Source organism: Hypoxylon fragiforme (assembly GCF_022984875.1).
Source record: "Hypoxylon fragiforme strain CBS 206.31 chromosome Unknown GGS25scaffold_7, whole genome shotgun sequence".
NCBI classification, from domain to species: Eukaryota; Fungi; Ascomycota; class Sordariomycetes; order Xylariales; family Hypoxylaceae; genus Hypoxylon; species Hypoxylon fragiforme.
In genome coordinates, this window is record NW_026054762.1 from 2,711,743 (window position 1) to 2,969,383 (window position 257,641).

The 257,641-nt window shown below is 47.8% G+C and overlaps 85 protein-coding genes across 85 annotated transcripts; 46 read left to right on the forward strand and 39 right to left on the reverse strand.

Moving 5' to 3' along the window:
• Positions 1 to 788: 788 nt before the first annotated feature.
• On the forward strand, positions 789 to 4,071 carry GGS25DRAFT_387637 (glycoside hydrolase family 92 protein). Its single transcript, XM_049258319.1, has 6 exons — positions 789 to 1,280; positions 1,354 to 1,367; positions 1,488 to 1,922; positions 1,980 to 2,943; positions 2,999 to 3,148; positions 3,220 to 4,071. The coding sequence occupies exons 1-6, from the start codon at positions 1,072 to 1,074 to the stop codon at positions 3,857 to 3,859; spliced, it is 2,412 nt and encodes an 803-aa protein (XP_049115040.1). The 5' UTR covers positions 789 to 1,071; the 3' UTR covers positions 3,860 to 4,071.
• A 174-nt stretch (positions 4,072 to 4,245) lies between these two features.
• On the reverse strand, positions 4,246 to 6,014 carry GGS25DRAFT_387684 (uncharacterized protein). The gene is made up of 4 exons (XM_049258320.1): positions 5,877 to 6,014; positions 5,432 to 5,800; positions 4,908 to 5,368; positions 4,246 to 4,848 (listed from the first exon to the last, which is right to left on the reverse strand). The coding sequence occupies exons 2-4, from the start codon at positions 5,628 to 5,630 to the stop codon at positions 4,306 to 4,308; spliced, it is 1,203 nt and encodes a 400-aa protein (XP_049115041.1). The 5' UTR covers positions 5,631 to 5,800; positions 5,877 to 6,014; the 3' UTR covers positions 4,246 to 4,305.
• Positions 6,015 to 20,897: 14,883 nt separating this feature from the next.
• GGS25DRAFT_387782 (glutaminase A) lies at positions 20,898 to 23,985 on the forward strand. The gene is made up of 6 exons (XM_049258321.1): positions 20,898 to 21,274; positions 21,357 to 21,652; positions 21,711 to 21,874; positions 21,942 to 22,048; positions 22,113 to 22,284; positions 22,357 to 23,985. The coding sequence occupies exons 1-6, from the start codon at positions 21,078 to 21,080 to the stop codon at positions 23,497 to 23,499; spliced, it is 2,079 nt and encodes a 692-aa protein (XP_049115042.1). The 5' UTR covers positions 20,898 to 21,077; the 3' UTR covers positions 23,500 to 23,985.
• A 1,829-nt stretch (positions 23,986 to 25,814) lies between these two features.
• Positions 25,815 to 29,434, reverse strand: GGS25DRAFT_501092 (Neutral/alkaline nonlysosomal ceramidase). The gene is made up of 3 exons (XM_049261890.1): positions 28,731 to 29,434; positions 27,166 to 28,662; positions 25,815 to 26,917 (listed from the first exon to the last, which is right to left on the reverse strand). The coding sequence occupies exons 1-3, from the start codon at positions 29,000 to 29,002 to the stop codon at positions 26,275 to 26,277; spliced, it is 2,412 nt and encodes an 803-aa protein (XP_049115043.1). The 5' UTR covers positions 29,003 to 29,434; the 3' UTR covers positions 25,815 to 26,274.
• A 180-nt stretch (positions 29,435 to 29,614) lies between these two features.
• Positions 29,615 to 30,968, forward strand: GGS25DRAFT_387940 (Pre-mRNA-splicing factor SPF27). The gene is made up of 2 exons (XM_049258322.1): positions 29,615 to 29,847; positions 29,919 to 30,968. The coding sequence occupies exons 1-2, from the start codon at positions 29,808 to 29,810 to the stop codon at positions 30,521 to 30,523; spliced, it is 645 nt and encodes a 214-aa protein (XP_049115044.1). The 5' UTR covers positions 29,615 to 29,807; the 3' UTR covers positions 30,524 to 30,968.
• Positions 30,969 to 30,970: 2 nt separating this feature from the next.
• Positions 30,971 to 32,394, reverse strand: GGS25DRAFT_515258 (camp-dependent protein kinase regulatory subunit; the record flags this gene model as incomplete). Its single annotated transcript, XM_049263064.1, has 2 exons — positions 30,971 to 31,669; positions 31,729 to 32,394. The coding sequence occupies 2 exons, from the start codon at positions 32,392 to 32,394 to the stop codon at positions 30,971 to 30,973; spliced, it is 1,365 nt and encodes a 454-aa protein (XP_049115045.1).
• A 2,423-nt stretch (positions 32,395 to 34,817) lies between these two features.
• On the reverse strand, positions 34,818 to 36,810 carry GGS25DRAFT_501105 (ethanolamine-phosphate cytidylyltransferase). The gene is made up of 3 exons (XM_049261891.1): positions 36,345 to 36,810; positions 35,497 to 36,274; positions 34,818 to 35,430 (listed from the first exon to the last, which is right to left on the reverse strand). Exons 1-3 carry the CDS (start codon positions 36,557 to 36,559, stop codon positions 35,074 to 35,076), a joined length of 1,350 nt encoding a protein of 449 aa, XP_049115046.1. The 5' UTR covers positions 36,560 to 36,810; the 3' UTR covers positions 34,818 to 35,073.
• Positions 36,811 to 36,933: 123 nt separating this feature from the next.
• GGS25DRAFT_388094 (phytanoyl-CoA dioxygenase) lies at positions 36,934 to 38,351 on the forward strand. Its single transcript, XM_049258324.1, has 2 exons — positions 36,934 to 37,112; positions 37,174 to 38,351. Exon 2 carries the CDS (start codon positions 37,199 to 37,201, stop codon positions 38,180 to 38,182), a length of 984 nt encoding a protein of 327 aa, XP_049115047.1. The 5' UTR covers positions 36,934 to 37,112; positions 37,174 to 37,198; the 3' UTR covers positions 38,183 to 38,351.
• GGS25DRAFT_533444 (uncharacterized protein) lies at positions 38,352 to 39,742 on the reverse strand. Its single transcript, XM_049265676.1, has one exon. The coding sequence runs from the start codon at positions 39,613 to 39,615 to the stop codon at positions 38,521 to 38,523; it is 1,095 nt and encodes a 364-aa protein (XP_049115048.1). The 5' UTR covers positions 39,616 to 39,742; the 3' UTR covers positions 38,352 to 38,520.
• Positions 39,743 to 41,115: 1,373 nt separating this feature from the next.
• Positions 41,116 to 43,501, reverse strand: GGS25DRAFT_388136 (RNA-binding domain-containing protein). The gene is made up of 3 exons (XM_049258325.1): positions 43,145 to 43,501; positions 42,923 to 43,086; positions 41,116 to 42,851 (listed from the first exon to the last, which is right to left on the reverse strand). Exons 1-3 carry the CDS (start codon positions 43,179 to 43,181, stop codon positions 41,790 to 41,792), a joined length of 1,263 nt encoding a protein of 420 aa, XP_049115049.1. The 5' UTR covers positions 43,182 to 43,501; the 3' UTR covers positions 41,116 to 41,789.
• Positions 43,502 to 44,073: 572 nt separating this feature from the next.
• Positions 44,074 to 45,023, reverse strand: GGS25DRAFT_388155 (uncharacterized protein). The gene is made up of 4 exons (XM_049258326.1): positions 44,949 to 45,023; positions 44,730 to 44,844; positions 44,306 to 44,638; positions 44,074 to 44,249 (listed from the first exon to the last, which is right to left on the reverse strand). The coding sequence occupies exons 2-4, from the start codon at positions 44,771 to 44,773 to the stop codon at positions 44,165 to 44,167; spliced, it is 462 nt and encodes a 153-aa protein (XP_049115050.1). The 5' UTR covers positions 44,774 to 44,844; positions 44,949 to 45,023; the 3' UTR covers positions 44,074 to 44,164.
• A 1,028-nt stretch (positions 45,024 to 46,051) lies between these two features.
• Positions 46,052 to 48,675, forward strand: GGS25DRAFT_388632 (GTPase-activating protein gyp1). Its single transcript, XM_049258328.1, has 6 exons — positions 46,052 to 46,426; positions 46,487 to 46,625; positions 46,698 to 46,817; positions 46,887 to 47,359; positions 47,410 to 48,275; positions 48,329 to 48,675. Exons 2-6 carry the CDS (start codon positions 46,597 to 46,599, stop codon positions 48,584 to 48,586), a joined length of 1,746 nt encoding a protein of 581 aa, XP_049115051.1. The 5' UTR covers positions 46,052 to 46,426; positions 46,487 to 46,596; the 3' UTR covers positions 48,587 to 48,675.
• A 691-nt stretch (positions 48,676 to 49,366) lies between these two features.
• Positions 49,367 to 50,758, reverse strand: GGS25DRAFT_524057 (NADH oxidase; the record flags this gene model as incomplete). The annotated part of the gene is made up of 1 exon (XM_049264528.1): positions 49,367 to 50,758. One exon carries the CDS (start codon positions 50,756 to 50,758, stop codon positions 49,367 to 49,369), a length of 1,392 nt encoding a protein of 463 aa, XP_049115052.1.
• Positions 50,759 to 52,259: 1,501 nt separating this feature from the next.
• GGS25DRAFT_533474 (cytochrome P450) lies at positions 52,260 to 54,744 on the forward strand (the record flags this gene model as incomplete). The annotated part of the gene is made up of 6 exons (XM_049265677.1): positions 52,260 to 52,610; positions 52,679 to 52,921; positions 52,977 to 53,171; positions 53,232 to 53,336; positions 53,450 to 53,718; positions 53,776 to 54,744. The coding sequence occupies 6 exons, from the start codon at positions 52,260 to 52,262 to the stop codon at positions 54,251 to 54,253; spliced, it is 1,641 nt and encodes a 546-aa protein (XP_049115053.1). The 3' UTR covers positions 54,254 to 54,744.
• Positions 54,745 to 55,855: 1,111 nt separating this feature from the next.
• On the forward strand, positions 55,856 to 57,838 carry GGS25DRAFT_388208 (branched-chain amino acid aminotransferase II). The gene is made up of 2 exons (XM_049258327.1): positions 55,856 to 57,450; positions 57,513 to 57,838. Exons 1-2 carry the CDS (start codon positions 56,371 to 56,373, stop codon positions 57,684 to 57,686), a joined length of 1,254 nt encoding a protein of 417 aa, XP_049115054.1. The 5' UTR covers positions 55,856 to 56,370; the 3' UTR covers positions 57,687 to 57,838.
• A 1,355-nt stretch (positions 57,839 to 59,193) lies between these two features.
• On the reverse strand, positions 59,194 to 59,498 carry GGS25DRAFT_524060 (uncharacterized protein; the record flags this gene model as incomplete). The annotated part of the gene is made up of 2 exons (XM_049264529.1): positions 59,194 to 59,256; positions 59,322 to 59,498. The coding sequence occupies 2 exons, from the start codon at positions 59,496 to 59,498 to the stop codon at positions 59,194 to 59,196; spliced, it is 240 nt and encodes a 79-aa protein (XP_049115055.1).
• A 39-nt stretch (positions 59,499 to 59,537) lies between these two features.
• On the reverse strand, positions 59,538 to 60,267 carry GGS25DRAFT_524061 (uncharacterized protein; the record flags this gene model as incomplete). The annotated part of the gene is made up of 2 exons (XM_049264530.1): positions 59,538 to 59,842; positions 59,970 to 60,267. 2 exons carry the CDS (start codon positions 60,265 to 60,267, stop codon positions 59,538 to 59,540), a joined length of 603 nt encoding a protein of 200 aa, XP_049115056.1.
• A 594-nt stretch (positions 60,268 to 60,861) lies between these two features.
• Positions 60,862 to 61,938, reverse strand: GGS25DRAFT_524062 (phosphoglycerate mutase-like protein; the record flags this gene model as incomplete). The annotated part of the gene is made up of 3 exons (XM_049264531.1): positions 60,862 to 61,434; positions 61,493 to 61,714; positions 61,777 to 61,938. The coding sequence occupies 3 exons, from the start codon at positions 61,936 to 61,938 to the stop codon at positions 60,862 to 60,864; spliced, it is 957 nt and encodes a 318-aa protein (XP_049115057.1).
• On the forward strand, positions 61,693 to 64,543 carry GGS25DRAFT_501157 (HET-domain-containing protein). The gene has a single exon (XM_049261892.1). It carries the CDS (start codon positions 62,380 to 62,382, stop codon positions 64,240 to 64,242), a length of 1,863 nt encoding a protein of 620 aa, XP_049115058.1. The 5' UTR covers positions 61,693 to 62,379; the 3' UTR covers positions 64,243 to 64,543.
• A 6-nt stretch (positions 64,544 to 64,549) lies between these two features.
• On the reverse strand, positions 64,550 to 68,325 carry GGS25DRAFT_388883 (flavin-containing amine oxidoreductase). Its single transcript, XM_049258329.1, has 10 exons — positions 67,059 to 68,325; positions 66,669 to 66,969; positions 66,575 to 66,608; positions 66,321 to 66,411; positions 66,206 to 66,257; positions 65,924 to 66,136; positions 65,822 to 65,874; positions 65,333 to 65,725; positions 65,123 to 65,216; positions 64,550 to 65,002 (listed from the first exon to the last, which is right to left on the reverse strand). The coding sequence occupies exons 1-10, from the start codon at positions 67,782 to 67,784 to the stop codon at positions 64,857 to 64,859; spliced, it is 2,103 nt and encodes a 700-aa protein (XP_049115059.1). The 5' UTR covers positions 67,785 to 68,325; the 3' UTR covers positions 64,550 to 64,856.
• Positions 68,326 to 69,356: 1,031 nt separating this feature from the next.
• On the forward strand, positions 69,357 to 71,194 carry GGS25DRAFT_389102 (uncharacterized protein). The gene is made up of 3 exons (XM_049258331.1): positions 69,357 to 69,578; positions 69,667 to 70,235; positions 70,286 to 71,194. Exons 2-3 carry the CDS (start codon positions 69,730 to 69,732, stop codon positions 71,106 to 71,108), a joined length of 1,329 nt encoding a protein of 442 aa, XP_049115060.1. The 5' UTR covers positions 69,357 to 69,578; positions 69,667 to 69,729; the 3' UTR covers positions 71,109 to 71,194.
• A 303-nt stretch (positions 71,195 to 71,497) lies between these two features.
• On the forward strand, positions 71,498 to 74,393 carry GGS25DRAFT_501169 (ergosterol biosynthesis ERG4/ERG24 family-domain-containing protein). Its single transcript, XM_049261893.1, has 3 exons — positions 71,498 to 71,870; positions 72,064 to 73,828; positions 73,889 to 74,393. The coding sequence occupies exons 1-3, from the start codon at positions 71,836 to 71,838 to the stop codon at positions 73,898 to 73,900; spliced, it is 1,812 nt and encodes a 603-aa protein (XP_049115061.1). The 5' UTR covers positions 71,498 to 71,835; the 3' UTR covers positions 73,901 to 74,393.
• Positions 74,394 to 74,401: 8 nt separating this feature from the next.
• Positions 74,402 to 77,407, reverse strand: GGS25DRAFT_501170 (DNA polymerase alpha/epsilon subunit B-domain-containing protein). The gene is made up of 2 exons (XM_049261894.1): positions 76,572 to 77,407; positions 74,402 to 76,503 (listed from the first exon to the last, which is right to left on the reverse strand). Exons 1-2 carry the CDS (start codon positions 77,273 to 77,275, stop codon positions 74,730 to 74,732), a joined length of 2,478 nt encoding a protein of 825 aa, XP_049115062.1. The 5' UTR covers positions 77,276 to 77,407; the 3' UTR covers positions 74,402 to 74,729.
• A 173-nt stretch (positions 77,408 to 77,580) lies between these two features.
• GGS25DRAFT_501174 (uncharacterized protein) lies at positions 77,581 to 78,883 on the forward strand. Its single transcript, XM_049261895.1, has 3 exons — positions 77,581 to 77,819; positions 77,894 to 78,438; positions 78,509 to 78,883. The coding sequence occupies exons 1-3, from the start codon at positions 77,730 to 77,732 to the stop codon at positions 78,573 to 78,575; spliced, it is 702 nt and encodes a 233-aa protein (XP_049115063.1). The 5' UTR covers positions 77,581 to 77,729; the 3' UTR covers positions 78,576 to 78,883.
• A 1,249-nt stretch (positions 78,884 to 80,132) lies between these two features.
• On the forward strand, positions 80,133 to 82,797 carry GGS25DRAFT_524069 (Pkinase-domain-containing protein; the record flags this gene model as incomplete). The annotated part of the gene is made up of 5 exons (XM_049264532.1): positions 80,133 to 80,539; positions 80,629 to 81,464; positions 81,624 to 82,245; positions 82,302 to 82,453; positions 82,505 to 82,797. The coding sequence occupies 5 exons, from the start codon at positions 80,133 to 80,135 to the stop codon at positions 82,795 to 82,797; spliced, it is 2,310 nt and encodes a 769-aa protein (XP_049115064.1).
• An 822-nt stretch (positions 82,798 to 83,619) lies between these two features.
• Positions 83,620 to 86,544, reverse strand: GGS25DRAFT_389245 (FAD dependent oxidoreductase). Its single transcript, XM_049258332.1, has 3 exons — positions 85,982 to 86,544; positions 83,742 to 85,624; positions 83,620 to 83,683 (listed from the first exon to the last, which is right to left on the reverse strand). Exons 1-2 carry the CDS (start codon positions 86,237 to 86,239, stop codon positions 84,032 to 84,034), a joined length of 1,851 nt encoding a protein of 616 aa, XP_049115065.1. The 5' UTR covers positions 86,240 to 86,544; the 3' UTR covers positions 83,620 to 83,683; positions 83,742 to 84,031.
• A 211-nt stretch (positions 86,545 to 86,755) lies between these two features.
• On the forward strand, positions 86,756 to 89,897 carry GGS25DRAFT_501184 (heterokaryon incompatibility protein-domain-containing protein). The gene is made up of 2 exons (XM_049261896.1): positions 86,756 to 87,476; positions 87,576 to 89,897. Exons 1-2 carry the CDS (start codon positions 87,250 to 87,252, stop codon positions 89,530 to 89,532), a joined length of 2,184 nt encoding a protein of 727 aa, XP_049115066.1. The 5' UTR covers positions 86,756 to 87,249; the 3' UTR covers positions 89,533 to 89,897.
• On the reverse strand, positions 89,898 to 92,650 carry GGS25DRAFT_501190 (domain found in IF2B/IF5-domain-containing protein). Its single transcript, XM_049261897.1, has 3 exons — positions 91,975 to 92,650; positions 90,494 to 91,337; positions 89,898 to 90,430 (listed from the first exon to the last, which is right to left on the reverse strand). The coding sequence occupies exons 1-3, from the start codon at positions 91,999 to 92,001 to the stop codon at positions 90,261 to 90,263; spliced, it is 1,041 nt and encodes a 346-aa protein (XP_049115067.1). The 5' UTR covers positions 92,002 to 92,650; the 3' UTR covers positions 89,898 to 90,260.
• On the forward strand, positions 92,650 to 93,594 carry GGS25DRAFT_389292 (uncharacterized protein). Its single transcript, XM_049258334.1, has 2 exons — positions 92,650 to 93,351; positions 93,432 to 93,594. The coding sequence occupies exons 1-2, from the start codon at positions 93,120 to 93,122 to the stop codon at positions 93,533 to 93,535; spliced, it is 336 nt and encodes a 111-aa protein (XP_049115068.1). The 5' UTR covers positions 92,650 to 93,119; the 3' UTR covers positions 93,536 to 93,594.
• Positions 93,595 to 94,487: 893 nt separating this feature from the next.
• On the forward strand, positions 94,488 to 96,297 carry GGS25DRAFT_389301 (DnaJ-domain-containing protein). The gene has a single exon (XM_049258335.1). It carries the CDS (start codon positions 95,006 to 95,008, stop codon positions 96,188 to 96,190), a length of 1,185 nt encoding a protein of 394 aa, XP_049115069.1. The 5' UTR covers positions 94,488 to 95,005; the 3' UTR covers positions 96,191 to 96,297.
• A 2,327-nt stretch (positions 96,298 to 98,624) lies between these two features.
• On the forward strand, positions 98,625 to 100,660 carry GGS25DRAFT_501202 (glycoside hydrolase family 72 protein). Its single transcript, XM_049261898.1, has 4 exons — positions 98,625 to 99,123; positions 99,191 to 99,762; positions 99,827 to 100,264; positions 100,325 to 100,660. The coding sequence occupies exons 1-4, from the start codon at positions 98,997 to 98,999 to the stop codon at positions 100,547 to 100,549; spliced, it is 1,362 nt and encodes a 453-aa protein (XP_049115070.1). The 5' UTR covers positions 98,625 to 98,996; the 3' UTR covers positions 100,550 to 100,660.
• Positions 100,661 to 101,051: 391 nt separating this feature from the next.
• Positions 101,052 to 102,662, reverse strand: GGS25DRAFT_501210 (uncharacterized protein). The gene is made up of 3 exons (XM_049261899.1): positions 102,010 to 102,662; positions 101,666 to 101,814; positions 101,052 to 101,544 (listed from the first exon to the last, which is right to left on the reverse strand). The coding sequence occupies exons 1-3, from the start codon at positions 102,069 to 102,071 to the stop codon at positions 101,321 to 101,323; spliced, it is 435 nt and encodes a 144-aa protein (XP_049115071.1). The 5' UTR covers positions 102,072 to 102,662; the 3' UTR covers positions 101,052 to 101,320.
• A 798-nt stretch (positions 102,663 to 103,460) lies between these two features.
• Positions 103,461 to 104,796, reverse strand: GGS25DRAFT_524077 (TauD-domain-containing protein; the record flags this gene model as incomplete). The annotated part of the gene is made up of 3 exons (XM_049264533.1): positions 103,461 to 104,011; positions 104,072 to 104,410; positions 104,475 to 104,796. 3 exons carry the CDS (start codon positions 104,794 to 104,796, stop codon positions 103,461 to 103,463), a joined length of 1,212 nt encoding a protein of 403 aa, XP_049115072.1.
• Positions 104,797 to 106,959: 2,163 nt separating this feature from the next.
• GGS25DRAFT_533502 (cytochrome P450) lies at positions 106,960 to 108,741 on the forward strand. Its single transcript, XM_049265678.1, has 3 exons — positions 106,960 to 107,131; positions 107,198 to 107,615; positions 107,689 to 108,741. The coding sequence occupies exons 1-3, from the start codon at positions 107,000 to 107,002 to the stop codon at positions 108,609 to 108,611; spliced, it is 1,473 nt and encodes a 490-aa protein (XP_049115073.1). The 5' UTR covers positions 106,960 to 106,999; the 3' UTR covers positions 108,612 to 108,741.
• Positions 108,742 to 108,891: 150 nt separating this feature from the next.
• GGS25DRAFT_501215 (uncharacterized protein) lies at positions 108,892 to 110,415 on the forward strand. The gene is made up of 2 exons (XM_049261900.1): positions 108,892 to 110,204; positions 110,309 to 110,415. Exon 1 carries the CDS (start codon positions 109,542 to 109,544, stop codon positions 110,088 to 110,090), a length of 549 nt encoding a protein of 182 aa, XP_049115074.1. The 5' UTR covers positions 108,892 to 109,541; the 3' UTR covers positions 110,091 to 110,204; positions 110,309 to 110,415.
• A 385-nt stretch (positions 110,416 to 110,800) lies between these two features.
• On the forward strand, positions 110,801 to 113,262 carry GGS25DRAFT_524080 (complex I intermediate-associated protein; the record flags this gene model as incomplete). The annotated part of the gene is made up of 2 exons (XM_049264534.1): positions 110,801 to 113,004; positions 113,094 to 113,262. The coding sequence occupies 2 exons, from the start codon at positions 110,801 to 110,803 to the stop codon at positions 113,260 to 113,262; spliced, it is 2,373 nt and encodes a 790-aa protein (XP_049115075.1).
• A 241-nt stretch (positions 113,263 to 113,503) lies between these two features.
• On the reverse strand, positions 113,504 to 114,415 carry GGS25DRAFT_524081 (ribosomal protein S18; the record flags this gene model as incomplete). Its single annotated transcript, XM_049264535.1, has 3 exons — positions 113,504 to 113,731; positions 113,862 to 114,238; positions 114,316 to 114,415. The coding sequence occupies 3 exons, from the start codon at positions 114,413 to 114,415 to the stop codon at positions 113,504 to 113,506; spliced, it is 705 nt and encodes a 234-aa protein (XP_049115076.1).
• Positions 114,416 to 115,805: 1,390 nt separating this feature from the next.
• Positions 115,806 to 116,913, forward strand: GGS25DRAFT_501223 (alpha-L RNA-binding motif-containing protein). Its single transcript, XM_049261901.1, has 3 exons — positions 115,806 to 116,055; positions 116,125 to 116,193; positions 116,275 to 116,913. The coding sequence occupies exons 1-3, from the start codon at positions 115,969 to 115,971 to the stop codon at positions 116,668 to 116,670; spliced, it is 552 nt and encodes a 183-aa protein (XP_049115077.1). The 5' UTR covers positions 115,806 to 115,968; the 3' UTR covers positions 116,671 to 116,913.
• Positions 116,914 to 117,166: 253 nt separating this feature from the next.
• On the forward strand, positions 117,167 to 120,361 carry GGS25DRAFT_524083 (P-loop containing nucleoside triphosphate hydrolase protein; the record flags this gene model as incomplete). The annotated part of the gene is made up of 1 exon (XM_049264536.1): positions 117,167 to 120,361. The coding sequence occupies one exon, from the start codon at positions 117,167 to 117,169 to the stop codon at positions 120,359 to 120,361; it is 3,195 nt and encodes a 1,064-aa protein (XP_049115078.1).
• A 384-nt stretch (positions 120,362 to 120,745) lies between these two features.
• Positions 120,746 to 122,559, forward strand: GGS25DRAFT_389746 (uncharacterized protein). Its single transcript, XM_049258337.1, has 2 exons — positions 120,746 to 120,851; positions 121,125 to 122,559. Exon 2 carries the CDS (start codon positions 121,358 to 121,360, stop codon positions 122,474 to 122,476), a length of 1,119 nt encoding a protein of 372 aa, XP_049115079.1. The 5' UTR covers positions 120,746 to 120,851; positions 121,125 to 121,357; the 3' UTR covers positions 122,477 to 122,559.
• A 543-nt stretch (positions 122,560 to 123,102) lies between these two features.
• GGS25DRAFT_524085 (uncharacterized protein) lies at positions 123,103 to 124,538 on the reverse strand (the record flags this gene model as incomplete). The annotated part of the gene is made up of 4 exons (XM_049264537.1): positions 123,103 to 123,203; positions 123,582 to 123,725; positions 123,795 to 123,943; positions 124,042 to 124,538. The coding sequence occupies 4 exons, from the start codon at positions 124,536 to 124,538 to the stop codon at positions 123,103 to 123,105; spliced, it is 891 nt and encodes a 296-aa protein (XP_049115080.1).
• A 597-nt stretch (positions 124,539 to 125,135) lies between these two features.
• GGS25DRAFT_533504 (uncharacterized protein) lies at positions 125,136 to 126,913 on the forward strand (the record flags this gene model as incomplete). Its single annotated transcript, XM_049265679.1, has 8 exons — positions 125,136 to 125,303; positions 125,373 to 125,490; positions 125,553 to 125,740; positions 125,811 to 125,989; positions 126,095 to 126,325; positions 126,401 to 126,429; positions 126,500 to 126,779; positions 126,859 to 126,913. The coding sequence occupies 8 exons, from the start codon at positions 125,136 to 125,138 to the stop codon at positions 126,911 to 126,913; spliced, it is 1,248 nt and encodes a 415-aa protein (XP_049115081.1).
• Positions 126,914 to 127,877: 964 nt separating this feature from the next.
• On the forward strand, positions 127,878 to 128,672 carry GGS25DRAFT_524087 (S-adenosyl-L-methionine-dependent methyltransferase; the record flags this gene model as incomplete). Its single annotated transcript, XM_049264538.1, has 1 exon — positions 127,878 to 128,672. One exon carries the CDS (start codon positions 127,878 to 127,880, stop codon positions 128,670 to 128,672), a length of 795 nt encoding a protein of 264 aa, XP_049115082.1.
• Positions 128,673 to 129,631: 959 nt separating this feature from the next.
• On the reverse strand, positions 129,632 to 131,302 carry GGS25DRAFT_501229 (amidohydrolase 3). Its single transcript, XM_049261902.1, has 3 exons — positions 131,203 to 131,302; positions 130,685 to 131,154; positions 129,632 to 130,634 (listed from the first exon to the last, which is right to left on the reverse strand). Exons 2-3 carry the CDS (start codon positions 131,109 to 131,111, stop codon positions 129,850 to 129,852), a joined length of 1,212 nt encoding a protein of 403 aa, XP_049115083.1. The 5' UTR covers positions 131,112 to 131,154; positions 131,203 to 131,302; the 3' UTR covers positions 129,632 to 129,849.
• Positions 131,303 to 132,306: 1,004 nt separating this feature from the next.
• On the reverse strand, positions 132,307 to 134,184 carry GGS25DRAFT_515273 (Zn-dependent exopeptidase; the record flags this gene model as incomplete). Its single annotated transcript, XM_049263065.1, has 3 exons — positions 132,307 to 132,849; positions 132,966 to 133,852; positions 133,941 to 134,184. The coding sequence occupies 3 exons, from the start codon at positions 134,182 to 134,184 to the stop codon at positions 132,307 to 132,309; spliced, it is 1,674 nt and encodes a 557-aa protein (XP_049115084.1).
• A 374-nt stretch (positions 134,185 to 134,558) lies between these two features.
• GGS25DRAFT_501237 (cell division control protein) lies at positions 134,559 to 140,690 on the reverse strand. Its single transcript, XM_049261903.1, has 13 exons — positions 140,034 to 140,690; positions 139,818 to 139,952; positions 139,729 to 139,758; positions 139,596 to 139,660; positions 139,104 to 139,542; positions 138,665 to 139,037; positions 138,088 to 138,587; positions 137,539 to 138,024; positions 137,339 to 137,482; positions 137,008 to 137,286; positions 136,744 to 136,954; positions 136,228 to 136,684; positions 134,559 to 136,163 (listed from the first exon to the last, which is right to left on the reverse strand). Exons 1-13 carry the CDS (start codon positions 140,217 to 140,219, stop codon positions 135,167 to 135,169), a joined length of 4,302 nt encoding a protein of 1,433 aa, XP_049115085.1. The 5' UTR covers positions 140,220 to 140,690; the 3' UTR covers positions 134,559 to 135,166.
• A 463-nt stretch (positions 140,691 to 141,153) lies between these two features.
• On the reverse strand, positions 141,154 to 143,691 carry GGS25DRAFT_501238 (uncharacterized protein). Its single transcript, XM_049261904.1, has 3 exons — positions 143,064 to 143,691; positions 142,338 to 142,863; positions 141,154 to 142,280 (listed from the first exon to the last, which is right to left on the reverse strand). Exons 1-3 carry the CDS (start codon positions 143,072 to 143,074, stop codon positions 141,660 to 141,662), a joined length of 1,158 nt encoding a protein of 385 aa, XP_049115086.1. The 5' UTR covers positions 143,075 to 143,691; the 3' UTR covers positions 141,154 to 141,659.
• Positions 143,692 to 143,989: 298 nt separating this feature from the next.
• Positions 143,990 to 145,555, forward strand: GGS25DRAFT_501242 (FolC bifunctional protein). The gene has a single exon (XM_049261905.1). It carries the CDS (start codon positions 144,193 to 144,195, stop codon positions 145,402 to 145,404), a length of 1,212 nt encoding a protein of 403 aa, XP_049115087.1. The 5' UTR covers positions 143,990 to 144,192; the 3' UTR covers positions 145,405 to 145,555.
• A 14-nt stretch (positions 145,556 to 145,569) lies between these two features.
• GGS25DRAFT_389894 (uncharacterized protein) lies at positions 145,570 to 147,136 on the forward strand. Its single transcript, XM_049258340.1, has 2 exons — positions 145,570 to 145,921; positions 146,104 to 147,136. Exons 1-2 carry the CDS (start codon positions 145,716 to 145,718, stop codon positions 146,669 to 146,671), a joined length of 774 nt encoding a protein of 257 aa, XP_049115088.1. The 5' UTR covers positions 145,570 to 145,715; the 3' UTR covers positions 146,672 to 147,136.
• GGS25DRAFT_389888 (uncharacterized protein) lies at positions 146,688 to 148,160 on the reverse strand. Its single transcript, XM_049258339.1, has 3 exons — positions 147,660 to 148,160; positions 147,269 to 147,516; positions 146,688 to 147,180 (listed from the first exon to the last, which is right to left on the reverse strand). Exons 1-3 carry the CDS (start codon positions 148,019 to 148,021, stop codon positions 146,705 to 146,707), a joined length of 1,086 nt encoding a protein of 361 aa, XP_049115089.1. The 5' UTR covers positions 148,022 to 148,160; the 3' UTR covers positions 146,688 to 146,704.
• A 65-nt stretch (positions 148,161 to 148,225) lies between these two features.
• On the reverse strand, positions 148,226 to 149,558 carry GGS25DRAFT_389972 (aldolase). Its single transcript, XM_049258343.1, has 2 exons — positions 149,006 to 149,558; positions 148,226 to 148,927 (listed from the first exon to the last, which is right to left on the reverse strand). Exons 1-2 carry the CDS (start codon positions 149,458 to 149,460, stop codon positions 148,396 to 148,398), a joined length of 987 nt encoding a protein of 328 aa, XP_049115090.1. The 5' UTR covers positions 149,461 to 149,558; the 3' UTR covers positions 148,226 to 148,395.
• An 838-nt stretch (positions 149,559 to 150,396) lies between these two features.
• On the forward strand, positions 150,397 to 151,437 carry GGS25DRAFT_389969 (uncharacterized protein). Its single transcript, XM_049258342.1, has one exon. It carries the CDS (start codon positions 150,540 to 150,542, stop codon positions 151,344 to 151,346), a length of 807 nt encoding a protein of 268 aa, XP_049115091.1. The 5' UTR covers positions 150,397 to 150,539; the 3' UTR covers positions 151,347 to 151,437.
• A 259-nt stretch (positions 151,438 to 151,696) lies between these two features.
• On the reverse strand, positions 151,697 to 152,285 carry GGS25DRAFT_501257 (uncharacterized protein; the record flags this gene model as incomplete). Its single annotated transcript, XM_049261906.1, has 1 exon — positions 151,697 to 152,285. A coding segment is annotated over exon 1 (537 nt), but the record flags the coding sequence as incomplete, so codon positions are not given.
• An 874-nt stretch (positions 152,286 to 153,159) lies between these two features.
• On the forward strand, positions 153,160 to 155,556 carry GGS25DRAFT_389966 (uncharacterized protein). Its single transcript, XM_049258341.1, has one exon. The coding sequence runs from the start codon at positions 153,276 to 153,278 to the stop codon at positions 155,301 to 155,303; it is 2,028 nt and encodes a 675-aa protein (XP_049115093.1). The 5' UTR covers positions 153,160 to 153,275; the 3' UTR covers positions 155,304 to 155,556.
• Positions 155,557 to 155,907: 351 nt separating this feature from the next.
• Positions 155,908 to 157,506, reverse strand: GGS25DRAFT_515276 (glycoside hydrolase family 76 protein; the record flags this gene model as incomplete). Its single annotated transcript, XM_049263066.1, has 4 exons — positions 155,908 to 156,471; positions 156,537 to 156,778; positions 156,830 to 157,309; positions 157,416 to 157,506. 4 exons carry the CDS (start codon positions 157,504 to 157,506, stop codon positions 155,908 to 155,910), a joined length of 1,377 nt encoding a protein of 458 aa, XP_049115094.1.
• Positions 157,507 to 164,878: 7,372 nt separating this feature from the next.
• On the forward strand, positions 164,879 to 167,530 carry GGS25DRAFT_501265 (glutamine synthetase/guanido kinase). Its single transcript, XM_049261907.1, has one exon. It carries the CDS (start codon positions 165,063 to 165,065, stop codon positions 167,415 to 167,417), a length of 2,355 nt encoding a protein of 784 aa, XP_049115095.1. The 5' UTR covers positions 164,879 to 165,062; the 3' UTR covers positions 167,418 to 167,530.
• An 80-nt stretch (positions 167,531 to 167,610) lies between these two features.
• Positions 167,611 to 169,309, reverse strand: GGS25DRAFT_390359 (uncharacterized protein). The gene is made up of 2 exons (XM_049258344.1): positions 167,738 to 169,309; positions 167,611 to 167,651 (listed from the first exon to the last, which is right to left on the reverse strand). Exon 1 carries the CDS (start codon positions 169,128 to 169,130, stop codon positions 167,826 to 167,828), a length of 1,305 nt encoding a protein of 434 aa, XP_049115096.1. The 5' UTR covers positions 169,131 to 169,309; the 3' UTR covers positions 167,611 to 167,651; positions 167,738 to 167,825.
• Positions 169,310 to 169,563: 254 nt separating this feature from the next.
• GGS25DRAFT_524102 (phosphoribulokinase/uridine kinase) lies at positions 169,564 to 170,488 on the reverse strand (the record flags this gene model as incomplete). Its single annotated transcript, XM_049264539.1, has 3 exons — positions 169,564 to 170,171; positions 170,231 to 170,260; positions 170,413 to 170,488. The coding sequence occupies 3 exons, from the start codon at positions 170,486 to 170,488 to the stop codon at positions 169,564 to 169,566; spliced, it is 714 nt and encodes a 237-aa protein (XP_049115097.1).
• A 185-nt stretch (positions 170,489 to 170,673) lies between these two features.
• Positions 170,674 to 171,805, forward strand: GGS25DRAFT_390399 (uncharacterized protein). Its single transcript, XM_049258345.1, has 3 exons — positions 170,674 to 170,759; positions 170,817 to 171,191; positions 171,414 to 171,805. Exons 2-3 carry the CDS (start codon positions 171,003 to 171,005, stop codon positions 171,723 to 171,725), a joined length of 501 nt encoding a protein of 166 aa, XP_049115098.1. The 5' UTR covers positions 170,674 to 170,759; positions 170,817 to 171,002; the 3' UTR covers positions 171,726 to 171,805.
• Positions 171,806 to 171,822: 17 nt separating this feature from the next.
• On the reverse strand, positions 171,823 to 173,401 carry GGS25DRAFT_501272 (MSF1-domain-containing protein). Its single transcript, XM_049261908.1, has one exon. It carries the CDS (start codon positions 172,874 to 172,876, stop codon positions 172,301 to 172,303), a length of 576 nt encoding a protein of 191 aa, XP_049115099.1. The 5' UTR covers positions 172,877 to 173,401; the 3' UTR covers positions 171,823 to 172,300.
• A 302-nt stretch (positions 173,402 to 173,703) lies between these two features.
• GGS25DRAFT_501273 (peptidase) lies at positions 173,704 to 175,916 on the reverse strand. Its single transcript, XM_049261909.1, has 4 exons — positions 175,768 to 175,916; positions 174,545 to 175,704; positions 174,399 to 174,485; positions 173,704 to 174,340 (listed from the first exon to the last, which is right to left on the reverse strand). The coding sequence occupies exons 1-4, from the start codon at positions 175,808 to 175,810 to the stop codon at positions 174,284 to 174,286; spliced, it is 1,347 nt and encodes a 448-aa protein (XP_049115100.1). The 5' UTR covers positions 175,811 to 175,916; the 3' UTR covers positions 173,704 to 174,283.
• Positions 175,917 to 177,105: 1,189 nt separating this feature from the next.
• On the forward strand, positions 177,106 to 179,584 carry GGS25DRAFT_524106 (aconitate hydratase; the record flags this gene model as incomplete). The annotated part of the gene is made up of 2 exons (XM_049264540.1): positions 177,106 to 177,150; positions 177,227 to 179,584. 2 exons carry the CDS (start codon positions 177,106 to 177,108, stop codon positions 179,582 to 179,584), a joined length of 2,403 nt encoding a protein of 800 aa, XP_049115101.1.
• Positions 179,585 to 180,673: 1,089 nt separating this feature from the next.
• GGS25DRAFT_501285 (uncharacterized protein) lies at positions 180,674 to 183,885 on the reverse strand. Its single transcript, XM_049261910.1, has one exon. It carries the CDS (start codon positions 183,213 to 183,215, stop codon positions 180,975 to 180,977), a length of 2,241 nt encoding a protein of 746 aa, XP_049115102.1. The 5' UTR covers positions 183,216 to 183,885; the 3' UTR covers positions 180,674 to 180,974.
• Positions 183,886 to 187,211: 3,326 nt separating this feature from the next.
• GGS25DRAFT_390661 (uncharacterized protein) lies at positions 187,212 to 188,082 on the forward strand. The gene is made up of 2 exons (XM_049258346.1): positions 187,212 to 187,797; positions 187,881 to 188,082. The coding sequence occupies exons 1-2, from the start codon at positions 187,613 to 187,615 to the stop codon at positions 187,960 to 187,962; spliced, it is 267 nt and encodes an 88-aa protein (XP_049115103.1). The 5' UTR covers positions 187,212 to 187,612; the 3' UTR covers positions 187,963 to 188,082.
• Positions 188,083 to 188,679: 597 nt separating this feature from the next.
• On the reverse strand, positions 188,680 to 190,104 carry GGS25DRAFT_515281 (putative monooxygenase; the record flags this gene model as incomplete). The annotated part of the gene is made up of 1 exon (XM_049263067.1): positions 188,680 to 190,104. One exon carries the CDS (start codon positions 190,102 to 190,104, stop codon positions 188,680 to 188,682), a length of 1,425 nt encoding a protein of 474 aa, XP_049115104.1.
• Positions 190,105 to 190,922: 818 nt separating this feature from the next.
• On the forward strand, positions 190,923 to 192,902 carry GGS25DRAFT_524110 (MFS general substrate transporter; the record flags this gene model as incomplete). The annotated part of the gene is made up of 6 exons (XM_049264541.1): positions 190,923 to 190,974; positions 191,033 to 191,169; positions 191,235 to 191,603; positions 191,661 to 191,762; positions 191,819 to 192,596; positions 192,682 to 192,902. The coding sequence occupies 6 exons, from the start codon at positions 190,923 to 190,925 to the stop codon at positions 192,900 to 192,902; spliced, it is 1,659 nt and encodes a 552-aa protein (XP_049115105.1).
• Positions 192,903 to 193,266: 364 nt separating this feature from the next.
• GGS25DRAFT_501301 (actin-related protein, ARP1 class) lies at positions 193,267 to 195,769 on the forward strand. Its single transcript, XM_049261911.1, has 3 exons — positions 193,267 to 194,137; positions 194,202 to 194,972; positions 195,029 to 195,769. The coding sequence occupies exons 1-3, from the start codon at positions 193,829 to 193,831 to the stop codon at positions 195,089 to 195,091; spliced, it is 1,143 nt and encodes a 380-aa protein (XP_049115106.1). The 5' UTR covers positions 193,267 to 193,828; the 3' UTR covers positions 195,092 to 195,769.
• A 352-nt stretch (positions 195,770 to 196,121) lies between these two features.
• GGS25DRAFT_501302 (uncharacterized protein) lies at positions 196,122 to 197,558 on the reverse strand. Its single transcript, XM_049261912.1, has one exon. It carries the CDS (start codon positions 197,064 to 197,066, stop codon positions 196,584 to 196,586), a length of 483 nt encoding a protein of 160 aa, XP_049115107.1. The 5' UTR covers positions 197,067 to 197,558; the 3' UTR covers positions 196,122 to 196,583.
• Positions 197,559 to 199,216: 1,658 nt separating this feature from the next.
• On the forward strand, positions 199,217 to 201,629 carry GGS25DRAFT_501304 (uncharacterized protein). The gene has a single exon (XM_049261913.1). It carries the CDS (start codon positions 199,318 to 199,320, stop codon positions 200,956 to 200,958), a length of 1,641 nt encoding a protein of 546 aa, XP_049115108.1. The 5' UTR covers positions 199,217 to 199,317; the 3' UTR covers positions 200,959 to 201,629.
• An 889-nt stretch (positions 201,630 to 202,518) lies between these two features.
• Positions 202,519 to 203,336, reverse strand: GGS25DRAFT_524114 (uncharacterized protein; the record flags this gene model as incomplete). The annotated part of the gene is made up of 3 exons (XM_049264542.1): positions 202,519 to 202,650; positions 202,721 to 203,079; positions 203,174 to 203,336. 3 exons carry the CDS (start codon positions 203,334 to 203,336, stop codon positions 202,519 to 202,521), a joined length of 654 nt encoding a protein of 217 aa, XP_049115109.1.
• Positions 203,337 to 204,261: 925 nt separating this feature from the next.
• Positions 204,262 to 206,508, forward strand: GGS25DRAFT_501307 (recombination protein Rad52). The gene is made up of 3 exons (XM_049261914.1): positions 204,262 to 204,536; positions 204,602 to 205,263; positions 205,320 to 206,508. The coding sequence occupies exons 1-3, from the start codon at positions 204,529 to 204,531 to the stop codon at positions 206,234 to 206,236; spliced, it is 1,587 nt and encodes a 528-aa protein (XP_049115110.1). The 5' UTR covers positions 204,262 to 204,528; the 3' UTR covers positions 206,237 to 206,508.
• Positions 206,509 to 206,911: 403 nt separating this feature from the next.
• Positions 206,912 to 208,258, forward strand: GGS25DRAFT_533529 (uncharacterized protein). Its single transcript, XM_049265680.1, has 2 exons — positions 206,912 to 207,217; positions 207,351 to 208,258. The coding sequence occupies exons 1-2, from the start codon at positions 207,182 to 207,184 to the stop codon at positions 208,071 to 208,073; spliced, it is 759 nt and encodes a 252-aa protein (XP_049115111.1). The 5' UTR covers positions 206,912 to 207,181; the 3' UTR covers positions 208,074 to 208,258.
• A 974-nt stretch (positions 208,259 to 209,232) lies between these two features.
• GGS25DRAFT_533531 (carbohydrate esterase family 1 protein) lies at positions 209,233 to 210,705 on the forward strand (the record flags this gene model as incomplete). The annotated part of the gene is made up of 1 exon (XM_049265681.1): positions 209,233 to 210,705. The coding sequence occupies one exon, from the start codon at positions 209,233 to 209,235 to the stop codon at positions 210,577 to 210,579; it is 1,347 nt and encodes a 448-aa protein (XP_049115112.1). The 3' UTR covers positions 210,580 to 210,705.
• A 2,463-nt stretch (positions 210,706 to 213,168) lies between these two features.
• Positions 213,169 to 214,767, forward strand: GGS25DRAFT_501328 (uncharacterized protein). The gene has a single exon (XM_049261915.1). It carries the CDS (start codon positions 213,823 to 213,825, stop codon positions 214,069 to 214,071), a length of 249 nt encoding a protein of 82 aa, XP_049115113.1. The 5' UTR covers positions 213,169 to 213,822; the 3' UTR covers positions 214,072 to 214,767.
• A 4,164-nt stretch (positions 214,768 to 218,931) lies between these two features.
• Positions 218,932 to 219,390, reverse strand: GGS25DRAFT_524118 (uncharacterized protein; the record flags this gene model as incomplete). Its single annotated transcript, XM_049264543.1, has 1 exon — positions 218,932 to 219,390. One exon carries the CDS (start codon positions 219,388 to 219,390, stop codon positions 218,932 to 218,934), a length of 459 nt encoding a protein of 152 aa, XP_049115114.1.
• Positions 219,391 to 220,373: 983 nt separating this feature from the next.
• GGS25DRAFT_501335 (MFS general substrate transporter) lies at positions 220,374 to 222,548 on the forward strand. Its single transcript, XM_049261916.1, has 3 exons — positions 220,374 to 220,920; positions 220,979 to 221,283; positions 221,363 to 222,548. Exons 1-3 carry the CDS (start codon positions 220,707 to 220,709, stop codon positions 222,227 to 222,229), a joined length of 1,386 nt encoding a protein of 461 aa, XP_049115115.1. The 5' UTR covers positions 220,374 to 220,706; the 3' UTR covers positions 222,230 to 222,548.
• Positions 222,549 to 222,799: 251 nt separating this feature from the next.
• On the forward strand, positions 222,800 to 224,922 carry GGS25DRAFT_501337 (delta-aminolevulinic acid dehydratase). The gene is made up of 2 exons (XM_049261917.1): positions 222,800 to 223,602; positions 223,699 to 224,922. Exons 1-2 carry the CDS (start codon positions 223,357 to 223,359, stop codon positions 224,605 to 224,607), a joined length of 1,155 nt encoding a protein of 384 aa, XP_049115116.1. The 5' UTR covers positions 222,800 to 223,356; the 3' UTR covers positions 224,608 to 224,922.
• A 991-nt stretch (positions 224,923 to 225,913) lies between these two features.
• On the forward strand, positions 225,914 to 228,283 carry GGS25DRAFT_533533 (Zn-dependent exopeptidase; the record flags this gene model as incomplete). Its single annotated transcript, XM_049265682.1, has 5 exons — positions 225,914 to 226,012; positions 226,105 to 226,197; positions 226,270 to 226,506; positions 226,588 to 226,758; positions 226,828 to 228,283. The coding sequence occupies 5 exons, from the start codon at positions 225,914 to 225,916 to the stop codon at positions 227,749 to 227,751; spliced, it is 1,524 nt and encodes a 507-aa protein (XP_049115117.1). The 3' UTR covers positions 227,752 to 228,283.
• Positions 228,284 to 228,490: 207 nt separating this feature from the next.
• GGS25DRAFT_501344 (alpha/beta-hydrolase) lies at positions 228,491 to 231,771 on the forward strand. Its single transcript, XM_049261918.1, has 4 exons — positions 228,491 to 229,267; positions 229,326 to 229,748; positions 229,809 to 230,986; positions 231,057 to 231,771. Exons 1-4 carry the CDS (start codon positions 229,148 to 229,150, stop codon positions 231,481 to 231,483), a joined length of 2,148 nt encoding a protein of 715 aa, XP_049115118.1. The 5' UTR covers positions 228,491 to 229,147; the 3' UTR covers positions 231,484 to 231,771.
• A 1,551-nt stretch (positions 231,772 to 233,322) lies between these two features.
• Positions 233,323 to 235,294, forward strand: GGS25DRAFT_391098 (acyltransferase). Its single transcript, XM_049258347.1, has one exon. It carries the CDS (start codon positions 233,561 to 233,563, stop codon positions 235,145 to 235,147), a length of 1,587 nt encoding a protein of 528 aa, XP_049115119.1. The 5' UTR covers positions 233,323 to 233,560; the 3' UTR covers positions 235,148 to 235,294.
• Positions 235,295 to 237,698: 2,404 nt separating this feature from the next.
• On the reverse strand, positions 237,699 to 239,040 carry GGS25DRAFT_391121 (uncharacterized protein). The gene is made up of 3 exons (XM_049258348.1): positions 238,878 to 239,040; positions 237,848 to 238,819; positions 237,699 to 237,718 (listed from the first exon to the last, which is right to left on the reverse strand). The coding sequence occupies exon 2, from the start codon at positions 238,703 to 238,705 to the stop codon at positions 237,929 to 237,931; it is 777 nt and encodes a 258-aa protein (XP_049115120.1). The 5' UTR covers positions 238,706 to 238,819; positions 238,878 to 239,040; the 3' UTR covers positions 237,699 to 237,718; positions 237,848 to 237,928.
• A 1,769-nt stretch (positions 239,041 to 240,809) lies between these two features.
• GGS25DRAFT_501355 (SWI/SNF family of DNA-dependent ATPase) lies at positions 240,810 to 245,232 on the forward strand. Its single transcript, XM_049261919.1, has 4 exons — positions 240,810 to 241,110; positions 241,214 to 241,381; positions 241,458 to 244,421; positions 244,476 to 245,232. The coding sequence occupies exons 1-4, from the start codon at positions 241,021 to 241,023 to the stop codon at positions 244,608 to 244,610; spliced, it is 3,357 nt and encodes a 1,118-aa protein (XP_049115121.1). The 5' UTR covers positions 240,810 to 241,020; the 3' UTR covers positions 244,611 to 245,232.
• On the reverse strand, positions 245,233 to 247,310 carry GGS25DRAFT_501356 (eukaryotic translation initiation factor 3 subunit I). The gene is made up of 5 exons (XM_049261920.1): positions 247,194 to 247,310; positions 247,108 to 247,130; positions 246,531 to 247,011; positions 246,115 to 246,456; positions 245,233 to 246,050 (listed from the first exon to the last, which is right to left on the reverse strand). The coding sequence occupies exons 1-5, from the start codon at positions 247,218 to 247,220 to the stop codon at positions 245,913 to 245,915; spliced, it is 1,011 nt and encodes a 336-aa protein (XP_049115122.1). The 5' UTR covers positions 247,221 to 247,310; the 3' UTR covers positions 245,233 to 245,912.
• Positions 247,311 to 248,675: 1,365 nt separating this feature from the next.
• Positions 248,676 to 251,744, forward strand: GGS25DRAFT_515292 (formate-tetrahydrofolate ligase; the record flags this gene model as incomplete). The annotated part of the gene is made up of 5 exons (XM_049263068.1): positions 248,676 to 248,799; positions 248,864 to 248,884; positions 248,938 to 248,975; positions 249,046 to 251,576; positions 251,636 to 251,744. The coding sequence occupies 5 exons, from the start codon at positions 248,676 to 248,678 to the stop codon at positions 251,742 to 251,744; spliced, it is 2,823 nt and encodes a 940-aa protein (XP_049115123.1).
• A 652-nt stretch (positions 251,745 to 252,396) lies between these two features.
• On the reverse strand, positions 252,397 to 257,550 carry GGS25DRAFT_501359 (uncharacterized protein). The gene has a single exon (XM_049261921.1). The coding sequence runs from the start codon at positions 257,327 to 257,329 to the stop codon at positions 252,860 to 252,862; it is 4,470 nt and encodes a 1,489-aa protein (XP_049115124.1). The 5' UTR covers positions 257,330 to 257,550; the 3' UTR covers positions 252,397 to 252,859.
• Positions 257,551 to 257,641: the final 91 nt, after the last annotated feature.

The following is a 257,641-nucleotide window of genomic DNA, read 5'->3' on the forward strand; positions in this document are numbered from 1 at the left end:
AAGTGTTGCTGAATTTTCTTATCCATCTTTATTGTTTCGAGGATTTACTGGAGACATCGTGGTCACCAACACTCCCAAGAATGACAGGAATCCGGGTTTGACGATGAAGATACTGATAAAATCCATTTTTACCTAGCACCTACCTACTGTAGTAGACTTCCACGCCTTCCTAGCTGGAATTGTAAGCTATGTATGATAAGACCACTGCTACGGCCGACCACTAGAGCCGGCAGATCAGTCGAGGCGCGAGGGATACACGTCTCCGGCGATGCACATAGCCGGCATCCGGAAACCCGCCTACGGCCTAATGTCAAGCATGCTGCAATACCTGCCAAAGCTATGATGACGCTATTACTACCTAGGTTAGTAGCATGTCGGCGATTATTTTCGTTGACGGATTTTAGTCGCGGTATTGTTGTTTGCTTCGATGGAAGGGAGAGGCTCTAGTTGGCGTAACACCTCCATGCCCCTACTGGGCTGGGTCTGTTGGTCTCGTCGGATGGTCTCTCTGGCGGGTTTGCCATTGCGTGGAGTCAAACAATCGCCATTGCTAGACCGGAGGTATCGAGATGCTGTTATCCTCCCTTATCGCCCGAAGGCGAGCATCTAATGAAAATAGGAAATCATAGATGCCGTCGACCTGATTTCGGGAATCGGCTCCGACGTTGAGGAGTTGTGCAGGCGAACCCCGCAATCCAATGTCATCTGCATACTCCCCGACTCCGACGACCTAGAAGCTTGTATATCTTGTGGGGGACCTGCAGACCATGGTATTATTCCCCCAATGCAAGGGAGTACAACAAGATTTACTGGAATACCGACAACAATGGGACCCGGAACTGGCTTAGCGAATGCTGGGGAATGGGGAAATTCGGGGTAGGTATTTATTGAGGGGATGTTGGTAAGGTCATACGGAGGATTCTATTCGGGCAAATCGAGTCGGGGTAGGTGAAGCATAGGCACAAAGAAAATGGAACCTATATAGGTGCCTGCCTGTCTACAGTACCCACCAATATGTGAGCATCATAGTGTACCGAGCTATGCTCCTATGTGATCCTTTAGTTGTAAGCCATGAAGTCAACTTGGAAACACGCTGCTAGCATCTCGGTGCTCACTGCTGGAGCTACCGCAGTAGACGCAATACAGGACTATGCGCAATACGTGAATCCCTTCATTGGCACCGAGGGCCCGATTCCCGGTACAAGCTACATTGCTGGGAATGTCTTCCCGGGAGTCACCCTCCCCTTTGGCGCGGTGAAGGTGGGAATCGACACAAATCTGTCTGTGCTCCTACTTACCCATAGGTATCTTGAACCTTCATGATCAGAACAGTGTTGCTAATAGATGAAATAGACTGAATTACACGTGTAAGTTCGACTTCACTGGAGACACTTAGCTTGAGTAGCATCGCTGCTCGTACAAGTAGCAGAAGAGAGTGACCGTATACGACTCACCAAGTACCTACCCACTCACACACATTCTTCCAGACTCTGCTAACGCGGGCTACACCCCCGACGGCTACGTGACCGCCATCACGATGCTGCACGAGAGCGGCACGGGCGGTGAGCCGACCTACGGGCTCATACCCCAGATGCCCCTGACCACCCTCGACGGCGTCAACGTGCTAGACAATCTGACCTACATGCAGCCGAGGACCGCCGGCGATGTAGCCAGCGTGGGATACTACAAGACGCAGCTGCAGAACGGCGTTACCGCCGAAATGAGCGCCAGCATGCATGTCGGGATCATGAAGTACACGTACCCCGACGATGCGGACGGCCGCTTTGTCCTGGTCGATGTGAGCCATGTTATCCCGAGCAGGGGCAGCAAGGGCCAGCAGTATAGCAATGGGATGCTGGAGCGTAGCGAGGATGGCACGCAGTACTCGGGCTATGGCGTATATCGAGGAGGATGGGCCGGGGGTTAGTGTCCGCCCTTCGGCGTTCTAAGACACGGTGGGCTAACGAGCGGGCATCTAGGGGACGATTATCGAGTGTACTTCTGCGCCGAGTTCGACTCTGCGCCGGCGGAGTCCCGGCTGTTCTCTGGGAGGTCTACGGATCCGTACTGGCCAAGTGTAGTCGGCGTCGAGCCCTCTTTCACGAACAGGACCTGGATTAACGGTGGAACGGTGGGGTACCAGTACGCAGATCGCATTGGCGCTTTGTTCGAGTTTCCTCCCAATGTCACGACGGTCAGTTCCAAGGTCGGGGTCTCTTGGGTATCTACCGACAAGGCATGCCAGTTTCTAGATGAAATCCCGGGTTGGGACCTCGATGAGGTTAAGGATGCTGCTCGGGATCAATGGAACTCGGATGTCTTCTCGACGATTGACGTGACAACGACGAACGAGACGCAGTTGGAGATGTTCTACACGGCAATGTATCATGCTCACCTACTGCCTTCGAACCGAACGGGGGAGAACCCCTATTGGGAGTCCGATGAGCCGTATTACGACGACTTCTACACAATCTGGGACACGTTCAGATGTCTCAGTCCTCTCCTGACACTTATCCAACCCCAGGCACAGATAGAAATTGTCAGGACCCTAATCGACATTTGGAGATTCGAGAGGTTTATGCCCGACGGGCGAAGCCACAACCACAACGGCAGAGTCCAGGGAGGGTCCAACGCGGACAACGTGCTTGCCGATGCTTACGTCAAGGGGCTCCAAGGCGGCATCAACTGGGCAGACGGATACGCAGCGATGAAGGCCGACGCGGAGATCGTGCCGTACAACAATTACGACATCGATGACTCCACCGGCAGCACCAAGGAAGGGCGGGGTGCACTGCAGGACTGGAAAGAGTATGGCTACGTGACACCAAAGTTCGGTCGGTGTCTTAGCAAGACGGTCGAGTACTCGCTAAACGACTTCTCGCTATCGCAGGTCGCGAAGGGAGAGGCGCCGGAGGATGTGGCAACATATCTCAATCGCTCCGCGTAAGTCACTGTCGCTGTAATCCGGATGCTAGGTAATGGCTGACGAAAGGAACAGTGGATGGCAGCGGACATGGGCCGCCAACGTAACATCGTTGAATTTCACTGGGTTCCTTGCGCCGACATACCCGAACGGTAGCTACGAAGAGTACGACCCCTTGGCATGTGCTGACTGCGAATGGACCAGCATCAGCTACGAAGGCGTTCCGTAAGTCCCACCCGCCCCCTATCTACCATACCCACCGAACCCAATACTAACCAATCACCCTCCCTCCCCAGATTCGAGTACAGCTGGACGATCCCCTTCGACATGTCCACCCTCATCACCCTCATGGGCGGCGCCGCCCATACCGAAGCGCGACTGGACACGATGTTCATCCCGGGTCTCTCACGCTCGAACCAGGGCGGCAACGGCGCGGGGACCGCGATCTTCAACCCGGGCAACGAGCCGAGCTTCATGACGCCGTTCCTGTACAACTACCTGCCGCAGCGGCAGCACAAGTCCGTGCAGCGCTCGCGCGAGGTCGTCGACCAGTTCTACCACACGGGGCGCTCGGGGATCCCGGGGAACGACGACGCCGGGGCGATGGGCAGCTGGCTCGTGTGGAACATGATCGGGCTCTATCCGGTGGTCACGCAGCCCGTGTACCTGGTGCTCGCGCCGCGGTTCGCGAACGTGACGGTGAGGCTGGGGAAGGGGGGCGCGGCGCTGAGGATCGAGGCGCAGGGGTTGGAGGGTGGGCCGTTTGTGCAGAGGCTGAGGGTTAATGGCCGGGAGTGGAATCAGAGTTGGGTTGGTCACGAGGATATTGTGCGTCCGGATGGGCGGGACAGCTTGCTCCAGTTTGAGCTGGGGGAGGAGAGGGTCGCGTGGGATACGGGTGAGGTGCCGCCTAGTCCTGGTCATGTAGAGCTCTGATGCGTCAGCATAGGTACCTACCTTCGTAGGGTGTACAAATACAGGTAGCACCTAGCTGAGCAGGCACTGTCCAACCTCAACTATTTTTTTAAATCTAGGTACATAGCTAATAGGTACTAAGATAAGTATTCCATAGTATAGTAGAGACAGCTTGGTAGAACTACTGCTACGGTTCTAAGCTATATAGAATCTTGACATTCCCTGCCCTAGCCCCCTCTTTTCTTCTACCCCTTTACCTATTTGACATTTGTTTACACTCACAGTCAGCTTGGAGCTGTGGTCGAAGTAATCATAACCCCCCTCCCAAAAATGAAAAGCAATACTAGACGCTCTTTTATCTTGTATACTAGGCAGGCACCTTTCTATCTTAACCAAAAAAAATATAAGGAGTCATCCAACGACTCCTCGCATCCTAAGCCCCCTGCAAGGGCGCACGAAGCAGGCCCTTACACCGCAGGGGTCGAGCAAGCACACATCCCTTCAGGCAGGAGAGTAGAGAAGATAGTCATCGTGCCACCTTCCCCGACAGTCGTAGTAATCGTGGATGCGGCCGCCTCGGTTACTGTAACGGTAGACAGCGCGGCGCTGAAGACTGTGGTAGTTTGCGCGCCCCCACCACTGACTGTCTCGGTTGCGGTTACGAGTATGGTCGTGGTTACTACGGATTGAAGGGGCCAGACAGTGACGGTTTTAACTTCCGCCGCGCTTTCGCCGCCGCTGCCGGTGGGTTTGGTGGCGACGGGTGGCCAGGGGCGGAAGATCGTGGTGGTGTATGGAGGGATGATCACTACGGACGTGGTTGCTTCGCTGCCGGTGCCGATGCCCAAGGTCACGGTGACGGATGAGGGGGGTATGGTTGATACTGTGGCGGAAGATAGGGTTTCAGTGGTGGTGGTAACGATAGTCGACGCTCCAGAGCTGGCGCTGATAGTTGTGGTGATAACTGATTCAACTGGAGATATAGCCGAGGAGGAGTAAGGCTGAGTTATCTTCAAACGAGTTAGCGTCTAGCTGCTCTAAGATGAGGGGCTAGCATTTCTCGACTTACAGTGCTGGTGATCATAGTGTTCGAGACAGGGACATTCTCGACGGATATGCCACCCGCTTCCAACGAGCTACTACTCTTCGTAGTCCCGGCATCGAAAGCGAGATCAGTTTCGTTGACTAGAAGAGCAGAGAGCATCAAAGAAGCTACGATTGATGAAGACACTGCAGAAGCTTCAGTGACCGGACAGACAGTGGTGGTGATACCGATGGCTTTTGTCACAAGCATCGTCGATAGCGCCTCTCTGGGTAAAGAACTGAGCGCGTTATAATCTGTCGCCGCGGTACATCCATTGATAGTGGATGCGCATGATATGACTGTCTCTACGGAAGTCAGGCTGACAGTCAACGTTGTCAAGCCTGCTCCCGTTTCGGTAACGTTAGAAAATGGGGGACTCGGGCTGCCTGCTACAGTCGGGATGATAGTATTTCTAGTTGAAGTACTATCATTAGGCACGCCTTGTCCTGGAGTAGTTGTTAGGGCACTGGTAGCTAAGAGGATCTTGGTGGTTTTTCAAAAGGACATACTACTAGACGTTGGATATTTGGTTACGGAAGTGGTTACGGTTGCATTTATGTGCGTGACTGGAAGATCGAAATGATTTCCATTACACTCCGACGAGGACACGATTTTGCTTAAGGAATGGTGCCGTGGCAAGTCTTGTGTTGAGGCGCCCCCTGAAAATAGAAAGAGGGCGAGCACGGTATCTTTCCTTGGGAATATCATAATAACGAAGAAACAGTTCACTGGTTCTCAAAGAGTGTCGAAAAAATGAATGTCAAGGAGTGGATGACCGAATTCCATAGAAGAAAGGCACTGGACCAGGGGGGATGAACGAAGACTACGATATATTATGAGAACTGAGAGAGTCTCTCGGTTTTTATGAGTTTGTACATCTCGTCACGATGCAATTTAGTATATGTGCAAGGTAGCGACATTACTCAGTTTTTACACCAAGAGCCCATTACATACCTAAGTACCTGTAGGATTGAGGGCGTCTTCGGTAAGGCCAAGGATATCTATCATGGGTTCTTACTGTAGGTCAAGGAGGCTGAAGTACTGTATTGTACAATCCATATAGTTGAGACCTGTGTGCCGTTACTTTGGGCTGAGCACTCAATTGAGGCACGAGTTGAGGCTAAACTCTGAGATAACTACACTGCTCATGGTGTACGTTTGAACAAAAGCCATTGGTGCTATGGTTGACCGTATGGTTGCCAATCATGTTTGATTAGCGAAGGCACTGCAATTGAGAGCTCGCGTGAAGCTCATCAACTAGAGGCGTTTCAGAGAGTACGTCTCTATTAAAGGGGTGGAGGATCACATTGTGTTGCCGCAGCGCCTCTTCACTGACCCCTTTAGTGGCCCCTTTAGTGCCTAGCATCCACCTAGAGCACTCCAGAGTCCAGTGTTATCAACTACCTATGTAATTCAACCCGTCAGAATGGCTCAGACCGCAACCTGTGCACTGGAATAGAAACAATGCCTACCTATACAAGACGAAAGTTTGTTTGATGTTTACTGGTCGTAAAACTTGTGTCCGTAGCGATATTGAATGAGAGGGCGAAGCAATAAAGTGAGACAATGAAGAAGAGTTTTACTATCCGCACCCTTAAAAATTGCTATCGGAGGCTTATTCGCACCCTAGTACATTTAAGATTAGCGTTCAAACGCCGATGGTCCGAGCTCTCCAACTAGCTTCAATCAAAAGATCCAACACAACTTCCAATCCAAGAATCGGATTGAAGTGCATCCTAGATAATTCGAATCAGCTCAATTAGACGGTCCAAACGATATATGTTTCAGATTGACGCGACGAGTAATTGTAAAGTTATTCAGAAAAGAGTGAAATAGACGCTTTGCCGCTAGTGTAGCGCTAGCCGGCACTACGTGATGCACGGACCACTTCAACCTGCACCATTTTCAAGGTGCTTCTTGATCTTTGAATTCAAATAACTTCGTAACCACCGATCGCATCAATCTGAAACATATATCATTTGGACCGTCTAATTGAGCTGATTCGAACGATACAAGATGCACCTCAATTAAAGTCTTGAATTGGAAGTTATGTTAGATCTTTTGACGGAAGCTAGCTGAGGCGCTCGGACCAACGGCATTCGAACGCTAGTTCCAGATGTACTAAGGTGCAAATAAGCCTCCGATAGCAATTTTTAAGGGTGCGAATAGCAAAACTCATGAAGAATATTTGAAGGTATTTCAAAATAGAAGATTTTCTCATTCAGTGTTACATGCTGTAGGTAGTATGTAGGTACTATTTTATATGCATGCATACACATACCTACATTAGGTATAGTAGTATCATTGATCAATGATGTATGTGATATTGAATATTTAAAACTCGAATCGATATATTAAAAAGTACGTAGTTACCACTTAAACAGGCAGTGAATTCGGGGGCAGGAAGTCGGTATGCCCCCCCTTTTAACCCCGAAACTTTAATCTCCGCAGCCTTTGGGCCAAAACTTGAGTAATCCAATCCATGCAATGCATGTTTTTTATTGTTTTTATTTTTTCAATGTTCCCTCAACATCGTTCCTCTACCTCTTCTCCTCCTGTTCCTTGCTTTCCTCCTTTCTTTTACATATCCTTTATCCTTCAACTTCACTTCATTCACATGCTTTCGAGTTCCGGCTCACAAGCCAAGCCAAAGCCACTTCGTATCTTTAAATATCTGAGGCTGCTGTCATGCAATGCTCGGTGGTGCACCGTACACCTGCACCTCATTAATTACCTACCTACAGGGAGGTACCTATAGATATGCCCCCTTCAACTACCTAAGAGTCCACCAAGACGACGTGGCGCTGCAGTCCCACCTCGTTACAATCACCCTCATCCAGTGTTTCCTAGGTCATACTTAAGTAGCCCGCTATACTTGGCGCAATCGAGATCCTATCTCCAACCCTATTCCGACTGGACCACTCAGCTTGCTCTGCTCATGTATAGCATGGCCTGCTATGATAGCCTCAATCTTAACTACATCCGTCCCCCGTCCAATTGATCCGCCTGAATGGGGCGGACGAGTTTGTAGACACGGAATGGTTCGGACCATCGCTCAGCTCAAAATGTTGTCACTTAATCAGATGCGAAAATGCAACTACCCGATCTCACAAGTGCCCAGGTGTGTAGTATAACGAGCTGTACTGCATGTGGTCAACGTGGTGTGCACCTCCAGATGTCTATGACGTCTGGTTGCCAGGTACCTAAGTATTAATCTAGGCACCTCGTCCTATCTACCTATATACATACATACCTAGTTATGTATACCAACATGCAGCCTTTTCGCCCGGAACGTGTTCCCGCTCTTCCCTAAGGTCGATTTCATATTCATAATGTTGGGTAGCGGATTGTATCCTAGTCAGCCTTTTCGACGCCCCTTTTCTTCAACACTCTGGAAAACTCGATCTGACGTAGCCAAAAAGAAGTCTATATTGAGACCTGCCTAACTGCGTAGAACGTTACACCTTGATGGAACGAGGCTTTCGGCACACTGGGCATTGGCCTACATAGTCGCAACTCGGAAGTGGGTTGCCAGGTCTAACCGTACCTACCTTGGTACGTAGAGTTAGACAGCCAGTCATATCTCCTGAGACCGGAAATTATCGTCATCGGTTGTCTTAAGCCCATTCACGCCATAATGTAGCACATGTTCCCGGAGAATACTGGTATCTCGGAAGTTGCGTTGCTAATCAGGGGGGCAGTTCGAGATGCGGGTTCACCCTATAAAACAATTATAGTAATTTAAGACGTGCTGATATAACGGTGAGGCTCCTATTCTACCAGGGAATGCTTACAGCAGGCTACAAATCGCAGGCTAATTCAGGGGCACCATATCTCCATTCGAGGTGGCATCGAAAAATTGACATTACGCAAGCTCTGTGGGAATTGTGGGGAACAGTCACGTGACCCACATGGTCCGTGCCCATCTTTGTAGCTTACTTCAATTAAGAAAGGATCTTCGATCTTTTCTATTTTATTAAATAATTTTAATTATACATTCATGATTTTAACCTTTTATTTATAACTTACCGTGATTATAAAATTATCTTATTTATTTTAATATTAATTAATGGTTAATAAAATGAGTTTTGCTATGTGCACTACCTATTTTTGCTATCGGGCCCTTAGGTGCACTACCATTAGGTATTGTACATCCCATAAGTCCACTAAATCTTAAAAGCCGGGGCCCATCCAAGCCATCCACCTTATCCACCCAAATAACTTTTCAACCACAAGTCGCACCACGATGCAGCCGGAGTCAATTAAAAGAGAATCCAATTACCGATTGATTGATACCAGTCTCGAACTGGGGCAATTCGTGGTCGCAAAGTTATTCAAGTATATAGGTGGCAGCTTAGGAGGCACGTGACAGCTCTTAAAGCCACGCTAGAGCCCTTAGGCCACTTGGAGCCAAACCTTACTCAATATTTTCAATCTTGAATAACTCCATGAAACATATAGCTATAAGCGTGCAATTGGCTTTGATTGAAAGAGAATTCAATTACTAATTGATTGATACCGGCCGCGATTTGGGGCGATACGTGGTTGAAGAGTTATGTTGGTATTTGTCTCGAGAACAGTCACGTGACACTTCTTAGCGTGACCCCAGGGGGATCTAGGGCTATTTGGCGGCTCTAAGGGCCCTTAGCGTGGCACCAAGAGCTCCTAGTGTGGCTCTAAGGGTGATCACGTGCCTCCCGTTCCGCTACCTATTTACTTGAATAACTTTGCGACCACGTATCGCCTCAATTTGAGACCTATATCAATCAATTCAAAATTGAATGCGCTTTCAATTGAATTTGGTTGCACGCTTGTGGCTATATGTTTCAAAGAGTTATTTGGGTTGAATTGATGTGGGCAGCTGGGGGCGCTAGAGGCGCTAGATTAGGGCCGGATTTCAAAATTTAGGGCATGTACTGGTACCTAAGGTAGTGCACCTAAGGCCCCGATAGCAAAAATAGGTAGTGCACATAGCAAACCTCAATAAAATAAGTTAATTATAAATAATAAGGAGATTTATATCGAATAATATCGTTAATAATATTAAAATAAAAAAAAACAAAAATTTATAACTTTAAATTTAATTGGAAATTCTTAAATAAGAAATTTCATCTAAAATTTTTAAATTAAAACTTTTTAAAATTTATAACTATTATAAATATAGGAATTTTATATTAATTTAAAAACTTTAAGGCGTTATATTATATCCGCGTTTATAAGTTTACGTTTATTACGTATAAAGAAATTAAATTAAAATTTATCGGTAAATATTCGAGGCGTTATATACGTTTATATTAATAATACCCGAGAATATTACGAGAAAGCTTTTTATATAAACGATTTAATTAACGATTTTTTTATTAAGTTATAAAACGACGTTTATTTTAATAAAATTCGACCGATTTTTTTACTTAAGTTAAAAATTTATTTAAATTAAAAAGCTTATTTAAGTTAATATTTATTTAAGTCGATTTATTTAAAAAATATAATTAAAAATAAACTTTTAAAACAATTACGTTATATTTTAATAATTAAATATTTATGCGTTATTTATTTTATATAAACCTTTAATTTTACGTTATTTTACGTTAATATGCGATTATATTATTAAAAAAAAAAAATTTCGTTAATTTACGACTACATTTTTTATACTTTAACCTATTATTTTAAGTTATACCTTTTTTTTATTACTTATAAAGTTTTTTTTCTTATAAAAGTTTTTTTTAAAAATTTAAATTTATAAATATAAACTTAATTATATTAACGTTTATCCACTTTTTTATAACATTTATACTTAACTTTTTATTATTATTATATCCGATATTTATTTATTATAATAAGCTTTATACGTTTATTATTTTATATATTACATAAGTAATCGCTAAAATAACGAGCTTTTTTAAAAAAGGAAAAAAACGAGTTATTACCTTAATTTTAAAGTTAAATTTTAAACGAAAATATAACCGCCCGATATAAGATATATATATTAAAAACAAATATAACGATAAAAAAATGGATTTAAAAAATATTAATAAGTTAAATACTTTAACGTTAAATATATATTATGTGGAGACATTTTTAATATATAACGATAATTTTTATAATAAAAACCTTTAAAAAAAATACTAAGTCGATTTTAACGATTAAGAAGTAAAATATTTTAACAAATTAAATCAAATATTAAAGTTGAAAATAATTAACTATTTTTTTAAATACGATATACGAACTTCCGGTCGCGCTTTTATCAAGAAACTTAAAAAAATTATTAATATAAAAATTTTTTTTATATTATTAAAAAACGAGGCTGCGAACATAAGTATAAAGTATTTTATAATATTTATTTTTATGAAAAACCTTAATTATTAAAGGAAGTTATAATAAAATATAAAAAATATAAGTGGTATTAATTTAAAACGATTTTTTAGAAAAAATAATTAAAGTGAAGTTTTAAAAATTTATAAATAACGATTTATGAGATTAAATTAAAGTATTTTAAAAGTTAAAATAATTGTTATTATTTTAACTTTTAATGCGAATAAATAGGTTAACTTAAATAAATTAAATAGTTTATTTACCTTAAATAATTAAGTTAAACGAAATTTAGTTTTAATTTTAATTTTAAGTTTAAAATTAAGTTTAAGTTTAAGCCGAGGTTAAAGACTTATTATATTTAATTAATTCTTTAATTATAATAATAATTATCTTTTATTTAATAATATAATTATTTTTCGATAAAAATTAATTATAAGTTTTTTAATTTTATAACGTAACTTACGACCCTTTAATTTTTTAAATATAAACTTAAATTTCCGGTTAAAAATAATTAATTAAACTTAAGATAATTAAAATAATTAAAAATAAAATAATTAAAGGAATTAAGGTAATAATTAATTAATAACCCTTTTTAAATAAAAACCATCGTATAAATAACGACCGTTATATAAACTATAATACTTATAAGCGATTACCGACTTTATTAAAATATATAATAACGATAAAATTAAATTTAATAATGATAAATATAATATTTTTAATAAAAAAATAAAGATTTTTAAAGATATATATAGTAAAGTTAAAGTTTTACCTTCGAGTTATATTACCGCTTATTTAATTATATTAAAGGACCGCGTTTTATAATATTATTATAATTAAATTACTTAAAAAAGATTTACTTAAAAGTAAATAATTATTAAAATTAAAAGTTTTTTCCATATTACCGAAAATTAATAAATATATATATATAAGTGAAAAACGACTACGATTTATATTACGATAAAAGAGAATTTTAATAAAAATTTACTTATTTACTTCAATATATTAATTAAACATGTTTAATATTTTTAAAAAAGATTATTAATCGATTATATAAAAAATATTAACTTAAAAAATAATATAATTAACGTTATTTAAAGCCACTTAGCTTTTAATATTATTATTTTAAAATTATTTATTACATTTAAAAGTATTTACTTTAACTTTTATAATATAGCCGAAATTGCTTATTATTATAATACTTATAACTTATAATACCACGTATTTAACGATTAATATTAAATTAATTAAATATATAAAAATAATAATAATAAGTTTTAAAGAAATTACCGTCCTAAAAATACCTAATTTAAACGCCGTTATAATAATTAATAAAGTAAGAAAAATAAGAAATGCTTTATTTATAATAAGTTTAGTTATTAATTAATAAAATATCCGATAAATAAACGTAAAGCTAAGAAAAATAAATGGCGTTATTATGTTTAAAAAGTTAAAAAAAGAGATACGAATAAAGATTTTATTACTTTTCTCTTAAATTATAAGGGAATTAATGTCGTTATAAGTAATAATGAAAAGTAAAATTAAGTTAACTTTAATTTATAATATATTATTTACGAAGATTAAAACGATATTTACGATAATAATAAATAAAAATTAATTTTTTTAACATAATATTTAATTTAATATAATATTATTAATAACGAAAACATTATTAACATTTTTATAAACTAAGTAATAATACATGCTTTTATTGGAATTAATTTATTTAATAACGACGATTTAAAAAAGGTAACGGTTGTAATTTTTTACGAAATTTTTAAAGTATTAATCGTGTTTTACTTAAAAAACCGATATGTTAACGCTTTTTAAGGCATACTCCTTAATACGAGAATAACCGGGATATTATTAAGCGGTAAACCTTAATTAAAAGTTTTATAATAAACTTATTTAAGTATTTAACTTAACACGACTATTACCGGTTAATATATAATTTATTTTAAGGATAATTTAAAACAACAAAATTTAGGAATAATATAAGTTTTAATATTATTTAAAATAATTTCGTTTTAAATTATACCTATAAACACCCTCTTCTTACTTTACTTAAAAGATATAAATCGGTTAAGGATATACCTTAATAATATAAAAAATGTGTTTATTTATAAGAATAAAAATTACCTTATTATCCGTAAATAAGGTTATTTATAATTTTTAATAAAACAAAAACGCTTTATCGCTTATTATTATTTAATAAAAAAGGAATTATATTAAATACACCAACGATTTAACCATTTAACAATTAAATACCTTTATAATGTTTTTATAAAAATTAAATATAACGATATTAACTTTAAAATTATTAAGAAAATTATTAAGTATTATCACTAATATTAATTATATAATAATATATTAAAAAAATTTAAATTTACCGTTAAAAATAATATCGATTTTAATTATACGATATATATTAACGTTATATACATCGGTGGTTAATCGGTATTTTATATTATCGATAAGGTAACTTTATTTTAAGCCGTTAAGTTTTTAAAAAATATGTTTATAAAATAAATTTAAGATATTTTAAAAATAATTTAAATTAATATTTATTTAAAATCGCTTAATAATTTAATATTTAATATAAATATAAACTTTACAATAAATAAGTTTAAAATAAATATAAAAGCTTTTATTATTTTAATAAAAAAAGTTTTTATAAAGGCATATAATTTTATTAGTAAATTAAAACGATATTACGGATTATTAAAACGCGCTTACAAAGTTATTTTCGAAAATATAAAAAAATATTACATGAAATTATTTTACATTTTATAAATAACTATAAAAGCCGTTAATAATATAATAGGACTTAATAATTTAGTTTTAATATTATTTATTTTTAAAGCATATTTATAATTAATTAAAAGCTTATCACTTATATTATCGTTATATTAATAAGTTATTATTATTAAAAAAACTATAATAAAAATTTAAAAATTAAAGGTATAATAATAAATAAACGAGGCGTTTAATATACGAAATAACTTAAATATATTAAGCATTTTTAACCTTTTTTTATAATCAAAAGTTTAAGTGTTTTAAGAAAATAAAGGTTAAAAAAAACCTTATAAGTTAATAATACAAAACGGCGAAACGTGTATTATTTAAATTAACAATAAACTCGTTAAATTTAAAATAATTATTATAAAGCCTTATCACCGCGATAAAACTACGTATATCCCGATCGAATTTAAATTTAAAAGTAAACTAAAAAATAAAAACGATTTAAACGAATACGTTTTAAAGTAAATATTAAAACGAGATTTAAAATTATAAGCACTTAAAAAAAGATAAAAACGTTTTTATGATAATAAGAATAAGTTAAAAAAGAATATTATTAATATAATTTAAAAAGAAGTTATCGATAAATAATTATCGATATAACTACGTAATAAAGGTAAAATTATTACGTTAAAATAATTATTTAAAGCTTTTAATGCTTAAGAAATTAAAGGCTTAATTAAATAAAGCGTATTTTTATTTAAAAAATACGACCATATTAAGCACGGTAATATTTAAATATTTAATTTACGAATTATTTAAGAAATTAAAGGTAAAGTAATAAATAACTTATATAAGAAATCAAGACTTATTATTTAAGGGTATAATAACGTGGGAAAATAAGTAATATTAACTTAATTATTAACGATTTAACAAGCAAGTTAATAAGTTATTACGGCTTTTATTTTTACGTTATTATAAAAAAGTATAATTATTTAATTACGTGACGTTACGTAAGCATATATATAATTTAACACGCCTTTTAATCGTAAGTTTTTAATATAATTATTTATTAAATTTATTTCGAAATATTTAAAAGATATTATTATAGTAATTTTTAAACCGGTTTACGAGATTATTAAAGTTAAAATATATTAATAAGTTATTTATTTTAAGCATTATTAAAAACGATTTAATATAAAAACCTTAACTTACGATTTTTATTTATTTATTATAAAATTAAACGAATGTTTTAATTTAATTAATATATAAATCGATAATATCTTTAATGTTTTCGATAAATAATTTAACCGTTTTAAAGATAAAAAATTAAAAAAAGTTAAGTTTTTAATTAAATTTAAAACTTATTTTACTAACGAAAAACCTTTAATTTTTAATAATTATATTTTATTTAAAAATATAAACGAATTATTATATTTGCGTTAAAAAAAGCAAGGAAAAAAAATTATCCTTATTAAAAAATTTATTAACGATGTTACTTAATAATATATTTAATAAAAAGCCTATAATACTTATATTATTATTATATATTAACCGGAAGTAACTTATAATATATTTAAGGTAATATAACATAAAAAGCTTAAAAAAGACGAGATTACTTAATTAAATAATAAACTTTAATAATAACTTAAAAACTTAAATAAAGGATTTTAATACGTTTTTTTTAACCTTTTAAATGTTAAATTATTTTTATTTATAAACGGATTTTTTACAAATAATAAAAACTTAAACTTATAAATAAGTTATATAATTACTTTTAAAAACGAATTAACGAATAATAACGACGCGATAAACGACGAATTTTTTAAGGTAAAAAATAACCTTATATATTAAAGCTTAATAAAATATCGAAAAGTTATTAAAAGTATTTTTATTAATAAAATATATGCGATGATTTATAATGTTAATATAAAAATTACTTTTAACGAAACTTTTATAATAATTTTAAATTAACGAAATATCTTATTAACGATTTTAATCGTAGTTTATATTAACTTTTTCTCCTTATATAAATGTTTAATTAAATTAAATATTATTAAAGAAAAAAGATTAATAATTAATATTATATTATTACGTTAATTATATAAACGCCGGAAAATTGCAAAAATTTAATAAATTTAAGAAAAAAATAACTTAATTAATGTTATAATTAAAACAAAGGTTAATAAAGCATTAAAAACATTTATTAATATTAATTACCTTATGTTACGATTATAAAAATAAGTTAAAAAAAGTTAATACATTAAAATAAAAATAAAAATAAAGTAATAAATAAAAGTAATAAACACGAGAAAAAAAAAATAATTAATGTGGGAATTATAGGGAATAATTACGTGACCCACATGGTCCGTGCCTATTTTTATAGCTTATTTTAATTAGGAAAAAATCTTTGATTTTTTTTATTTTATTAAATAACTTTAATTATACATTTATAATTTTAACCTTTTATTTATAACTTATTATAATCATGGAATCATTTTATTTATTTTAATAAGTTTTAATTTTAATATTTATAATAAAAGGAATTTATCACATTAATTTACGCTAATGTGGGATAATAACACCTTGTGGGGATTTAATTTATTAAAGACTTTAACATTATAACTAGCTTAATGATTTTTAGGACATCTTACATTCAAGGTTTACACTGGGGATGTAAAGGGGGGATAGTCGGCATTCGTCAGCCACACGAGTATTTTCCGGCAACATGGCCAAAATTTAAGCCTGCAATTGCAGGCAAAAACTTGCTTCTAACCCCCACGATGCTATTCATGTCCAGCACAATTAATCCAGGGTTGTCATGTAGGTACAATACAATGCGCTAATGCCAACTTCCTTTGGTAACTTCTGCACAACATGAGAAACAACATGATACCACGCTCCCCTGAAGCGAGGTGTCAAACACAACGAACTATTCCTTCAATTTACCACCTACCTACGTAGTAGGTACCTAGGCCTAGTATCCATATGGGTATTTGCTGGAAAATCCGAATCCCGAAAAATTCAACTGTCGAATGACCCCTCACGAGCAGGTTCGAGGTATGAAGTATGATTATTGGTGTGCATGGGGAGCATTGCATCTCTCCTCCATCACGGATTGTATCCCCGCTATCCGAGCCAAAATCAAACAACTTCAATAGCGACAACTTCCAGATCTGTGCCGTGTTTCCAATTTATCATGTGGATATCTGACTATAGCGTTTTCACAAGACAATATGTTGGCATTACAGCGACTCCATAAAGTGACTCAAAATGGCAGGTCTTCAAATATCTCTGAGTGAAAAGCCTCAGCTCGCGATTCGGCATGCGTCGAGTCGACAGCTTGGCTGCAACAGGTTAGGGACTCCAATTCGGCCGATTCGGGCGAAAGGCCACTCTTGAGCTCTAAACTCCTCGGCGATCCTCTTCTGCGCCTTTTATAAAAAAAATCAAAAGTACCTAGAGGTTACTTCATCTAAATTATCACAAAGCCAAATGCGCATTGGCTGGAAATGCGACGATGACCTCATATTTTCAGGTGTGATGATCGTCTATACAAGACCAGCCACGCCTTGCTGACAGCTCAGGCCCTAAAGAACCACGAGGCCAGCTAGGACTGCAGGTAGAGTTGCAGGTAACGTTAGCAATTGGACCAAGCTCTGCATAGCAGCCCAGGTGGCATTATTTATATTGCGGGGTAGCACGGCATATAATAGTACATACCTAGCAGTAAGTAAGTAGGTAAGTCAAATCCTTTCGCTTGCACTTCATACCGACAGTTGGGGCCACATCGTCATCCCGAGATGACAATTTTATTAGGACGGCATCTACTAGGTAGTCGGCGGGGCGGAGCTCGCACACAAAAATACTAGACCATAGAACTCTGTCAGCGACAAGATTGTTCTAGCGGCTGGGGAGTGCGATGCCAATGCTACTCTACGATCCCATGATCTTCCTAGAACGATTTTCACCTCATGTGCGGCGGTTAGTACACCTCTTTCGGAAAAGCTGGATCTTATCCCCGGATCTTCGTGAGGTAGAAAAGTCCCTAGCAGTGGGAATCCTGCGGAGGTGGAAATATGGATGCTAGTGAAGTGATCACAGTGTCTGTATTCCCCCGCGTTTTCCCCCGGCCCAAGTGGCTACCTAGGTAGTCAACACGTCACCGCCGGAAGCGCAAATGGGGCTCGCTCTATTCGCAGATGTAGGTAACTAGTTCCAAACTGTCAGCACATTCTACCACTATGATACAGCTTGTGTGACTCAAACCTGCAGTGGCACGGATCGCCTTAGGAGAAATTCATTTTAACATACGAACTTTGCGTAGAGTAGGTTTCTATGGCGTGTTATGGCGAACCGAGCGGCTGGCTACGAATCAAACAAATTTTAATTTCAAAGGCACTATTCAAGCATTGCTTGCCTTAAAAGGTACATATATTTACATAATACAGGTATGTCTCAGTTGTTGATCCCCCACGTACCTTGGTAGCTAGCTGGGTTGGGGTTCATAAAGGTCAAGTAGGTCAAGCATTTCAGGTCGAGCGAAACGGACGCAAGGGAGCAGACGGTAAGGCAATGTATTGCCATTAGTCAACTGCCCGAGTCTTAGGTACTAGGGACCTACTCACACCGACTATTAAACCACTTTCTTCTGTGAGATGCAATAGAATCTCAATAGCCAACCAGGATTGACGTAAGGGACCACGAATACTTCAACAGCTCAAGTGACAATAAAGATCGCAAACAACACCGCATAATAAGACACGAGATCTCACAACAGCCAATCAAGAGGAAGGCCAAGTACAGGGAATGAGTGTCTAACTTGACATCGTCCGTGCCAAGCTACTTTCCCCAGACTTGGGGACGACTTGGAGATAGTACCAATAAGGCTTCCCGTCCTTGGAGAAAGTTGGGGGCCGGGGACCACGGGAGCTACCTAGTACTAGCTCAGGTACCTACTAGGCACTCTCTCGGTCACCTCAATCTAAGCCGTCTAGGACTCTAGGCATGGCACGGCGTCACGGCCAAATAGCTTGATTTGAACCCTTAAAATGATGGGGAAATCGTCAAGATGCCGAGGCTGCAAACTTCGACCAAGTACTAGTCCATGTCAAACTGGTTTGCGCGGTCTTGAATACACATGTGAACTTACTACGCCGGGAAGGTGCAGTGATTTCGCAAGAAATTCTCTTTCGACGTCGTGACTCTCCTGAAATACTAGGTAGATTGCTAACCTAAGACGTATGGATTTTCCCTTCCCTCGGCGAATGAGACCCTAGAAACAGGCATTGGTTTTGGGACCAAAATTCGCTCAGCAATTCAATACATTGATGTCTAATCATTAATCATCAAATATGTTGGTTGGAAGGTAGGTAGGTAGGCAGGTTAGATATCTTACCTGTAACCTCATGTGCAGGTATGTAACTAACGACTAGGTACAGTACTAACTTGTGTACTAGTTCTTGTCAAGTAAGCAATATCATCGAAACATCGAAAGGGACTACACAATTAAATATCTAAGGGTCTGATATATCTTTTACATATAATATAGGTAATCACATAGCATGAATAAGCTTTGCGGACCTGCATAGGGGCAGAGGCCGCAGAGCCGTGCTTTGACGTGGCGGAGTAGCCAGCGCTAATTCCTTTACCTATACACTTGCGCTAACTTGTGCCCTGGAGGTTGAACGTGTTCTACACGTTTTGGTTTTCGAATACGAGCGTATGAACTCCTAGTGGCTTTCTCTGTCATACCTGTCGAGAGGTAAGCAACGTTTGCTCGATATAGAATTTCTATTTTCAACTATCACCGCAAATGCTTCGCCGGCCGGACCATCTCATTCATCCTTGGGGGTTGACAAACATTTGGAGTCAACGGCGACAAATTGACGGCTCAGGACGGGCTAACTACCTGTAGCTAACTAAGGTGACTATCTAGGGTGGCCATGTTCAATAACAATGCGAGTCATTGGACCGTCTCACGAAATGCCGCTCTCACGTAGTCACTTATGACTTGCAGATCTCCTTCCTTATGCGGGTGAGACTGGTTTCCCTACCGGCACATTCCGGCCTAATTCAACGACAAGGTAATGTAAACACAGAGACCCCATTCCGTTGGTAAATTGATTCTTTTTTCCCCATTATTTTCCCAACTGGTACAGTCTGGTGTTCTTTACTCTTACAGTGATACTGACTTAGAAGTTACTAAGTACCTGTCCACGTTTTCCAACTACCTGGTTCCTAGTTGTCGCGTGCTGGCTACCTAGGAGGTAGATATCCTTTGTCCGGAAACCTTGAGACTTATTGGCTCGTGACTAAGTTGGGCTGTCTCTTTATACCTCCATGTTTGCTGCCTTTGACTAATATGTCGTCACAAAGGTTTAGAATTTACCATAGCTCTGCTGAGCTCCTTGAGCATACTTTCGGTAGCTATGCCCAGCTTTTGTGTCTAATTAGGTCGTAACTATGTAGCTTCTGCTGTGAGGTAGGCCAAGACTGCTGAAGACAACTGGGAATACAGTCAAACCCACGCCGTGACCTGATCATGCATCGTAGCCAATGCCCAGTCTCATGACTATTTTCTTTTCTTTTCTCTCTCTCCTCCCTAGCCCTTTTGCCCAAGGCTTTTCCCCCCTGGTTCCCTGCCCGCATTGTGCTTCCACACGCTGCGAAACCTTCCTCATTTGTCGATCCATCTGATCTTGCCAGGCCAGAACGCCTCTCAGATTCTAGATTGGACTGCATAACTCGTACCAGCGAGTGATGGGGACTTTGTCTCTGTGAAATCTTATTCAAATATCAACCGTTTTGTCCCAACTTCAAATAGCTGGCAGCTCCTCTTGTCTCGCCTTCTTTTCTAAGTTTATCTCATCCCATACCTCGCCCCCGGCCCCCCTAAGGTTTCCGAGACACCGGAGCATATCTCTCTCTCCCTCCCTTCCTTCCTTATCGCCTCTCCATACACCACCCCCCCTCCCCTACTTACACTGCCCCTTTACACCCCCCCCTTTCCAACCTTCTTCAAGAACGCATCCCCCCTCCCCTCCGGCAGACCTGAGAGAGTTCGCACATCAATTTATACTTCACAACAACAACTCTGCTGCGATGGGACTCAGAAGTGCGCTACTGGCCGGGGTGGCCCTCTTCGGCAGTCTAACCCATGCTGCCTCAAGCTTTAGTCCTGCAAGACCGCCGGCGATCCCGCTAGCCGTCAAAGGCCCGTACCTAAACTCGTGGCTACAGGTTGGTTCCGATGGCGGGAACGGAGGCTATCTTGCAGGTGAATGGTCGAAATTCTGGAGGTTGGTTTTTCTGTCTTTTCTTTTTTTTCTGTTGTTGTTAGACGCACGTCGTTTATCGGGCTAGCCGCTAATAAATTTACAGCCAACAAGTAACGGGCTGGGCAGGCTACATCCGCGTGGATGGCACGCCGTACAACTGGCTGGGTGCGCCTGGCGGCGCCGACTTGGTCGACCAGACCGAGTTCTCCTACACGTCCACGCGCAGCACCTTCGTGATGAGCGTCGGCGGCAAGGTCGAGATGAACATCACGTTCTTAACTCCCGTGACCCCCTCGGACTTGAGGCGGCAATCTCTGGTCTTCTCTTACCTGGAAGTCGCCGTTCATTCGCTTGACGGCGCGAACCACGACGTCCAACTGTACGCGGACGTCTCAGCTGGTAGGTTATTACGCACGCACGCATCTCCATGGATGATACTCACACATACGTCTCACAGAATGGGCCTCGGGCGATCGGGGGGCGGTCGTCACGTGGGAGTACGACACTGCGGATGGCGTCGCGTACCATCAGTTTGCGCGCCAGAGCCAGCAGGATATGACCGAGTCGAACCAGCAGGCGAACTGGGGCAATTGGTTTTGGTCTACCAAGGACGCGGACAATGTGCGTATAGAACCTATCTTGTACATTCGCTTGAAGACTTTTGGTGGAACTAATCATGATTCTGTAGCTATCATTCCAAAGCGGTGCCGACGTGGACGTAAGAGCAGCTTTCAGAAACAACGGCGTTCTTGCAAACACAAAGGACACCAACTACCGAGCCGTTCAAGATAACTGGTACGTCATCTTTTGGATCAAGTACCTGACTACTAGCCTCTTTTGTTACTTACAACACTTTTAGGCCTGTATTTGGTTTTGCCAACGACCTTGGTTCCGTCGGTGGTGACTCTGTCTCAACGCTGTACTCGATCGGTATGACCCAGGGCGGCGCAATCAACCTCCTGGGTGAAGGAGACGGGTTGACAACGTATCCCGCGTTGTGGAACAGCTACTTCGGTTCTGACGTCGATGCTGTAAGTATTGAACTAAGCTCATAAGTAAATGTTTTTGTTGGAGTGAAACGGCACGTCTGATACGCTTGATAGATGACATTCTTCTACAACGACTACCAAGAATCCACTGGACTGGCTACCGACCTGGACAACAAAGTAGCCTCGGACTCGCTCGCAGCCGCGGGTCAAAACTACCTCACATTGACCAGTCTCAGCGTGAGGCAAACTTTCGGCGCCTTGCAGTTCACCGGCACAGACTCAGACCCGCTCGTGTTCCTCAAGGAGATCAGCTCGAACAGCGACATCCAGACCGTCGACGTGATCTTCCCGGCGATCCCGCTGATTCTGTACACGAACCCCAACCTGCTGGACTACATGCTCAAGCCGCTCTTCCTCAACCAGGAGAACGGGCACTACCCGAACACGAACGCGATCCACGACCTCGGAACCTTCCCCGTGGCGCGCGGCTACCCAGACGGCTCCGACGAGCCCATGCCGCTCGAGGAGTGCGGCAACATGATCATCATGGTTCTCGCGTACGCGCAGCGCACCAACGACAACGCCTACCTCACCGCGCACTACCCCATCCTCAAGCAGTGGGCCGGCTACCTCGTCGACGAGGCGCTCATCCCCGCCGACCAGATCTCGACCGACGACTTCGCCGGCTCGCTCGCCAACCAGACGAACCTGGGTCTCAAGGGCATCATCGGGCTGCGCGCCATGTCGGAGATCTCGGACCGCACGGGGAACTCGGACGACGCACAGACGTACCTCGACACCGCGACCTCGTACATCGCGCAGTGGCAAGGGTTCGGGCTCAACACCGCCGCGTCGCCTCCCCACGCGACCTTGAGCTACGGCGACGGCGCCTCGCACGGCCTGCTGTACAACCTGTACGCGAACTCTCTCCTCGGCTTCGAGTACGACTTCGTGCCGCAGTCGGTGTACGCGATGCAGTCGGACTTCTACCCGACCGTCGCGCTCGAGTACGGGATCCCGCTCGACACGCGCCACACGTACACCAAGACCGACTGGATGATGTGGTGCGCCGCCATCACGAGCCCCGAAACCCGCGACGTGTTCTTGCAGCTTGTGGCGGGGTGGATCGACAGCACGCCGACGAATCTCGCGCTGACGGATCTGTATGATGCGGGCACGGGCGATTATCCGCCGGGGCTGCAGTTTACGGCAAGGCCGGTGGCGGGGGGCCATTTTGCGCTGTTAGCGCTGCCGTAGGGGTGGTGATGGTGATGAGTTGACGAGGACGACAAACGAAGGTGGTGCATTCAAGGTCCAGTTTAGGGCTAGGGGTGTTGGCCGGAAGGTTCACCTGCCCCTGAACTATGCACCATGGCTTCTACCGTCCCATATTCTCTTTATGTCTTTTTTTGTTGTTGTTATATTTCACACCCTCTACAAATCCCGCCTATATACCTACCATTTACCCATTTACTTACCATACGTACCCACGACCCATAACAACCAACCAACCAACCAACCTACCTACCCTTTTTCATTTCAGCATGGCATGGCATGGCGTGGCGTGGGGGCAAATCGTACCTACCTACTCGACCTAAACCTCTCTATCTATGGGACGGACATCAATCAACGGGGTGGAAGGGGCCAGGAAGATAACAGGAGTACGGGGAAAGGACGGGCATAAAATCATACCTAACCTACCACATCGTTTTTCACGGGGGGCGGAAATATCTACTAGGTGGTCGACCTAACCACCTATCTCTACTACTAACCAACCAACTTAACTTGCTTATATATATATACTTTGATCTGATATCGATACTTAGAAAGCTGGAGGTTATATCTTTATTTTTCCATATTACTTATATAAGCATTTACTCTTACTATATCCATCTACCTTGTTTAAATTTCGTTAGGCACCGTTTTACGCCATCGAAGTCATTTTTTTCCCAGTCGATAGATAATAGGTTGTATGGTTTGGGGCGTTCAACTTGCTGAGTCTGCCTGCCTTCTTGTGGAGCTACCTACCTACCTAGGTATGTAGGTTAGGGACACAGCTTCGTCAAGTCCTCCGATACCTACCTAGACACACCATTATCTCAAGCGATGTTCCCGCGAACCGATCTTCCGTCAACACGATAGCGATAGTGCGATCAAGATCGCCAGGCACGGAGCCTAACGCGTCTATCTATCTATCTAGGTATACACCTATATATTTCATCACATGTCTCACCTAATATATCCCGATGTCTCAAGCCCCGAGAGAAAAGGAATGGGGCAGACATAACGAGTAAAACAAAGCGCAGCTCTAGGTAGTGCACAATACATTTCACGAGTGTCTGAAGCCCAGAGTCTAGCTAGTCCATCACACGGCTCCGTGAGACATCCCAAGACAGAGCAGGAGGTGCAAGGGGACGGATGAACTGAACTGAACTGAACTGCATACCTACATAGGTTCCTAAGAGTAAACATTACATAGGTGCCCAAGGTGCCTGAGACACGCGACGACGATCGGGTCGAGAGCGCGCTATTGCACATATGTATGTACCTCCTTACATCACTGGTACCTGCATAAGTACCTACCTAGGTATGCTTTTGTAAATATGAGACATGGGGTTTGTTTACACATTCTACCTTTTGGCACCGCCACCTACTTTGGTGAGGCGATGGGAGGAAGAAGGCGAAAGGGGAACTACATCCAGGACTTGGGTAAAGCCTACCTACCTACCTACCTACCTAAGCACTGGGGATGTATGTATAAGCACAGCAACCTTTGTTAAAACGCGACGGCGGTACTTTGATGACGGGTATTAGCTTCTTTCTCATCTCGGTAGGAGAGTCCATTCCCTGAGAGAAGAACGTGAGTAACTATCTAGTCAGAGACACAGATCTGAGATATCTAAGTAAGGGGTGTCAAATTGAAGAATTCCCGAACCCAGCACTAATCCCCTGAGGCTACCTAAATCTCAAGCAGGGCATACAATATATGAATCTCTCGTGCGCCCCCCCCCCCCCATCGCACTACATACTGCACACCTACCTATGTAGGTCCATACCCAAACCTCCTTTTCTTTTCCTTTTCCCTGCCCGTTTACATTCGATTAGATACCTACCTACCTACCTACCTACCTCCCCTCCCAACCACCCACCCGCATACCTAACCTACTCACATACATATGTACATCTATCTAACCTAGATCATATGTACCTAGGTAGCTCGTATCTATCTACCTAGCACAGGTAACTATATAGTAATAAAAGTGACATATCTCATGCCTTTATTTCTACTTACTCGGTAGTTAGATACATGGATGCATGCATGCACCACTATGTAGGTAGGTAGGTAGGGGACACGTCAATGATGAGATGTGATATCACATGCATACCTACCAAACTTCTTAACTCTGAAAGCTAGAATAAAGAAAAAAAACAAAAGAAAAAAAAAGAAAAAAAAAACAAGCATAAGCTGCACACCGCAAGAACGGAAAAAGCCAAGCCAAGAGCGATATCCAGGTATGTAAGAATAGATTAACCTACATGCATGCCTACATAGGTCGGTAGGTAGGTTGGTAGTGGAATCCAGGTAGGTAGGTACCCTTCGAGGCTCAAGTCTAACTATGTAAGTGCACACACACACACTCCCTCTTTCTCCACGATATACATACGAAGCAACATCAGACAAGTATTTTTGAGTTACGATCAGTTCAATGTTCCTCGTATTATCGGATCTCGATGAACCCTAACCTAACACATACATACTACCTTGGTATATACCTACCAAGGTAGGTAGGTACACAGTTTCTACCAGGCCCTTGGGACTTTTGAGCAATTTTGCACATACACGTGCAGCCCTCAGTGTTCTAACCTAACGTAACGAAACGAGATCGTACATATCTACCCACATGTGCCTACCTAAGCAAGTAGGTAGGTAATGCCCGCTAGGCACTCTGGATGTAAGACCAAACTCCTAAAGATATCGTATGTCGTGAATACCTAAAGACAAGCCTTCTAGCTTCCGCTTCACGTGCAACATCACATCTCCGGCTCCACAAGCTCAAACACCCCACTAACGCCCTCAAACGGCGTAATCTTCCCCGTGAGCCCCTTCGCATCACCAAAATATCTCAGACGGTACCGCCCCGGTTCCGCCACCGGATCCGCCGCCGTCTCCCACGTGACGTCGACCTCGCTAGTACCCAGGAGCTCGCTGGTGCGGCGCCAGCGGAAGACCAGGTGCCAGTCGCCGTCGTCACGCACGACTTTCCATGCATCCTGGTCCCGCGGGCGTTCCTTGCGTAACTCTTCATCCTTAGAGTCAGTAGCAGTAGTAGGCAAAGTGACAAACTTCTCCACCACGGCGTAAGTCTGCTCGAGCCTGAGGTTGTTTCTCGGGTTAGCACCGACGAACGTCGCCGTGACCTGCGCGCCCTTGTGATAGACCTCTTCGACGTCCTGCTTGACATCGCCGAAGCCTTTGAAGAATGGCGGCGAGTCGTGAATGACGTGCGGGATGAAGCTAAGGCTTCGGTTGCTGTTGTTCGGCGGCTCCGGACCCCTTGGCGGCCGGCTGCTAGCCGACGAACTGAGGTACGGTATCCATGATAGGGTGACGTTGATGTACGCTGCCAATGTGTGCGGCCCATACAGTGTGCTCGCACCCTCGTAACGCTGAATCCTATTGTTGAGAAAAAAAGAATATTAGCTCTCCAAGTTCAGATAGCACGTTGAACTTCTCGTATATAAACTGAAATTAAACCAAGGAAATGGGCAATAGATCCGCAAAGATGGAATAATATGACTTGACAAGAATACGATGACGGGGCATGATTAAAGTGTTGGTGAAAAGAAACATGCTGGTAAATACGAGAAAGATCACGAGTGAATACATGCACGATAAATCCAACTCAATCCAAGTTTACTTACCCGTACTCTTCCTCCGTGGTGATGTAATGCGTGTAGCTGTTCGCAGGTCCACCTAGAACGACGACGGGGGGTGCTGACAGAGTCTCGCTTGCAAACAAGGCTGCCACCTCGTTGCCAACAGCGTTCTTCCACCGCCTTCCGGCCATGGTAGACGCTTCGCCTGGACTGACAATGATCACCAGCTGTCCAACGCGGAATATTTGCATGTCGACAACATTCGGCGTCCACTGATACGGGCTGGAAACCTCACCGACATCCAGCAAGATTGGCTTAGGGGACTGGCACGCAACCTGCTCTTCCGATGGTTCCTTGAGTAAGCCACCGACTACATGCCACATCGGCGATGTATTGGAAGAGTCGTTATTATGCTGAGTAAAATCGAAAGCTCCGGGACCATCCGAAGTACCGGCAGCGAAGGAGTAGCCGAGTGCAGCCGGGCATGTCTCAACTTCTGTTCCGTTTGAAAGTTGAAATCGATGATTCGACATGTTGTGGAAAGTGTGAAAGGATTTGACTCCACGTCCGGTGACCGGCGTTGGTGTTTCATTGAGGTAGTCGTACAGTTTTCTCGCAGGCTCAAATTGACGTTTGCCAATCTCGAAGCACGACGAAGTTCCTTGGTCATTTTCCGTGAAGAAAGGCCCTCGCGCATGACACTTTTGGGATCTTCCGTCACTGCAGGTGCTGTTTTCAAAACTACACCTTTCCCCTGACCCATCCTCACACCATGCGCCAAGGACATTAGGACTGGTGTCGCCAACATTGGCCTGGGAGAACCCGGCTACGAATCCCTCGGCGGCAGTATCATCGTCAGCAACGCTCTTCTCGAATAGATATGCCGCGACTCCTTTGTTATCGCCAGATATCAGGGTATTATTACCAAGCATCGAAGTGCCATGAGTAGGGAACCAAGTCAAGACACCAATGTTCTTGCCATCTGATGCTCGCTGAAACTTAAGGAGCGTTAGATCCTTTTCCACAGATCCATCGTCTTCAGAACTGATGTTGTATCTTGCACGCTCTTCCTCTGGATTCGCGAGATATGCAAAGAGACTTCGGTTGATGTTCGCCCCAAATACTTTGGTCGATCCGATGCTGAGGCTCCCCGGTGTTAAGCTTTCGTGCGCGCGGCGGATAGATAGGAGAGCACCATCAACTATTGCCCTATAGCTCTGCTGGTCGAAGCCTTTGCTCGTGATCTGAGGCAGCAGATAGTTCAGCCAGGCACCAGGGCCCGAATGTGAATGAGTGCCGGTGACGGCTAGATTGTGATGGCCATAGTCCACATACTCGGACCCAAGCTCTTCTAAACCAGACAGGATTCCATATCTAACCGCGGTATCGCCCGACTGTGTGTCAAGAACGAGATATACGAATCTATCGGACGGGTTGGCAGGGTCGGCTACGATGAAAGCTCGCGAATAGAGTCGTTGACGCAAACCAGTTCCGATCTGATGTGGGTCTGCATATCCCATCAAGTTGATCTCGACGCAGGGGCTATCACCAGTAAAGTATAAACATGCAGTCGAACATGAAGCTACCAATAAACAAATAATAGTGCTTACCCAGTTATGTCAGCCTTGCCTACTCCAATGAGGTACTCATCCTCATGATGCGCCGTTGACGCCGTTGCACTCTCTCCGCTGTGGAGACTCCCCCATAGGCTGAAATCCTGCAGCGAAGCCCCCGACAGAAAAGATGTAAGTAATAGTAAGGTCGGAGCGAATATTATGACGACGATGAATGCAGCGATTGGATTACGATGATAAGGGGTTTGACGCGATGCCGGAGACGGCGGAGCATGCCCAGCATTCTCAGCACGCAGGTCCCACCGCATCTTGAATCCCGTCTCACGTTCTATGAAACTCTACAAGGACGGTTCGATAGTACGGATGTAGTATGTAATGTATTACTCGGTACGAAAAGATTCGACCCAAAGTTTCTAACCTAGTAGTCAATATGAATGAGCTGTTTAAAGATTGACGAACGAGTCATTCACCGAAGCCCCAAGAGCTTCAGCGGCGATCTTGTGCTTGGAACAAGACAGCGGTAAGGGTCCATTCCTGGAAATTAACTAAGGCTATCATGGATTAAAAGAGTACATGTATGTAACTTGTTAGGTATGGGAAGTACTTTGGTCTAGAACGCCTTGTAACCTAAAATGATGTGAAATTCATGTGTGTTCATGTGTGTTCATGTGTTGTATTTCAATGTTGAAATATTGACAAGGCAAATTAAGGGTTTAAGTGCATCCTCATTGTGATATAGATGGTACGTCATTAAAAGCCTAGCCCCAGCTGGTGACGTCCCGTTGTATGGATGCAGCGTATGGAATAATAGCAGCTGCCAACAGCTGAAGCAGTGTACCCTAGTGATCCTTGTAAGCCAATGCTGATAACGATAACTAACGATAACGATAACTATATCAAATTCCCAATCGCAAGCTTACCTAGTTACTTGCTGCTGTCGCTTTAGTTAATCCCATTCGCGCCTCTATACCTTCATTCATTATTCCTTCATTCATTTAGCCAGCGACGGACAGGATACACGACGAACAACGATAAAAAAATAGACAACATATACCAAGCAACCTTGAAACCAATCACCAAAACCTTTATACCAACTTGCCTATACCAACAAACATGTCGTCCATCCGCACCACAGTCCACGAGTCTCTCCCTTGTACGCCTCCCCAATCCAATCCAATCCAATCCAATCCAACCCAATCACCACAATTAACTAACAAACACCAGACGTCGACCCCGAACCAACCCCCGCCGAGCGCGCCGCAGCCGAATCCCTGATCGCCGCCGAACAACAATCCACCTCCACCTCCACCTCCCCTTCCACCCTACTACCCCCAACCTACACACCAACCTTCACCCCCCTCATGACCGCCGAGCTCTCGCGCATCGCCACCAAAGCCCCCCTCCGCGCCATCGACCTCTCCCGCTACGAAGCCACACCCTCCTCCCCCCCATCATCCCCATCCTCCCAGAAGACCCTCGCCCCCCTCCTCGCCCGCGCCTACACATCCTCCGCGTACCTCTCGTCGCGGCACACGCACCTCCAGCTCCTCGACGCCTACGGCAAGAACGCGTGGCTCGTGGGGAACTACCAGCTGGAAGCCGAGCTCCAGTCCCTGGAGCGCGACCTCGCCTCCGCGAAGCGCGAGATCGACGTGCTGACCATCGAGCGGCGGCGCGCGCAGGACGCCGTGGCCGGCGAGCTCACCGCCCTGGACGACAACTGGCGCCGCGGCGTCGGGCGCGTCCTCGAGACCGAGGTCGCCACCGAGGCCCTGCGGCTGCAGGTTTTGGAGAAGCAGCGGGAGGGGGTTGCTGGTGGGATGAGTTGAATGGAGAGGATTGGAACGGAATGAAATTGAATCGAGATAAATCATAATAATTACCTATACAACTATTACCGGTACCTACAGTTATATCGCCAAGGGCACGGTACTTTGCGTACCTAATGGGCTTATAAATGGATCAGATGGAGGATGGTGAAAAGTACAAAAAAAAAAAATTACGAAATAATCACGATACTGAGCGAATAGCCAACATTGACACTGATTTGAGGTTCTGATGAGGCAGCTCTAAAATGGGTTGATAATGCCTCTGCTGCGGTATCAATAAGTATTGAATAGTAAACCTAGGTACTCAACACAAAAAAAACGAGGGTAATTCCGAGAACGCCTCCTAAAACTAAGTTCGCCATCCGTTTGTCTAAAACTACCTTTCCCCCTAAAGTACCATGTATCTCGCCCCAGGTCTGTACATATTACACAGGCACCTATTCAAGCCTATGAATGTAAGGGGTCCACATCTTCCACTCCTGATTTGACACCCACGTACTTAGTTCTCCGCATGAGGCCCTCAACAGGTCCAAGTAGTCGTTGAAATGCATTTTTGCCAAGTGTTGCAACCTTCACCTCGGTAGTGCTGATCACGTCCGCTGCTCGTGGCTTGTCGTCTAGGAGCGCGAGCTCACCGAAGAAATCGCCTTTTTTGTAATGTTTGACAGAATTGGTGGCGCCATTCTTGTAGGCATCCGCTTCGCCATCTTCTAGTAAGAAGAATGACTTCCCAATGTCGCCTTGCTTGATTATTCTGTAGCCCTTCGGGAATTTTTTGGTTTCCAGCGCATCGGCAATCTTAGATCTCTCATAAGGAGTAAGGGATTTTAGGAGCGGTACTTCCTCTAGGAAGCTTTCGTATAGGCGTCTACGGGCAAATGTAGATTCCATGAGGATTCGACGGAATGTGACGCGGTCGAGAGCCCATAACGTGCAGCTTGATTCGGCGGAAATAACAGTGGCGGCTCTCGGCGCGTTGTACATCAAAGCCAGCTCACCAAAAGAGCCTCCAGATTGGATGGTGCTCACTTGGTGGCCCATTCCATCTGGACCAGGTTGTAGTGCGCCTGAGTCGTGGACATACACATCGAAGGAACCCTTTTCAACGATGTAAAAGTAGTCGCCTGCATCTCCCTGGGTAATAACCTAAACGCGTAAAATCTTAGCGAAACATTCCCCAAGTAAGTTGAAAGGGGTCATCTTACTTTTATGCCCTTGGCAGGAATTGGCTTTTCCTGTAGAGCACCAAGAATTTGCGCGTTTTGCTCGTCGTCGAGGTGACTGAACAAGAAATTTCCTTCGATGGCTTTCTTTAGCCTCTCTAACTGATGTGGAGCTTTGGGATATGATGGAGGTGTCCAGTTATCATTGACATCTGCTACTGGCTTAAGCGATTCGGCAGAAACAGAAGTACGGCGACCAAAATTGTATTCGGCGGGATAACTATCGGGATTCGGTGGTGTTCTCATCGCGGAAGGGGGTCCATCTATCGACCCGTCACCTCCAAAAGGGCCACGGAAAGTAGCGCCTGACATATTAGTTATACCGAATGATGGAGTCGTGGGAGAAGTAATCGTGTCATTCTCATCTTCCTCCATCACATTCAGCAAAGGCCCGGACGGCCCATTGCTAGCCTCGGGTCTGGGTGCCTCCATACCAAAGGGGTTCGAGTTTCCCGCAAAGGGGCTTGTGAATGCTGTTCCTGACATTGTTCCAGCACTGATAAGTTGTCTAAAATATAAGTTGCGTTCGACGGCGAGACGACGGAGGAAATAATCGGAGCAAAATTGAAGGATGTCGGGAGGATTCTTGAGTCGAATCTGATTCTCAAGAGCTACTATCTCATCTTTGTAAGCAGCAGGCAGAGACATGATGCACGAGGCTGAAAGGCAACAGTAAGGCAAGGCAAGCAATGAATGAATGAATGTCTTTTTTCTCAAAACTAAAGGAATGTGTTTGAATGGAAAAGCAAAGATGTACCAAACAAGGGATAATAGATCGTGAAAAGGGAATGGAAAAGGCTAATTGTATTTATTACCTGGGGGGATGATCTTAGGGAAATATGGGCGCAAGATGGGTCTTGCTGACTAGTGGTCCTCCAGGGCTATCTAGAGATTGAAGGTACTAGCATATCCAGCTAGGATTAGCCGAAGGCTTTGCTTCTAATATGATGAAGGAGGGTTGTGTTTTGAAAATGACAGGGCGCTTAGGGAAGGTGAATGTGCTAAGTTGCTACACAAGGCGAGGCTATGCTCACGTATTTGGCAGCGAGAACGAGAATTGAGAATATCGCAGATGTTTGCGTACGCAAGGCAGGCAAGATATCCTAGATGATATTCGATAATGTGCTGCTGCTGCTGCTGAGAGCTGAAAAAGAGGATAAAGTGAAAAGCGTAGGTATGTACAAAAGCAGAAAAAGTGAAAACGACAAAGCTGAAATGAACCGGGGGGGTTTAAAGCATGGACACTTCATGAAAACCAGGTTCGCAGTAGCTGGCAATGTCAAAAATGCAAGCGGGATCCATGGATAGTAAAAAGTGCAAAGCTATAGCTAGGTACTTACAATTGGGTTCGTAAATGATATAAGATCGCCTTGCCCGTTGCCTAGATCTTTCTTTTTCTTTGCTCTGAATTGAGAGGAGCTAAACGGTTTTGGGTCTTCGTCTGCCTTTTGATCACGACGCGAAAGCAGCTTCCAAAGGGTCCGAGGAGTTTAAGGTGTTTGAAGACGAACAGAAAGATGGGAGGAGAGGGGTAGAGTCGAAGTCAAATCTGTCCAATCTTTTTGATCCTCAATGCTTAGTACCCAAGGTAGGTGTACGTTTTGCGAAAAGGAAATAATAACCTATTATTTTCCTTTGATGAGGCCTTAACAAAATGGTAAACACATAGGCAGAAAGTTGCTGTTTGTTGTTACAAGTATCGTCTTGTCTGTGGCAAAGAGTGACGATTGAGGGGATCAGTTGGAAGAGCATTGAAGATCACGAATTATGCCTGGCCCTTGAGACTTTGGGGGAGTGGGGCATATCCAAGACGCCATTCCCCAGTTAAAGCCTAAGAGAGTTCAGGAAGGGCCCATTGTTGGCCCCAGCTCCTTTTTCCTTGAAGCTTCTTTTCGTTCTTCGCGGCTTCCAGAATGATGCACAGACCACAAGAATATCCGTGTCCTACTGTACTATGTAGGTACCATGAGGTACTTATGGTACCTGCTGTGACAACATCTGCAGCTGTTCAGTGCAGCTTGCCCAGGTGGGCCACGGAATTGCCAGGAGAGTCATTACCCCATTACGCACTTAAACGTGATGCAACCTAATTTCAGAATCAATAAAAATCTAAATAGACACGACGGTTGGACTCTTGGTAACATTTGATTTTGTTTCTAATTTTATTTAAGGTCTAGTAGGGGATAATTATGTATAAGTAATGTGTAATTCATTCTTTTTATGAAGTAACTACCTAGGTATGGATCAAGTAGCACTTGGTATAATACATAGTAGAACTCATAAAAAAAGGAGATACACATATCCATCATTGATGCATGTAATTGTGTAACTACAGCCAGTGACAGGTAGTGGTTCTTTTTAATGCCGAAGGGCGTTTATTAATTCTCACGTCACTCTAGATCGGGATCACCCTTCTTCTTTCCTCCTTCTGGAAAATACACTATAACTTTACTTGGCCCGAGCTCCTAACTTCCTAACTGTCAAAACGGCTTTTATTACATTACATATTCCCCTTTTGCTCTTACTGCAGGCAATCCCGAAATTTTCCTTTTTCTTACACTTATTGTAAGCCAACTCCTTTAAGACAGCTCCTTTTTTTCACACAAGAGATAAGATTGGATAATCTCACCGCTTATTCTTCCATATGATCTGAGTCTGACTGATGACTGAAAATTTCACTGCAATGGAGGTATTCAACATACAAGGAATGAAAGCCGGGCTTCGGTATTATCTGCCATGGATGGCGTCGGTCATTTACGGAATATAATGCAGCAATGCTGCAACCAGTCAAGCAATCATTCAGTTATGTAAACACAACACAGCATAGATTAGGTATGTACGCCGTACCATGATACGCATTGCATTCAATGTTCGGAGCTCCAGTCACTTGCATTCATCATGTCATATACATCCTATCTAGGTGCAATGCCTCGTAAGTATCCTCCCTATTCAATCCTATGAAGTTCATCTAACCTAGGTTAGTGCTTTACTCTACCTACCTAATCAACTCGCATATTCTAAAGCGAGTAAATGACTAAAGCAGCCTACAAAGCATAGAGACTTGTTATGAATTTGGTTTAGCCCAAAACTTTCCGTTTAGTATCTAAGATGACTTGACCCCCTAAAAGAGCTGTGTGATAAATGCATGTGGCTTTATTTGAGTCAGACACCTAGGTAATCATTATCTACTACACCACTACGTAGTAGACCGGCTTTTTTTTCAGCTCCTATCTCCTATTCGCCATAAATGATGCACCCCAACGGGTAACCTACTACAAAAGCTTCTAGCTTAGGTATATGCATAATGAGACATATCTAAGTTTGTGCTTATGTGCTGGACGCTAATTTCTCTTCTTTGAGGCGTTGCTCCTCCTCTAATATCTCCCTATGTCGGTGCGCAGCTTCACCCGCAGCCTTCACACCCTTTTTCCTCTGTCGTTCCTCGTAGAGATCTCTGCTCTTCATGATGCGTTGCACAATGGTTCCAGCGTTCACGCCCTGGAAGTCATGGCGCGGAACCTCCTGGAAAATACCCATCTCTTTGGGCGCCACATACGGGTCGTACGAGAGGGGCATAAAAGAAGTCGGTCCGTGGTACACAGCGTCAGGGGTACCCCAGGGCGAGCTCGTGAGATAAGATTTACCAGGCGAAAATGGTGCACCGAATACTACGGCATTAACATACTATAAATAAATTATTAATTAGCATTGTGGCATCGAAGGGAAAATGAATGAAAGGAGATTGCCTACTCGACACTGGAGCACGCAAAGGCCACGCTCGTAGATATTCATGATGGGATAGTTGACCCCTTTCCAGGAATTGATGACCTCGTCGTCATGTACACCGGCGACTACGAAAACGGGGCCATAATCGGCACCCTTACCACGGCGCTCGTCGATGGCCTGTTGGTCGTACCAACCTTCCTTTTTTGCTAGGGCCTCTTCGGTCAATATGACTTGACGGAGAAATTCGATATGTCCGCTGGAAAAAAGGTCAAACCCTCCATCAACGTAGACCACTCTTTGACCTGGCTTCGGTCCTGGCCCTTTGAGTAAGGAGCGGTATGAACCTTTTTCTTCCGGACTCCCCGTTTCCTCCGTTTTGGAAACTTGTGAAGCTGACCAAAAGTAGACATCCGCGCCCGGTTGTTTTCCTGTTTCGTTGGTTGCATATTGTTGAATGCGATTTAACATCGCCTGACCCTCCGATTTCCTCTCGGCTGGGGTGCCGCTACCTTCTTCGCCGGCCAACATCCTTTCCAAGGATTTGATAAAATGCGTCCTGGTGCACAGTAGCATGCGCCCGACTAGATCGGTGGTGGATATACTAGGCGTACGCTTGACAACCTTGAATCGACCTGCTGCTTTCACGAAGCGGTAGCAGTCCTCACCGCTGCTGTCAGAGGTGATATCATCTCCATGAACCACGTATTTGCAACCGAAATGACTTATGAAGTCTAGCCGGGTGACATAAGGCGCATGTGCTACGGATCTAGTGACCCAACGACAGGCATCTACAGCAGCGAGTCTTTTTCGTGCAAGCCCAAGAGATCAGCAGAAGGCTCTTCAGAGTATAACCTAGGAAGAGCTATCCGTACCGTTCCCGTAGATTCATAACCGTCGGCCCTTTATTCTCCAGGATCGCCTCATCAGAATGTACGCCGACGTAGAGCTCGGTCCCCAGTTGGCGAGCTTGTAACATAGCACCGGCGTGGCCATGATGGAAGAAGTCCCAACAGCCATCAACCCAAATGCGGTCAGCTAGAAGCTCTGGGGCTGGTGGTCCGGATAGAACCTCTTGTTCTGAGTTCATCGTAGGTGTAGTGCGGCGTAGTGTAGGTATGGTGTGATGGTTGTGTAGGGAATCATGTATCGTAGATAGCTAATCGTAGGTATATAATTCGTATGTCCAAGATGACAATAGTAGTAGGTAGCACTGAGTGAAGCTTCAACGTTGCAACTTGAAAGTATTAAATTACTTACTGCCTTAGTACAAAGCTAAACACTGTTTGCGCATTCTTCTAAAACTGTAAGAGAGTACCTAGTACTACTAGTAGTACTGTGATAGTACTGTGATTACCGTGATTACCTACATGCAGTAACCTTGGAAGCTACCCGGTCATATGTACCCACTTCCAAGGATGACCCCTCTTCTTAGAACGTTGAACTCTTATCGACAAAGGCTAACCTAAGCTTCTGTGACCCCACTATCGTATGTGGACATTCATCTACACCAGCATCGCAACTCCCCGGGTTCTTTAAAGTTTACTATGTACCTAGGAGATCTACATACTACCTAGGTATATATTACATAGTACTATATGTAAGTAGCGACTTCAATGGCATTTATTTACAATACTTACGTAGTACAACTACCAGACCTAATAATTGTTTGTAAATAAGTCTAACCTACTTACATAAGTAAAGTTATCCTATTAGTCAACCCTCAACAATGGCACCGGCGGAAACCACGGGAGGCTTAACCCCCTCGCAACTCGCCGCCTTCTGGCGCGATGGCTACCTCGTCATCCCGAACGCACTCCCGCCCACGACAGTCAAAGCACTACTCGACGAAACCCACGCTCTTCTCGAAGGATTCTCCCTATCAGACCATCCCATGACACGATTCAGTACAGGCGAGAAATCCGCTCACGTCGGGGACGACTACTTTCTCTCGTCGGGCGACAAAGTGCGCTTCTTCTTCGAGGAAGACGCCTTCGACGCCTCGGGCAACCTGACGAAGCCCAAGGAGCGCGCCATCAACAAGATCGGCCACGCCCTGCACGCCCTGTCGCCGCCCTTCGCCGCCCTCCTCGACCCGGCGCTAAATCCCGATCTGCTAGGTGCCGGGTCTAGCGGTGGTAGCGTGGCGGTCGGCCACAAGGAGAGCCACCCCGCCGCCATCGCGCGTGCGCTCGGCTTCCGCGACCCGAGGTGTCTGCAGAGCATGATCATATGCAAACAGCCCGAGATTGGTGGCGCTGTGCCCCCGCATCAGGACACCACGTTCCTCTACACGGACCCGCCGAGCGCCGTCGGCTTCTGGTATGCGCTCGAGGATGCAACGGCTGAGAATGGGTGCTTGAGTTTTCTGCCCGGCAGCCACAGGTGGGCGCCCGTGAAGCAGCGCTTCGTCCGTGCGGATACCGGCGGGACCGGGTTCATAAACAATGATGGCCCGAAGTTTCCGGTTGGGGATGAGTACGGAGAGAAGGAAGGGCAGAGCGAGGACGGCGAGTATAAGCTAGGCGAAGTCAAGGCTGGATCCTTGGTTCTGATCCACGGCAACCTGCTGCACAAGAGCGAAAGGAATACGAGCCAAAAGGGACGGATCATCTACACATTCCACGTCATCGAGGGAGAAGGGACAAAGTACGACGAGCGAAATTGGCTACAGCCACCGGCGGATGGGCTCACGCGGCTTTATAGAGAATAAGTGATGCAAATGTATCATGTTGGTAGTGTATTAGATATTTTGAAGCCCCCCTATCCCACCATCCAATGTTTTTGAATATCCATGAACCGCCAAAGGCAAAACTCCAATCGCCATCCCCAAACCACTTTAGGGATATATTCCATCCCATATAGATACCACCAGGTACACATACACATACATGCCATACACCAGATAGCAGTTAGCCTTAATACAAATACACCGATATCACCCCTTTCCCGTTCCTATAACGCCACGCCAGGTTATCCCGAACCTTCTAGGCAGGTAGGTACTTGTTTTGTTTGTTTCTTTTCTTTCTTTCTTCCTTGATTCTCCTTTTTTCAGGGATACATCAAACTCTTCGCGTAATCCGCCCGGCTCGGGAGTTTCCGTTCGAACACCTCCCTCTTATCCCCACCCATACCACTACCATCCTCCCTCGTCTGCAAAAACGAGCACGGCTTCCCCTCCTCTTTAACACCCTCACACTTCGGGCGGACGAGAAAAACCCCCCTAGGCTCAGGAGTCTTGGGAATAGCGCCCAGCCTGCCCAGGACGCGCATGACCTGTGCGAGCTGCATGCGGATGTACCGCCAGCCGGCGACGACGACGTGCTCGCCGATGATGTTGTTGGCGTAGTAGAGGCCGTCGTACAATGTCGGGATATCCATGAGCGCGCCGGCCCGCGCGCGGCAGCACTCGGGCTCCCGCGCCGTCTCCGCCGTCGACCGCCCCTCCCAGCTCCGCTGCGGCACCACCCAGTGCACCCGCTCGATCGACGGCATCACGGCGTACGCGCCGATGAGTACTTTTACTACGTTCTCCCCCTCGTGCATCGACAGGTGGTGGAAGGCGACGTTGCGCACGCTGCGCAGGCCGTCGATCGCGCTGTGCTGGTTGTTTTCCTCCTCTTCCTCCTCTTCTTCATCTTCCCTCTCGTATTCTGTATCCTCCATTATCTCATCCTCATCTTTCTTATCTTCACCATCGTATTCATCTCCTGGGTATCGATCATGACGCTGAGCATCACCACTACCACCACCACCACCACCACCACGCGCCAACGCACCCCCCGCAGAAAACGCCCCATCAAACGTGTGCTCGGCGTCGAAGTACAATATATCGATCTCGGGGCGGAACCAGGCGGCCGTCGACGACAGCGCCGCGGCGCCCCGCAGCTCCCGGTACCCGTGCGCGGCGCAGTACGACGCCGCGGCCTCGCGCGCCTCGCGGCACACCTGCACGCCCGCCGGCGCGGCCGGCCTGTGCCAGTACGAGAACCTGTCGCCCTCCGGGTGGATGGCCTTGACGTGGAAGAGCCGTGCGGGCAGCGAGTCGAGATAGGTGTCCCAGATCGCGCGCCGCAGGTCGTAGGGGAGGTCGTTGAAGAGGTCGAATCGCGTGGGCGGTGCTGACATTTGTTCTTGTGCTGCCATTTTGTGGGAGTGTAGATGCTAGGGTAGGTTCCTAGGTAGGTAGATGTGTGGCTATTCAGAGAGTATGCAGAGTACTGTGTATGTATGGGGTAGGTAGGTAGGTAGGTAGGTAAGATAGTAATATGTAACTCGCTTTTCATCTACCAACAATAATATGATGCGTTCGATTTCCAATGCAGGTCTGTAAGTAAGTAAGTAAGTAAGTAAGTAGGCATGTATATGTATAAGCACCAGGTCGGGATGTACACTGATTATAAACGATCTATCAAATGGATACAACCAATCCCCGATCCCTACCTAGGTAGGTACAAAACGAAAAAAAGGGGGGAAGGAGACAGCGGAGCGGGGGGGGGGTCGCGAGATTCGGGCCCCGTTCGTGCCTTTGGCAATAACTACCGTTACTCTTATATTAATTACATACTTACATACTTACATACCTATGCCAGAATCATACTACGTGAAAAAAAAACCCCTGCTGACGATCATTCGAGACTCCGACAATTCGCGGCGCTGCCAGAGTTGGCCTCTTACTCTCTCTCTCTTTCTCTCGCTGATTCTCTCGCGCTTAACCGGGGTTCGGCAGGATGCATTCCCACTCCTTTCTTTCTACACTAAAAAAGACCATCACATAACTAATAACTAACACACACACCTGGGCATATATAAGTAGGTACAGTAGGGATGGATATACCGCAGTTACGTATGATAGGAATGCCTCTACCGACCTCTTCGGCACTTGCTGACTTTTAGGCACTTTTCCCATCCTCAACGTCATGGGTTTTTGCATCTAGTTAATACCCTATTAAGTTCCTACCACCTACCAGCCTACCAGCCTGCCCACCTACGACCCAATCCAACCCAATCCAATATCCAGTGGGTCAATTACACACACACACACACACACACACAGGGAGACCGCATCAATAAAAAACCCAGCCAAAAGAGAGCAAAAAAGCTGAAGGAAAAAAAAGGGGGGGGGGGGAAACCAGATCAGATCCACTGGTTAAAGTACATAGTGACGCGCTGTCGGTATTAACCTGTAAGCGCGAACATTCCTCCCCCCCCCCCGCCCACCCCTGCTTAACGCGATATCCCATGATCGGCATCAAAGGCTGCCTTTGTAAGTAACTAGGGCTTACGGAATGGGGGACGCTCGGTGGAGATGAGGATATAATAATATATTAACGAATACTGCAATACTGTAGGTACATATTACAGAATGATTCGACCTTGGAACCTATTACCTACATAGGTAGCCTACTAACAACCTACTGTAACCTAGTATGATGGATTATTACTGCTATATACGAAGTATGTAACTACCTATGATGAATTTGCCGACCCTAATGTCGCTTCGCATGTGGACTCGTTTGTGGATGCCTATGCTAGATTCCAATACAATACATGACCACTAGCTACATACTTACCTGCCTGCCTACCTATAATACTAAATAACAAACATCTACTTGACAGCTGGCAAGCGTACATTTCTCACAAGGAGATATCACTCTCACATGGGTAGGTAGTTTGGCATCAATATCATACAAAGAGTTGATTTGTGCAATACATAGTACTACCTAATGGGGGCAGATCAGGTATCGCATTTTCCTATGAACAAGAGCCTTACGAGTCCATCTACATACAATTAATCTCGTCCATCTCGTCCGTGTACGATGGGCTAAAGAGAACTCGCGAAGCCAAATGATCCCGTGCCGTGTCCACCGAAATACGGTGTCGATCCTCGACACCTCAAGAGGCCCTCATCCTCTCAGCCTCTGTAAATATGAGGGAAAGCCAACTACTGCAAATTCTCCCTCTGCCGATGTCTGCCTTGAAGTGTTAATTGTAGGATAGCAGTAGTTCCGTGTGCGAATGAGTAGGTGGGTTTTTGGTTTATTGAGTACAAGCGAAATGGCCGGCGCAAGTAATGCCATTTGCAAAATGGTAAATGTTTGCAGGCGACGTGAAAAGAAGACCGTCGTTTCGTAACGGCGGTTATTATGGTTGTTTTTTTCCATTTTGGAAGTATATTTTCCTCATGAGGTTACATATCATCCACTCATGAGCTCGTGAAAGCTTGTCCTGTCGATTCTTGATTCTCTCTTCACGTTCCCAGTAGCCGTCACTGTCCCAGGAGTAAAGAGCGTTGGGGCATCTGACCCCTTCTAGCGCTTCTAACGGCCATAAGGATGGAACCCTCGGCTGCCTCCTCGACCTCCTCCGCGATAGTTGGCACCTGGCTTGCCCGCGTTCTTGGGGCCCGTGGGCGCGTTAGCTGGAGGCGCATGATTTGGGTCGACGGGGCCTGGGCTTTGTTGATGCCCACCACCTCGGCCTCGATATCCTCCACGGCCTCCTTGATTGAAGTTGGGCTGTGGCACATCGTCGTACATGCCCTCCCAAGAAGTTGGGTCTGCTCCACCTACGTTGCCGCCGTAGGCCTGATTATACCCACCTCGGCCGCCACGTCGACCTCCACCACCGCGCTGGTTGTTGAACATGGGCTGCTGGTTAAAGTCGCCGAAGCCCTGTTGGCTTGCATCGCTTTGCCCCTGGCCCTGGCCAGCACCACCGTTGCTCATCATTTGATTCTGCATTTGCTGCTGCATCTGCTGCACAAGAGCTGGGTTCATGTTGGCCATCGCTGCCATTGGGTTGTTTGGGGAACTCGGAGTACCGCCTTGGGCCATTTGCTGTTGCAACTGCTGCAGCTGCTGCATTTGCATCATCTGCATCATGCCAGGGCTCATTCCCATGCCTCGGTTCATGACCATCTGCTGTTGCATCATGCTCATGTACTGCTGCATTCTTTGCATGTACTGGGCCATAACTTGAGGGGTCATGCCTCCCTGGCCCATCTGGGGAGCCATCTGAGGCTGGCTGGGTCCCTGGTCATCCATGCCGCCTTTTCTGAACTTGCCTCGTCGCGTAGCTTCCTCCTCTTCCCGCATATTACCACGCGGCTGAGCTTTCTTAACCTCAATTGGTTTTCCGTGAATTTCTAAGTGGGTGCTAAGGCAAGCATCAACGCCGGCTTCACTTTCAAAGGTGACAAACCCAAAACCCCTTGGTCGGCCTGTGTCTTTGTCCATCATAAGAGTCGCGTCGACGACCCGGCCGAACTGGGCGAAGTAATCCTTGAATTCAGGTTCGGTCGTTTCCTGGCTGACACCTCCAACGAATATCTTGCTGGTCTTTTCCTGCTCATCACGGGGAATAGCCCTTTTTGGGTCGATCTAGATTAGGAATTAGTAATCTACATGACCTTTGATGTGACTATTAAACGAAAGCATCAAGAAAAACTCACAATCTTTCCGTCCAAGTAGTGTTCTTTGACCATAACAATGTTCACCGTCTTGGGGTCCTTGAAAGTGAGAAATCCAAATCCACGTGATCTGCCTGTGGCACCATCTCTCATCACCGTACATTCCGTTACCTCGCCAAACGACGAGAAGTAATCACGAAGCGACTCTATTACTAATTGTTAGTATTTTTAAACTAGACGGAACTGTCCATGCTAGGTGCTTACGGTCAGTTGTCTCCCAGTTTAGTCCACCAATAAACATTTTCCTATACGCAGATTATTAGCCTTGATTCCATCACAATGAACTACGGGATGGAAAATCGGAAGTTAGTAATTTCATGTAGCTTGAAACATCATGATTGTGGCCAAGCAAACATGTAACGTTCATGTGGTTCGCAACAAGCCCCGATAGCCGGTCTAACCTTCGACCTTCATCCTCTATGCGCTTAGCCGTCCGGTCAAGAAATCTGTATGAGGAGGTGGATCTTTGTCTAGACACTTTCCGGTGGATTCAGACCCTTCACTATCGGGGGGGCATAGGAAGATAGATAATCCACCTCTTGGCTGCTAAAAATGTCCATAGTAATTGGTGCTGGGTGGTGCTGGGTACTTGATGATATTTTGGTAATTAAGATGAGGCGAGGGCAGGCGCATGGACCAGTGTCGTGTTCTGAGGAGTCAAGCCCCAGGTAGCACTGCTCAATAGAAAAGGACAAGGCAGGGTGATGTCTGAATTGTCGATTTGCTGTCTCTTTGCTATCGTGAAGCTAGGACATGACCTCGAGCGCTATTCGCTGCCAAATGTCTTGTTACAGCCTTCAGGGTAATAGTCCCTTTGCGAGCTTTATGAGCCTATCTCTGACGAATGGCTATAGAAGGCAGTATTCTGTTTTGTACTGACTATGGTCGAACTTTTTATCGTTGGCTTTCCTTTTCAAGGTAGAAGAATGACTCCTCCAGCGTTTTTATATCTGCTCTTTCTCCCGCGATGCCTGCACCTTTTCTTTTCATTAAGCTTAGGATGGCCGTCGTACTATTTCTTTACTCATGCAACTGAATGTTGACCGACTTGGCAAGTCCATCACCAGACCGTTCCTTCGAAGACAGCTCAGCTAGCAAGCCAGAATAACTTTCTTCTCTTGCCCACCAAAGATCTCCTGGCAAAAGCCCCAGGGTACTAAGGCACACCCCCTTTCGACTGACCAAGCCTACCCGGGAATCTGGGACACCCCGAAATCATACGTTTCAAGCGTTTAAGAAGGCTGATCTTACTGTGGACCGGCTTTCGAAGTCGAACGAGGCGCAGAGGGGCTCTTCTAGGGCTCGCCGACTAGTAGAAATGCCTAGGTATATAGAAAGCAATGGATTGAAAATAAAATGACTTACCCGTCTTCTTTGACACTAGGTCCTCTAGTCGAGTGGTAGGCAGGAGTAGATTCATCATGTTGAGACTGATTACCTCCAACAGAATTGGCTGGGCCATTTCCTAGGTTAAAATCGACATCATCGTCATCATCATAATTGTCATCTTGATAATCATCACCGTATCCATTCTCTTCAATTGTGTGAGCTACATCGATAGGGGCTTGGTCGTATTCGGGTCTGCTGGGTACTTCAACGGTTGGCTGGGGGTTCATCGGTGGAGGCGCGGGAGCTTGAGTTGCTTGAGCTGTAGGCGCTGATTGTGCGGATGCGGCAGCAGCCTCATTGTCGTCATAACTAAAGAGAGTCAGTTACATATATTAATGAAATGGGTTAAGAGGCTGCCAAAGGCATCTTCATCCAGCATTATATTGCGACATGTACTCACAGATCAGCGAAAAGATCATCCTCAAAGTTTTCTTGTTCAGCCATGGCGAAGGATGCCTTTCGATACTCGACGCGACAGCGACAGTATAAGAAAGACTCGAAAGGTATGGAATGGACTGTTGACTTGGATTCGACTTTTAGAAAAGATATGAAGAGGAACCGGAATCTAAGAAAAAAAAAAGGATTGATGAATAAATAGTAGATAGGATGGATGATTGACCAGTTACTTCAATTCAGTTGATCATATAATAAAAATTACAAGGAAGGAAGCTATCAGGCCATGCACACAGACATGCAAAATGTTAGACGGTAAAGAAGACAGAAGAATGAATGAAAATATGGGTGAATATGTTGTGTGTTGCATGTGTGTTGTGCTTGTGTGTGTGTAGACTTTATATTTAAGATGTCGACAGGAAAGAATTGCAGCCTTCTAAAAAGATGAATGGGATGCACGCCGACACGACACTGTAAGAAATCTGGAGCCAATAAAAAACGCGAGATCAGCGACAGACAAACTAAAAACTTCAATCCAAGGGAGGGTCTTCGGCGGGTACTGGGTAATATGTGCACGGACCAACTCCATTTAACTCAAAGTTTCTAGTCTACATAGTACATATGACTGTATTACCTAGGGTATGTAACTATTAACCTAGATTCTTAGTAAATTTAAAGAGCTAGTTACCTTTTTGATGTATTTATTTCAATGTTCTTCCAATCATCGTCAGTTTCAGCTGCATCTTTTATGGGGCTACAACTATGCTAAGTAAAGCCACAGGCCTCTTGGTAATAGTATTGTAACTGACGGTGCATACAGTATGCACAGGTACAAACTACCCTAAGTACTACTAGTAGTATGTACCTAACTTACTATTATTTAATTGTGTAGGTAGGTACTGTGTGTCTTTGACAAGATCCATTCAGTTAAATAGCACTTCAAAAAGAATAATTTGAAGTGGAAGTTTTTTGTGCAGATAAAGAAAATGATATAATTGTTATCCACACTGTTTAATATCCACGTAAGGTGCTTGCTATAATGTTCCCACAGAATTCATATTAATTACTGATGCATACCTACATCTTCATGGCATGAATACTACCTAGTACATATGTACTACATAGTACTAGGTACTAGGTACTAGGTACTACATAGGTATGTGCTATCATTGATGTAATACATCAAGCCTTGAGATGTGTATGTTATGGAGGCTTGAGAGTGTGGCTGCCATCATTAATAAAGCAATCTAGCCTACTGTACAATACATAGTTAGGTTAGTACCTTCCAAAACTTAACTGTAGGTAGCTTGAGCTTGTTATGGCAGTTACCGAGGGGTACCGTGGCACTGCATTAGCTCAACTTCAGATGTCATTCGAGGTACAATGCAATACCTAGCAGTAGCACTCAATAGTACTGCAATATTATACTGCACGTGTACCTACAGTACAACTCCTCCATCCTTCAATACTCAAGAGTCAATACTACTAACCTAGTGCAATATTCAAACATTGAAGTCCTTTCTTGCTTTGCTTTTCGGTGCATGCTATCTTGCCTAATTTACATAGTTCTCTTGAAGTCCGCCCTTCCTGGGCGATATTTCACTTTATAACAACGATGTGGCCGTGATTGACTACGAACAAACAAACCTGATGTCTGCCATGTTTTCATCCTCCGGTAGCGGCAAGAAGCCGCCTACCCAACAGGTTAGTACTTGGAAACCTGACACTTGAGGAATTATTGCTTGATAACTGACGATGACGTAGGAAATGATCCAAGTTGGTACGTATTCGTGCTTGACCTCGCCCTTTGATTTGCGACTCAATGCGCTCATACGGCGCTCATCTTGACACGAAGGAAACTAGCTCGCTAACCTATGTCGCTCGTATTAATAGAACGGTCTGAGTAGGTCGCATGCCCGCTCTCTATCAACCAAGTCAGATGGCTCCAGAGCTACAATAACTAAATTCCAACTAGGTCAGCTTCGCCGTTCTGGCGGGCTCAAAAAGAAGGCGCTCCGAAGAGAACTGGTCGAGATCCTAATATGGTCGTGGGGGCTTCCTATTCTCATGCCGATATTCTCAAGTTTGATACTATGTGCGTTTATTGAAAAGGCTCTTTCTTTTCCGTATACTTGTACATCGCTAACCTGGTTTTCTACGTCAGGAATCTCTCAGGTTCCTCTTCCCGCCCCAGGACCCCTCCTTCCTCGTCCTCTCCACAGAGGATCCGAACCAGTGACGTTAGCTCGCCGGCACCAAAAGCCTCGTCTGGTTTGTCGTCGCCTCCGCTGAAAACATATTTCAACTTCTTGTCAAACACGAACCGAGACTGGGATGTTGACGATGCCGAACTGCCAGATGGAGAAGACATGTTTGGGTATGAAGACGACGATGGAGACGAATTCGGCCTTCCGAGCTTATCGAATATGAAACGACGATCCCGAAAATCGGCTGCCGCTCGGAGTAGTGCCTCTTCTCACGCTCAACGAACACCATCCGAATCCGCGCTCGGTTTCCCACGGAGGCGGTATTCGAACAGTGCCGACATAGCAATCGAACGACCAGCACCAACGTACCCAATGCCGAAAAAAAGCGAGGGGAAAATACTGCGACCACAATATAAAGACATCCTCAAGGGTAAGCATCATATGAACTTTGTGGTTGTATTGATAGCTTACACTATATAGACCCGGCTAATGCTCTTCATCTTATCGATCATCCCGCGACTCCAGCTAACGCGACTCCCAAGGAGATCGACGCCATCAACTCTCGCATAACAAAGATTAACAAATTCAAAAAGATCCTTCAAGCCAGCACAATACCATTAACAGATCTCAGGGCTTTGGCGTGGGGTGGCGTCCCTAGCGAAGTTCGTGCTATGACATGGCAACTCTTGTTGAGTTATTTGCCAACTAGTAGCGAAAGGCGTGTCGCTACGCTTGAAAGGAAGCGCAAGGAATATCTTGATGGGGTGCGTCAAGCGTTTGAGCGAGGAAGCACTAACCCATCCTCCAGTGGCCGGTCAAGAGGACTCGATGAAGCAATATGGCATCAGATTAGTATCGATGTCCCTAGAACCAATCCCCATATCGAGCTATACAGCTACGAAGCGACACAGCGGTCACTGGAACGGATCTTATACCTTTGGGCAATTCGACACCCGGCAAGCGGGTACGTGCAAGGCATCAATGACTTGGTAACACCCTTTTGGCAGGTCTTTCTGGGTACTTACATCACAGACTGTAATATTGATAGCGGCATGGATCCGGGCCAGTTGCCTAAAGCGGTACTTGACGCAGTAGAAGCCGACTCGTTTTGGTGTTTGACAAAACTGCTAGACGGGATTCAAGATCATTATATCGTCGCTCAGCCTGGCATTCAACGACAAGTTGCTGCGCTTCGCGATCTAACTGCTAGGATTGACGAAGGGCTTGCCAAGCATCTCGAGAGTGAACATGTTGAATTTATTCAGTTCAGTTTTCGCTGGATGAATTGTCTTCTCATGAGAGAGATCAGTGTCCGGAATACGATTCGAATGTGGGATACTTATCTGGTACGTACGCCCTTCATTCCTTGCTCAGTCTCCTGTACTAACCATATATCCAGGCTGAGGAGCAGGGCTTCTCTGAATTCCATTTATACGTGTGTGCGGCCTTCCTAGTCAAATGGTCGTCTAAGCTGGTCAAGATGGATTTCCAGGAGATCATGATGTTCTTACAGGCATTGCCCACGCGCGACTGGACCGAGAAAGATATCGAACTGCTGCTTAGTGAGGCTTACATTTGGCAAAGTCTATTCAAGAATTCGGCTGCCCATCTAAGGGGCGGACCTAGTCGAGCTCCAACAACCAACCTACAGTTATGATGGGAATGTTTACCTATGTTTGGCACTATTCATCATCGTTTCAATATACCACTCTAACAACAGGAGCAATCAGGGTTAAGGAGAGCCCCGGTTTCTACTATGTCATCAGGCTCTAGTTCTGCTCATAGTGATTATGCCTTGATCGAAAGAAAGTATGGTCTTATAGGTGGAAATTGAATGCCTGTTTACGGCTTTTCCGCTCCAGGCATACCTTGCGAAAGCAGAACAGGCTTTGCTCACCACAGGGTCAGCGGTACCTACTTCTACAATCTACACATATATATTTCCCTATCTAAAGGTATCATTATGGTGTTTAGGGTGCGAAAACACTTGGGCTCAGAGAGTCAAGTCCTTGCACTACTCTATAAATACCAAAATAGGATGGGCATGGGGGGTTCGGCGGAGTGGTCTTCTCTGCAAAATGGCCTAGGGACAATAGCCTATGCCACATGGTGAAATGGTACGCTTTGAAGAAATCAGCAAGGCAGTCCATCACATGTACTTCAGTATGCGCGCGAGCATGTTCAATGAAAAAAAACCAACCCAAAAACAGATTGGTGACAAGTGATGGCTGCCATTGGATGTGATAAGAGACCGCACACACAAGCAAGCCAAGGTTTTTACTAGCCAAATTGATCGCTGGCATCGACACCACAGTATGTGCCAGGTTTACTTAAAAGTCGTGCCAAATTATCAGGGGTATATTATGGATATTACGGTATCTTGAGAGAATACGAACTGGGGGCCATGTTATATTCTGTGACTTAAAACCCGCGTTACTTATCCTGCCCCATACGGCCTCGGTGTCACTGACTCGAACCTAACATGGTCAAGAATATCGGTCTTGGATCTCGTACGATAAGCTGCAACCCACTTCGCAAAACCCTTGAGGAAGTCATCGACAACGGCCTGATCCGACGGGTCGTTGGGCTCCTGGTTGAGACTCAGCTGCAGCATGTGCGCCCCAGCCAGCGCAGCGCTATAGCCCCAAGCATCCTCGTCCCCCAGAATCATCGTGTCGCCTACCAGCGGCTTGATGCAGCCCTTGACCCCGCCCACCAAGATATCCCGCGGCAGCCTCGGCTCCGTCGCACTCGGCCGCCCCAGCCCAACCCCGTCCAGCCCGCTGCTCCTCAGCGCATCCACCATCCCCCCCACCGTCCGAACGCCCCCCGTGATGAACGTCCGCATGCGCCGCACGTGCGGGACGACCAGCTCCGCAAACTCGATGAAAAACGCCTCGCGCCGTCGCGTGCTCTCCTTCCGGTGGTGCCACCCCGGCGCCTCGTACGTGCCGCCGCTGAGCTCCACGACGTCGAAGCGGCCGTGCGCCTCGAGCAGCCGCACCAGCTGCGCGGCCTCCGCGGCCTCGAACCCGGCCTCCTGGAACTCGACGCTGTTGATCTTGACGGCGAGCACGAAGGCGGGGCCCGTGGCGGCGCGGATCTCGTCCGCGATCTCGGTGACCAGCCGCGCGCGGTTCCGCAGCGGGGGGCCGCCGTAGGCGTCGGCGCGCTGGGAGTTCGTCGTCGGCGACAGGAACTGCGCGAGCAGGTACCCGTGCGCGGCGTGCAGCTGCGCGCCGTCGAAGCCGGCCCTCTCCAGGTACTGCGCCGCGTGCACGAACGCCGCCTTGACGGCCGCGATCTCGGCCGCGCTCGCCGCGTGCGGTCGCCCGAACGCCGAGAGCGCGCCGTACCCCTTCGTCAGCTGCACGTCCGACGCCGACACCGGGTGCGGCTGCAGCGCCGCCTCCGTCTGCCGCCCGGGGTGGTTCAGCTGCCCCAGGAACATGCCGCCGCCGCGCTTGCCTGCCGCCGCCAGCCGGCGGTACCCCTCGAAGCGGCGCTTGTTGTCCTCCTCGTCCTCGTGCGGCGGGATGATCATGTTCCCGAGCGCCTCGAGGTGCGTCGGGTCCACGATGATGTTTCCCGTCACCACGAGGCCCCAGCCGCCGTCGGCCCAGTGCCCGTACAGGTCGCACAGCGCCTGCGTCGGGATCCCGCTCGCGCCCAGGTCGCCCTCGACCCACGTCGCCATGCGCTCTGTCATGGCCACCTTCATCAGCCGGTTGGGCGCTGCTGCTGCTGCCGTCGCGAAGGGGAAGGTCAGGGGCGAGGATAGGGGCGCCGCGGAGACGTCGGGGGTGCGGGTTGTGTAGCGGGTTGGCATGTTTTTTTTTTCTTTTTTTCTTTTGAGGTGGGGGAGGGGGGGGATTGTGTGATGTGATGTGATGTGGTGTAGGAGATGTCACGTTACTCTACCTCAGTATCTGCCTACTAGATAACTATCTAACTGCCCAGGTACGTAAATATCAAGCTCGAAATTCCCAGTTCGTTTTTGGTTATTTAGGTAGAGACAGAAAGTACCAAGCAAAATATAAACAAACCAGCTTCGATCTGTCTACCTACCTACATACTTACTACGAAATACCTACCTACCTACCTACTAGGCACCTAGTCAACTAATCAGACGTCTGGCCTAGAAAGTAGTAGACACGTACCCTTTGCGAGATGTGGGGGTTTTTGAGATTATCCCCCAACCCAGATTATGTAGAGTTTTGCCTGAATACCTCTCTACATTACCTATCGACTAATCTCTACTGTTATCACAGAAACTTCCCTTACCTATTGTTTCTGCATCTGAATCTACATCTGCGTCTGCGGCTCTGGCTGAGACGCCATTTGCCGACCTAGATACCTAGCACAATCAATCCAATCACAGCCATGGTAAGTCTTATGACCTATTACCTAACTATCGACTTCTATCTCCAACATACCTACCTACCTGGCGTGGTCGGTGAGTCGCAAGTAATCATCGGATATGTACAATGGGTCGACTGGGCTAGGTTAGATATATACCCACTCACGTCCTAGTCGATAGTCCACGCCACCGGCCTGCAAGTTTCGGTCTTCACATCACCCATCATCCCACAAACATATCATTTCCGAAGTTATTCCTAGAATTCACGTACGTAAAAACTAGATATCAGTCTACCTACTTCCCAACCTACCTATCTGCCCACCTATTGATGTAGACTTGGCATGCACATTTCTGCAATGACGTCTTCAAGTCGGGGTATTCTTACGTGTGTCGTCCCAACCCAGGAGCACGATCCTGTTACTGTAGCAGCCAACGACGAACAACACACATCCATCGTGTCTTGGCATATGCATTTACCGATAGGCTTCCGCCTTTGCTCATACGGATCTGTGCCTCCCCCGCAAAACCTGCCGAGGTGATATCCAGTATAAGAACCAAACAAGAAATTTCGTGGGGCGTTAGTTCGTTAGGACCGCAAATAACTCGGGGTTATATCAAGCGTCTTGTGGTTGGACCTTCTTTTCCGTGATTGTGGATGGGTGATGAGTTTTCGGCTCGCACGCAGCGGGTGGTGTACTACCCGCTGTGGTGGTCATAATTGGATCTGTGCTACCCCAGCTTTTCCCCAGATCATTATGGGGCGGTTGATAGGTCGGGGGACGCAGAGTAAGGTGATGATGCATACCTTACTAACTATTATTATCCAAGCTAACAACCCCGCCCCCATACTCGAGAGGTTATCGTGGGCAATATATAACGTGAGAAGCCGTCAAGGGAAGATGTTTTCGACGGGCTCATATCATCATTCATTGTGAATTTGACCGCTCTTGGGAAGCGGGGTCTTAACATAATGGCAGTATCACCGAGTACTATCGTCGTGATAGCGGCGGTGTTCGCTCTTCTTTACCGGCTCAGTAGGGTTGGACAACGCCCCAAAGGATACCCCCCTGGTCCTCCCACGTTACCCCTGATAGGAAACATTCATTTGATGCCAAAAGAGAAAGGACACCTTCAATTTCAGAAATGGGCCGAAGAGTATGGTCCAGTATACTCACTGATGTTGGGAACCCAGGTCATGATTGTTCTTTCATCGGATAAGGCGATTAAAGATCTACTGGATAAGAGAAGTGGTATATACTCCTCAAGGCCAGATAACTATCTTGCCAATGTCGTTAGCGGAAATCTTCGAATGTTGTTAATGGTACGTTGTTATATCACATGCTTTGTTTGGCTGTTGTTTGAGGACGCTGACTCTGATATGAACAACAGGAATATAACCAGACGTGGCGTATGATTCGCGGGCTTGTACACAATAGTCTTAACATCAAGGCAGCCCGAACCTATGTTCCGTATCAGGATCTCGAAAATAAGGCGATGCTTCTCTCATTCCTCGAGGATCCTACCCACTTTATCGAACATATGCGAAGATATACAACTTCGCTAACCACGCAAATGCTTTTTGGGTTTCGCACCACTCGTTATGACGATCCGAAGCTTACACAGCTCTATCATGTGCGGCCAATCATTGAGATTATGTCTTGATACTTTGCTGATCACCGAAATATAGGGATTCGAGAAATTTTCGACAGTCGCCGGGTCACAATCCGCAGCTCTACTCGATACTTTTCCCGTGCTAAGAAGCCTTCCGGATTTTCTTGTTCCTGGAAAACGATATGCCACAGAGCTGCATAAAAAGGAAGCACCTTTATTTGTGGGACTCTATCAAGAAACGAAACAGAAACTCCGAGATGGGAAATCAAAGGTAGGTAAGGCTTCTGTCCGTGTAGACTTAGAGATAAGGGAATCTAACCTTATGGTGAAGCCTTGCTTTTGCGCCGACCTTGCCCGAGCGCAAGACCAGGCAGGCTTTACTGATGACCTCGCTGGTTACGTTAGCGGCACCTTGTTAGAGGCCGGATCAGACACAGTACGTATAAAAATGTCGGGCGAGTTTCTCGAGTCCTTGTATCTGCCTAGAAGTATCGCCTAGAATTTCTAGGGTTCCGCGAAACTGGAGACAGGGTACTAATATGTATGTAGACGGCCGCAACATTGGTCGGCTTCGTTCAGGCACTACTTATTTTCCCGGAGGTGGTTAAAGCGGCGCAAGCCGAACTCGACCGTGTATGCGGAGACCGACTCCCAGATTTAAATGACCTGCCGGAACTCCCCTATATCCGAGGCTGTATGAAAGAAAGTATGAGATGGATGCCAACTGGAATCCTCGGCGTGCCGCATGCCGTCACTCGTGACGATGAATACATGGGTTATAAGATTCCGAAAGGTGCCGCGGTAATGTGGAATGTCTGGTAAGTAAAGGAGAACATAATCGGATATTGCAGACTTCTCACTCTTCCTGGGCATAGGGCTATTTCCAACGACCCAAAACGTCATCCCAATCCCCGACGATTCGATCCAACACGTTGGGCCCATGACCTTCAAACCTCACTAGAGGCGGCCACTAATGCAGACGCATCTAAGCGTGACCATTTCCTCTTCGGTGCTGGGCGTAGGCTCTGCCAAGGAATGCATATAGCGGAAAGGTCTTTATTTTTGGCCATGTCGCGATTACTCTGGGCCTTCGACTTCGAGAGGGCCATTGACGAAAAGACTGAGAAGGAAATCGTCCCGGACATGGAAGACTTGGTGGAGTCGGGCTTGTTTGTTCAGCCCAACCCGTTCAAAGCGGTGATCACACCTAGGAGCCCACAGAGAGCGGAGCGTGTCCGAGAGGAATGGGACGCGGTAGCAAAACTGCTTGATGGCGAAAAGCAGTGGCAAGATGTTCCGGAGGGATTGATCTGGAAAGACTACGAACCGACCGAAGCTGCGGTGAAAGCCTGAATACCTAGTAAACCAGTTAAGCTAGTAGCCCTGCAGTCACACGATGCGGGCTCAGAAACTTCAGATAGGGATTTGTTGCTTGGGTCGCTTGATTATTACATGGAGAAGAGGTGATTGGACAATGAAGAAGCATACCTACTACTAGGTACATATGTGTATGTACGTAGGCTGACATCTGTATGTCAGAGATGGAGTTACATTTATGTATGGGGAGCAAACAAGTGAAAAAAAAAAAAAAAAAAGAAGAAGAAAAAGAGAAGGATGCACAAGTATGTGGCTACTCCGTAATACCTAGTATTGACAGCAGTACAGCACTGACTCACTGAGACTCGATGCTGTATGTACTTCAATGTTAGGCATACATAGGTAGTTACATATGTACATCAAATACCTAGTACCTACCAACCTTGAACAAATAACTACATAAGACGGCAGTTATTAACTATTTGGTGGCAGGAACGGCCAGATAAGGCAATGGGCGGCAATTTACGGCTTCAAAATGATGGAAGTTGCCCGGGAGCAACCCTTTTTTTTTATGAGCCGAGGTGCGGCCTAAAAATTCCACAGTCCGTCCTTCCATCCCCCTTGCAATGATTTTTTCTTTTGCAAATAATTCAAGTCCGATCTCGAAATTCTAGAGTCACCATTAGTTCTGTGGAGAAATCATGTCTGTAACAAAATATTGTTCATTCTTGCGGTCTCGGATACTCCTTTTTCTTTCCTTACATGTAACTATCACTTGTCTCTTGTCTTTCTAAGGTAAAATTCTTTTGACTCGGTCCTCAACATTCAACATTTCGTCATCTTAATATTAAAACTACTAACCTACTACCTACTTAGCGAACATATGTCTATGTAGCTACCTAACCTAGGGCAATGTAGGTGAGTATGTATTGTGTACTAGGTATATTTATACATGCGGCCCGAGAAGCGGAAAGTCACCCGCCCCCAAATTCAAGTTTAGCTACGTCTTTGTACTACCCGTCTGCCCGTTTGCTCGACGTCAAATCACCCGGCATTATGTTGTGCTCCACCACCCACATGATTTTCAGCCTCCGTGTGCAACCGAACTCGAACGCATACTAAACGCATACCGACCTTATACAGTGCTATACCTGACGTAGTGCTACCCAGAACTTTGGTCCACCTGACGCCACGGTAATACATATGGAAATATCATCTATACAACCTCACCTTGACACTATCCATCGTACCAGCATTGGAACTTCAATGTTTCTTCTATATCTAGATTGGTACATATCTAGTCCTACCTAGTATTACCATTCCAGCGGTATAGCCCTAGGTATCTAAGTATATATGGATCTGTCAGTTTACGGAGTGCCCATTAGTAGCGATCCCAAGCTCGTGGAATCTGCCTACTCTTTTAATCTGTGGGTATTAAGTGGTCACCACCCTTATCTCCTCGCCTTAGCTTCATGGGCCAAATCGGGTTGGCTGGCGTAATGGAGTAATGGAGTAATGGAGTGATAGAGAAGGTGCAAAAGTTTACGATAAGTTTCCTTGTCTTACTGGGCTGCCCAGACTGCCAGACTTACGTGGGGAACGACCAAAGGCTCCGTAACAGGGCCACGCCCTGTATATGGCAGCTTGTTGACGATTCCACTTCCAATGCGGACTTGACACGCTACCTACTTAGTACCTGCACAATAGGTACGGTACCTAGACCAATCTAAGGTAGGCACAGACACTAGCAGTCACAGATCTTTTCTCCGTCAAGGAATAAAAAAGAGTACGACGTATATAGTAGTTCTCTATTGGTCATTGAGTCATATTCGGCCTCCCCTGGGCGGCGAAACATGGCGAAAGGCTATTTCGATAATATTTCTATTATTTATACTTTCCTTCTACCTGGTCCCACGTTACCCTGCCTACCTACTACTTACTTAGTAGAAACCGCGATTTTACCTCTTTCCGGCTTATTATCCTGAACCACCTGAACCCTAAATAGTGTTCTTACTAAAAAGGTCAACCTTTATTTTCCATCAACACTGCCCAATAAGTTACCTACCTAGGTAGTTATCTTGTTCCGGGATTCGATCTTCTATAATCATACTACCCGTCCATTGCATTCATAGAACAGACTCGGTTCATACATCATGACTCCCACCGCAGTTCCATCGACAGTCCACGACGGCGAGCAAGACCTGGACTTGACTTCTTCTGCTATTGACCACAAACTAGCCGAAAATGGTCAATCCAACGGGACATCCACAACAAACGTCCAGGAACTGGATGCTTCCAAGCTCACTTACACCTTTACAGAGAAGCCTGGTGATGTTCCTCCTCTAGGAGTCGACTCCATCGACGGCGTAACGGTCTGCACGGACCATATGATCACGGCAGCATGGTCAGCCAAATCTGGCTGGAAAACGCCGGAACTCAAACCCTACGGCCCCATCTCCCTGATGCCAACCGCTTCTGTACTTCACTACGCAACAGAATGTTTCGAGGGTCTAAAGGCTTATCGTGGCTATGACGGCAAACTGCGCCTGTTCCGTCCCAATTGTAACGCCGAACGTCTTCTCATGTCTGCAACGCGCATTAGTCTACCGGGCTTTTCTTCTGGCGAGGTAGAAAAGTTGATTTTGGCCTTAATGGCTGTGGATGGGCCTAAATGGTTACCTCGTGACCGTCCTGGTAGCTTCCTCTATCTACGCCCGACTGTTATCGGAACACAGGCGCAACTCGGCGTGCAGGCACCGTCCGAGGCTCTTCTATACATCATTGCCACATTCATGCCCGTCTTACACTCGCCAGCTGGTGGCATGAAACTACACACTTCACCAGACGACATGGTGCGTGCGTGGGTTGGCGGATTTGGGTATGCGAAGGTGGGCGCAAACTATGGCCCATCTCTCCTGGCCACGAAAGAAGCTCGCGCCAGAGGATTTGGCCAAATCCTATGGCTTTACGGCAACGAAGGCTACTGCACGGAAGCCGGTGCGAGTAATTTCTTCGTGGTGTGGAAAACGAAGGAGGGCAAGACCGAAATCGTCACAGCCCCGATAGACGATAGGCTAATTCTGAACGGCGTTACGAGGCGCAGTCTGTTGCAAATTGCTCGTGAGCGCTTAGAAGGCGAGATTGATGTGGTGGAGAGAAAGTACACCATCCAAGAGGTGATGGATGCTAACGCGGAGGGACGACTGCTAGAATCGTTTGCAGCTGGTACAGCGGTAAGTTTCCCCTTTTTATTAAATCCCTGGAAAGAATATTGCATACTAACATCCATGAACAGTTCTTTGTCTGCCCCGTATCACTCATCCACCACCGGGGCCAAGACATCCAGATCCCTATGGGCAAAGCAGGCGATGGCGGCCCTTACAGCTTGAAAATAAAGGGCTGGCTCCAAGATATCATGTACGGAAACGTAGATCACCCATGGGGTGTTGTCGTACAAGAGGAGCAATAGATCGCCTAAATTTTCCGACGCCTATTCGTGACTATCCGATATCTTGGGTCGATTGCCGTTACGATCAGCCCAATTTCCCTAGATTTTCGTCATCTAGATCGTATTTTCCGTTCGGGTTCCTGAGCCGCTACTAAAGTACGGCTTATTCTATTGGACAAAAAAAAAAGAAATAGCAATTCTAGGAAGAAAAAAGCCGGCTACTACTGACGGAGTTGCGGGTGGGGAGATTCTCTTTAGCCTAGCACGAACATTACATTACACAACCTCCCAAGTGGTCCATTCTCATTCGATCCACGACGATATTTCAATCATCTGAGGGTTCCCGCGACTTCGGGATAGAAAAAGTGATCATAGGAAAAAGGGGTGGGGGGATTGCATAGGTTTTGCATAGCGAATCTTGCTTCCTTTTTTTTTGGGGGGGGGGGGATTCTTGTTCATCGCCGGTTGTTTGTCTATCCCCTAGATCTAGCGTAATACGTACCATGAGAAGGAGTAGAAAAAAAAAGAGGGGGAGGCATAGTGGTTCTATGTAGATACTCCATCGTCCCAGCATCTAAAAGCGAATGAATGAATAAATTCCTACTTACCTGCCTTAGTACCTACCTATTTACTTATCTCAGTTCTCAAGTCTCGACCTGCTTACAAAGTATATAATGCATATACATAACCCCTTGTTCGTCTTCCTCGCCCTGATGGATCATCAAATAAACGGAATAACTAATCTAACCTACCATCCTATGTACCTAGGTAGTGCACCCAGGTATCATCATACACGCGTCTAGGTGGGGGTAATGAGTTCCGCAAGCACCTACTGTAGGTTAGTATTTTACCTAGGTAAGCACCTGCAGCTTCAACCAGGTTCCTGGGACAAATAGATATCTCGAACTTAGTTTCTCCCCCTTCCAATCCCCTCTCTTTTGCCCCTCGGACGAATGTAGGACGAAGACGGGTTGTGTGTGTCGTGCTACCTACTACTATGTAGCATACCGAGAGGTACAGTATGTAGGTAGGCGCACACCTTAGAAGCCCAACCCAGACGCAGACGATTTAACAAGCACCATGAAGAGCGTTATCGTATGCATATACCTACCCTGATCTGATATCTAGCGGAGCTCGATGCACTGCATATTCTTAATCGAAAATAAACAATTACTATGGGTGGTTATCTAGGAGACGATACGGAACGTATCCATGTCACTACTTTGTTGACGTGAATAGGAGAGATGCTTTGATTTTCCGAGGGGGGTAAATATAGTAGTTGCCTACCTACCTACATCAACCTCAAAGCACCCTCGTAATAGATCGTCCCTCATAATACAAATATCAAGCTAGCTAAAGGTCAGTAAAAGCAAGTCTAGTCCCCTCAATGCGATTCCCAACACCACGACGTGTCATGCGTGTGCTCAAAAGAACATTGACAAGGACGATTCGAGTCCGCTGTTCGGGACGGCCGTCGTTTTCAGCCGCATTTCCGGTCGTGGGCAATACGTCCCCACAGTCGACGACATCAGCGATTCAGGAACGATTGCATAATGTTCCCGGCCTCTTTCTCAATCTCCTTGAAAAATTTCTAGAGCTCAATCAGCATATCGCCCCTGTCTATGACTTGCGGGAGATTAGGCCCACCGAACTTACCTCTTCGTACGTCATCATCTCCTCGACAACGTCTTTACTTGCCATGTCGAGATCGGCGCGAAATTCGGCAACTGCGTTGGTGTGCGACGGGGATATTCCCCTAGTTGCGCTATTCTCTTCCGAGAGTGTATTAGATACCGCGCCGTCCGAAAACCCCTTTCGCGATAGCGATAGCATTTCATTGCCGAGTGCGTCAATTTCGGACTGGGTTTCCGCCTAGGAAGCCCAGAGCCCACCGAGCTCGGCAACGGCAGCTTCGAGCTTCTTCTTGAAGGTTGTGATGGCGTTGCTAATCGCTATGGCTACTGTGCGCTCCTGGCCGTCCTCGCCCGTGGCTGTGTAGTCGACGGTGAGGTCCTGGAGGGGTGCTAGAAGCTTGGTAACCTGTGAATCAAGGGTAGCCGCCTTCTGTCGATTAGCTCGGATATCAGCCTCGCTGCGGGTTAAGACATTGGCTTCAGCTTCTTCGAGACCGGCCAGGGCAGCGCTATGGAGAATTGCGCGTAGGTTCGCGTAGCGTTCTAGCCCATTCATGTTAGTTGGTTTGCATACACAGTTCGGCACACCCATAAGTATATATAATTAGAGTAACACAATACTCACACCTCCAAGTATGTGATGGAAGTAAATGGGTGTTGGACCACCTACCTTGAAGCTCGGTAATCACAGCTGGCTCGGGATCAGGAGATGGGCTCATCCGTTGCCGACGGTTGTATGTGCGAGGTATATGGCGATCAACTTCGTCGGTCTTGAATCTCTTAAATTTGTTAAATAAAGGCGCAGCAGAATAATATGCCTGCTTCTTTTTCTTAGGGGAAACCAGGCATAACTCGTCCTCGTCCTCATCCTCGTTTATCTGTAGGCGACGTTTGAGGGTTCCTAGACGCCTGGGTGGATCGCTCTTCAGGGGCGTGAAAGTTTGTTCCGAACGGAGACGAGAGAACATGATGACAACCTTATATAAAATGAGAGTGAATATGTTAGAAAGCAAGGATATTAGTTCGCCTATGATGTCGACATGTATGCCGGCATGTACAATGGATAGGGAAGTGATGGGCTGTTGGATTCCTACAGTTCGATGATGAAAAATATGAAACAGGGAAGGAAAAAGAAACGAAGGCAGAACATATGTAAGAATTAAATCCAAGAAGAGGCATAGAAGTGAAGAAACTGGGAAGGTGCTAAGACTTGGAAGTGTATTGGCACTTGCCATAGAGCCATAGATTCACCTTCTGTCACCTTACCCAACCATAACTTCGTTCTTTCCATCTCCCCCCTTGCCTTGACTTTGGTCTTGGTCTAAGAAATCCAATCCACGGAAGGCACTCTCAACCAAGATAGATGCCTACCTTACCCTCGATAAGTTTTCTAGCTTCCTTCTCATTTTTCATTTTCATTTTCATTTTCACTTTTTCACTTTTTATTGCTATTTTCTTTTTCTATCTCTATTATGTAGTACGCATTGACGTATTACTCCCCTACCCACATTGAATCCACCTACTGTAGGCACGCATACTACTATATGTATCCTATTCAGTTACTACACCTCACCCTTTATCAAGAGTGGCACCATCGTACCAGCAGATACCCAAACCTCAGGGTGCTTTGTGACGCTGTACAGGGCCCGGATCAGCCCTGAATGAGCTGTGAATGAAATAAATGTCTTATTGTCATTCAGAAAGACATCATCCAAAAGCTCTTTTACCCGGTTAGCGATTTCATTCTCCGTCTCTCGCTTATCCGCCTTCCATTCCTCGTCATTCTCCGTGATGCCGTCTTCGATCTTGAATTCAGGGTAGTTGGATACAATCCAGCTTCTCGTGCTGCGTCGGTCACAGGTATGCTCTCCGAATCGCTCTCGTAGTTTGTTCTTGATGACAGGCTGGAATGGCCGGTCTGGCGCAACCTCAAGGCCCGAAAACACAAGTCTCGTCGTCTCAAGGCAGCGGGCAAGGGGACTAGTGTAATGACTCTGCGGAGTTGGCATACCCAAGTCCTTGATTGATTCCCGCCATAATGAGTTAAGTGTTTGTGCTTGTTGCTTCCCCTTCTCCGTCAAGTGGGAGTCCAACCAATTAACTTTGCCATCACCTTCAAGGAGTGACCAATGAGACTAGGTGAACATAGAAGTCAGAACCCTTACAACAATGAAGAGGAACGCATCTGCTTACATTCCACGAATCCCGCCCTACTTCGGCTTCTTTCACATTGTGATGACCTTGGCCATGTCTGATGGCGACGACAATCTTGTATGTATATTTACCTTGACCTGATTGGTTTTCATGTTCAATGAAGTGGATGAACCGCTCCCATTGGGTTTTCTCGCCTTCTGGGTCAAAGGTTGCGTCGGTTTCGTAAGTGCGATTGATAAGGCCTAGCCCTGGTTGCGTTGTCTTGTTCTTCATGAGAATAGATTCGGCTTACATGTTGGAAGGGAAAGCATCGGCAAACTTACCGCTCGAAATTGAGGCCCAGTAGGCTCCTCATCGTGGCCAAAGAATCCAGGAACTGCGTGGTACATCATGACTGTGGTCGTTTGCAATATTTCGTTCTTCTCGATGAGCCAAAATGCTATGAGAATGAATGTTGTTGGTACAAGGAGACTCCGCCCAAGCATGGAACTGCAGGACTAATTTATGTATTACCTAGGTAGGCGAGTCCCTTCTATTTTCGTACCGCAACCTATCCGCAGATATCATTCATTTGTTCATGTCACTACCTAGTACCTAGCCTAGTATGTACTTAATATCTACTAGTAGTAGGCAGTTATTTATTGATTCGAATGTCCAACAAGATATGGCAAATAGACGAATACGCAAGATGTTGGACTGAACTATAGGCGAATCTAAGCCCTTGCAGACTAGACCTGCAGCTTCATAGTCACACCGCGCCACAAACAATCAGACTAGTTCGTGTTGGAGGTCTAGAGTCACACCGTTCTCGAGGCCTCCATGAACATAAAAGCTTGTTTGCTTCGAGTGAATCCATTCAGAAGTGACAATGTCATTTTCTCGAGTGGGCATGGCCTCGAGAACAACATGATTATATCCTTGTTAAAATGTGGCGCTTGAATACTCTCTCGACTCCAGATCTTGGACGACATCGACAACTAGACCATACAAGAGCTGTGGCTAGACCTGGCCAGCAGCTGGAGCAGTTTTCCTATTCCACCGTCCCGCTCGTCTTCCATTCAAGTGCGGCAACTCCCCCTAATTATATTCGACTTCTTCAAATCCTTCCATCCAAATCAAACGGGTTACTATCTTGCCATATTCGCACGGTCGAGTTAGATAGTCCCCAGACTCCAACTCACGATGCCCTTTCTTATACGTGGGGGCCTACCACTCGAGACGAGATCAAGAATGGCATAAATGCCCAAAGGCACCGCACCATAATATGCAACGAGAAGCGCTTGTTGGTGACGGAGAATCTCCTCAGCTGCCTGACGCAACTCGAGCAGGACGGTTACCACTACCGAGACGTTTGGATTGATGCGATATGCATAAATCAAGACAATGATGCCGAGCGTTGCCAACAAGTTAGTATCATGGCAGACATCTATCGTTCAGCAGAGCGTGTGATAGTGTGGCTCGGTACTGCAGATAAATATACAGAACCGGCTTGGGAGTTGATCAATAAGTTGAACACGTTGCGAAAAGAAGAGTTGCCTACTATCAACATTCGATCTTTTGGAAATAAGCATTACAATGACCTGCTGGGATCTGTGAATTCTCCTGAGCACTGGAGGGCGCTCGCGTTGCTTTTCGGCAGGTCGTGGTTTACACGAGCATGGGTTGTTCAAGAACTCGTGTTGGCTCGCAGCACCGTAATCTTATGCGGCAAATATTCATTCGATTGGAATGCTATAGTTTCTGTGTCGGATTTTATGGCGAAGCGGACATCTGCCAATACCTTCCAACAACACCTTTTCGATGACCTGGATGATAGCTCGCTCTCGTACAAGAATCCCGCCAAGCTAGAAGCGGTGAAGAAGAGTACTTTGGCTGGGACTTCAGATGTGTTGCTTTACAGTTTGATCAGATGCCGTACTTACGATGCGACGAAAGAGCATGACAAGGTGTATTCCCTAGTCAGCCTGGCAAATTGTCAAGATCAACCCGACCTCTACCCCAACTATGAAAAGACTGTTGCGCGACTATATACCGATATTGCCAAATACGTTATTAGGAGCTCGGATAATCTGCACATCCTTGCTCATGCTGAAGGAGGCGAATTCAGACAAATACCCTCGTTACCTACCTGGGTTCCTGACTGGAGCGTGAGGAAGGACTTGGGCCTCAGAATTACTGGGTATAAGCGGTACAACGCCGCCGGCACACTACCATGCTTTAAGGAAATTCGGAGAGATGACGTCCTCGCAATCCGTGGGTTCGAATTAGACACTATCAGTCGAATCGGAGAAACAAAAGAAAATGTCAACCAGAGCAGAGACTGTACCGACTGGCTGGACATCGTTGGCGAACTCGAAAGGGAGTACCCAGGCCAAAACCACAAAGACGCGTTCTGGAGAACCATCCTCATCGACACTGACCCAACCGGCTCGGTGCCAATCCGGCAGCCCTGGCAGAACTCCTTCGACGTCTGGATGAACATCGGCACCCACAACGCATCCGAGGACGAGAAGAAGAGGGCGATCGAGTACGAGACTTCGTTCACGCACTCCCTGTACCTGCGCCTCTTCAGGACGGCCCGCGGCCACCTCGGCTGCGGCACCCTCTCCTGCGAAGCCGGAGATTCCATCTGGATCGTCCAGGGCTCGAAGGTACCGTTGATCTTCAGGCCGGCGGAAAGGCCGGGTTCGCGCGCCTTCCATCTTGTGGGGGGCACGTATGTCCATGGGTTTATGCAGGGGGAGGCGTTGAGCGGGGAGCCGGAGTTCGGTGAAGTTGTCTTGGTGTAGATTCTTTTTGTTATGATGAGACGACGTATGACACGAGGTATGAGCTTAGGTAGGTAGGTAAGGATGTTTTTATGTTTTGTGAGGTTGAGTGAGGATGGGAGACTTGGGTTTATGATTGGAATTTGGGGTTGGAACTATACGTTGAGACTTGGCTTCCCCCCCCTTTTTTTCCTTTTTGGATACCTATCTATATTATACCACCAGTAGCGTTTTGTTGATTTTTTTAAAGCATCGATGCAGAGGTAGTTGTTGAATATAAAGTAGATATAGAAAAGCTATATCAAGAACAAAGAGCTATGCTAGCTCGTTCAAAACTCTTTGAAACTCTTAACATTCATTCGAAATGATATCTATCTATATATATATATATATTTTTCGTTTACGAGCCTTGTGACACGGCTCGAGAATATACAGGTGCTTGGGTACATCGGGTATCTAGGTACATGATCCTAGATTTGAACCTTCTGTGTTACGGCACATGGCAGATGTGTATGTATGTATCTAGGTACTACACACCCATACCAATTTACTTTATTGCCAACCCCCCCTCCCTTTATTAGGTAAGATACCTAGGTATCTAGGGCATTTTTTACTAAAAGGAAAATATTTAGCCATTAGCTTCCGGGCCGTTGATAAGAAAAGGAAGAGAAAGAGAAAGAGAAAAGAAGAGAGGGAAAAAAAAACAAAAAACTTACAACATCGATCCAGCGCGCCATCCACTTCTCAACTGTTGCCTTGGCTTCGTCGACGAGACCGAGTTCTGGTGGGTGTTTTCGTTAGCGGGTGTGCCCCTAGGTATATCATGGATATAGGATGGGGTGGGTATGTGTTCAAGAAGGGAGGTAGGTAGGTAGGTAGGTAGGTAGGATGGTGGACTCACCAAGAAGCAACTGGACCCCGCCGCGGATCCCCGACTCGAGCGCGGAAGCGATCCACGCGTGTGTGTAGGACGTCTGCTCGCCGACGAAGATCATCTGTTATTGTCGGGTTAGCTTGTTTAATAGGTAGGCATATAACCGCACCAACCCCTTTTCTACCCAAAGGGGGGGGGGAGGAGTGGTAATATAGAAAAGGGGGATGAAAAACGCACATTGTTATACGTCTTAAAGTACTCCGGCAGATACAGCTGGTGCTGCCCCACCGTCGGGCTCGCCCAGCTGCCGCCCTCGTACTCGTCCAGCATCCAGCAGCGGCGGTTGTATTTCCCCGTGAACTGCTCGTGCGCGATGGGGCCGTGGATCTCCGCCATCGCGTCCACCATGTACTGCACGTGCTCGGCCTCGGGCACCGACACCCAGCGCGCGCCCCAGTCGCCCGACGCGTACGAGGCGAGCAGAGAGGCGGGGCCAGTGCAGTTCAGGCAGTACGAGGGGTAGCAGATTGAGCCGACGCCGGGGATGTCGGTTGAGGTGGAACAGCCGCCGAAGATGGGGTTGGAGAAGTGCTCCCAGAAGCGGGTTTTGTATTCGAGGGCGACCTTGCACTGGAGATGGGATAGGTTAGTTGAGTTGAGTTGAGTTGAGGCAGACCAGGTAGATGCTGGTTTAGGGGAAGAAATTGGTCCAAGAGATTTACTTACGGCAGACTCGAAGGGCATGTTCTGGATTGCGTTGGAGATTGTTGGGGGGAGAGCTGGACGTGGGTAAGTAGATATATTTCGACGTGGATTAAGGGGATTTACATGGCATTCTCATCTTCTTAACAATTGAGAAGGGAAGCGCGAAGACGGCGTAGTCATACGATGCGTTCTTGAAGACGGTATCGGTGTAGTTGTTTCTCCACTGCAGCGTGACTTTCTGAGTGTCTTCGGCCCATTGGACACGCTCGACCTTGCGGTTCATCGTCGTCACGTGGTCTACTAGCGGGTGGAAGGACTGTGGTAGTCGGCTAAGGCCTGCGGAGTACTGTTAGTTACCTATTCATATAAAACATACGTTGGTTTTGAGAAAGGGGAGGGGTGTACCTCCGTTGATTGTCCTCCAGGTTGTGGCGCCAAAGTACACGCCGTCGTAGAGCTAGATGAATGTATATAAGCAAGTGATAATGACCTCATGCTGTGGGTTGATAGGTATACTTACGGAATCCCAGAATGAACTTGCACCCCCTTCAAGGACGTCGGTGTCGTTGAGGGTCGCATTGAGGTAATTCACCATATAAGCGAACTCGGACCTAATCAGAAAATTAATAACTGGACTAGTACGATGTTTCGATGATATAGATGTGAAAATAGGATTGGGGGGGGGGACAAGTCAGAGATCGAATGGAGTGTTCAAGAAAGGGGCTATGAACAATGACTTAAAGGGATGGGTGGCTATATAATAAATAGTCTTACCAAGTATCACCGCCAAGCCCACCGAGACCATTGACTACGACGTTGTTAGCACCATAAACCAAAATATAAAATAGTATGGCAGCCGGCTACTTACCCAAGAAATCCTTGTGAGCTTTGAACGTGTTGGTAGCTAATTCGATCATAAACGTCTCATTGGAAGTAATGGCACTGATCTTGTCGGACAGAGCCTGCGTCGACGCGTTCAGGGTCTCTGTAACTGCTAGAGAAGCATTTGCCTTAATTTGAGCCTGCGTTGGTGGCAGCCCGGTATCTAGCTTGATGCCATTGTGGTAGTATAAGCCATTGGGGCTGGATTGGTGCCAGGGGATGAAATCAACACTGAAGTTCTTGTTGTGGTTGTTGATTTTGTTCATCTCACCTGCCAGCTGGAACACCTATTTATTTATTGATTAGCATATAGTTAGAGGACAAGTACATTCCCTTTTTCTTCTTCCTTTCTTTTGTGGGGTCGGGGGCAACTTACGAGCTGGTGGTCAGTGATGTTATAGGTCTCATTCGAGTACTCTATCGTCTCTGGGAACCGCATGGGGCCCATCTCTTGATAGGAATAGTCAAACGGTCCACCGGAGAGGTATTCCGTGTGAACTCTGCCACCAAGACGCTGGCTAGCCTCGATGATGCTCACGTTCGTTAGCCCGGCCTGGGTCAGGACTAGATAGGTCATCAATCCCGACATGCCGGCGCCCACGATGGCCACGTGCTTTGATTTGGCCTCCACAGCATCGACGGCGCAGATCTCCTTGTTCTTGAGTAGCTCCACCCCGTCGAACCACGGGCCCCAAGAGTCGATGCCGTTGGAACTCGACATCTCGATAGTACTGGCACCCCGCCTCTTCAGCTTCCGCCCGCTTAGCTGTTGGGGTTCGCTGCGGCCTACCAGCTTTCCCCATGTGTCCCAGGCCGAGAGACAACCGTCGAATGCCATTTCTTCATCTGGTAGAATCCATACGAGTCGTGAGTCCTTGGTGCTTCTACCTTGGCCAACGGTATGGTGAGCCTCATGGAGGCGCGTGTTGTCACAGCCGCCATAGGTATATGTCACATCGCCCTCAACGGGTATGTCGAAAGAGATGTGAATGTTGGCCAGACGCGAATTGAGCGTCGAACGTGTCTCTAGCTTGACGGGTAGTTGCGAGGCGGAGACAAGCACCGCCTGGCTTGCCAGACTGACGAGAGATAGCCAAAGCATTTTGAAACCCGAAGATCAGACACTGGTATGTCTTGAATGGGACAACCAACTACAACCCATATCCGAGCCTCTTGCCATTTATATATACCTATACATTACCTCGGACTTTGTTGGTGCTGCCCATGTCGTACCGGCATGAAGCGGAGGAGGTTACGTAGGTAAGCGGTATCGCATGTCCATCGAACCAAGGACAAGGCCCCCCCATTACCTCTCTTCATGACTGAGCATCTCCCTACCCAGTAGGTTGGGTACCTAGTAGATAGGTGATAGGACGCATAATCAACCTCGATGCAAACGTTACTAGCCTCGGGTGGACTGGAAGCGACTGATAGTATTGGAATCACGGTGGTATTTTCTAAGCTATTTGCCCGAGTCGGTAGGTGGCTGGTATAGGTGAAGAGATAACGACCAACCGATCAGCGGACCGCTCGGGCAACGTTTACCTGTCTTGACGTCTGTAAGAGCCATTTCCAGAGTAGACATGGGGGCTCTGAGGAGCTGTATAAGCCACGCAGTTGACCGCCCGGGTAGCCTGTCGTTGATATCGCGACTGCTTATCAGTGTAACTTACCTAGCTCTACGGGTCATGGTTCAGTCGGGAGGCCCGACTAGTCGGGTCAGCCGCTCCTGGGGGAGTCTTATCGGCAACGTTTAATGTTACCAAAGTAGGTAAGCATCTTGCGCCCTTTGTGTGAATTCCTAGAACCACCTTTGCAGGTATGTGACGTATATGGGCCGTCGATAGACATATCCTGACGTGAGAATCCAGATAGTGTCCAATCGGGTGACCGTGATGTAGGTGGCCACGAATCCCGCACCGTTTAAGTATCGTATATGACTACCTAAGGTGGGATATGTTACCAGGTAAGGCGAGCTGAGCAGTCCCGCTGCAAGTTTCCCTCTAGGTTACCTAGGTAGATATCGCAACGAATTTTGTAAAGATAACGGCGTTAGTGAGAGATAGCTGGAGTTCGTTTTATCTCTTAACATCAAAGTATTAGTAACATGGGGTCTTAATCGACGTCTGTAATTGGTAGTCCGGCGAGTCTTGGCATCGGGTATCCTCGATGCGGACCGTGGAGCGGCCAAGGTTGCATTACAAAGCGCTAAATACCAAGTACCGTATATATATGTAGGTATGTATAATAAAAATGATTCTGGCTTCACTATTCCGCGTCGATTAGTCTGACCATCATTATTATCACATAATGAGTAGGTAATCTTGTGTTGTCCCGACTCTGACAACAAGGCTAAGGTCAGAATCTTATTACACGCCCTTTCAGTCATTCTTTTTGAGGGGTAATTTGTTGATCAGTTGTCAATTCGATTTGTAAGAGTTGTGTTAGTGAATTGGTTCCTAGAAGGTTCCAAGATTCCAATATCACATTGTTGAAAGTATGTTGCTTCGCAGTATTTATTTGCAAGCGCACAGGAGCATCAATTCGATGCTCGGTTGACGCCTACCTACCTACGTCGGTAGGTAGCCTTTCATCGACATGCCTCAAGTTCACCGAAAATGTCCACAAGGCTATGAATGTGAGCTTCTTTGGAAATATGGTAGTATCGATCTGCACTGCCGGGAATGGCGGAGTGCATATGCGCCACAGATGGCAGACCAGAGAGAGCCTCACTCACACATAAGTAAGTCGTTAATGGCTGTGTCTAGCCTGGAACATATGCGGGGAAGCTCTCATTCGTCAAATAATAACAGGAACTCCGACACCGTGTTTGTCGAGGTTACCAAGCAGATGAAAGCTCTCGGTTTTCCGCGTTTGGCTATGTAAAACTTTGGATGTAAGGTTGACAATGGCTAAAAGACTTCATCAGTGTAGTGTTTTCTGCATAAGTAGGTAGGTAACCTAGAACTGACAACGAGGGACAGCAAGAAGCCCACTAGATAGTATCTATCTACGTATCTGACTAGACAGTGATATATTCTGTGGCCATGGCAGAAGCATTAGCGATAATCGGCGGTCTTTCGGCTATTATGCAGATAGCTGGAAGTTTGGTGAAGCAGACCAAGGAACTAGACGATTTCATAAGAACCATACGCAGAGCGCCCAAAGAGATTGAAGATTTTATACAGGAAACCTCAATTTTCACCAGCCAACTGTATAACTTCTACGACCTGCTACAGGAAATTGCCAGCGAGTCTAAGAGGAAATTCAAAGCGGAGAGGACGAAGTTGGTCAGAAAAATAATAAGACAATGCACATCCGTTAAGAGGAGCTTTACTCGTCTTGTGGACCTCTTTATCGATATCAATGGTACAAGCACTACGCCATTCAATACGCTTTTGGCTCGACTACTATGGTTTTGGAAGAAGCCGGGTGTGCCAGAGTTACGCCTGAGCATCCGAAGTGCAACAGCCAATGTCACGCTGTTATGCACCTTTTTCATGTATGAAGAATTGCTGACAAAGAAAGAGAAAAATACTGAGGATGAAAGGCTGTAAGTACGTTGAAACATACAAGCTCATATTCCACTGCTGATTCGGTTAGCCATATCCTGGAAGGGCAAATTGAAAACTTAGTATCGACGTGTAGAAAACTCAGGTATGAGTTGGCCGACCTTCAGGAGCGAAAGCAACCCGCTGAATATACGGAGTCGAGAGGATCTTACAGTAAAGATACTCACCACATAGAGCGGTTTGTCGACAAAGCGATTCAATCATATACTCAAGGAACAGTACATTCCGGGAGCAAGAGATCTACTCGTCGGGAAACTCCTGAGCCAGTAGAACGGGAACTCCGGGCAGATCGGTCATCACTAAACCCGGGGGCTGCGACCCCGGGTGGTAATAGAAGAGACCATCTTACACGGCATGCCATACCTGTTGATATCCCAGAGTTTAACGAACCCACATTACGATTCCACAAACCGGATCGTAGGAGAAGGCAAGACTACGGGCGATTAGTAGGAGATGAGGCTGCGAACACCAAGCAGTCTGACAAGTCAGCCAGCCAGCCCAGCCAGCCCAGCCAAACTCTGACTGTTCATTCTGAATCTCAAAAGGACACAAGGCAGCTGCACACCCAAAGTGCAGTCAAACTGAATCGTGGAGATTCCGGTTCCGGGTTGCCCAATCAAAGTGCGCATAACGATGGATCTCATCCACATAGTCCCATAGAAGAGCGGTCGGGACAAGAGCATCCGTTGACGGTGTCAAAACATTCTCTAGCAACCGAGCTAGAAGGCTCACCAGTCAGCCATTCTGGTTCAGCTGAGGAAGATCCTGGGCCATATATGCCAATGGCGCCTTTTGGTGGACCGGGGTCAAGGAGGCGACCAAGACGACCAAGGCCACAATCACCTATTGAATAGGAAGATAATTTTAACAGTGATATTGGTTTATTACAAGTGTATCTTGAATTTTGACATCTGGGTTCAAGTTGATTGGGTTTGACGAAGTTTTGTGAATCAAATAAAGTGGATGAATGCGTGTGGGTTTGTAATGGCAGGTAATTTAATACAGGAAGTTTGGAAATTATGAAATTATAAACGAAACAAAAGCGAAGAACGAAAGACGCCAGACGCGGTACATACAGTAAATTCGAAGCTTGGACGTGTTCGACACCGATATATGCATACCTTAGTACCTGGTATACCGAGTATGCAAGTACTAGCGTAAGTTATAGTTAGTACTTGGCTAATGTTGTACCTGCAGATTGCATAGTTACCCGTGACTTTGAAAAAGGCTTGAATTGTGTTGAAATTGAATATGTTACATACCTAGGTACAATACATAAATAATTATGTAGGCACCTTCCTTGCGTGGTATGTACATAGTTAGGTGGATCCCTTGATTTTTACGTTTAAGGTTCAAGATTGGTTTAATCCCAAGATTGCCCCTAGCGTGGCTGCCCCTGACTACCGGAATATACGGGCGGATATTAACCCAAAAAACAAAAAAAAAAGTATCGGAATTCACGATCGATGATCCAATTTCTTCTTTCATGATTTTTTTGTCGTCGATTTCCATTCCCAAGTGACGAGCATCAGGCCTGCCCGTTGTCCATTCCTTCAATTCCTACGCGAATTATACTTAATCATGTCTTCGAGATATTCTTTACGTGCAACTCCTAGGTATGTATATCATTGGTTGTATTTATTTTATCGTTTTATCATTTTATCGTGGTTGTACGATAGGAAGAGAAGCGGAAACAATCCGAACTATGCGATAACGAGATTGGTGCTTAGTAGTGGTTTCCCCTTGGATGTGTAACAAGGACTGCGACAACAATCTACGTGGATACTAATTATACATTTTACTATGTAGGAAAAAGGAGCTCTTCGACGGTATGGTCGAGACTCCCGCTCGCCGTTCGACGCGACGCAAATCTCAATTCCCGCCCATCGATGGCGCGTCCGATGATGGTGACTCCAGCTCTGCTGCTGAAACTACCATGTCCAGATCAAGTAGATCTGCATCCGTGCGACGCCGAGGAGTTGGCAAATTTGTTGAGAATATCGACGATGAAGATGTTACTCCAAAGGAGGAGGAATTCAGCCCTGTTCCCGAAGACAAGCTCTCCTCTGTTCTCAACGATAAGGTCGATGCCACCTCAGAGCCTAAGCAGAATGGCTACACAAACGGACACACGAACGGACACACGAACGGACACGCGAATGGGCACGCGAATGGACACGTCAACGGAAAAGCAAATGGACACGTGAAGGATGATGAGCCTGTGGTCGATGGTTGGAAACCGGGCATGGACCCCAAGGTCGACCACTCTGGTGTCTTCGAGTTTGGCGGTAGCTTGGGCACTCTAGCTCTCATGATTGGATTTCCCTCCCTCATGTACTACATGTGGATTGGCGCAACCTACTACGATGGGAAGTTGCCGTTGCCCAGCGAAGGCCAATCCATGACTGAGTTTGGCGAGCATCTCCTGAATCTTATCTATACTGGCGCGTATCCTCACCTGCGAGCATGGAAGATTTACTGGGTGTACTTCATTTTCGAAATGGCTTGCTACTGCTTTCTGCCTGGCGTTTGGGGACACGGAAAGCCTCTTCGTCACGAGGGAGGCAAGCAGCTTCGATACTATTGCTCCGCCTACACGAGTTTCTATTTCACCATTTTGGTTATGTTTGTCATGCATTTTACCGGCTTATTCAAGATTAATGCCCTCCTGGACGAGTTTGGTCCCATTCTATCCGTCGCCATCATCTCCGGGTTCTTGTGCGCCTTCGTCGCATACTTCTCTGCTTTGGCTCGTGGCGCGCAGCATCGAATGACTGGCTACCCTATCTACGACTTCTTCATGGGAGCCGAGTTGAACCCGCGTATGTTTGGCATTCTCGACTTCAAGATGTTCTATGAAGTTCGTATCCCGTGGTATATCCTCTTCGGCCTTAGCGTCGCGGCTGCGGCGCGTCAGTACGAAAACTATGGTTACGTCTCGGGCGAGGTCATGTTCTTGGTTATGGCTCACTATCTCTACGCCAATGCCTGTTCCAAAGGAGAGCAGTTAATCATTACCACTTGGGACATGTACTATGAGAAGTGGGGTTTCATGCTCATCTTCTGGAACATGGCCGGCGTTCCTCTTTCGTACTGCCATTGCACACTTTACCTCGCCAACCATGACCCCTCGGAGTACGCGTGGAACAAGTACGCTCTTGCCCTGCTCTTCGTTACCTACATTGCTGTGTACGTCATCTGGGACCAGGCCAATGGACAAAAGAACGCGTTCCGCACTCTGGAGCGTGGTAACCTGGTGAGGCGTAAAACCTTCCCTGCGCTGCCATGGATCTACATCGAGAACCCCAAGACGATCGACACCCACACTGGCGACAAGATTCTTGTTGATGGCTGGTACGGATACGCGCGCAAACTGCACTATACCTGTGACGCATTCTTCGCTATCTCCTGGGGCTTGATCACGGGCTTTAACAGCCCTTTCCCTTGGTTCTACCCCGTCTTCTTTTGCTGCATGATCACGCATCGCGCAATGCGTGATATCGAGCGCTGCAGAAACAAGTATGGCGAGGCTTGGAAAGAGTACGAGAGACAGGTGCCCTACTTGTTCATTCCAGTAAGTTTAATGTCCCAGGAAATAATATGTCTGTATTCAGCGTAACTAATGATTCTACAGTATGTCATTTAAACCTGATAAATGACCCTTTTCTCCATCCTCCACCCCCCCCCCCCCTGCATTTTTTGGTTTCCCTGTAGAGACGGCTACCCTACCTGCATATGACGCAGACCTATTTTACTCCTTATTCGCGTTTTTCCAAATGTACATATTCCACAAGATTGGTTTACGTGTAATCCCCCTTAACTATTCCTTCTCCCCCTTCTTTATAATAATGGATGGCTGCCACGGGAGCCATGACACACGAACACACACACGGCAGGCAATGATGAAGGCAATGGATGATTGATTGATCGCATCTGATCTACATGGCATGGCATAGCAATAGCAATAGCATAGCACAGCGAAAGCAAAAAGCATGCCGTCAACGAAGTCGAGACGTAACGCTTGCTTATGATGGCCTTACTTACCTAGGTAGATTACACGGTACCTATACTTGCCTACTAACCCTAGGTAGGCAGAGTTACTTGTTGACCTAAAACTTAATACAAAGTAATTCGAAGAAGACCTCCGGCTAGTACCTAGTTATGTGTGATATGGTGTGAAATAGGTAGGGTACCTATTTTCTTAGGAGGAAGGAAGGGGCTGTGATTCATTGTTGTGAATTACCATTAACTACATATGATGATGGATGTTAGTTATCATGGATACCTAACTATGCTGTAATGTGCTCTCTTGTGTGTCTCATGTCTTCAACATACCTTCTAACCTAGTAGGTAGGTACATGAAGGTATCTGCCCTTTTACATACCAACTACCACTTAACTAACCACTTGACCTCTCGACCCTAATCTCCTATCTCCTTATCTCTCGTCTCCTCTTAACCCCCTTTCTCCCCACAATCAAAACAAACACTCCCTAACCCTCCCCGTGCCCCCCAACTCATACTCAACCCACCTGCCCACACCACGCCTTCCCGCAACCAGGACCGCAGCGGGATTCATGACATGGCAGCCCTCGTACGTGACGCAGAACGGCGGAGCAGAGGGGTCGGCGAGGACGAGGGCGGTGGGCAGCGGGTACAGGTGCAGGGCGACGCCGTGGTCCCAGTGGACGGGGCGGAGGGCGTGGCGGAAGGGGCAGAGGTAGCCCTGGTCGAGGATGGTCTTGACGAGCTTGCGGGCGGCGTGGATGTTGTAGGGGATGGAGGAGGGGGTTTCTTTGGGGTTGGTGGTGGTGGTGGGAGGTTGTTGTTGTTGTTGTTGTTGTTGTTGGGAGGAATCGATTTCCATTTCGTCGGTGCCTTCGAGGGCGTTGGACATGTCTATGTCTATGTCTATGTCGTTGTCGTTTTTACGAAGACCCTTTTTTGTAGTTGAGGAAGCCTCTTCATCGCCTTCTTCGTCGCCGTCAGGTTTCGAGGATTTCAGACGCACGGCCGTGCGACGCAGGCGCGCTGACATGTCGTCGCGAAACACGACGATCTCGTGCGCGGGGCCAAACACAGACAAGCGGGCCGGATTACTCGTCCAGATAGCCTCGCCGGTACCTTTCCCGCCTGCCTCCGCGCCTCCTCCGCCCACCTCCGCATTCGCGGTCGCAAACGCGCGGCGCACACGGCTCGTGAATATATCCGGCACCGGCTTACGGGGTAGCGGGACAGCGGCGCCGCCCCCGAACGACGAGGCCCAGCCGTCGTTGTCGCCGGGGACAAAGACGAAGGTGGAGGATTGGAGGAGGGTTGGGAAGTCCGAGAGCACGGACGCCAGAGCGTCGAAGTACTCCTTGTATTCCACGGAGCCGCCGCTGGCCCCGCCGCCGGCCATGACGGCGTGCTGTGCGAAGTTGCCCATTAGCACGAAGGACATGGGCGTGCTGCCCTCGGGCTCCGCGGCATACGTGGCGAGGATCTTGTGTAGGGCCTGCAGAGCACGGGGCTGGTCGAGGTTCAGTTCGCCGATGAGCACGACGCGGGCACAGCTCGGCGCATCGGCGTCTGGCTCGGCGGATGATGAGAGCTGGGCTAGCCGTTGCTGGCGCAGGATGCGCTGCTCGAGTTTCCGCATTCTCGAACCGACGGCACGCTCGCTGCCCACGCCTAGGAAGTCAATCCACCCAAACCCGCCGCCTATGGTGTGGTCGTCGGGACCGCTGACGCCAAGAGTGGCCTTGCGCTTCTCGCAGGGGGGCTGTCCGATGAAGAACCCCTGGAACCGGCCGCCTATTATGCCGCCGACTCCATTGTTGCCCCCGAGGCCCTTGCCTGTTGATTCTTCCTCTTCTTCATATACACCGTCGACTAATACGATCATGCCTGGTGTGAACCAGGCCGAGTCTTCTGGTATGGCAACGGCGTGTGATAGGTCGAGTGAGATGGTTCCTGTTAGATCGCAGATGGATAGGGTGCCTGTTGGCAGGATGGATAATAGGCCGAGAAGCATGTGGTGGCTGCCATGTCGGCCGAGGAGATTGGCTATAGGTGTTATTTTGTATGCTTGCTGGGTCGTTGGATTAGAGCCTTGTCGTTTTGAGGATGGGGCTGCTTTCGTGGATGCTACTGTTGAGCTCTGGAAAGATTCGTTGCGCAAAAGTCTCTGGTGTATCACGTTGTATCTATTTCTAAATAGGGATGTCTTGTGGGATGCTGGTGGCATTAAAGATGGTTTGGAGGGATCCCTAGGTGTTCTGTTAGTTTATCCGTGAGAGAATATATATATATAGAGAGAGAGAGAGAGGATCCGTACCTCTCAAAGTGCTTCTTGGTCACATTGAATAACATGCGCGGCTGATCATAGGCACTCACAACCTTTAGCCACTTTCTTGGGTGGTTCAGGCTGTCTTCGTCAAGCTCCTCATCTTCCACGCCTAATCCTGACATCCCAAAGCTCGTTGCGCTGTCACCACGGGATAAGGCATTGATTGGTCTTAATCCTAACCTGGTGTTCGCTGAATCGACTTCTTGCCCCGAGTCTAATACGAAGCTGTTCTGACGATTCGAATCTCGCCCAGTTACTATCCTCCCACCGCTCATATTCCCCTCCAACGTTTTCAAAATATCCTTCAACTCATTGCTGGCGCCGTCCACTATCACACCCCCATTTCGGTTCTTCCAACTCTTAGCGACCTCTTCCAAGACCTTTTCTGCCAACCCTTCTTCGCGCCATCCTGAGCCACAATGCCTACCAATAAAGGTGGCTAATTCTTGTAGGGCGGTTGATGTGATAGTTAAGCTATGCTTTTTTGTAAAGGTTCGAAATGCTAGCGGTCTTAATGTAGCGGGTGGAAGAAGGATTGGCAAGATAGTCGCCTTGGTCGGAGGGGCTATGGCAAACGGCTTGAGGGTATGCGCTGGTGTTCCAAAGGCGGGTGATGAAGATGGTATTGGGTTTGGAGGGGCAGGCGTTTTGGGAGCGAATATGGACGCCGCTTGGGGTTTCCGAGGCTGCATTTTGAAGATTATCCAGTTATGATACAGATTGTCGTCATTTCTGCCGATTTGGTATGGAGGATTGTTTTATTTTATCTTTATCTTTTGTAAGTATGGGATTTGTACTAGGTACCTACTAATTGGATAATGGTTGATGGATATGAATTTACAAGTAATAGGCAGTAGACGCGTTCAGCGCGTTTTAGCGAGCGCGTTAATGAGTAATAACCGATAAGTGATAGGTGATAAGCTCCCTAACCTAGGTACATACGGCGTAGTAGTAATATAGGGGAGTATTATACTGTGTGTTGGTACCGTCAATAATACTGTAAGCCATAACTACATCAATATTATGTACGTCAGTGAAAAAAAGTACGTAATTATTCCTAGCTCCTCCAGAATTTCATCATGAGTCTTTTCAATTTCTCGAATAAGATGGTTCACACACTTCAACAACTCAATTCGCAGAGTCAAGATGCTTCTATCAAGAGCTAGAATAACTCCGACATGTAGGACACTGCTTTCATACCGTAGTGTCTCTACATTGAGCAATAATCCGTATATAGTTAGTAGCTCTTCAACACACCGTGAACATTGAATTTGAAATACGCAAATCTCTGACACAGCTATACTCTTAAGAAAGTCTTTCCTAATGCTTCGATAAGCAATGGCCACTTGCTTACCTACCTTGATACAAACCCGCCGAGTCACAGGCTAGCCATTGGCTCTACTACGTCACTCCCGCCAACACCGCAATCTTTCTCCGAGAACCGTGAATTCTTCTCTATCTTAATGGAAGTCCTCCATAAACATGCTGCACAAGATCCAAATCTTATTTCCCAAGCCCAGGCCTTAGCCGGACCAGGTGGAGCAACGCTTGGTTCAGGCGGTGCCTTCTTTCCTCAGCAACGAAAGCAGCGGCATACAAAAGGGAATGCTGCCGGATTAGGGGGAGGAGGCGGCGCCGGTGGCGGTGGTGGCGGAGGAGCAAGTGCTCAAGGAGGCGCTGGCGGTGCAGGAGTAGGAGGACATGTCCATCTTAGTGACCTAAGGAACCCACCCGACTATGGCCGAATTGCGTGGCCCGAAGATATACTCGGCAGCATCGAGGTTGATTCATCTGGAAACATTGTAGGAGAGTTCCAGCCCAGCGGCACTTACCGCATTATCACCAACGAGGGGATGTAAGTTCTCGGGATTACCCATTTAGCATTGCTGACTGCTTTAACTAATCTTGTATGGTACAAAATTTAGCTTAGGCCTCAGCGACTTTTTAAGGACGAAACTTGTTGAGAGGTTGAAGGAGGAGGAGAGAACATGATAAAACCATGCCTACCTAGGTAATCAGCGGTATAAACATCAGGGGTCTCGTCTGTAAGATAGCATCTGCGCTCCTCCTTTAGGAACTCCCCTCAAGAACGAGAAAGCGTAGACTTCTCCCGTACCCAAGTATAGAACCAAATTCTACATAGCTCCATACATGATCTATAAAAACAAAGGGACAAAGGACGATATTTAAAAGTAGCCCGGTATCCAATTGTATGACACATACATACTGTACCTTTACTATCATACCTACCTATGTACTTATCCATGAACATTAATAGCAAGTAATAAGGAACTCCACAACACCACACAGCCAGACCCAACGAATAAAATATTCCCGGATCTAACATCTGCTTACATACATATGGCTCAACGGTATGTAATCCTCCGGTCGATCTGTAGAATCCTTCCGGCCGATAGTTGAGTGAGTGTCACAACATCTTTGTTGCTGCCGAGACCTCCCAGCTTTGTGTTCAAGACCCGCATACGTCTACTACTACGATAGGAAGTACATTTATACGCGCCTATTATCAATTTGTCTCACTCCTGGATATTTGTGTATCTTTGTTACCTAGTATAGACTTCCTGAGGCCTCTTGTAACTTGTGCTAGCTCGTAGTGTACACAGCATATAGTCACAGACTATTCAGACTTGTGATACCTTCACAGGCGAAGACGGTGAGAAAAAGCTGCAGCTGCAGATATCGTTCGACGTTGACATGTGAGTTAAGAGGCGAGTGCTGGTCTGTAAACCAATCATATCCAACAACATCATCCTTGCTTCCATGTGTGATTCAAGAGTTGGTCTTGACCTTGCGAATAAGAACAGCATGATTACATATTTCGTCTCTTAATACCTAGGTTAGCTAAATGCCTCTTGTATTTTTTTTCTCTTGCTGTTCTCTCTCTCTCACTCTCTCTCTCTCTCTTCCCTATGTCTTCCGTCTTGTCAAATGCAAAGGCCCAGCATTGAATAAGCCAACCTTATTAAATTAAACAGCAAAGTTTACCACCACAGGGTAAACTCAGCTGTCTAAATCGAAGATTGAAGTTTTGGAGGGGAAAGACTGGGACAGCTGACCTCACTTGACATATTCTAAAGTTTAGTACCTGACAGTTCCTATTGCCTTGTCAAATTTCAATACCTAAAAGAAAAGCCCAGTTTATAAAAGAAGAAAAGAAGAAAAAGCTTCAACTCAACTAAGCTAGGTTAACTAGTGGCTTGCACTAAAGAACTGAGTTTTGCTGCCATCAATTTACTGGAGAACCTTCATTGAACTCACTACCTAGTACCTAGTAGTTAACTATTAGGTACCTTTTAGGTACTGAATTGGAGTGTGCAGCGCTACAGTACAATACAATACAATACATCTTTCGCCTAATCTACACCTACCTAGGGTACCTAGGTAACCCTGTTCCCCCGATAGCCCGACCCCGGCACCCCCGACTCGACCCCTAGTTCGACAGCCCCTCGTTGTTGAACGTTACTCCATGACGATCTCATCAACTTCGCCATCAATTAGAAACATCTAAAAAGCCACTTCTTCGACACCATGGCTTCTCGAGCATTTGATGAAGAAGAACTCTCCATGTCCCTATCTCCCTCATTGATTCGACAGAAGAATAATGGCCCTCGAGTACCCGAAATTAATGTCACCCACCCCAACAACGATGGTTCCAACCCGAGGTCGAGAGCTGCCAGTCTGCTCTCCGAACAGACGGCGTCGCAGAATCGCGAGAAGTCCAGGACTGAGCAACGAATCGGTGCCTACAATATAATCAGGACTCTTGGTGAAGGGTCTTTTGGTAAGGTCAAGTTGGCAGTACATAGATCCACCGGCCAAAAAGTCGCACTTAAAATTATCGCTCGTAAGAAGTTGATAAGTAGGGACATGGTTGGCCGCGTTGAGCGGGAGATCGAATATCTCCAACTACTCCGGCATCCCCACATCATCAAGCTGTAAGTTTGAGACGAGACGAGATGCCGTCGGTTGAGATCGCTGTGATTTGATTTAATTTGGCGATCGTTTGCTGATGGACGCTTGACAGCTACACTGTGATTAAGACCTCAGCGGAGATCATCATGGTTTTGGAGTATGCCGGTGGCGAGCTCTTCGATTATATTGTAAAACACGGCCGACTACCCGAGGATCAAGCCCGAAAGTTCTTCCAGCAGATGATTTGCGCCGTCGAATACTGCCATAGACACAAGGTCGTGCATCGTGACCTAAAGCCCGAGAATCTTCTCCTCGACGACAATCTCAATGTCAAAATAGCCGATTTTGGTCTAAGTAACATCATGACAGATGGAAATTTCCTCAAGACCAGCTGCGGCAGTCCTAATTACGCAGCACCAGAGGTTATCAGTGGCAAGTTGTATGCCGGGCCAGAAGTCGACGTATGGAGTTGCGGCGTCATCTTGTATGTGCTGCTAGTAGGAAGACTGCCCTTCGACGACGATCATATTCCCAGTCTCTTCTCAAAGATTCAGCGGGGTGTCTTTACTGTTCCCCATTGGGTGCCAGCTGATGCGGCGAGCCTTATTCGAAAAATGCTGCAGACAAACCCCGTACAGCGTATTATTATCGATGATATCAGACTTGATCCTTGGTTTTTGAAAGACCTGCCCGCTTACCTTGCTCCGCCTGTTGAGGAATTCTTGAATACTGGTGTCGATCCAAATAGGGCTATTAGACCGAGCGATATTGCACCACACGCTCCTACTAAGGTACAGGAGAAGTTACACAACGAGGTCACTGAGAAAATCAGCAAAACGATGGGTTACGGCAAGCGAGATGTCCAAGAAGCCCTTGAAGCCGATGAACCATCTGCCATTAAGGATGCATACATGATCGTCCGGGAGAACAAGCTTATGCAAGGGAATCGTAAGTTGCCAAATATTTTCTCTAATATCTTCAAAATTAATCGCATGCGTTATTCGCGCAACCTAAGAGTCACATACACAGTAAATCTACACTTACGTGTCTATATATCTGCCTATACTTCATACAAAAATCGAACTGCACTGATATAATATAACATAGCTGCTTACGGAATGGGAGCCGATAACCCTTATTTTGCCACATCACCGCCAAGTACGGATGCCGATGACCAAATGCGTAGCGTATCAGAAGCCATGCATAATACGGCATTAGACAGCAGGCGGAATTCACAAACATATTATCCGAATGAAGCGCAAGCCAGTCCCCTCGCTGACTCTGCTCGCTCTACTACCTCGACAATCACCAGCTCTTCCCCTCGTGGATATGTCAGCCACGTTGGAATCTTACCAACGAGTCTACCTTCGCTTCACAAGAAGTATCTTGAACGCCAGAGCGCTAGCACCGAAGAACCGTTGGATGCTCAGCCTGTACCTGATGTTCCTTTGCAGCCTAGGACACCCGCCGAGCAACAAGAAGCAGCTCGCCGCCTCAAACCTCACTCTAAAAGCTCCATGAGGCTTGACGATAGCCAAATGCACCCGCAAACAATGACCCCTGTTGCACCCAAGAGAACTAAGCAAGTCCGTTGGCAATTTGGTATAAGATCCCGGAATGCCCCTTTTGAAGCCTTGCTATGCATCTACAAGTCTCTATCCAAGCTTGGCGCTACATGGGTTGTAGATGAAGATTTCGAGAAGGTGCATGGAAGCGATCAAGACCCATCGTAAGTCATACCCAAGTAAAAGACGTGATTCTGCCTAGACGTACTAATTATGACAGGGAGCCATACGATAACAATTTTGTCAACGAAAGGGGTAATCCATACGAGGGTCTGTCACCTGGTCAAATCGATTTGGAAACATTTGACCCCATCAAATACTACAGGCTGCCCGCTGATCCTTGGCACATAGTGTGTCGTTGGAAAAAAGATGGTGAGCTGCCAGGCATAAAATCCCGCGAGTTTCCTTCTAACAAATTCTTAGATATTAGGCGGACGTCGGTTTCTTCCGGTCAAGCTACCGCTGAGGCCGCGTCTGATGAGAATACTTACGTCTTCTCTGTGATGGACAAACGGAAGCAAGATTTCGTCTGGATGCGAATGGAGATCCAGATCTACGAAATGGACCCTAAAGATAAGGTCTACCTCGTAGACTTTAAATGCACAGGCTACGAACGACTTGACGGGACGCTACTTGAAGAGAAAGCTGTTATGAGCCCCTTTCCCTTCCTCGACATGGCGGCGAAGTTAATCATGCAGTTGGCCGAGGCTGATTAGAAACATCCTCCCAAACAACACCTAACTCACCATTTACTCGAGCTTGTCGACGACGACACAAGCAGCAACAGTAGCGGGAGCTGTCGTTGTACACCCATACTCTTGCAATACGATTCCGATGATCAGTTCTTTACGCAAACTACCTACCTACCTCACTCAGATAGCCAAATAAGATCATAGCTAGGTTTTGGCACGGATGTTTCTTTCCCTTTCCTCTTTCTCTGTCTCTTTCTTCTGCCCATCAATTTGATATGTAACCTTTTTCTCTTCATACTTGATTCGCTTCGTACGCCGAGGCATTATTAGACATACTGGAAACTCACGAACCCATAACACCTCGCTCTTACGCCGGACATGGAATATGGAAGGAAGCAGGAAAGAATTCACACAAAAAAGGACCGGCAGGGAAAGAAATTGCCGACGGTAACTGGGCATTTTTGAGGCACGGGGTTTACCTAGGGAAAGCATTATGCGTTGGAGTTTTTTTTTATCCGAAGATTTTCTTTTTTTTTTCGCTTCTTCTTTCTATTTTTCAATTGGGACGTAGGTACAGGGAAACGAATGGAGTTTGTTATACCCCGGGAGGAAGAGAAGAAAGGAGAAGAGCACAAGACTTTACTGTCTAAAGAATTGGGAAAGAGGGGAAACGAGGTAGAAAGGGTGATGAGGGAAAGGAAGGGGAATGGAGGCAAGAACGAAAGAAGGAATGAAAGATATCAAGCAGCTCTCTCCGAAAATAACTACCTAAGCGAGGTACCTACCTACCCAGCTTCTCTCTTGCTTGCTTGTATTACTTGTAGTTTGACCGTGTAGAGAAGAGTAGAGTAGCCTCGCCGTTGCTTTGCGTGTATTGTCTATTTGCCGTGATGGATTATGTACCTAGGTGCTTAGAGATAGTTATTGGAAATTTGCAGGCTATCCTCCCTACTAGGTTAGGTACCTACCTAGGTAGCTATTATGTTCATCTTGTTGCTATATGCCAGGGAAGGGAGTTGTCTTCTCATAAACACACACATCCATGATTCTTGTTACCTACCCGTTCCCCTTCTCACGAATCCTTCTTTTCTGCCCCTTTCTCTCTCTCTCTCTCTCTCTCTCTCTCTCTCTCTCTCTCTCTATATATATATATATATATATATCTAGGTTGGGTATCTACCTAAATCATACTTAAACTTGACTCTCCTCTCTCCTCTCTTCTCATCCATACAGAATCAAACCCCAACGAAGACGCGAATCACACAACCCTGCCGCCGCCGCCGCCGCCGCCCCCCCTCCCAGCAAAGTCCATGTACAGGGACCCCCTCGCATCCAGCGCGGCCAGGGTCTCGCGCGCGCGGGCGCCCGCGAGCCGGTGCTCGGTCAGCTCGTACTCGGGCGGGAGGTCGATGATTTCCTCGTCGTCCCCGTCCCCGTCGTCGCTGCTGCTGCTGCTGCTGCTGTACATCATCGCGACGACGGCCTTGGCGCACAGCACCGCGTTCGGCATCCCGTGGCCTGTGTACCCTGCGCACAGCCACAGGCCGGAGTCGGGGTTGGGGTTGGGGTTGGGGCCGCCGCCGGCTGACTCGGGGACGCGCCCGACGAAGGGGTGGCCGTCGCGGGTGTAGCCCATTATTCCTGTCCATTCGTGCGTGGGCTCGAGGTCTTGTTTTATTAGGGCTGGTGGTTGCTTGTTGTTGTTGTTGTTGTTGTTGCTGTTTCTTTCCGTTTCTTTTGTACTTTCCTCTACTTTTTTGGTTTCCTCCGATTTTGTGGTTGTGCTTGTATTATGGTGATGGTGATGAGAATGGTGGTGATGATGAGAGTGATGATGATGGTGATGATGGTGGGGGTGGCTAGGGTGATGCGGGGGTTGGTGGTGGTGCACCGACAAATCCACTGCGTTCGACAGCTCGCCCCGGAGGTACCAGGACACCGGTTCGTCGACCGAAGCATCGTCCCAGACGCCGATGCCACGGCCCCGCGCGTGCTGCCGCCCACCGCCGAAGACGAGCTCCGCGGCGGGAGGCGGCCGCTGGATCAGGTAGTCGTCGCGGGAGAAGGCCGCCGTGGGCTCGCCATTGATGTAGTACGTGTGTCCAATGTCCAGGGGAGGGTCCTCGGGTGTCGGGGGCTCGAAGGGCGGTTTGAGGGAGGATACTTGGCCGCGCGTCGGCACGAGGAGGTCGGCGAATTGCGGGAGCAGGTGCGAGGTGTAGCCGTTGGTGGCGAGGAGGACCTTGGGGGCGACGACGGTGCCGCGCGGGGTGTGCACGGTCCATATGGATGTGGTCGTTGGGGGGGAGGAGGGGGAGGAGGGGGATGTGGTGGTGGTGGTGGCTTGGGAGAGGCCGGTCACGGGGGTTTTGGTCTGCAGGTTGAAGGAGCCGGAGGAGGATGCTGCTGTTGTTTCGTCGTTGGTGGCGAGGAGACGCTCTAGCACGAAGGCGACGAGCTTGTACGGCCACAGGCTCGCGGCGTTCCACTGCACGATGGCGCCCTCGGCGTGCGGGACACGGAGGCCATCGAGCGTGAGCTCCCGGCGCTCGTCCTCGAGCAGGTACGCCGGGGTGCCGCCGAGCTCGCCCTCGCCCTTCTCGTCCTTGGTCACGAGGGCAACGTTGGCGGCCAGATCCGGGTACTTGTCGCTGAGCTCGTCGACGATGTGGCGCGCGATGGCGAAGAGCTCCGCCGAGTAGAAGGCATGGACGCCGGTGGTCGAGCGCCAGTCGCATGGGATGGAGAACTCCTCGACCAGGCTCTTAAGGAAGAAGAAGTTGCGCAGCTCGAAGGAGGCGATGTGAGGCGCGGCGGCGGCGTAGATGGCGGGTTGGCAGTGGCCGCCGTTCTAAGGTTGGGGGAAGGTTAGTTTTATAGTGACCAAAAAAGGGGGTGGGTAATGGATGGAATCATGACATAGAAGATGAAATGAGATGAAATGAGTCGAGGTATATGTGATATGATGAAGTGAAGAAAACCAGCTAGTTTTTGATCTCGGGATAGCTTTATCCAAGAATATCAAGCAAAAGTAGGTACTCATAGGGTCTTCTCGCATGGGTAGCTGAGATATTGTCGGAGAGGAAAAGAAAAAGGGGTAGGTAGATTTATATGCCAAGCAAGCCAGCCAAGACAGAGGTTTGGTCTGTTAAACTCCGACGCTCATAGCTACCTAGGTAGGTATATATAATTATTATATTCAACTTACTCTTCCAGTCGCTCCCCAGCATGCCTCCCTGGCCTCGAGCATCACAATATGAAGGTCAGGCCGCTTCTCCTTTAAGAAGTGAGCGGCAAAGCTCCCGGTGAGACCACTCCCAACAATGACAACATCGGCTGAGCGGGGCAGCTCGTCGGTTGTTCGGTGGCCTAGCAACTTCTTCGAAGGCTCCTTGTGCCAATAAGAGTTGGTAGGGTTATCTACTGGCAAGCCTGATTGACCCTCAATGAGATTCGCTTGTGCCATGGTGGCTGTGGTAGCGAGAGCTGTACTTGGATAAGAAGGTAGGCAGGAAAGGGGAAGCAGGGGAAGCAGAAGAGAAGAGCAGAACAGAACAGAATGCGAAACTTGCTGAATTTTGAGTTGGTAGAAGTCAGATGGAAAGATGAGTCTATAGGATGATTATGTATTCACGCCGTTTACACAGCTCCGACCTTGTTGATATCTAGGTATGATGCAGGGCAAGTTGATGAGGAGTCTAAGTACCTAGGTTAGGTAGGTATGGACCTACACATGTAAGTGTACATACCTAGGTTAAGGTGCCAAAGGTGGTAACTACGTACTAATCGAACGAGGAACATGTAACTAAGCAAATCGGGTTAATTGAGTTAATGGGGCTTTGGATTGGCCAGCGTCGGTCCACTGGCAGCCCCAACCAGCTGTCAGCCTATTACATATCTATTATCAGTATACATTGTACATTGTAATTGTACTATTTATTAGTCAACAACATTGAAAGCTTTCTTTTCTCTGCCCCTCTTGATTTATACTTATCAAAAAGTCAGTCTCGTGACTCTCGTCCATCATCATTTTGATGAAGATGTGAAGTTCGGAACCGAGGATTGGGGGATAAAATGATGGCACTAAATCCAGTGCTAGGCAGCACTTTAACGCACTTGATTTCATGCACCTATATTCTTACTACTACCTATACTATCCGGTATTGGACAATACAAATGCCCTCCTCCTTTCCTCGTCTTGGCTCTGAGCCCCAATGCCAATCCAAACACAACTCAGCTGAGCTGAGTGTAGGGGGTAGGGGCAGCGCCACCATGCTACGCCATGGATATGTTCAGCTCTAGATTTAGTCAGCTCTTTCTGCTGGTCACTTATAATCTAGACCGTCGCACTAAAACCGGCATCTCACCCCCATATGGGAGACACGATCTATTATCAGAAGCTTCAAGAGCTCAATTAATATATCTTGTGCCTCCTTAGCCCTGTTGCGTGTAAGACAATAAGATTCGTTGTACAATATGAGGCTGTTAAACTCCTGCAGTGGGGAGATGAAGCATTTTATCTCGTACGCAGATATCCCACCATACGCTATTCTCTCTCATACCTGGGATGATGATGAAGTCACTTTTCAAGATTGGCAAATGTTGCCATGGCCCGAGGTGCAGCGTAAGAAGGGCTATCGGAAAATAGAATATTGCTGTGAGCAAGCTTATAGAGAGGGTTTGCAATGGGTGTGGATTGACACGTGAGTCTACTAAAAGGCCCCTTTACCCGTTTCCCGGTACCCCTTTATTTATAAAGAAAAGAGTTCGAGGCTGATCAAGTTTCTTATATGCTTACCCAGGTGCTGTATCGACAAGACGAGCAGCGCCGAGCTGACCGAATCTATCAACTCCATGTTCCGCTGGTACAAGAACGCTGTAATATGCTATGCTTATCTAACTGACGTGTCCAAGAACCTATGCCTCTCCGCAATTGAGAAGGAACTTTTCAAAAGTCGGTGGTTCACGCGCGGGTGGACGTTGCAGGAGCTGATTGCGCCATCCGAAGTCGTGTTCTACTCGATGGACTGGCACCAGGTGGGCACCAAATCGGAGCTCTCACCGTACATCGCTGGCATCACGAACATTGAGGAAATGTACCTCGACGCCGCCAATTTGGAGCACGCTAGCGTGGCACAGCGCATGTCTTGGGCCGCGCGCCGTGAGACCTCCCGCGACGAGGATTTGGCCTACTGCCTCCTTGGAATCTTTGATGTTAACATGCCGCTCATCTACGGCGAAGGCCCCAAGGCTTTCCAACGCTTACAGGAGGAGATCATGAAGGCGTTCCCCGAGGATCACACGCTCTTTGCTTGGGGCACTGTTGTGCAGAATTTCTCCAAGTACGCCAAGACGGAAGCGCAAGTGCTGGGCGACGAAGAAATGGAGTGGGAGCGAGGCAACGACGATGACTATGATGATGACGAAGAATCGCTTCTAGGCTTTCTCGCGGAGAGCCCTCGGGACTTCGAACAATCGGGACGGTTCGTCTGCTATCGTGAAGCCAAGAAGTTCTTCCGGCGATGGGACTTCCCACTTACAGCACCCGCCATAATCGGACGCACGATGCGGTTGGATCTGCCGGTTCTCGGTGGCGCGGCGCCCTTCGCCGTGTACCACTTAATGCCACAGCTACCAATAGCACGCCTGCGCAGCGTTAAGACGGCGGTACTAGTGTGCGGGCGGCAGGATGAGGAGACGCTCGAGTTCCAGTTCGTGACCGTGCCGCTGCTGATCTGCACAGGGGGCTACTACGGGCGGACGCGGGAGATAGTCGTGAATAGCTACATATCGCTGCCGCGCGTCAACTACGACATCCTGGGCCGTTGGCGAAACCAGCTCGTCGTTGAGCGGCAGCCGCGGTACCTCCCCCGTACCGGCGATATCATCCTTCGCCGCTTCGTGACCATCGTGCCGTGCGCCACATCCATCGCCGTCGAGACCGTCGACGTCGCGATCGACGACGGTTTTATTAAGGCGTTGGCCCCAACGCAGGGCCGCATCGCCTGTCTGACTTTCGAGTACAACGATGTCAGTGGTTTCGGTCTACACATCAGCCGTGTGGGAGGAGACGAAGAAGGGACCGGGAACTTGCATTTTGCGATAATGCCTGTGGACCTTTCAGCTCAGGGATATGTGCCGGAGGCGGTGGAGGTAGGGGAGGATAAGAGGGGGCTGTTGGAGGAGATAAAGGAAGAGGATGGGAAGGGTGAGGAGGGGAATGATAGCGTGAAAGAAGAAGAAGAAGAAGGTAAAGGTCACCTTGACGAAGACGGCGAACAGGAAGAAGAGGATGATGATGATGATGAATGGGAAGACGTGGAGGAGGAAGACGACGAAGAGGATGACGAGGACGAGGAACCAGACACCGCCCACACCCCATCATCACAACAATTCCCCAAACCATCCCCCACCCCCTCTCCCACAAACGCCCACGACATCCCCCCAGCACCGCCCTACTTCCGCGACACCCGCGAAGCCTACTACCACTTCTGGGACCACTGGGAGGACGCGCCCTACACGCAGACCATGGCCCTGCCGACCCACACCTGGGAGGTCCCCGAGACCCGCCAGATCCCCCGCGTCCGCATCACCGCCCACCGCATGTACATCGACCACGACCCCGCCCAGCCCGTCGACGTCCTCGACGTTGTCATTACCTCGAGCTGGTCGCCGTCTGGGCAGCTGCCGGAGGGTGAGGCAGGGGAAGGGGATGGTGGTGGTGATGATGGTGCTCTGGTGAAGGCGTACCAGGAGTAGGAGGCTTGGAAGAGAAGCCCAGCAGCATGACAACGAAGAACACAGGAGGTATGTTTATGTTTACTGGGTAACCTAGGTACCTAGGCGTGGATAGGCGTTGTTGATTCCAATGCATGATACCCCTTCCTCCCCCTTTTCTTCTTCTCTTCTCTCCTTGTTTTTTTTTTTCTTTTTTTTTTTCTTTTTCATATACCTACATAGCATCTGGATAGCGTAGCATACCTAGCGTAGCATAGCACATCATTTTTATCTACTTTTTCTTTTAGGATTACTTCCTCGCCAAAGCAGCCTCATACGTTCTGGATATACCTTCATACCTACCTACCTCTTACACCGGTGCCTAGGCCAATAGGCAAAGGCGGACTAATCTGTAAATCCCAAGGTTTTTCACTAGAACGGAATAATACCTGCTTTAAAGGCATAACACTCTCGGCATATACAGGCGAATTTATTCATAGCAGCAATAAATATCAAATTTTTCCTTCGCCAATTTCAGTTCTGGTAACTAAACTACCTAAAGACCACCTAAGTAGTGCTGACCCAGTACCTAGCCATGCATGCATGAATCCCCCAAAGAGATAGCCCGACCTATATCCCGCAAACCCACCATGAGGGGGGGGGAGACGGAGAGGATGCCGTTTTATTGCGAACGAACAAACACTCATCCGAGTGTTTGGGGGGACCAGACCGTAGACACCAACCAATGTAGAAGAATTCGTGACACAGCTTTAACCCTGCATCTTTCTTCTCTTGCCGACTTGGGCTGAGAAACCCGTCTTGATGGCGGTGACGGAACGGCGAGATCCGCACGAGTTGCAGGTGATGAAGTAGAGACGGTTCTCTCCCTTGTTGAGTTCCGTGTCTGGGGAGCGGCATGTTTTACATGTGACATATTCGACTTTGAAAAGACATTAGAGAGGCTGGGGGTTTAACCGTAGATATAAAAAAGATGTCAACTCACTGATGTACTTCCGTAGCACGTTCTCAATCTGCTTCTGCTGGAATCGACCCTTGATGACCAATCGTCTGCTTCCGTCGACGGAACCGTTGGTACCCAACTCGGCAAATAGGTAGGCGGTAACGTGTTCCTCGCTTCGCTTCATTCGCTTCGTGATTTCCTGGATGTTGGCAAAGATGGTCTTCTTGTTACCTTCACGCAGGCACTGTGGCGGCGGGATCTTGTAGCTTCGCGTGCCGCTGGAAGCATGGTCAGGGTTCTTCTGAGCCAACAGGCTGAAGAAGCGGCTAAGCAGTAGATCGTAACTGATAGCCTTGGTCTCATCGTGGCTCCAGATGCCAGTACCCTTCTCCATATCACCGCTTTGGTCATCGCCCTTCGCATCGGTAGCACCCTCACCGTCACCCTCCTTGTCGAGATCAAGAGCGGCAAGCTTGGCAGCGAATTCGTCGCCCTCGCCAGCCTTGGCAGCCTTCTTCTTCTTCTTCTTTTTCAAGGTCAGATCCAAGCCACCGGCATCGGCAGCTCCATCAGCGGCGCCATCGCCTTCAGCTCCCTCACCTTCCTCGGTCTTCTTGGGCTTCTTCTTCTTCTTCTTTAGAAGATCGAGACCGCCTTCATCAGCGAGAGGGGCAGCATCGTCAACGGGTGCTTCTTTTAAATCAGCAATTGCGCCAAGAGCAGCCGAGAGCGGCGGCGTACGAGGTGTATGGGACGCGGCGGTGTCCTTGGTATCATCGGAAGCCATGGTGGTCAATTTACCGTCAGCTTCAACTACAACGGCCTCAGAATTGAAAACGACGGATTTTCGCTGTTTGCGATCGGGGATCGAGGGACGTTGGGCCGGCTAGTTAGAATCAAGTTAATAAAGAGTGATAGATAGACCAAGTCTAACTAAAATAAAAAAGTTGTATGATAGTAAGTAAAGAATGATACGGGTAAAATGGAGTCAAAATCCGCTGGATAAGGATAATGACAGCGATTGGGTTGGGTGTTGTGTGGTATGTGTGTGGTAAGTAATGTAGGTATAGAGTGTGAAATTGATATGACTCTTAATGAATGTTGTGAGTCTTTGCTTGGCCGGAATTTTTAAGTGTGGATCAGAGTTAGGTGTGGCATGGACGCATGTGGTGGGTAGGACGTAATGGTTGGTACATTGGTACTTGTTACATCTTTATGAAATGGGGTTCAAACTTCAACGTTCTTGAATGTTCATAGAGGGGCAGACAAGGTCCAACTTTGTTACACGACCCCTCACTATTGTTGTTAGTGGGGTAAGCACCAAGTGCAGTCACTGCAGTGAACTGAGTGAGTAGGGTACCTACCTAGGTACCTAAACTCTCCACGGGCTATGTAGGTAAGCTGGAAGGGGTGCGAACGTCGGCTCCGATTGATGCGTGTGAAGACAAGAGATCAGGCAAGATGAGATGCTTAAATGGAGAGAACATGGAAATGAATTAGACAAGTCAAAAGTTAAAACTTACAGTCTCAGCTGCATCTGTTGCATCCATCCTTGCTAACAAATAAATTGCACTTCTTTTTTATTCACTCTTTGGTACAATTGTTCGATCTTCCTGCCACTCGCGATCCTTAGAAGCCCAGAAAACAGGAATATGTTCAAATTTGATGTCTGTGGCGATAAAGCGTGCGTCGTGGGCTGATAAAACCTTGAAGCACCTCAGTAGTTCAAGGATGATGGCAGTTGAAAAAGGTGACAGGCTTAATGTTCTTCTCGATTGTTTGCGAAGCTTGTAACTCAAGCACTTTTTTATTAAAAAAAAAGCAGCAAGAGTCAACCGTATTTTGGTGGATTGAAGTTGGAAAAAAAAGAGGAAAATACCGCCTCGCAGGAATCTCCTATGACGTTGGAGTCTACGATGGGAGGGAAAGTTGATGAGAGTTATGTATGTTTAATGCTGAGTCGGCCCTCGTTTCTGTACATCTTATTGGAAGGTACAGGCTATACCAATATACATGGGCATTGAATATTTATTATTTACCTTAGGTAGGTACATACAATTCCATATGGCAGCAAGTCCAGCCCAACATAGAAGCTAGGGCTGAAACTGCCAGCAGCTTGTTGACTCAATACTAACCTGACTGACCCCCACATAGCTACGTACTAGGTACTCTATTAAAATCCACAATTTCAAACTTTAACCAATAAAACATTCAGCATGCGAGCATTGATGCTAGTAACCTTGAAGCTTATCGATACATGCTACTTACCTAACATACTACCTAGTACTGTGCACCTAGCTTGCGACAACCTTCATGATCCTACTTACAAACGAATAGAACAACATCAATTCTAACGCTGCCAGCGGTATATCTGCATACCTACCTTAGTAAATAATAGCTAATAGGTACCTATCATTACAATATTCGACCGCACTTGCGACATCCAATACTAGACTCTACCATCGGCAACGAGCTTGAATCAATCCTACTGGAAGGTTGACCACAAGCTGGTGGAACCCCAATGCATCGGATCTGCCAGCAGTAGCGCCGAGTTCGCTGCCTTTTCCTTATTCCCCCTTTTCCCCAGAGCTACCAACTTTCCCGAGCGTCCTCGATATTTCGGGGGAAAAAGCTTCCTTCCTTCCTCCACCAGACCCCGCCATTCGTCATGTCGCTCTCCGACTCGTTCTCCATGCCGGACGCCCCCGGCTCCGACAACGACGACGACATCGACTCCCTCCCCTCCACCTCCACCCAGAGCTTCCTCTCCGACGACGAAGACGACGACTTCGACGCCCAGAAGGAGTGGGAGCAGAGCTTGGAGCAGCTGCAGCTGCTCCTGACCATGATATTAGTGCCCTTCGCCGGCAAATATCTAGGACGCAAATTTGCATATTGGAGTATGATAATTTCCCCAAATCGAACCCCGTACTCCCACATTCTCGTTCTCAAACCCTCTAACACATGTTTGAAACAATAGGTTGGGCAAGATACATGGAATGGATGCATAACGTCGATATCAAGTGGACGAACAAGACTTCATTCAAAGTCGCGGGCGCCGCGCAAGCAGCAGTGACGCTCTGAAGTGGGGTGGGCGCAACATGTTTCTTGGCCTCCGATCTAGGCGCTTTGGACAGAAGTAAAAGTAAAAGAGTCAAAAAAAAAGTTATATTTCAAGAAACGTAAGAACTGGATAGTCGCCTAGGGTTTAGGGTATCTGGTTGTGTACATATTGAGATTGGGCTGTGGACATAGAGAAGGAAAAAAAAAAGAGCCCCTCCCCCAAAGAATCGCTACATCCCAAAAAAAGAAGTGCGGCATAGGGGGACACGAGATATATAAATATAGCGCTTCACCTATTACGCATGTCCCACCATCCGGGTGCGTCCCCGTAATGTATAGGGGCTCCTTCCCGGGTAGATCTTCTGCGCATCCGCCAAAAACCCAGCATTCCAGGCGGAGTCCCCGGAATCCTTCTCTTGCCAACTCGGCTGGCGATCGTCTCGGGGATGCCTTCATTTGCCATGGACGAATGACAGTGATACCATATACAGTTCGTTCCACTATCGCAAAATCGTTGGGCGCGTTCCTTTGGATTTTTATTTATTGTTGAGTCTCGTCTCGTCTCATGGAAGGGTATGGAAGGAAGGAATGCAAACCGTTCCGTCCAAGCCAACCCAATTCACGACGCGGAGTGTCCCCATATCCGTAGGTAGGTAGGCAGGAGATCCCTCATATTTACATCATTGGCTCCGCAGCCTGATACTCCTATAGGTACATAAGTACCGAAAGTTGGTTATGCATACGTCCATGTTCTCCGCCCCTACGTACCAACGTCCAGTAGATCGCTCCCGGTACAAATAGAAAACTGCCTAGGTAGATACCTCACCTAGCGATACAATGTTTGGAAGCTTTCAGCCGCATCATAGGTATGTAACCTTGAATAGGTACTGCCGAATACCTACTTGCCTGCCTGCCTGCCTGCCTGCCTGCCTGCCTGCATAGGTACTGATCTCATGCGGCAGCGACCCAAAGCGTGTTTCATAGGCCTACGATTGCTCGAACGCTGTCTAGACCTGGGCAGCCAAGGGCTGTTCGCAGGTGTATGTAGAACGGCCCCTATTGGAGTTCGAGAGACGTTTCGCCACTTTCAGGTCACCGGCGATTGGGTGTATCCATTAGCCGACCCATGAAACTTGCGACCTATCGGGTTGTTGTCCCTTCACACTATGGACAACTTTCGGCGCGCGCACTTACACATGGCAGTCAGCATTACTCCTGGTGTTGTATGTTTGGCCCTTGGCACCACATCATGGTGTTAGATAGGTAGCGGAGGTGTTTAGGGTTGACTGGATATCCACGTAACAAGCTATGTTTTGACGGAGAGGTCCCACGTGTGCGACTACTGCATCATTAAGAAATAAAAAAATAAAAAAATAAAAAAAGAATAGCGTGACGTGATTAGAAACAGAGTAGAAATATAATGAACAAGAACGTCGTTGCACTCTTTTGTCCCCCAGCACGAAGACGATTCCAAAACATCACACGCAAATCATGACAATATCGAGTACGACGACAATCATGGTGTTCGAAAGGCGTAAAGTCGAGTACAAAATCTCCAACTCACAGGCTCGAAAAATGGACAAATTCACCATACCCAATACCCAAACTCGCCATAAACCCGATCTTACCAAACACTATAGACATACGAAACCTCCTCGCAACATACCCTCTAATCCAGCACCTATAACCATGGCTCGTCCGAGCTTCCCAAAACATAACCTCTACAAGATTCTCGGCGTTGATAGCAAGGCCTCTTTAGATGACATCAAGAAAGCATACCGGGATCTTTGCCTAAAGGTACACCCGGACAAAGCAGAAGGAGGAAGCACACCCGAGAACAATGATCGATTCGCCAAGGTCCAAGAGGCCTGGGAGATTCTTCGCGACGAAGTGCTTCGGCCAGACTACGACGAATTTCGCGCCAACGGGTACAAAGACACTGGGAATCGTGATAAACACTCAAAGCGTCATCGTCACCGAAAGCAGCACCCAGGGTCATACACCGGTGATAATAAACCCCATCGTGATGACTCGCCTGAAGGAGATCAATATCATGCTCCAGGTGAATCATCGTACGCGCCGAAACCGAATCGTCCAAAGGAGCCGTATTTCGAAGAGTGGGGCCCGGGCCCTGCTCCGAATGACCACTACAAGTGGCGAGACCACCAGCCCGACCCTCGCCGAAACGCAAGTCCGCCTCGGTCTATAAAACTCGAGGACCGCATTATCGCGATGAGAATCCGGTCAGCCTTGAAACCCATCTACATTGATATCGACTTCTTGCAGACCGACCTCGACTCCCTCTCCGATAATTTCCAGCAACACGTTCATTTGCCGAGGCGTGAAATGGTCAAATGGGGAAACCGCTTTGACTACGCTCAACTCGCCATTAACCTGGCCGAAGACTTGTACATTGAGATTTGTATTCTGTTGGAAGAGGTTGAGTCTGGGCATAGTGCCTCGCCGTACGTTTCGGAGCTTCCCGACCAGCTTGGCGCCCTTCAAGCGCAAGTAACAAGGATGAGGATGGCTTCAATTGGGGCGAACATCGTATTCGAACAATTAACGAGGTGTCCACCTCACGATAACGAGTGGCGCCAACTCATGGAAGACTTCAGTGAAAAGCTGCACGTTTGGGCTATGCCCGCCTATAAGCGATCTCGCCCGAAGGCTTGAGGGGGAGATTGGTGATTTCATCATCCGGGCGAACTTGACCAGGAAAGGGAGCTGAGGCGTTTCGGTAAAGGAACCAGGACTGATTTATACCCATTTTGAAGCAAATTCTTTGATGTCGTTTGTCTGATACAGAGTCTATGACTATTTCCTACATAATCCATAATCAGTATATAGTACCTACCTACCCTAGGTAGGCCAGATTAGGCATTTTAATTCTAATTCTTTGTTATTTCCCCAAAGTACGAATGATGTTTGGTGATTGGTTGAAACAAATATGTTCCTTTGACAACATAGGCGTGCTTGCGAAATGCTAAAGTGAATGAGTTGTGCGAGTAAACGTAGTATTTGAAAATGCGGTTGCGAATTTCGTATGCCAAATATTCATCGGGCTTTTCTAGTTGTTCTCTGTACAGGAATATGCCTTTGCTTCCAGCTTTGTACTTGGAATGTTCTTTGTTCGAATCTATTTGAATTAATGTCTCGGCCATGCAGGTATCTTCCCATATCGTCTAAAATATTGTTCATGATTAGACAAAAACCATGGTATTTTCTCCGCATACTTTGTAGAAAGATGTTTCTTCTAACCGCACGTGACGGTTGCCATACGTTATGTAGGTAAATACCCTTGGCGACCTGGGCTGCTGAGCTGGTTTAGGTGCGTACAGGAAACCCCCTGAAATAAGGCGTCAATTTATCCAGATTGACTAGTTAATCGTAATATGCAAGCTCTACGTATAAATACGATGGTGGTTTGAAAATGGTTCGACACCAGAACACATCCAAGGTCGGGCTTATTTATTTTAGTCGGCCGAGTTGGGCTGGCAGGCCTGGGCTGCCTGGTTTCGATGCTCAAACTTGGTCCGTCGGTAGTGGTTGATCAATATGACGGCACGAACCCACATATGCCCGGGGCGCCGAGGGCTGTGAGAGCCTAGGGTAAAAGAACGCTGAAACGACAATGCGTAGAGCAATGCGGGACTGGTTGACGCTACCTTTTTTTTTTTTAGACAACAAAAAAGATCAAGATGCCAAGCAACTGCCAAGTATCTTTGACGTAAGCTGGTAAAAGCAGGTCTAATTCAGCATCCAACAACACTTTATGAAAAGACGATGACTAAATCAGACGAATAGATACCTACTTAGGCATTGCAGTGCTTATGGAACTTGAAGGGGGCTATGCTGGCTTTAATATCATGATATTTGAGGTACATATGTACGAAGTATGCACCTAGTAAAATGTATCTACGTACCTATTAAAAGCTACGCATTAACTTGAAGCTTGTCGAATTTGAATACGAATTCCGTGTACTGAATGATTGCCTCGTATAATGACCTAACTACTCGACAAGCTGACAAGCTGACAAGTTGACAAGTTGACAAGTTGACAAGTTGAGAAGGTGATTAAAGGAGGGATTCCTGGACCCCTTGGAGGATCGAGTCCTGAGTTGGGCATATTAATGAATATCAAGGTTTGGAAATGAAACATGATAAATCCCTTTGAGCCTTCCATTGCCTTAGAAAGGTATTATACAGTGTTTCTTTCCATACATACCACGGTAGTACAAACAATGTGTGCTCTTTCCGAATCATTGGACATGCTTCCTTTTCAGTGTCAGTATGTTCATTCAAACGCTCTTCTAAGAGAGTGGGTCTAGGTACCCACTAGTGGGGCGCCCGTTCATAAAATAGAACATTAGCGGGTTGGCAAAATTGGCAATGACGACTGTTCGCCAATCGTGCCAAGAAGACTCCTGGGCTTGCTCCACCTTGAGGCTTTTGCTTCTAAATCCACCCCCCTTCTTAAGTGGATAACTACGCCGTAGGTACCTCCAGATTATCGCCAAGCCAGTTTCTGGAACACGATACTAGATTCATACTCCATCTTTGCGACCGCTAATGAAGAACATTGATGAATGTTACAGCCGTAGAGGTGTTGAACAATAATTATAGATAGGTACAGTCAGTGGTAAACAACGTTTGAAGTGGTCACTTATACACGTGTAGACAGCTAGGATACTGTATGTATGTAAGGGCTACCTGGAGATAGTTATTGCTACTTACATATTGTATGCCACATTCTACGGAATGCTATCCAAGTAATCCATGCACGTATTGTACAATACAAACCACAGTGCAACTGCTGTGTAATCTACATACATACATGATAGTAATGTATGTAATGCACGCCACAACTTAAATATACCTTACTTTTCATTCCCGAACCCCCCTTAAGAAGTGCATATTAGGTACGTTTTACTGTTTTGGACCAATTGGCTTCCTGTTTCTGCTTTTTTGATGTCACTCAGAATGTTGTAGACACACCCTCCTTCCCCCTTTGTGCAAAGCCAAGGTGGCTGATCCCTGATTTGCAGACGCTTCGCGTTCCCCTTTCCTTGTTCCGAGCTTCAAGAACATCTCCAAGCCAAGGAAACGACCTTCCTAACACAACACGACCCTTGACTTGCCTACTTTCCACTCTTTTTTCATTACAACTTACACGTCTCGAACCATTCCACTCTTTACATACTCACCATTAACATACTACACTCTTCTCGTCGGCAACTCACTCGTTTATTGTTGTCTATTCGTCTTCATCTTTCAGGTCTTCCATAATCTAATCGGTTTTTTTTGTGGTTTCGACCTCTTAGTACTTCAAGTCGGTTTTTGTTCAGTCTCCAGCCTGCATACTGCATCCCTCATTCGCTTGGGATTGCACTCCATCTTGCACCTCTATTTTCTGTCAAACGCACATCATTGAAACCACTTGATCACACCACCTAATACCTAGTACTGTATCAACATCAAAATGCGCTCGTTCGCCCTCGCGTTCGCTGTAACGGCGGCGAGCCTGGTCCAAGCTGGACCTACTGCTACCGAAAAGGAATTGCCTAGACGGGCCGATGCTCTTCCCACAGTGACTGCTTCTGGTAATGGTACGTACATTTCAAATTCCCTTCCTCTCGATCGTAGGGTAATAGCAGAGCTAATGTCGAAGGGTAGCGTTCTGGGCCGGTGACGAACGATTCTATCTCCGAGGCATTGACTACCAGCCTGGTGGCTCTTCGGCGAACTTGGATCCCCTTTCAGATAGTAACATCTGTAACAGGGACATCGCCAAATTCAAGGAACTTGGCGTAAACACTGTTCGCGTTTACTCGGTTGACAACTCGGCCGATCACACCGAATGTATGCAGGCCCTGAATGATGCTGGCATCTACCTGGTTCTCGACGTCAATAACCCTAGTTACTCTATTAACCGAGACGAGCCTGCCCCATCGTACAACGATGTCTACCTCCAGAGTGTCTTCGCTACCATTGATGAGTTTGTCAAGTACTCGAACACGCTCGCTTTCTTCTCTGGGAATGAAGTTATCAACGACAAGCCCGAGTCTGTAAAAGCCGCTCCTTACGTCAAGGCCACCACTCGTGACATGAGACAGTACATCGGCTCGCGCAACTACCGCAAGGTTCCGGTTGGCTATTCTGCTGCCGATGTTAGTCAAAATCGCATGCAAACTGCCAACTACTTCAACTGCGGTACCGATGATGAGCGCAGTGACTTTTTCGCTTTTGTAGGTCCCCAAAAGAAGAGGAATTGACAAGATACACTTAAAGGAACTAACCGTTTTATCCTAGAATGATTATTCGTGGTGTGCACCGTCCTCGTTTGAGGAATCTGGTTGGAACCAGAAGGTGAAGAACTTTACTGGATATGGCCTGCCCATCTTCTTGTCTGAGTGGGGCTGCATAACAAACGGCCGCACCTTTGAGGAGTTGAGTGCTTTAATGAGCGACCAGATGTCTTCTGTTTACTCAGGTGGCCTCATGTACGAGTACAGCAGAGAAGGCAACGGGTTTGGTATTGTCGAACTTGACGGCAACTCTGACACTGTCAAGGAAGATCCCGAGTTCTCGAAGCTAGCGTCAGCTCTGTCCAAATACCCCACCCCTACTGGTAATGGCGGCTTTACTTCCACCACGGCCTCTGTTGCTTGCCCAACTGTTGACGATGTGTGGGACCTTGAGGACTGGGGCGCTAGCGCCCTTCCCGCAATCCCTGAGGGAGCTGTAAAGGTACACCTGACTCCTTTGGATTCTCCACGAAATGAATAATATCGGCTAACAGATTACTAGTATATGACGGATGGTGCTGGTGCTGGACCAGGCCTCAAGGGCGACGGCTCCCAGAATGCTGGAGGCACTTCGACTGGCACTGCTTCTCCTGGCTCTGGATCTGTAACAGCTACTGCATCGGGTGACAACGGCAGCGGCCGACCAGCCCCACCGATGGACATGAGTATCTTTGCCCTTACAGGCGTTGTTGCTGCGTTCACCCTTGTTGGAACTCTATTGTTGTAGAATGGCTACTCCTTTCAGGAGAGCTTTCTTGGCCGAAATATTATACCAAATGTCGGCGTGGAATGAAGGTGTGTTCCATGAGATTGGCCCTTTAAAATGTTGATTGGATCCTTCCAGGATCAAGGACTTCGTGGGGATACCTATGATCAGTCCGGGGTGGTACAGGGTCAGCTCAGAGACCTTACGACGTATAATGTGGTCTACAACTCAGGAACATGGGAATAATTCGGCGCGGAAATTGAAGGGATGATGGATACTGGATGTGTTCTGGAATGGCCTTACTAGAGGACTGAATCGCGGAAACGCAAGACGGTTTTGGTCCGCAGAGTAACAACTAATGAAATGAAGAACACGGTCACATCATTTGTTACCTAATTCCATTTCCTCGGCGCGGGGACGTCATTGATTCACTATTGCTTTATTACTATTCTGGCCCCTGGCGTTAGTCAAATACGGGTTCCTGTTCATAAGTCAACGCATAGAGGTATATTTCATATAAATATGTACTATTTGGTACTCAGTCACTTGCGTATCGTGTTTGAATATCAAGCCACCTCCTGAGCCACACTAGTCGACGATATATGTAGGTAGATACCTAACCTAGTAAGCACTCGGCTAGCCAGTGACCTCGAGTGTTCGCTCATGGCCCAGCTGAAACATTATTCGGGCTTCATAAGGCTGCCGGCTACTTGACATACACTGGTGTTGCCGTCTCGGACGATCCAAGCTCGGTACCTAGGTGAGGAGACGTAGGGCCTGCATCATATCATATCATTTGCTCGTAAAAACCACCACCTTGACACCGAGCTCCGTGTCCGGCAGAAGCCACACCATCAGCGTCGCAGCGCCCCCGGCGGCGACGGCCCCGGCTTGGATCATCCTGTGCACGATGGTGGCGCCGTACCCGCCCATGCCGGCGCTCTGCAGCACGGCGAAGGGCCGCTGGGCGGCGGCTGCGTTGCTGAGCGTGCTTTGGATGAAGGCGGCTGGGGATCCTGGGGTTGGGGTTAGTTGGGTTTTGATTGGGATGTGTATGTAGGTATAGGGATGTGGGTAGATATATATGTAGGTTATGTGGTTAGGTGGTTAGGTGAGGGTGAGGGAGTATATGCCTACCTCCTGTGATTCCGGCCCCCCCAAATCCTAGTCGCGCCAGAAGCGTGCTCATGGTTTCAACTGTAGGTAGGCGAGGGGCTTGTGGAGGGATGTAAGCAAGGATGTGGAAGCTCTCTCGCCTGCGAATGCTAGGTTTTATAGATATGGTTATGTACTAAGTTAGGTGGTTGTGCAGTACATGTAGCTTTTATTGTAGCTTTCGGAGAGGGCTGAGTGTGAACCCGAATAAGTAGGTTGGTGAGGTTGATTGTGGTTATATGGGAGATGGGGCACATGTATGTATAAAGAGCCTCCGCGGGGGGGAAGGTGAGGGTGAATAAATAATGAGTTACGTGTATACCTACCTAGGGTATGTAGAAGAAGCTGGGACAGAGACATGGAGGTTCGTCGAAAATGATAACTGCATGTATCTGTCTGGTTACGTGTATAACCGTAGTTACCCGTGATAGTGAGTTCTGTTAGCTACGAGCTGTGTCGGTATGCATGTCTTGATAACATCGAACGGGGACTCGTTTGATGGCATTTCGTTTGCAAAGATCAGCTTGTTTGCACCTTCGAAGCCGGATGGATGGCTCGAATACGTATGCAAGTGGCGAGGCTGCTGTGTCAGTTGATCTGATATGGATGTCATGTTCAGCGATGAGGCTAAAGACTCAGCTTTTCCTTGTATGTATTATTGATCAATCCATTCAGTCTTTTACGTAGTGGTGCAAACTGATCCCGATGGAGTAACTCGAGGTCCGTTTGCAAAAGAACCCCCAGGGCCAAGTCGATCGAATCAACGATTAAATAGGCTGTTAATTTCGTCCTACTTTAATCACCAGCAAGTATGGCCATTAGAAAATGCACCTACCTAGCCCTAAAACCTGGATGTTGTAAAAAAAGGGGGGGATGGGGGTGAGGTGGCAAGTCTTGTGTTATAAGGGCCATGACTTTGGGGCTTGGAATAGAATACATACCTATCCATTGTCCCTCAATCTAAGGTATGTACTACTACCTTCTAGCCTCTATTGCACCAATCGGCGTGTGCCGATGAACGATTATATGTAATTATTAATCATTAGCCACAAAGTATCCTGAGGTACATAGTATATCTGGAAAGCCGCCTACTTCGTCTGACGCATCATCATTTATCACATAACGCTCCTAGGTTAAGAATCTTGAACCGTCACAGAATCCAAAACGCGATCTTCTATCAAGCCTCCCTAACAATGACAAGAGATTTCTTACTTTACACAACGACAAAAATGTTCAGCGGTCGATGGTTGATGAGCCCTGTGATGCTGGTGGCGCTGATGGGGGTAATTGTCAAGGTTTATATCTTACCAATGTACCCAGAAGCGGGCAGTGACGAATAGGGACGTTGAGGTAGTGGCAGAGCAAGTATGCATACCTAAGTACTGTAGGTACTTATGAATGCCACACGGGTGCTATATATGCACGTCGTAGAGGAATGGTAGGTTCTAGTTGATGATTATCTAGAAGGTACTAGGTAATTTGCAGCGTTCTTGGGGGGGGCGGGGCTTAAATGGACGATTCTCTCATGGATGGAAGGTAATGAGCACTGAATAACAAGCGTGCATTTTGAGCTTTGTCAATCATTGCCGTATATATTCGTAACAGCCAGTCTCATGCTTTGAGTGTCACTGAGTACAGTGGTCGGTATTCTTCCCCGACTGCCTCCAACCTTGGTATTATCCCTTGATGATGCTCAACCACCTATTTACAAAGGCATTCTCAAACTACCAAGGACCTATCCAGTCCCTAGATCTATACCCAGCTAACAACCTCCAAATCAAGCAGCCCCAGCAGCCGCCTCCGCAGCCAACGCCTCCTTCCGACTCGTGCTCAGGGGGTCGAAGTACGGCCTCTCGCCCAAGCTGACGGCGCGGGAGCCGAGGCGCTCGCCGAGGCCGAGGTCGACGTAGTCGGGGGTGGCGGCGTGGTAGACGCTGCGGTTGTCCCAGATGGCGAGGTCGTTGACGTTCTGCCAGCGCAGGCGGACCTGCAGGTCGTGGTTCTCGACCAGCAGCTGCACGAACCAGTCGAGGAAGCCCCGCGACTCGGCCTCCGACAGCCCGTGGATGCTCTTCACGTGGTGGCCCACGGCGAACACGCTCTTCCACCCCGTCACCGGGTTCGTCCGCACTACCGGGTGCACGGCTTCTAGCACCTCACCCACGTTCTCCGGCGCCCCGCGCTCCGCCGTGTACAGCTTGAACTTGTTCCGGTCCGCTGTCTCGTTGAAGGCGGGCTGTGCGTAGTATGCGGTTAGCGTGTCTAGGAATCCACGCAGTGGCTTGGAGATGCGGTCGTATAGCTCGTAGCCTGAGGCCCAGAGTGTGTCTATTTTTTGCCCAAGCAGATTAGTTTCGGAGCTGGGTAGTTATCATTTTGGATACGTACCTCCTCCAGTCTTGGGTATCTGCGTGAGCCGCAGCAGCGCGTAGTCGCTGGGAATGGGCTCAAAGGTAATATCCGAGTGCCACTGGCCCTTCTGGCTTTGCTTCTTATCGGACCACACGATGTTTTTGTTGTAGAGCTTCTTGGACTGCACCGAGGAGATGGTGCTGATCTCGTCATCCTTGCCCCCGTTCTGGCGCGATGCGTTGATGATTGGGTGGATGTGTAGCTTGGAGGTCGACGGCTTGCCGGATAGCTCGCCCAGTCTCTGGACTAGCTCCTTCTGCAGCTCGTTGTCGATGTTGTCCTGCTTGCGGAAGAATACGACGCCGCGTTGGGATACTGATGCGGACGGGTTAGTCTATATTATATTGGATTGATCTGGGAGTTGAGTTATTCATCATACCTGTGATAGCTAGATCTCGGAGAAGCTCGTCTGAGTTAGGGGCTCGTAGCCATTCGGCCAAGTCTACGTCTACATATTCTCTTCCAATAATCGGAGTGACATCGAATTGCTCGAACTTGTCCAAAGCACCGCTTAGCTTCAGGGGCTCCTTGTGGGCGGTTGGGAGCTTGGGCAGTTCGGATTCCAACTCCGTACCGCCGACTGCCAGTTCATTTTCGGTCTTAGGGCTCTCTTGGGTAGTATCGTTCTGGGAACCGGGGACAAGCTTTTGCTTGATGTGTTCCGCGATTGGAACCACGGTCTCAGTTGCTGATGGTGCCATCTTTCAATAATACGACTTCAATGTATAGATCTAGCAAATACTTTTAGGGTGCGATCGGGAAGCAGGTACGTTTTACTCAAGAACTAATTACTACTGGCCTGGCATGGGGTTCGGCTTTATATACATACGTATCTAGGTAGGCATTTCAATCCACCATTCATAAGAGTCGCAACTGGCCGAGTCCGGCGACCTTAAAGATGGCGTATACGAAACCATTATAACGCCATCCTTGGAATCTTTTGTCTATAGGATCAGATAACCGATCGTGCAAACCGGGGTATGAGTCACGCCTTTTACACGATACACGATAAGATGCTTAGATTGCGGGATGCTATTGCGACGTTGTAACTGGCATGAGGTGTTGTCGAATCTTGATAGGAGTGGTGTTGCCGTTGCGGGGGATTGATATTGTGACATATCCTGTCGGCGTGACGTGCTCACAGCAATTATCATGCCTTGGCTGGATAGATACCTTGTAGATAACTAAATTTTGGTGGAGCGACAGGTATATGGTCGCCCCCTATTCCGTACAAGTGGTTTTTTTCGTGGGGTACTCCGCAAATCGATCGCCCCTATTACCTGATTTCCATACGCACCGTAAACCTTTACTTACCTAACCTCGGTGTATTTGGTAGGTAGGAATATTGACTTATACATGGAAATAGAATGACATACCCAATAACCCTTCTTAAGTTCGAGTATTGGCATTACCCTCCGATTAGGTTATAGGTACTCCTCATGAAATCCTTGCCAGCCTCAACTCATCCTCTTCCACAATTATACCGGGAGATATTCCACCGTTCAGCTTATCAATACACTCATTGGACTTGTTAGATGTGCCATTGACAGATCAGATAACGTTATAACCAAGTTTGAAGCTAGACGGAGTCGCTGGCTATTTCCGTTGCTGCCGAAAATACTGGCGTGAAATCGTGACTGCGTTCCGGAACGCTCTTCTATTCATCTCGACTAACGCTAGTTTAAACGAGTTACGCCTTAACCTACCTAGATCTTGAATGTCGACACCCCCATCGAAATCTCATGTGTCAAGTCCCAAACTCTTGGGGCGGACTGTAATTCTAAACTACCTTAGGTAGGTATCTATTAACACCCAGATCCATGTATAACTGCCCTCAACCCTAATTGTCCAAGCATCCACTTTCATATCAATCAGGCCATCTCCAGCTTCAACATCAACCCAGGTAATGCCGAGTTTCTTCAGTGACCTATCAACCGGACTTGCCCAGAATTAATGTAACCCGGCCCAAATCTCACCAGCTAATCCCTTTGATAGCATGGCCTTCGTGTCAATTTAAGTGAATAGCATGCTTAGCAAGCCGGTCTCGCCCCGAACAACCCCATCAATGCAGAAAATTAATACTTCTAGGGGGAAGGTAACCGCGTAATGGCTTGAATCTTCCGGAGTGTCAGGAGCTTGTCTCTGGCGTGTTCCTGCATAACCAGACCGGGCATATCTGACAACTAAAAGTCGCTTCCGTCCCATGTCATTGCGCAGCAGCACGTGACACCCCTTGGAGCCACCACGGGCGCTTACATGAGTACTTGAATAATTTCTCTAGTCCTGACCCGAAGTTTTAGGATGGGAAGTTGCTAATAATGGAAAGGTTCTTGCTGCTAGCCGTTAAGTAACTTGGAAATCACTCAGCAAAGTAGATATCATGGTCAACGCCACATGTGTTGATACTCCGTAGATAGTCGCGGTAAATGGTTTAGTATGGAAATGGCATTGGGCTAAGAACGCTCTCCAAATTGCTTACATAGGTAGGTACTACCCAATCTTCACCTCGAAATTAATGGACGGCAAGATAGCATGCTACGATGTAAGTAGCTACCAGCCGACAGATGTCGGATGTCCTCTCCATATAGCTTATATTCTATGGCTGACGCCAGCATAGAGTAGCTCACCTTAATCCTGGGATAGGCTTACGAATTAGACATAAAATGTTTCTCTTTCACCTTTGCTCAACCACGTTGAAGAAATAGTAGGAAGGAGTTCCCAGTATCATCTGGATGTGTGTTTGACTGAGAAGTTCTACATCGTGAGAAGCCTATGACATCTTTAGGTATCATGGAACTCATGGACCTCTCTCATCTTATCGAGATGCCATTCAACATATTTTATAACTATGTTTGGTACATTGTGCCCTTTTGCTTCTTTACCTATTGCATAGTCGATGCTCTAATGACCAGGCAGCTGTTACAAAAATCCGAGTATCCTCTTGTGGGAAGCCATTTCATGCTCGTTCCCAGGTTCATACTTAATCTCCAGTATGCGTTGAAGGCGACCGAATTGGCTAAACAGGGCTATGATAAGGTAGGCAATGGTGGTGGTTGCTTGTATTAAAGATGCTTCCATGCTGACATACACTCCATTGAACAGTACCGAAACTCGGCCTTCCAACTGATGCGCAACGAGGGTCCAGTTGTGATTCTACCGATATCCCTTCTCGATGAGATCAGCCGTCTGCCGTCCAATATCGCCGAGTCGTCAGCAGCACTTGAGCGGGATCTACTGGGCTCTTTTACCGGCACGGATTTAATCCTTGAGAGTAAACTGCACCACTCGATTGTACAACGGAAGTTAACGCCGCGGCTTCGCCTGCTCCTACCACGGATAGAGCAGGCAGCTACTGGAGCTTTTATGAAGTATCTCCCTCACAGCGAGAAGTGGACCGAGTTCCGGCCCTATAAATCGTTGAGTTATGTCTCTGCACGCCTCGCTGCCGAGGCCATCGTGGGCCCGGCATTCTGCGAGAACCCCACTTGGTTGCATGTCGCGATTGAGTACACAGAAGCCCGTAAGCCCGCACTCTGACAACAAGTTTCGTATTTTATTTCGATGCTGTTATCTAAGATAATAAAACCGTGTAGTATTCGAAACCGTGATAATATTACGCACTTTCCCGCCGTGGACACGCTCGGCGCTATGTCAGTTTCTTCCGTCATACTGGAGGGGCTGGCGTCTACTTCGCACGGGAAAGAAGCTTCTGGGACCAAGAATCCAGGAGCTCCTGGATATGAACGATGATGGCAAGTGGGAACCACAGGACGATGAACCAGAGGACCTCAATGTGCTGAGTTGGCTCACCAGCCTTGCCAAAGGTCGCGAACGTAACGCGGACGCCTTAGGGCATGTGCTGGTGCTGGTGGCCCTCGGCGCAGTGCATACGACTCTGCTAGGCATGCTTAACGTGCTGTATGATGTGGTGAACGCCGGGGCGCAACTGCAAAACGAGATCTTGGAAGAGATCACTGATGTCTCCGACCGTGGTTGGCACGATAATGGGAACCCGTACGATGCGTTGGAAAAGCTGGACAGCGTGATGCGTGAATCGCAGCGCTTATCACCACCCGTCACACTGGGGATGAAGCGCCTGTTCAAACAGCCATACACTTTTCAGGATGGCACACATATCCCTGCTGATACATACGCTTGCCTGCCCATATATGCCATCGGGAATGATTTGCCAAACCCGGAGGAATTCGATGGGTTGCGAGCGTACCGGGCCGCTCGCAGCAAGGACAATAATGCGGATTCGGCTGGCGAATATCAATTTTCGTCACCATCACCAAACTATCTCACCTTCGGCTACGGCAAGACGGCCTGCCCAGGACGATTCTTTGCCAGTGTCGTGATCAAGACAGTCATTGTGAAGGCGCTTACCGACTACGAGTTCAAGTTCCTATCAGGCGCTGGGCGTCCGAAGAACATCAGTACGAATGATCTCTTATTTACATCTCCTGCGACTAAAATGCTTGTGCGGCGGAAAAGCAAGGGAAGTTGCCCCTTTTGATTGATTCGCTTCTGCTGCAAAAGGGGTAGGAAAGGGGGGGGCATGCCTGACAGGCGTTGAAAGGCGTAGGTAGTTAAATAAGACTCGAAGGACCAAAGTTTAAGGGGTTCAAAAGACAAGAGTTTCTCGGTGGCTGATCTCCTAATTAAAGAAAATAGCCCCCAGGACAAAAAGAAACCCGACTATTTCAGTAAAACAAGCGATTATGTCAAAACAAAGATTTACAACAATCGCATTCTGCCCCTACAATATTCATGATCGGCAGTGTTATGCTGGAATATTTAAGGACGCCGTGATATATTATTTTCCTCGTTCTATTCTGTCATTAGCAACTCATAATTCGAGCTGTATTTCCTACTTTTCTCGTTACATTCTCTCCTACTGGTTAGGCCTCATTCTTTCCTAGATTCATCGGATCAGTAGACTTTAAACGAAATACTTCTCGACTTATCCACCATGGCTAGTTTCGTTAAGCCAAACCGCCCTCTCACTTGGTTCATCACCGGGGCCTCCTCAGGCTTTGGTGAAGCACTATCCCGCCGCGTCCTTGCCAGCGGCCACACACTGATAGCCACATTCCGCAATCCTTCCCACAACCCGGATCTTGTTGCTGAAATCGAGAAGCACGGGAATGGGAGTAAGTGGCTCGTGCTTGATGTTAATGATCAAAGCAGCGACAAGATTATGTAAGTGTTGCAGCAAATACCTCCTTAGGTACCCCCTATTCTGTCTACGTCCGTCACGGGACGTAAGCTTGACATACGTCTTCTAGTGGCATATAGATACTCTATAAGTTCAATAACTAACACATGATGTTACAGTGAGTCCATAGAAGCGTCCGGGCAGAGAATAGACGTCCTCGTGAACAACGCTGGATGTGCAATCGTAGGGGCCATAGAGGTCCTTACCGAAGAGGAGGTGCGAGCCCAGATGGAGACCGCATACTTCGGCCCCTTAAGACTCACCCGTGCCGTTCTGCCTTACATGCGGAAGCGCAGATACGGCGTAATTGTGAACATTAGTAGCGTAGCTGCGATGGAAGCACATGACGCTTTGGGTGCTTACGCCGGCGCCAAAGCCGCACTTGATGGTATGACAAGGGTCCTCTCGAAGGAAATTGCGCCGTTCGGAATTCGTACCCTGACTGTGTCGCCGGGCACTTTCAATACGAACATTGGCAATAACACAGTCGTCGGCAAAAATCCTCTCCCGGATGACTACAAAGGGTCAGTGACAGACCAGACCATGCAGGTTATCGCTGGCCGCATGTTCCAAGCAAAAGGTGACCCGGAAAAGGCAATGAAGGCTGTCTATGAAGTAGTTGTAGGGGAGGGCATTGGCAAAGGGCACGAAACGGAGCCACTTCTTCCACTGGGCCAGGAAACGGTGGCTCTTGCAAAGACGGCGCAAGATCACATTGCCCATGCTTTGGAAGTCTTTGGTGATGTATGCAATAGCGTCACCCTGGACAAGAAATAGAAGTTGCACATACTTGTAAATAGAGCTATAGTACGAAGTAGGCTGGCACCTATTTCTTCGTTCTATGTTGCTCATCCATAGCTAAGACTTAGTAAAAGATAGCCATAGAGAATACTGATATCTGTTAATATCTGTTATAATTATCATTTTGGTTGGATCGTGAATGGACTATGCCATAATGAAGCATTTGGTTACTTTGAGTAAAAGAATATTGTTACCTTTTGACATGTTAAGTGTTTCTCTCCGTTGTATGAAGATTGGACTATGAATTCAGGGGTAGGCAAACTGTTGTAACAACAAGTAAAAGGAAAGGGGACAAGAAAAGGGGGGCTAAATTGTAATGATCTCTTGGCGATTGGCAAAGATAAGATGTGGATTAGATTACGTCAGATACTGGCCAATTGGCGCGGAACAATCGGGGGCAGAATACCTACCCCAACCCCACTAAAGCTGCGGCACCGCAAATCCATTGAAGAAAGTTGCCAGTAAAGAAGTTTAATCGTTAATCTAATCGGGAATCGGGGAATCAACCGCTGAATGACGCGCCCGGGAGCTTCGACCAATTTTTTTGCCTTTTAGAAGCTTCACCCGTTAAAACAACGAGCTTCAGCCATGCACAGGCGAGTCAAACGATACTGTCGACCCATACACTTTGCTAATTACTTATTGATAATCATGTAGTAGCTCCCAAACATAGTTCCCCTCCCATTATGCGGTCGCAATTGGCCCGGCATGTCTTGCGACGCCTTCTTGCGGGCGACTTACCCGCCTTCTTGCCTCCCACCCTCATACGCTCCCGCCCAACATTCCGCAAATATCCCGTGGGATCCAGAGTCGCAAGAACACAGCAGAGAAGAACTTTTTTCAATTTATTCGAAAAACCCCCCAGGGTACTAAAAGAACTCAGTTCCGAGCCGGGTTACGATGTCTTGCTCAAATTCAATGCCGCAGGGAATAATGTGCGACCGCCTACCCGGGTTGAACTTGTAAAGGCATGGCGAGATCTATTTGCCTACAAGATCCGGCAGGGGAAGGTCGTGAACTCTACACAGGCCTTGTGTGCCCATCGAGCCTTAACATATCTATGCGATCAAATTACTCGCAGTCGGGACGAACAACTCACCGCGGATGATCTCCGAAATGCTAGGGACTGTTTACTCGTACCTCCAAGGGACGACTTCACGAACCATGCTGATTGCTTGACGGCCATTTTCAAGGAGTTGCGCACCAGAAATGCGCAAGTTCCCAAGGACTTTTCGGCTTCACTGCTCTCCTTGTCACAATACGGAAGGGCGCTTGAAGCGAGGGATTCGCTTTTCGAATACCTTGCACAGACGGCCAATAAAGAGAGTGAAAGTACCCGTTTAAGCTATTTTATACCGATTATCCGTGGCCTTGCCAAGGAGGGCCATGAGCAGGAACTTCTGGACCTTGCTGCGCAAGCAAAGAAGGCTGGCGTGGAGTACGATCCAAACTTCCATAACATAATGACCTCTTATTTCGCAGATAAGGATAACATCGGGGAGACCAAGCATTGGTTCAATAAACCTATACACAATAAGCTCCCACCCGCCTCCATGACATTATACAAGGTTCTTCAATTTGCTCTTCGGAACAATGAGAAAGAATGGGCTATGGGCATCTATCAGGACCTCATCTCCAAACTGGAGTCTGGGCCGTTACGTTACAATAAACCGTGTTGGGATACATCTCTCCAATGGGCCGTCTTATTACTCGGCAAAGGAATTGACCATATCGAGCACATGATCAAGGTTGCCCAAGAACACACCCGAGAGAAGCCCAGCTCGCAACCCAATATAGGCACGATAAACAGCCTGGTCAAAGTTGCTATCGACAAGAAAGACCCATATCTGGCTGAACGCTTGATGGCATTGTCCTATAAGTTGGGATTCCAACCGAACTATAAGACTTACATGCTTCAGCTAGAGTACCGTGTCCTGGCTGGTGATCTAAATGGTGCATTTGCGGTCTACCACTTACTCCAAGATCTAGACGTAACAACCAAGGATAGGGCGCTTCCAGTTCTGAACTCCTTCATCCGGGCTCTGTGCGCTGCACCGAGTCCTAACCACGACCGGGTACTCGAAGTTACTAGTTATCTCGAAGAACGGAGCGTAACCCTAGAGCCCGAAACCGTGGTATCGCTCTGCATGGCATTTTTAAAGAACGACGAGAAGTTCGAAGTCATAGACACTCTATCGCTTCACACCTTCCACTACAGCATTAACCAGCGCCAGATGGTCCGGAAAGCGTTTGTGGATTACTGTCTGGATAAGAATTATAGCACAGCCCGAGTCTGGGATGCATACGCACTATTACGTCAGTTCTTCCCAGAGGTGGAGCAGGAGCATCGAGCGGCAATCATGGACGCCTTTTTCGAGAGACGCCGCGCCGATATGGCGACGCATGTGTTCGGCCACATGCGCGCCCACGACAATCCACAGATCCGGCCAGTCCTGGAGACATACGTCCGCTTTTTCGAAGGCATCGGCAAGGCTCCGGACGAAGAGAGTCTGAGGACCGTCCACAACATGTTAAAAGTGGACACGACGATCCAGCCCAATACGCGGCTCTACAACGCAATAATGATCGGGTATACCGCATGCGAGCTAAAATACAAGGCCCTCGATTTCTGGACCGAGATCACGACATCCCCCGAGGGACCCACCTACGCATCGCTCGAGATCGTGTTTCGGACCTACGAAATCACCAGCGACGGCGACAAGCTCGCCGACGAGCTGTGGGCCAAAATAAAAAGAATGGACATCGACGTGCCCCAACACGTCTACATCGCGTACATAGCGACCACAGCGGCGCACGGCCACCTCCGGGAAGCCAAGCTGCTTCTGGAGGACGCCGACAACGTCGTTGGGAAACGACCGAATTTTCACGAGTGAGTTATTATCATCGACCCATGCTTTTCCCGAAAAGAATATATAGTGAACAACATGTGGCTAATAAACATTTCTACCACCTATCTAGTCTTGGCACTGTGTTCAACGCGTTGCCTTCCGATGCAATGAAAAAGGAGTTCGAAGTCTGGGCTGCTGTCGAGTATCCCCGAGAATGGGCGGCTCTCAACAACATGTACGCCAAGCGGAGCAGAGAGGGGCTGGCAGTATTTAAAATCGGTCGGGCATGGAAGGCATGATTGATTTGATGATGGATGCGTCATTGGCATTGGTTGGTACTATCATGAGTAGATGTGATGGGATGGATCTTTGTACAACACTAGGTACCTAGGTATTCATACATGCATCTACATACGTCCGGTGTGTCTGTATATAGTAGGTCTGCCTATATAAGAAGAACAATAAGAGGAGGGGAAAAAGACAACCACGATATGTATGGGGGTGGTGGTGTCGTTACAAAATTTCCCATCCGCTCATCAATCAGTACTTGAGATCCTTCTTGATCGTGGCAATGTTCTGCGCGTAGATGCGGGTGTTCTCCCGGATGAGAAGCTCGGGGTGTCGGTGCACGCTGGGGTGCAGGCCGAGGCCGATGGCACGCCGGATGGCCTTGGCCACCTTGCGCTGGTTCGGCGGCCGCAGGCCCGTGTCGGCGGACCGCTTTATCCGGCCGTGGGGCGTCACGAATTCAGAGATGACGGAGAAGTTCTGTTTGGCATCATTAGTATCTTGTCAATATGTTCCTTTTTTTCTTCTTATGCAAATCTTCCAAAATGAAATAGCATAGGGTAGCTTCAATGGTTCGTGACAAGAAGGGGGAAGGGGGGCAAAAACGCACTCGGTACATGTCGAGCGGGTGCAGCCCCAGCATGTCAACGCGGTCCTTCTGGCGGGCCTGGTTGCGGCGCCACTTGCCCATCTCGGCGGGGCTGAGGTCGTGGGGGGCGTACACGTCGCCGACCTTCCAGCGCCGCGTCATCTGCCGCGAGTACCCCTCGTTCTGGTTGCTCTGCTGCATCTCCTCCAAGATCGTCGGCTGCTGCGCCTGCCGCAGCCGGTCGTAGATGTCCGCGGCCGACTGCGTGGCGTCGCCGCGGTTGTTGAAGTCCCGACGGTCTCGCGAGAAGGAGGGAGGGGAGGTGGGGGAGGGGGAGGAGGACGGCGCGGAGTCCATGTCGAGGAGTTGCGAGGTCATGGAGGGGACGTTTCGGCGGACTAGGCATTGAGGGTGGTGTTAGTGGTGGTGATGGCTTTTCTGTTAGTTTCCAATGGGATTGGCGTGCACAACTGACTCTCAAGACATGGTTTCGTTGTGGATAAGTTGGCGACTTGGGATCTGAAAAGCTTGGAGGGGTTCCGCAACGTGGTTAGAATTGGTATGCGTGGTGGCATCGTGGGCGGTTAGCGGGGTTTGACCAATTTGTGATTGAAGTTGGGAAATTAATCCTGAATTGAGGTTGAGGTTGAGGTTGACGTTGTCGAATAAAAGTTAGTTAATGTCACTGTCAAAGATTAAAAACTCGTTCCATGCTTGGAGTTCTGACCCCTGCCGATGGCCCGATGTATGTACATAGTTACCCCACGTTTAATCAATTTTGCAGGGGTCCAAGCTCCTATCTACGGTGCACCATTAGTGCACATCCGACAAAACTTTATTTTTTATTTTCTAATTTCTAATTCCTAATTTCTAATTCAATTTCAACCAACAGCCATCAATCAATACGCTAATGTACAACTTCAACGCCTTTTATCTCATTCAAATAAATTCGCAAAATTCTCAAACTAGTTGCATCTTTGTTGCCTTAATTGGAAAAACTGATAGATATATGGGGTTTTTTTCTTTTTTTTTTTTTTTCAAATCTTAGACCCTTATATTGATTGATCTTTTCGGCCGCTACTGTAGATGCAACTATCCTGAATTCAATTGAGATGCGGCTCAGGTGGCCCATGCGCGGTACCACATCAAGCTTTCAACCTATTACAACTCATCCAAACAATCTTCAAATCTTGAATTAAGACATTAATCTAGAGATCTCAATTCAAGGATCAGATTGAGCCCGGTCGCACGCTTCTAGCAGCCATATTGCAGAATTTATTCAAGGTTGAACTTGCAGGTGGCCAGGTGTTGAACTTGCAGGTGGCCAGGTGTTGAACTTGCAGGTGCCAGGTGTTGAACTTGCAGGTGCCAGGTGTTGTACTAGAGCCACAAGATACTGCAGATTGGGTGTTGCTCTAAATAACAATCAGCCGGTCTCAGCTCCCAGCTTTGAATCCTAATAACTTTTTGAAGTCTATAGCTGCAAATACGTAACCTAGATCATTTAAAAGCTTATTTAATTCTGAACTGAATGATATAGGTTTGATTGTTGGTTGAAGAATTATGTAAATAGATATGCTGAAGTCTGTAATAACTAGCTTTAATCGGCTGTATGTTGGCTTTGAGGGATATCACGTGCGATCGAGACTGCCAACTTAAATATCTGAATAACTTCTCAACCAGATATCGCACCATAATGCAACCTATATCATTAATTTCAGAATTGCATGTGCTTTCTATTAATATAAGATATATGGTTGTGGCCTCGTATTTTGGAGAGTTATTCAGCTATCAAGCCGACGTGTCGATTTATTAGCCTTCTATTAGCCAGTATAAATATTAACAATACTGTATATACACACTGTATTTTAGTGTATTAATTGATGGTTGCTGGTTGAAATTGAATTAGAAATTAGAAATTAGAAATTGAAAATTGAAAAATAAAGTTTTGTCGGATGTGCACTAATGGTGCACCGTACCTATCGTCTTTTTTAATATGGAGCTAACATGTTTCTTGGATCCCGATAAGAAAAAGAAAAAAAGTTGAGCCTCAATTTTAGAACTTTCACTTCCAGCATTCTAAGAAACTGCATACCTGTCGCAAATCCCTACACAGATAACAGGCACCATGGTTCGCAAACTCAAGCACCACGAGCAGCGCCTGCTCAGGAAAACAGATTTCATTACCTGGAAGCAGGATAACAATCACAGAGATGTATGCAATTCCTGTATTCGGCTGCTGTTCGATTAAGACACTCGCTAACCTTCCATGTGTGCTTCATAGGCGGCTGTGATACGACGGTACATGATCCAAAAGCCAGAAGATTACCACAGATACAACAGAATATGCGGTGTAAGTATTTCCGACAGCAACATTGCGCAACCCCCAATCAAGACCATCAAGCTAACATTCCCATCTTCTCTTCGCGAATAGTCTCTGCGCCAACTCGCCCATCGACTAAGTCTCCTCCCCCCCGACAACGCCACACGGAGGAAACACGAAGAACTACTCCTAAACAAGCTCTACGACATGGGGATCCTGTCGTCCGCCTCCAAGCTTTCCAACGTCGAACACAACGTCACGGTCTCTGCCCTGGCGCGCCGCCGACTACCTGTGGTGATGACGCGCTTGCGCATGGCCGAGACGGTGCAAGCGGCTACGAAGCTCATCGAGCAGGGGCACGTGAGAGTAGGCGTCGAACCTGTCACCGACCCGGCGTTTTTTGTCACCAGGAACATGGAGGACTTTGTGACGTGGGCCGTGGGAAGCAAGATCAAGCGGAACATCATGAAGTACCGCGACAAGCTCGACGATTTCGAGCTGCTATGAGTGGAGTAATTCTAAGCACAGGACTTGGCAGGTTTTCCTCGCCTTGGACGTACTACCTACCCTAAGGTCGATTTGTATATAGCATGGCGTTTTGGGGCTCAAGAAGGGCAGGCAATGGATCGAATTGATCAACAAATAGATGAAAACATGGAAGATAATTCTTGATTTCCATTGAAGAAGAGCACATATTCATGACAACCTCCAGAGTGCTTACTCATCGTAGAATTTCAATCTAACTACAGCTTATGTAATGAATGCAGCGAGTCACGTGCGCAAACTGAATGTCCTTGAGCACGTGCACGCGTTTAAGTTTCGTGAGAGACAAGGGGTGCTTTGACCCCCACGTCACCACCTTCCTTTCTTCAAATCTCGCGGTCCGCGTATTACGATGTCGTCCAACTTCAATGTTCATGTCACCTGATCATTCCATTTCTATCAAGGGCGCAACTCAGTATGAATCGTATGGAGATATATCGGATATATATTAATCGGCACTATGGCTCATCCACAAGATCCTATTACAGTTTCAGACGATGACGTTACAGTGTCATCTGATTCATCACGCAAGCCTGCTGCTATTACAGCGCTTCTCAAACCGGAGAATGCAAAAAAGCGCAAACATGAACCAGAGGTTCTTGATAAGGTTGAATGGAGCGATGAGTCCGAATATGACTATAAGGCGTTCAAAAAGCGCAAGAAGGAGAAGGCAAAGTCGTCCGCTAAAGGCAAAGGGAAAGCCGTCGCGAAGCGTCGAACACGCAAGATTGTCAAATCGGACAAGGTCGGCGCTCGTATGAATGACGATAGTGTGTCGTCTTCTGACTCGGAGTATCTCTCAAAGCTACTCCCTCAGCACATACAAGACCGTCGTAAACAATTTGACCAAAATCGTGAAATCTTGCGCGAAGGCGGACTGCGGCTGCCTCCTGACTATTCAGACATTTACTTTTCTGATAATGATAACCTCGCGGATCTAGAAGAGAAGCCCCAGTTTGATGAGAAGAGTGGAATCAAGCCATCTCGCCCCTATAAGGATGTCGTTCTGGAACATTCAGCTGGTATTATCCCTGCTTCCATCGCCCAGTACCTTCGCGACTACCAAGTTGAAGGGGTCAAATTCCTACATTATCTCTTCGTATATCAGAAGGGCGGTATCCTTGGCGATGATATGGGCCTAGGGAAAACTGTCCAGGTTGCCGCATTCCTCACCGCCGTCTTCGGTAAGACTGGTGATCGTCGAGATGCTAAGAGGATGAGGAAATTTCGAAGAGCAAAGAACGATTGGTATCCCCGCGTTCTTATCATCTGTCCTGGATCATTGATCCGGAACTGGAGGAATGAACTGACTAGGTGGGGATGGTGGGATATCGATCTGTATCATGGCGCGAACAAGGATGACGTCCTGGGCTCCGCACGGGCGGGTAGAATCGAGATTATGATCACTACCTACACCACATATAAAAATAGCTGTGATCAGGTTAACAGGGTACCTTGGGACGTTGTGGTAGCAGATGAATGCCATATGATCAAGGATATCACCGCCGGAGTCACCAAGGCGATGAACCAAGTCAACTCTCTTTGCAGGATCGGTTTAACCGGGACAGCGATCCAAAACAAATACGAGGAGCTCTGGGCACTACTAAACTGGACAAACCCTGGCCAGTTCGGCACACTTGGTGAGTGGAAGAATACCATTTGTAAGCCCTTGACTATCGGTCAATCGCACGATGCTACCATTCATCAACTTAGCGAAGCTCGCAAGACGGCAAAGAAACTTCGTGACAACCTTCTACCTCGATTCTTTCTTCGGCGGATGAAGAGCCTAATCGCACATCAGCTACCCAAGAAGAGCGATAAAGTTGTTTTCTGCCCACTTTCCGATTTACAGCGCGAAGCATACGAAAATTTACTAGATAGTGAGCTCGTCAGCTTTGTACGGAAGGCTTATGATTTTTGCCCTTGCGGGTCGCAAAAAAAGCGAGGATGGTGCTGTTTCAAAGTCAATTCGGATGGAGAGTCTTGGAAATCCCTAGTATTTCCAATTGTCATATCGTTGCAAAAGTTATCGAACCATTTCAATCTTCTTATTCCCCAAACTTCAGACTTGCCAGACAAACACAGGAGAGAACTTCGGTTTCTTCAGGCTGCCATGCCGCAAACCTGGGCAAATCTTTACGCCAATCGAGATTCGCTACTCAGTCTAGCCAATCCCGAATTCTGCGGGAAATGGAAAGTCCTCAAGAAGCTCCTGAAGTTCTGGCACACTGGTGGTGATAAAGTCCTGGTCTTCTCTCATAGCGTGCGACTTTTGAAAATCCTACAACACTTGTTCAATAATACAAGCTACAGCGTCAGCTACCTAGATGGGTCGTTGACTTACGATGATCGACAGCAGGTGGTCGATGATTTTAACTCCGACCCAAACCAATTTGTGTTTCTAATCTCAACCAAAGCTGGCGGAGTCGGGCTCAATATCACATCGGCTAATAAAGTCGTTATAATGGATCCACATTGGAATCCGTCTTACGATCTCCAGGCCCAGGATCGCGCTTATCGGATTGGTCAAGTGCGTGATGTTGATGTTTATCGTCTGATCTCGACGGGTACCATCGAAGAGATTACCTATGCAAGGCAAATTTACAAGCAGCAACAGGCAAATATCGGATACAACGCCTCCAACGAACGCCGGTACTTCAAAGGAGTGCAGCAGGATTCCGACCGAAAGGGAGAGATCTTTGGAATGCAAAATTTGTTGACTTACCATGGTGACCAAGCTATCCTCCGTGATATTGTAAATAAAACAAACGTGGCAGAAGCCAAGGCGGGCGTGAGGCTGATAGATATCGACATGGAGAAGGCAGCAAAAGATATTGAAGAGGATCATCTTGTCAAGAAGGAAGAAGAGGATGACGATACTGGTGGACTCAAGCAGCTTTCCACTCTTCTCACTAGGGATGACAATAAGGACGGTATCTTGAAGCCATCAGGCGCAGGACAACCCAAACATTTCGATCCTATACAGGCAATTCTCGCTTCGGAGGGGGTCGAATACACCCATGAAAACTCAGAAGTCGTTGGCTCGTCAAAAGTGGAGGATGAGCTGTCTCGACAAGCGGAGATGGTTGCGAGCCAAGACGCTGACCCTGCAGCCTTGGCTCTGTTCTTTGATAGCCAGAATGCTTCAGTCCAAAGGTCAATTGAGTACGAGTACAACCCCCCAGAAGACGTCAGACGGCGTCAGTTCTGCACGATGGCGAAGACCTTTAATTTTCCCAACGTGACTGAGTTCGCCCTAGCCGTCGAGAGCATGACCCAAGAGGAACGGAGGAATTGTCTAGAGCTCTTCTATAGGAAGCGTGCTGAAAGATTGAAGAATCTAGGGGAGGTTGGCGAATCAGTTATCGGCAACTTGAAGGCCGAACAGGACACTAAAAATGGTATCAAGGTGAAGGAAGAAAAGATTGAGGAGGATGTGAAGCCCATATCGACAGGTGTCAAGGAAGATGCGATGGATGCTAAGATCAAAGTGGAAGATACCAAGCCTAGCAAGTCACCAGACGTAAAAGTGGAAAGCAGCAACACCCCGCGTGGTGTTGAGACGAAGGTCAAGAAGGAGAACATTCCGGCGAAGCCCATGAGGCCGTCTATGTCTATATGGCTTTCGGACGACGACGAGACGGAGGAGTTGTAACATTTGATTTTTCCCCCTCGTGTTGTTGCCTTACCTATACCCTTCTAGTTCCCCTCCTATTATTATGATACCCATATTTTCTGGTTGGCTCTCGTCTTTCTTTAGCACAAGAAGGCTTTGGTGTTGGTGCATACTGGCAGCGGGTGCATGCATCGAGTGTCAGGGTTTATAATCCAATACTATTGCTGAGTTATGTAGTATTGAATCCGTTTGAAGGAATATTGAGAATAACTACCTACAGGTGCCCATTCAATTCAGAGTACATATGTATGTATAAAATGTCGCACAGACTATGGGGCTAATTATGCACAGGGTGACTGGCCTGAAGCTTCACACCGTTGGCCAATGTTAGTGACCAGCCATTGACGTCCTCAAGCTTTACGGCTGGATCTAAGGTACTGCATCTGGATGCGCCTAGGCAGGGCCTGGCAGGCTAGGGTAAGTCGGCACCTAAGAAACGCTAGTAGCCCCATCTTCAGTGGCATTGCGGGTAAGTGCAGGTCCCGCGTGTTAGCTTCTGCCAGGGGTAAATCGTACCAAAGCCAGGTACCCAAGGTTAGTACCTACCGTCTCGGCAAACGCTTCCCTTTCTACATCGCAAGTTCCATTTGTTTCAAGTCCGTACAGTACAAAAGCATTGTTCATAGTCGGGGACCATATTATGTATTATGTCATTGTCTGCCCAACCTCTTTTTCCTCACGTGTGACAGAAGAAAAGTGAAAAGGACAGAAAAGAAAAGGTTGGGTTCTAACTAGCGTATAGTTATACAGAACATTCCAAACCTGTCATCTTCTGCAACCAGTCCACCCTCTAATTATCCCTAACTTCCAAGGTTAATACCAAGTAACTACTTACAGACGTCATATTCCCTCGACTGTGGGCCTAGTCTTCAAGTCCATTGCCATTTATCTCTTCCCAGGTCCAGAAGAACTCATACTCTCACAATTCATTCAACCTCCATTGTTCAACTAGCAAAACTACCAAACTTTACGACCATGAAGCTATTAATCAAATCTATCCTATTCACAGCGGCCTCCTGCGCAACATTACCGATAAGACAAGACGCTGATGGATGTTGCTTCCAACTCGCCTCTGTAGGAAGGATCAATGAGACGGTGCTAGAGGATCATGTTGGTGATTTGCTTCTAGGAGGTACCTTCCAACAAGGCGGGTTCTGTTTCGACAAGACGAAGAAGACCATCCAAGATGCCCTCCGACACAATTGCTTCATGAGAGCCCCCAATTATCAGTTCGAGTGTTACCAAGGTGCTATTGGCGCTACAGGTTTCGCCATTACCGGACCGAGAGAGGATGGAAATTCTTACCTCACCTACGACGATGGCCCCGGTGTCTTCTTTGCATGCCCCGTCGCTTCTGGCAACAATGAACAATCATACGATATTTACTCAGACAAGACAAACAAGACTGGGTGTTTGTCTGTCTCCTTGGCGCTCGTAGGCGAGACCGCCGCCTGCTCTGCTAGCCGCTCAACTGTCCCGACCAACTCCACGACCGTACAATCAACGCAATTACTAAAGCGTCAAGCATCGTCCCCAACATGCTCTGTGTCTCCGTCAGCACCATCTCTCGCTCCTTACAGAGTGAGACCTGGTAACTCCTCCACCCACGGAATATTCCATGATGAATCAGTGGAAACAATCATTGCTCCGGGCAACAGCACAATATTCGACTACACCATTCCCAAGGACTTCATTCCCGCAGGTTCTGCCTCGGAATCTTCGTTGTGTGCTCTCCAATTCCGCATGCCGGTCTGCACCTCCCTTCCTGTAGGCTACCCCTGTTACGGCTTCAGCGGGTTAGAGCAAGAGGTGCTAGCAAATTCTGGAATGACGTTTCGCCTCATGTCAGAAGACGGCGGCATCAGTGCAGCGTGGAATAGCACACAAGTGCACCAGGTGTTTCCCGGGGACGCTACCATCATCGGCACCTTCGAATGCGGCAGTCTAGCCGGCTCCTACAGTGGTGGCGCCCGCAAGATGAGCTGGGAGGTGAGCAGTGTCCGGAATTTTGCTCTCGAGTTCTTGCAAGCCGGCGTTGGCCGAGACGCAGATTTCAAGGACGGAGTCGGTGTTTGGATTGTGCCTTGCCAGTGATGTATCGCAAGCTATGAAAACGACGAGGAATAAGAAGACAAGAGAACATAAATGGGATGAGATGTTAGAGAGGCTTTCTGGAAGATATACCACGATACCATATTTAGAATTGATGGGTACACACCTACCTACCGTATAAAGAAAGAAGATCGCCAGAGTTGGTCGAATGAGGATGAGACGACGGCGAGGTAATGATAATAATGCTTTCAATGGCGAAAATAGATGGCACATGCTTATCTACATACCTACCTACAGAGGTACTAAAAATAATATGAAATTAATGACAATGGGACTCAGTATTATTAATTGTGATTCATCGATAGTTGGATAGGTAGCGGAAGTTCTTTTGTATGCAGATGGGAGGCTTAAAAACAGAGGGGATAGGGGGGAAAGCAGGTCGTAGGGTCTTATACAGGAGGCAAAGGAACGGCACAGTGATCTTACCTAATAACCTTATACCGTACCTAGTCACGAGCAAAGGGCGCGCATCGCCTCCGGAGTAAATGCGCCTCACTCCGTATTAAGGTTGCTTTGAACTATATAGGTTATGGGATTGCCGTCCGTTCGGTTTTTCGATGCGATGCTATAGGTACCACACCCCTGTCACAATCCGGATCCGAATCCTGTCAGCTATCAAAATAAATCTGCCCCCTATTCTGGTCCTTTTTTCTTCGCCATATAATAGCCTTGGAACCGACAAAGGTTCCAACAAAGGTGAAGGTCGCCTCTGTATATATTAGGTAGGTATCTATATAGTAACCTCGTGACTACCTAGTACTATCTAGGATAGGATAGGAACATAGTAGATACAGTGTTTTGTTCAGCTCTTGAATAGTATTCAATGCACGTGGAAGGAACTTTCGTGTGATCTTCACAGGTTAGGCTAGGATACTAAGTTAACCTAGGTACCTAGATACCAACCTACCTAGAGGGAAAGTTGATGAACCATCTATGTATGTAGTACCAGGAGCTAAAATCGATACCTATTTTATATCCAGAAAATTGCAGTGGCACCCCGTTCTAAACTCCTCAAAATGCTTTAAGCACCTAGCTTAGGTAGGTATATACATAGTATGCAGGTACCTCGGCGCTGGGCTTTTCGTACTGCTACTTTTCTTGGCTGCGGTTGATGTTCTCCATGTAAGAGTCTTGGTCCCCTTAACCGAGCTGGTGCCGATGCTGCTCCCACCCCCCTCTTCCTCATAATCATAGCCGCCGTCCAGGCCTAACTCGTGGAATTTCTTTTCGACTACATCGCCGGGAATTAGTAACTCGTTTTCTTCTTGAGAGAGAAAGTGTGTGTAGGAGAACTACTTACGCCACGCCAAGGCGTCCTTGTCGATCCCAGTAAGGTTCCCAAACGTGTCGCCCTTCCCGGGGTCCACGATGTCTATCACGCTCTTCACGGGCGGGTGAATCGTGGTCGTGGTAGCGATACTTTTTGTCTCGCATGCGTCGGGGATTGGGCTGTAGCTTTGCTGTTAGATGGGAAGGCCTACAGCGAGACCAGAAAAAGAAAAGACTTCGGGGGGTGTGGGGGGAAGAGCACAGCTAGATTTACTTACGTTGGTTTTATGGTTTTGGTTGTGGTCTTCCACTTCCCATCGCTCGCTGAGCTGTAGGATATCGCAACAGAGGTGGTTAAGGTTGCTGTCTTAGAACACACCTGTCTTGATACTGATGCAATACTCGTCTTGGATGGATCGGTCTTTGTAGGCTCTGATTTATCCGTTGGCTTGTCATTGTCATGCGTATTATCTGTATCATTATTCTTGTTGTCATTTTTGTCGTCGTTCTTGTTCTTGTCCTTGCCGTCATTCTTGTTGTTTTTGTCTGTATCTGAATGTGGGCCTGGCTTGGGGACAGGAATATTGGGAGGGATTATAGGGAAAGGGATTACTGGAGGGAGTGATAGATCCGGCAACCCTGGGCGATTTGCCCATGAAGTGTCTTCACAGGGGCATTCACAAATGCACATCTCCTCTTCGCTCACGAATCCGTCAACTGATCGACTAGTAAAGGCCAAAAAAAGAAAAGTAATCGTTGCTTTAATTGTCGACATGATATTGCTCCTTAAACTGAGTTAGATGAGAGGAGAGTCTTAGTTGAACAATAAAGGCGCTGATGAAGACTGCTATACGTGCTTCCAGATCATTTAAATATTATGAAGGATTATTCTATGCGAAAACCTCACAACTGCACCTTGCAAAAGAAAAGTACAGGCCTACTACATACGTAAGTTAGCAGGTAATAGGTTCTTACCTAGCACTTTAGGTTATATATATAGAAATCTGGGAAAAGAACCACGAAAACGATTTCAACGCAACTGACATTGAGGAATTCCGGCTACGTGATGTAATCCTGCGGCGTGCGCGATGTTTCTAATTCTAGTCCATTCTACGGCGCTGTGTTTAATAGATAGTTAACCTGGAGGTGGTTTGTATAGGTACCTAGGTACTTAGAGGTATCAACTATGCCTCCAGAGCTCTCTCCCATGCTATATTACGCTCTGAAAGGCACCATGTATATCAACTATCTCGTTTGCCTTCTTCCACCAATGCTTATCACTATAATCCTACCTTGGGTAGCCACGGACATATCTGCTATCCTCCTCCTTTTCATAATCTGCCCTCCTGTGGTTTTGGAGTGCCCCTGAAAAATGCTCAGTTTTCGACTCCTCATAGGTTTAGCCGTGTGCCTAAGTACCATAAGGGCAGAAAGTAATTTCGAGAAGTTCTGGGCAAACCTGGACACTACTGGAGATGATCTCTGCGGCTGTAAGAGCCACATGAATGACTTGAAAGAAGGCTGGACCATTGCTGGAAAGGTTTAGTCCTCCCCATCCCTTAGATCCCCAATAGGTACTTTACAAGAAATGAAACTAAATACTGTAAAGATGGTTGCCGCAGCTGTGAAAGGGCTAAACGCTGCTAAAGAGAAGAGACCAACGCACAAAAGACAAGGATCAAAGCTGGAAAGGTTTGAATGGGATAGGCAAGCAAAATTTCTGTTCAGTAAGTCATCTCACACCCACAGTTTGAACCCGATTCTACTAACCTCGCACCTTTCACGCCAGCCACGGCAGCGATAGCAATAGATGTGGCCAGTGGAGGGCCAGTTCCTCTAGCAGAACAGCCCGCACGGCGGGGGGAGCACATAGTACAACCGGGGGAGTTAATCCCATGGAACGTTCTAACAACCAGACTGATACTGAATGGCAGAGTGCCGTCGATCAACGAGAGGAACATGTATAACTTTGAGCTAGTAAGTATATCGCTAAGACCTTTTACTCTCCCCTCTTTTCTTTTGTGGAATCTCACGATTGTCTTTCCAGATCCTCGCTCGGCTTCAACACATTTTCCAGACTGATACGTACCACAAACCTACAACTTTTCATTGTGGAGATAGTTGCTGGAAGCGCTACGGACCCGATGATGCTGATGTAATAGACCCTACCAAAAAGGTCAAGGACGTATTAAACCCGGTGACAAATAAATTGGATTTCGACCACGGGTATGTGCTATACCATCTATAGTCACTGAACACCTGCCAGGTTGGGTACCTGGGCAGGTACCGGCACTTAAATAAAGAGAGTACTGACATTGTACTTTTCAACAGTTACTACTATTTCAACGGTATCAGGATAAGAGCTTCAGAGCTGGGAGAACTGGGACTATGTCGCGGCACAAGCTCGCACATGATAAAAACAGCCGGCTACGAGTTGCTAACGGTTTGCGACCGTGCATGGAAGGAACTGAAAGTAAAGACTCTGCCGGAAGAGGCTAGAGAGGGGGATTCGCTTGACGACCGCAAGTACTTTACTCTTGCCCGCGTCTTGATACACGAACTGTATGTCATGCCAATTCAGCCCAAAGTGGACTATCGTAACTTTTGATGTCATATTAAACTTGTCTGTAACTCTAGTGTTCATCTGGTAACCGATATGATCGACCGTGAGTACAGTTTCCCAACCCCCTTATTCCCCCTATCCCCAAATACAATAATAATTAACTTGGCTCACAGCACCTGCATGTCAAAGCGATGGCCAACCACTTTTCCACTACAACCCTATCCGCGACGGGGCCGGTAATACTATTCCGGCTACAGTTCCCAGCACCACTGTAGGATCCTGGATCCCCGAGAACGAAAAGGTAAAATGGAGAGACGCAAGCGGCGTCGAAGTATGGGCTCAGAGAGTTGAGACTATAACGTATGGGATGGAATTAGTAGCCAATCTGGCCAAGAACCACCCGATACTGAGCGTCTGGGCTCCTGATACCTGGGCTCTATACTGTGAAGCAATGTACGGAATTCTCTATCTACCTACCTGAATATTATAATCGCGAAACTTACGAAGAGTAAATTGATTGACAATATCTCAGGTATTATTCTAACTGGGATTGGTCGTCGGGGAAAGCAGTGAGGCCTAAGTTTTAGGTCCGAAGACCTCCCAGAAAAGGGGTATCTTATATGGATAATAGAAGCCCCCTAATGTCGGTCAGGCGTGATTGTTTTGCGTTACTTGGATCTTTGGCTTGGTCTCAGAATAGTACCTAATTATTATTCGTTTATAGATGAGAGCATTTACGTTAGATTCAGAGTTACAGTTCGCCCTATCTTGTAATCTAGTTTGTCGAACTTGACAGTGAGCTGTGTACGGAGACTTCTGATAGCAGTAAACCCCCGTTGACCGATCTCATGCTACTTAATCGTAACTGATAGTTATCTTCAGATAACCGGGCGTGTAGGTAGGTAGATGAGGAAATCGAAGTGCTCTGTGAATTGTGAAAGAAAGTCATTGATACAATATTATACCCCTTAATAGCTCGTAGGTCTGGCTACGGACTGCGCAACAGCAAACGTATCAAAGCAGGAAAATGCAATGAATATTAGCGTGATAGAGGCGTTAGACTAGCTATCTCATTTGCTGCAGTTTAGATGCGATGCTTTTGTCCTTCGCATCTGCAATTGTCTGGAGTTGTATTTGCTGACCACCGGCTTTCGAATCCCAATCCCAATTCCAATGAAAGCTATAGCTGTATCTTCCTTCCTTCATTCCTTCCTTTCCAAGACTCCAAGTAACCCCCGCATCTTTCATACAATCTGTACCCGATCGAGATGACGTGCATGGAGATCGTGCAATGAGCAATGTGCTTTTTGTACCTACCTATGCAGGCAATACCTCATACGTAGAGCATACTACTTACTAGGTAGGTAGGTGGCTCAAAGATAGACCTAGTAGAAGCAGGCCCCAGAGAGTCGAGTCATCGTAAGAATCCCCATTTCAGGTTGGTCAACCATACCTACCTACCTTCCCACCTACGCATCCTAAGCTAAGACTCAACTTCAAGATCCTTATAGCCACCTACTCAACAACTCAGCACAGCTACCCACACTCAAAATGCCATCCCATACCGAAAAGCTCAAAGCAGACTACGCAGCCCACGCGCGCGCCTACAACGACTCCTACCCCAGCTTCCCCAACGCGATCCTCGAATCGCAACTCGTCGTCTCCGCCCTCGGCCCCTGCCCCGGCCTCACCGTCCTCGACCTCGGCGGCGGCAACGGCGCGCGCGCCCTCCAAGCGCTCGACCTCGGCGCCGCCTTCGTCGACGTCGTGGACCTCTCCCCCGCCATGCTGCTCGCGGGCCAGCAGACCGCCACGCACCACGGCAGCGACCGCGTCGCCTGGCACGAGGCCGACGTGTCCCAGCCGCTGACGCACCTGCCACTGCGCGGCGGGGAGGGGGGATACGACCTGGTCATGGCGAACTGGGTGCTGGACCACGCGGGCAGCCTCGCTGAGCTCGAGGGCATGTGGCGCAACATCGGGCTGTACCTCGCGCCCGGCGGGCGGTTCATCGGCGTGCGCGGCGGCGACCCGTACGCGGCGTGCACGGCGGAGGGGAAGTACGGCATGCGGTACAAAGACTGGCGCGACGTGCCGGGGGGCGGGGGCGTGTTCTTCCGGTACGAGGTCGCGTGCGCGGACCCGCCGATCGACGTCGCGGCGTCGTCGTGGGAGGTCATGTACTCCGGGTCGACGGAGATGATGGAGAAGGTGGGCATTGGGGAGGTGGAGACGGAGCCGTATGAGAACGCGGAGATTGTCAGGGGGGACGCGGGGTTTTGGAAGCTGTTTTTGGAGAATCCGTCGATGGTGGTTATGAAGGGGAGGAAGTTGGTGGGGGAGTGAAGGGGGTTAAGAGAGGTGGGGATAGAGGGATGTTATTAAATAATATCCGGCCTTTTCCATTCGATTAGTTCTAGTTAATGAGGTGAATATTGTTGAGTTGCAATTGTTTTTAGGCCTGATGTATGGAATAAGAGAAAGGGGTGGTTGTGCTATCTATATATTTAACCGATAGGAGACTCCCCCTATTTTCGAAGAAACAGTATTTAAGGATCCTACTTATCTAATTGCTCTGGGCAAGAAAGTCCACGGATAGCTCATACGTTCTACACACGCCAAGTATCCTTCCATGACCAATTATAAATAACCCTTTACATATTGTCGGGATCTCAAACCCCCCCCCCCCCCCCCCCCCCTTTTTGAACTTAGGTGGCATATTTACATGTTTTTGCACCAAGAACCATAAATATACCGTCTTAGTGATAATGCGACTATATTCACCCTAGAATAGATGATATTTCAGGTAGAAATTAGACGAAAATCCCCCCTGAATGTTCAGATACCGTGATAGACCAGATAGTCGGTCCTAAGGGGCATTGCCACATCCATCCCCCCCCCCCCCCCCCCCCAAAAAAAAAAGTATCACATTATTATATCCAGGTTTCCTTCCGGTTTCCTTCAAGTTCAGGTACCCTACCCAGTACTCGTTTGCCTTCCCCACATCAAAACCAGCGGTGCCATCGTCATCAACACCACAAAGCCCGTGCACAGGTTGCCAGCCTCGGGCATCCGCCTACCCTACCAACCAGCAGCCCTGACACCCCGAACTAAAACTCATATAGCCCCGTTACCACTCCATCAATCAGACGCCTTGCCACTGCGGCTGCACCATTAGAGGCCAATGGTGCAGTGGCAAGTGAGTAAGGGGCCTCTCCCTGAGGTGTCGCCCAAGGCTTGGGGTTCGGGATGAGGGAGGGCAGGCAGAACTAGCCTCATCTGCTCAGGTAAATTGTCACTGGATCGGATTCCAAAGTCTTCTTTTTATTCTTCTATTTTTTCCTTTTTAATCAACATCGCTTCGTCATTGGCACCCTTCTCTCTAACAATAACACACGCTCTCCATTCTCCTAGATAGGTATATATGTGCTTTGCGTACTCTTTATCCCATACCCAAACACACGAGTTCCTCTACCTAGGTACAGAAACACCAAACCCCAACATCCATTTATAATCATTATCCTCACGAATACCGTGAATAAACTTTCTTTCCCGCCACCCACGTCTCCCGTACCCTCAAAGACCGCAAGTCCTCCACATCCAAGGCCCCCCCTAGCGGCGCATCCAAGACCACCCAATCGGCGTACGCCCCCGGTTTGATAACGCCCGTCTTCCCCTTCGTGAACCCTCCGTACGCAGGCCCCTCGGTGAAGCCGCGGATGGCCTGGTCCAATGTGAGAGCTTCGTCCGTGTGCCAGCCCTCGGGGGCGTCGTCGGTGCCTTTGCCGGTATGCGGGCTTCGTCTGGTGATGGCGGCGTACATGCCTTGGAATGGGTTAGGTGGCTCCACGGGGAAGTCGCTTCCTAGGACCGGGCGGACATCTAACAAAGAGCGCATTCTGTATGCTTCTTTTGCGGTACGTTCTTTTCCGAGTCTCTTCTCCGCATACGCCATGTCGCTGGTGGCATGGGTTGGCTGGATAGAAGGAATGATTCCGACGGCGTGGATACGAGCCTGATCGTCTGGATGTATTATTTGCGCGTGTTCGATGCGGAAGCGGTGATAAGACTGGCAGACTGAAAGGGGCTCGTTGGGGCAGAGTAGTCTGAGAGCGGAAACAATGGCATCCACGGCATAACGGTTCGCCAGGTCACCAATTGCATGTATATTTACCTGGAAGCCTTGCTTGGCCCATGCAACTGTATCATACACTAATTCGGATGCGTTGACGAGTAACGATCCGGATGTTTCTGGGCGATCCGTATAGGGGTCAAGCAAAGCGCTACCCCAGCTTCCTAGAGCACCATCTAAAGGGGGTCAGATAAGTCCAATACATATAAGTCGTAATCGAGCTTACCAGCAAAGAGCTTCACACTCTTTATCATCAAAGAACCGTCTGGGCTTGTGTATCGTTCAACCTCGGATGGACAGAACGTGTTCCGCTCGTAACATTCAACCATAGCATAGACTCGCACCGTCCAGTCTTCCGTTCCCGCTAGAGTCTTGTACAGGTCTAGATTTTCAGGAGTGACTCCAGCATCGTGAATTCCTACAATTCCTACTTCGTTCAACTTCCCCATGGCGCTCTTCACAAACCGCTGTTTCTTTTTACTGTCCGGCTTGGGCCATAGCGCCATCACCATGTCCATGGCATTGTCGCAGAACACGCCCATCCCAGGGTCTCTGACGACCTCGCCGCCGGGGACATCAGGGATGGGCTCCGGAAGGAGGTTCAGGACCGCTTGGGATACCCAGATACAATGTACATCCACTCTATCGAGCATGATGTACAAATCCTTGAGTTCCTCGTCCGCAGCCAAGTCGCTCTTCAAATCAGTTAGCTTGTACTCCAGCAAGGATAAGAAGAAGCGTTCCCTCAAGAAGACAGGCACCGCCCATCCATCCAATCAACCAACCAACCAACTGATAAACTCACAGCAGCCGGCATCCTCCCCAGCGCCATCTGATCCCAACCCACCCCCCTCACCCACCCCTCGCTACTCCCCACACCCGGGTTCTTCTGCACGTAGTCTCTCACCCTCTCCCTCGCCTCATCCATTGAGCTCGCTCCAAACAAATCCACGGAGTTCAAAAACTCGCCATACTGCAGCAGATGTCCATGACCGTCCCACAGGCCCGGGATAGCGAAGCCCGGCCCTCCTTCCTCCGGCTCCTCCCATCCCTCCGCTTCCATGATCGTTGCGGCCTCGGGAGAAAAGGAAGGAGAAGCAAAGGCCTTGGTGAACTTTCCCGTCGACAGCGACACGGTGAAGCAGTCTATGGCGCGCGCCCCCGTGAGCTGCGTGTTCGTGCGCACCAGCTGGTAGCAGTGGGTTTCTGTGGCCCCGAAGAGGCCCGCGCCCTGCCGAAGCTTGATGATCCCGGCCACGGCGATGATGAGGCCCGAGAGGTACATCCATGCGGTGTCGCGGCCGGGGTGGCGGAGGAGGAAGCGCCATTCCAGAGGACGGCGATTCTCACGATGCCGTTCCATGTCTTTTTGTTGTGTCCGGTACCAGGTCTGCGAAGGCGAGAGCTAAGCTACTCAAGTAAGATTAGTAGATAAAAGCGTATCAGAAATCTCTCCTTTCAAACGCACAATCGGGGGTCTAATGAAAGATTAAAAACAAACGCTGAAGGGGAAATGGTTGATGCAGCAAACTTGGGTATCTGGATTAATATGCATGATAAGAAGAAGTCCAACTCCCATTGATTAATTAACCTGACTAAGTGCATATCAGAAAAGGCAGTGCCAAGCATCATTAGGCGCATTTTGTCCGTCCCGACCTACAGGGGAAAGTAGGACAAAAAATCAGACCTCAATGCCCCTATAACTGTTAAGGGGCTTTAGCGTAACGACCCCTGAACTACCCCTATATCACCCCCATCTCACCACCACCACCACCACCACCACCACCACCACCACTACCACTACCACCACTACCCCAACACTACCCAACCCGCCCACTCCTCCCCCTTTCACGTTCTCAGAACCCTATAAACCGGATAAACATCCCCCACCTGCACGGGGATCAAATTGAACCTAACAAACGAATCCACATTCTCCGGCTCCAGCGCCACAAACGCCAGCGCCGCGTTCTTCTGCGCCGCATCGACCCGGAAGCTACCGGGCGGCAGCACCACCTCGCCCCCTTCTGCCTCCGTCGTCACCGTGACCTGCACCGCACCCTCGTAGTACGCCCCCGCCACTTCCGCCCCCGTTATGCGCAGCTTCTCCACCGGGCCCCTGTACCCCCCCTCCCCCAGCGTCTCGACCACGACCCCGGCGTCGCGTAAGCGTTCCGCGAGCGGAGACCACGCGGGGGGGATGAGGTACGCGGCCGGGCGGGCGCGGGTGAGGTTTGCGGTGGTGGGGGTGGTGCTGAGGAAGGTGACGGGGACGGAGGCGAGGGCGCCGGAGGTGCGGTTGATGAAGGTGATGTTGCGGGTGGTGGGGTTGGGATAGTCGGTTAGCACGATGGGGGAGGTGCTGGTGATGAATTTTTGGATGGCGGTTTCGACCTGAGTTTGTGGAGGGTTAGTGGTTGGTTTAGGTAGGTAGATCTATTCATTCACAGCGAGGAAAGGGGGGGGGGGGGGGGGGGGGAGAGGGAAAAAAGGGGGCAACAAAAACGCACCGTCTCATAAACCTCCTCCACATTCTCCCTCGCAATATCCAGCACCGCCCCCACCATCGTCACCGCCGTCGCCACCCTCCTCCTCCAATGCTGATCCGCCAACCTTATCCCCCTCACCTCACAAAGAATCGTCACCGACTGCGCCAACGCATAGCTGTTCCTCCCCGCCTTCGCATCACTCCCCGCCTCCCGCAACACCATCATCTCCCCTCCCCCCTCATCCACTTCCCCCGCGCCCGTGAAGTACGGCTCCCACCGAAACCCCCTCTCCCCCAACCTCTCCCCAACACCCGCCGCAAACAGCGCCTCGGAGATATTCCGAATGTCCTCGTGCGTGTTTAGATTCTTCCCCGCCGCGACCAGCGCATCCATGCCGTGCTTGTACCCTCCCCCCGGCCCAACCGGCCTCGTCCCCGTGAACTCGTGCACGTCGACCGTCACGTGCGGCGCAAAGGAACTCAGCAGCCGCTTGTGGCCCCGCGACATCGCGCGCGCGAGCTTCGTGTGCTCGCGGTTCGGGTCGAGGTTGCTCGCGAGCGCGCGCTGGAAGTACGCGACGCCGTCGGGGTTGTAGCGCGGGAGCAGCGCGACGTCGAGGCGCGACAGCAGGTGCGCCGTGTAGGCCTGGTCGGCGTCGAGCTTGCCCAGCAGCGCGAGGACGGCCTGGTCGCCGGCCGGCTCGTTGCCGTGGACGCCGCCTTGGATCCAGACGCGCAGTTTGGGCTTCTGTGTCAGTACCCCTTCTTGCGGAGTAGCGGAAGGAGTGGAAGGAGAAGAAGGGGATGATAGGAGCACGTAGGGGAACGCGCGGCCCTCTTCCGAGGTGAAGTCCGCAGTTTTGTATTGTGCCCAGTCGTTTCGCTCCGCGATGGAACGGAGGAAGGAGTCTAGTTCATGATCAATGAGTTGAACGATGGTAACAAAATCAGAATAGAAAAATTTAATATGACCTAAGCAGGTATGTACGGTACTCACCAAGCGTAGCATCATCAGTCGGGCCATCAGTGCCATTGGCAAAGCCAGGGAGCACCGTCTCCGGGCTCACAAACGCCGGCGAGAGCAGCGTTTCATTGGTATCCGGGAAGTTGGCCGCCACAAGCTCCTCGTCCTTTTCGACTGGAGCGTGGTTTTCGCCATATTGAACAGCGCGCACTAAATGGATACATAACGATAAAAGCGTCCCGAATTGCACAAATTGGCTTCTAGTAAACAGTGCCATCTTGAAAGAATGCAACCATCTCTCCCCTGAAAAATAGGGTGGCGGGGGCTGTCCAACAATTTGTTCCTCGACGAGAGTTGGTAAATATACGCAGTATGGATATCCGATTGAATGGCTCTTATTGGTAGTTCGCATCTCGCCATTTTGTTCTTGCCATGGCGCAAAGCCCCATATTCATCTGGGCATGTACCACTCAAAGAATGATGGAGATGCCAAGGACGTATACTACTAGTAGTAGTAATTCTAGCAACCCATTGAGGCAGGTCGTAGTATCTTGGTAGAAGACACGAGGGGAAATATACCTACTTAGGTGATATTCTTGCGATAAACTTCTTACGAATATTTACACTTTCAACAGACACCTGAAGAAACAATTCACAATGAATAAAATGTATTAAGGCATATATCAACGCCTATTATTCGCCCAGAATCTATAACCAGTTCGTGTACAATTACCCCGAACCTAAGTACATATACGAGCGTACTAAGCAATAAAGTACTATTTAATGCTGAACGCCGGATATACTTTCTGCAGTAGGTCACTCTTCATCACCGTCACTGCCATGAAACAGAACTGTCTATCATATCGCGTTGCCTCATCTCGTCTCATTTCATCCCTCGTCAACACATGGCCACTTGACCATACGCGTGCGTGGCCGTCTCCCGAGGAGCATAGCCGATCGTTAGTCTCCTGCGTCAACATTCGTAACCTCAAGTTCAATGCCATGGCTCTCATGACATCCATGCAAGTCAACTAATCTTCTAGCCGATACAGGACGAAATGTCCCAGAGAGCAAATGCAACTCTAGACTAGTCTCTCATTCCTCATTCCGCCATCATGCTGGAGACTGTTGGCTTCTAGGTTAGTTCATTCATGAACTTATTAAAGGGAAATATTTCTTCTTGTCGAGTATTTCTAGTTGATTTAATTGGCCTTCACCCATGTAGCATATTTCAGTTGCTACCAGACCACGAAGCGCCACTACGCGCTCCATTTCTGCTTGACATCGCTCGGTGCGCGGGTTCTTTTCTGCTTTGTCGATGCCGGTACTGGCGGAGTGCCAGACGTTCCGGCTGTCATTGGCGGCGAAGATCTATTCGAGTGTCGCGTGACATCTTCCGCAGCGTTGGTTGTGTTCTCCTTATTCGAACCCATACTCTCAGTGCGGTAAATGGAGGCGGCAGCGCTCAAACTAGGTCTAGAGTTATATAGGCCCGAGTTTCTCGGTAGTCTGCTCTTACCAGATTTCGAGCCACTGCCCTGTGTATCAGTACTTGGTCGACGGGGAGAGCTAACCGGTATCCCAGAGCCACTGTCTCTACTTCTGGGCCGGTAAGATAAAGCGTCGCGCTCTTGCGCAAGTGACACGGCTGAACGCCTTGGGCTTGCTGCCACCTCTATGTATGCTGATGACTGGAACGGCCGAGTAGCGTGTGTCGGAGTGATGGGTATGGACACAGATGATTGAAGAGAAGGTGGAGTATATATACGCCTTCCAGATCGCGGGCGGCTAGACGCCGTTGATGAGGATGGTGGCGCTGAGAACGGTATTGCGAATTGATCGGAACTGCCATCTATATGAGACATGACGAGGTCCGACGCCAGATTTCGGACGAGAACGGCAGAATCTTTCTCGGCAAGGACTCTGATGCCTTCGAACAATAACCGTAGCTGCTTGTCTTTATGATTGTTGAAGTAATCGATCTGTCGAGCCTCGAGGATGTTTCGAACAAGCCGAAGGAGGTTCAATCGGACAACAGCCTTCTTATGCGATAGTTTTTGCGCAATGCCATTATACATCTCTGGTTTCGCTAGGGTTGCGGCTAACGCCGGGGAGAGTCGAAGGAGTTTCAACAATGGTTCTAAGAGGTTCAGATCAAAGGCGTTTATTTTCTGAGCATTGAAACACGATATGATGGCATCTGTGAAATTGCCATTTAGGAGGTGCTCCTCCACCTTTGCGGTCTCCTCTTGTAGCCTAATGAACCAATCAGCAAACCAAAAACGAAAAGAAAAAGGAGGAAGACGGGCAAAATACTCACCAGACGAAGATGGCATCCAGCGCAGTGACCTGCCAGTATTGGTCTGCTAAGAGCGAGACGTAGAAACCGAGACCTTTATTTTGCCACAAGAATCGACGTCCTTTGCTTCCCGAATGAGCCATGTCACAAAGGATGGGGAGGGCAAACTCCTTTGGAGGTCTCTCTGTGTTCATAATTTTCATGAGAAGTGGGATAATTCCATTGATAGCGGCATATTCTTGGCGGTCTTTGCTCAAACGGCAAAGGTTGAACATCGTATTGAGTACTTGGTTGGAAATCTCACGAAAATGGGGATGTTCCTTTTTCATGCTACTATTGAGCAGTTCAATGAGGAGGTCTATCGCATCTGCAGAGTGAAGGGCGTCGAGGGTGGTTGACAGCATCGAAATGTTTTTAATGAACTTCAGCATTGTGATTTGATGTGCGGGAGTCATTCGCCGGAGGTCTTTCAGAACGCCTACCCAAATGTTAGTTTGAACCAACACCAAGTGTAGGTAAATATAAAGATCGGCTCACTCTTCAATACTTGTCGGTCAGCCACCATCTCTTTCACATAATTCTCAGCTTGTGAGAATAAATAGAAGATGTTGACAATGCGGCCCTCGATCAATTCCGTCAACTCATTCTCAACGTCTTCGTCCAGGACGCGGTGGAGGACAAGAGCTAGAGGATCGAGAATTTTGCTTCTTGAAAATATTCGGCAGAAATCATTCTTCGGGGTAGGGCCCTAGCATTCACGTCAGTCACAGCACGTTTATTAAGGGATTCTTCACAAGATACCTGAAGTTCAAAGACGTTCCAGATACCATTCACGCCGATGAGTACTAGGTCTCTTGCACTGTCATAGTCTTCGTCTAAAAACTCGACAAGAACATTCAAACCACCAGCGCTGACGAACATCTGTAGTGTCAGTGTTGAGGTTTGGTACATCTGTCTGACAAAAGCCGCGGCCTCAAGTCTTATTTCATTTGAGAATTGTCGAGCTGCGAACTTGGTAATAATGGGGATACCACCGACGAAACATAAGTTTTCTTGGATCTCCACATCATCGAGAATGATCTATGAAGTGGTCAGTTATGGAAATGCCCACATGAAAAGCATTGTAACGTACCGTATTAACGACCTGCAGTAGCTGCAAGATCATTTGGTGTCGGCTTTTGACCGTACAAGGCTCCAATAATTCGAGGATGGGAAGTAATCCATGAGCGCTGATGATAAGATTCTTGACTTCAGTATTCTCCCAGAGCAGGCCAAGCTACACTCTGTTGTCAGCAATATGGGACAGTGGGGTGTAAAGTAATGGCAACTCACCAGATCCTCTGAAAGTTCGAGGAGTTTGTCATCGCCCTCAGTCCACTTGAGTGACCGAACCAACTCTTCAATCTTCTCGGCAAGCCGTGCATGGCGATCACGCGCAATGTTCGCTTCTAGATCCATCTCGTCCCAATCTGGGTCCATTGAAGCGAATGGGTCGTCTTCGTCTTCATCATCTCCGAGCCAGGAATTGTTAGACAGCCGAGATAGAACCATGAGATTTCCGTCTTCTGACCCTCGGTCGCTCTCTTCTTTCTCTGCTAGGTTATCGCCCAGTCCAAATATGTCAGAGAAGTCCTCGTCTTCTTCGTCCTCAGCAAACTTTTGAATCTCAATAGATGATTTCGACCTTTGTAGTGGCCGGTCAGGAAGAGCTGACGGTCTCGCTGATGGTTGTCTTCTTATGCTTCCTGTCACGGGCGACTGCATAGACCTTGGTAAACTGGTCAAATCTGACGGATGGAAAAGTTGGGGTGTATCAGGCTACGATCATGATGGTCAGTAAAATCTTGATACTCGGTGAGAATTCATTGAAAATTAGCATACCTTTTTGTTCAAGCCTAATCGTTGGCTGAAAACACTATCGTTATCATCAAAAAGGTCAGAGTAGTCCTCCACTGATTGTTCTCTAAATGCCACATCAGGCCGTGATGGTAACTCAAACCTGTTGCCAAGCTGAATCTTGGTTTGTGATTTTTGTCGCCGGTGAGCGCTTCCTGATCTCTTGCGCGGTGATAATCTTGATGTTTGCAGCTTTGGTTCAACTGTCTTGTCGGGTTTTGGTGCGATGTTCCAATTAGGTCGGATCGTCTTTTCTTGAGGATCTTCGTCTTGAACTGGTTGCAGCTTTTTTATCGTTAAAAGCTCGCTATCTAGATCATTGCCCCAACTAGCAGAAATGTCCCGCGAATTATCGATGGACGCGAATGCTTTCAAACGATCAGCTGAGAGCATGCCGCCGAAGTGATCCTGGGGTTTGACATGAGGAAGTCTTAAGGCGCTTGGTGAGATTGCAGTTGCAAAATCGTCATCCCAATTATCATCATCTATAGAATAAAACGTTAGTACGAAGAAAGCCACTAGTCTTTTATAAGTTTAAAAGGTCATGCATGAGGATACTTACCTGCAAGTTCGGGAGACCGAAAATCCTCGGCTGTGGGTCTGGGTTTTCCCAGTGCGAAAGGACCTTTGGCTGGGGTTGGCATATTGGACCTAGATGGTTCTTGAGATGCAAATCGTGAAGGTTGATAACCGTAGTGTAAAGGAAATGCAGAATCTGAGCCTCCTGAAGCCCTGAGGTTAGTATCAGAAGAGGTTAAGGCTCTGTTCCACTGTTTGACTTCCTCAACAGCTTGACTGAAATTTCCTGGTGCTTTGGCTACCGGCGCATCACTTCGTCGACATCCTACAATCCAATTGTGTTTTAATAATTTCCTTGCAGATACTCGTAGATTGGGATCTTTTTGGAAACATTGTATGAGAAAGTCGCGCGCAGCCTAGACCAACAGTTAGCCCAAGCTCCTACAAAATGGAGTCTACAGTGCGTGAAGGGATTTACGGACCGAAGATACACCTTCGGGCAACGGTGGATGGTCATCGTTAACGATAGCGAATAAAGCGGGCATTGCTTGTAGGTGGTGATATGGAGGTTTGCCAGCTAATAACTCAATAACGGTGCAGCCCAAGCTCCAAATATCAGATGCCGGCGTGGCACCAGACAGTTCAATTATCTCAGGCGCCATCCAATATGGAGTTCCTACAACCTGTGCCTCCTTGTCGGGGCCGGCAAGAGTGCTGGTCGACACACCAAAATCTGCAAGCTTTACCTTGCCATCCTTGGTTGTCAAGATATTCGCTCCTTTGATATCTCTATGTATTACACCCTGATCGTGTAGATACTGAAGACCTTGGAGAACTTGGGTCATGTAGACACCAACTAGGTTTTCTGGAAATTTCCCGTATGCCTTGCATATCGAATGTAGGGAGCCATTCTCGCAGTACCTAAGGTATGTCAACATCCCCAGCACAATGCAAAACGTGGAGAAAAAGCCTACTCGAGAATGATGTTGAGACAGTCTACTGATTTCACAAACCCGATATACTTGACGATATTGTCGTGCTATGCGAGGTTAGATCTTAGTAATTCACAGGCATAATCCTACTAGTAAGGGTTGTGGTTTTCCATACATTTAGGTTCTTCAAGAGATCGATTTCGGCCTATAATTGTATTAGTGTCATGGATTGCTCTTCCCTAGAATGTGATGATGCAGTCGTACCTCAATCATTCGTAGCTCGCTCTTAGGCAAATTCACTAATTTGATCTGCTTGACGGCAACAGCTTCACCAGTGCCCCAATGAATTGCTTTGTAGACAGCGCCGAACGCTCCTTTACCAAGACATTCTCCTAGACGCTATAACAATCCGAGTCAGCTAAGTTTTAAAGCACCTCTATGTGGCCGGGTCGTTTGGCCGGATGTGAGGTTTACACATACATAGTCCCTTAGGCCCGGATCTTGCAAAGCTCTATCACGGCCGCCATTCTCCCTCCTCGGAGTATTTGGTGTTCTCTCATGCCTGGCTGCTACGGCCGCAGCTTTCCCGTTTGCACCGTTGTACTGTCGCTCGCCCGACGACGAACCATTAGAGGAATGGGGCATATGCCCCGAGCTGGGCGCCATACTAGCTGGATGATCTGCACGTTGTCCGGTTTCCCTAGGCTCGAGGGGGGGAGGCCGTCTCTCGCGTCGAGGGCGGCTTCGGACCAAGGCTGCTTCACATTCCAGCTAAAAGTTCGTCTTCGGACACAGCTTCAAGGTAAACGAAGGAGGGAAAAAGATGTGTGAGCCGTCAATCGTCGGGAAAGGGCTCGGATACGGACGGTAGTTTGCTCGGGTGACTGACAGCGTAGGCTGGGTAGGTACAAATTAGATACCTAATATGTAATTCAGGTACTTTGAAAGAAAGACTACAAGGTCAGTATTAGGTCACATAAGGTCAGGGTAGGTGAGGTTAACAGGTCAACTGGTCAACTGGTCAAAGTGGTTTAGATCTGGTGGTCAAGAAAGTTCGTCGGCCACAAAAAATGTACCAAAATCTTGCTTCCCAATTTCGTAAAGTCCCAATGTGGGGGGAGGGAGAAGAACGTGCGGAACGTGCGTTGCGGAAGAAGAATTTAGGAATTTAGGCGCCCAATTACAAGTTAAGGTTACTGTTCCTGGAATGTTTCAAGAAGCTCCAGCTTAATTGGGCCCCTGTACCCCAGCAGAGACCCACGTATTGATACTACCCTTGATACTACTAGACCTGCATAATTTGATTGTTGCCCGTGCCGGGCTAGGGACTATTCAGGCACGCCCGCACCCCTCGGCACGCTATTTTACTGGCCCAACACCGATTTGGTAACATCCTAGGAAGTCGCTAGTTTGCTGCAGCCAGCCTAGAACTACATCCATGAACGTTGAATGTATCGTGATGTACTTGCTACTACTGATAAGTCTACTATCATAGGTGTCTCACAGTTCACTTGACGATGTATCATATACATCATTAGTGCCTACATATCCAGGTACATATGTAGGTATAATATCCATGTGTTATCACATACAAACAGTACTAGGTAGCAGCTCCAACGTTCAAATACTACATGTACAGCAGTTGTAAAGGTTCCAAAATACATCACACTTGAAGAACGAAAAACTTCATTGAAAATCACGGATTAAACGTGCAACTATAGGTCAATTCAGTTGCGAAAGGTCCAAAACCAAAACCACTATGGAGTGGTCTGCGCCCCTCACTACCTATGTAGGTACCCTGGGCATGTACCCTAGGTTGGCTTGAACATGTTCAGCCTCTCCAGTCTTCTGGTCTAGGCTTCTTCATAGGCTCAGTAGAGACCATAAGCCACGCAGAAGAGTTCGATAATGTACAAGTGGATGCAACCGAAAACGCCCCTTGCCTGGAAGGCATCGCCGATCGCTTTCGTGTCCGCGACTCACTCCCCAATTTTCCATAAAATCCGATTCCGAGCCCGAGAAACGAATACCATAAAACTCCTTTTCCTTTCCGTAACGCAACCGAGACAGTCCACCACTGCACTTGAAATTGAATCTGTTGTTCTCTCACGGTGAATCCCACGGGTAACCCTGGTTGAGAGTGCGGTAAAGGCCGGCCTCTGCCCACCATTCGTCAGGAATATCTTCTCGAGAAGCAAGACGGCTGACAATTCGATGCATACCAGTTAGCCACTCAGGGTCTTCGGGCACCCTGCCAGCGGCAACATCTTCTTGGGCCATCACATCTACCAAGGGCCGTTCAATTATGACTGCAGGTCGTATCGAGCTCCCCTCACGATGAACTTGGCCATCGTCACTACCTTGGGCAGGACCATCCGCTTCATCATCCGGGTCGCAAGGGGGCTCTGTTTCGTTGCCTGGGGTCGTGATTGGGGTGCTTGAAGAACGGGGTACGGCGTTCCGTGATGCTGTGGCGGAAGCACTAGTTGATGCAAAAGAGGAGCCGAGGCTAGGTGGCTGGTGATCAGGCGTAACGGTCGTTTGCAACGTATCCCATATTCCAACTGCATCAGGGCTCAGGCTACGATCACGGTCACCCAATCCATCTAATCCATCGTGGTCAGCTGGGCCTGGTTGTATTGGTGTTTCTCTCTCTAAGCGGAACACTGGGCGGCGACGGGCAGCGTCAAAATGACGACGATATTCCGTAAGCGCATCATATATATCCTGATGAACGTTCGGATTAGAGCGATGACGCGGCAAAGATGGCGGCATGAGATTTACCTGTGATGCGCGCCGTCGAACATCTCCCTGACGTCTACCTCGATTCCGAACAACATCAATACGTGAATCATCACCTTGGCGGTCAGACTCGAGGAGGTGTCGAAGAAGACGATTGGATCCGATATATTCATTACGCGCAACTTGCTCTCGGGCTTCTTGTTCCTCGGGTGTCAGAACTCGATCTGTTGAATCTTGCCAACCAGCAATGCCAAGACTAGCCCAGAAGGCTTGAACTTCGGGTTCTGGGGTCAGAGTAGGAGGTGCAACAGCTTCTGTGCGGTCAATAGATCTAGGAGTAAATCTAGGAAACGGCAAGCTAGAAGAGTTGGAACCAGAATCGCGTGACGATGTAAGCATGCGCAGGCGCTGCTCGCGAATTTCACGGATCTGACGGCGTCGGCCAGAGGCAGTAGACGAGCGCGGCGACGGTGGACGACGAATCGGGGATCGGGCTGTTGCGGGATTCGCCGTCGATTTGGTGGGCGATTTCGAACGAACATCCGATTCAACGGGTTCTTTCCACAACCTGGTGATGCGAAACGAGAATATTAGTGAACCGTATTTATAAATATAACAGTGGGATGAATGGTCAAATGGAAGTAAAGCAAATGAAAATGATCAACATCAATCATGGCAACTTCGTAAGCACCAATTGCGACAAAGTATGATCATGATCAAAAGTGCAATAAAAGGTGCAGTGCAAACGCGTCACAGGGATGAACTTACGGGCGACCCATTTTGGAATTGGTCTGATGCGCGTAGCCGCGCCGATAGAGCAATAGAAAACGGAGGGCAATTTGATGATAAAAATGAGGGATGAGGGAACGTCACGGGTATGAGACGGATGAGAAGACGGCGGGACGGGCGAAGGTCCGTCGCGTTATCGACAAGCCCAATACGTAACGTGGATGGGACCTGGTAGGTACAATACCTAATGTAGGTAGGTATCCTGGGTAGCAATAGGTATAAGAAAAGAAAAAGAATGTAGTTGGGAAATTAAAGAAATGCAAAGATGCAATAAAAGAAATGGGAAATAATAAAAAGAAGCTTAGGCGACGTGGAATGAATAGAATATGAATGGTGCGCGACGATGCACAATGCTTAAAAAGCGTAGGTGCTTAAAAAGCGTAGGTAGTAGTTAATGGTCGCGCAAGATTGGATTCCAGTGCCTTCAATGTTGTGTGTGTGTGTGTGGTCTTTGTTATGTAGAAAGAAAACAACGATGACACTAGCAGGTAGGTCAGAAGGGTACCTAGGGTAGGTAGGGATGATGATTAAGGAAAATGGATGGATGGGGAAAGGGAAAAAAAAATGACCAGGTTGGAGGCTGATGTCGGTTTGATCTGGTTCAATGTTTGTTCAAGTAATGGTGAAAAAAGAGACGGGACTGCGACAGAAAAGGTAACTACGCGTTGATTATATGTGGCCTGTGCGCTAGTTCATGCAGAAGATCTAATCTTTGCGGGACTAAATACTTAGGTACATACTAACATCACGCCCGAATTTATTTTTAAAATTGTCCTAAATAGGCATAGTCGCTGGGCACTTTTCAAATCATCCTAAACGGGCTTAGCCACTTTTCAATAAGTATCAATGTATAGGCTGACAGTCACTCATTGTGATACAGCATTGAAGATTTGAACTTAAACTTACACACATAAAATCCATAGTTAAATCCATAAATCATATTTTATAACTTGATCTCTTCACCTTATATCTCTCATCGTCCACATGATACTGATTTACTATACCATATGACTCATAACCCCATTCCCATATGATTTTTATTATACTATAATCATACTATAATCAATCTAAGGGGCCAAATACCTATGGCACCTGAAAATCTAACAATATGGTGAATCTAGGGTTAGCACGCATTACTGCTCTACTCAAGCAGACACCACAGACATGGAATGCTATCCATGTTGCTGGAACAAATGGCAAGGGCTCAATATGTGCCTATTTGACTACTATGCTCCGTGCCAATAAGATATCATGTGGCAGATTCACCTCTCCTCATCTTATTGAACCCCGAGATTGCATCTTCATCAATGATAGTATTGTGTCCGAAAACAAGTTCCGCCATTTTCAAGGCTTGGTTAAGAAGAGGAACGAGGAACAAAGTCTTGGTGCCAGCGAGTTTGAGCTGCTCACAGCCACAGCTTTTGAGATATTTCAATCGGAGGAAATCGAGGTTGGTATAATCGAGGTCGGGCTAGGAGGAGCCCTCGACGCAACGAATGCGCTGAAACGTAAGTGCGTTACAGTCATTAGCAAGATTGGTCTGGATCATCAATCGTTTCTGGGCAATACCATTGAGGAAATCGCTGTTCAGAAAGCCGGCATCATGCGGAAGGGGGTGCCTTGTGTTGTGGACAGCAGCAACCCGAAATCTGTATTGGATGTTATGCAGAGGCATGCTGAGGAAACGGGCAACGACATTCACTTCACAAATTACGAAACAAATACACTTGTAGAGAAGCTGCGAGACAATCTTGAACCACATGAGTGTCAGAATCTTGCATGCACATATGACGCTTTCCAGCTTGCCTATCCTCAACAAGCTAGTTCCATTAATATTCTGGCTTCCGCCGTGCAAAATATGGTATGGCCTGGAAGATTGCAATGGCTAAGCATTGAAAAAATTACGGGTAGGAAAGACAATATTCTACTGGACGGAGCTCACAATCCTCAGTCTGCAGAAGTGCTCTCAGCCTTTGTTAAAAAGCATCTGCGATCCTCAAGTAAACCTATCACTTGGGTCATTGCTGCCACTCTGGGAAAGGACATATCAGAGATGCTGAAGTTGCTGCTACATGATGGCGATTCAGTAGCAACAGTCGAGTTCGGTCCGGTCGACCAGATGCCGTGGGTCAATCCAAACAAGTCAGGGGCCATACTTGACACTATCAGAAACTGTGAAATTGCCCTCTCATCAGAATTCGACGCGTCTACGGACGTGAGGTCAGCGCTTAGTTGGGCGAGTAAGCTTGCTAATGAAGGACCTCTTGTTATTGCAGGAAGTCTTTATCTAGTATCTGACATCTTCAAACTACTCAAATAAAGGCAAATGCAGCATCTATGATAATAGATACTAGAAACATCCCTTCAGGTTACACCTAGTTGTCCCTTCACGCACATGAAATGTTGGACATGCTTTAATCGGGGTATAATCGGGTATAATATTCATGTACAGTGGGTAAATGCGATAACCAAAGAAGTAATTACTACCCGTTAGTTGCATGCTAGGTTTGCATCTTGCAAGTTGCAAGGTGTGCTACTATCATTTCAAGGTTTACAGTAGCATATACAGTTGTACCTACAGTTGATCTTCGACATCCAAGTACCTAGTACACTACTATTCAAAAACTCGCGATGTCCTCAAAAACACCGAAGCCCGAACACTTGGTAATCGTATGCTGCCACGGCGTCTGGGTTGGTGGTCCAGCGCGGGGTCACGATGAGAATGAGTGGCTCATTGCCAATTTCCAAAAGGGCGAGACACCAACTTTTATCGAGCACATTAAAGCCGGACTTCGCGTGATGGCAGAAGATGATAGAGCGGAGTTGTTCTTTTCTGGGTGAGTGCTACATTGTAACGATCGCCTATGAACAGGTTACTACTACTACGACCGACTACGAGTTCACGGAATAGCTTAGGCATAGGTACAACTAGTCATGTCCCACGTTGATTACTAGTTCCAGGCTCCTTGAGCTTTGCATGCATACATCAATCAAAAGACAATACTGACTCCAGCTCTAGTGGCCCCACAAGACCCGAAACCCGAATAACAGAATCACAGAGCTATGCTAAGTTAGCCAGAGACAACGACTGGTTTGGAATCGTGCCCGCCACTGCCGCGGGGCGAATTCACGTCGAGCTCAAGGCGCTGGACTCTTATTACAATGTTCTATTTTCGGTCCTCGACTTCTGGGATGTCTTTGAAGGTTGGCCGAGGAAGATCACCATAGTCAGCCACGCCTTCAAGCGTGAGCGGCTGGTCGATTGCCATTGTGCCGCTATCGGGTTTCCGTTAGATCGGGTCGATTTCGTCGGTATAGACCCCCCGGGAATGATCGACGGGACCAACGAGGCTGTCATCAAAGGTATTACGGAAGCGATTGCACAGTGGGAAGAGGATCCCCATGGCAGAGGTGAGCTTCTGGCTGAGAAGAGGAGGAAGAGAAACCCGTGGGGGATAAGCCAGACTATCTTTTGGGACGAGGGGCGTTTAAGTCGCAGTGGTGTACGGTTGGGATTCCACGAAACAGGGGAGGCATATCTTCTTGATGGACATCCTCAACCATGGTCCCGATGTCATAACTTATAAGCCACCATGTTGAATTGAAGACAATATTTAGAATCAGATCTTAGAAGATGCGGCGTTCTTCTCGCCGTCGGCTAGAGCTATACTAGAGAGGATAAACTTCACAGCATCATCCCTCATTTCAGTATTGAACACATGCCCAGCACCAGGGTAAACATTGTCTTCCACGTAGATGCCACCATCCTTATACCACGTGCTGGCGGCGTCCTTGAAGAATCCGAGAAACGGCGCACTAGCGACATAGGGAACAAGCTTATCCTTTCCACCAGAAAGGACCTGGAATCTCTTCCCCGAGATCTTACTGTCAAGTAAGGGCCGTAGCCTTTCCTGTTCTGCAGCTGAGATGGGCGAGACTATCGGGTTAGTACCAAATAATAAGCCTTTTGGGTCATATTTTTTGCACGTGGCGACTAATGCGTTCGGGAAGTCCTTGCTTCCCAAGAACGATGCGCCGTTATCTTGGGTTGAGTAAGTCTGAAGCCTCGATAAACGCGCGCGGTCCTTCAATAAACCTAAAGACTGTCAGCACCACGCCCATGATATTTTCCTCCTGATGGGTTGCTCTTATCTCCTTACGACATCAAGAGGTTTGAGACTCACCCATATAATCAGTACACCCGATCACCATAACACCAGCCGTGACTCTCGGCTCCGCAAACATGAGCTGCCAAGCACTATGCCCACCGAGACTAACACCAAGCACTAGATTGTGGTCGATGTGCCTGGGATTGCCGTCAGGCATGATGCCAGGACCGTCTCCAGCGCCAAACAGATAGCCTTCTATCGCGTCGAGCAGGTGTGTCGTATCCACAACCATACCCGTGACAGTCCCTAGCATATCCTGCGCGCTATTGGCCTCGAGAATTAGCAATTTACCTATACTTATTGAACGCAGACATTCCTCAACGTCAAATAACTATCCCCTCTCCTATTTCAAACCAGCCAAAAAAAAAAAAAAAAAGAGAGAGAGAGAGAAAAGGATCGAGCATACTGCGTCTTATTCCCACTCCTCCACGCCTCGTTCGCCAGCGGCTCCACGAGCCTCGACCCATGATTCCGCTGATCGAACGCGACCGCGATCAACCCTCGCCGCGCATCCCCCCCACCACTCGAGGCAGCCTGGTAGTACGCAGCGAGCGCCTGGTTCGCGATGTCCGCCATGTCCTCCTTGGCGCACAGCCGCGGGTGGTGCAGCCACAGGCACGAGACCTTGCACGCGGAATTGGTGTGCGCCAGCTCCGCGAGCCCGTAGACGTCGACTTTGAGGCCGGCGATCACGAGGGTCTCGCGCGAGACGCGCGGGCTGGGGCTGGAGCTCCCGTGCTGCGCTAGTGGGTTTAGCGTCGCTGCCATCGTGTCGTTGTTTAAGTTCAGTTTTGTAAAGACCGGTAGCTTAGTAGGTATTGTATAGATAATGTAGGTAGTAGAGACGTATTAGGTCATCGCATCTTGACCGGCTTTGGCTTAGTAAGCCTCGGCTGTGGAAAGTCCGATTTTCATTTACTCGGAGTATCCACAGCGGGGCTTAACGTTAGCAGGCTGTATGTAGTACAGAGCAAGCAGTGAAACTTGAAGTTATGTAATCATTGAATGTTGATTCAAGTTCTACTATGAACATCCTACTAACTATACAACTTGGTAGTCTATCCATATTCATCCTCGCCCTATATACAGGACAATTTCATAGATTCCTAGAATATCATCAATCATCCAGGATCAGTCCAAGCTCAGGAGCTGTTCTCTTCAGCCTCCATCGCATCGATTATCTCCTTCCACTTGGCCCACTCAGCATCACCGCCCGGTAGTCCACCATGTAGCGGCAACCTAGTACCATCTCGGTCGCCCAGGTTTCGTAACCTACTAACAGCTTCTTTGATACCCACAGTTCCAGTCTGCACGATCAACTCTTCCATAGAGCTGACCTTGAATTGTAATAGCCGGCGCCTAGCTACCTCTTCGTCCGTAGGCTGGTTCTTGAGGGACAGCTCGAATAGGCGTACTACGGTGCGAGGGAAGAAACCCGCACACCCGTCAATAGCACCTACAACCCCCACACTCACAACCGGTAGCAACTGCTGACCTAGACCGGAGAAGGTGGCGAATGCTGAATGGTCAATCGCCGGATTGGATGCAATCTGCGTATGATATGAGACGTCGCCGTGTGAGAGCTTGCATCCTACTATGTTGGGGTGCTTAGCCAAGGTGACGAACGTCGATGGCACAACCTTCACGTTGTTTGAGACGCCTGGGTAGTGGTATCTACGCACGACCGAAAATTCCGCGGTTAGTTACATTGTCAAATTGTCCGGTAAGTCCTTGTGCTGAGGATTGACTTACATCATAATTGGTATAGGGCTTAGATCAGCTACAGCCGAGTACCACCGAATGATGCCTTCCTGTGTGCTGGCTCCGGCGAAGTATCCAGGGACTAGACATAAGCCATATTGTGCGCCGGCTTCCTTTGCACCTTTGAGCTGCTCAACTGTCTCCTCGATGTTCTGCGTCGCGGTGCCGGCAATGATGGGATAATCCTTGAAGCCTGCCTTCTCTAGCGCCTGTCTAACTCCTGAGAGGACCTCGGATCGCTCCTTGTTCGTCAAGTGAATAGCCTCGCCTGTGCTACCCAGAATAACCAGCCCTTTGATGCCTGCCTTTGCTAGATATAACGAGTGCGCGACCTGAGTATCAATATCTACAGGTGCTGCAACGGGATTGTAATTCGCCGCTTTTCTGCCTACGAAGAAGGTCGGGACCGGCACGTATATGCCAGGGGCTGGTGGAGCGGTTGCCATGGTTGATTCTGTACGTATTTTCCCCCTCAAGAAAGCTCGTCAATTTTGTTCTTTAATTTGTAACAATTTTTTGTTGATATAAAGTCCTTAATGTAGTTTCCTTTGTGTTACCTTTTCTTTCCTCCCCTTCTTATACCAATTATCGGAACAGACATTACCTAGTACCGATTCTCTTTAGTAGTACAGATCGGACGCTTCACGCGGGGTTATTACTACATAGTGCTGCGATGATGCTTCCGGTAATTCGGTAAATTGCGGAGCGGTCGGGATCTCGGGCGAGCGAAGGGCGATTCCATATCGAATATCCCCAGTCGAATATGCCCATGGGTGGAATTAATTGAGCCCCATTGTGACCGGCCCCGAACATATAATGCCGTCTTAGCCAGTGCTCGTGTTGGAATGTTGATCTCCAGGTGTCAAGTGACAATTAGATCCTCATCTAGGACTTAACTAACAGTCAACAGTCATGCCTTTTTTTAGGCAGCCAGACCGAGTTCTTGGCTCGCCTGCTGATTGGTTATGGGGGCATTACTCACCTGAAATTCCTGAATCCTTCACTTGTACCGAAAACCACCACACCAGCATCTACTTGAACCTAAACGTTGATTTCTAACCAAGAAAAATGTCCAATAACCATTTTCTAGAAGGTTTATAACTATAAACAGCAAACGCTGTCTACCTGTTGATATCCCAATAGTCCCCACGCCGAGTTTCTCATCTTCTCTTCCTTGGATGACCCAATAAGACACGCCCATTCCACCCCTGTTACCCCTTTTTGTGATGTGTCGAAGCATCCATCGATTTGCAAGTTATTTTCACTTACACGTATCGCATTAGCTGCGCCTTGTTATGAGGAACCTCAATTTCACTGTAAACCTGTCCATAGTATTTTCACTATAAAATAAATAGCTGCCTACCTAGGTAGGTTTCTCAGCTTGAAATTTATTCTGGCCAAATTTTACAAGATCTGTCCTATTGCCGCTACGTCTTGAACTAACCAAACAATCGACAATTCGTTCCACCTACTTATAGTATTTAATATCCCTTTTACACTAACGTTTCAACAACACAACTACACCATGACAGGAATGCCTATCAAGATGTCCTACTCGTTCAAGGACGTGGCCATTCCGGACGACTTTCTCAAAACGGACCCGCCTGATGCGGAGCCCATCACCTTCAAGCAAATCGACTTCCGCAACTCCGTGCTCAAGGAGTTCGCCGGCTGTTACGCCGTGGTGCTGGACCACGTGCTCAGCCCCTCCGAGTGCGCCCAGCTCCTCGAGCTCGCCGAGGCCAGCGTGTCAGACGGTAACCGCAACAAGGTGACGGGGTCCCCGTGGGCGCGCGCCCTCGTCAACGCGGGCGGCGGCTACGAGGTCGAGGTGCCTGACTACCGCAACAGCGACCGCATCATCTGGGACCAGCAGGAGATCATGAAGCGCCTGTGGGCGCGGCTCGTGCAGGTGCCGCAGATTTCGGAGACGCTGCTCCAGGCACCGGGCGGCTGGGAGTTCAACCGCGTGAATGAGCGCATGCGCTTCCTCAAGTACGGGCCCGGCGAGTTCTTCAGGCCCCACTGCGACTCGGCGTACTCGGAGGTCAGCGACGACGGGCACGCTTACATGAGCCACTACACGCTCCACCTGTACCTGAACGACTCCAAGCAGGAGGTCGGCGACGAGGCGCAGCTGGTCGGGGGCGCGACGTCCTTCTTGTCGTCAAATCAGCAGCGCAAGATGGATGTCGATCCGAAAGCGGGAAGGGTGCTCATCTTTCAGCACAGGAGGCTGTATCATTCGGGGGATGATGTGAGGGAGGGGATCAAGTACACGATGAGGACGGATATCATGTATAGGCAGCCGGGCGCGCAGTTCTTTTCTTAGAGGTTAGCTGTGATTGTTTGTGGGTACGCAGTATCGACGCTTGATATATACTCTAAGGTCCCTGTCTTCTAAATATGTAGCTAGGTAGATTGTTCCAAGGTTGATAAACAAAATAATTTTATCGCCATAATCCATGCCTCGCCATCAAATCTCATCACCTAAGTACCTAACGTTAGGTAGGTATGCTCCCATCATTCGTAGAGGTACGTCTACCTAGGTTAGGTACCTACCCGCCCATGTTAACTCCCACCACCCAACCTACACCAACTTTGGCAGAATCAAGGCCATATCTCCCTAATCGCCTTAATAACCTTACAATTCGCCTTATGCCCCAGCTCCGTCCACCCACGCACCTGGCACTCCTTGCCACAGTACGCCGCCGCGCCACACCCCGTACACCGCAACAGCGCCCCCTTTCCCCCTTCTCCCTCCCCCTCCTCCTCCTCCTCACCCCCCTTCCCACACGCCGCACACCTCCCCTTCCCCTTCTCCTCCGCAGCAGCAGCAGCAAGCACAGCCCCCAACTCAACCACCCTCTCCAAACCCCCGGGCAAAACCCTCACCCCCGCCGCCTTCCCCTCGGCCACCCTCACTACGTCCTTCTTCCCCTCGCGCCCGCGGTCGACGCGCACCGCGTCGGGGATGACGAGGGTGTGTCCCTTTTTGAGGCGTGGCGAGGAGGAGGAGGGGGGCAGGCCGCGGTGGTCGCCGTCGGCGAAGGTGATGGCGAAGTCGGTGGCGGAGCGGTCGGTGGCGATGACGGTGGGCTTGGTGATGGTCATGTCTTGCTTGATTTGTGCGAGGAGGAAGTGGGTTGGTGTTGGGGATGGGGATTGGGGGGAGGTGGTGGTGGGGAGTTCGTGGAAGGTGGGGAAGAGGGTGGGGTTGGTGAATATGGGCATTTTGGGTGGTTTTGCTTTTTTTTTTTTTTTTTTTTTTGGCTTTTTTTCCTTCGTTGGCTTGGCCTGGCGTTTATAGTTGGCGTTTGGAGTATTGTGTTATTATATGTTAGGTATGTAAGTCGATGCCTTCTGGCCCAGGCTACTTTTAGGTAGGTAGGCTAGGTAGGTAGGTAAGCCTACTTGCTTGTGCTAAGCTATAGCCGAGCTGTGAAAGTGGGGGGAAGGCGATAGGTAAGGTGTGATTAGAGTACCTAGGTAATATGATAGTACCTAGTATTATGATAGAATGGCCGCGGTCAATAAATTTAGCTTAGTATACTCCTATCTATCTACCAGCGATATATGCAGCTGAGATATGTATCATATATGTGATAGTTGACAAGTCGTGTGAAAATTGAGGCTAGTAAAAAGTCCAGAGCATCCATGAAAACATGCGGGTGGGGTGGGGCCACACTGCTGGAAGGGATTGGCTGAGGCTTGCTTCAGGGGCTGAATAGGGGAACAACCACTTCGTAGTGTTAACATTCCTTTTTATATGGAGGTATACCTTTTATTATCACTGATATGTATAAGCAAAGGTGAAAACCACTTCAATAGCATCATATCACATCACATCGCCGATTGTCAACAGCTGCCTGATACTGATGCAAGGCTAGTACGTAACTATCTTGTGTTATCGTTTTCACTACTTTGTGAAGATGTTCTTCAATGGCTTGGTAGTGTGATCGCCCAAGTTTATAGAAATGCTTTTTATTCACCGGGCCTAAGGCTATGCGCCGATTGGAGGATAGTATAGAATCTTTAGGAAATGTTGGCTGTGGGAGCGTGTGCTTGACAAAAGGAATATTGTGACACTCATAAATCGGTTGTTGAAGATGTACTCTGAACAGCGATGACATGATCGGGCTCTTCTATAAAGCCGAAGCTCTGGCTCTTGCCAGTCTTTAAGGAACCTGCTGGATATTCCTATTCTTCCAGATACTTCTTTCTGTCTTGTTACTTTGCTCTGTTTGATCTGTAATCCAACATGTCGTCTAAAGGCAATAGCATCTTCAACTTCGGAGCAGAAGTCACCGAGACCGCCCTGCTCCCGCACCTCACATCCACCACCACGCTCCGAGCTCTGAGCGACGCCGACATCGATTTCCACACCATCCTTGCCATTAGCGTGCTCGGCAACCACTTCGCCGTCGAGAGCACCCTCGCAAGCACAGTGCGCCCGCACCTCATCTCCAAGACAGAGTCTGCCCAGCAGCTCCAGTCCGAGATGGTCTCCAACCTGAGTATCGGGTGGGGTCACGCCCGGCTGGCGGTTGAGCTCTCGCACACTCAAGCCGGCGTCAACGCACTTTTGCTCATCGGCGCCCTCGCGACTGGCTGCACGTATTCAGACGCGGCCAAGTGCCTATCCGAGCTCCTCTGGCTCCACGGGTACAAGGCCATGACGCTGCCCAAAGACGCCGTGGTGCGGGTGGTCGGGCACCTGGCCCCTACCGTGAGGGACCTTGGATTCGTAGATGTATTGTCCGAGGTTACGACCACTGCGGTGCGGGCGATCAATGGGATGGAGGGTCCCAATAGGGAAGAAGTCTACACCCGTCTTACGAAATGTGGCGATGCAGTAGAAGTCGCTACCGCTGTCCAGCAGCTGATGTTCGCTGCGAAGAATCACGAGAGTGTCTGCGTGACGACTCAGATGAGGGGGGCTTGGTTTGCCGCGTTTGCAAGCGATTTTCTTGGGATGTCCGTTGACCTACGTCTTGATGGCGTGGCAATCTGGGGGTGTGGGGGGAACAATGGCGCAGCGTTCTTCGAGCTGGGCGAGCAAGATGCCCAAAAGTATTCTGCTGCCCAGTCAGTCTCGGGGCGTAGCTTGCTTTTCAAGCTCTCCAGTGCAGGTGCATGCCCCTCGATATCAGTTGATCACTTCATAGAGGATGCATTTAGCTCGTTGATGTCCCGCGAGCCTAGACTCACTCCTGAGCTGCAGGCGGCGATTGGACGGGCGATAGCCTCGCTCTCTCTTGGCATTTTTAATTGCTGCCCCCTTTCCACCCATTTCATCATTTCTCACGAGACCTCCATGATTAGGGAATCTCGCTCCATTAAAGAACTCGAGAAGACCCTCAAGGCGTTCAGACTTGATACTTCCATACTCTCCTCCAAGAGTCCGTTATGGTGGAGAAATTTCAATCCCTTGAAAGCTCTCCAGAGTAGTTGTCTTTCTGCCGCCAATTCGCCATTCAGGTTGAAAGGAATGTGCGTCGAGTTGAAATCAATTTGCGGAATGCATAAAGATGAGCCTTGGATGGATGGCGATCTTTGGCCTCTCGACCGGATATATACCAATGCAGGTCCGAATCAGATTCCTGGGGGATGTTTATGCAGCTATGTTAGCAGCATCATTGTTGGCTTCACGGCATCTGTGATTGCCCTTGTACAGGTGCACTTCGATCCCACGCATCTCAGGATTCACGAAGACGTTCTCGTAGGGAGGCTACAATCACCGCTGTTCGAGAGCATCTCAGGTCGAGAGAGATGCCTTCATCAGTTGGAGATAATGACTCATCTCATGTTGCTTACCTCTGGTGATTGTACTGATAGGGTCTCTCAGAGACAACTTCGGAACATGAGTGAGGGCTGTAACATTCTTGGGCTTTCATGGGGTAGCCACACCCTATGCTATTCTTTCATCATAGAGGTGGAACATGGTCGTGATAGCAAAAGGCAGCTTCTATCACTTTTGCCTGGCCGAGCCTCAATTGAAAGAAGAGTAAGCCGTTTGCTATTGGAAAATGTTGATCTCGATCGTAACTTGACGAAAGGTCGACTATACACCAAGCACACTTTACAGCGTGCTCTAAAGCCCATCACAAAGTTTCACGACCTTTGTAGAAGTGGTGTTTGCCTGACGGCAGTTTTGGGTAAAGACGCGATTGTTCTGAAAGGTACCACTAGAAAGCCAGGATCGGGCGGTGACGAAATACCAATCTTAGGATGCATTATTTCGGCTATTGTAGACCCTAATCCTCATAGGCCGTTCGGGGTTGAGTAGCTCCTTGGTGGAAAGAGAAAGGTTGAAAAGGATGTATTAAAAGGAACATGGAATGGAGAAGAGTTGCAGAGATGCAGAGAGCCCACCACTAAAAGTCTCAAATACCTGCTACAATGCGTCACACGTGACACTTTCCATCTGGAGTACCTGCCACCAGTTTTGGTGGGTTCCAAGGTTAGGGAGTACCATTTTCGAGTGCAGTTTATTCATTAACCGTTTTTTCTTTTCACCAAACTACTACTAGTATTAAGTACTGTCCATTACCACAATAGCCTAAGCCAGTCCCCAAAACGCAGCTTTAGCACTCATCCGAAAACAACCGATGTCAAGTATCATGTGTAACGCCGTGGATTACCTCAAGTTGCAAAAGTGCATTGTGCCCTATACTCACAATAAGGGAGACGAATATCTCAAGACTGATGCCCAACCCTTCATGTCCTATCAATCGTCATCTCTATCCTTCCATCCTAGACGCCGCCGCAAGTGCCCTGCTATATTAAGATCCGATGTGCGTCATAATAGTCTCCTCATCAACAGTTATACACAATGACATTAAGGTGAGTTCCATTGGTACCTCATCATTTCCATATTATGGGGTAGAAATTCAGTCCCCAATGCTCATCCAGGCAAAAGTTCCAACGCAAGAGGCAAGCACCAACGCAGTCAGAATACCAGCACCTGCGCGGTCACCCGTGGTTATTGGCGCAGGGGTATTCATGAACGAGTCACTGTCCTGGCCAGCGTTCGGGTCACCTTGGCTGGTACCTCCGCTTTCCTGCGTCACCGGTGGTTGCGCCTTGTCGACTAAGAGGGATGAGACGGCGCCTAATACATTCATCGTCTGCCCAGCACCCATGCTGCCATCGAATTTACCGCTAGTCCACTCAAATCCGCAAGTTTTCCCGTCAGTTCCGCCAGTACATTGGGATACTGCGGCTTGAGCGGATTGCTTTAGGACAGGTAGAACTTTTGCGGCCGTGAAGGGAGCAATTTGGGTCATGGTGGTCATCCATCGATGTAAATAACCCTTGAAACTTAACATATCTGTCGTGCAAGTCATGTGCTCTTCGCAGGAAATTTCAAAGGCTACATTATTGTGGAAGAAGTCCCGAATCGTTGCGTCAACGAGACCGTTGATTCGTTGTTCCCATTTTTGGTCACCGTCAGTCTGGAAAAGTAGTTGTGTTAGTCAAATAAGAAGCATTGTGGAAAGGGAGATAGGGTAAACCTTACATAGTTATACATGTAAGCTGCACCCAAGAGATAAACGGCATTGTTGTAAGAGAACTGTGCCCTATTGATATCAGTGCAGTTTGTTTCGACGTGAGCACCATCATAGATTCGGTAGTCTCCATCCATGAGTCCGATGCTGGTAACCCAGTCCCAAGTCTTTTCAGCCCAGTCAGCATATGTCTGATTATGCAGATAACGCGCTAATCGAGCACCGAGATTGAAGAAACAGCCGTTGGCAATGCCTATTCTACATTAGTATTGTTCCTGTTACAAAGATGCGACGACCAACTCACTGTTCTTGTAGTCATATCCATTGTTGGCGAAGGGAATTTGCCATCGCAAACCACCGCCGCATGTATCATCATGACGGTTTGGATCAGCCTGTGTGTGGAAAACTGCTTGGGCTAAGGCTAGCCATTGAGGTTGATCGGAGGGGGGGTTGGGGAAGTTGACTTCGGCAGCCAACATCGCAGACATGCCCCAGAATCCTTGGTCATCGTTACCTAATGAAGCGGTAACATTGGGAGGCATGTAATCTCTATTAGGGCCAGTCTGGAAAAGCATGGCTTGGGTAACGATGTCATTGTAGGTAGTATCGCCAGTATAATGCCAATAATCTATCATTGTGCCCCAAAGCGCACCACCTTCCCACCAGTAATAATCGCCCGCGGGAGGTGGGCCAGGTAGAATACCAGGTGTCTGTCCTGGTTCAGTTCCATGGTAATAGGTTAACGCATTGGCAGCGAGGGTTTTTGCTGTAGAAATGACGTTGTCTGTTGCGAGTCAACATTAGTCCGATTGATGTTGTTATGCCCGAATTTGCAATACAACAAGTGGCCACAACAAATAGGTTTGGAAATCATCAATGAAGAGACATACCATCTGAGTCAATACTCATAGACTGAGCCGAAATTAGATCTCCCGTGAATAAGAGTGCGATCGGGAGGATTCGCAAAAGGGACGATGCCATGATGTTGGTGGGTGGAGAGCTTGGCATGCGGGAAGGTAAACGAGCGACGAACGATGAACGACGGAATTGGGGGCAAAAGAAATGGCGAAAGGCAAAAGGCAAAAGCCAAAGCCAGAGCCAAAGCCACGACGGGGATCCGCTTGTCGTCAATAGCGATTAGTCGTAGGTACCAGACGCAAATTGGTATTTAAGAAGTAGGCAGTATAGATTAGGCACGGTAGATAAAATCAATCGAATCTTGGCCTGTATAACCAAGTATTTTAATTATTTAGGAGCAAGTTACAAGTTGTAGGATTGAGTTTGGATTGTTGTCGTGAAAGAGGAAACGGAGATGGATGGAATTGGAAAAGGGAGGATTCCAAGTTTCCAAGTGGGTAGGTACCTTTGATTGTTCGGAAAACTGCACGTAAAGTACGTACAGCGTCGTACACACACATGCACATACACACAAACATTCACACCTGCCGCACATTCAATGTTCGTACCCATGATTTTTTAGACATTGAAGATAGCGACTGTTGTACTTGCTCACCGTACATACACTGTAGCAACAACGGCCCTTATGACGCACTTTCCCATACTAAAGACCCGACGATGCCCAGCGACTAAGAGATCTTAGCACTGTGGGGTTTAGAAGGGGTAACCCTGTTATTGCCTGGGAGTGAAGTATTGGCGCAGATGACGACTCTGTGACCCACTATTTAACTGGTGACCATCCTTTCATAACTCGAAGATTATCTCGTAGTACCTGGGGCCCCTTGCTTAATCCCAGTTCGCAACCAAATACAAGCTTTTCACTTTGTCGATTGGTACCCGTCTGAGTAGGGCTTGGCGTGGAGGTAAGCTTTACAAAATTAAGGCTGGACGTTAATAAAGTCCGATGTCTACACGTTTACGGGCCCTGGTTTAGTAAACTCAATTCATCCCTAAATAATTTAATTAGGCCTTCTCTTTATGCTGAATTTTATTTCATTAGAATGTCATCTATTCAGAGAATGTCCGTCACATATCCCACCTTGATGTTAGTTAATACCATTCAAACAATGTCGTATATGTTTTTATTATGTACAATACAAATGCGCCGCAGATCAACATGGTGATCCCTTAATTTTCAAGACCCAACTACATACCTAGTATGTAATTTTTGAGTATAATAGTGGGTTAGTGCAGTTGGATCCCTCGAAGAAATTTCCTCGTTTATTTTTCAGCTCGCTAAATGCCATTCTTCATCTGAACAAAAGAGTATTAATCATGAACGGACGTTTGAAACCTCAAATGTCATGTGGTATAACATTGCACGTTTCCTGTTGCAAAGGGCGAATAGCGCTGTCTTTTTAATGGCTGACAGGAGTCTAGCCTGCGACCGTGCAACTAACTAACTACTCTAACCTAGGTAGGGTAGGGAAAGCGAGGGATGGCTATTTAGGTAGAGTACCTGCTAGGCAGCGATTCATTTCAACTTACATACCTAACCTAGTAGGCTAGGGTAGGTATTTTTAGCTCTAACGTCTAACCAAAGCGTATGTGCACACCAAACTCAGCCCTGAAAACTAACAAAAAAATACGTCGTTATTCCACCTTCAAAACCTACATGATGATTGTCTGTTAAATGATACGTCTATATCATCCATTGAAGTTGGAATTTATGTATTCAATATGTGGTATTTGATATCAATGGTACTGGTACCTAGCTTCAGAGCTTCACGCGCTTTGATGAACCCACTACGGGAAAGGCCGCATCTAGCCCAGCTGCTAAAACTAGTGCTTCTGGTGATTGAGGAATATTATCTCAAAAGCTGAATCGGGACGTTTATTGACATCGCGTCTACATCATAAACCCATACTTAAGTTTAATAATAATGGTGTTAAGGCAGTCGCAAGACAGATAGTGAACGAACTTTAATAAGAAAAGAAGAAAAAGAAGAATAATGTGAATCTTGAATGACTAAGCACAAATAACTTCAAGTTACTTTAGGCAACTAAACTTGGAAGCTTCTCATTCCTAGCTTCAAGTTTCTATCCTTTCATCTTTATCTACCAAACTTCATACCAGCATAGGATTGAATAAGTAAGGTCAGGTCATTTTATTATTTATAACTGAATAGCAGCGCCTATAGATATCAACAGACTTTCCAGACAATGACGACAAAGAAAGCAATACCTAAAGAACATTAGTTAGGAAGTATATCGACTACAATGAATCGAGATCTGGACGTTGCTGATAACTATATGCTATACCCCGTCATATAGACGAAGCACACAGCATGCACCCCATAAGGAGTGTGCCATTGCAGGAGAGCACTTGTGGTATCTTCCTCCAGGGCTATGAATCCTCCCGATGCTGCAGAGCTTGGCGCAGAAATGTCAGTCCCATAGGCCGGGAACATATCAGTTTCAGAACCCTCCATGAATTTTGGTAAGCATGCCTTCAAGCATAGCCACGCTAGGCTGCTGATAAATTTCAAGCCCTTGGGGGCCACACGAATAAGATGATCTCGCCTGGCATTATACTCAAGCTGAAGCTGACAAGCTTAGCTCATATTATCCCCTCAGCCCCCTCTCCATTGATATTTCTAAATGATATCTCTAAATGATATTTCTAAATAAATCAGAAATGTCTGTATTGCGAACAACAATCATATGCCATCTGGGTTAACTTATAGATCTTGATTCGTTATATTTTTTGTCTTGCTCGCTTACAGGATAAAAGGGCCTACCTTTATATGAAATGAACATATTTCCACCATGGAAGTCGTCGGCTCAGTTGCGTCGATCGCGCAGCTCATAGAAGTTACAGCTAAAATATGCAACTACTGCGGCACGGTATTAGGGGCTTCAAAATTGATCGATGATCTTGGCCGTACGTTGAGCATGATGCTTCAACTGCTATACCAAATCAAAGCTCAGGCGGACATTGGTGCCTCTACAACCAATGGTCATTCCGTAGGGCCTCTGGACCTCATCCGAGAGTTACAGGAATGTATGATCAGTCTCGGGCAACAGTTCGAAAAGTTGAGGTCTAAAAATATAATGGCGAAAATACGATTTGCCCACATGGAAAAGGATATACAGAAAACGATTGATAAGGCTTCTCGTATGAATGGGCTCTTAAATTCGTGGCTTACGCTCGACATCAAGCAGACGACTCGGTCTATTGATGATGGCGTCAAAGTTCTCAACCACCACGCGGAACAAGAGGATATCAACGGTAAAATTGACCGCATCGTAGAATACTATGCACCAGAAAGTTTCTCCGAAAAGCATCGCAACGTCCTCGACCAAAGACAAGATGGTACTGGACAATGGTTCGTCGAGTCTCCAGAATTCCAAGACTGGCTAAAATCATCCGGGGGAGCTTTATGGTGTTCAGGGGCCCCTGGAGCTGGTAAAACTGTTATGGCTTCGACAACTATCGAATATCTTCGGGAGAAAGTTCGCGCAGACCCGGCAAATGGTTTAGCCTTCGTGTATTGCGACTACCGTCAACGGCAAAGCCAGAAAGCTTGGGTCTTACTTGGAAACCTGTGGGCACAATTATTTCGGCAGCGAGGACCCTCCGCTACCGAAGTTGACCAGATATTTGGCGAGATGTTTGCTCGCCGTGACTTCAGACCAAACAAGACCCAGATAATCAGCTTGCTCAGAGACGAGTTGGCTAGCGGGAACCTAGAGCGAGCATATATCATTGTTGATGCTATCGACGAATGCAGTGACGAGAATGAACGAAAAGCCTTTATGGATAGTCTCCACAGTTTACAACCGTCGGTGAACGTGTTAGTCACTTCCCGTACAATTCATTCCGATGATGTAGGGCTTCAAGATGTGCGGCCTTTTCGTTTCGTTCCGAAGGATGAAGACATGGGAATTTACATCAACGCGCGAATAGCGGATTCGAAGAAGTTATCAGGCTTCGTTACGAGAAAGCCAGAGCTCAGAGAGGAAATCCGTCGAATTGTTATTGAAAGAGCTAACGGGATGTAAGTTGCAGTATACCTAGTGTTTGCATTTATCAATGGATACTGATTGTAACCTTTAATTCTTAGGTTTCTGCTTTGCAGAATGCACTTAGACTCCTTGAGCAAAGCAATCAACCTCAAAGTCTTAAAGAATGAACTCAATCGCATCCCGATTGGTGAAAATGTAGTGAAGGACACGTACGATCAAGCAATGGAACGGATCCGAGACCAGGGTGACAGCGTAGAGTCGTTTGCCATGCAAGTGATTCGCTGGGTCTGTTTTGCGAAGCGCCCGCTTAAATTGGCCGAACTATTATGTGCGCTTGCCGTGAGCCCTGGCGAAGAGGAGTTTGACGATGATGCCGTCGCCGAGGAAAGCGATATTGCGAACTATTGTGCTGGTCTCGTGGTCGTGGAGGGAGAGAGCAAAACCGTGAGATTCGTCCACTACACGACACAGGAGTACTTCAACTCACTGCGGAGTACACCGGAATTTATCCACAGTCATGGAGATGTAGCTCTAACATGCATCTCTTTCCTTGTACTAAACAATCTTCAACTTTCGAAAGACAGTTATGTGGCTCAAATTTGGCCCTTGCTAGACGAAATGCCCTTTTTGGCATATGCGGCTCTTTACTTCGGTTATCACTATACACAAGAATTAAAGGCCTCTGATGATTCAGAATACGAGTCTGTCGAGGAAATTACAGACTTGTTACTCGAGTTCCTACAAAGTCCAGAGCATCTTCAACGTGCTTCCACGATGATCCTGACACACATAGGGGGGAGGACATCTAGGATTGTTCAGGATCCAGTTGTAGGCCCCCAAATTGGCAAAAATGCCACGGCAATAGATATCGCTGCATTCTTCAACATAGTTATCAAGGATACAGATAAGCGACCGCTAGGAGTGAGTCTTGAGTGGTTGGTAGAGAACACAGATTATAAAACGGACCTCAATGGATCGCGGTTTGGGAACCCATTACACTGGGCTTCCTTCAACGATTCGCTTGAATCGATGAATGCGATTCTGAGCAGCCCGGAAATAAATGTTGATATCAACATGGTGATTTTACCTCACGTGGGCTGGCGGCCATCGAATGTATCGATTGCCTATGGTTCATTAAGTACCCTCCAAGCCCTCCTAGACCACGGCATCGACATTTACACACCTACTGCATTAGAATGGCGCACTTCCCTCCTCCAAGAAGCTATAGTATGGGCCCGCTCTGTCAAGGGACCCGACAAGACGGCGCTGATAAACGTAATAATGGAAAGAGACGTTACTCGCGAACTTCTCCTAAGGTCCGATGTCTATGGAAGAACAGCTCTTATGGAAGCAGTACGCACAGGTGACTTTAATGTTTTTGGGTGTGTTATGGAGCATTATGAGAGAATGGAGAGCCGACGTGATCGAGCTATCCTCAATTGTGATCGCGAGGCGAGAAGTGCATTGCACTGGGCCGTGGCAGACCCATCGTTCGCTTTCAAACCAACTGATAGGGCCACGGCGTCAGGCCCTCTTCGGATACTCGAAGCGTTATTGGATAGCCCGTACAGCATCAGGTTGTTGCATACGCGCGATAGGAAACGTGACACGCCATTGGAAGATGCCATTCGCCGAAACCATATGCAAGCTGTCGATACAATCCTTAACAAATACGATTATAAATTCAATGAAAAATCCGACTTCCAACTGATTTCCGGTCTTCATTTAGCTGCTCAAGTTGCAGATCCTCCCATGATCGACATGTTCATAGGTAAAATCCGTGTCGATCTTCTGGGCCAGCTCGAAGGGGATTCCGTGTTGCACCATGCCGCTGGTGGGAACAAACCTGAGAATGTCGAGTATCTGTTACAGAAGCTCTCAAAGCTCCATCTCTATGATATTCCGGGGAAGGGGGGGAACCTACCTCTTCATTACGCAGCGGCTAGTGGAAATATAGACGCCGTAGCGGCACTTCTAAAACAATATAAGCTTGGTGTTGATTCCAAGAACAATGTTGGATATACTGCATTACATTTAGCTGTTGGCCGCAACTTAGTTGACGTATCCTCCTATCTCTTGGAGTCAGGTGCTGATATCAATATCGAAGACAATACTGGTATTACGCCACTCAAGCTGGCTATCAAGCAACGATCCACAGAGATGCTAGCCATCATGTTTCAATATTTTCCGGTCAAGGATATAGCATTTGATGCCAGTGATATGGCATGGATACAGCAGCAACCCTGGGGAAACGCCTTGTTTCCCGAACCCAACGGCGCTTCCAAGGCAACCGTGGACCTTAAGTACTGGCCAAAACAAGATGATGATATCAAAGTTGCAGCATTATGCCTGCAAAGGAAATTCAGAGAAGGAATATCAACAAAGAAAAGTCCTATAATCGCCCGTCTTATATTTCAGATCCTTGATCTTGCAGAGTACTGGGTCCGAACTAGCACCGTAAGAGTCAGTATTAACGAAATAGGCGAGGTTAGGAGATGGGAAGACCCCTCTACACCCTTTACTATGAGCAAGACCATCACAGGACAATCTCCTAAGCCAGTTCGCCGCGTTTTATTCGAGATCACAGGTCATGACCAAGGATACTGTTCGGATCCAAGCAGAGGAGAAAGCTGGACGTGGTTCACGGCCGACATCCATCGCCGACAGAATTCAAACCTGGTCAAGGATCTCGTAGGTTTACAGGACCAGGGGACTACCAATAAGGAGATCAAGATTGTCCATAATCGCGGCGCGAATAGGAAATGGTTCACACACAAGGTGACATGGAGCCTAGGGAATATGAAAGCAGCGGACTCGGAGCGCCGCACATGGATGAGGGCTCTGATGCCGGGAGACAAGATCTCGGTCGTGCCCCACGCTCGATATCCTGGCTGGGAGAACTGGGTACGCAGGGTGAAAATCGATGTTTTCACTACCTGTCTCAAAGGCTATGGCGAGTACTGACTTGACAGAAAATCTATCGTAGAATATTCTGTCATGGCACACGCCAAGTTGCGAGTTGTCCACCCATGTACCCCTAATACGCAAATCACCCATATGTACCGTAGTAAGCCCTTGTGTCTGACATTGTACCTTAGGTACCTGCTTACGCATCGCATGTGTAACCTCAGTGGTCCATACATTGGTACACAAGACTAAATCACTAAAATCCATACAAAAACCTGAACTTTCTCAAATTCATTCACATCTCAATCATCTTTACTTGTTGAATGTTGGGAACGAAAAATTCCATGAACACAACAGGAAACAAGATGGATTCCACTTACGATAACCTCACCTTTCTTAATGCTGCTATCGATAACACTCCCCTTATCGACCATCATGCTCATCCACTTCTCAAGTCAAAGCACATGAGTTCCCGCCCGCTGCTTGCCATAACCAGCGAGGCCCACGGGGAAGCTTTGAATGACTCCAAGACTGGCTTATCTCACATTGCCATCACCAATGAATTATCTCAAGTTCTTGGCTGTGAACAGACGTGGGATGCTGTCGAGGCTGCGGTCCAGCACAAGAGGCTCGCTTCACACAAAGGATGGGTCACCAGCTGCCTTGAGGGCGTCGATGCCATCCTCTTAGACGATGGACTGGACATGCCCGGCCAAGCCGAGGACCACATCTGGCACAGCAAATTCACGACGAGTGAGTGCAAGCGTATTGTCAGAATTGAAACAGTAGCATCGGATATCATTGCACAACTTTCCAACTTTCCACATGATTCACCAACACGAAGCACAACCGAGCCTAATATACTATCCTGGTTTACGGTCCATTTCGTGCTCAAGATTAGGGAAGTTCTACTACGTAGCCCCGACATCGTTGGGTTCAAGTCCATTGTTTGCTACCGGCGTGGCTTGGACATCCCACGGTGGGATGAACTCAATGAGAAGGACGTGGAGATGGATCTTCAAAAGATCATAGATGCCGGCGTGAAGCCCGGCACTGAGTTCCTTGGACATAACCTTAACAAGAGATTGGAACACACCACTCTGAATTACTGGATTGTGCACAAGGTCGCACAGCTCATCCGCAACATTCCAGAAGCCAGTAAGCCAATTCAGTTCCACACAGGCCTCGGCGACAATGATATCACTCTCACCAAGTCATCGCCATCTCACCTGCAAACCTTCATTCGCGAGTACCCCACGGTCCCCATCGTCCTGCTCCACGCCGGCTACCCCTGGACCCGAGAGATGGCGTACCTAGCCGCGATGTACTCCAACGTCTACGCTGACATCAGCGAGGTGTTCTTCTGCATCAGCCGCCAAGGGCAGGAGAGCGTACTCAAGCAGATGCTTGAACTCTGTCCGTGGTCCAAGATCCTATGCAGCACGGACGGCAACACCGTCCCCGAATCGTACCTGGTCGCCCAGCGGCAGCTTCGCGCAAGCATGAAAACGGTGCTTGGAGAAATGGTGCAGAGACAGCACCTCAACGAGGCACAGGCAGTGGAGCTCGTGCAAGCCATCCTATTTTCGAACGCAAAGAAATTGTACTCCCTCACCAGCAGGTCCGACCTCTCCACCTTTACCCCCTCGGTTCCGACGCAGGGGGGGCCCATCACCATCCCCCAAGCCATCGAGCCCACGACGCGCTTCGGCCCGGTGATCCAGCGGCTGCAGCAGCTGAACGCGAAGTTCCTGCGCGTGTACTTCCACGACTACACGAGCAGCACCAGGATGCGGCTGATCCCCATCAACCAAGTATACCGCTCCCTTGCGCGCGGGGAACCCTTCACCCTCAGCCTGTCCAAAGTTGTCTTCGGTCTGCTGCAAACGGACCTGCTGATCCCGCAGATCAACGCGTCGGGCACCTACGTCTTCCACCCGGACTGGACCACGCTGTTCGCCGGCCCCGTCGCAGGACACGTCAGCTGCTTCGGCAACTTCCGCAACGAGGAGGATGGCTCGGCGCAGGTGCTGTGCCCGCGCACGCTACTAGCGCAGACCGTATCGCGCGCTGCGGAACAGGGCCTAACCTTCTTATTCGGCTTCGAGATCGAGTTCATCGTGCTAGAAAGAACCGAAGAGCCAGTGAATAACCCGACGCCGCGGGAAAAGTACCGGATGCTGACCAACGACGGACACGCGGCGTGGATGGCGCGGTCGCTGGCGGACTGGGGGCGTGAGGGTAGCTTCTCCACCGCCGTGGGCGAGATCCTCGAGAAGCTCGACGAGGCCGGGATCCCGGTCGACCAGTTCCACGCGGAAAGCGCGCCGGGGCAGTACGAGCTCGTGCTCTCCGCACTGCCCCCCTTAGCCGCGTGCGACAACATGCTGTACGCACGCCAGATCCTCGAGACCGTCGCCGGGCGCCACGGGTTCCGCGTAACCCTGCACCCGAAGCCGTTCCCGAACGTGTGCGGCTCCGCCTCGCACATCCACCTCTCCATCTCCTCCCCCGGCGGCGACAACACATCTTTGTACGAATCCTTCTACGCGGGCGTCCTCTCGCACATGCGCGCCATCATCGCCCTCGCATACAGCAACCCGACAAGCTGGGCGCGCATGCTCGACAGCTGCTGGGCGGGCGGGCGGTGGGTGATGTGGGGCACGGAGAACAAGGAGGCCGCGCTGCGCAAGATCAAACACAGCCACTGGGAAGTCAAGACCGTCGACGGCCTCGCGAACCCGTACTTCGTTGTCGCGGCGCTGATCGCCGCGGGCATCGACGGCGTGCAGAAGAAAGCCAAGCTGGCCATATCCGACTGCGCCCTCGACCCGGCGACGCTGAGCGCCGCGCAGAGAAAGGAGTTTGGGATTGCCGAGATGCTCCCCGCGGACCTGCCGGAGGCGCTGGCGGCGTTGAAGGAGGATACGGCGTTGGCAGAGCTGCTGCATCCGGACTTCGTGCAGCGGTATGTCGATGTCAAGGAGGCGGAGAACGATAAGATACTCAAGTACTTGTCGCCGGGGGATCTGAGGGAGTGGGTGTTGGAGAGGTACTAATTAGTTAGGTCGGATCGGGTTTTCGTGCTTGATGCTCACGAGATGGCTAGGTTAGATAGGTGGTGCTTTTGCCTAGGTTACTTGCTGGATAGATAGATAGATAGATAGATAGATAGATGTGGTAGGTACCTGGGTAAACACCAATAATAGAGACCTGGCATAGATACCTACGCAATGAAAAACAAATCGCCGCCTTCAATTTCCAAACATCATAGCTGTATGGCGTGAAGTATGCTTGTGCTATTAGCCAGCCGTTGAGGCGCGGGTAGTCTAATAATAGTACTGATGCCGCGCGTGAAACGAAATCGTAGTTTGCTCACCCCCTTTCTTTTGATGTATGGTATATAGACACGCAACTCTCATGCTCATAACCCCCTATCGTATACCTACCCTAAGACTGCAAAGCCATTAATCAAAGGTAGTCTTCTTGCCCTGAGACTTGACAACCGCGCCCGTAAGATACGACGCCACGCCCGTATCTCCGTACGCCGGCTTCTTCTCCCCCTCCGCCTTCTCTCCCAACCCTTCCCCATTATCCCTCCTCGCCTTCTCGCCTGCCCCATTTCCATTTCCATCCCCATTCCTAGCCGCAAAGGACTCTCTGCCCTTCCCAGCAGCGGGCCCCTTGCCCGGCGCGTCCTTGCCAAACCGCTTCTTGTACCTCACCCGATCGTCCTCGGCAAGCTCGATCTTGAGCTCGCGGCCGCGGAGCCGATTGACCCACCACTTGCGCATCTTGAACCTGCGCTCCTCTTTCTCCGCGTCCGCGTCCGCGTCCGGGTCCTCGTCGCGGAAGTCGTCCTCGGTCTCGATCTCCTCCTTGATCTTGACGAAGCCCTTGACGGCCCAGGCGGCAGCGTCGGGCTCCTTGAACTTGACCCAGCCGAAGCCCTTGCACTTGCCGCTGTCCTCGAAGGTGGCGACCTTGAGCCACTCGATGTCGCCGCACCTGTCGAAGTGCGCGCGCAGGTCCTCCTCCGTCGTCTGGAACGACAGGTTGCCGACGTAGATCTTCCTGCTGGGCAGAACCTTGGGGTCCCGACTGCTCGCGACCTCCGTCGCGTTGCCATCCGTCGCCGCGGCAGCAGCAGCTGCCGCTGCTTCGCTCCCTTTCTTCGGCCGGCCGTCGAACGAGTTCGAGTTCTTGATCAGCACTTTCCGCCCGTCGAGCTCCATCTCCGTGAGCGCCATGGCCGCGACGGCCGCCGCTTCCGCGTCGAAGTCCACGTACGCGAAGCCTCTGTTCATCGGCTTCTTCGGCGCGTCCTCGCCCGGCCCCCGCTCCTTGGCGCCGAGTTTGCTCGTCGGCAGGTTCACCCGCGTGATGCTCTCTTCCTTGATGGAGCCGCCGGAGCTGTCCACCAGCCACTTGAACAGCTCGACCCGCGTCAGCGTGAACGGCAGGTTGCCGATCCAGATACCGTGGTCCGACCGCTTCGACTTCTCGCCCTTGCCGCCCTTGCCCTTGCCCTTCCCCGCGCCCTTCGGGACCGCTAGGCCGTCTTCCGACTCGCCTTCGTCGTCGCTCTGCGGCTTTGCGGGTAGTGGTTTGCCCTTCTTGAGCAGTCGCTTGGCCTTTTTGGACGGCGGTTCCGGCTGCGTCAGGTCGACCTCGATCTCGTCGATTTGCGACTTGCGTTTTCTAGAGTCGTTGTTCGGGGTTGGCGAGGGTGGTTGCTCTGGCTCGGCTTCGGATACGATTGCCGGTGCCATTTTTTATTAGGGGAAAGAAGTACTGGGGACTTCAGACTCTTGGTATTTTCTTTCCACTGTTTTCCTACGTATTTTGGAGCGCAATCAAGAAAATTAACTGCTGTTGGTCTTTTTTTTTTGGGAACGTTAAAGTTGGTACATATGATTGAATCCTAAAAAATGTTCCGCTGAACTTGAACTTTTCGAAGTTTTTATGGAGCTGATAAGATAAACTTTTCTACTAGTGGATAACTAACTATTAAGGTACCCCTTTTAAATGAATATCTAGCATCTCTTGCTAGTTACATACCTATACGTAATAACTGCATCTTCTATATGATGGACCCCCTATACTAGGTACTCACTCACTCGCCAGCAAATACGAAACCATACCCGTCAAAGTAAATTGGAAACAATGTTGGCACGCAGTTCAGCATCAGCACCCAAACCACATTCACTCATGAACCCACTTCCCATCCTCCTCACTGACAACAACCTCATCAACCTCCCCCCTCATCCTCACAATCTCCTCCCCATTCACCAGATCATTCTCGTCCGCCCTCTTCCCCGCCTCCCCCTCATCCCTCGCAATCCCCGCCTTCACATGCCTCCTCACCAGCCTCCTCCTCGCCGTCCCAAACCCGACCTCGACGAACCACCGCTCGTCCATCAGCGCCGCCGCCTCGCGCCACGGCGCCTTGTCCAGCACCACGTAGTTGCCCTCGAAGACGACGACGCGGTGCGCCGGCAGGATCGCGATGTCGTCGGGCTTGGGGTCCTTGACGGCGTGGTCGAAGCTCGGCGCGTAGACCGGTGTTGGCGGGGGTGGCGCGATGCGCAGGGACTGCACGAGAGAGAGGAAGGCGGAGCCGTCAAAGGTGAACTCGGCGCCGCGCCGCGCGTGCGCGAGGGCCGGGTCCGGCATCGCGGAGAGCTGGGCACGTGTCAGGTGGTACCCGTCCATGGGCACGAAGACGGCCACGGGCTCCGATGCGGAGGGCTGCAGGCTTGCATGTCGGGCGTTGAGGGCGGTGGTGACGATTTGGGAGAGTGTTGTTTTACCTGGGTGGCATTAGCCTAGGTTAGTGAACTGAGTCAGGGGAAGGGGCGGGAGTGCTTACCGGAGCCCGGGATCCCGCCTATGGCAATTACTGGGATGTAGTTAGGTTAGATACATGCTAGTCCGGGTGGTAAATGTTAATGTATAGATAGGTAGGTACGGAGGAAGGGGGGAAAGGGGGGGAGGGGGTTAGACTGTGTTGGGTAATTATCCATAATTGTGATGGCATCCTGCAGGACTTACAGAGCCGTTGGCCATCGGGGAGTTGCTGGAACTTGTCCCATGCCTTGTCCACGAGGCGAGCTACTTGGCTGTCCATCTTATTCAATTCTCTATTGCCTGATTTGAAGTACACGAGAGCCTAGAAGTTCAGTTTTATAAGTATTTCTATTTGATATATGAACATTGAAGTGTTGGAGAATAGTGTTTAGTATAAAATGGTACTTGTACAAAAGCAGTTGAAAGTATCAATTCCAGGTACTATACTATAGCGCCTCCCTGTGCTACATCCTACGCCCCCTCATTCAGACATAGAAGGTCACGAACCCCACCAAAAAAAATACATAGGAGGTAACTAGGTTACATATGTAGTACGTAAAGACGCAACTCCGAAATTCTCGGTGATCCTTTCCACTAAAACGGCGCAGGAATCCAGCGATTACCTAAGCTCTGCTATAAATCCGGCTCCGTAAGCGGGCCACCATCCCGAATTCCTTACATTTATTACCCTGATAATAATAAAAAAAATCTCACCCGCTGCACCTATCCTTTCGTCTTATGCAAACCCACCTGCAGACCTCCTACCTACCTACCTACCTACCTACCTAAAAACAATGGACCCCGCCCTCTCCCCCGGCCTCTTCGACATCCACCTCTCCGACTCCGAGGACAACAACGACGAGCCCGCCGAGGGAAGCAGCAACTCCTCAGCATCCCGGACGCCGGCGGACCGCACCGCGCAGTCGGAAGAAGAGTTTCGGGCCGTCAAGGCCGCGTACAGGGTGAAGGTCGAGAACGGAGAGGTATGTATGTATGTATGCACTTTAACTATTTCCCCTCTTCCATCACATGCAAATGCACCTCGCAGTCAACTTCCCCCCCCCCTTCCCCACCGGGCCCAAAAGTGCACTTGTAACCCCGATGCAGCAGCAGCCCCCCCTCTCTCCCATTTCCCCTTTCCCCTTTCCCCTTCACCCGAAAAAAAGACCCCCCCCTTCCCAAAATTAAAAAGCCCAAAATCACAGATCTGGAAAACCGCCCCACGCCCCATAGCCAACGCACCAGTGCCCAAGCCCGAGGCGCAGACGCTGCTGCACGCCGTCGAGGAGCTGTATTTCTTCCGGCGGTACGACGAGGGGGCGCGGTTCGTGGACGGGGTGCTAGGCGGAGGAGGAGGAGGAGGAGGTAGGGTTGACACCGCCGTCGCCAACGAGGATGGTGGTCGCGATGATAAAGGGGCTTTGGGGCTAGACAGGTCAACGAGGGAGTTGCTGCGGTATTATCAGAAGAGGTGTATCGAGAGAGGGGGGGGGAGGGGGGAGAAAAGAGGGTGGTGATAGGATGAAATAAGCATTACCAATCTAATTGAGCACTGGAAGAATCACTCGTAATAATTAAGCACTTCATTGCACTGAACTCAAAAAGACGTGATCATGATCATGAAGATTGGAGTATTATCTATATCCTCTGCTCTTCTATACTGCCCTCGGCCAAGCCAAGGGTTAGTAGAGAGCTACTCTATAATATATAATATTCCAGCTAGCGTTTGGCTTTTCTCTCGTTCCTGTCCCCCCAAAAAATAGGCCGACTCATTGCCAGGGACGCAGCTACTGTAAGTTCTAATTCACCGAATATTTTTATCTCTCTATACAAATGCCACAAGGTGTGTTGTGTAGTGTGTAAAAATGGGTATGCCGAAACGCCGTGCTCTTTTTCTTTATCGAATGCAAACGAAACTGGGCCCACTCCTTTTTCTTTCTCTCTCTCTCCCAAAAAAAACATAGTAATAATAATAACAAGACTCCTTGAAAATGCAGTGCTATGGTTGGCCGTCTAGTTCGTTCGTCTATAATGGACGCGATAAGAAGAGAGGTGTTTGATGGTGGTGGGAAAATCGCAGAAGGTTGCCGATCTATGCCATCATCTTGGATTCACCTCGTTGCCGCTCTCGTTCTCGCTCTTCCGCAAAGACCCTCCGGCTCATAGCTAATACGCACTCGAAGCCCTCCTTGCCCTTCGTCGCATTTTCCTTGAAGCGGGTGACGAGGGAGTCCTCGATGCTGTTCTTGATTCGCTGCCAGCCACCGCATAAGGCTGTTATCCTTGCGTCTTGCTCGAATTGTGTCCTGTGCATATCCAGCGGTCGGTAGATCACCGTCTCTTGCACGTTGACCAGGTTGGCCCATGTGATATTCTGCGACACCATCGTGACGGTCTTCGCGGCGGGGTCAACGTAGGATGTCTCGAAAACTTGGCTCGTCTCCGCGCAGCCCATCATTGATTTCAGCCATTCTGGCGCGGATTGTTTGCAGGTGATGAGTCGCTCTGTTCGCAGGATACCGGTCGCTGGGTCGACTTCTCGAGCGAGGGTGTCGACAGCTATAACGTGGGTGGATTTGTCATTCCATGGGCAGTATTTCAGCCAGTTGGCGGTCGATACCTCTTCCCAAGAGTAGTTGAAGGTGTGCGAGTTGGAAAAGACCTTCATCTCTGATAAAAGGCGATCCCGATAGGCCGAGTCGACAAAACAGTGTGAGGATCCTCCTCAAGGAAATAGGCCCGATAACGTAGATGAAGATTCGTGAATTCAGAAGTCTAGTCGATCAGGATTTGGAGGGAACACAGGAAATGTTTCTTTGTAATAAGAGAAGGGTGCGTGGGAATTGGTCGGAGATCCGGAAGATTGAATTCAGAATGCAGAAGTCAAAATTTAGATAAGTAGGTACCTGTAGGTTGATAGGTACATATGTAAAGAAAAAAGAGAGGGAATTCTATTTTCCGATAGGATGAAATAGGTTTAGATCTTATGTAGGTATTTTCTCGCAAGTTACTGTAAAGTACTAGGTAGTCGCCGTAAGAAAAGATCGTGTTTTGTTTTGTTCAAATCAAATGGCCAGTCGTCTTTTATTGGGAATGAGAAAAAAAACGAAATGAGGGTATTTCCCTCCTTGAAATAATAAAAAAAAGAGCAGTCGGACCCGTCCAGTCCAATTACAAAAAGCGCTTAGTGAAAATTTCGTGCAAATAGCGGCCGGATCGGCATCGCCTTATCGCGATTTCCTCTACTACTAGTAGTCTACCCTTTGTTACACTTCCCGGCAAAGTTCGGTATGTCGCCTACGCCATTTGCCTCGCTTGACGCACCATATCGGGTTTAGCATCAGTGGATTAGAGAATAGCTCGGAAGCGGTGTGAAAGAATTTGACAATTTTGACAACAATGATTGGATATTCCCTGGCTTTGTGGATTATGCACAGTATAAGCTTGGGCCATCTTCCCAAGAAACCTGGAGTTGGATGCGGAGTCAGCGAGCATCCAGACTTCATTACCTACAAGTTTTTGCATACAACTTTTGCATACGTAGAGACCTACACTAACAGAATACCTTGAATACCTTAGGTCAGGATAAAACCGATCTGCAAAATCCAGATCATCATCAATCTACAAACATAGACTAAAGTATTTTAATCGTAGGGTCATTTGTCCCCTCTCTGTCTCTTCCATTAATTACCTACTAGCCTCAAAGGACCACCTATGATTTCAGAACTTCAGCCCTACCTTGCAAGACCCACGCCGTATCCTCGACAAAAACGGTTCCTGATATCACTGGCCTTTCTTGGTAACCATTTTCGCCACTTAGATAAGATATTGAGTACTGTACCTGTGTCACTTGTAACTAATATCAACATTGAATGCTTCACACTCAAATAGGTACCTACGTCATAAGCCTTGACATCGTCACCAGAGACAATAATCCAAAGCTAGAAATTCGTCAGCTCTGCAATTCTAGATATAATACATAGAGCGCGTAGTTCGTAAGGTGTATTTTCCAGATGATAACACATGCTCAAATAAGTTGTACTCAGATACCCATGTGCAAATAATTGGCATTTATCTAGTAATCGTCGCCACGGCTGATGACCTCCTTTACGGTAGGTCTCAGTAAAATAGTCTATTATTTTCGTATCAGTTGCTTGTCTTGGACATGAATTGCATGGGTAAATACTCACATGCTCGAACTGGGCCGTATACGACCCCTTTTTATCAAGTAGAGGAGGGTAGTCCTCTACAATACCTTGCTGGACGAGGCTGTTCAGCTATAAGAGTATTAGCAAGCCCATTCAAGAAAAACATGCGACAGTTTCGATAAACTCACTCCCAGTAAGTACTTCTCCTGGCCAAGTCTGTCTAGATACCGTCGTGCGAACGGGAGAGTGCCAAAGTTCTTCTTGATGACATTCAGAAGAGACTTAGCCGAAGATAGGCGTAGGTCCACCTTTGGTGCATCTCCGTGGAGGGCGTAATGCGACACCTCGCCCTCATCGTGAACGTGGCCATTTCCAGTACTACCAAAAGTTTCAATGGCAAAGACATCGCCTTCCTCCATTTTGGTAGTATCTGCCGTCTTGACGATAGGGACACTCTTGGTTCCGTGAATGCTATAGGGCAATATGTTATGTCCGGTAAGATTTCGAATAGATTTGATTGGATAAGTAGTGCCGTTGATTTCGCATTCATAGCTTTCCATAGCTTCCTGAATGTACTCTCCCAGTTCACCTAAGCGAACATCTATACCCGCCTCCCTAATACCCGTGTTCGTGGCATCTTTTACAGCTGCCAGCAAGTTGTCATACATAGGGTCAAATGACATAGTGAAGGCGCTATCGACAATTCTGCCGTTAACGTGGACACCAATGTCGACCTTCATGACATTACTTTGCTGTAGAATTGTTTTATTTCCAGCGTTGGGGTTGAAGTGAGCAGCAATGTGATCTAGGTTTAACCCCGTCGGGAAGCCGACGCCAGCAACCTTAGCGTCTCCCTCTACTAGCCCATCGTGTCCAACCAAGCGCCTTATACTGCCCTCGATACCCTCGGCGATCTCGAGAAGCGACTGTCCAGGTTTAATATTCTTCTGGGCCCATTGGCGAACTTGACGGTGGGTTTCGGCTGCGTGGCGATAGTCGACTAGGAAATCAGTGTCTAAATTGTCCAGGTGTCGCTTCTCCTCGTTTGTGGTACGGTAAAGGTTTTCGTTTTTGTACTCGACTTCTTCGCCTTTGGGGTAGGCATTGTTAGGGAAAAGTTGAGATATCAATACGCTGGGAGGGTCTGTTTGGGCAGTCGGGGCCTTCTTCTTCTTTCTCGGCTTCCTCTTTTTGTTCTTCTTCTTCTTAGCTGCTTCAGGTGCTCCTTCCACGTTTTGTTCCTCTACATCTTCATCGGAGTCGTCGCCTGAATGATCTGCTGCCTCGCCATTCTTGGTACCATTGGCAGCTTTGGCAGCTTTACCATTTGTACCAGCAGCATCGCTAACTGGTAGAAGTTAGTAATTAACATATCATTGTCAACGATATGTATAAAAAGCTCCAGACTAACCACTGAGCTTTTGAAGCTCGTCTGATGGAGGCTTAGTAGCCATTGTGCGACAAGTATAAGCTATGAAAATAAAAGGGTAGGTAAATAAGAAGTTGAAGCTCAACGACTTGGACTAGAACTTTTCAAACTTGTACCCCGCCAACATTTTTCTTGCAAACGTGCGACTTCCGCAGTGTATCTGCGGAAGACGCGGGGCAATTCTCTATTGATTGCCTTATCTTATCGATAAAGAAAAGCGTAATCTAAGTCAGCACCGCCGACTTCTACTTAACTTCTATTTTACTCTCACATTACTACCTACGTACGTAGATAGTGAATATTGTAATTCATTTGCACCAAGAATCTTCCCACCTTAACTTTACATACTCCTTGCATACCTGCCTACCTAGCAAAACTCATCGATCATTTGTTTAACGAGAGTGCTTCAATACACCAACTCTAATGGTGGCAAGGTTCCTCTGTCTCGCAAATCCAACTACCTATGGGCGAGTATGCCAATGTACAATATGCTGAGTTGACTCTGCGGTCGACCTTGAACCAGTTCACTCCCGCCTGAATGCCAAGCAGAAGATACTACAAAATGATAGTCTTTAGACACCAGAACAAACAGACAGATTTATGAAGAGGGAATAAGTAAGTTTTTACATACTTTAGAATCACCACCAAAGCAACCCTCTTGATCACAGCCTTCCGCAGAAGCAGCTAGCAATCCTGGGGTAGTTGAGAGGGTAGTTATTGGATAAAATTATGATTAAAGGATGAAGTTATATATAAATCAAGGGAAATATCCAACTTTGATATAGAAGGATGTATGAGGATATATAAAGAACAGCTACCTGAGCGAGTCCAGTTTGGGAACTGTCAGAACATTGAGCCTTTATTCGTTTTGTGTTAATGCTTATACCTAACGATTAAAGGGGGAAGCCGTTTTACAAACATCAAATCGTTCAATATCTTCAGGGAGATCAGTCCTTTCACTACCTACCTAAGTAGGTAGGAAAGTACTTGTAAGTAAGCGGCGCACATGCGATATACAAGTTAACGTATGTAGATATTAGGTACCTATAAGCATACAGACATCCAGACATCCAATCACACGCCATTATTGCAACCCCGGATTATGTAACCTACATAGATCCGTCCCACCTCCGGCATCGCAGCGGGAACTAACTATTGGGTACTTTGTTCGTATCACCCAATCAAAGTATCCGAATTGTCAATTACGACTAAACTTTTTTCTTATTCTTTTTTTTTTATTTTTAAGATCAAAAAGATCAAAAAGATCTTATCGTGAACTTTTGTCATGAACTTTTGTTCCTGAGATGCCAATACCAAAGCATGAGGATACCTAATCTTCTGTGTCGTCAAGGCACATGTCTTCAAGTATGTTGTGATCATTTACTTCCATTATTCAAGTCATCGCACTTATACAATATACAATACTAATAATTCCATGTAGGGACTTGTCGCTCGAAATTGCCAAGGTCGCATTCCTCAAACAAGATTCTTTGCGACGCCCACATTCAACAGTCCGAATCCTCGAATACCGCCGTACCTTAAGTTGGCTAAGAACTATGATAAGGTCAAGGAGGTTCTGGGAAAGGGCAGCGCTCTTACCCTGGCCGAGAAGATCCTCTACAGTCATCTTAACAATGTTGAAGAATCCCTCCTAACGAACACGAACGGCGGGCGTGATATTCGGGGCACAGCAAATCTCAAGCTCAAGCCCGACCGCGTTGCCATGCAGGATGCCTCTGCCCAAATGGCTCTCCTGCAGTTCATGACATGTAACCTTCCTTCGACCGCCATCCCAGCTAGTATACACTGTGACCACTTGATTGTGGGTGAGCGAGGCGCAAAGTCAGATTTGGAAGCAGGCATACAGATGAATCAGGAGGTTTTCGATTTTCTCGAGTCTGCCTCCAAGAAATATGGAATCGAGTTCTGGCCCCCTGGTGCCGGTATCATCCACCAGAGCGTCCTTGAAAACTACGCAGCCCCCGGTTTGATGATGCTGGGCACTGATAGTCACACCCCGAATGCGGGAGGTCTATCGACGATCGCCATTGGTGTTGGCGGCGCGGACGCTGTCGAGGCCCTTGTCGGTGCACCCTGGGAATTGAAAGCGCCTCGTATCCTAGGTGTAGAGCTAAAGGGCGAGCTTAACGGCTGGGCCTCGCCTAAGGATATCATTCTCAACCTCGCCGGTCAGCTGACCGTTCGGGGTGGTACCGGCTTCATTATTGAATACTTTGGACCTGGCGTTGAGACGCTGAGCTGTACGGGCATGGCCACTTGTACTAACATGGGTGCTGAGGTTGGCGCCACGACTTCCATCTTCCCCTTTAACGCCGCGCACGTCCGGTATCTCCATGCAACCCATCGACAAGACGTAGCAGCGGAGGCAAAGAAATTCTCCGACATTATCCAACTCAAGGCTGACGCAGGTGCACGATACGATGATATCATCACCATTGATCTATCCAAGTTGGAGCCGCACGTCAATGGACCCTTCACACCCGACCTTTCTACGCCACTATCACAATTCAAGCAAACCGTCGAGGAGCAGAATTGGCCCGATAAATTGTCAGCAGGCCTAATCGGTAGCTGCACGAATAGCTCCTACCAAGACATGACTCGTGTAGAGAGCATGGTCCGCGAGGCCTTAGAAGCTGGTCTAAAGCCTGTATCGGATTTCTATATTACCCCGGGAAGCGATCAGATCAGAGAAACCCTACGAAGAGATGGCCCTCTGGACACTTTTAAGGAAGCAGGTGGTACGGTGCTTTCAAACGCTTGCGGACCTTGCATTGGTCAATGGAAGCGGCACGACGGCGTTGAAAAGGGCACACCGAATGCTATTTTTACCTCGTATAATCGTAACTTTCGCGGCCGTAACGATGGTAACCCCGACACCATGAACTTCCTCGCATCGCCCGAAGTTGTCACAGCCATGGCATTCGCAGGCACAACCACCTTCAACCCTATGACCGACTCGCTTCCTACACCCTCAGGTAAAGAATTCCGGTTTTCACCACCTTCGGGTCTTGAAATCCCACCCCAGCCCTTCGAAGTTGCGCGCGAGGAATTTCGCGCACTAATTCAATCCCCCGACCCATCCGTAAGCGTCGCTATCGCCCCCACATCCGAGCGTCTTGCGCTTCTTGAACCGTTCGACCCCTTTCCCGCTTCCGATCTATCCGGCCTTCACGTCCTGGTCAAGGTTACGGGTAAATGCACAACGGATACTATCTCCGCCGCAGGCCCTTGGCTCAAGTACAAGGGTCACCTGCCCAACATTAGCGAGAACACGCTAAACACGGCGACCAACGCCGAGACGGGCGAAGTCAACGTCGCGTACGATCTCGACGGCTCTTCGCACACGATTCCGGAGCTAGGTAAGCGGTGGCGCGAGGTCGGGCGCCCATGGCTCGTCGTAGCCGAGCACAACTACGGCGAGGGCAGCGCGCGCGAGCACGCGGCGCTGCAGCCACGATACCTAGGCGCGCGTATCGTGCTGACCAAGAGCTTCGCGCGAATCCACGAGACGAACCTAAAGAAGCAGGGCGTCGTCCCTCTCACCTTCGCGGACGAGGCCGACTACGACCGCATCGGCGCCGGCGACGAGGTCTCCACCGTCGGCCTCTACGACATGCTCCGCAACGGCGGCAAGGGCGAGGTCGCCCTCAAGGTCAAGAAGCACAAGACGGGTGAGGAGCTCCTCATCAAGACGAAGCATGCCGTCAGCGAGGACCAGGCGGGCTTTATCATGGCGGGCAGCGCGCTCAACTTGCTGTCGAAGCAGTCAGCTGTGTGAGGGGTTTCGAAAGATGGGGGGGGGGTCATGCTTGGGTTGGTTGTATTTGACGCGGGTATGTGCACGTGAACTCGTATATAAGGTTACGGGGTCGTTAGGATGTCTAAAAATGGATTTCGGGTAGGGAGGGAGGGAGGGAGGATTTGTATAAAGTAAAAAGTTAGAAAAAAGAAATGAAAGAAATTACGAGCACAGATACTGCATAGTAAGACTTTTTGTTTTTTGTTTTTGTTTTAAAATATAAATACAAATACAAATACCAATACGACGAGGAGGAACATCGAAGTTTAGGTAGGTAGGTGGGTGGGTAGGTATTAGGTAGGTAAGCACCAATATGTAAGTAAGTCAGTACCTACCTAGTATAATATTGAACTAGTTAGTTATAAGGCTCAAGACTTTTATCCACGGATGTCGATATCCAGAAAGCGAGGAAATATAATATACTTACCTACCTACATAGTAGTTACCTAGGTCAGGTTTAATACCTACTTACCTACTCGATATTTAATACCACAACTAAAACTAAAATCGCAGTCTTCTACATAGGTTAGGACTATTATTCGTTCGTTGCCTGTGTTCAACTGTCTGTGGTAGATAGAACATAGGTAGGTAGGAAACACCTCAACTCAGGTATGTATGTATACCTACCAACGCCGGCCAACTAACCTAACCTAAGTAGGTACATGTCACCATAGGTTTAATGTTAGTATAACACTACAGTGACTACACCCTCATATAGTAGGTAGGTACCTATATAGGTACATAATAGTATACCCCTTTCCCAAGCTTTGTAAACATAACCTACCATCGTTATTATCTATTACCCGCTCTCTACCTAACTAGATGCAATATTCTCTTAACCTACGACGACCAATTTATTACATAGTTAGGTTAGTTTTCTATCAATGTCTTCCTTTCCTTTTTTATGGGTCCCCTTTTTATACTATCGTTGGATTCGTTGCAAATAAAGTCATATAGAGGTACCTATATAGAAGCGTTCAGCTAGTGGGCACCAAGTAAGTAATACAACAGTCTCGATTCATTTATATGTTTACCCTAGGCATGGCTACGTCGTGTATATAAATAACCGCTTGTAAGTAAGTTTCTATATAGATAGACTCATTTCTTTAATATGGACTATTATAATTGAAGCTGCCACAATCCATTCAAGGCGCTTTTCAGCAACCTAGGCTAGGCTAATATGTAAGTCGATGTGTGTGCCAGCGTTAAAGACGCCTCACGCCATGCAATATATGTATCCCCTCCTCCCAATTCATGGACCCGTTGTCCCGTCATGGACCAGGCCAGTCCATATTTATAGTTAGTATTTATAGGAAATCCCTTTCTTCATAAGTTCTCCCTCTGCTGGATATATTTTCAAATGGACTACTTAGATAGCTTCAGGCGAGTCTAGATCCATCTTATCATCATCGTCGACTATATTTGGCGTGTTGTCTTTCCCTTTCCACAGGGCCTCCCATATGCGGGTATTCCTACTTCGACGCCACCGCTGTCGCTGCAAAGCATCATATTTCTGCGCCATTTCGTCGAGTTCATCCAAGGCAGCCAACCAAGCGGGGTTATTTTTGACTCGCTCAGGTAATTCGACCTTAGGAGGGTAACCATCTTCCTCTTCTAATTTGCGTTGTGCTACACGCGCAGCAGCTTTACCAAAATTGGATTTTCTTGTGCCTCGCCTGCGTATATCCTCTTGTTTATTTTGATACCATTTCTTAGGACGAGGTTGCGTCCACTGAACCCGTGGGTCCATATACGCAAAGTGTGTTGCGGGACGAGTCTTTCGGGGTGGTTGTTGCCACTCTGGGAGACCAAACAAAGCGGAACCTGGCTGATTCGGCTCATTGAGCTTACCGTAGATGTAGGAGTCGAATTTTTCAGGGTCATGCTTAGCAACCCAAATCTGACGTCTTTCTTCCGGACTTAAATGTTTCCAACTTCTACCTCGTACCATAGACGCAACTGTTGATACACCATTGGTTGTCTTTTCTACCCCATTGACACTTGCGGTACCTTGGGATGTACGCGTATTGGCCTCCGGTGCCTTTTCTGCGGCTCGAGAAAATGGCGTGGAAGCTGAAGGATCAATTGCCTGAGGTGCAGGTACGCTCGGCGTTTTTGAGATACTAGAGGTTCTTATAGTTTGAGACTGGCTGGTTGGAGTGGCTGTTCGCTGGAAACCGGATTGTGGGAAGACATTCAAGTCATTCGCTCGAGTCTCTTGTGAGACACCATTAGTACTATGCCTGCCAAGTATAGATTTTGCCTCGATGGTTACACGGACGCATCTATCCGTCTCTATGCTTGATTCCGAAAACGGTCCCGTAGGTTCGTCAATATCATTATTGTTATGGGTCTCCGATGGTACGGTTGACCTGGGAGAGGCAATTGCAGACGGAACGTTGTTTGAAACGGCATTCCCGTTGTCTGGTTTAGGCAAGGATGCTTGGAAAGCGGCCCGTGAACTCCGTTCGAGAAAACCCGGGTCGAACTGCGCAAATCTTGAGCCCGGTGACAATACAGCCGGCTCGGAGCGAGGAGCTATGTTTATATCATGGGTCTTTGGGATAAAACGAGGTATCGGACTCGAGCTACTCTTACTAGCACGATCTTGTTCGTTCCGATTAGAACCTTCGGGGTATTCTTTGTCTTTACTTCCACCTAAATTCGTAGACACGTGCACATCTATAGACTTCCCTTTAGATTGAAATCCAGAATCCACTTCATGGTTCGTAATTTGAGAATCTTTGGGGGAATTTCCAATATTATTGATTGTGTTGATATTTTGATCTACGTGGATATTATTAGATGACCGCACCTGTGGCTGTGGCAAGTCGTCATCTCCTGTGAGGTCTATCACTGTTCGAGTTCCGGTATTATGGGGCTTGGAGTTGCGAGGTGGATGATTAGGCTTGAATTTCGAAACATGAGCTTTTATGTCATGTTTCCCGAGTCCAAAGGATGTCTCCAGTGGAATCGATCCTCCCTTGTTTGGTCGAAGGGCGAAATCAGAAGGCTCGATGAATCCAATGTCGCGCCTTTCAGCATCAACTGACTGGAATCTGGAAGACATATGCGAGCTACTTTCCGTAAATGAGGCTTGATGAACTACCCGTTCTGATTTGAACTCATCATTAAATAAACGCAGTCTCTTTACTGGTCGTTGGCCCACGGATAGCGCATCCTTGACAGGGGCGCGATCCGAAGAAGCCTTGATATCGGGACCGTGTATTGAACTAGGGCTCTGCTTTGACTTAGAGTATGTAGTGCTAGTAGTCTTCCTTGCGACTCTCTTGTCAGAAAGTTGCTTTTTCTCGCTCGCATGTCCTTGTGGGAGGAGTGATGTTTTGACAGTGATAGCTTCACAAAACTTGTCCTCTTGTGGGGCTATGGTGGGAGATTGGCCGTTAGGCTGTGCTGGATTCTGCTTCGGCAGAGGCTGGACATTATTACTAGGCTGGCGTTGATTTGGCACGGCGGAAGATGCCATATTTTTTGTGGGTATGGAGCTTTGGCCATTTGTGTGTTGTGCACAATAGGGTCCTCGGATCAAGATGGTGGCGTCGCATCCCTCAAATTGACATTGCCGGAAGATGTACTCCTCACTCTCCATGGTTTGGAGTTGAGATGTAGATTGAAAGGCCAAAGTGAGGTACAGATAAACCCAGGACTCTATATTACTAGAGCAATATAGGAAAGGTTAGAAGAACCCGGGTCAATGAGGCCTGGATAAGCTCCAGTATGTGCGAGGCTGCAAAGACCTATAAAATAAAATATGGGATGATTGGATTCTTTCCTTTGACGCTTGCCGGAACCGTGTCATCGTAGCCGCGTTTGCCTCGTAATATGGAGACACATTCAGCAATTGCGCCAAAGTCTACTGAATATAATCGGTTAATGTTGGTTGACGAGAGTCCAATGATGGTGGATGACTTTTGGGACAGGTGTTGGGTTCAATGTTGAAGAAAAGAGAAAAAGGTGGAAAAGGAAGAAAAGAGGGGTGGTAGATGTTAAATGGTGAATGATAAAATGATTGTATGAAGATGATGATCAATAGGAAAGAAGCATACTGTACTTGCAGTAGGTTAGCGTAGTGCCTTCCTACTTGGTATTGGACGAAATTAATGGAATTAATGGAATTAAATTGAATTAAATGGAACATTGAATAGACGAGGAATGAATTCTCATGGTAGGCAAGAGTCATCCACTTACATAACCCTCAGAGCATGTGAAGTTCAGATAAAAAAACAATAAAAAAACAATAAAAAAACATATATATAGTACCTACTGAGTTAGGTGGATTAAGACCTAGGTAGATAACAGGTAGGTTTATAGATATGTGTGTGGCTACCTAGTAATGAGGAGGGCGTTAGGGGATAGACATTTAGAGTATAACTTCGTTTCGCTTAGATAGTTGTTGAAACAGATATTGGTAGGATTCTGTACCTCGTGCCTCGATCTTTTTCTCCACGATGTTTTGATCAATAGTAGGGCTGTACCGTTTCATAGGTAGCAATATCCTATCTTCTATTATACATCAATTCACAACTATCAAGGGAAAACACTGAGATATAAATCCTATAGACAATGTTAGAGAAAATAAAAGAACAATGGAAGGAGGGATTTAAACCCTATAACTTGGAATTGCGGGGGATAAAAATAACATGTAGACGGAGTTTATAGGCTGGTCTCAGATCTTTTCAGTTTTCATATCGAGTCATCAACCTGTAGGACATAGCGGTTTCCAATTCTCAACCTCGCCTTAAATCAACCTCCAAGCGCCAGCTGGCGCTTATTCGCCGCAGCCTTTGGTCCAGCCTTATAGGGGCAATGCAAGGCCAGGCTCCTATTTAGCGGAAACACGCAAGAGGTTGCAATATTGTTTTGTCTTATCCCAGCATATTTGAACGGGCCAATGATTTGAGGGTGGCGAGTCCAACATGAAATTGGGGATTATAGACGGGGTTTGAATGGAAGACTTGGATGAGATTTAAGGCGGGTTATAGAATTCGAAACCAGAAAGTCCCTAGACGCAGTCCGACCTTTTACCAGATTTGGTCATCACTGACCAGCCTCGTCATAAAAAGACAATGAAAAGAGGAAAAGGGAAAGAAAATAAACTAAAAATACCCCTGAAACTATCGATTGATGATTTCAGAGTTGTTCGTAATGCATTCATTAACTTGAAGATAAAAAAATGAAATGGAAACTTACTTAAGGGTGACAAATACCCTCCCGAATTTTTATCCAGCGTTGTTGAGCCTCCTTCGTCATCATACGCGTATGATTTCAGCAGAGCCAAGTCGCGTGGGTTGGGATTTGGAGATTCGCGTATAAGTCGTATACAAGTTGATGAGTATCACTGAACTGGTCTGGTTCTTTATATCAACGAATATAAGACTTAATCATCCTCATCTACTCATAATAGCAGATTACTACTAGTAGTATGCTGTCAGTACAAAAGTTGGTATGTAGAAGGTAAATATGCTACTACTAACGCTATTATGTAGGTAACTAGGTTAGGTAGAATGTAAGCTTAATTGATGGAGAAGGCGGTAATATGGTGGCCCGTGCGTGGGTATATTCAAGTTATTCGTAGTTATTTCCCAGGTTACTCCCGAATCTTGGCATGCAGTCGATCTCGGATTATTATTCTTAGCCCTTAGTTAGTTATCATCAATAGAGTTTGAGATTCATCTAAAATTATTCAATGCGAATTGAATTGGAGTGTGAATGCATTGTTGATATCATGAAGTGTACTACATACATACCTTAGGTAGTGAGATAAGCTCATCTCAAAGCACATTGCCACGATATTCTCCAACAATCGGAGGTTGCAGTCAATAGTTGGTTCCTCTACGCACTCAGGTTCTTACTATTAACGATACTTGCCCAGTAGGTGGGCGTCGCTCATCAAGTTGCCCTTCGCTTTTGATACTACTGGCGTAGGCACTAGATAGTTATCCGGCAATCAGCAATAATCACTACGTACCAAGTCCCCAATTTTAAAAGCATTTATATGTCATGCAAACCTGGTACTAGGAAATTAGAATGTGAAGAGGTAGACTGTAGACCTTCTCGTATTTTCCAGACTCAACAGGTAGAAAGGTTCCATTAAATCAAAATGTCAATTTCGCATGGCGTACTCGAGGAGTCCCAAAGTTGTTTATTATAAAGCCCTTATTATGACTAACTGGACAATAATGACAATAGATTGAGATGTTGATTCTAGATTCTAGGCTTCTTATTTAAAAGAGAGTTGGTTTTATACCTACCTAACTTGGGCATCTACAAATTAAGTATTGCTGCTTTGGACAGTTGAGCAGAATGCGGCAACATTGTGAACAATGTACCACACTATATCACACTATCGCTGTTGATGAGCAAGGTAGAATGGATCCGTGTCTACGGCCTCTCTCTCCCGAATGGCTACCCAGGTACTTGCGATAGATTCGAACAGATCGCAAATCGTATACTTCAGTCGACAACTCAATATCGTGGAATCGCTGGCATTCGAAAAACACGCTCTTGTGATATATCCCGTAGTGTATCAGACTCAGTCAGTCATATTGCGTCTTGACAGATGATATCATCGTAATCGACTCATGATCCAGTTCGTTGGAGTTAATAGCAGAGATCGCGGGAAAGAGGTCTTTGATTCATCGTTACGCCTCGTTTTGGAGAAGTCCAAGTCAGAGTCGGACTACCCTGACTTCAATGTATTTAACGTTGTCGCTGTCACATTCGGCCAAAAGGAAAAGAAAAAAAAAGAAACAACGGAGAAAATGTAGGAGGGAGCGTGGAATAAATATGCTGTAGGGTAATATACATGCCTCACTTAAGGTTAGGACATGCATGTCTGTAAGTAAAGGAGTTGACCGAGAGAATAAGCTTCAAAGCTTACCTCATCTGATAATTACAGGACGTAGGTCACGTGCAGACTCTCAGACTCATGACAGTCATCCAATCAGCCAGCACAAAAACTTTTAATGTGGCGACTGACTTTAGGCATTGCACCAGTGATTTCCAGAACCACGATCTACACAGGTCGGCGGGCTCCGATCGTACCATATTTTCTATTGCATCGTACGACGCAGTCCACGCACCAGGCCAGAATTTCCAAAGATTTCCAAAAATTCCTAAAAATTCCCAAAAATTCCCAGGACAAACCCCATTAGACCAGCCGCAACCAACCGTAGCCAACTGATTTCATACCCTTTCATCTCCGATCCCTTTTCGCCCATCGCGAATTAGGTCATTTGTTGCCTTGTTGCCTTGTTGCTTAGTTGATCCGTTGATCCTATTATTCCCTGAATAGCAACTGTTCGCCAATGAAGTCGCTGTCAGCCGCCCGCAATGGCGTGACGCCTCCCAAACCTCACCAGATGTTAGATAGAAACTAGAACCAACCAGACCCAACCAGGTAAAGTCCTTTGCGTATTGGCATAGTATTGTAACTACGTGTGTACTTTTCACATGGCCCGCCTGTCATGAACATTGCCATGGGCATTCCCGATCCATCGGTCAATGGGGAACCACGCCGTTGGATCTCGCCGCTAAACTCGGATTGTGCCTCAGCTCGTATGTTCAGCACCGCCATGCTGCGTAAGGCTCACGGGTATTCTGGGGCGATGAGGTGTTTGGGAGCGAGATTACCGCCAATGGCTCTTCGTGATGTAGTTAGTATAAGAGAACCCATGGGCTGCCATTGTTCTGGGGTTATGAAAGAGAGCATCACAGCAACATAGACATCTTCACTCAATACCTACTATACAATTACATCACATCACAACATCATCTATATATCATCATATATATATATATAACTTATAAATCTCCTCTCTGCTACATCTTTGCAATAGAGAAATATAGACATCTCCACTCTTCACATATCAACAACATCTCAACTCGAATAAATCAACTTCGACACTTGTCTTACTAAACAACATTATTGGATATCCAACAAAAAAAGTCTCGTCTCATCTAAACAAAAACACTTCACATAAAAAAATGTCTGCCGCCATCGCTTCCCGAGCTCAAGCTCCCCTCTCCGCTCTCGCCCGACAAGCCTTCAAGGCCTTCCGGCAATCAACCCGGATCGTCGAGGGCCCTACTGAGGCTCTTCCCGCCACCGTCAAGGGCGCTCGCGCCGACTGGGGCCGTATCGTGCGTGCTCGTGCCGGCGTTGCTGCAGTGTAAGTTTTATTACCACCTCCTCCTCTACCTCCCATCTCTTAGCTACAAAGCGTCGGCGACTAACATATTATCCCCTATATAGATACTTCCCGATGATGGGCACCTTCCTCACCTGGCCCTTCATGGCCAAGTACTTCCTCGACGGCAACGTGGGACGGTTTTAAATTTTCCACCTACACCTTCATGGGATATATAGGGGGAAGGGGGGAGATGTAATCAACAATGTCCTCTCCAACCCCCTTTCGTCACGACGACTCACATACTATCTACTTCTTGTGCATAGCATTTTCCTTCCCCCCCTTCCAGCATACATGAACAAACAACAACAACAACAACAAAACACATGGGATCCGACTGGGGCGTTTTTGAAGGGACCGGCCGAAAAAAGCCTGGCGGATTATTATCATGACATTACTAGGCGTTCCGGGACCACTTGATCAGATCGAGTCGAGTTTTGGGGGCATGAAATGAAAGATGGACAGAAAAAGGGGGTAGGCGATCTACCCGAAAGAGAAACAAACCTGATCGGAACCTTGAGTAGGATCAGAAGAAAAAAAAATAATAGCATCCATACCTACCTAGGTAGTTAAGAAGAAAGGTCTTAGCCTATACATACCTACCTAAGTACTTAGTATACCTAGGATAGTAAAAGTCACATTACAAAAATGTCGACTTTATTCTCTTTAATTTAAGTATTCATCTATACATCTATACATCGCTATGTAACCTAGCCTGACCTATCTGATCGTAATTGTGATAGGTATTTATGTGCATGTGTACCTAGGTAGTTAGGTAATCTAAGGGAGTAAGTAAGGAGTTGGTAACAGGTAGGTAGGTAAGGCATCTCGAGCCCAAAGCAAAACCCCCAAAGGGCCAATCAATCACGCGACCACCGTCCCCGCCGCCGCATGCGCCGCCGTCGATATCGTATCCTTCGCCACGGGCGCCGCCGCCGCCGCTGCTGCTCCCTTCGTGTACTCGAGATACCCGTCCGTGCTCTCGGGCACATGCAGCTTCCTCGCCTCGGTGGTATCCCGCAAGCCCGTGCGCCTCAGCACCTCGACGGTGCGGGCGTACTGCTCCTCGGCGTACTTCTCTGCGTCGAAGCCGAGGATCCAGGCCTCGCGGCGCAGGCGCATGCTCTCGGGGTTCTTCTTGGCGGCGTCGATGTCGGCCTTGTGCCAGATGTCGCGCGTCTGCTCGCCCGTCTTCTGCGCCGACTTGACGCGCTCGTACCGGATCGCCTCGAACGCCGCCACCGCCTCCCGCACCTTGTCCGGCCCCCCGCACTCCCGCAGGCACACGGCGATCGTGACGCCGTCCTCCATCGCCTGCGAGGCGCCCTGGATCGACGTGGGCAGGAAGGGGTGCGCGGAGTCGCCGATGAGCGCGATGCGCCGCCCCTTGGAGATCCAGGTGGGCAGGGGGTCGCGGTAGACGAGCTTCCAGTCGACGAGCGGCGAGGGCGTCTTGTCGAGGATCTTCTGGATGACGGGGTCCCAGCCCTCGAGCACCTTGCGCGCGTCCGACAGGGGGGCCTCGAGCTGCCAGCTCTCCTCGATGTCCGCGTCGTCCTTGTGCGTGCAGACCCACGAGAAGTCCTGCCCCTTCTTCATGCACGCCCCGATGAAGTGCACGTCGGGCCCGATCCACGCGATGTGCTTGTCGCCGCCCTCCGTCAGGAACTTGATGTCCGGGTCCTGCGCGATGTCCTTGGTGCTGAACCAGCTGCGGTACACCGCGTAGCCCGACGGCTTGGGCTTGTCCTCGAAGCCGAGCACGATCTTGCGGCCCTTGCTGCGCACGCCTTCGGCCGCGACCACCACGTCTGCGGTGATGCGCTCGCCGTTCTCCAGGACAACGCCGGTTTCTTTGTCATCCTCGAAGTAGTCGTCAACTCGCGCATTCAGTCTGATCTTGACACCGATCTCCTTGGCGTGGTTGTAGACGATCTCGTGGAACTCTCCTCGGTGGCCGTCATAGCGGATCCCGAATTCTTGGTCCTCTCCTTCCCAGTACTGCGTGAAAAGGGTCTCGCCTTTCCATGACTTGATGGTGATAGCGTCAGCCCGCATGCTCAGCGGCTCCATCTTCTCGGCCACACCAGGCCATCGACGGAAGAGCCGCGACGAGTTGGGCCCGAAGGAGATGATGTCACCTAGTAATTTGATCTCTGGGAATTTCTCTAGCACCAAGACATCATGTCCCTTGCGGTGGCATTCAATCGCGGCTGTCAGCCCCGCGAAGCCCGTACCCACCACAATCACTTTGATGCCCGTTGGCGTTGGTTTCTGTGACTCGGCCATATTTTTACTGCCTTTGCTTGATCACTTTGCTGCTGTATCACTTTGCGTACCTAGCCTTTTATCTTGTCTGCCTTTTGCTTTGCTTTTTTCTGCCGGTCGTCTCTCTCTTAAACCCCGGGAACCCGAGGAGTTGGCACTTATCTAAGATGCTCGTAATGTGTTTAACCTCGGGAATATCTTATGAACTAACAATATCCTACCGACGATAAAAGCTTCTGTTGTTCTCGGTGACGTATGCTGCTCCGAAGGTGCACGTCCTCTTATTCGTATATCCCCAGATTCCCCATACATTGTAGTCCCCCTTAGTCTCGGGGGTGGAGATGCGACTAGGTATATGTGAGGCTGTTCGATCCATCCCCCTTTCACTCTAACCATATTAGAACAAAATTCCCCGCATCTGTCTGGAAAAGGAGAGTCGGCAGTTGTATCACGCAGACATTTATATGCTTAATCATGCCTGACAACGATACTAGCAAACCCCAATCCCCACGTTTCAGAAGCGCGGCCGTGCTGTAAATCTGGTTTAGATCGTGTGGATCGATTCAGCTTGTTATGCTATTAATGATAGTGGGAGGGGTGCGATGTCACGCTCCACGGTAACATATCCACGGCCAAAACAAGGAGCACCTAGATTGTCGGCACTTATTAATACACTTCTCCAAAATTCGACATCTGGGGTATTTCAGAACTGGACTTCCCCATGTATGCGTCGACGGTCTGAGAAGGTTCAACTCTGAGAAGGTCAATAGTATCTTTCATCAGAAACAAACAACTTTTTCTAGCATCGATATTTGTGTTCACAGCACTAAGCCGACAAGATGCCTTGGGGAATTTTAGAGGATCGAGACACGGGCAATGTCCCTGGCACGAGTATGACCGTCCTTTGAAAATGTTACAAAATTGTATAGTTGCTAATTTGCCGATTCAGTTATGCTCTCTGACCAGACCGACATGCCAGAGGAATATCGAAATGTCTCCCGCGACTTACTCAAGCACGGAACTGGAAAACATGCGCACACCATATTGGCCCCTCAGCCAACCGACTCACCCAACGACCCCTTGAATGTGAGCCATCCCCCGTGAACAGCCTGTAAACAGGCTTATAAGGTTGAAAACTCACAATAATATAGTGGCCGACATGGCGAAAAGATGTCATCCTCGTCATCGTGGGACTGTCTGCCGGTGTCGTAGGCGCCTATGGCCCGATGCTTTCGCCGGGCTTTGTTGAGATCGCTGCGGCGCTGAACATTACCGTCAGCAAGCTCTCACAAGCAACGGCCTGGATCATTTTGATGATCGGACTTTCACTATTTGTCCTCAACCCACTCGCAAAGAAAATTGGTCGACGACCGGTATATGTGTTATCCAGCATAATCATGTTGACTGGAAGCATCTGGGGATCCTTTGCAAAGGATTACGACAGCTTTCTGGGTAGCCGAATCTGGAGTGGATTGGGCATGGCACCATATGAGGTTCTGGTGCAGTGCACGATCGCAGATGTAACTATACCCCCAAGCCTCGCCTTCCTTTCTGTTAATCTAATCTTGCTTTAATAGATTTACTACGTTCACGAACGGGCCAGTCGAATTGCGATGTGGAACATGTTCCTTCTCTGTGGTATTAGCGGTGGTTCTCTTATTGCCGGTTACATTATTGAGGTAAGTTCCTGGCGAAAGCTGTGCTATAGCGAACCGTTACCTAACAGACTGTGTAGGATCAAGGTTGGCAATGGACGTTAATTTGGTGTGCCATCATTTTTGGCATACTGCTACCTGCGGTCATCCTATTCGTCCCCGAAACGGCATATCGAAGACAGCCATTTGTGCAACAACTGGTAGCTAGAGGGGCTACGACTCATGACACAACTTCGGACGCTTCCGAGAAGAAGATTGCCTCAACCGAGCATGAGGAGTCTGCGAATACGGACGCAGTAGAAACCGGTGTCGTGACAGAGAAGAAAGAGTCATTTTTGCGAAGCATGCGGCTCTGGGATGGAGTTTATACTGATACGCCACTCTGGAAGATCTTCTTGCGTCCCATGGTAATCTTCTTCTACCCGGGCGTGCTCTGGGCATTCCTAAACTACGGTGTTACGTTGAGCTTGATCGTCGTCTTCAGCGTTGTCAATGCAGTCATCTTCACCGCACCGCCATACAACTTCTCGGTATCTGAGACGGGATTGATCTCACTGTCACCTTTCATCCTGACGTTCATCGGAGAAGTCATATCTGGACCGTTGAATGATTGGGTGTGTTTGTTTCTGGCCAAGAGGAACCGTGGTATCTATGAACCTGAGTTTCGACTGCCACCAATCATCATTTCTTTCATAGTTGGCGTCGTAGGTTTCTTTGGATTCGGTATCACAATCCATTACCAAACACATTGGACTGGACCGGTGCTATGCTTTGGTCTAGCAAACATGAGTCTTGCGTTGTCTAATGCGTCTGTCTTTGGCTATGTCATTGATTCTCATAAGGAGCTGGCGGAAGAAGGTCAGTGTTCCCCTATTACCCTTATTTACACCTCTTATCGATGTGAAAGTACTCAAATAACTAACTACTGTGTTTTATGATATAGCGTTCGTGGCCATCAATGCTCGAAATCTTTTGACCTTTGGTTTAACCTTCTTCGTCAACGATTGGCTAGCAGCATCTGGAGTCCTTAATGTGTTCAACGTGCTGGGAGGCGTATTCGTAGTTGTCAATGTGCTGACAATTCCGCTATGGATTTATGGAAAGCGAATTCGGGGATATATTGGCAGAAATGAGGCGCTACATCGGTTTATGCATGAAGATTAAAGGATTATAAAATCATGTATTTGTATGTGTATTCCTGAATTAGATACCCAATGCTGGTACGAGGGTAAGAATTGAGGATTATAAGTTCTCATCATGAAATAGAGACAGACATAAAGAATAGTTAGAATGAGAATGAGAATGAGAATGAGAATGGCAAATTGAGCATCATGAAAAGTCAAGTGGTCAATGCGCAACTTAATTGATGTTGATGTCAGCTTTCCCCGTCCAAAAAAAAAAGAAGGGAGAAAGCTTGGGCCACCTTTAGGTAGGGTTAGGTACGTAGTTACTAACCTAAAGGTTAGGTAGTTTACCAATGTGGCACGGACCCCTGCATGAGCTCCTGAACAAATCTAAAGAATCCAAACGGGAAATCGCGTCAAGAATTGATTGAAAGAAGTCGCCAAAAAAAAAAAAGAGGGAAAGAGAAGCTAGCTACTAACTAAAAATTGTCCCCATTTTGATTTCCTGTCCCAATTCCAATTACAGTTCGGATTAAATCGTCTCCATTATCTTTCCCCGGATTATTCGCCCAACGAGATGCTTCTTGGACTTACGGGCTGACGACCAAACCGTGTTTTTGTAATCCTTGTTTTCTATCCGTTGGCTCTTTTTTTTCTGAAGTGATACCCGTTAGGGCTAATTAGTAGTTGACTACCTGTTCAACTGATTCGTTGCCTCTGTTTACAGCAAGCAACAAACAAGCGGTATACCCATCATTTCAAGGCACAATAATTACAATAATTACAATATTTCAACACGCACACGCACATACGGATACACGCGCGTACACATACACATCGAAAACACACAAATATTGTGCAACTCAAGGTTCAACGGCGACGGGTTAGACGGTAAAGCGGAAATCGGGGATCGGAGTGGACAGACAAGAAGATACAGCCACCCACTACATCACTACACCACCAACCATGACAGACACCCTACACAACGCCCCCATTGTATTGGACAATGGCTCGGGTACCATTCGGGCTGGCTTTGCAGGTGATGATCTACCCAAGTGTTATTTCCCCTCTTTTGTAGGCCGACCCAAGCATTTGCGAGTGCTTGCCGGCGCGTTGGAAGGCGAGGTATTCATTGGCCAAAAGGCGGCAACAGAGCTCAGGGGACTTCTCAAGATAAGATATCCCCTAGAACACGGTATTGTCACGGACTGGGATGATATGGAAAAGATATGGGAATATGTCTACAGCGAAGGATTGAAAACCATGAGCGAAGAAGTATGTGCCTATTTATCTTTATTCCTAACAAGGTAATCTGCTGACGTTTACCCCTATCCACTAGCATCCTGTCCTCCTTACTGAGCCTCCTCTAAACCCACGAGCGAACCGTGACACGGCCGCCCAGATCCTCTTCGAAACTTTCAACGTCCCCGCCTTATACACCTCCATTCAAGCCGTCCTCTCTCTTTACGCTAGCGGCCGAACAACTGGTTGTGTATTAGACTCTGGTGACGGCGTCTCCCATGCGGTCCCGGTTTATGAAGGGTTCACCATTCCATCTTCGATGCGTCGCATTGACGTTGCCGGCCGTGACGTCACTGAGTATATGCAGACTCTTCTGCGTAAGAGCGGCTACGTGTTCCATACAAGCGCCGAGAAGGAAGTCGTGCGGCTGATCAAGGAGTCTGTCTCATACGTGGCACTAAATCCCAAAGCGGAAGAGAAGGACTGGCACAGTGCCAAGCCAGATTCAAACAAGACGGCTGAATACATACTCCCCGACGGCAACCGGCTTCGTGTGGGCCAGGAACGGTTCCGTGCGCCTGAGATCCTGTTCGACCCCGAGATTATAGGACTAGAGTATCCTGGCATCCAACAGATTGTCACAGACTCAATAAACAGAACAGATCTAGACCTTCGCAAGGCGCTTTACGCCAACATTGTGCTTTCCGGCGGTAGCACCCTTACGAAAGGTTTCGGTGATCGCCTGCTCAGTGAAGTCAAGAAGTTGGCCGTTAAGGATATGCGTATCAAAATCTTTGCTCCGCCAGAACGTAAATACTCAACCTGGATCGGAGGCAGTATTCTCGCTGGTCTGAGCACGTTCAGAAAGGTATGTGCATTACGGTTGAGAATGGGAATATCTATGAGAGACTAACAAAAGTATAGATGTGGGTTAGCATTGACGACTGGCACGAGAATCCGGATATCATTCACAAGAAACTGACATAACCTATGCTGCTTACGTATCTGACTGAAAGACTGATGATACTGATGAGACATCGGAGTTCAAGAATATAAGGGGAAATAGGAGGGAGCAATGAATAACGATAACTCGCCGTCTCCTGGACCAAATTTTAATACATATTACGTGCGAGACGTTCGCGTGGGAGAAAGCATACGATATGCGCCGCCAGAAAAATCCCAACGCGTGTTCACGTTCTAATGACGGTATCGCCTGTTGGGGAAGCTCAACTCTCCACTCAGACAATACGATAGATGCGGAAGGGGATAGGAGAAGTGGAAAGGGGAAATGAGGAGGGAAGAAAGAGAAAGAAGAAGAGGAGAGTGGGGACGGAAATGAAATGCGATAGAGAAGCCGGCCAGCTTGTGTGTCAGATTATTTGGCGGAATACCTTAAGTCATCTTATGTAGATGAGAAAGATACCCAGGCGTTGATGATGATGCTCGATCCGACGATGATGCAGATATTATGTGGCGGTGACGATGTTAAATTGCGACGTGGAATGTGAAGTACATGTATGAAATGCTGATAGTGAAACCCTTGAGAATAATTGATAATACAGCTTGGCTTATACATACCTAGTAGGTAACAATTCATGTACAAATATTGACAGAGAATATTGAATATTACGAATATGTAAATGGATATTTGGTTTCTTGATGGGTTTTGTTTTATATTGAACTGTTAGAAGATGATCGGATCCCATCCTATTCCTGATCCGATTCCCGTCCCCGTTCCCATCCCCGTGCCGTTCCGTTCTAAGCCAGGCTGTATACCTACCTATGCATCTTTCCACACACATATACCTAAACAGCCCTCTTCAAAATCCGCTCGCTCCTTATAATAGAAAAAAAAAGTCGCTATCGGGGGTATTGTATATATATCATCGTCGTCCAAAAAATAAAAATTCACCAGAACCAAACACCTGTCATAAAATCCCCCCCCCCTTACTTAACCCCCCTTTTTCGTTCCCGGAATCTACCAGCCGGGCAAGGAGGGAGGGGGGGGGGGGGGGGAGGGCGCGTCGAGACCTGATTTGGGGGTTTCCCCAACTCTCTAACCTAGTTATCTCTGTCGCTCTGGTTGGTTTGCTTCTGAGGCCCCGAAACTCTTTTGATCTCCTGAGTACCTAAGGTAGAGAACTACTACTTCAAAAGTTTTTTTTTTTTATGTGTCTTTTTGCTTTTCCGATTCTTTCGACTCATATACATAACTAGGCGTAAGTAGTTACCTATGAGAAGCCCCATGAACAACTCCGATGCGCCGTGCTGTCTGTATAAACCCAGTGGCTGCAAACCCTCAAAAAAGCAAAAAGTAAAAAAAAAAAAAAAAAAAAATAGGGGTGGAGAAGAAGAAGAAGATGATGTGTCAAATCATGATATAATACGGAGTGCGTTTGTCATCGTTCAGGATGATGATCGTTTGATGATTGGCCATTGGCCGTTTAGCCGCCCGCCCCATCACGGGCTCCCAGGCTTCTCAGCGGCGGTGGTGGCTCAGGCGGCTCCAGATGTTCGTCAGGCTGCCGGCGCTGCTGGCGCTGTGCTGGCTCGACGCATCGCTGCTTTTGCGGGTCCCGTTGTTGTTGCTGTTGTTGTCGCCGCTGCCGGCGCCGTACACGTTTCCCGCGCCGCCGCGCCCCACGTACCCGACGGGCTTCTGCTCGATGTTCGTCTGGTGCGCGAACTCCTCGTCGAACGAGAGGACCGGCTTCGCGGAGGACACGTGCGCGTTGCCGGCTCCGCCGCGGCCTGAGTGGTATCGCGATGATGACGCGGAGGTGGTGGTGGTGGAGGGGGAGGGTTTGAGCGTGGTGGTGCTGGTCAGGGGCTGCGTGGGGATGCCGGAGGGCGGCGTGGTGGCGGGCGCGCGGAAGTAGTTGCCTGCGCCGCCGCGGCCCGAGTGCACGTATGCGTTCTGGTGGACGGTGGGGTGGGGCTCGGTGATGGTGAAGTTGGGCATGGTGGGCGGTGATGAGTAGGTAGGCAAGTATCAAGGTATTGGATGTTTAGCAGCGAGATATGTAGGTTACGCGAGTAATATGGGTTTTACGCCTTTGTTACTAGGTAGGTATTTAAGGATAAGGGTCAAAAAGCAAACGTGTTTTCACGGGAATGGAAAGAGGATATGGAGTTATTATAGGTATTTCTGTCGTGATGACCAGGGGGGGGGGAGGAAGCAGGCAAAGCCCTTTGTCATAGTTACAACCGTTTCCCACGAGACAGTTCCTGGCTGGTTTAGGTACGGCACGTGGGAGGAAAGAAACAAAGGGGAATGCCTAGAAGAAGGGAAAAACTAAAAAAGCTACATGTGGCCAACGATACGTAACTACGTACTCCTTACCTTTCAGCTAAAGCAAATAAAACAACATGCAATTTGGGAAAATTTTCGAAGGGCCAAAATGGTGGTTTAGCAAGTTTAGCAAGAAAAAAAAATTAAGGCACGCGGTAACTATGGACAGGACACTAAGAGGTGAATTTGGACATGACTAGGGGGGCTTGGACAGCAAAAATCATCGTTCTTGGCATCGATGTCGTAAGGCGCCTAGCAGTTAACGGCAAGATGGTGGAATCTGGGGTAGCCGCGTGATGGATCCCATTAGCAAGGTATTAGCTAACAGAAGCTCCCAAGGTCGATGCGGTTACGAAATCGGGCCTTGGGTAGGGGCATCATGAGACCTGCAAGCTGCTGCAAGGTGAGTTTCTCGTACCTAAAAATTACCCCATAGTTTGCTTTTCTTTCTTCCCTCGCCCACTAGACAGGGGTTATGCGAGATGGGCTCTAGGTGGTGCAATTTTTCTGCTTTGGGACAAGACCATTGAAGCATTTTATGCTTGGGCTTGCTTGGATTGGTGAGAAGAACTCGGCAACCGTCATACGGTGTTGTATTACAATTGTAACTTTGTACAAGACTACAAGTACAGCAGCCCAGATCATCGAATCCTGTCTGCCAGCCAGCCCAGCTTTGGTGTGCCTCCCTGCAGGTACGGGCTGGCTGGATCCAGGAGCCGCTGCAATCCGCAGCCAATAGATCTGAGTGGCTGGCCACGTTGATTCGCTTACAGCAGCTGAGATAAATGGGAGGCCAAATTTCGCCATATGTTCCTATGCGATTTGCCATGTTTAGAATGTCCAGCCATGCTGCTGACGTACGGTCTCCCCGTTGGAAATTTTTCATTTAAATACATCAAAGCAGGTGTAGTTGAAGTGAAGGTGTGTTGACGGGTATGAGCATCTCCGGCCAAGCTTACTAGGGCATTCCCATTTTATTTGCTATGTGCCCAACTATTATGTACCTAGTAGTGTAGCCTGTGTAGGACCTGTAGGTCCCCACCGCTTAGAGAACAAATGACTGCGGCGATTAAAGTCAAAATCGTTTCTAGAGGTATCTATCGAGTAAAATATCCCGAATCGGCCGGTTCATGAAGATTTTGCTCGGTGAGTTCTTGACTAGCCCGTCGCCTATTACAGAGAGTGTGTGTGTGCCTAGTATTTGTGGGGGGAGGCGGGAAAAAGTTGAAGTTTTTGCATCCACTCCTGTTATGCCCTATATAACCTCAGCTGCTTTAGTTAGTCATGACCTTGGAAGTAGGTAACCTAGCAGCCATCGCACTTGTTACGGGTCGTTCTCATACCGGCGTGAGGCATGCGTTCGAACGAGCTATAAAAAAAAACTAGAATCCTGATTGCGTTACTTGTAAATGATTTTTCTTTGTTTGTCCCACTACATGTAGTAATAGTAATGCACAGCATGTTATTTTATGAAGAGCCTCCGAGGTACTTGCGCCTCTATCCTCCGGGTCTGAGTCGTCGACTCGTCGGTGATACGGGATTGAATTACTGTATTCTGGACATTCCCTCGCCGAGTGTATCGCGTAGGACAGCTTCAACGGACATAATTGTTGCTTCAAACATACTGGCCATGGTGATGATGCCTCTCTACTGCATGATAAGAAAGACGGGGGAGTGTGGTTTGTATTGAGAGTTGACTAGGTTATGTAGCTACCTACCTAGTACTAGGTAGCTATGTAGGTTATGTATTTCGTATATATTGCTGACTAATTGCATGGTATTCAGCCGCAGTTCAGTTCTGAGTTCCTCACTACTAGGTACCTACCAGGTAGGGTCCTCTTCACGTTTCGCTTACCTAACATACCCTAGGTACCTCACATACCTCACATACCTCACATCTCTATAAGAACACCATATCTCCATGCAGCCAATACGCAGGTCCCTTTTAGACCTTCCAGCTGATATCAGAGAGCGCATTTATCTAGATGCCGGTCTCATCTCAGATAATAACCTCAGCTTGGGGTTGAGGTTCGGAATGTGGAACTTCCTGTGGAATCCTACAATTCAGCTGCACAGCGTCACTCGTAACCTCCTCCAAACGTGCAGGAGTATTTCTGCTCATGTCAGATCAATTATTCTTACCAGGAATGCCCTTATCGTTGCCAGGGAAAGTTGCCACGATGCCCTACGGATCTTGCGTCGTCTATCGCAAGAGGAGTGTCGGAGTATACGCCACTTATTTGTTCACCTGCACGTCCAAGATAGTCTTCATGATGGGCCTGGCTCTGAGGTCCAGGCTACCACTCTTCCCCCTGAACGAATAGTGGCATGGCAAGCCACAGCCCGGCATCTCCTATCGCAGATAAGCCCAGGCACGTTAACGTTGCATCTGATTTCTGACACGGGCGACAGCTCAGAGACTCGTGCCATTTGTCAACCCTTACTTGAGTTCCCAGGCAAGCTGAAGGACTGCGAGCTTCGGCTCGGGTCGAAGCAGCAACATCACTTGTCTGTTCTAGCTTCGAACATTGTCACCCGAATTCGAGGAGGCGACCCGGACACGGGGACCAGTCCCTTCCGTTTCTTAGACCTTCCGGCCGAGATTCGGCGGCATATTCTCGAGTACACTGACCTCGTGACGCCTTACGGCCAAGTCCGATGGAACCAAAAAAAGGGGTTTCACGTCGTCTTTAGGTTTAGGGGCACTGGATATATGGAACATGGCTGTTCGCACAGACACCAATGTGCCTGCAGACGGCTGTTTTGCACGTCGGTGACTTCCATCGTGACAGGGTCCTTCTGCCGCAGCCGGCGAAGCGCATACTCCTCCCACTGCCACTGCTGGGCCCCACCAAAAGCCTTCATGTCCGTCAGCCGTGTGTTTTACCAGCACGCGATCGATGTATTCTACTCGCACAATAACGTCACGATCATGCCGTCTAAGGGTGCCACACGCAGCGTCTGCACTCGCTATAGCCTGCTTCGCCTGGACGCGTCGCGGTTCATCACGAGACACATGTGGCCGGAGGTGCTTCGCCATATCCACTCTCTAGAGCTTATCCTTCCGCTGACCAACTCGGTATCCTGCCCAGAATTTCGGAGCCCTCTCTACTTAGACTGGTGCTTCGCCATCGCACACCTCAAATGCCACGCGAACCTGGACAAGTTGAAGCTCATCGTCTACTCATTGGTAGATGCTCCCAGGGGCTTTAAACCTAGCCCCCTCATACATGCCGACTGGAACGTGAACGCGGGGCCTCCTCTGCTACTCGAGGCACACACCCGCCTTCTGACGCCGCTGCAGTTCATGCGGCCGATCAAGTATTTCTTCGTGTTTCTGGAATGGTGGTGGCACTGGACACCTGAGCACCTCGCGCCGTCTAGCACGACTGAAATATCATCCCACGACGCCTTTGCAGCTACCGCTGAGCAGCAGCAGCACTGGGCCGTGGTCGAAATGGAGTTTTGTCTCGAACGCACGGTCATGGGGGACGGATATGATAGCTTGGCCGTGGGAAAGGCAAAGGAGCGGCAGAGTGTCTGGATGTTTAATGAGGATTAGGGGGTAAGGAAGGAGGCGGCTAAATCAAGCATAATGATAATGACTTTTGAAAATTGGCAATCTAGTTCTTTATAGGCCTAAGCACTAGGCATCCTTTCTTTTCTTCTTTTCTTGACCGAGGTATTCAATCCCGGGGACACTGACAATAGGAGTACAGAGTATCTGAGCTAGCTGGCATCTTGAACATCTTAGCTTGGTGGAATAGGAACGTGCCGAAATTTTTTCTTGAGCGTGTCAGGATCTGCCGAACTGCATGGCAAAGCACCGACGCAGATGGTTTATGACTAGATGTTGGTACCTACTATGTATTTGGGTACCTCCACTATACCTATTCCACCTAAATTCTAGTGCAGGTGTCTCTGTACCTAGTAGGTATCAATACCGAAGGATCCACGGCTCTTAATAGGATGGAGTACTGTCCAGAGTACTATCTAGGGTATGCGAGTTCAAGCGCAGCCTTAGTATCTAAGGTTAGTATCTCTCTGCTGTTGTTGTTGCTGTTGTTGTAAGAGTCTACGAGCATCTCTACGAACTAAACTGGTTCGTACATCAGGTGCCACGGCCATCTCAAGAATCTACAGGCGTGGTGTTGACGACTTGCCCATCATGGATGTAACTAGGCTAGAGACTTGGCTTGCGAGATGCGAGTGAATGTAAAAGGCGCATGCCCCCCCTTTTTATCAGTAGAATAATGACCTCGGGAAGTAGGCGGGGTCTTCTATAAATTGATTAACCTGCGTAAGATCGGTGGGCACTTAGGAATGTCCAGGAACAAAGGAGACGTCGAACCAACTACCAACAGTTCCTTCACGCTTTCTGATTGCCGTATATCTCTCCCTTCGCATGTAACATTTATGTAAGGGGCACAGGAGGTCCCTACTTCATGCCGTTTAAGAGTATCATCGGTCTGCCATACACTCCGGCAGGCTTCACTAGGAGGTTAAATACTAGGTAGTTTTGTTTGCAAAGCCACCCAGCTCACATGAATATTGGGATGAGTATTTCATCCGTGTTGATAAAGCTTCCATGGACGCTCACCCATGTGGATTCCACGCGGATGCTTACACACGGGGCGAAGGGTAGGTATGTGATAATAATCTTAAAAAGGTTACTGGACGCCATTCAAGACAACGATGATATCAAGTGCATTGTTCGAGAGACTGTCTAGGTATGGTATATCAAGATGGTCAGTCTCTAGCTTGGCAATTATATTGGATTATGGATTGTTGCAATGTGATGAGGTATTACTTATTTATACGAATATATGCCGAGAGATCTAACCTAGCTTGAAAGGAAAGCAATTATATTAAAATCCTAATCCGGGCTGTAGTTGCTGCTATCAAGAAGATCATTGTTTTGTGTATAGAGTCCCGCTTAGCGAATTCATTATCGTCCAGCTCGTGTGGTTGAAGCTACTACGTGTATAGCATATGAGATGAATGAAGCATAACCCGGAGATAGGGCAGTAGGAATATATAGATAACCAGGACAGGCCGAAAAGGGGTCACATTTCCAAAGCTCAAACATCCGTGGCGAATCAGTCTTCATCACCGCAGTATTTCAAGCCGGGCTCTCACTTCCTTTTACCACATCCAAGTCTTTCGTGACAGTGATTTGCCCCTCGGTTTGATCCCCTCCGTCATTGTCATTGCCACTAAATATAACCGTGTCAAACCCTGGTGGCTCATCCCCCTATTTAGCCCATACCCTCATCCGACCCATAATAACCTAGGTAGGTAGGTAAACCTGTATGTGCTATTACGCCTTCACGCGTCTCATCCTTGATTTTCTCGTCGTCCTTCTCTATCCCAAGCTCCGTCTGTAGATCCGTCCGCAGGGCGACTTGCTTTATCGTCATACCAACCACTAAGCCGAGAAGGGAGAATCCGATGGCGACTTGCCAGCAGCGCTTCAAGCTGTCCACGTAAATGCTCTTCATCACAGCTTTCAGGGCCGGGTTCTGGTTCAGCGAAGACATGAAGCCGCCCGTGGCTAAGGCGTAGGCTCCACCGTTGGCCAAACGCTCTCGCACATTAGAGTCCTCGATCCGAACGAGCAGCTCATTGTCGCGGGAGTTGAAAATGGCAGCTGGAATGGCCACAACCCATAACGCCGCCGAAGCTGCGGATGAACCCCCATGTGGCTGTGGCCACAGCTTGGTCGGATTCTATCAGGGGTGCCTGGATCACGGGCAGCGTAGTCGTTACCAACATACCAACTCCCGCAGCACCGATGCACTGTGCTCCAGCCCAATACGCAGCGGATGAATTCTCATCGAGCCGGCTATAGAGCCCGAATGAGATGGCAAAGGCAGCCGTGCCAAGAAAGAACCAAGGACGGTAACGGCCAAACTTCGAGATTCCCATACCAGCACCCATCGCGAACGGCGTAGACACGGCTGCGAACGGAAGGAGGTTGACTCCTGATGTGATAGGGTCACCCTCCAAAACAGCCTGGAAATAAACTGGAAAAAGTACGTACTATGTAGTCCAGTACAGAAGCATGGAATGGATAAACGTCAAAGCAAAGCCCCCCAAGGACGTTCTGTTGGAGAATATTCTGATAGGCATGGTGGGCTCTACTATCAAGGACGTAGACTCTATGCTAACGAAGGCTATCTAACCAGGGAAACTCGACGCCACCCCAGGTCAGAGCCAGGAGAACAGAAACGACAGATGCGATCAGGAGAGCATTTCCCCCAAAATCAACGCGTTTTAATGAATTACGAGTGGCATCTTTGGCGTAGCGAACCCTAAGCACCAGTGCTAACAACACCCATGCAACATCAGCTATTGGAAGGTTTAGGTAAAATACCCATCGCCAGCTAACCCGCTGAGTGAAGACACCGCCGATGAAAGGACCGAGAACGACGGCAACTGTATAAACAATGAATATGATACTTGTGTACTTAGGCCGCTCGCGTAGAGGAACCAGATCAGCGACTACCTAGTATGATTTCGATGAGGATGTTAATACCCCCACCACCGAGCCCGTCGGGGGGATTTTAGTTGCCTCCATTCCAATATACCGAGTCATCCATTGTAAAGTTGTTGATGGTGCCCTTATTCAAGTTTGTATTAGTGGAGTAAAGTATACCTACATGTAGTAAATAACCTTATGGTTTGAAAAGGTACATGTAGCAAATAAATGCAGTCAGGTGACTTGGTGTTTATGAGCGCGCGTGTACTACTAGTAGTAACTACATGCCTGATTATGTAATTGAAGACTTATAATGCTCCACTTATTGCGTTTTAAAGCTGTTTAGGTGCCTAAAGCTTTGTTGCGCGCTGTGTAACTTTCTACCCGCGCAGCTGCCGCGTCGAGTTACTACAACATATTAGTATAGAACCTTGAAAGTGATTTCAATTAACTCAATTAATTTCAATTAAAAAAAGAAAATCAATCGAGAAGAGTTCTTTCTTCATCCCCCATTCGTAATTCTTATATTTTGCACACGTTATTCCTGTTATTCCTGTTATTCCTCCAAAACGTACTTATGCTGAACTATTTGATCTCGAATCAACCTTGAAATTCCCATGGTTCCTCCATTGCGCTCGTAATCTTGTCGCGATGCCTGCGTATGTCCCCCTCTCCTTACTCCTATCCTTTTAACGCGTAATGACTAACATCAAGTATGATAAAGTCCAGGTGACCAGCACAGCACTATCACCAACCCTTTTGAGGAGTCGGTACCTCGCATGTCCGAATTTACTGCTGCTCAAATTGCTACCTTGCAATCACGCTTGGGCAAACAGCTAGGCCCCGAATATCTCTCATCCCGTAACGGTCCATCTGGTCAAAAGGTCCATTATATCGCCGCCGACAAATGCATCGCTCTCGCCAATGATGTTTTCGGCTTCAATGGCTGGTCCTCCAGCATTCAGAACATACAGGTTGATTTTGTCGACGAGAACCCTCAGACCTTCAAAATATCTCTCGGTCTATCTGTTATCATGAGAGTTACACTTCGAGACGGCACCTACCACGAGGATATTGGATACGGTCACATAGAGAACTGTAAAGGAAAAGCAGCTGCATTCGAGAAGGCGAAAAAGGAGGGTACCACGGACGCGCTGAAACGTGCGCTGCGCAATTTCGGCAATGTCTTGGGTAATTGTATATACGATAAAGAATACCTATCAAAGGTCACCAAGATAAAGGTTGCACCAGTCAAGTTTGACGAGAGTAACTTGCATCGCCATTCCGATTTCGTCAAGAAGGAGCCGACTCCTGTGAAGATTGAGCCGAAAACGACTCAGGCGGAGGCGGATAAGAGTGCCGGGGGTGACAAGATGAGCGCGCATGGTGGGTTTGACTCTGATGATATTGACTGGGCGGATGCTGATATTTTGGATTTGTAGTATCAGACTTACTTGACGAGGACTTTGGTGACTTTGACATAGCCGACTTTGGCGTTACCGAGGACGGCCACCCTGATGAGGTAGTGCTACCCAGTCCTCATACCATGAGTTCAAATGAGAAGTCTAGTACCAATGATCATCATACTCCATCTACAAACAATGTCTCGAGGCAAATGCAACCGCCACCAAAGCCGGCTGTTCAACCTCCTAGACCACCTCTCACCCCCAATCAGCCACCACAACAACGACCAGGTACATCTTTCCAAGGCCGCCCGAACCCGCAACCATATCCCAAACCCCCCATTCATACCGCCAATGCAGCACAGCAAGCATTAGCCAATAATAAAACACATACACCACCTCCAAACGGCGCAGCGCCAACAGAACCAGTGTCTTTCTTTTCAGCTCGCTCAATTCCGAAACTACCCGAAGATGCACCCCCAGACGCAGCTATTATCCCCACTCAAGGAGCCAAGCTGTTCAATCCCCGTCTAGACAGTCCTTCGATTCGAAAAACACCGGGCATCGATCACAACTCCTCCAAGCCGGTATCTAAGTCCGGACAACACGTCCCACCTACAAAGAGGGACCAGGAACCAGCGCTTGGCCTGGCCGGTGCTCCAGCCGGTGCCCCAACAGGAAACAACTTGTTCTCTGGGCCCGGTGCGGGTCCTGGCAGACCCAGCGTGGGCGGTATTGGCAATCCCGCATTAAGTCAAGCGCGGCAGATCGGAGCTCCAGGAGTAGGGAGCCCAATGGGAAATCGTGGCCAGTACCGGCCCTTAACGGTAAAGCGGCCGGCACCCACAGGTCCGGATCCCGTGAACAGGACACCGCTTACCGAAGTCACGAATAACGGTTCCGCTCAGGGTGCGGGAATGGGGGCAATGGATGTCAAGAGACAGAGGATGTCTTAAGCAACCGGCCAGGAAAAGGGATTATCGTAGGGATGTACGGTGGTTACGGGCTATGGTATAGGCGGTCCATTTCTCTGGCTAGCAATGTTTGGCGTTCGGAGTGCATGATGCTGACTCTATGCCATACCCAATTAGATGTCATTTTGTTAGCATTTTTCAAGTCTGGAGCTCTTAGGCTCTAAAGCCTCGAGTTGCTGATATCCTGTTTCTACCCATTGATAGATATAGGTACATATGCACGTGATGATTATGAAGGCATCTCCAATACGACCTCATTGACATGAAAATACGCGGTGACCCAAAGTCCTAAACAATAATTCTAGCTGTATATGGCCATTCGAGTGCTACATGGTACCTAGCTATCATAGCATTATTGTGTAACTCAAGGCCGAGAAGATGTGACAAATCAAGAATTCGTATTCTCGAGAACACACACCTATATGTATTGCGCATGACAAATACGAGTCGAGAAACATATACTTACCTACTAACTACGTAAGAGATGTAGATAGCTTTCACTGCGCTGAGAGGTTGAAGAGCCTGGGGGCCGCAGGGCAACCAACCCGTCTTACCAACGTGTTAATCATATGGCAGCCTAATAGGGGGGGGATCCTACCGGAGGTAAGTAAGCGGAGGGCTAACATTTATTTATTTATCCCACCCATGCTACCTAGACGGTTATCAAACGCTCCAGGTTAGGTTAGGTTAGGCCCCTTGTCTACCTACATATTGATCGTATCGTATGAAACTTGCGGTATTGTCCCTTATATATAACAAATACCTACCGCCTCGATCTTAGACTTTTGCTTATTGATGTGTGAATGAATATTTCTTGTCTTTCATCTTCGTCGTCGTTTTGTCATACCTAGTAGCGATATTATCTAAGATTCTACGTACATACATACATACCTACATACCTACGTACCCAACAGGTACCTAACAAACATGGCTCCCGGCAAACTCACGTTGCATCACCTAAAAGTAAGTCCTACCTACCTACCTACCACACACAGCGAAGGAGAAGACATAAGAAACGTCAGCGCAACAAACGGTAAAAAAAAAAAAAAAAAAAAAAAAACCAAGAACTAACTAACCGACCAAAAAACCCAAACAGGACTCGCAATCCCAACTAATCCTCTGGCCCCTCGAAGAACTCGGGATCGAGTACGAGCTCGTGACGCACCTCCGCGACGCCTCGGGCCGCGCGCCCGCGGCCCTGCGCGCCGTGCACGCGCTCGGCAAGGCGCCGACGCTCGTGACGCCGTCGGGGCGCGTGCTCAGCGAGCGCAGCGCCATCACGCTGTGGCTCCTGCACCACTACGACGAGGAGGGGAGGCCGTTCCGGCTGCCGTCGTGCTCGTCGGACGCGGACGCGGAGCACCGCGACGACCTCGCGCGCGAGGAGCAGCTGATGAGCGTCGGCAGCACGACGCTGCACACGCCGCTGCTGCTCAAGGCCGTGTTCGGGCGCATGGCCAGGCAGGCGCCTTTCCTGCTGCGCTGGGTCGTCGTCGCGATCGGGGGGATGCTGGACAGCGCGTTTGTGGACGGCGAGATCAGGCTGGTGATGACGTATCTGGACGGGGAGCTGGCGCTGCCGGAGAAGAAGGAGGGGGAGGGGGAGGGGGAGGGGAAGGAGCGCGAGTGGTTCATGGGCACGAAAAACCCGACGAGGGTGGATTTCTCGATGATGTGGTATGTGGACTGGGCGGTGAGGTGCGGGTGGCTGGATATTGCGCAGTACCCGCGCGTGAAGGCGTGGCGGGATAGGATTCTGGAGAGGCCGGCGTGGAAGAGGAGTATTGAGAAGACGGGCGGGTATGATCCTAATCTTTAGGAAGGGTAGGGGAAAGGGGTGTTTAGGTCTATCATAGGTATATGGACTTCAATATTGTGTAATACCACATATATCGTGCATCGTCCAATCTGACCTTATGGGTCTATAGCCGGTGTGTGATGCGGCTGACTGCAACGGCTCCCCGCATACAGTCCAGTGGCTTTCTCCCGTTTCATTCGGAAATTTTTCATCAGCCACCAACCTCTGAAAAATTACCTACTTTGTACATTTCCTTTCTTTTCATTGGATCTTCGGTGATGTAGAACTTGTTGGAGGGAATATGTTTTCGTACTTGCCTCCTCCCTGAGTTCTTGGCAGCTTTACAAGAACCTCGTCATTCATAATCTCATAATCACCCGTTTGAACAACATTGGAACATACCAACCTCATACCTAGTACTTACACACTAATAATATCAGGCATACGTAGAGGGGATTAATAGGGCTATGTAGGCAATAGAATGCCATTGCCGTCATTTAGATAACCCAGGACCGTTGCCCCGAACTCGGACATCGAAAACAAGATTTTCAAGACCAGAGAAGTCGAGTTATAATGCGCTGTGCTGCCTTTCAATAGCATGTCTACCTATATAACACATAGATAACAACAACTTACCTAGGTATCTAACGAAGCATCCCCGCCACGAGGGCTCCCCCTTCACCGTTCCTAAGTATACCCGTAACCCCAAATATCGCCGGGCAGTTTATGGAGAAGCAATGCGGGGAAAGCTGGGGTAGAGCTTGGATCTTGGCCTAGCAAGGTGGCATCGCAGGGAGCGCGATGATTGCGATGCCCCTCAAGGCTAAGTCCTCACAGGCCATTCAGCCGAGATATCGATACGTATTAGGCTAGCAGTTGGAGTATCTCGGCGCAGCTCCGGCGTAGTTGGACATCATGATCGTCTCTCCGTATCAGGGGGCCAGTCGGTCTTCCACGGATCAAGAACCGGCATTGTTCTAAATTTCTTATACAATATTTTTCCCCTTGAAGCAGAAGACCGGGTTATCCGTTCGGTACGATCTTCGTCCGTGCCAAGTCTCAAGACCCTCAACACTACAGAAAAGCGTTGGGTATAAAGAGGGTAGAGTGAGGAGAAGAAAAAAAACCCCGACTGCTTGGTATCCTTCTAACACACACGTTCCCCAAAGACTATTTTACGATGTTCTGTCGTAAACTCTTCGGCCTGCTGGCGCTGGGCTCCCTGGGAGCTCACGCCTCAGTGACGGTACGGAAGACGCACCAAGGACCCACAGGGTACGAGGTGGACTTCAAGTACACGAACAAGACGGCGAGCCGCGTGCTCATCGGCGGTGGTATCTACCCGTTCTCCGATCACCTACATACCACGCTAGACACCCGCGCTTGGTACGATCCGCATGACTACCAAGCCGGCGACATTTACGTCAGCTTCGGAACTCCGGATGAAAACTATGAGTGGCCGTATGAGATGAAGAGCGACGGCGAAGGCCTGTGGACCTACACGACCCCTCTGCCCTCGGGGATCTACAGCTACGCGTACCTGATCGACTGCAACTACGCACCAAACTGCAGCATCGACACGGGCCAGCTGGTCATCGACCCGGACCTGCCGCCTTTCCAGAACGTGCAAGGAGACCAGGTGTCGTCCAGTTTCCAGGTACCGTACGACGACCGGTTCCAGGGCACTGATGACATCAGCGCCAACTTCGACTACGCCCTACCGGCGCCGGCCGAGTTCCGCGGAACTATCAAGTCGGTCAACTACACGTCTCCGGGCTCGATCCACCCGGCGCCCGACGTGCACCACTTCGCGCTGTACCTGCCGGCCGACTACGGCAAGGTGCCAGGGAAGACGTGGCCGCTGCTGTACCTCTCGCACGGAGCGTACGGCAACGGCAACGACTGGGAGAACCAGGGGCGGATGTCGCACATCATGGACAACCTGATCGCGGCGGGCCACATCGAGCCGACGGTGGTGGTGATGCCGTCGTTCTACAATCTGGACGACAGCCTGCCGCGGTACATCATGGGGAACAAGTCGGACAACGCGACGATCCCGCCGTCGCCGTTCGTGCGCGAGAACTACCAGAAGTACCTCTTCCCCTGGGTGGCGGCAAACATTCCCGACGTCTGCGACGACCCCAGCTGCCGCGCCTTCGCCGGCCTCTCCATGGGCGGCCGCCTCACGTACGAGATGTACATCAACGCCACCGACTACTTCACCTACTTCGGCATGTTCTCGCCCGCCACCTCGGACCCGTACATCGACGCCGCTGCGGTCGCGGCCAATCCCGCGTTGGCGGAGAAGGGTGTCTTCGTTGCGTACGGGCTATACGACTTCGTCTTCGACTCGGGCCGCGACCTGCAGGCCGCCTTGGCCTCCGTTGACATCCCGTTCCTCAACCGCATCTCGCCCTGGGGGGGCCACTACTGGAATACCTGGCAGGATGAGCTGTGGTGGTTTGGGGTGAATGCCTTGTGGAAGCCATTACCGTACACAACGAAGACGGGGCGGCAGAAGCAATAGCTATCTGGTATACATACCTACATAATCTTGATTCTAGATAAACCAATTCTGTATGTACATATTTACGTACAATGTAATACACATAATACAATCGTATCGAATTGAAAGCGCCCTTTGCGGCTAGATGAATAATCAGTACTACCTACCTAGAAGGTAGAGATTGTAGATCTTCTTACGAGGATATTCCCAGTCCACCATATGCGTTCAAGATCTTCTCACCGCTCGCTGGCTTGCCACTAGATGAAATATCGGGCTTGAAGCACGTGTTGGTCGTCAGGTTTTTCCTTTTCCCAGATGACGATCACACCACGCTAGCAAACATCGACGGTTTATCATTGATGTACATTGTATGTATGTACAGGATCATGTCAGGATGCACAGGATGCACAGGATGTACATACATGCCGACAAGGAAGCTTGATACGGAAGTTGAGGGTATCTGCATTCGGGTGCGGCCCGTACCTGTTTATCAATACTAGGTAGGTATTGAACTATGTAGTACATGGCACCAGGTAGGCATAGTACATTTACATTACGTACCTTGGTATATAATTTGCAAATTATCCGTAAATTGAAATAGATGTTACTATGTCAGTACTAAGGTAGTCGTGGTATTTCACCGTGCTAGCTCGAAATCCGTTCTCGTGTCCCTGATCTGATATAGGTGATGCAACAATCTGGGGACGTAGGGCTGACGGAGATAGAGTTATCCTCCTTTGGGGAAAGACTTAACAGCGTGACCTAAGAAACGGAGATATTGGATCTTCCTTAAGATTCTAGGCGTGCTTGGTAAGTTTCATGATAAATCGGTTACATCTATGATCTAGGTGCAATACAAGGTTCAATTATTACCAACGTAGTCCTAGAGATCTGGCCATCTGACTCACCCTCGAACTGAAACATCTTCTATTATTATGTAAACTTTAAAAGATATAAAAGGACTAAGGCAATGCTAGTTAGTATATCTTCACTTTAGTACGGAATGACGTCTTAAAGTCACATCGGCAAATTCGGGCAAATTGGGACACGCAATAACTTACGGGGTTATAATTGTACCGATTTCATCGACATTGGCTTGTAGATTGGTAAACTACCGATGTATACCTTTGTACCACTAGTAGTACAGTAAACCTTGGCCATAACGATATGGAAAAAACACCACTCTTAATTCGTTATAGAGAGGTATCGTTATGTAGAGATGGACCCACTGTCATGGTCCGTGTACTTCCGTTGTACCTTTACTGCCATTTTATTAGAAAAGGTACTTACCTAATATTGTTCTTTTAAATTCCTTTCATATTTAAAAGATATTATGCAGTAAGCCAATTTTTCGGCGATTAGATATCGTGGCGGTGATTAGATTTACCTGAAAAAAGGACAGTCCAATTGGCTACCAAACGCAAAATTCCACTTATTCCACCAAAAATTTATCAAAATAAACGGTTTTTTACACATGGTCCATAACGATCTTGGTGGTGGCGGTCAAAAAATTAACGATATATCGCTAAGGTTAAAATATCGTTATTTCCCATACAAAATTGCAATGTTCCCAAAATTATATCGTTATACAAAAATATCGTTGTCTACCGAATCGTTATGGCCAAGGTTTACTGTATCTACAAACGATAATCTTAGTATGCACATCTGTAATTCAATCCAGACTTCGAGAAGAGCGTCCCGTAATCCTACATTCCCATGTAAGCGGCCAAGTTGCGGCTCTTGCATATCATAGTACGGATACGTGCATGCATACTATAGCCTGTATACGTGTAGGGAGGAACCGTAACCCGCATGAGTTGGTGAAGGTGGATCTGTGCCAATCTTTAGTACATGTCAGGTACACGTATGTTTACTAGGTAATGTAGTGCATCATGGATGTATTGTACATACTATCTGTAGTAGTACATGTATATAACTACTTGGAAACGGTTAGATACATTTAGTTATGTACTACAGTAAAACATTGAAGTGTAAAGTTGTTTGCTAATTTATAGAAAGAATCGCGCAACATCAATATTGTCAGGGCAAAGATGAACTTTTGAGATTCACCGAATGAGAACCTGTTATGTAAGCCGCTACCACATACATACATAAATACATATGTATGGGATACGAAGTTGGTAGGTACGGAAAAGATAGTTCCAGGTGGTACGGTCGTATGATCCAGATCAGCTCACTTACAGTTGCGTATACCCGTTCAAGGTCACATAAGATTCGTTAAATGCTTGGTAATGTTGATTAGAAAATATATGATTGGCTTATAATAAACACAGTAACTGTTTTAAGGGTGTGGGTGACATGATGAGAAGCGGGGATAGCCGATTAAAGAAGCCCAGCTGCTGTGTGTAGCTGTGCTATCACTGCTATGGATGTAGGTAGGTGCATGGGAGGGTGGGTTCTAGTGCTGCCTACCAGCGCCTAACTACCTAGATAGGCACCTACCTACCTAGTAGGTACCCTTGCAGTGTAAATGCCTGCCCCTTTTCCCAACTTGAGTACTAGTACGGCGTAGTAGTACCCAGGTAATACAGATAAGATCAATTAAAAGTGAGAATTTGGTGGCAACTTTCAAAGCTTTTTAGGGGAACCACACCTTGGAGTCTTGGACATCCATCAATCCAGATGTCCCATTTATCCATTCCACAATAAAAATAAAAACTAAACCTCAAAACGCCAGGTGGGAACATGGAATGCAATGTATTAATGCGTGAGTCGACAGTATACGTATTCCTATATCAGGGATCTTTTTCTTTCCAACATTAAGTAGGTTACCTATACTATCTTTTCTGTCTGTGACTGTTCTATTTCAGGATAATCTCTTGAGTCCAGGATTTGTATCTATTATTCAAACTATTTGGTTACTTAACAGGCAAATAAAACTCCCCTCTCTCCCACCCATTTCCATATCTTTCTCTTTTCTTTTCTAGTCTTCCATATCATTATAAACCAAACCCCCATTCTCTATCTATCAATCTACCTACCTACACCTAAGATATCTACGCTAGTATCTACCCTTCGAGGTTATCGACCTTCCAGCCTTATAAGCCATAGACCCCGAGTCGAGTTGCCTTACCAGAGAGTTACAGCCTGCTTAAGTGCTCGTTCATATCGACTATAGACCTGTTTATACCTATTCGTGTCACCACTTTAGACGTTTGACAACGCTTCTGCTGTGTCTTTTTCAAACGACTATACCTGCAATAAATCAAGGTCACGCGACCCTACACCAACACCCACATCAACATGTCGCCCACTTACACCATGTCCGCACACCTGTGCAAACAAATCTATAAGTCATTCCAGACTCGCCAAACTTCACCGGAGCCTCAATCTGCCTCTACCTCCACACCCACCACATACACATCGACGTACTTGCGCCGTTCGCCCTCTCCTCAGCCTGAGAAACGCTCCATGGATAGCGACCGCAGCGACTCTAGCACACATCCCACACAACCGCCGTCGAGTTCAAGTTGGAGATGGGGTACCCGCTAAGTCGATTTGTTTTATCCAGGCAGAGCTGTGTCTACCTAATGGTAGATATCTGTCCTGGAATGACTTGGGAGAATGTGGACATGTTGCTGGTACCATGACGTACCGGTAATTGGATAATTGGAAATGATACCCCCTTTTGAAATTGATAATTGGCGAATACCTTACCTCACCTTACCCTGTTGGTACCTTGCGAGCTACTAAGTACTGCAACTGGCGCAATGACCGGCGAATCACTCAATCAGCCTCTCCGATCGCGCAACCCCAGATATGGCCCTTTCCATGTGGGGATATACGAAAATATATCATACCTGGGTATATACATAGCAGCACTTGAGGTCTAAGCAATACAACATATATTTTGGATCATGGTGGAATACATGAGTATCTGGTCGCTTGCTTAACGTTTTGGGCTGTCTCTTGACACTGGCGTTTCCCGTTCAGGGATTGGAGTTAATGGATTTGATTGCATGCATATCGAAATGCATCGTAGGAATGGGTTTAGGTACCATTTGGAAGAATATCAGGTCTGTAAGAATTATATTATTTAGCAGGCTGACTTTTACCTACTGGGTGAGAAGAGTCAAGCATAGGTACTTATTCCACAGATACTGGAACATATATGCATATTACAAAAAAGACTACCTACATACCTATCTATCAGTTTTTCACTGACTTCAAAGTGCATGTGATTGCCTAGTGACTTTAGTTATCTTAGTTGTCAAGCCAAGATGCCAATTGTTAGCTCCCCTGATGTTGTTCAGTCTAGCAGTTATGTAGTATAGCCCATAAACTGTACATACCAAGCCTGTTGCGAATTCGTGATAGAAGCTATTAATACACGATGGGTTAGGTAAATTCATAATCAGTCGCTTTTCTCAATGCATCGTTCCGTAAGGCATCTAGGGTACCCTAGGTCTATACCTAGTAGTTATACCTACCCCAAGTAGCTACGAACCATGGTTTATTGAATATTAACCTGCTACAACTTCCAGGTAGATAATGTTAACACTATTGAGTCAACCATTGACTCATAGTCAGTAGCAAGCAGCTTAGAATATGTTCTATATATATTTCTCAGTAGATGTCTTTCACATATTCTCATCTTTCTTGCCTTCTTGTAACATGAGAATTGAATCCTCCGCACTCGTACCAAGTATATATATAAGTTCACTATGACCTCCACGCTGATACATTTTTTCTTCTTCTTTAAACTTACCTACTAGGTACCTTGAGTTACCAGTGTATCAAGAGACACGTGTATTTCGTGAATGTAGAAAGCCTGGTTGAAAAGAATGAGCTCCATCAAGCCATGCTATCTCAATAGTGTCTTCTGGCAACATCTAAATGAATCCCGAAAGGCACCTCGTCTGCTCAGATCTTTGAGAAGAACCCCAATCCTCCTTACTACTTGACATCACAATCAAAAAGTTGAAGAAACATACCTGGGAAGGCAAAATCCCGAAGCGCCTGGGCAAGAACCAAGAGCAGATATCGCAGCGCGGTAGCCAGAACACTGACTGGAGAAAGAGAGCAGCCATGTCGTCGCCAGGGCGGCGGATCAAACGGAGGCTAAGGCCAATCCCGTCACCAACGAGGCAGAAATGCTAGGATCTCTCCTTGAGCACCAATTGATGTTTAAAGGAACGACAAAGAACAACAGGACTACGTGAATTAGTCCAACAACAGATCACTCTACATCTATCTCTTGAACACCTAAGACTATACCAAGATATCATCAGGGTTGGTGTATACAGTTGAGGTACATTTTCAGTGGCCTCGAGTTATTTTAAACAATCTTTTCATACCTCACCACCACGTCTGCGATCCATGGTGGAACCCATGACCTCGCTGCAGCGCTTTAGCTACCCGCCGTTGTCGAAACCTCCCAATCCGCTCTTTTCCATTACCTTTAACCGCGGGTCTTGAACAAATGGCACAGAAAATCAATATGCCAACTCGGCCGGTGGTATAATTCCACACCGGATCAACAGTGAACTGCAACACACTGTGTGTGTCTTCCGGCAGCTACTCTTCATCACGCTTCCAAGGTTGCATACCTAGTACGTTTCCTATGCTTCTCATCGTCGGATAACCTCATAATCAACTAACTGGCAAGGCACAGATTACGCCACTAAGGACCGTGTTTCTCGGAGGACCTCATCCCTTAGCTTATCGACGTCTGGGCCAGAAGAGGAGGAAGGGTACGTGCATACCTGTTTCGAGAGAGGGGTGGTAGTGTAAAGACACGCATTCTTCGCCATCAGCGCTCCCCCCTTTTCCCCCGAACCACACACACACACACAGAGCCAGAATACTAACCTGGGAGGGCAGCAACACCACCGCCGTGCCGCCTATACATACATGCCTATCCAAGGCATCCGATAGCCGCCGCAAGAAGGAAAACCCCCACAGACAACAGGAGCGGGTTTCCCTTTCCACCGGGAACCAGTTCAGGTCTACTTAGGCACCTAGTACTCAGCATAAGCTCATAACCTACCCATCCACCACCAGGCGACGACCTCAAAAGCAAGCACAGCTGTCATGGTACCTAGCCCTAGGGGGCCACCATCCGACAAGCGGGTCTGCGAGCCTGATTTCAAGATCTCTGCAACTGGGGTGTTAGGTTTTTCACAGAACAATCACACACACAAGTTCTCCACCATTACATAAACTGGCTACCTACAAGCTTCTTTATTTTTCAACCCCCCTTTTTTTTTCTGCGCTCCGCCTTGTTGCCATCGCAGCATACCAACCAAACTTTTACCTACATAGTACCTGCATACCTCGATCCAACCCAGCACCACGGGTGAATCTACCCCCAGACTCGCTTCTTCACAGGCCCCGGCTCGGCTGAGTAGGTAGACAGATAGAATACGTCTCCCGCCCGTACTACCAGCCCACCCTAACGTATAAACCGTGCCGTGTCGTCGCCGACTAGGTAGGAATATGTTGCAGGCGCCTCAGGCACCATAGGCTCCACTAGAGCCATATAAGCCATATGGCCACATGTTGGTACTCCTCCGCCACTGTAGTCAGGAATCAAGCAAGCATTCTTCCTTTCCTCTCCTTCTTGGCTGCAGCAGAAGCTGCAACAGGTTATGAGCGCCATGCCGCTTTGAACAAGCGCCTGTTTTGATGTCAGAGAGACACCATAGGTATAGCAAAAGGAAAATTTTAAAAATACTGCTTCCCTCGACTTCACGAAGCCGAGGTTGAATACGACAAAATACAGGCAATAAGCCTATCCGTATTGAAAGAGCCCACCATAAGGTTAAACGAGGCCACGAAAATTCAAAATATAAACACGACAGGTAAAAATCCGAAACGATAAACCTTCTTACCAACAACAACACCATAACGAAAAACAACAATAAAAAAATACGACACTGGGATAAGTACCAAATCAATTCCAACACAACTGTCATGGTGGATACTATAGTTATAAAGGAAGGTACATCCTGATGTATTATAGTACCTTTCCTTTCCTTCTTCAACTTTCTTATAGTCAAATAAAGTAACATCTAGATTAAGAACACCAAATCCTCAATCCCAACTATTATTCGACATCACAACAACCGCCAAAATGGCGGAAGGCCTGTTACGATTCCCCCCTTCTTCAACCAGCAACGCCATCGAGATATACTTGGGTAGGTATGTATGTACGTACGTGGTGGCTCTTGGGGGGTTCTGTGCTCATTTGTAACTACTTCAATTGGGAAAGGATCTTCAATCAATCCTTTCCATTAACTTAGCAACTACAATAACAATCATTATTCTGACCTTTGGTACATAATTACCACCCGTGATCACGGAACACCCTTATCTTTCCAACAGGTTGTTGCAAGGCGGCCGAGACAAGCGATACCTTGCCGCTTTACTTCGTAGATACCTAGGTTAGTAGCTCCTAGAAAAAACATAGGGACCTACATAGGTACTAGGTAGTTAAATACATGCATATTACATTACATACCTAGGCACATACTAATACATATACGAAACGCTGATATGTACATGCTTCGTGCCCGTGACGAAAAGCGAATACCTGCTGTTGTGCTGCTAATACAATAATGCCCTTTACCCTTTTACCCTTACCCCTTACCCCTTACCTATGTACCTAGGCAGGCAGGTTTCTATCAAGTATGTAAGTTAAACCGTCAACCTCTACGCTTCTACGAAAGCAAAGCAAAGCAAAGCAAAGTGCATAGGTACTAACCTTAGGTTATCACCGTCGTCTGAACCGAAAGAAGACGAAGAAATGTAGGTAAGCACCTAAGTAGGTACAAAGGTATGTGCAAATACTTCCGCGAAGAGACGTTGGAAATCTGGCGGGATGGATGTGTAGGTAGGTAGGTACCTATTAAAGACACGCAATTCTTTGCCGTCAACTTCTCTCTCACCCCCCTTTTTTTCTCTTGCTATCCCGAACCACATAGAGCCGCAAAATTAGCCCGAGGGGCAGGAAACCCACGGCAGCACTGCATATGCAATAGGTACCGAAGGCATACAAGGCATTTAAGTAGGTAGCCACCAAGACAAGGAACCAAGTAAGGGCTGCCAGGAGCAGCTTTTTTTTTTCTATGGGTTAGAGTAGGTAGTTACAGGCTTGGGACAGTTTCGCAGACAGAGGGAACCTTATACAGGATTACATTAGGTAGGTAGGAGGTAGATAGGTTAGTCAGTCCCCCAGGGATACCGTATCCCAGACAGCCAGTATCCGACCCCCTTCCTACGTAGCTATACCATCGCTCGATTTAGAAAGTTTAGCGCAAGCACACTAATCGATATACATAGCTCGTGCATCGCTTCTCAAATCGTCGAGACCATCCTTCTCTTCGGCAAGCTTTGCCAGACAGCAGTAGCTCAGCAGCTAGTATACGTAGACCCAGCATCCGAATCACTATCCGGATTCCTCGGGCTCCCCAGTATCGCCAACTCCATATGCCCCTGCGGGATCGGCTTCTCCAAGATATCTATATCATCCTCCCCTTCCCCCTCCCCTTCCCCTTCTCCGCCAACGGAGTACCCCTCATGCACACAACAAAGGCGAAACCCGTTCTGCGGGCCGTGGCGCGTAGTCTGGTAGATGAGAAAGAGGAGCGTGTGCTTGAGCGTGTTGGTTTCCTTGTGGATCTGGCCGCGGTGGCAGATGTGCCAGCGGACGGAGCCGGGGGAGTTGGATACTTGGTCGAGGGGCGCGGCCTCGGCCACCTCCTGGAGCATTGCGTGGAGAGGGAGGCCTAGCTCGGAGTATACTTGTTGCTTGAGTTGACCTTTCGATAGACGGGGGGTTGAAGGGAGACTGCTGTCAGCAGAAGCCATTATGTCCGTTGGTTTAGAATGACTAATGTATTGAAATGTAGCAATTCGTGGTAACAGAAAGAGGTAGGTGTAGCTTATGAAGAGCAAGAGGTTTGAAGGTTGAAGGTTGTACTTTATGGCAGCCTGAATCTAACCGAAAAATCGTATATATCTAGTGATCAAAACATCTCAGGGTGTTTTTCGTGAGAAATGATTGCCGGGCTTAAAAATAACTGGAATTCAGCGGCTGGTAAACACGCCCCACACATATGGTATATATGGAGGTAGGTGTTATCTACAAGCCCACCAGTGCACCAGGCACCTGGAAGGCGATCCTGAAGCATATACGGGTCGGCCCGGGGGCCCGTTCCTAATGCACTGCATAGGCTTGCATAGTAAAGTTTCCATTACCAAGGAAAGGGGAGGTACATAGGTTCTGGCAGTGCATCTTTTCGTGCTTATCGCTAGCAGCCCTACTACCTATCCCACCCTCGCCGGCGCGTTGCTATAAATTGTAGCGTTGGACTGCCTTTTATCGAGGATGAGCATCGGGCACGCGCGCCTCATGCTGTTACAATTCTCAGTGGCTGGCTCGAGCGCGAAGAGTCCGGCTTCCACAACCTCGTCAGCTTGCGAGCTTCATGTTGGGATACCTCTGTCGATAGCGTCGGGAAGTGTTACCGCACCAATATGAGTAGAAACCCGTTGCATTTTAGGGTGGACGACAGTACTAAATATCATGCTAGAATATTCGAGAGACGGAGAAGAGAGTTAGCTCCTTCGAGCAGCCTACATATGTAGGTTAGCGTATTGTAGTTACTTCTATGTAATTGATGTTACCCCATGGGCAAAGGAATCAAAGACCCGGTGGAGATTCAGGCGCGGGGACTTTAGACGAAAAAAATGAATCATTTACCTAAGCGTCGAGATTCCGATATTATAGATCGGAAAATGTGTGGGTATATAACTAAATACTGCGTGTGTAGGTGAGATGGAGTCCACTTGGCATCTTGGGGAGTCTTCAATGTTACCAATAAAAATGAACCTCCCTTTGTAAAAATACCGGCATCGTCGTCCGGAAGGGCGCGCCGCTAGGATGAATTGTTACCGCATACGGGGCTAGTGGAAGCTAAAAGTCGGTAAGAATCTGACGACGCTCCACTCGGTACCCTCCTTCACCGGAGGTCCAACAAAATGATAAAATGATAAACTTGAACCAAGATCAAATATTGTTCGACTTGTGATTGTTATCTTTTCCTTGCCGAAATTACCCTTTTTACTGGTAAAATCATCCCTTTACCTAGGTAGCAACCTCGATTCGTGTTAAAGACTTCTATATGGCAAGCCGTGATATAGAGTTGGAGTCCATCGTCCATCCGACGCCAAGGATCGGAATCCCCACGACTTCAGCAGATAATGGCCGGGACTCTGAGCAAGGAAGCCCACCACCCGACGGAGATAGACAGGAATTCTCCTTGCCCCCTGTCGACGGCGGCAAAGACGCATGGCTTTTCTTAGCCGCTTGCTGGGCAATCGAAGCGTTGGTCTGGGGTAATTATGTTATAACTTAACTCCCTTTCTTTGGAGCTGGCTGCTGATTGCTTCGCAGGCTTCCCATTTGCCTTTGGAGTCTTTCAAGACTATTATACTACCAATGAACCCTTTGCAGGGTCGCCCAACGTGGCCGTGATTGGAACTTGTTCCATGGGTATCATGTACCTAACGGCACCAATTATCATGGGTCTATGTCGTCTCTTTGGCAAATGGGCTCGATGGACGTCTCTACTCGGGCTATTTATCATGTGCCTCTCGCTTGCCTTGAGTTCGTTTTCCACGACTGTCCCACATCTTATCGCTACCCAAGGTATCTTTTATGCTGTTGGTGGTGGTATCGCCTACTGCCCCTGTATCGTGGTAAGTGTAGATACTCTACAAAGTCAAAGTCAAAGATATGATAACAATGCAAATGTGCTAACAAATATAATGTGACTAGTATATGGATGAGTGGTTTGTGCAGCGTAAAGGCTTAGCCTACGGCATCATGTGGTCCGGAACGGGTATCGCCGGAGTAGTGCTACCTCTCTTCTTAGAATGGCTTCTGCACTCTTTCGGGTTCAGGACGACGCTCCGACTGTGGGCCGGGGTATTGTTTGTCTTAACGGCTCCCCTAGCCTTTTACATCAAGCCACGCTTACCTTACTCGGCCTCGAGCCACATCAAACCCTTCAACCTAAAGATGTTTGCGATGTCCACATTTTGGCTGTACCAACTCGCAAACGTCGTGGAAGCCACAGGGTTCTTCTTGCCAGGGATTTATCTTCCGGCTTATGCTCGCAGCGCCTTTGGCGCCGCATCATACAGTTCAGCCACCACCGTTCTTCTGGTCAATGTCGCTTCTGTGTTTGGGTGCGTGGCTATGGGCTGGTTCATTGACCGATTACATGTCACCACCTGTATACTGCTATCAACGATCGGCGCAACAGTCGGGGCTTTGGTTATATGGGGGTTGTCGCCATCTCTCCCACTATTATACTTCTTCTGTGTTATGTACGGCTTGTTTGCTGGAAGTTATAGTTCTGCATGGCCTGGCATCATGACCGATGTGGTTCGAAAGGCAGAAGCATCAGGACAGGGCTACATCGACCCTAGCGCGGTGTTTGGGTGGCTTGCTGCGGGTCGAGGTATTGGTAATGTGATCTCGGGTCCGTTGAGTGGCACTCTGGTACAAACCCTATCATGGAAAGGAGACACTGCAGCATACGGCTATGGGAGTGGTTATGGCAGCCTCATCATATTTACCGGTGTGACAGCTTTGCTAGGGGGCGCGAGCTTCCTCTGGAGACGAATGGGCATTTTGTGAAGTTGGCCAATGTCTTGACAGACGAAATATATTAAACGGGTACAACCTTTTTCATATGCAAAGCACCTTGTAGGGCAATAGGGCGTTATTTTGTGCAGGGTTGATGTTTGACAAGAAAAGGAAAGGAAATAAAAAGCAAGAATAGTCGGTATCTAGGTTAGGGTAGGACCGGTAGGTATTTACAAAGAGCCTGATACACCATGTATATGTGCTTATTGATAAGATATTACTAGTACTAGGTAGTACATGTAGTACTGTAGTACTGTAGTACCTAGGTTAGAGTATCAAACTTTACATAATATCACCGGAATCACTGGAATCACTGGAATCACTGGAATCCAATCGAAAGTAGCTTATTATCTGGCATAAAAGTTCCAAGAATACCAATGGGGATATATTTGCCGTTACACAGCCTTACACGTGCATTAGATGCAAGCACTTTTCAAATTATATTACTTTGATTGGTCAATTGGTGTGTGGAGCACCGGCAAAATTCGGCGTTCAGCAACTTACCGAGAATATTTATGTACATATATGTAGGTGTTAGTTAATGGGCTAGAAGGGCTAGAAGTCACTTTCTGCTGCTAAAAAGTGTTTCGGTGGTGGAGTTCAGACGGGGTCCGAGGGGCAATGTTCATACAATTATATACAATACCTACGGTAATTACCTAAAGTACATACAATACAAGTTGAGTACGGAAACATTTGTACTAAAAGGCCGTGTATTCTCCGCTGTCGCAAAACACAGATACCTCCAAGGCTATGTACTTATCTAAACTTTAGTAACCTTGATCTTTTTTCCATCTCAACTTTTTCTTTCCCTTTTCCTCTTACTGTATTGCCTTACTCTCCTACTCTTACTCTCTTACTCTCTTACTATTCCACTCATCTTGCCAACCTCTCCTACTCATTAACAAGTTGGTGGGGTTGTTTCCATCTCGACCAACTTCACTGACTTCCCCTGTTGCAAAACCTTTGTCGTCAGTCAAAAACGAACTCTTTTGAGCGAATTCACCACTTGTTGCGAAACTCGATATCCAAATTGACAACGTCTATTAACGTTTTACCCTCTTTCCTACACTGCTTATTCTATTCGTCTACCGTTACCAAAATCAACCAAAATCAAAATGTCTTTCTCCAGTCTTGTCCAAGATTTAACCATTCGCGACGGAAATACCCCACGTCAGCCTCGAGCCACTACTTCTTCTGCTTCTACCATGGATGACCGAGCTTCCCACATCTCCCGAGCCATGTCTTACGCAAGTACGGCAGCTACTAGTGTAAGCATCGCTGGCGATATCTCTAGTCAGCTCCACGGTGGTTACCACCATCCCCTTGCTCGATCCTGGCAAGCCGAGCGACAATTGACCAAGGTTAGTTTATATGTTTCCTTTCTGTTTCCTTTCTGTTTCCTTTCCCCCCAAAATAGCCCTCAACGCAAACACCATTAACTAACAATTGTGACGCAGTCAATGTTGATCTACCCTCTCTTTATATCCGATATCGAAAATGACGAGACTTTAATTCCCTCCTTACCCGGCCAACACCGCCGAGGTGTTAACAAGTTGGTCCCATTCCTCGAACCCTTAGTACGAAAGGGTCTGCGATCAGTCATTCTCTTTGGAGTTCCCCTCAAGCCCGGCTGCAAGGATGCCCTGGGCACTGCTGCCGATGACCCGAAAGGTCCAGTCATTCAAGCGATCCGTTTGTTGCGACAGAGGTTCCCTCAGTTGTTCATTGTTGTGGATGTTTGCCTCTGTGAATACACGTCGCATGGTCACTGTGGTATCCTCAGAGACGACGCTACCTTGAACAATCAGCTATCGGTTGATCGCATCTCTGATGTCGCCATCGCCTATGCCCGAGCTGGTGCCCATTGTGTTGCGCCATCTGACATGAACGATGGCCGTATTCGAGCTATCAAGTTGAAGTTGATCGAGGAGGGAATTGCGCATAAGACTTTGTTAATGTCATATGCTGCCAAGTTCTCCGGCTGCCTTTACGGCCCCTTTAGGGATGCTGCTGGTTCGGCGCCTTCATTTGGCGACCGAAGGTGCTATCAACTCCCACCCGGAGGACGCGGGCTTGCACGACGAGCCATAGTCAGAGATATTGGCGAAGGAGCTGATATCATTATGGTGAAGCCAGCTGCCCAGTATCTCGACATCATTAGCGATGCGAAGGAGCTAGGCAAAGACCTCCCCGTTGCTGCATACCATGTAAGTGGAGAATATGCGATGGTATACGCTGCCGCAAAGGCTGGTGTATTCGACCTCAAAACGATGGCCTTTGAAGTCACCGAGGGAATCCTCAGAGCTGGTGCCACGATTATCATCAGCTATTTCACACCGGAATTCCTAGACTGGTTAGACAACTAGTTGCCCTCTCCGAAGAACTAAAAGAAATGGTGGGAGCGTTATAGCATAGGTTGGTGGAGTTACTGGCGTTTAAAGAGATAGGCTATCTGGCATGCCATTGAAGACGACATCACGAATATTTGACAGCATTTTGCTTTTGACGTCGATACCATTTATCGGTTGCATAAATAAAGTCGTTATCTTAGGTTTCTATATCCAATTAACTCGTAGAGAGGCATGACAATGCCTTGCAGATTAATTAAATCCATACTACTAGTACTAGAACAATATATTTTATGAATAACCGTATGATTCCCAATGGGGAGTATGAAAGCGTGTCTTAGATAGTCAAATAAGAGTCTTGGGATACACATAAAATGCCCAGCCAAATCGGTGATTTTATGCCCAACTTACACCATCGACCCTTACCTTGATGTTATCTTGGACGACTTGGCATGTTGATAAACGAGATTACGGAGTCCTACCCCATTAAAGCACTTCTATTTACATACCTACCTACATAGTAGTAGGCAGTTCTTGTCTTCCGAAAATTTCTTGTTGATCTGCCGTCGTAACTCTTCGTAAATCGTCGTAACTGATAGTTACCATGCCATGCCGTGCCATGCCGTGCCCATCATGGGCCTTGACGCGCAAGCCCCACGTTGTAGGTAGTAGGCGAAGCGGCCTTGACATCCCGTTCACTGCGACCTACCTGCCTGCACATAGTTAATTAGATACCGAAGTTCGTACTGCTGTTCAGGCATGTATGTATTGTACATAAGGCAACTGTCCCCATCAGAAGGGGGTCTTATACACAGGTATGTAAATGCTTAGACAACTTATGTAGATGAGTTGGAGAAGCCTGCTAGAAAGCCCCGGAACGACTCACCCCACATATAACTACCCCCCATCCAAAAAACGCTTGGCCGTTCTGCTTGAGGAAGGTAGTCTATACCGATGGTATGTCTTGGCTGGCTGGGTTCGAGGCCGTATTCTGAGTCTTGGAAGGGGAAACGTTCGGTTGCGGTGCGATCATCGTGAACTGACGACACGGGTCACACAACCAACCACATGCCTAAGGTAGGTAAGGTAGGGTAGTCGGGTCTAGAGCTATGGTGTGCGAATACGCAGCTAGATAAATATAGCTATAGTTAGGTGGTATGTAGATAGGAATATTAAGGGTATCCATATTGCTTGGGTATATATATATATATATATATATGCCCAGATGTCTAGCTCCCCTCCGTTGTCTTGAGGTTTAGATGTTGACCGATTTGCCCACTGCCACCTTACTTCCCTCAATAATTCTATCCACTCGCTTAGAATCATGAAGGTACCCAGCTCCGCCGTCGCCCTCACGGCCGCGAGCGCATTGGTCTTGACCGGTAGCGCGAAGCCGCTGAAGCGCAACGTCAAAGTCGACGATGTAAGTAGAAATCAAGGAACCAATTGATTCGAGTTGGGAGAGAAATACGTTAGGAAGATACCCCGCTGACTAGGGATAAAAAAAATTCACAGAAAGCATTTATCGATTCCATCGTCATCGACGACCTGCTAGGCTGCGCGCAAGACCTGGAAGACATCGCGTACGCGACCCCGGGGAGAAACCGAGTACGTCCCATCTCTCTCACTTTTCCCCCATACAAGTACTTAGCCAGTAAAACTAACAAAACCCCCCCACAGGTCCACGGCTCAGAAGGCCACGCCAACACCGTGTCCTACATCGTCGAGCAGCTGACCTCCCTCGGCGACTACTACAACGTCGAGCTGCAGGAGTTCTCGACCGAGGTCACGGTCGGGTCCAACGCCTCGCTGACCGTCAACGGCGAGACCCTCGAGGCGGGCACTTTCTCGTTCGCGAATAACGGGACGTGGACTGATACGCCGGTGGTTAATGTGGCGAATCTTGGTTGTGATGCTGTATGTATTTCTTTTTTTCACCTACCTACTAAGTAAACAAAACAAGTTACTCCAGAGACTAACGATGCTACTTACAACTAGGCCGACCACCCAGCGACTCTAAGCGGAGCCGTCGCCCTCATCGCGCGCGGCGACTGCACATTCGTCCAGAAGCTCACGCTCGCGGGGGAGAAGGGCGCCGTCGGTGCCATCATCTACAACAACGCGGAGATCGGGCCAGCGACCGGGACACTGGGCGGAGTGAACGACTTGGTAAATAGCCCCTGCTTTACTTCCCAACACACCTACCTACCTACCTACCCAGACTAACCACATCTCCAGATCCCCGTAGGCGGCATCTCCCGCGCCGACGGCCTCCGCCTCGTCTCGGAGCTCTCCAACAGCACCCTCTCCTCCGCCGGGGAGTTCTGGCAGTACATCGCGAACGCCACGAGCCACAACGTGATCGCCTCGTCCCGCACCGGCGACGCCTCCAACGTGCTCTTCCTCGGCGCGCACAGCGACTCCGTCGACTCGGGGCCGGGGATCAACGACAACGGCAGCGGCACGTGCGGCATCCTCACCGTCGCGCGGCAGCTCGCCGCCGCCGCCGTCGGCGGCGCCATCGCGAACCAGGTGCGCTTCGCGTGGTGGACCGCCGAGGAGGAGGGCCTGCTCGGCGCCGAGCACTACGTCGCGACGGCGCCCGCCAGCGCGCTGGAGAAGATCCGGCTGTACCTCAACTTCGACATGATCGCGTCGCCCAACTACGTGCTGGGGATCTACGACGGCGACGGCAGCGCGTTCAACCTCTCCGGGCCCGCGGGGTCCGCCGAGGCGGAGGCGCTGTTCGAGGCGTGGTACGGGGAGAGCGAGAAGCTGCCGTTCGTGAGCTCCGAGTTCGACGGCCGCAGCGACTACGGCCCCTTCCTCGAGGCCGGCGTGCCCTGCGGCGGGCTCGACACCGGCGCCGACGGCATCAAGACGGAGGAGGAGGTGGCGCTCTTCGGCGGCGTCGCCGGCGAGCTCTACGACCCCAACTACCACACCCCCAAGGACAACGTGACGAACCTCAACCTCGAGGCGTTCCAGACCACGGGCCGGGCGATCGCGCACGCGGTGGCGACCTGGGGCACAAGTTGGGAGGGGTTCCCGACGCGCAACGCCACGGCCACGCTGGGGAGGAGGCTGTCGCCAAGCTTGTCTAAGAAGAAGTACGGCCCCTTGATGAAGAAGAAGAGCAGGCGGGGGAAGAAGGCGTACTGATTGATAGTATCTATTGTGTATAATGATCTGCCTACCTACAACCTGCCAGTAGGTAGGTAGGTACTGTACCTACGTAGTGGGTAGGACCTAGATAGTTGATGAAAATGGATATGACGGACGGCTTGACTTACTGTGATTACTACCGAGAAACCAGCCTATCTACCCGTCGCTAGCGAGTGGATGGAGTTTTATAGCGTTATGTATTTAGTATAACTAGATTGTATATAGAAAAATTCTTATCAAGCCAATGGCATCATCATAAATACACTCATGCAAGGTCCGTAGATACTGGAAGCTTTAGTTCTCGTACAACGGCTCGTACCTGATATGGCATTATGGCAGTCTAGATCCGATTCGAGCTTAAACAATTCCCCATTGATATAGAAAACGCAAACTCAAACAAGGAAAAAAGAAAAAAAAAAGCGTTCAATCATCATGACATGACCTTGATTTCCATCCCGCATCCTTCTAAATATTTACCTAACAGTTAACTAACCTACAACGATCCCGAAAGGGCGGTCGACTCGGGTCGAGAAGCACGCGATTCAGCACGAATAATGCAATGACAACGGCCCCTTGCATTGGAGCACGCGGGCTGACGCCAATCATATCCTATTCCGACAGCCTACATGTATTGTACATAAGTTACATAACAGTGGTAACGGTGTTACGGTGGTAACCCAGCTTTATCTCGCATAAGTGCGGAGGAAAGTGTGGAGTTCAAATTGGAGTCAACAAGCTGTTTTTTTTTTTTTTTTTTGGTTCGGTTCGGTTCAGTACGATATCTCCCACTGTAGTTCCGAGGTTCTTTATAGGCATGATATTCGGCATAATATTCCAGCGTCAGCATCATAATTCTACCCGGTAGCATGTAAGCAAGCTACATACCTAAGCTACCTAGGTAAGCTACCTACCTTGTAGGCAGCAAGTTCCCAGATTTCTTCTTTTGCCTATCAGACCTCATCCATGCCAGCTCCGGTGACAATCTCCAACCCAGCCGGGACGAATCGACACGAGGATGCCAAGATCCCACCTGCCTCTTTCATCCTGATGACCTTTAGTTAGTGCTGAGCTTCGGCCCAGGTCTTGGTCGATGGAAATTACGGCATGGCGCAATCCTTCCAAGATACCAATGTAATCTACAGTATCTACATGCAAGCATCATACATACATACAGCTGTTGATATTTTACCTGTTATACCCCGCCTAGCTTCTTTGTCCCCGGCTCCAACAAAGGTATTAATTATATGGCTGCCTTCACTGCCTTGAGCCTTTCTTTCTTCGGGTAGACCTTGCTATTGTCTAAACTTCACCTACCCACCTAACCTTCCTAGGTCCAACACATAGGTCGGCGTAGAGAAAAGGTTAACATAGTTTTGTCGCGCCAACCGTGAAGATGAGGGTTCAAACACAGGCAGTAGTGGCCTTGGCTGCTGTGCCTACCGTCCTCGGCATCACTCCCGAGCTCATGCTAGCTGCCAATCGCTACGGCGCCGCCGCACCGAACCCCAGTGGTGTCCGTATTTCATGTTTCACAGCACACATTCCGCGCGGGAGGCTAACCTATTACGTAGGAATTCGCCATCTACAGAGTCTCCAATTACACCTTTGAGACTCAGAAAAGGTCGTCGCACTGGAACAAGCTCGACCTGAAGACCGGCGACATCTCCCTCTGGCATGCCGGTTCTGACATTTCTGAAGTCGTCTTCGTCGGGCCTACACCTTCCAGCATCATTTATGTCAATGGTACCAACGAAGAAGGAGATGGAGGTATAAGTTTATACTCCGCAGACGCCAATGCCCTGGAGGATGCCAAATTAATTGCCTCCTTACCTGCACCTTATTCGGGTCTCAAGGCAGCGCAAACTTGCTCAGGCGATATTCATTTCCTGGTGTATACAAAGGCATACCCAAATGGCACCGCATACAATGAGGCTTCTGCGAGCACACCCGCCAGTTCCGCGAGGATCTACACATCAGCCTATGTTCGGCATTGGGTTAGTAAATTGATTGATCAAAATAGCCACTGACAAATTGAGACTAACCACTGCTATCAGGATACATGGCTCAGCCAGGAAAAGAATGCTGTTTTTGGAGGTGTGCTAAAAGGAGATGACGGTGGCTATTCGTTTTCCGGGGAGCTCACCAACTACGTCAGTGGCATCTGCAATGTTACCTGTGCTGAGAGTCCATACGATCAAAGTGACGAGAGCGACTACGACATCTCACCTGACGGTAATAATGTCGTTTTTCTGACCAAGGATACTTCACTGCCTCTCGCCAACTACACGACCAACGTAATCTATCAGGTACCGTTCACCGGCACGGCCAAGGACGCTGTCCCCATCAATGCCAGAGGTAGCACCAAGTATGCCGAAGCTCAGGGTGCGGCCACGAGCCCGAGGTTTTCCCCCTCGGGAAAGCAGATTGCTTATTTCCAGATGAATGGGATCAATTACGAGTCGGACCGCAACATACTGTACGTAGCCAATGCGGATGCCCAAGACTTCAATGTGACAGCCCTCGCGCACGACTGGGACAGGTCGCCGGATAGCTTGGCGTGGTCCAAGGACTCGGAAACCATCTTCGTCGTAGCTCCCGATTTAGGCCGGCAACGAATCTTCCCCATTCCTCTAAGCGCCGGTGACTCCTATGTACCGAAGAATATCACGAACGAGGGTGTGCCTGCGGGATTCTATGTCTTGCCCGATAATTCGATTCTGGTGTCAGATGCCAAGATTTGGAGTAGCCGAGATATATATACCATCACATCGGAGGGCGAGGTTTCCAAGACGTACTTCCAGGCTAACTTGGTTGACCCTGCTTTGGCCGGCCTCGGCCCGGAGGACGTCTCCGAGTTCTACTATTCATCCAACACATCCGAAATCGAGCAGCAGGCCTGGATTATATATCCAGAAGGGTTCGACGAAAACAAGACTTACCCATTGGCCTTTATCACCCACGGTGGTCCACAAGGTGCCCACTACAATACCTGGTCGACTCGATGGAATTTCAAAGTTTGGGCAGACCAGGGTTACGTCGTTATTGCACCAAACCCAACAGCAAGTTCAGGTTGGGGCCAGAACCTGACAGACGCCATCCAGGGACGTTGGGGATCCTACCCGTACTGGGACTTGGTTCACGTTTGGGACTACGTCAACGAGAATCTCAAGTATGTCGACACGGAGAATGGTATCGAAGCTGGCGCATCTTTCGGAGGATATATGACGAACTGGTAAGCCTTTTTGACTTTCTGTAAAGCTCTAGGTACGACTGTGTGGGTGCTAACGGGTATTTCCCTTCAGGATGCAAGGGCACGAGCTTGGAAGGCGATTCAAGGCGCTCGTAACACACGACGGTAGCACGTCGACGCTCAACCAATACGCAAGCGAAGAGCTCTGGTTCATGAACCACGATTTCAACGGGCCATTCAACCAGAGCGGATTCGTACCCGGATCGCCGTATTACGATTGGAACCCGCTATTGTATGTGGACAACTGGGCCACGCCGCACTTCGTGGTTCACAATTCCAAGGACTACAGGCTGCCCGTTAGTGAAGGTATCCTTCTGTTCAATCTCCTCCAATCGAAGGGCGTACCCAGTAAGCTACTCAACTTTCCGGACGAGAACCATTGGGTTCTAAGCCAAGAGAACAGCCTCGTCTGGCATACTGAGATCTTCAAATGGATCAATTACTATAGTGGTATTAGTAAGGCTTCGAGTCCTTATTAACAAGGTAGACAGTTTAAAATGGGAAGAGATAGATATCTACGGATAAGTCTGGTCTAATCCTGTAATACCTAATATACCTAATTAGACATGATCGTTTGATGAAGCGAAATGGTGTTTAATGTTGTGTGATCTCTCGTGGAATTAGACATGTACAATGTGTTACATAAGAGCCTATACGGACAATAGAGAGGAACTCATGCGTAGCATTCTCTTAAGGGGTTCAATACATCAACGATATTCTTCTTGAGATGACAGGTACGTGGTTTTTTTTAGGGGGGAGGAGTTTAGTTTTTTGTTTTTTTTTTTAGACTTGTGACAGAACTGTATACGAAGTACCTAAGGTTAGTAGTAATCAATATTTACCTAAGGTGAGGCGAGATCCATTTAAACTTTCCTTTTCCCTTTCTTTAGCTTCCGTTTCATGCCAGGTACTATCTAGGTACCTGACGTCAGTTCTCCATCACAGACATTGACCGTTTCAACAACCGGTTGGCATTCCATTCAAAACATTTTCATGTTCGAGTCTAATGGCTTAGTTTGCTGATCTTTTATATTCTGGGAGACTTCATTATCCAGATTTCAAGGAGCCTATGAAGCATGTCTGCCTATGAAAGAACATTAAAATGCATAAGTGTTTAGTCGGGGACGATCAGTATAAAAGGTTCTGATATGTAGGTATAGGTATGTACTTGTACAATACAATACATACCTGCATAGGTAGTGCTGAAGGGAGGCACTCAGGGGATGCCCCTAATCTTGCCGAAACCAACCCTATTTACTAGCATCTGCATGCTGTAAACGAACCTTAAAATCACCTGGGAACTTAGGTGAGTGCCTAGGTGCCCCCACGTTCAGCACGTTCAGCACGTTCAGCACGCCTCTCGGAAATTTAACATGACAAGTCCCAAAGGTTAGAATCAATCAAGCTTTTTACTCCCTGTCTCTTTGCCTTTTTCCCCTGCATTCATGCATTTTTATGGAATATGGACGGAACTCTCCACCAACACTCAGGGCATATCTCATGACCCAAGATGATAATAATGGGGAGAGTGGCTCTCAATCAAACCTCAGATGTCGAATTTCCATAATACGCGCGTTGTTTGTCTATCACTTAACCATTGTGTCATTTTTTATGACTATGTAGCCCACAAAATGCACAAAGTACCGGACATACTACTAGTAGTGCTAGGTAGTTCTACAACCACCGTATACAACCACCATTCTTCGGACCATCAAAACCACAAAAGACCATCAGCTCAAGGACCATCAGCATGTCTTGCAAGTCCTTTATTAGCTGGGGATCACCGAACACTGTTATGTACCAGTTGGGTACATACATACATGCAATACTCATCTAGCTAAGTACAATACATGTATGTATGTGGACACACTTACACACGCAAGTCACGACAGATCTCTATCACTCCAAGTGTCAACATTGCGTTCTGTTGTGTTCCACATATCCTGCTACAATGTAGCTGAACACAGCCTTCTCAATATGATGAAGATGTAACACTGTACGCGGACGTCTTAGCTGGCCTGTGACCGGGACAAGACCAGACCATACCATATGCCTACTCGACATCGCTATTAGAATCATGTCTAACTTTGTTACTTAACGGACTCTCCCATAGTTCGCTAGCTAGCGTCAGTGGCTGTTCTTTTGCCTGATGAACTTGCTGCGTCTCTCTTCCTTTACCTTCGTCAAGTGACATTACGGGGGAATATGTTTCGGATGCCCGTAGCCAGCTTAGACATCTACTTTAGCAGAGAGAAATGATACTGGAGGGAATCATGTACATATCCCAGATATAGCCCCCTCGACGATCGACATACTTGGGAGACAGGGTGTGCAGTATGATCTTCGTAGCCAACGGTCCGCGGCCACCCAAACTTCAAATGGATAATCGGCAATCATTCGACGAACTGATTACACCTTGTCACGTTTCCGTCGTCTGCCATACGCTCAGGGGCTTTGGTTACCAGTTGAAATTACGACTTGTTGGTCGTAAGTAGTACCTCCATACAACCCATTTTCCTTTCTTTCACCATATTGCTGGACAATTATTACTGGATAATGAATGGTTTCGCGGTGTCGAGGGGCTCGCTCTCCTATGAGGAGAAGCTATCTCTCATTGACGACAGATCTCTTTCGGACGTGGAAAGCGAGAGTGCTCGGGCAGAACTTGACGGTCGCTTCTCACACATACAATGGGCAGCCACAGCGAAAACCTATTGCAACGGCTTCCGACTATCATCATGGAGCTCAAGTTTACTCAGGATAGGCATGTTCCTGCTCCCTAGTTTCATACAGCATCGGTGCGCTCGTGAGCGTTTCCGAACAGAAAAGCTTCACCCAACCGCATACCTCGACGGAATGAGAGGTCTAGCCGCCCTATTTGTCTTCTTTTGCCATTATTTTTACACGGCCTTCAAGGTAGCAGAAGGTTGGGGCCACGACAACGCCAACTATGAGATATGGCGGCTCCCCTTCATCAGGCTGCTCTACAGCGGACCTTCCATGGTCTGCGTCTTCTTTATTATATCAGGCTACGCTCTCTCCTTAAAGCCATTAAAACAAGCTCGAAGTCGCTCCCTCGACGGTCTTTCAAATACCATGACCTCTTTCGTCTTTCGTCGATTTTTCCGTTTATACCTCCCGCCCATGATCTCGACGTTCGGTGTGTTGATATTGCTCCGTTTTGGCATCTATGAGATGACCAGGGACTTTGTCAACGATCGGAAATACGTCCACAACGTAATAGAACACCATCCGGTTCTGGAAGAAACTACACAAAAACAGCTGCGTCATTGGGTGCGGGAGATGTATGACTTCGTCCACGTCTGGGGTTGGGAGAAATTCGGCGGCGCCACAGGTTACGATGTCCATCTCTGGACGATACCGGTTGAATTTAGATGCTCTATGATGCTCTTCCTGGTAATGATTGGCACTGCCAACTTGCGGACTGGCGTGCGATTCTTTTGTCTTGCCTGCATCATGTGGTTCGTTCTCCGTAGTGATCGATGGGAGATGGTCTTGTTTCTCTGGGGCATGGCGATTGCTGAATTAGACCTCATTCGAGGTGCCCACGAACCAAGCCCTTCCCAGCAGCCATCCCCTCCGCCTGCGACGCTGCTACCTCTTGACAGTACACCATCTACTACCCCTGAGAGGCGCAGTCCATGCAATTTCTTATGGACTCTTCTCACAATCCCCGCCCTCTACTTAATGTCCGAGCCGGACGCCGGGCCCGCCGGCGTCCCTGGCTGGGACTACCTCGGAACGCTGATCCCAGAGTGGTTCTCGGATAAGTACCGATACTACCAGATGATCGGCTCCATCATCTTCGTGTTCTGCACGGCACGCTCGATATCCTGGCAGCGCGCCTTCAACTCGGCGCCGGTGCAGTACTTTGGGCGCATCAGCTACGCCTTGTATCTGATGCACGGCCCCGTACTGCACACCGTCGGGTTCCTCGTCGAGAAGCGAGTCTTGGACTGGACAGGCACCGAAGGCAACCGGTATACCTGGGGCTTCATACTCGCGAGCGTCATCAACATCCCGCTCGTCATCTGGGCCGCCGACATCTTTTGGCGTGCTGTCGACGCGCCGGTTGTGCGGTTCACGAAGTGGCTTGAAGGGAAGTTATCTATACAAGATTAAATGCGGTAGGGTGCGGTGTAATGATTGCATAATTGGATGGATGATTTTTTGCCGTTGGAATACCTAGTAGTAGCGACTTTAACAGTAACAATGTTGCCGGTTCGGTTCTTTTTTGTATAGGTAAAGGTACCTAGGTAGGGTTTACAGGTCACAGCGTACGCGTGTATGTAGATAGATGGGAATATCGCCATAGGTTCAGATTCAAATAGACTACATACCTACATACCTGTGGTTGGTAGTACGGTTAAGCTTTTGCCAAGATGATCGTTGATGAGATCGATCTGGACCTAGATGCTATGTGTGTACAGTAAACCTTGGCCATAACGATTCGGTAGACAACGATATTTTTGTATAACGATATAATTTTGGGAACATTGCAATTTTGTATGGGAAATAACGATATTTTAACCTTAGCGATATATCGTTAATTTTTTGACCGCCACCACCAAGATCGTTATGGACCATGTGTAAAAAACCGTTTATTTTGATAAATTTTTGGTGGAATAAGTGGAATTTTGCGTTTGGTAGCCAATTGGACTGTCCTTTTTTCAGGTAAATCTAATCACCGCCACGATATCTAATCGCCGAAAAATTGGCTTACTGCATAATATCTTTTAAATATGAAAGGAATTTAAAAGAACAATATTAGGTAAGTACCTTTTCTAATAAAATGGCAGTAAAGGTACAACGGAAGTACACGGACCATGACAGTGGGTCCATCTCTACATAACGATACCTCTCTATAACGAATTAAGAGTGGTGTTTTTTCCATATCGTTATGGCCAAGGTTTACTGTACTATGATAGGTAGATAGGTATCTGGGTAAGGTACAATACCTTAGGCAGGTAGGGATAGAGTCTTGTAAATGAGCGACGCTGCTGTGCCATGTTGTTGCTGCGCCTTTGCCTACGCCGCAGAGTCGACTCCACATCGATTATTTACCTACTGGTATCTGGTCATTGAAGTTACGGGGTTGACAGGTACTAGGCAGGCTATCGATTGTGTTTAAATTGGATGGAGGAGATGGGTTGATTGTTTTGTATGGAGGTTTCTTGGAAGGATAGATATATTGAAGGGGAAAGAAAGGGGTAAAGGGAATACGTATGTATGTACATACCTAGAGTGGTCTGGAACTTCATACATACCCCCCGACGCTTCCTATCCATGCGTAAGTTGCTACTACATATTAGTTACCGTCGCATTTCAGTAGAAACGATTCCTAGAATATATCTAGGTAGGTATTATCTATCTAATTGAGGGTCTAATCCCCCGATCTCACGCTTATACCTATGATGTTGGATATCGTAAGTGTTCAGTCCAAGCTACCCAGTACCTACCTATGCACTTTAACTATTAGCTAAACATCTGCCTAGACCGGGCGCATGTGGCATTCCCATATTTGCTCTCGATAACTGAGCCGCTGATCCAGTGTAAGTAAGGTAGGTATCTAGCGATTTAAAGCCTTAGGATGGGGCGGGGTGGTTGTGGTTCCGTGCGTTGGGTATTGGGGGGGGGGGGGGTATATACATAAGGAGGGAGACGAAATCGCCATCCTACATAGGTAGTTAGTAGCTGAATGAGATGTTGGGATGGAGGGGAAGAGTGGGTGGGTGGGTGTGGGTATCGTGGAAAGAAGAAGAAGCAGCAGCAGCAGCAGCAGCAGGAACACGCCTAAGTAGGTCTGTCGAGATGTTGGCACCTTGAAGCCATAGGAAGCCTCCATGTCTTGCTATGTAGGTACCTATGTAGGGTAGGTATGCATATACCTAGTATTTATTGCATCCCAACCTGCTTACCGACGTTCGAAGAATATACGTCCTTAACCCCAACGATCTAGTCGAAGGTCTCAGGTTGCTAAGGCACTTAAGACTTTGATCCCTTTTCTTTCTTTGCTGAAGCTATTAGCTCAACTCGCTACCTACTATCAATATATACTTCTAGCGCTACCTGGGTATTATTTACTTAGTAGTAGAGAGAAGAGACTCTCTAGCAGTGGTGTCTTAGGAGTTACTCATCAGCCCGACTAGTATCTAACCCCAAGGTAGGTTGGAAGGAGTACGGACCTCCTATGATAATTACAATCATATTCCGCGTACAAGCCAATGTTCTCCTAGTCTAACCTCAAGTAAGAACCCTCCCATGATACGATCATCCCACCAGAATAAACCCATCCACAGCATCTACTAAGCACCAGTAGACCAAAAGTACACTTCAACAACACGATCTATACATACAACGCAACAGACGACACGCTTCCAAGAACTGCTCAAATCGATCTTCGTATGTAAGTTGGAAGGTAGCCGTAGGTAGTAGATACGTAGGTACAATAGCAACAACAAAAAAAGCCCCGGGAGAAGAAAAAAGAAAAAGAAAAGAGAACGCCCCTTCTTCCCCTTTCCCCTCCCCTCCCCTCCCACATCCTCCCAGCCCAGGAAGGAGGGGAGCAGCATCAGCAAAAACCCCCTTCAATCAATGTTATATGTACTTAATGTTTCTCAACGCCTTGAAATGCCTGCCAGTGCCAATGCAAATGCCTCCAAAGCCTCCAATATGAACCCCCGTTTCTTCCAGCTGGTCACGTCAGTCGTTATTAATGGGTTTCCCGTTTGTCCAATCCCTTAGCCGCAGCACCGGAAGCAGAAGCGGAAGTAAGAAGAAGAAGAAGACGAAGAAGAAGTGGCGAAGCCAGTAGGTACCTACCTAGATAGGTACCCAGATAAGCCAGAAAAACGAGAGAGCCGTCCCGTTATAGACGTAAAGTCTAAGCTCTCAAGTTGCTTTTCATGTGTGCCGGCTTCTCTTGCCTTCCCTTCCCCCAAATGCGTCCTTCCCAAATGTGATGCTCCCTACGTCGAATAGCTCAGCAAAGTTGATGGGTCGTTTTTGCCCAGCACCCTTCCCAAGATGGGCAGTGGGCCTTGGTCTTGAACCTCTTTTGATTGTACGCGACCGTGATGAATGTAGCGGGACAGCCGAGGAGCCCGAAATAGTGTTGTCGTTGACCTTGGCGGAATCGGAGAGATCTAGATTTTCTAAGTTTGGATATGACTCTTGCGGGTACTGATGCGATGACCGAAAGGTGAAATTTTCTTGTGTCGGAACTGCGTGGCAATGTTGCTCCTCGGCGGGGGAGTGAGTTGTAGACTGGAGGGTAGGCGTAGGCTCGTGTTGCATATGGACGTCATTCCGGGCCGTAGATGGATGTGTTTGATTAGCTGAGCGATGAATCTCCGGTGATGGTAGAGGTTCCGACTTTTCCACCTCATCCTCACTCTCTAGCGACTGTGACTCCCTTCCATCTAATCTCTCAGTAGCCCATTTCCGGATTTGCCACCCTTCCCCATCACCTAGGCCTATATGAGACTTGTCCAAGAAGACCAGGAGATCATCTATACAGTCTTGGTAACCCTCCGCTCTCGCTTTTGCCTGAGCGGCAGCCGAAGTTTTATATAGTTTCGTTACAGATAAGGCGGCGGCTTTAAAAGCGTCCAGTAACTGTTCAGGAGACTCGGCACTCGCAGAATTCTTAGACGGCGAGGTCCCTCTCAAGGCTTCCATATTGTTCTTTGTCGGGTGTCTTGGATTGTAGGATGAGTCTTATTTAGATTGAAAAAAGGAAGAAGATCTGAATTGGGTTCTGCCGGCGGATGGACGTCAGATTATAGCGGTGGGCTTGTTTGTCACCAGAGGTTAAAAAGTTACACTAGATACTAGTAGCTTTAGATCCTACTTCGGTTTTTTTCTCGTTGGGTTTGGTGGGGCGCCGGTATCTCGGTGGGCCGAAGTTCTAAAAGTTCTAGCTTTCTAAAGCGGGAGCGTGGATTCGAGCGGGCGCGAACGGTCGGGCAGTTAGGTCGCTTAGGTAGGTAGCTTACTATGTATGTTATATCGATTGTATTGTATTGTATCGGATCGGATCGCAAGCAGTTGGATGATTCGCTGTATGACTCGTAATAATTTGACGCTACTAGGCAACCCTCTATCAAGTTCAAAGTTGTAAGGGCAATTTGAAGCACGAAGAAGTAGGGTATTTAGATGTATGCAGCAAAAGATAGTTGATAATTAGATGGAATTAGATCATAAAAAAGTGTAGGTAGGCAAGGAACCGTAAGGTATCAATCAAAAGCGGATTGATTCGAGTTGCTAGTGTTAGTTGTCTTGGCCACTCTCAATGCTTCACCCGTGCTCTCAAGATGCAAGATGCAAGATGAAGGATGATATGCTACGTGGTGTTGCGGTTGTCGCTGTTCGTTGTCGTTCGTTTTCCTTGCTCCTTGCCTCGCTTATTCCTTCAATGCTGTGTCAGTCACTGTCAGATGATGACGAACTGGGTATATGTAATGTGGTATGTAGGTATGTATGTGTATCTAGTAGATGTATGTAGCTGAGTTATTGTATTGTACAGTAGTTACTAGGTATTTAATTACTATGGTAGGTACTACAAAGTGTAGGTAGGCCCTGGTAGGGGGGAAACACATGCATTGAAGGCCGGACTCGCAGTTACTTACAGCCTGAGGTACCTACTTTCCCCTCCCCCATGTCAATTTTTGATGAGTCCTCCATCAAATCAATTGCATGTGGACACAATCTTACCAGGGGGGTACTAGGTAGTTATGTGCTATGCAGCTATGGGGTCTGTACTACGTAGATAGGCCTACACAGTATGCACAGTGGCGTACTTAATACTATCATGATGTAAGTCAATCTGAGTCATCTAAGATTCTAAAGGGCACTGAGAGATTTCTTGCAGTACTGAAATCATTTCCTTATTGCAAGCGGATATTCTGCAAATGACTTCAATTGCGCCTGCCAGGAACCTAACCAATCAATGTATATATAACTATGGCTCAATCCATTTATTCAACATAATTCTATGCCCGCGAATAACGCCTGTGCACTCGATATTTAACCAAGAGTATTTGTGCTCTCGGGTGTAAATGCTTGGTGATTTGAATGCTATGTAGTTGGAACATTGAACAATCAGCATACAGTTCAATGTTAGATGCGTAAAAAGAGCTTGCATGTGTAAATAGTTACTGAGTTGCATATAACACTATATACCTACATAGGGTAATACATACTAGGCATGGCATGGAAAGTTCGTCACTACAAGAAACCATGTACTAATAGAATAGAAGACATCCATTTGACTTGGAAGCTTACTAGGTAATGACCTCTGAATATTGAAATTCAGCAAGGGATTAAACTACAATGCAGTTATGCATAAATATAAGTATATGCAGTATGTAATACTAGGGGTTGTTTAGATATAAGAAAAACGGCGAGGCTGAGAAGGAGGTGTCTTAGTCAATATTACATAGTAGTAGGCAAATCAATATGGTTTACTACTGTACATAGTAATTATTTTTATGTTCTAATGGTAGTTCTTTTTCTTTTCCATCCTCTTTACAACACAGAACCGTTATTGGTATTATTAGGCCATTTGCACTGAAGAAAATAGTGTAGGTAACTACCTAATAACTAACTACAAAATATCGCACTAACATCCAACGCACGGGCCACATCCAATCGTTAACCTTTAATGCTGCAAGCCACAATACAGTTCACTTAGCGCGACCCACTTTCCCTGACCCGCACCCCGATTAGATATACGCCATCTCGGCATGATATTCTAATTTCTATTCCACCTTTCCTTCCAACCAACCTACCTCTTAACAACATCTTCACACCTCACCGGCGTGCTTTAGTTCTTACACAAATTGCTTTATTGGCAACGTTCTATGCCACTTTTCCATCTACAAACTTTGTGACTTCATATCAATACATAGCTACTTTACTTTATTCCAACCAAAGCTTGATTGAATTGTCGCGTCGCAGTCGCGTAAAGCGTCTGTCGCAATACGCCTGTCAGTATGGCTCCTCGTCCACGAGCTGGTGCTGCCGAACCAGACGCGTCTATGTCTGATGCGCAAGAGCCTGTGGTTACTCAGCATGAAGAAATGGTAAGTTCATCCCCAAAATCATTTAATTCTATCCTATTTAGCCTTTTAAGTACCCATATATTATATCATGTATTACCTTATACTTACTTATACTTGTCAATAGGAGGTTGACGATACACCCGATCAGACCGATACAGACACAAACCCAAATACTACAGCTAGCAGTGTTGCTGGCGACCAGACCACCGACGGACGTAAGAAGCGCTCTGTGGCTAACGAGTTACGAAGAACTATCTTCGGTAAAAAACATGACGTTTTAGGCGAATCCAAGGTATGGAACAAACCAGTAGAAAACTTGCGTCATATAAGGAAGTCGAGATAGGTTGCTAATGATAACATAATAATAGGAAGATGACAGCATTCGACGATTCCGCTATCTGTTAGGTCTGACCGACCTTTTTCGTCATTTCATCGAAACAAACCCCAACCCGCAGATCCGCAACATTATTATAGAAATTGATCGCCAGAATGAGGAGGCTACCAAGGCGAAAAAGAAGGCCCTTCGTGAGGGTGGTGCGGAGACAGGACGAGCCCGACGCACCGAAGCAGAAGAGGATGCGGAATTGCTCAAGGACGAAAAACAGGGAGGATCCGCCGAGACTGTGTTCCGTCAATCGCCAGCATTCATCAATGGCACAATGAGGGACTACCAGATTGCTGGTCTCAATTGGCTTATCTCCTTACACGAGAATGGAATCTCTGGAATTCTAGCTGATGAGATGGGCCTGGGAAAAACCCTTCAGACCATTGCTTTCTTGGGGTACCTACGGCACATTATGGATATCAAAGGTCCACATCTAGTTATTGTCCCAAAGTCAACGTTGGACAACTGGAAGCGAGAATTTTCCAGATGGACTTCTGAAGTCAACGTTCTAGTTCTACAAGGTGCAAAAGAAGAACGTCATGCGCTAATCAATGAGCGTTTGGTCGACGAGAAGTTTGATGTTTGCATCACGAGTTATGAGATGATTCTCCGCGAGAAGACACACCTGAAGAAGTTCGCTTGGGAGTATATTATCATTGACGAGGCACACCGTATCAAAAACGAGGAATCGTCTTTGTCTCAAGTCATTCGCCTATTCAACTCTCGAAACCGACTGCTAATTACTGGAACGCCTCTGCAGAACAATCTGCATGAGCTTTGGGCTCTCCTGAACTTCTTGCTCCCTGACGTCTTTGGTGACAGTGAAGCCTTTGATCAATGGTTTTCAGGCCAAGATGCCGACTCCGAAGTGGTTGTTCAGCAACTTCACCGAGTCCTTCGACCATTCCTTTTACGTCGAGTCAAGGCTGACGTCGAAAAAAGTCTGCTACCCAAAAAGGAAGTCAACCTTTATATTGGCATGTCGGAAATGCAGGTCAAATTCTATAAGAAAATCCTTGAGAAGGATATCGATGCAGTCAATGGGGCTAATGGTAACCGAGAGCAAAAGACCAGGCTGCTCAATATTGTCATGCAGCTGAGGAAGTGCTGCAATCACCCTTATCTATTCGATGGGGCTGAGCCAGGTCCCCCATACACCACCGACGAACATCTGGTATATAATTCTGGAAAGACAGCATTGCTAGACAAGCTCCTATTCCGACTGAAGAAGCAGGGCAGCCGTGTTCTGATCTTCTCTCAAATGAGTCGTGTTCTAGATATTCTAGAAGACTATTGCGTCTTTCGCGAGTACAAGTATTGCCGTATTGACGGTGGAACCGCTCACGAAGATCGAATTGCGGCCATTGACGAGTACAACAGACCTGATTCGGATAAATTCATCTTCCTTCTTACCACTCGAGCCGGTGGTCTCGGAATTAACTTAACCAGTGCCGACATTGTCATTCTTTATGACAGCGACTGGAACCCTCAGGCAGACCTGCAGGCCATGGATCGTGCTCACCGAATTGGTCAGACGAAGCAGGTAGTCGTTTATCGATTTGTAACCGAAAACGCAATCGAGGAGAAGGTGCTTGAACGAGCAGCACAGAAACTTCGCCTTGATCAGTTGGTCATTCAACAAGGCCGTGCTCACCCTGGAGTTAAAGGACCAGCAGATAAAAACGAACTTTTGACCATGATCCAACACGGTGCCGAGAAGGTCTTCGAGACCAAAGGTGCCACTGGACTGGCTGCTAAAGGTACCGATCTTAATGATGATGATATTAATGAGATCTTGTCCAAGGGAGAGAATCGGACCAAAGAACTGAACGCCAGATATGAGAAGCTTGGCATTGACGACTTGCAAAAGTTTACATCAGAGTCTGCCTACGAGTGGAATGGTGAGGTGTTCGGAAAGAAGAAAGACATTGGTGTCAATTGGATCAACCCAGCCAAACGCGAACGCAAGGAGCAGTCGTATTCAGTCGATAAATTCTACCGAAATGCCATTTATGGACCGAGTAAGGCAGAGACCAAGCCAAAGGCTCCCCGGGCGCCCAAACAGATCCCGGTCCACGATTACCAGTTCTACCCATCCCGACTCCGTGACCTTCAGGACCAAGAGACCGCTGCCTACCGCAAGGCAATTCAGTACAAGATTCCGCTTCCTGACGGTGACGAGGAAACCCTTGCCGACAGAGAAGCTGAGCGTGCCCTGGAGCAGCAAGAAATCGATAAGGCCACTCCGCTTACAGAAGAAGAACAAGAGGAGAAGCAGAAACTGTCACTCCAAGGATTCGGCGATTGGAACAAGCGCGATTTCCAGCAGTTCATCAATGGCTCTGGCCGTTTCGGACGCAATGACTACGAGAGAATTGCCGAGGAAGTTGACAGCAAGACTGTAGCGGAAGTTAAGGCCTACGCGAAGGTCTTCTGGCAACGATACAAAGAAATCGCGGACTACGCCAAGCACCTCCAGGTGATCGAGACGGGAGAAGAACGTATGCGAAAGACGGAGCATCAGCGCAAGATGCTGCGCAAGAAGATGCAACAATATCGAGTTCCGCTTCAGCAGATGAAAATCAATTATTCGGTATCTACCACCAACAAAAAAGTGTACACCGAAGAAGAGGACCGATTTCTCATGGTGATGCTGGACCGATATGGCATTGACTCTGAGGGCATCAACGACCGAATCCGTGACGAGATCCGTGAAAGTCCCCTGTTCCGATTCGATTGGTTCTTCCTCAGCAGAACGCCGGTTGAGATCGGTCGACGCTGTGCTACACTGCTCACCACCATTGTGAAGGAGTTTGAGGATGTACATCCAGCCAAGACAAACGGAGTCAATGGCAAGGGTAAACGGGAGCCGGACGATGAGGAGAATGACGAAGATAGCATCTTGGGCATGGCTCCCGCTAAGAAAAAGTCCAAGACTAGTGTTAAGGTGAGCTCATCTCCCATCCCGGCCACTACGGGTTAATTGCTAACACACAAGCAGAACAAGGCGTTGGATAATGTCAAGGGCGGAGGGAGCAAGGCCACGTCCACTACTCCCTCGTCCCGAGCCTCCAGCGTCGGTTCTTCGAACTCGGCGCCTCCGGCCAAAGGCAAACCCAAGGGCAAGAAGAAGTGAATAGCCCTTACTCGAATCAACTTGGCAGCAAAACAAACATAATAAAAACTTGAACGCTTCTGTTCTCGAGCTGTGTTGGCCGCTCTTATAGAAGCTATATCGTCTATTGGCGGATATGAAATAGGTTAAGGGACATGAGGGAGGCTATGGCGTTTTTTACACGGTTGCCTTTCCTACAGGACAGCAGAGCTCTCAAAACGATCATGTATCAAGTGTTCCCAGCGGGTGGGAATAGCACTGACATCGTTTAATATGTGCTTTGCTCATATTGCAAACAGAAAAAAGAGAAGAATATCGGCAGGGAAGACTTTGGTGATGAAAGAGGAAATACGAGCCCATACGAAGTTTTGTCAGTATTTGGCACTGCGGGGACGGTGGGATGGTGCTGGAGGTGACGAGAAACCTCTAATTGCTGAAGTATCTTCGGTCGCCGTTAATGAAGAAAGATGGTCCAGAAGGACGGCCTTTGAGGGAGACGGACTTCAGATACTATTGTGTCTCTAGCTCTCTGGATTTCTTGAATCCCTTACGATGAAGACAGATGAAGACAAATAGCTACCTAGGTTGCCTAGGTAGATTGATAGGAACTACGTTGAATCGATGAAGTGGACTTTACATGAGATGATTAATGTCTTGATTTCCAAGGCTCTAATAAAGTGAAAAACTTGGTTGCTGTGTCTGATAATGATGATGATGAATTGATTGATTGACTTGCATCTCGGAGTAAGCCCTGGTGTATTAACCGTTGCTCCCTGCTTCCCTGGGTATTTAGATACCTGCCACTACTACTTTGTATGTAGCAACTACTACCTGACTAATTCTCGTCTTCTCCTATTTCATCATCTAGATCTCAGTGTTCTGGTGGTTTTTTTCCCTCTTAGTTTCTTCTCGTCACTATCCCCCTCTCTACTCTGCTCCTTGTTTGCTCTCTTACTTCTTTTCTCGTAGAGGAAGGCTAGTCAAACCAGACAGAGCTGTGTACGATGTTGTAATCCGTCCCGACCAACGCCGAAAAGCCTGCCAGCTAGTCCGTTCATTTCCTTCCCGGATGCAAAGAGCCACGGGAGGGGGGGACAGACAAGCAAAAAAATGACGTGAATTAACTACACTTTAATAAAAAAAGGACACAAGACGAGAACATAACGCCGAAGATCCTGGTCCCTTTCCCCCTCTCTTTTCTCGTCTTCTCTCATCGCGTCGCATCGCATTGCATTGCATCGTGGCATATGCAGTGGGACTTCTTTAGAATCGTTCGGGTGATTCGGGAACGGAGGCTATTGGAAGTCTGACAGAGCCGGGATACTATAGCCGGTTCTCACGCTCACGCTCAACCTCGTACTTGAAATCGAAATAGGCCTTGTCGAAGTGGTGGATTCGGACGTAGCCGTCTTCTCCACCACTCGCGTAGCTCTTGCCGGTGGGGTTGGAGGCTACCGTGTTCTATACGAGTAGATGATTAGTTGCCATTATACTAGTTTCATTTATTTCAAAGGGAGAAGCATACCAAAGGACCGAAGTGACCTCGCACACGACCGATCTCATCCTCAAAGATCTTGTGGTAGAAGCGTGCCTCAAATTTTCCTTGGCGGGCCTTGGTTGTGGTAACGTCCATAGCAGCTTGACCACCACCTAGAATGACGTATTCCTTCTTAGGAGTAATGCATGCACTGTTGAGTGATGTGTCGGTAGGGTACGTCTTTAAAAGTTCGAGGTCGCGGGCTGCCACTAGTCGAGCGGTCTTGTCTTTCGAGGCGGTAATGAAGTAGGTGCGGTCAGGCGACCATTGCAGGTCTGTCACTTGCATGTTAAGCTCGTGCAGAGGGACATTGTCGAGTAGCTCTCCAGTCTACACATAGTAAATCGAGTTGGTTAGCTTACTCCATCGGTTTGCTTCCGCATGTATTGAGATTCTTGGCTTACCTTGGCGTCGTACTGGGAAACGGAACCATCCTCATGCCCAGCAATGATGTACTTGTTGAGATAACTCCAGCCAGCAACAGTGGCCTTGCTCTCATCGCACACAATAGTTAGAGCGCGCTCGTCACTCTGCTCAGCATCAACGTCGAGGATAACGTCTAGAACAACGATGGTGCCAAGATGACCCATACGCTTCTCTGTGACACCCAGTAATTGTCGGCCATCATCGCTGAATTCGACACGCTTGACGGCAGTAGGGAATTCCCATGCTTTCAGACATCGGCCAGTTTTGATTTCCCATAGGCGGATAGTGTTATCGGCGCTGCCGCTCGCGATGAAAGTAGAGGTGGGGTCAACATCGACAGTCCAGATGGCACCCTGGTGACCCTTGTACGTGCCTAATCGTTCGCCATTATGGGAATACCAAACGCAAATGTGCTGATCCTTGGCTACGGAGAAGAGTAGATCACCATCGGGGTTGTACCTAGATAGTAGGAAGAGTTAAGATGGTTAGCCTGAAGTTCGCGAGGTAAAGATTTAGATTTCGATTTCGAGTTCCAAGTTCAGAGTCGCAACGTACTTGATCTGGGTCAAGGCTCGTTCCTAATGATATTTGTTAGTACTCAGCATGTATAATTTTAAGCAGCATATGATATAAATACTTACATGGCCTGACAAGAGAATAGGTCTCATGTTTGCGACGTGTGGTTGGATTTGATTATTCTTATGGGTTGAAAAGTGATGTCGTCGCGAAATTGGGGTTAGGTGTATGGAGTTTTTGAATGATTTGTGCGTGGGGCAAAGAAATGCTCGGATTTTCGATAAATAGCAGATCGGCCTATCAGCAAACTCAACCCCACCAAATGTTAGAAACACTCTTTACTACTAAGGTTAGTACTGTAGTAACTAGTTTCTTACTCAGTCATGGATAGTCACGTGACAGAAAATATAAAAAAGATTTGAGAAACCACGACGGACAACTTTTAAAAAGTCTTAAAAATGCACTAAATTTTCTAGGGATAATTATGCTACATAGCTCCAGCTTTTCAGGGACCGTAACCTCCTGGTTACATACTACTAGTAGTACTTGAAAGATGATGGAGCTGTAGAGAGTCTAGTTACTAGGTTGGAGTAGAGATCCTGCCTCCGCAACATGAAAAGAAACTTTTACAAGAAAGAGATCAAATTAGGGAGTATGTACCCAAGTATAATTCATCAGGTTCAAGTTGACTCACAATTTGAGTTGAGTTAAAAAGGTAAACTCCACTCGTTAAAGAATCCTACGAAATGCAAAATTTTGAGACATGAAGCCTCTACAACCCTTATGATACCTATGAAATAATACATACCTAGGTACATATTATGTAACTCTTCATCCTTCGCCCTTATTTTAAGAAAAATGTATTACTTCTTGTTTCTCATATTTATATAACAATTGTGCTTGGTAAATATTTATGTTTGTTCGAATCGATGTCCTCCGAGCGTTCACTTTCTCAGATTAGCCCTATCTCAGATACATCATACATGACCTTGGATTGTACTGTACCTTGTAGCAAACTCTATCCATCAGTGCGTCACGCCAGGCCTAGTCGAGACTTGGGATGATCCTTGGTTGAGCTGAGTCGAGTCATTGGATAGTGCGGGTTATTACGGCACAGCTTCGGTTGAAGGATTATGAGTTTAGCAAATGGAAGGAGCATCAGTCGATGCAATGGCTTCCTTCCTACGACAGTGCCAGCATCAACGAAAGCATCAGGAGCACAATGTATACTAAGCCAACGGCAAGGGCAACGGCAAGGGCAACGGCAACGGTTAATTCTTCGACCAGTTACAAGCGTTACTGCAATTGTTACTACTAGACTTGTAACTGTAACTCAACCTACCAAAACTCCACTTTACAAATCCTTATCTTCTTGTCAGCCACTACATATTCTTTCGGCCCAGAGGAATTGTTCGTCTTTGACCGCCCGGAATTCGGTCTATTCATCACAGCGTGCCCAACTCACTCAAAGGATCCAAAGAATAAATCAAGCAGGTTGTACAGGCTTATTCACTTTCACCTCGTCACAGGTCACACATCATCCATATTGGACATCTACCTCACTGTCGCATGCCCCTCGTAGAGCTTTTTCAATAAGCAACCCCACTATGGCTGCTACAAAGATAGACGGTACAGCCATCGCGAAGAGGATTCGTGAGAGACTTGCCGCCGAGATAGTCGAGAAACAAAAGCTAAACCCCAAGTATGAACCTTGCCTTAAGATTATCCAAGGTTTGTATAGTCCTACCATGCCTCGATCCCGCTCATACATAATACTAACATCCTTGATTTCTAGTTGGTGATCGATCTGACTCCTGTATGTGATGACTCAAATCACAGCAATGTGTGCCGCAACTAATCATTTCTCAGCTACATATGTTCGCATGAAACTCAAGGCTGCTCAAGAGGTAGGACTACCTAGCAATTTCATACTATTATTTCACATTGGCTTAATATCTAACCCTTGACTCATAAAAGGCAAACATCACATGTGAACTTCTACATTTCTCAGAGAATATCACCGAGGCAGAGCTTTTAGCACAACTGCACGTATTAAATAATAATGCTGCGGTACATGGCATCCTAGTTCAGCTACCACTGCCCAAGCATATCAACGAGTACGCTATTACTTCAGCAGTGGCAGACCAGAAGGATGTCGACGGTTTCGGCACAACTAACATTGGCGAGCTTGCCAAGAAAGGTGGCAATCCCTTCTTCATCCCCTGTACTCCCAAGGGGGTCATGGTTCTCTTGGATGAAGCAGGTGTCGACCTGAAAGGCAAGGATGCTGTGGTTCTTGGCCGAAGCGACATCGTGGGGAGCCCTGTCAGTTACTTGTTGAAGAATGCCGATGCAACTGTCACTGTCTGTCATTCCAAGACTAAGAACGTTGAAGAGAAGTTGAAGAATGCGGATGTCGTTGTTGCTGCTATTGGCCAGGCTGCCTTCGTAAAGGGGGAATGGCTCAAACCGGGGGCCGTGGTTATTGATGTAGGGACGAACTATATCCCTGACGCGACTAGGAAATCAGGGCAACGACTAGTGGGTGATGTCGATTTTGAGTCAGCTTCCCAAGTTGCTTCCTACATTACGCCAGTTCCAGGTGGCGTTGGTCCGATGACTGTTGCTATGCTCCTACAGAATGTTGTCGACTCCACCACAATGTATTTTGAGCGGCAGAAACAGAGGCGTATCGTGCCCCTTCCTCTAAATCTGCTAACCCCAGTGCCCTCGGATATCGAAATTTCAAGATCCCAGCCGCCAAAACCCATTACACGAGTTGCGGAAGAAGTTGGCATTGCACAACACGAACTAGAGCCATATGGTGCATACAAAGCCAAGGTTGACCTTACCTTGCTAAAGCGACTGGAGCATCGTCGTAATGGCCGGTATGTTGTGGTTACTGGTATCACCCCCACACCCTTAGGCGAGGGCAAGTCTACCACAACCATGGGATTGGCGCAAGCACTAGGAGCGCACTTGGGCCGACTTACCTTTGCGAATGTCCGGCAACCCAGCCAAGGTCCCACATTTGGCATTAAAGGAGGTGCTGCTGGCGGCGGTTATAGTCAAGTTATACCGATGGACGAGTTCAACATGCACTTGACCGGTGATATTCATGCTATCTCCGCAGCTAACAATCTTCTTGCTGCTGCTATTGAGACTCGTATATTCCACGAAAACACACAAAAGGATGGCCCCCTTTATCGAAGACTAGTCCCAGTCAAGAATGGGAAGAGGACTTTCGCACAAGTCATGTTCCGGCGGCTCAAGAAGCTAGGGATTGACAAAACCGACCCAAATGAGCTGACCGAGGATGAGATTCATCGGTTCGCCAGACTAGATATTGACCCCGAAACTATCACATGGAGACGTGTAGTAGACGTTAACGATCGCCATTTGCGTGGTATCACCGTCGGTATTGCACCAACTGAAAAGGGGCAAAGCCGAAACACTGGTTTTGATATCTCCGTGGCCAGCGAATGTATGGCTATTTTGGCAATGAGCACAAGTCTTCCCGATATGCGAGAAAGATTGGGCCGAATGGTGGTTGCTACGTCGAGGTCGGGAGACCCGGTCACTTGCGATGACATTGGAGCTGGAGGTGCATTGACAGCTCTCATGAAGGACGCCATCAAGCCTAATCTCATGCAGACTTTGGAGGGGACTCCTGTCTTTGTGCATGCTGGTCCTTTCGCCAATATCAGTATCGGCAATAGTTCTATCCTTGCTGATAAGATGGCCCTTAAATTAGTAGGCACCGAACCTGACGAGGATCACAGCGTGAAAGCTGGTTTCGCTGTCACTGAGGCCGGTTTCGACTTCACGATGGGTGGTGAGCGATTCTTCAACATCAAGTGCCGTGCTTCAGGCTTAGTTCCCGACGTCGTTGTCATCGTCGCTACGGTTCGTGCGTTGAAGGTACATGGCGGCGGCCCACCCATCGCCCCTGGCGCACCATTAGATCCTGTATACAAGCAGGAGAACGTTGAGATCCTACGCAACGGATGTGTGAACCTCAAGAAGCACATCGAAAATGCCAAGTCTTATGGCTGCCCTGTCGTGGTAGCTATCAACAAATTTGCCACCGACACTGACGCTGAGATTGCCGTCGTGCGGGAGGAAGCTATTGCAGCTGGTGCTGAGGATGCTATCTTAGCCAACCATTGGGCAGAAGGTGGAAAGGGTGCCGTAGATCTTGCCAAGGGAGTAGTTGCTGCGTCTGAAAAGCCCAAGGACTTCAAGCTCTTGTACGATGTGGGCGAGGGTTCTATTCAACAGCGTATGGAATCTATCTGCCAGAAGATGTATGGCGCCGCAGCAGTTGAGTTCAGCGAGCTTGCTCAAAAGAAGATCGACACATATACGAAACAGGGCTTTGGAAACCTCCCGATCTGTATCGCCAAGACGCAATATTCGCTCTCTCATGACCCAGATCTTAAGGGTGCGCCCACTGGCTTCACGGTCCCGATTAGGGATGTGAGAATGGCTGCTGGTGCAGGTTATCTGTAAGTACCTGTTTATATGTCACCATTCCACAGGAATATAGCTAATCACACAAATCTAGGTACGCTCTTGCTGCTGACATTCAAACAATCCCTGGATTGCCCACAGCACCAGGCTATCTAAATGTTGATGTCGATACCGAGACTGGCGAGATCGATGGACTCTTTTAAGCGTCAAAATACCCATCTATATTTCTACACGCATACGGGACATTATCCCGGAATAGAAAACCATAGATATAATAAGAATAGAGCCTAAGCATGTGTGTTAAGTGGGAGGAGTCCATGCATTGACTTCAACGGATTCAACCAGGTTGGAGCATTAGGGTGCGGGGGTCATAGGGATCTATATGGGATTTGGTGTAGGGCTATGTGGTGGCCAACGGTTAGCATCTGTCCTCATCATCGTACATGATACCTTCAACAACAGTGTGTATCAAAAAATATCTATCTGTCAATGGTTGACACCTAGAGTATTAAAAATCTATGTAGTTAGCAATGAAAAATCTTGCTGATTTCTTCAATTGGTCGTCGAACTTCCTCTTGGATTAAGTGATTCGCCTAGGTACCTATTGTAAACTGAAGGGTGTGTGTTGATACATATCTCATTAAGAATCAAGTTATGTACCAGATAGGCAAGCAGGTAGGTAAGTAAGTAACCTAGTTGACTGTATCTTGAAAATTTTACTCATATTTATAATCTCTTCCGTCCTGCTCCATCTTCTTTCTTTCCTTCCTATCCCTATCCCCATTCCTTCTTCCTCGTCTTCCTCCCTTTACTCTCTTCCCTACCTACCTAAGTTATGCCCCCCCCCCTCCCCTCTCAAAAGATTAAGCATTGTCTATCACTAAAATCGAAATCGAGATCAAAGCCGGCATCACAATCATAGTATCCCAAATCACCACACACACACACACACACACACGCACACACACTAACCCTAGGCACGTAGCACGAAAGCCTCACATAAACATAAACACAGGGCACATAGGGCAGGTAGTAAAACAGAGTTCGAGGTTAACATTTTTGACTTTCTCCCTTTTAATTACACCAGTAGCAGCAACAAAAAAGGGATGGTGGTTGATGGTTGGGTATTAAAAAAAAAGGGGGTGGGAGGAGGTAAGCAAGTAAGTGGCTGTCTAACTTCGCTATGCGAAAGATCCCATCGTACAACCATTTCGCTTCTTCTTCTTCTAAGTACAGGACAGGACACATTACTAGCCTAAGACTAAGCCTAAGTACTTAGTTCCTAATTATGGGCGTGACTTCGCATACAAAATATTCATCATGTAGGAGAAAGAGCAGCCCTTTTTGCCTCCGGCTGTTCCATGCCTCCACCAGGTCCTTCGTCTAAATGTCTCTTCTGGCCGGCAATCTGGTCAACCACTCCCGCACTAGGTGGTGCTGGGCTGCATATATTAGGTGTGGGTGCATGCATGATTGCGGGTGGATGTGGATGTGGAAGTGGAGGTGCAGATGCAGGTATAGGCGTAGGTGTGGATGCCGGTGCTGGTCCAACAAGCTTCGCCGCTAGTTCAGGCTGTCCAGCACGTTCGTTCCCATGGCCAAGTCCCTCTTCATGTAACGTTTTCTGTCCAACCTGTTCAACTACATTTGCACTGGGCGGTACCGGAGCAGAGATCTGTGGCGTTTGAGAGTGCATGGCAGCCTTTGCAACAGGTTGAGATTGCTCGAAACCTCCATTACCATTGCTGAATGCATCGCTATGTTGCCGCTTCTGCCCTGCAATCTGGTCAACGACGCCCGCGCTTGGTGGCGCGGGGCTGGGAATACTGTGCGTAGGTGTTGCTACACTTGGGCTCGGTACAGACGATGCAGTCCCCGAATCTTTCCGAGCAATGGAGGGTCGCGATATTGAATTTGCTCCGGGTCGCGAGATACCCATTGGCGTCGGGCGTTGAATCGAAACTCCAGGACGGGGGAACGACGGCGGCGCTGGCTTCGGTATAGACGATGGAGTTGCCTGGGAAAGTTGTGTACTGGGTTGATTAGCTGGTGCTGCTTGGCTAGCCTGAGCCGCTACCGCCATAGGGGCTGGTGATGGTGCTAGAGCGGGTGATGCAGACGGAGCTTGCTGTGGAGGCTGAGACGAATTTGTTGGCGGAGCAGCATTGACAGATGCGAGAGGTGTAGGTTGCACTTGGAGGCTATGGGCTCTACGCGCATCAGCAATGATCTGCGTGACTGATTTGACCATCAATCTGTCTGCCTCTTCCCACCCTTGAATTGGACCAGAATTTGGCATGCCTCGTGCTCGGTTGATCGCCAAGTCTACGATAGCCTCTGCTTGATCTGTCTTCTTTCTAAGAGCGACAATCATCGTGTCCCTGAAACCCTTGACTCTGCGTTGTATTTCAGCTTCCACCGTTGCCGTGGGTGCCGGGCTCTGGGTTGGTGCACTGGGAGTTGGTGTAGGCTTCACAGCGTTGGACATTGCTGGAGCGGGTGAAGCAGATGTCGTCTGAGGCTGCTGCTTGGCTTGTATCTCACTGATCATGTTTTGTACCGCATTCATCAGTGATTTCTCAACCGGTTCAAACCCAGCAGGCACACTGGTCTGGGCTGGTAACCCTCGCGCCCGATTGATGGCAGAGTCAATGATCTGGGGAGCTTGATTAGTTTGCTTAGAAAGAGCGTCCGTCACCTTTTCTCTGAATTTAGCTATAGCCTGTTCGATCTCCGCCGACAGCGGTGGCCGCACTACATTGTTCGGCGTGTTGGATACCGGCTGTTGTTGGTGCTGCTGCTGTTGAGATAAGGGGTGAGACGTGGGCAGCTGCACTGGGGCGGCCGGTAAAGTCTGTGGATTAGGAGCTGAAGAGACTTCGGATTTGATAGAGGGATTGGACTGGGGAGGCGGCTTCGCGTAAGGAGAACTATATGTACTCTGGTGTGTGTTGTTAGGCTGTCTGGAGAGATACACAGGAGGTAATTGTGCAGGTGCTGGAGCATGTGTAGGATATGCTTGTTGAGTGATCGGTTGAGAAGATGGCGATATATGGGAATGATTAGGTTGACTAGGAGAAGCATGATATCCCGTCTGTGGGTGCTTGATATCGGCTGTGTAATTTGGTAGATTGTGTCCAAAACCGCCGTTGCTACCTGGCAGATAAGAACCATTCTGGTAATACTGCTGCGTTTGCAAGTGCGTATGAAGATGCGGCGGACCAAGCTGTCGGTCAGGGGAGCTTGCTTTACGCTTCTTTCCGGCATCGAGCTCCACCCCGGGAACACGAGACCATAACCCGGTACCTTCAGCTTTCTTAAAGGCTTCGTTCCCAATCAAATTATGCCGAACACTACTCTCCCATCCTTTAGTCTCCGCAGAGAAATAAAACCAGGGGTACTTCGACATGATCCTTTTGTAGATTTGCTTCAGTGTAAGGCCATCAGGGGGCCCGTTCGTCAAGGCCTCGTCTATTAGAACGCCGTAATTCTTCGTAGGCTTTTGAAGTTGCTCCTCAGTGAAATCCTCTTTTCGAAGTTCTAGAGGTGGAGATTTCGGCCGGACCTTCTTCTCCTTCTTCTCCTTTGCTCGTCTTTCCGCATCGGAGCCTTCGTCGCCATCTTCTTTCGACTTTCGTTTGTTGTATTTCCTCTTCTCCGGTTTTTCTCCCTCCTCCGGCGCTGGATTCTTTCTAGGACGTCCCACTGGCCGTTTGATCTTGTCCCCTTGTGGGTCTTGAGGAAGAGTCTTCTTAGAAGTTTCTAGCATCTGCTTCTTGAGTAGGCGTCGCTCTCTCTTTGACATTATACCATCCTTCGGTGGTCTACCCGGTCCACGACGTTTGGGCATGTCAGGCGTCGCAAACTGGGGTTGGGACGGATCATGGCCATGATCTTGGTCTTGGTCTTGGTCTTGGTCTTCAATCTCATCTTGAATCTCATCCTGGATCTCAGCTGACTCAACTACATCAACATTAGGCTCGTCACCCATGTCAGAATGTTCTTCTTCAGCGGCTTCATTGTCTCTTTCGCCTTCATCAGAGCCAAGGACAGGTGTTGGTACGTTCTCTATCTCGGATAGCTCGTCACTTGTGTCTCGGAAATTCTCATGATCGGAATGTTCAAAATCAAAGCTCATCTCTTTACCTCCGATAGACATACGCTTGCTCGACGTTTCTTCTTCATGGTACTGTTCGCCACCGGTCTTACCGAGCACGACACCATTGAGAACAAAAATAAATTCCACATCCTTGATTTGGAGGCGGTCTCCACTTCGGAGGGTAACGGGATCGTCAAGCCCATAATGTGTGTCGTCGCAGAAGAAGCCATTTTTGTGCAGGGCGACAGCTTCAAAGACACCTTTCTTCTCATTATACTCAATTTTCAGATGCTGCCTTGAGATACCACGAGTTTTGCTCGCAATATCCGGCCCGGGCGAATGGATACCAACAAATGGTATATGTGATGGCGATGGCTGCAATGTGCCCAAGTCAACCGCGGCAGCTCCGGGTGTATGTGAGACATATTGTCTATTCGATTTGACATGGTCACTCTGAGCATCATCATCGCCATTTTGTGATCTATGCGCCGAGCTCGGTCGACGTTTCTTGACGGGGCGGGCATTATCCTCTCCATCCGATTCAGGACCAAGCATACCACCTTCTTCACTGACATAGGATTTACTAAATTTGCCTCGGTCAACGTTAAGGGGCGTTGGAGGCGGCAATCCATTCCTAGCATTTTCTTCCACTTTCCGTCTGTAAGCCAACTCCCGCTTCTCATCCCTCCGAGCCTGATCCATAGCTCTCTGGTCGCGACCAATGATGACGGCATACGTTGTCATCTGAAAAACACTATCGGCAAATTCTATCCTGGCAAAAGACTCCAATTTTTGGCTGACGCTAGTAGACGTGTGGTCGGCGCTTGTCGTCAACGCATCGCTCTCTTGCGTGAAGGAAGCTTGTAGCGACACCTCGGAAGGTGCTACAATAGCAGGACCCGGGTTTTGAAAAAGCGTAGATGTGGCCTGGGCGAGGTTCATCATGTACGCATTCGGATCGACCGTAGCCTGAGGATTCGGCATGTTGTTGGTCATGTTCCGGGATGAAAAATCTGCGTTGGAGGGCTCGGGATCGGTAGTCGCGACAGCTTCCAGCTGGGTGCGCGAACGACGATCAGGCTGGTCTAGCATTTGAGCTTGACCAAGTTTCATGCCAAAGGTTTGAGTAGCCAAGCTGAGGTTGGCAGAGGCCAGTTGAACCATAGAAGACGGGTCGTTTGCGCCATTCATAGGTGGCAGCTGTTCAGTCGAGAGTTCGGGTACATCGTCATTATCGCCAATATTGACTTGTGTCGCGGCGGGCGTGGACAGTGGAGACACAGTAGGGGGCGAAGGCATAGAGTGAATCTCGTGAGGGTCATCGCGGTAATGGTAATAGTCTTGGTTATTCGAGATAGGTATAGGCGCATTCGCATTGGGAATAGCATCAAGGGGATTGGGGTCTGTATCGGGGATCGGTATAGGTGCTGGTGCTGGTGCTAATACGGGTGCAGATATCGGTGCTGATACCGGTACTGGGCTTGGGTCTGGGTCTGGGTCTGGGTTCGAGTTTGGTATTGGAGTTAATGTTGATGTTGATGTGGATGTAGATGTAGATGTGGATGCGGGCGCGGCTGCAGTCGGCAGACTTAGCGGAGAAGGAGAAGAAGGAAAAGGCAGAGGAGGAGAGCGATATTGTAAAGGTTGAATAGTATCGGCCTCAGCCGCAGCAGCGTTGGACGAAGTCATCGCTGTTGAATTGGAGACAGCTCCTTCGTCTACGGCGTGCCGGTTAGGAAATTATGAATTATGGGTTGGTTAGTTGGTTGGTTGGTTGGATTAGGAAAGTAAAGTATTCCAATTCAATGTTGATTGAAAGTACTGCCAGTACTGCCAGTACTGCCCAGTTCGGGGGGGAGTTGAGATGGTCACCGCCTTCCTGCAACGTAAAAAAAACTAAAGCTTTTACCACCATTTGCCAGTGGCTCGACACTGCCAATCTTCTGTCAATTCTGTCAATCTGGAAGATGATCCCCCGCCAAGACCTTCTGTAATGGTTCT

Bases quoted from the DNA above. Each gene is read 5' to 3' on its own strand.
- GGS25DRAFT_533529 (XM_049265680.1), top strand. From the start codon at position 207,182: ATGGCTCCCGGCAAACTCACGTTGCATCACCTAAAA. The intron at 207,218-207,350 runs GTAAGTCCTACC...AAACCCAAACAG, and splicing joins TCACGTTGCATCACCTAAAA to GACTCGCAATCCCAACTAAT.
- GGS25DRAFT_387637 (XM_049258319.1), top strand. From the start codon at position 1,072: ATGAAGTCAACTTGGAAACACGCTGCTAGCATCTCGGTGCTCACTGCT. The intron at 1,923-1,979 runs GTTAGTGTCCGC...GCGGGCATCTAG, and splicing joins TCGAGGAGGATGGGCCGGGG to GGGACGATTATCGAGTGTAC. The intron at 2,944-2,998 runs GTAAGTCACTGT...CGAAAGGAACAG, and splicing joins ACATATCTCAATCGCTCCGC to TGGATGGCAGCGGACATGGG.
- GGS25DRAFT_389969 (XM_049258342.1), top strand. From the start codon at position 150,540: ATGACAGGAATGCCTATCAAGATGTCCTACTCGTTCAAGGACGTGGCC.
- GGS25DRAFT_501105 (XM_049261891.1), bottom strand. From the start codon at position 36,559: ATGAACTCAGAACAAGAGGTTCTATCCGGACCACCAGCCCCAGAGCTT. The intron at 36,275-36,344 runs GTACGGATAGCT...TGCACGAAAAAG, and splicing joins GTTATGAATCTACGGGAACG to ACTCGCTGCTGTAGATGCCT. The intron at 35,431-35,496 runs GTAGGCAATCTC...ATTTATTTATAG, and splicing joins TTTGCGTGCTCCAGTGTCGA to TATGTTAATGCCGTAGTATT.
- GGS25DRAFT_501273 (XM_049261909.1), bottom strand. From the start codon at position 175,810: ATGGCTACTAAGCCTCCATCAGACGAGCTTCAAAAGCTCAGTG. The intron at 175,705-175,767 runs GTTAGTCTGGAG...AACTTCTACCAG, and splicing joins CGAGCTTCAAAAGCTCAGTG to TTAGCGATGCTGCTGGTACA. The intron at 174,341-174,398 runs GTGAGTATTTAC...CGAAAATAATAG, and splicing joins ATACGGCCCAGTTCGAGCAT to ACTATTTTACTGAGACCTAC.
- GGS25DRAFT_390399 (XM_049258345.1), top strand. From the start codon at position 171,003: ATGGACCCCGCCCTCTCCCCCGGCCTCTTCGACATCCACCTCTCCGAC. The intron at 171,192-171,413 runs GTATGTATGTAT...CCAAAATCACAG, and splicing joins TGAAGGTCGAGAACGGAGAG to ATCTGGAAAACCGCCCCACG.
- GGS25DRAFT_391098 (XM_049258347.1), top strand. From the start codon at position 233,561: ATGAATGGTTTCGCGGTGTCGAGGGGCTCGCTCTCCTATGAGGAGAAG.
- GGS25DRAFT_501229 (XM_049261902.1), bottom strand. From the start codon at position 131,111: ATGCTCGATAGAGTGGATGTACATTGTATCTGGGTATCCCAAGCGGTC. The intron at 130,635-130,684 runs GTAAGCTCGATT...GACCCCCTTTAG, and splicing joins GAGTGTGAAGCTCTTTGCTG to ATGGTGCTCTAGGAAGCTGG.
- GGS25DRAFT_390661 (XM_049258346.1), top strand. From the start codon at position 187,613: ATGTCTGCCGCCATCGCTTCCCGAGCTCAAGCTCCCCTCTCCGCTCTC. The intron at 187,798-187,880 runs GTAAGTTTTATT...TCCCCTATATAG, and splicing joins CGTGCCGGCGTTGCTGCAGT to ATACTTCCCGATGATGGGCA.
- GGS25DRAFT_390359 (XM_049258344.1), bottom strand. From the start codon at position 169,130: ATGGCACCGGCAATCGTATCCGAAGCCGAGCCAGAGCAACCACCCTCG.
- GGS25DRAFT_387782 (XM_049258321.1), top strand. From the start codon at position 21,078: ATGGGACTCAGAAGTGCGCTACTGGCCGGGGTGGCCCTCTTCGGCAGT. The intron at 21,875-21,941 runs GTGCGTATAGAA...ATGATTCTGTAG, and splicing joins CTACCAAGGACGCGGACAAT to CTATCATTCCAAAGCGGTGC. The intron at 22,285-22,356 runs GTAAGTATTGAA...TACGCTTGATAG, and splicing joins TCGGTTCTGACGTCGATGCT to ATGACATTCTTCTACAACGA.
- GGS25DRAFT_389888 (XM_049258339.1), bottom strand. From the start codon at position 148,021: ATGGCAGCGACGCTAAACCCACTAGCGCAGCACGGGAGCTCCAGCCCC. The intron at 147,517-147,659 runs GTATGCTCGATC...CGAGGCCAATAG, and splicing joins AGGAGTGGGAATAAGACGCA to CGCGCAGGATATGCTAGGGA. The intron at 147,181-147,268 runs GTGAGTCTCAAA...GACAGTCTTTAG, and splicing joins CGGGTGTACTGATTATATGG to GTTTATTGAAGGACCGCGCG.
- GGS25DRAFT_501184 (XM_049261896.1), top strand. From the start codon at position 87,250: ATGAGGCTGTTAAACTCCTGCAGTGGGGAGATGAAGCATTTTATCTCG. The intron at 87,477-87,575 runs GTGAGTCTACTA...ATGCTTACCCAG, and splicing joins CAATGGGTGTGGATTGACAC to GTGCTGTATCGACAAGACGA.
- GGS25DRAFT_389894 (XM_049258340.1), top strand. From the start codon at position 145,716: ATGTCCTCAAAAACACCGAAGCCCGAACACTTGGTAATCGTATGCTGC. The intron at 145,922-146,103 runs GTGAGTGCTACA...CTCCAGCTCTAG, and splicing joins GCGGAGTTGTTCTTTTCTGG to TGGCCCCACAAGACCCGAAA.
- GGS25DRAFT_501215 (XM_049261900.1), top strand. From the start codon at position 109,542: ATGGAGACCGCATACTTCGGCCCCTTAAGACTCACCCGTGCCGTTCTG.
- GGS25DRAFT_501304 (XM_049261913.1), top strand. From the start codon at position 199,318: ATGCAGCCAATACGCAGGTCCCTTTTAGACCTTCCAGCTGATATCAGA.
- GGS25DRAFT_389966 (XM_049258341.1), top strand. From the start codon at position 153,276: ATGTCGTCTAAAGGCAATAGCATCTTCAACTTCGGAGCAGAAGTCACC.
- GGS25DRAFT_501356 (XM_049261920.1), bottom strand. From the start codon at position 247,220: ATGAGACCTATTCTCTTGTCAGGCCAT. The intron at 246,457-246,530 runs GTAAGCCAAGAA...TACTATGTGTAG, and splicing joins TTTCCCAGTACGACGCCAAG to ACTGGAGAGCTACTCGACAA. The intron at 246,051-246,114 runs GTATGCTTCTCC...CTACTCGTATAG, and splicing joins GAGGTCACTTCGGTCCTTTG to AACACGGTAGCCTCCAACCC.
- GGS25DRAFT_533444 (XM_049265676.1), bottom strand. From the start codon at position 39,615: ATGGCAGCACAAGAACAAATGTCAGCACCGCCCACGCGATTCGACCTC.
- GGS25DRAFT_501285 (XM_049261910.1), bottom strand. From the start codon at position 183,215: ATGGAGAGTGAGGAGTACATCTTCCGGCAATGTCAATTTGAGGGATGC.
- GGS25DRAFT_501307 (XM_049261914.1), top strand. The intron at 205,264-205,319 runs GTGGGTTTGACT...TTGGATTTGTAG, and splicing joins TGACAAGATGAGCGCGCATG to TATCAGACTTACTTGACGAG.
- GGS25DRAFT_501344 (XM_049261918.1), top strand. From the start codon at position 229,148: ATGAGGGTTCAAACACAGGCAGTAGTGGCCTTGGCTGCTGTGCCTACC. The intron at 229,268-229,325 runs GTCCGTATTTCA...CCTATTACGTAG, and splicing joins CCGCACCGAACCCCAGTGGT to GAATTCGCCATCTACAGAGT. The intron at 229,749-229,808 runs GTTAGTAAATTG...CACTGCTATCAG, and splicing joins CAGCCTATGTTCGGCATTGG to GATACATGGCTCAGCCAGGA.
- GGS25DRAFT_388155 (XM_049258326.1), bottom strand. From the start codon at position 44,773: ATGGCTGAACAAGAAAACTTTGAGGATGATCTTTTCGCTGATCT. The intron at 44,639-44,729 runs GTGAGTACATGT...GACTCTCTTTAG, and splicing joins GATGATCTTTTCGCTGATCT to TTATGACGACAATGAGGCTG. The intron at 44,250-44,305 runs GTAAGTCATTTT...CATTTCTACTAG, and splicing joins CCTAGTGTCAAAGAAGACGG to TCGGCGAGCCCTAGAAGAGC.
- GGS25DRAFT_389245 (XM_049258332.1), bottom strand. From the start codon at position 86,239: ATGGCACAAGCGAATCTCATTGAGGGTCAATCAGGCTTGCCAGTAGAT. The intron at 85,625-85,981 runs GTAAGTTGAATA...CCCCAACCTTAG, and splicing joins GCTGGGGAGCGACTGGAAGA to AACGGCGGCCACTGCCAACC.
- GGS25DRAFT_501170 (XM_049261894.1), bottom strand. From the start codon at position 77,275: ATGCAGCCTCGGAAACCCCAAGCGGCGTCCATATTCGCTCCCAAAACG. The intron at 76,504-76,571 runs GTACGGATCCTC...CAGAACACCTAG, and splicing joins ACCAAGAAGCACTTTGAGAG to GGATCCCTCCAAACCATCTT.
- GGS25DRAFT_389102 (XM_049258331.1), top strand. From the start codon at position 69,730: ATGGCAGAAGCATTAGCGATAATCGGCGGTCTTTCGGCTATTATGCAG. The intron at 70,236-70,285 runs GTAAGTACGTTG...TGATTCGGTTAG, and splicing joins AATACTGAGGATGAAAGGCT to CCATATCCTGGAAGGGCAAA.
- GGS25DRAFT_501301 (XM_049261911.1), top strand. From the start codon at position 193,829: ATGACAGACACCCTACACAACGCCCCCATTGTATTGGACAATGGCTCG. The intron at 194,138-194,201 runs GTATGTGCCTAT...CCTATCCACTAG, and splicing joins TGAAAACCATGAGCGAAGAA to CATCCTGTCCTCCTTACTGA. The intron at 194,973-195,028 runs GTATGTGCATTA...ACAAAAGTATAG, and splicing joins GTCTGAGCACGTTCAGAAAG to ATGTGGGTTAGCATTGACGA.
- GGS25DRAFT_391121 (XM_049258348.1), bottom strand. From the start codon at position 238,705: ATGGAAGCCTTGAGAGGGACCTCGCCGTCTAAGAATTCTGCGAGTGCC.
- GGS25DRAFT_501265 (XM_049261907.1), top strand. From the start codon at position 165,063: ATGCCCGGCCAAGCCGAGGACCACATCTGGCACAGCAAATTCACGACG.
- GGS25DRAFT_501238 (XM_049261904.1), bottom strand. The intron at 142,281-142,337 runs GTAAATCTCATG...AACGTTCATCAG, and splicing joins TTCGACGGCGCGCATCACAG to GATATATATGATGCGCTTAC.
- GGS25DRAFT_501169 (XM_049261893.1), top strand. From the start codon at position 71,836: ATGTCTTCGAGATATTCTTTACGTGCAACTCCTAG. The intron at 71,871-72,063 runs GTATGTATATCA...TTTACTATGTAG, and splicing joins TCTTTACGTGCAACTCCTAG to GAAAAAGGAGCTCTTCGACG.
- GGS25DRAFT_501328 (XM_049261915.1), top strand. From the start codon at position 213,823: ATGTCGCCCACTTACACCATGTCCGCACACCTGTGCAAACAAATCTAT.
- GGS25DRAFT_501157 (XM_049261892.1), top strand. From the start codon at position 62,380: ATGTGGCGCTTGAATACTCTCTCGACTCCAGATCTTGGACGACATCGA.
- GGS25DRAFT_389301 (XM_049258335.1), top strand. From the start codon at position 95,006: ATGACAATATCGAGTACGACGACAATCATGGTGTTCGAAAGGCGTAAA.
- GGS25DRAFT_501202 (XM_049261898.1), top strand. From the start codon at position 98,997: ATGCGCTCGTTCGCCCTCGCGTTCGCTGTAACGGCGGCGAGCCTGGTC. The intron at 99,124-99,190 runs GTACGTACATTT...GTCGAAGGGTAG, and splicing joins AGTGACTGCTTCTGGTAATG to CGTTCTGGGCCGGTGACGAA. The intron at 100,265-100,324 runs GTACACCTGACT...ACAGATTACTAG, and splicing joins TCCCTGAGGGAGCTGTAAAG to TATATGACGGATGGTGCTGG.
- GGS25DRAFT_501210 (XM_049261899.1), bottom strand. From the start codon at position 102,071: ATGCAGTTATCATTTTCGACGAACCTCCATGTCTCTGTCCCAGCTTCT. The intron at 101,815-102,009 runs GTAGGTATACAC...AACTTAGTACAT, and splicing joins GCTTCTTCTACATACCCTAG to AACCATATCTATAAAACCTA. The intron at 101,545-101,665 runs GTAGGCATATAC...CCCCAACCCCAG, and splicing joins GGGGGCCGGAATCACAGGAG to GATCCCCAGCCGCCTTCATC.
- GGS25DRAFT_533502 (XM_049265678.1), top strand. From the start codon at position 107,000: ATGACCAGGCAGCTGTTACAAAAATCCGAGTATCCTCTTGTGGGAAGC. The intron at 107,132-107,197 runs GTAGGCAATGGT...TCCATTGAACAG, and splicing joins CTAAACAGGGCTATGATAAG to TACCGAAACTCGGCCTTCCA. The intron at 107,616-107,688 runs GTAAGCCCGCAC...AAAACCGTGTAG, and splicing joins GATTGAGTACACAGAAGCCC to TATTCGAAACCGTGATAATA.
- GGS25DRAFT_388094 (XM_049258324.1), top strand. From the start codon at position 37,199: ATGGCACCGGCGGAAACCACGGGAGGCTTAACCCCCTCGCAACTCGCC.
- GGS25DRAFT_388208 (XM_049258327.1), top strand. From the start codon at position 56,371: ATGACTCCCACCGCAGTTCCATCGACAGTCCACGACGGCGAGCAAGAC. The intron at 57,451-57,512 runs GTAAGTTTCCCC...ATCCATGAACAG, and splicing joins CGTTTGCAGCTGGTACAGCG to TTCTTTGTCTGCCCCGTATC.
- GGS25DRAFT_388632 (XM_049258328.1), top strand. From the start codon at position 46,597: ATGTCGCTCGTATTAATAGAACGGTCTGA. The intron at 47,360-47,409 runs GTAAGCATCATA...TACACTATATAG, and splicing joins ATATAAAGACATCCTCAAGG to ACCCGGCTAATGCTCTTCAT. The intron at 48,276-48,328 runs GTACGTACGCCC...CCATATATCCAG, and splicing joins GAATGTGGGATACTTATCTG to GCTGAGGAGCAGGGCTTCTC.
- GGS25DRAFT_388136 (XM_049258325.1), bottom strand. From the start codon at position 43,181: ATGTTTATTGGTGGACTAAACTGGGAGACAACTGACC. The intron at 43,087-43,144 runs GTAAGCACCTAG...AATTAGTAATAG, and splicing joins AAACTGGGAGACAACTGACC to AGTCGCTTCGTGATTACTTC. The intron at 42,852-42,922 runs GTGAGTTTTTCT...TTCCTAATCTAG, and splicing joins ACTACTTGGACGGAAAGATT to ATCGACCCAAAAAGGGCTAT.
- GGS25DRAFT_501335 (XM_049261916.1), top strand. From the start codon at position 220,707: ATGGCAAGCCGTGATATAGAGTTGGAGTCCATCGTCCATCCGACGCCA. The intron at 220,921-220,978 runs GTAATTATGTTA...ATTGCTTCGCAG, and splicing joins AATCGAAGCGTTGGTCTGGG to GCTTCCCATTTGCCTTTGGA. The intron at 221,284-221,362 runs GTAAGTGTAGAT...TAATGTGACTAG, and splicing joins CCTACTGCCCCTGTATCGTG to TATATGGATGAGTGGTTTGT.
- GGS25DRAFT_387684 (XM_049258320.1), bottom strand. From the start codon at position 5,630: ATGATATTCCCAAGGAAAGATACCGTGCTCGCCCTCTTTCTATTTTCA. The intron at 5,369-5,431 runs GTATGTCCTTTT...CAACTACTCCAG, and splicing joins CAAATATCCAACGTCTAGTA to GACAAGGCGTGCCTAATGAT. The intron at 4,849-4,907 runs GTAAGTCGAGAA...ACTCGTTTGAAG, and splicing joins ACACTATGATCACCAGCACT to ATAACTCAGCCTTACTCCTC.
- GGS25DRAFT_501359 (XM_049261921.1), bottom strand. From the start codon at position 257,329: ATGACTTCGTCCAACGCTGCTGCGGCTGAGGCCGATACTATTCAACCT.
- GGS25DRAFT_501190 (XM_049261897.1), bottom strand. From the start codon at position 92,001: ATGGATGCAACAGATGCAGCTGAGACT. The intron at 91,338-91,974 runs GTAAGTTTTAAC...GATTCTAACTAG, and splicing joins CAACAGATGCAGCTGAGACT to CCGGCCCAACGTCCCTCGAT. The intron at 90,431-90,493 runs GTGAGTTGACAT...GTCTTTTCAAAG, and splicing joins CGTGCTACGGAAGTACATCA to TCGAATATGTCACATGTAAA.
- GGS25DRAFT_501242 (XM_049261905.1), top strand. From the start codon at position 144,193: ATGGTGAATCTAGGGTTAGCACGCATTACTGCTCTACTCAAGCAGACA.
- GGS25DRAFT_501237 (XM_049261903.1), bottom strand. From the start codon at position 140,219: ATGGCGCCCAGCTCGGGGCATATGCCCCATTCCTCTAATGGTTCGTCG. The intron at 139,953-140,033 runs GTATGTGTAAAC...GGATTGTTATAG, and splicing joins ATCCGGGCCTAAGGGACTAT to CGTCTAGGAGAATGTCTTGG. The intron at 137,483-137,538 runs GTGAGTTGCCAT...AACAGAGTGTAG, and splicing joins TCGAACTTTCAGAGGATCTG to CTTGGCCTGCTCTGGGAGAA.
- GGS25DRAFT_501355 (XM_049261919.1), top strand. From the start codon at position 241,021: ATGGCTCCTCGTCCACGAGCTGGTGCTGCCGAACCAGACGCGTCTATG. The intron at 241,111-241,213 runs GTAAGTTCATCC...ACTTGTCAATAG, and splicing joins TTACTCAGCATGAAGAAATG to GAGGTTGACGATACACCCGA. The intron at 244,422-244,475 runs GTGAGCTCATCT...ACACACAAGCAG, and splicing joins AGTCCAAGACTAGTGTTAAG to AACAAGGCGTTGGATAATGT.
- GGS25DRAFT_388883 (XM_049258329.1), bottom strand. From the start codon at position 67,784: ATGCTTTGGCTATCTCTCGTCAGTCTGGCAAGCCAGGCGGTGCTTGTC. The intron at 66,412-66,574 runs GTAAGACTATTT...TTTTCTGATTAG, and splicing joins GGGCTTGGCGGTGATACTTG to GTCCGAGTTCGCTTATATGG. The intron at 65,726-65,821 runs GTAAGTAAATCT...TCCCATCTCCAG, and splicing joins ACATGCCCTTCGAGTCTGCC to TGCAAGGTCGCCCTCGAATA.
- GGS25DRAFT_389292 (XM_049258334.1), top strand. From the start codon at position 93,120: ATGTCGCTCTCCGACTCGTTCTCCATGCCGGACGCCCCCGGCTCCGAC. The intron at 93,352-93,431 runs GTATGATAATTT...TTGAAACAATAG, and splicing joins ACGCAAATTTGCATATTGGA to GTTGGGCAAGATACATGGAA.
- GGS25DRAFT_389746 (XM_049258337.1), top strand. From the start codon at position 121,358: ATGAAGCTATTAATCAAATCTATCCTATTCACAGCGGCCTCCTGCGCA.
- GGS25DRAFT_387940 (XM_049258322.1), top strand. From the start codon at position 29,808: ATGTCGTCCATCCGCACCACAGTCCACGAGTCTCTCCCTT. The intron at 29,848-29,918 runs GTACGCCTCCCC...AACAAACACCAG, and splicing joins AGTCCACGAGTCTCTCCCTT to ACGTCGACCCCGAACCAACC.
- GGS25DRAFT_501092 (XM_049261890.1), bottom strand. From the start codon at position 29,002: ATGCGGTGGGACCTGCGTGCTGAGAATGCTGGGCATGCTCCGCCGTCT. The intron at 28,663-28,730 runs GTAAGCACTATT...TACTGGTGATAG, and splicing joins GGCAAGGCTGACATAACTGG to CCCCTGCGTCGAGATCAACT. The intron at 26,918-27,165 runs GTAAGTAAACTT...TCTCAACAATAG, and splicing joins ACCACGGAGGAAGAGTACGG to GATTCAGCGTTACGAGGGTG.
- GGS25DRAFT_501272 (XM_049261908.1), bottom strand. From the start codon at position 172,876: ATGAAGGTCTTTTCCAACTCGCACACCTTCAACTACTCTTGGGAAGAG.
- GGS25DRAFT_389972 (XM_049258343.1), bottom strand. From the start codon at position 149,460: ATGGCAACCGCTCCACCAGCCCCTGGCATATACGTGCCGGTCCCGACC. The intron at 148,928-149,005 runs GTAAGTCAATCC...GGTCGTGCGTAG, and splicing joins AGCCCTATACCAATTATGAT to ATACCACTACCCAGGCGTCT.
- GGS25DRAFT_501337 (XM_049261917.1), top strand. From the start codon at position 223,357: ATGTCTTTCTCCAGTCTTGTCCAAGATTTAACCATTCGCGACGGAAAT. The intron at 223,603-223,698 runs GTTAGTTTATAT...ATTGTGACGCAG, and splicing joins CCGAGCGACAATTGACCAAG to TCAATGTTGATCTACCCTCT.
- GGS25DRAFT_501223 (XM_049261901.1), top strand. From the start codon at position 115,969: ATGGTTCGCAAACTCAAGCACCACGAGCAGCGCCTGCTCAGGAAAACA. The intron at 116,056-116,124 runs GTATGCAATTCC...TGTGCTTCATAG, and splicing joins AGGATAACAATCACAGAGAT to GCGGCTGTGATACGACGGTA. The intron at 116,194-116,274 runs GTAAGTATTTCC...CTTCGCGAATAG, and splicing joins GATACAACAGAATATGCGGT to TCTCTGCGCCAACTCGCCCA.
- GGS25DRAFT_501174 (XM_049261895.1), top strand. From the start codon at position 77,730: ATGCTTCTATCAAGAGCTAGAATAACTCCGACATGTAGGACACTGCTT. The intron at 77,820-77,893 runs GTTAGTAGCTCT...TATACTCTTAAG, and splicing joins TGAGCAATAATCCGTATATA to AAAGTCTTTCCTAATGCTTC. The intron at 78,439-78,508 runs GTAAGTTCTCGG...TACAAAATTTAG, and splicing joins ATTATCACCAACGAGGGGAT to CTTAGGCCTCAGCGACTTTT.
- GGS25DRAFT_501302 (XM_049261912.1), bottom strand. From the start codon at position 197,066: ATGCCCAACTTCACCATCACCGAGCCCCACCCCACCGTCCACCAGAAC.